Raw genomic sequence first — 212579 nt, forward strand, 5'->3', positions numbered from 1 at the left:
TCATACCTGGCACAAAGGACACATTCTGTTGATTAATCCAACCAGCTCAGCATTAACATTAGTCAAAATACAGCAGTCTGATTAAAAGTGTATTTGTGCAATGTGATTTCAGCAGCAAAATCGACCTGTCTTTATCCATTGCAGGGGCGGCCATTTTAATGCTTGACGTTGACTGAAAATGACATCACGTCTGCTCAGGTCACAGCCATTACGGCACATTGAGAGACACGCATCCACACCGTCACTAAGTGGGAACCGATCCCATGCTGCCTGCACATAACTCAGCTGAATGTACCACTACACCATCAGCGAGTCTCAGAGAACCAATCTGGAAAAAGTTGAAACATAGAGCGGATCCCATTGATTAACGCTTTCCTTTTGAAAACATAGCAGCTAGGGGTTTATCAAAAACTGTCATTCCGTGCCAGTGGCATTGAGTGACTAACGGAACAATTTAAGTTGCCAACGGTACAATGAAGCTGTGTATCTAGGTGTTGCTATTTTTACAACAGAATAACATTTGTGAGTAGGTTGACAATAATCATTTGAATATATCTTTGTGACATTTTAGTTTGGTGGTATACTGCGTTGTGTTTGGGTTTTTTTAATGTGGGGTGTCTTGGCTCAATAAAGGCTGGGAAACACTGCCCGAGATGAAGGATGAATAGACTCGAGGTAGCAGTGCGTAGTCGAAGAACTTAAGTTAAATCACAGCTGAAGGGGATCACAATGGAAGCAGAGATGTCAAGAATCTCATTCAATTACCAGCTTTAAGACGTGAGATGGTAATGCTCCTATCTTCAGGGTAGTTTCACTGCATTCGCCAGGAATTTCAATCAACTGAAAAGTCGTCTCCAAGGGTGGATGGGCAAACCCCTGAGGACTTCAATGGCATGTGATCAAAGGTTCCCAACAAGGCATTTTTGAAACAACTAAATGAATCCGTGGTTCTTGGAATCGCTTGAAAACCTCCCAATAAAGAATCCCTTTTAGACACCTGGGTTCTTCTGAATGTCCTCAGTGTGAATTCCAGTATTATAAAAATGACTCATACTAGTTATATATACAACCCCCCCAACCCCACCCCAAAACTGCTCAGTCAGCAAAGGCATCTGGCCCAGATTCGGCATGAAGCTGGCACAGCTGGCCTTGGTGGCATAATGCATGTGGGCCGAACACGGCCCAGGAGTGGCAAAGGAGGCACTTGCTTGAACCAGATGAGGGCCAGTTGTGGAGTGAAGTATTTGGGCCAGAAATCAATTCCGGCCTGTATATATTAAGGGTGACCAATATTGAGCCACCCTTAAATACATTCATTCATTCATTCATCTTCCTAACCGCTTGATCCTCACTAGGGTCGCGGGGGGTGCTGTAGCCTATCCCAGCTGTCTCCGGGCAGTAGGCGGGGGACACCCTGAATCGGTTGCCAGCCAATCGCAGGCACACAGAGACGAACAACCATTCACACTCACACTCACACCTAGGGACAATTTAGAGTGTTCAATCAGCCTGCCATGCATATTTTTTTGGGAATGTGGGAGGAAACCAGAGCACCCGGAGAAAACCCACGCAGGCCCGGGAAGAACATGCAAACTCCACACAGGGAGGCCGGAGCTGCAATCGAACCCGGTACCTCTGCACTGTGAAGCCGACGTGATAACCACTGGGCTACCGGGCCGCCCCCCTTAAATACAATTTCAGATTTATTTTTTCAACACACAGCCTTGTTTTACAATTGCACACCGATGCGGAATTCATTCATCACACGCACACACACACACACACACACACACACACACACACACACACACACACACACACACACACACACAGGTGCGCGTGCGCGCAAGGTTCAATCAGGCCCACAGGATAATTCAAAAACGAAAAAAATGCATAAAAGACACAGAATTAATATTTTTAAAAATGTGCAATTCATTGAGTATCCGCTAGGGGACACTGTTTTGACCAGAGAAGAGGACAACAGTATATAAGAACATGTATAAGGCGTTTTTGGATGAAATTTTTAGCCGAAAAAAACAACCATGTATAGTAAGGCGTTTTTGGACGAAATTTTTAGCCGAAACAAATGAACATGTATAGTAATGCGTTTTTAGCTGGAAAAAAAAAAACGACCATGTATAGGAAGGCATTTTTGGACGTAAAAAAATGACCATGTATATAGTGAGGCCTTTTTGGCCCAAAAAAACGACCATGTATAGTAAGGCGTTTTTGGACGAAATTTTTAGCCGAAAAAACCGACCATGTATAGTAAGGCGTTTTTGGATGACATTTTTAGCCGAAACAAATGAACATGTATAGTAATGCGTTTTTAGCTGAAAAAAAAAAACGACCATGTATAGGAAGGCATTTTTGGACGTAAAAAAATGACCATGTATATAGTGAGGCCTTTTTGGCCCAAAAAAACGACCATGTATAGTAAGGCGTTTTTGGACGAAATTTTTAGCCGAAAAAAAACGACCATGTATAAGGCGTTTTTGGATGAAATTTTTAGCCGAAAAAAACGACCATGTAGAGTAAGGCGTTTTTAGCTAAAAAAAAAAACGACCATGTATTGTAAGGCGTTTTTGGACGAAAAAAACGACCATGTATATAGTAATGCGTTTTTGGACAAATTTTTGGACAAATTTTTTAGCCAAAATAAACACAAGTTGAGTTATTAGGACAAAGAAGCAAAAGCATGACCCCTGTAAATGTGCAAAAATGGACCGAAATTGTACATTCACATACTCATAGCTCGCTTCCTGCGCATTTTAGGGTATAGCTTATGAGAATTAATATACTGTATATGCAACAACGTCATGGTGACTTTCAAAGGAAAAACATAATTTCAAAAATTGTTGATAAATAATACATAATGTGTAATTTCCTTCTAAAATGTAACACATTATTCAACGCCTTGTTAAGCACACATCCATATGAAATGTGGCCAACACAATATACAGTCATGGTATAGAGCCAGAACACAGGTTCGGTGTCTTTTATTTTACTTGAGTTTATTTGTAACAAATAAAACTTGTGTCAACAAAGAACAGAAATTCATACAGACCCATGTGTGGTATTTCCCCCCCCCCCCCCCCCCCCTCCCCTCCATCCTCAGTTTGCACACACTCCAAGAACCAATGTAAGAAAATAAAAAGCACTTGTTGACCCGGAGCAGAAAAACAGACAAACTAAAACTTTACATTTACAGACCAGTTTGACGGGTCTGATCCAAGCAACACACCATTTTTTTCATTTTTATACAATTTATAAACGCCAGTTTCATCCCACTACATGATACATCGGGGCGGGGTTAAAATCTAACACTTTAAAGGTGAAACTCATTTGTGGTGCAACAAAGCCACAAGGTGATGTATTGCACATATTTCTGTGCCATAAATGGTGATTTCTGGTGCATTCCTTTGTTATATCACTCAGCATAACTGATATAGTTCACTATTAATCTTCAACTTAATCGTTTAAGAATTTCACTTAGTCTCTGTGTTCGGTGTTATTTACATATACTGTACACAACTACGTGAGCATTTCAGGGTCCATGTTGAGCTATTTCAAGTAAGACTTTTTTTTTTTCTTTTCGTTTTGTTGGAGGGAGAAGGTTGGGGTGTGGGCGAACAGAGATAAGAGAATTTTGTGCATAGTACAAGAGAGAAAGTGCAAGTCTTCCCATTACTGTTGCGACCAACGGGGTACCATGCATACAAAAACAACACCAGGGACACCAGAGCGGTGCCATGAAGAGAACAACATGGAGGAGGGCAGGACAAGGAACACGATTGGCTGTGGGATTGACTTCGGTATGCACAAATGTCATCATTTTGCTTTTTTTTCCCCACCCTCTTTAATTTGACAATAAAAACGCCCCTGCTGCTTTGATTACCTCATATAGTGGCCAGATGGTGTTTATTCACTCCCTGCAGGCGCACAGGGATTTTCAAATACGATTGTATATCATTCATTCATTCATTCATTCATTCATCTTCCTAACCGCTTGATCCTCATTTCACATATTTTTTCCCCATGGATAATGAGAGTTAATTATGTCCTTACTCTAAAGGGATGCCTTGAGATACAAGTGACCTGACTAATGAGGTTGTTGATATTAAATTATTATTATTTTTTGCTTTAACTTGTGAGCGCAACTTGAGACGAGTGCTGCGTGGTGCGAGTGACGTCAACTTTGCTCACAGCACCATAAGCAGCAGTTTGGCAAATCAGCTTCATGCTGGTTTATGCCCCTCCCACTCAAAGTTGAGTGTCAAACTAAACGTTAAACAAAGGAAGTGACACTTCTTACACCCAAATAACTTTGTCATAGGATGCACCAGCCAGCTTAATTCGAACGCCTAGCGGAAAATGCATGCTAATGGTTAGCATCAAGAGTTGCGGTTTTTGAACCCCTGAAGCAATGGTGGCGCAACACAGGTAGACAGATAATACTCACAGGAACACATGCTTTATCCTCTACAAAAAATGATCTTACTGAGTCAATTACAGTAGTGGTAGAATTATTATTCTTAATTTGTGAATGCATGAATGTATTATGCCGCCCCTGGTGGCCAAGAGGGGGACAACAGAAGGAGCAGCACAAACTGAGTTGCAATATTAAATCATGATGCACAAACCATTTATATCTCAACATTCAATTTAATTATGTTGATACTCTATTTTTATGAAGTACAACAGTATAGTTCTTTATTTAAAACAAACATTTGTGTGTGTTTTTTTTTCGGGGGGGGGGGGGGCTGCTGGAATAGATTAATGACATTTCCATTCATTGAAATGGTTCAATTGCGTTAGTCGTGAGGTCACGGAACAAAATTAAAATCTCAAGGCACCACTCCATTTCGGTGTTATTGGTCTTTACCCCGGATGGAATAAATCCAGGAAAACCCGAAAAAAAAATCAGGTGAATACGAAAGATTCTATCTGAGATGTAACACAGTCTGCAGTTAATGAGAGCGCAGGCCACTATTTGAGGAAAAACGGTCAAAGAAAGTCTGCCTTTGCATCACCGCAGACATTTTCTTGAATTGAAATTCTCATATCATTTATCATAGCTCATACTTTGGAAATAAACATTTTCTGTACTACAGTTGTGCTCATTTGTTTTCCTTCAGAGCGATATGACTGCATTCCTTTGAAAGGGATCTCTATCATGAGCTAGCCTACCGTAGAAAAACAACAATACACCAGCAATTTTCAGATAGTGGAACATAAAATTACACATATTCTCTCTCTCTCTCACACACACGCACACACACACACGACACACAAACATAGATACGTGTGCATACATAAAATACACAAGAACCCTTAAACATAACTTTATCAAAATAGGCGTGTAATATAAGGCACTAGAAATCTAAACTTAAACTATTCATTGGGAGTTGCAATCATTCGTTACTTTCCTGATTACCGTGACGACAACATTGTCTACTTGGGGGTGGCTGTGTGATACGAGCATTCAAATGCTTAACGTCCTCATATCTGGGACATGATGCACCATCGTTAGTAGGATATCTTCATCATCATGAACATAATCATCATCATCATCATCAGCATGTGACTGCAGTAAATAAGTGGACATAAAAATATATATAATACATCTACTTATTGCACACTGAATCAGACAGTCACACGAGTCAGTGGTGAGCATTCCGGTGGGAACGTCGTCTCGACACATTTCCACAATTAGTGTTCTAAAATCTAGATGAACTTTTAAATAATTTTTCATAACCCCCCCCCCCCCCCCCATCCCATCCCAAAACAAAAAAACACAAAACTGTGCACACTATTTGTGATTCCACTCTTTTGCGCTCAATCTCGTGATTTATACGCAGAATGGAAACTTTTCATTGGGGAAGCACACTCGGTCGTGATGCTTTGGTCCCACAATCAAACCTGAACCAAACCACCCATTTTCTATTGCATTTGGGTTGCGTATGATCTGGAACCTATCCCGGTTGACTTAGGGTGAGATGTGAGTTACACACTGGGCAGCTAATTGCTAATAACCTTCGACCCTAAATATAAGATCAACTACTACAGAACCCCAAAATGAAACCATATAGGCCTTCCGTGCACGAGGGGTCACCGACCTTTTGAAGATTGAGCACTCCTTCCTGTGTACTGATTGTGCAAATGGGTGTCAAATTAATACATGTCTGAATAACATTTGCTCAAATGCCCTTTAATAATATTAGCGCGTGTCATTATTAATACTTGATGATGTCTCACAAATCTGTCAGAGTTTGTTAATCATGATTTCAACACCATTCCTACAAAATCCGAATGTCTGAGCACTAGTGAACTATTTTTAGAAGAGCCCATGTTGGTGACCCCTGCACTACATCTTATTCCTGACAACAGTGTGACTTAGAAAGAACATCATCAAGAGCCCCAATCCTGAACCTAAATGGATGCTTTGATCCTGAAATGTAACACTGACCCGTACCCTAAAGTTAAAACCATCAAGCAACAGGCAGGCAGAGACTTCATTGATTTGCTCATGCAAATAAAAGTGATTATAGAACAGTTAATGGTGGACTATTTTGAAAATGCAAAGCCCCATGACTTCTGATTCTATTTCTTTGAATAAACATATTTCATAACGTTAAAAAAAAATGCATAAGAAACAAATAAAAAAAAACAATGAGTGACTTTAGCTGAGCCCCCATTCTTTTTTCTTTTTTTATTTTTATTTTTAAATGAGGCACAAGCTGCTATTTTGTTTCTGGTGGCGGTGGTGCTTTTTCAACCTCTCACAATTTCCATGTCTTAAACTGTGAAGTATTACGTATGAACTGGTGCTTTAATTTTTGTGAGATTGAAATGCCTTTGACATTTATAGGAAACAAGAGTCTGCTTCTCTAAAAACAACAAAAAAGGGTGGGTGGGTGGTTGTGGGGATAAACACTTCCTGGTGTCTATTGCGGGTCTGTGTATCCTTAATACTATGCGCTCGGTGAGTTTCCACTCTCCTGACAGCAATTCTCTGGTGCTCCAAAGTTCCACTTTGCATCCGTCCACGAGACGTCCATATGATGGATGCCTTCGAGTTCATCTAAAGATCAAACGTCCTGTGACACTCTATCAACCAAGGTTGGTGATGCTACACTGGTAGTGGATGAGGTGAACAGTTCCACACCCGAACAATGTAAAGCAACCTGGGTGCTCGGACAATAGCACTGACTGAAAACGAAACTGACAACGTAGATTCTGATCAAGCATCGGAGCAAGTTGCTTCTTCAGACAGACCAATGGGCGTGTTTGGGTCAAAGGGTGGGTGGAGACCCCTTGTCAAGCAGGTTGCTATGGCTCAGTTAGAGGTGCTCTTTGTGGGTACGCACGCAGGACTCCACCTCCCCTCCATTTCACTCTGCATGTTGGTGGCGCTCTTATCACGGACACGTCACCGCCTAACGCGTTCATCCACTGGCAAGTGGATTAGGTGGGACGTGCCGTGACTCATTTATGTTGCATAGTGATCAAAGCTTCCAAGATACTCCAGACTGGCGCGGTAGCAGAACTGGTACTGGTCCTGGAGGAGGAACAACGCACTGGTGAGAATTATGAAAAAGGCAGCGAGAGAGAGTGAGAGAAAAAGCGACATATTGATGAGGGCCTGACCTCTGTTTGAACGGTGGCAGGTCGCTGCGTGCGCAGCATCTTGACCGTCTGGAAGATGTCCACCACGCCCTCGTACCGCATCCTCTCCAGTACGATGCTTAGCGTGATGAACACGCCGGTCCGGCCCACTCCAGCACTGGTGGGAGACACGTTTGCAGTTCAGTAATGTGTCAAGTGAGGTAGGAAAAGGCAAAAACATTTTCAGGACTTCTGGAAAATTTCCATGTGGAAAGCAAGGCAAGGGAGTTCTATTTCTATAGAACATTTCATACACAAGACAACTCAATGTGCTTCACACATACAAAAGCATTTACAAACAGCTAACAAAAGTTTGGGGAAAAAAGGCAACATTTTTAACCTGGACTTAAAAGCATTTACATTTGAGGCTGACTACACTTCTCTTGGCATCTTTTTGCACTTGCGTGCAACATAACAGCAAAATGCTTCATCACTGTGTTGGTTTGAAACTCAGGATCCACTTTATTGATCCAAGTCCACAAACCTCAGAGCCTGACTGGTTTTATAATCAATTAACATTTCTTGAATGTGTTTGGGGCCCAAATCATTCAGTGATTTATATAGATCGGTTGCAGAATTTTAAAGTACAAATACTGTCATCATAGCTTCTGCAAAGCCTTTAGGACTAGAATTTCTTTGGTTCTACTCGGAACACGAGCTGCGGCTGTTTGACGCATTTATCAGTACTGTAAATTAACTGGAATTATTTGAAAATTGGGCATAGTTGATAACGTAACGTGTAGCTGAGATAGTTTGTGTCTATTTTTTAAATGATAATGAGATTCAACCAGATTTTTTTGGGTGGTGCATTTTGGTTATTTTAGAGAAACTGTAGCATGTACGATCATATTAGTCCTGTATATGTTTGCTTGAGTAGGAGTTCATAACATTGCGGAAAATCCTGGAAAAAAAAAGTCCACCATAAATTCAGGAAATTTGATATTTTTCCTTCTTTTGAGGTTTAGTTGGAATTTCAAAGTTATATATTTTTTCAAGTTACTAATTGTTCACTAGAATTTGGAATTTTTTACATGAAATGAATGAAGGCAATGTTCTAAGCACAAAAAAATGTATGTGAATATTGTCGTGGACAACCTACTAAATAGAAGAAACGTAATTCAGATACATTTGCAATGTTGCCTCAAATGTATCAACGTGATATTGCTACAGTAAAATTGATCAATTATACATTTGCACATTTTACACGTATTCACAATAACCAATAGAATTTCCTGGGAATATGCTTGCATGAGACTTTTTTTGTTTTGTTTTTTTTACCTGCAGTGCACAGTAATTGGTCCATCCTGGCCAAACTGTTCTTTAGTTTTATGCACTTGTCCAATGAAATCAATGAATCCTTCCCCTGACTTTGGCACTCCTTGTTCTGGCCAATCAGTGAACTGGAATTGACGAACCGTCCTTGATTGGCCATCCTGGAAGAAAGAAAGCACGTTGCTTGTTCCTCTCGGACCTTGAAACGCTTGATTGTGCACGGCTTACTCTGGCGTCTGTAACTTTAAATTCCCGGAGGATGTATTGAGGCATGTTGTACTCGGCCATGGGATCCACCACAAAGTACTGGTACCGAGCTGAGCGCTCCGCGGGCCAATACTGGTGACATTTCTCCTGCATGTACACAACACACAAAAACGCTACATCACTCGTGCTAGACTTCGCATGACTCTGGAGGCATCTAATTTTTTCCTTGCCGTGGTACTTTTTGTCAATATTCCTACAGTACAGGATGTTACTTTAGGTCCACACTGCTACTGTTTGTTGGCCAGTTCCAGTGGGTATTAAACTTGATTATAAGATCCAGTTGTCGGTCGGACCCACTTTTGTCAGCATCGCAAACAAAATGTGTGCTAAGAGTCGTGTCCTCTCAACACACGTCGTTTCCTCTCATTATTGAGTCAAAGGAAAAATGTGGAGACAATGAAATCGAAGCAACTCACTTGAAACGGGCAATTAAAGATGATCTGAGGCATATTCCTTTGTGAGTTCATCTTAACCCAATTAAACAACCAAAAACAGCAGCTGAAGTCTTGTATGTCAAATTTAAAAAAGAAGAAGGGAAAAAAGAGAAAAACTATGATAGGAATATTAGATTGTGTATTATTTTAAACTTAGATTTCAAAATCCATGACAATTTGTGGAGTAACATATTAGAGTTTGAGGGAAATTGGCAGAAAGGAAATCAAAGAAACAACCTGCTATTAGGTCATTTTAATATACACAATCGTGGTGGGCAAACCTTTGCACTCAAAGGCCACATTTGAATTTGAAACCGTGAGCCAGTTCTTTCATAGATGAGGTTAAAAAAAAAGAAAAAAGAAAAAAGAAAAGGGCATATGCTCACACCACAAAAAAACAAACCGGTCCTGTTTATTGATCCATTAACTTGGGCAAAGGGCACCCTTTAAAAAAAAAAAAAATTGTCGCAACAACCTTACCCGTCCCATCTCCCTCAATTTGGTGAGCATCACAACAATGGTGGAGTTGTGTTCCCACAGCATCCTCCAGTAGTCCTCCGTGGTCTCCGCCAACGGGCCTTGTGTCGCTATGTAGGCCTTCTGTTGCCTAGAAGCACACAAACGAGGACCACCGCTCAGGCACCCAAGAACAAGCGCGTGCCTTAAATGTGCGACTGACCTGTAGCCATCGATGAAGCTGGCGTTGATATAATCCGACCCCTCCACTCCTCTGATTGGCTGCAAGGGAACTCGCGTGGTCTCGTAGGGCATGATGTTGACCAGCCTGTTCTTAAACTTGTTGCATGGCAGGTTGGCACTGACGAAGCGTGACGTGTGGGCCTTGGCACTGGCCAGACGCTGGGACACAAACGACGGCGGCATATTTATGGATTAAAATATAAATAATAAAGCCTGACATTATGGCGTACCAACAAAAAAAAGTCATCATTACTCCCAGGGTAGACAAAGCTGGATAAGAATGGAGGTAAAAGAATGGAAGGCAGAAAAGCAGCCCGGACGGAGCCTTGCTGAAATGTCTTTTCATGCAACTTTTCTGGCGCAGTGCACGAGTGAAACGAGAGAAAAAAAATCCTATTTACTGGCCGGCCTCGGGGTATACAGTCATACAAGTGAATAAACAAGATAATTTTATGGGATGGGGGCATGGAAAGGCAACGGGAGGAGGCGCGTACGAAAGACAAATGAGAGAAACAGCAAGAGAATCCAAATTCGTGGGCAGAAAACCACGACGCCCCATGTTGTCTCACTGTACATGCGTGACCCTTAACTGATCCCGCAGCCCCCCCCCCCGCAAAAAAAAACACACACACACACTATTTGGACTTTCTCACACTTGACCAATTCATGACGTCTCAAATCGAGAGAGAACAACAGAAAGCGGGCGGAGGGAAACCACAGACTCCAGGGGGAATGAAACAATACCCGTCGCTTGGTAACAATAGGGCCTCACAAAGTAAGCTTCCAATATTGGTGGCTACGGGAATGCTGTGGGAGAAACAGACATACTTTATTTTCTTTAAGACGGAACAAAGCGGGAAAATCCCCCAACCGCTGAAGCCCCCCGGCCCACAAGTTTAGATGCCGTTTATTTTGGTTCTCGTTAGTCTGGTTTTGATCATCGACAATCAAGATGGTCTTATCAAGACAATCCGGGACAAACAGACCATTGTATCTCTTGAAAACATGTCATTATTTTCAGCTTGTCCGGATAAAATCATGCCCGGTTGGCAAACAGAAGGAAAGAGAATCTTCATGTGAAGTGAGGCTGCTAAAGACGTCAGTGGAACCACGCTAAAGTTGAACCGTCGAGGGCTTTGGATAGAACTTGCAGGAAAAAAAAAGACGTCCCTGAGGTCACACCAAACTGCCGTCATTTCTCAAGAATATCCACTCAACCAAAATCGAGGGGGTGTATTATACAAGAGTACACGCAGAATTACAAAAATTACTCGTTATATCAGTTCCTCGCAGTTGTGAAAATAGGTTTGTTTTAACTCGATATGATACGGAATGTGTCGCTGATGGTGTCGTGGTACACACGCCGAACTTGCGTGCGGGGGGAGCCTGGGATCGGTTCCCACTCACCGACGGTGTGAATGTGGGTGTGAATGGTCGTTTGTCTCTATATGTGCCCGGCGACTGACTGGAGACCAGTTCAGGTTGTAGTCTGCCTTCCGCCCGGAGTCAGCTGGGATAGGCTCCAGCAACTCTGTGCGACCCTGTTTAGGATAAGCGGTATGGAAAAAGAAAGGATGGCTACGGAATGTATATAATGTTCCAAATTTAACAACATCATTTTCGCTGCTCACCAAGAATCATGACAGCCTCGTGAGCGGATTTGTGGGCCAGTTCGAGGAACAAAAAACAAACGCGTGTCTTTTTTTGGATGAAAGTCGATGAAAGAGACGGCAAGAAGTGAAATATAATAATATTTATATATTATATAAATATATAAAATATTATAATATATTATTATTATTATTAATATAATATTATTAATGTTATAACCATAATAATAATAATCATTATTATTATTAATAAAATACAATAATAATAATAATTCGTTCCAAAATTGGAAGTAATGGAAAATAATCACACTTGCATTCAAAAGCAGTAAGACAACAGTCTCGCCATTTATCATTCATAGTCTTTTTCAGTCCGAATACATCATTCTAATCCCTCTAAGCCCTAATCATTTTTATAATTTTTATGATGACAATCGTTGAATTACTTCATTCAAGTTCCCTGACATCAGCAGTGAACTTTCTGGAACAGACTGTATTCTTTGAGATTCACGCGCTCCGTGTGAGATTTACAACTTCAGTGATGGAAAGTGGATTTCCATGTGTTGGCCCGGGGTGCCCAGTAACACTGAGATGGAATCTGGTGAATGAAGAAACCCTCCCACATGTCTTCCATCAATACAAGACTGGAAAGACAGCTTGGAGGGCGCAGAGTTCATTGTTATTCTTCGGAGACTGCTACTGCCAGGACAGGAATTCTGGGGCATCAGCAGATGCGATCATTGAAACAGGCTTTATTTGAGTGCATGAAGATGTGACCTTTGACTAAGAACTCAACTTCTGGGACAACATTATCGGTTTGTACCTTGGCTATCCACACTTGCCTCCGAAAAAAGTCAGTAAAACGCCCCCCCCCCCCCACCCATAGGTGAAACCCCATAATCCTTTTCAATTTCGACCATCCGTCTGGACTATATGAAGACACAAAAAACGGCTTTGCTGGAACTAAAACAGCCTCTAACTGCCTCAGGAAAGATGTTGTCAGAGGCTGTCAAGGTCAAAAAATCCACGGTTTGTCCTTGTGATGTGGTCTCTCCACGCAGATTTTCCAATGAAAAGCCACAATATGAAGAGTGGCTAGTTTGGTGATTAACCATTCCAAGGACAAAAGGGCTTTTTCCTCTCATTAAAGTCATTTGACGTTCTTCATCATTTATTTGAGGTTGCCATTTCTCAATTTGGAGATCATGCTCTTGGATCATTAAACTGCTGTCTGACTGTGTTCTTTTTTTTTTAATTGTTGAAGAGCTTCTTGAATTACAAACCAATTAAAATAAGCTCAACTTCAAATCATACAATTGCGCCACTGCGCTAACGGGGAGGCAGCAGAGTTGGATAAACGGTGCATGACTTCAAGATGGCGCAGCGAGAGTGGCTGCCTTTATAGCAGCTCCTATACTTTTTGTTCTTCTACTTTCTTCCTTTCGTATCTTTGCTGATGTAAATGGGGAATTTCTCCTTTGTGAGAGGAATAAAGGTTTTCTTGTTCTTATCCTTCTTCATATGAATTTTACATTGTTGTCGGTGGCTCACCTTGAACTCCAGCTCCATGCCGGTGACGTTGTCGCCAGGTTCGATCTGTGTCAGCCTCTGGATGTATGAATACAGGTTCCTGGCAGGGACCTCCGTGTTGCCGCAGGTCACGGCCTCCAGCAGCGCGTCGTAGATGAAGATATACTGGTCCTCCGTCTGGACCATGTAGTTCCTCTGGGAGCGCATTAGTGTGACGTGGCCGTAAATGTCCACGGTCTTCTCGTGCTTGATTCGTTCCACCATGGCGTCGATCACGATGAAGCAACCTGTACGGCCCACTCCGGCGCTGAATGGATAGATGGGGAAGTTCATTTTTTGTGTCTTTAAATTTTTGAAAATCCCGTACTTCTGCCTTCTAGTCCAGAAGTTCAGTGTTGGGATCTTGGCTGAGTCCCCTCCGGTGTTTGAGTGAGTTTCCTCTCCAGTTTACTCGCATTTGTGATGTCAGGTTTTCATGTCAGGTTACGTGAAAATTCTAAAGTGCCAATTGATGTGGATGTGAATGTGATCGATTGTCTAGATCAGTGGTTCTTAAGCTGGGTTCGATCGAACCCCAGGGGTTCGGTGAGTCGGTCTCAGGGGTTCGACGGAGCCTCTGCCATGGAGGTTAATTAAGACACATCCGACTCAACATTACAGTTAGTTATGCCATCACTGGTTGCAGATGATCGCTTTACATTGCTTGTCCAATCAGTGCTGCGGGAAATTTATTTCGCTCAGTAGTCACCGTGTGACTGTCATGATCGTACGTCATACAAACCCCCCCCCCCCCCCAACAACCTATACTTAGGCTATGTAATTGAATTCACTTTTTTCTGTTTTTAATAAATGTGTTTTTTAAATGTCTTGAATTTGTAAAAAATCTAATTTTTATTTTTCAGTAATATTCTGGCTCCTGAAGATCCATGTAACATTTGTTTTTTGTTTCTATAGCTACAGAGGTGCTTTATTTTGTAAGGTTAATTCGTTATTGTGAAGGGCACACTGAACGTTATGGAGTGAGACACTTCCTGTTTCACGTTGCACGGGGAATCTCCGAACGATGGACTACAACTTCGTGTCGTAGGCCAAGGACAGCCTGTATGTAAATTTATGACGTAAATGTATTACTAAAATCAACGGTGTGGTCATTGAAGGAGTTATCTGTCTGTCAAGCCGCAACGGGGACGTGGCGAGGGCGGAACAACTAATGAAGGGTTCGGTGAACGTGCATATGAACTGGTTGGATTCGGTACCTCTCACAAGGTTAAGAACCACTGGTCTAGATGAAGGTGATTGATTGTCTAGATGCGATTGGCTGGCAACCGGTTTCGGGTATGCCACAGCTTTTAGCCCAATGTCAGCTCGGACAGGCTCCGGCTCAAGGAGGAGCCTAATGAGGACAAGTGCTGTCGAAAATGGACGAAATTAATAATTCCCTACGGACACACTTTGAAGTATTTAAGACCACTGCCCCCCTGAATCATTCCCTCCAATTTTGTCACTTTTTTTTTTTTGCTGTCAGATTTTGCACAGTTGCTCAACATCCAATCCAAGGGGTGATCTTTAAAATATGTGCATCTCCTCTTTTACGTTCAGTGCCGGGAACATAAATGAACCCGTCAAGTGTCATAACTCGTAGTTGTTCTGAAGTCGTTGCCTGCGTCTGACAAAATATTGACACCGGGGTGTGTTAAGTCTGTAGAAGGAGAGCGATTCTCAACCTGCTCATAGTTAAAGAGGCCAGACATAACTTTTGCTGTGAAATAGCACGGCTGTGTATAATCGTATACTGCATAGCAGAAATTCTTGGATGAATTGGCAAAACATGCAAAGTAGCAACATTGGTGTTGACAAAATTGACATCGGCGATGAGTCAGCACTAGCGCAATATAGTCCGTACTCTCCTATCTACACAAAGTCCAAATATGAACTACTCTAAATTCCTACTCATTTCTGCTGTGCTGGTACCGAATTGGTAAAAATCCTTTGCAAGCAGGTTCGTATAAGCGACTGAAAACCCCTTTCAATGGCAGAATGAATATTGGGGCTGTGAGATTGACTGCGGTGGAATGAGATTTCGGCCCCATTGTTTGATTCCCAGGCTGTTTGATACATTAAGGCGCATTATGACAGAGGCTTGGCGCGATAATTAAATTTGCCTGTTAATCCTGTTAGATACTCCATCTGACTGTGAGCAAAGATTCGGAGGAGCCTCTCATCCGACAACCTTTTCAACCCTCCTCTCGCCCCGACTTTCCTCCTTCTTCATTCTCCCTCCAAGTACCTTTCACACACTCCGCCATCAGCCTGCGTTTTCCCTGCACCTTTCGTCTTCTTTAATTCACCACTTCCATTCGCTGTGTCCACGGTTTGACCTCTCCTATTTCCCCTCGCTCCTTCCGCTACTCTCCTTCTGCTCATATCTCATCATTTAACTCCCAGTCCCTTGATAACTCTTTCTCTCAATCATTATCTCAATCCCTCGTTTTCCCCTTCTGCATCTCACCGCACTAATTCTTCCCCTTGGGAGCCTCTGGCCCATATTCCCTGAGCAAACCTTCTCTCGTCTTTCCATCCGGGTTACTGCAAATAACAGCCTCCTTTCAACTCTCGGTAATGACAAGTCTTCCAAAAATTCTCCCTCTTCTTGATTTGACGGTATTTGAATATAAACTTATGAACCCATACCAGCTCGAGTGGTCAGCACTAAAATGCTGCATATGCAAAATAAGGTCAGCAAAGAGGCAGTTTTGACAAGAAGGAGGTTACTGAGGGAGGAACGTGCAAGTTTTACGCAACGGCAGGTCCAATTGTGGTTTTTGGTTCAGGAACCTTTAGTGTTTACAGTTGGATTGGACTGGATTTATAAAATGAGGCTGTGGAGTGAAGACCCACCACAGCTAAGATTAATTCTACACACGGATTGCCAATTTAATGAGCCTCCTTTGTGTTCTACGTGCACACAAATCCAGACGAATAATCCAACATCATTTTGGTGATAGCATTGCAAGAGTGTTCTTGGACTCTGACTACACCCGTGAACGATGTAAAAATAGAACATAAAACAGGATGAAGTGTTACTCACCTGCAATGGACGATCATGGGCCCCGCATCTGCAGGGTTGCAGGCCTTCACCCTTCGCAGGAAGGCCAGGAACGGAGTCGGGTGCTCGGGTACACCGTGGTCTGGCCAGGCTGTGAATTGGAAGTGACGAACCTCACGCTTCTCACTGGAGCCACTCTGGAAAACACACGCAGCAAATAAGCATAAATTTCTTGTACCAGGCTACATGGTGAGGGAATGGTAAGCACATTGCCTCAGGCTCTACTGTGTGCTCTGACTGTGGGTTTTTGCGACAGGTACCATGGCTTCGGTGCGATTGAAAATGCAAATGGTTGTTTGTTTGTAAATAGTATCTAAGAACTCGTTTCAATCTACAGCTATGTCTTTATTAGAAGTTGATTGTTTGATAACTCCTTCCACCCATGATGAAGCTAGCTAGCATCGAAGCGTATTACAGTAACAGGGATTTAGCGTGAGAAGATGAAAATGTGTCTGTCCTCCCTGTTGGTCAAATGATGCACAGTGTCCAGTGGTCGAGTGACCCATCTTTCAAAGTAGGTCAGTAGTCCCATGGTCTGCCGTTCCAGTTTTAATTCACGTAGCAGCAAATAGAGCACTGGCTTATTCATTACACTTAATAGGGTGTGTATTAAGAGTAGCTGGAGGGCGTATGAGGTATTGATTCAACTACACTGATGTTGGTGGTGGTGTTCACGGCGATGAATTTTACGAGTTGCTAGGTTTGTTTGCGATGTGGACAACACTAAACATTCGGTACAACTCATGGGCCGATGTAGAGCCATAGGCCAAGATGAAAGTGGTATAAAAAATCTTTATACGAACACTAAGGATGCTTAGTTTTGATTGTCATTGACAATGTGACCCAACACCCTGCAGCTGCATCTGTCCAATGTCTGATGAACGGAAAGAATGAAATCAAATAGCGGTTTCGTATTTTGCTATAGGAGAGGGGCAACTTAATTACATTTTAGATCCACGTGTTATACTCGATCATATTATCATGCACAAGTTTTCCAGAGAGTGTATATTCAGGGAAACCCTGCCAATTTACAGTCCACCATACACAAATTCCCCTGTTCACTTTTGTTTCCACCGGCGGAATACATACTCAGCCATTCACAGTTTTTTATCGCCTAAAAATACCACAAGATGGAGCTAAAACCCGGGACAGTAGGGAAGTAGTTAATTAGTGTCAGGCAGACAGTGTATTAAACCTCAACATCTCAATTTAGAAAGATCTTTTGGAGGTCAGGGAGAGGATAAGTTTAGCCTGGGTTGTTAATGGGAGTTACGAATAGTCTTGTTCACATGTGCACATGCACGCGCAGTTCCGTTTTCTTCATAATCATTTTTTTTAGATAACAGTCTGTGGTAAATGTATCGTTTCAACTATTACTACAGGCAATTACAAACACTTTCTATGTTTTATTTTTGATATTTGTGGCAGGGCTCCGTCTCAATCCCCCTTTAAAAAGCATGAACTGAATTCATTTACCATGTCGATCATTAAGATCGTTTCAAAAACTGAAAAAGCTACAGTTACCTTATTCGCCGACAGAATTAGACATTAGAAAAAGGTCCTCAGATCAGGTGAGCGATGTAATGAACAACACACGCATGTAGCTACTGTCACGTGGCAGCAAGCACGCATCAATACACAAGGAGCATAAATATTTGAAGGGATCAATACGCACTGTAAAACGCGTCGCGGTTGACTGCACATGTCAAGTTACCTTGTAAAGCGCAAATGTCCTGACAGAGTAGGTGGCCAGCTCCACTGTGTCCAGCAGAGTGACCTGGATGAGGCCGTAGGTCTCTGTGCCTCGTGTTGGCCAGTACTGGTCGCACTTCACCTAAAAACCAAAGACAGTGAATATTGTGAGACTTCAAGAGCTTGAGAAAGAAGTGCATGAGCACAGTGTGTCCCAAAAAAACCCCCCAATAAATAAATGAAAAGGGTTGGGAGATTAACACAGCTCAGTGAGACTTTGCAAAATTCAAACAGAAGTTTTGGACTAAAACTGTGCTTATTGAGGCAACCCGATGTGTGAAAGAGGTTTTCCGTGCGTGTGAGGAGTGATAGCTTTGTAGAATGTGTGTGATCCTGCGCTAGTAGTGTCTGATACCCTCAAACTGTGCGCTGGGAAGCTTCCATATGTCTGGCAAACGCTCACAGGGTTCCACCACAGAGCTGGAAAAGTTGAGTGAGTATCACTTGACTCGATGTGGCCCTAACGCTCCAACCTCACAAATCGCTGAAAGAGGACATGGCATGCCTCGACACCCAAAACACCTTGAAATTCCCCGCATCACACGACCGTACTTGTAGTTCTTCGGCTCAGCCTCGGAGACCACAAGAGAGGGAAGCATCCCAGCGAAGCGGGAGGGGCGTGCGAGAGCCTTGGCAGAATCAGGCCAAAGCAAACGCTGCTCGCTGATCCCTCTGGTCCTCACATCAGAGACGGAACGGAGCTCGGCTCAGCTCACTCTGCATTCCGCTGCTCCAGACTGAGGATTAAGCCTTTTGGCCTGGGACATTCGGGCTGTAATTACAGCTTTAACCGTCGTGTTCCCACCAGACCTACAGACAATATCAGGACAAGAACGGTCTTCCATAGTGTGTGGGGGGTGGTTGAAAACCACACTTAAGTGTGCCAACATCTATGCAGACAGCACATACTGTGTTGTGCAGGCCACCAGTTGTGTGGTTCGTTCAAAGCACAATTCTACTGTTCCCATCTGTGATCATCATTGTTGGTCATACATAAACACATAATAGCATAGTGTAGATAGATGGATGTTAAAGGCGATTAAAGCATTCCCCCCAGCAAGAGCTGATAAAAGGCAGGTTTATAGTAAACGACGGAAACACAAAGGAGCCAAGCAAATATTCAGAAGACGCAAATTCATCATCTTTATGAGGCAGTGGATGCTCTTTACAGTAAACATGTCACAGGGTTCATTCTTTACCCATGCTATTTGTCCTTTAAAGGCCTGGTGGTATGAAATGTAATGCTACGCACTTCACCTGAACCACAGCTAGACAGGAAGCACATTTGTAGGTGTGATCATGCAAGTGTAGACAGTAATGTGCACTGTTTCTGAACTTCAGTGGAAACAAGAAACCCAAGTCAGTCCTCGTTGACTGCGGGTGCCTCATTGGTGCTTTGAAAATAGTTCAACTCATCGCATTTGGCTATTGCACAGAGGGGGAAACAGTAAAAAAGAGGCACTGAAAAGAGAGGGGGTGGGGGGCGGGTAAGGAGAAAAGCATGTGAGGAGAGGGTGCATTTGAAAAGGGATTAGCAAAGGAGAGAAAGCGAGATCTTGCCTTAGAGAAGAAATAAGAGGGCATCTGAGGGTCAAAGAGACACAACAGAGACAGTTGGAAAGGAAACAGCTTGGACACAATGCACAGGTTAATCATAGGAAAAGAAGCACAGATGACAGGAGAGGATCATTTGTTGCAAAACACATGAGCATGATTTATTATTTCTTTTTTTTCCCTCTTTTTTTTTTTTTACCCCAAGCCAGTCTTGTTCATTTTTATTCTTACGCAACACCCAAAATGAACAAAAACAATGCCTTGAAGCTGAATATTTTCTAATTCATTACCCAATTTGACATGCCTGTAAACCCCACTCCATTACGATTAGACTCTCATTCTATGTCATTCTTGAGTAAGCAATAGCATCACAAAGCATCCCGCTACTTTTCCTTAATGGAATTTCCTTTCTACTCAATGCTGGCTCTTCGATCTGGTTTTAACAATCCCCAGTATCCTAACACCCCCCCCACCCCCCACCCCCACCTCCCCGGTCCTCATTATGTCCCTATAAGATTACGTATATGTGGGATTGTTGCCATGACCATTCGTAAATTTGACTGGAGGATCTGGTTCTCATTTTCAACGTATAAACTTAAAATGTTCCATGATATTTCCTTGCAAATTGCCGCCTAACGAAGGAAATAAAACCCACAAACAACTTCTATCGCTGATGCAAGCAAATTGCTTGCCAACATAGCTAGACACAAGACATCGCACAGTGTCCAAGTTCATGTACAAAGTTGATATGTAAGAAAAATATTTGCCAATGTAGCGTCTGATCCCAGGGAAGTTTAATTGAGACAAATGTTCCGTGAGTCATAGAATTGTGTGTGTGTGTGTGTGTGTGTGTGTGTGTGTGTGTGTGCGCGCGCGCGTGTGTATTCAGGGTGTAACAAAAACACGATTTAAATGGAAAATCAGTTTGGATTTAAAATGATGTGATTTGTCTTTTATTGACACTGTATGTCTTTGAAGAAAATACCCCCATGAAGAGTACTGACAAGTTCCTTTACTGTATATGTATGTGAAATAATAACCAACAAGAAACTCATTCCATCTTACCCTCTCTCACATCGAACTGAATCATGATCCCATTGAATCGAAGCGAATCATTCCACTTTAAAACTTTCATGCACCCTGTAACCCAATAACATGATAAGCTGTCCACTTTAGTGACCGCTGTCCCTGAAAGGGTTAAAATCGAACTGACCTTGAATTATGTCACAACCCATGTAGCGAGGTACGCTACATGGGTTGTACATTGGTACGTTTTTTTTTTGTTTTTTTTTAAAGATTTGCACACCCAAAGTACCTATGATTTTTTAAGGGAGTGAATGTGTGTTTTTTTTTTAAATTTTCCAAATCAATGATTTCTATGATTGGTTTTATTGTTGAATGTTAGCAATGTAATTCCATAATCCCTACAAAATATTTGGATTTGCATGGAATTTTGCAATATTTGAAATACTGTATTGTTTTTGGGTCTATGTGGAAATGTTTTATTCCGTACGATTATTTATACTTCCGATTTGCAGATGTCATGTTAGGTGTACGTTAATACATGTGGTATAAATGACCTGAAAGGTAATTAGAGCCACCATCATGTTTATTTTTTTCCCCTGGGGGTAAAATGTACACCATGCACCTGCGGGGCATACTGACTTTTAGAGCCGATACTGCCATTGGAGCAAATAATGTCGTTCAATATCAAAATGATATTTCATATAATCCCTGTTAAATCATTGTTCGAAAATACTGATGACCGTATTAAGTTCCAAAGCGTTGTTACTGAATCACAGAAACATTTATTTTTACCAATCACTTGTAAAGTTTTACTTTGCTGGTAAAATATTATCCTTTACAATATGTCATAGTTTCCCTCTTGCGGTTAATATACTTCCTGCTTTTCAATTCCATCCGACCTGTTTGCCAGATCTGGTCTGGTTTTTGCGATTCCATCTGCCATGTCTTACCCTTGACTTCTCCTCCAGCTTGGTCATCATGATAATGTTGGCCGTGTGCTGCTCCCACACCATCCTCCAGAAGTCCCCAAAGGTCTCCGGAAGGGAACCCTGAGTGGCGATGTAGGCATTTTGACGCCGGTATCCATCGATATAGTTAGCATTGATGTAGTCACTCCCCGGGACACCTGAACATGAAGAATATATGTTAGCAAGGGTGCATGAAGACATGTGACAAATATTTTCAGGCAATTCTCATTCCAAATAATAAATCCCATTGCTATTCTGATTTCCCGTGAATCCATCTATATAGATTATTCCCAGTCAAAAAGAGTGAAAGCAGCTTTATGTCCCAATAATGAAGGATGTGGATCAACTGAGGTTGTGGCAGGAAGATTAATGTTTCCACAGGGCACAGTCCATTGGTGTGGGATTGTTCAGTCGTCTTGTTTTATAATACATGCTAAGACGATCATGCGTCTAATCTGAGTATACTCTGATGTGTGGCTTTGAATGGCAATAGGACTGTAAGGCCGCTGGTGTGTAAGACAAGGCTGACACTGCTTGTGTCCTGGAAAAGATTGTGTGTGTGTGTGTGTGTGTGTGTGTGTGTGTGTGTGTGTGTGTGTGTGTGTGTGTGTGTGTGTGTGTGTGTGTTGTGAGAGGCCATCTGTGTGTGTTTGATTTCGGATCAGTCCTGCTCATCTGGGGCCTAATACCATAATCCCCAAAATCACTGAGTCATAGCTCAAACAAACAAGCATACAAAAGAGATACACACTTGAAAACACACACAAACGCAGTTAGCCGTGACCTGATTATGCCAAAGTGGGGCACACAAACTCATTTTTTGCATCTTTTGATGGCAATTTACATTAACATATACAGAATACAGACAGGAGATAGACAAATGAAAATAAAGTCTGCACAATTTTTAATTTCTCTGTTGGCTGAATGAACAGCATTCCCCCAAAACATTTTACTGTTTACATTTGTATTTTATATCAATTGTAAACGTTTTTTCACACCATCATTTAATTCAAAATTGTTGGGGTCCCCTCTGGCTCCCTTTCATTGCCCCTAAATTATTTGAAAACGGTTGTGGGGATTTTAAGGGGAAAAAGTCTTGTAATTATTTCACATGCAGAACTACCAATTAGACCCACATGACGTTTGAGGCATAATGGCAGCAGATTGAGCAGTATTTGCTTCTTTTGAAACGTGGAGATCATGGCAGACTGCAGAAGTGATACTCAATGTTTAGCAAAAGACTTTAAAAGGCAGCTTAGCTAAAAGCTTTGATATGCTACAACTTTAGTGCTCGGGATAACAGCAGACACGTTGTGCAGCACACACACACACACGCACACACACACACACACACACACACACACTCTCTCTCTCTCTCTCTCATGCACAGACAAACACAAACATATTGACACAAACTTTGATGAGAGTCGCTTGGCTGCTGAAGAAGCTTCCCAGGAACTGTGTGTGTTTGTGTGTGTGAGCGACAGAGAGTGAAAGAGAGAAAGAGAGAGAGAGAGAGAGAGAGAGAGAGACGTCTGTAAGTGATTGTGCACATCCGTTGCTGTGTACAACTTCTGCATAATTATTGTTTCATGCTTAACTGTGTGTGCAGGTATACGTATTTTACACAGATACAGACGGACAGACAGCGCTGAAGAACACGTAGAGGTTGGGCTGGGGGTGTGGGGGGGTGGGGGGGTTCCTCACACATGCTCTGCCCAGATAAGGCTCATCTGTTTGGGCTTGGCCTCCCACTTCCTCCCTCTCTCAATATTGTGGCTGCCAGATTCTCTGCCTCTGGTCTATCGCACCTGAGGTGGCTGAATGTGCCTCCAGGCACATTAAGGAGAGGAAGAGAGATTTTCTTTAACTCATACTGTGATATAAATTATGGAGATCAATTACAATACTTGTTCTGTTTGAGTTCTGGCTTTCTGAGCTCAGAAATAAACGAAACCTTCTTCGATTCCCAACAACTAATTATTTATGAAAATTCAAAAAATGACTTTTTTTGTGATGTGATGTCATCGGGGCGGCGGAGCAAAAAGAAAAGAGGACAAAAATGTTATTCGTGCTGGAGCCAAAGGACAGAGTGACCGAGTGATGGATGGTCCTGAAATCTAAGGTTACGACTAGATCCAGACACATCCGCATATCTCCATTTTGGCATGGAGTTTTCAGAAACCTTCGGGTGGGGGGAGGGGGGGTTCTAAACAAAAAAAATCTCCGCGGATGTGTGCAAGATAGTGCAAACCGCAGAAAAATATCTCCCATTTGCAAAATACCCAGCGATGTGCAAGCACACGCTCACACACAAACACGCCGGCAACTTGTCTTACCCTCAATGCCAGAGAGTATCACCCTGGAGTGGTCATACGCAATGACGTTAGCGTAGCGGTTCTTTGGTTTGTTGACCTCCAAGTTGGAGTTCTCCCACGTGAACTGCTGACCGGGGTCAACCGACTGCAAAGCACAAAAAAGACAAAAGTTACCGTCAAGAGTCGGCGAACAAACATCGGGCCTCATGCTTGTTTTGGATGATGTTCACAAGCACGTTGGCACTTGGCGGTGTTTTGACTCCAAATGAAAGATTGTTTTTGAAAAGGTTCTTCCTGCGCATTGGCACTTGACAGTATTTTGAATCCAAATGAAAGATTGTTGTTGAAATGGTTCTTCCTGCATATGGTCTGGCAGCTGTGCTAGTCTGACAAATCACCACAGCATGGATGTTTGGGTGCAGTGATTTGATGGAACATGTAGAAATGACATCTGGAACAGCATGTAGAGGAGCCAGAATGGCAACGTTTCATGTGCTGGAGCTTAAAGATCTTCTTGAGTATTAACCTAATGTACTTCCTCTTCCATTAGCTTCAGATTGATCATGGCTTACTGCACACCCGTGTTGACTTGAAGTGGGCCCTCTCCTCTTTATGCTACACATATTCACGAATCACAATATTAGATGCATCCAGTTTAATAAAAGAGTTTTACTACAAAATAAAGAAATCATCCCTTCCAAAGAGGGTTATGCTCTCAGAGTACTAAATTGTTCGAAACAGTTAGACAACTAAACAGTCAAAGTAAATAGCGATCCAAACATTAGGAAGATCTCTCAATGGATTTGGTGCAATCTTACACTGCTACAAAGCAATGCCAACAAATCCAAAAATATGATTCAATTTGCATTATAACAAGCAGCAACTATCTTTGTGCAATTTTCTAAAAAAAAAAAAAAAAACATCATATGAAGTCTTCAAATGCCTCTAAAGTCATTAATAACAAATACATGCAGGAAATAAAAACTGATGAAAAAGCCTATTTATTTATTTCTGCCTATCTTACGAAAAATAAATTGCGCTCTTGGGCAATTTTAGGGTAAGAGACACCATTTTGAAACATGAAGGGAATTTTGATGCATTGACTTGAAGAGCCCTTTGGAATTTTGGCCGGTAGAAAAAGATTCCTCGAGTAGCAGATGAAAGCAATAGTTACAGGAGGTAGGAAGTTGTACCATTTCACTATTTAAAATGTGTTTGAGAACAGATTTGCCGTAGATGACATAACACAAAAACATTCCCCAAAATCTAGTTTTTTCCAATACACACACACACTTAAAAAAAAACAATTACTCTCGAACCCATCATTTGAATTTGCACAATTCTTGGTGCGTTGTACTCGTGTTGATGTCTAAAGTGTTGAAAATAACTTGCTCTTTTTGAAGATGAAATGTTAACGGTTGGACGACAAGGCATTTTTTTAGATGATTTTGGAGGTGTGAGGATCCCATGGTAATATTTTAAAATATAGGTATATAGGATGAAATAATAATGTAATAACAACAACACCACCAATAACAATAATTCAAGATTCATATCATGGCCAATTCAAAGTCAATTGAATTCCATAATTGTTTTCAATTTAAGAAATTCATCCAATCCAAGGATTAAAATTTGTATGGAAGAATAAAAATAGGAAAAATGAGAATGAGTCTGGGACTACCTCTGTCTTTGACGTTTGACTCAGCATGACTTAGATTTGCTATTGGTTTTACTGCTTGGTGCTTTCTACCGCCTTAGTACTTATTACTTATTACTGATTCGTCTTACTGTTTATTGTATATGTTAAATCGCTCCATGTACAGCACTTTGTATGCAGCGATGGCTGTTTGAAAGTGCTCTATAAATACTGTTGACTTGACTTGACTGTAGTTGGCAATCTTGGATGCTGTTTCCATCCACCCATTTACTATTCGTGTCGTCATTCCCATCGCAGGTGAGCAGGAACGTAACCCAGCTGACTCTGAGCGACAGGCCGGGTACGCCCCGGCCTGGTCGCCAGTCGATCGCAGAGCGCAGTTAATGTTGCATTTTGGCCAATCGCAATGCACCACTGACTATTCCAAAGCGAGTGTAACATGAACGTTGACATGCAGGCCAAACGAGATCTTGAGTTTCGAGACATAAAACAGAAAGGATGTCGGGACTTTCCGCTGTCTACAGAGGGGGAGAACTAGCAGAGAAAGATGATACGCGCTCAAAAAGATTCCTCCGGGAAAGAGAGGATAGTCGTGTTAGACCAACACATTAAGTTCCTGGAGTAATTACAGTGTAAGCATCTCTGCAAGCAGGGAGAGGCAGACGTGAGGTCATTATGGAGCTGTCAATGGAGAGAGATGAGGACGAGAGAGCCAGAGCAATTTTGCAATTGTGAATATTATACGACACATAATTATGGTTTGGTTGGGGGAAAATGGACAGGGGTGGTACTGTGGGTGTGCGTGTGCTGCTGCATGCGTGTGTGTGTGTGTGTGTTTCAGGCTGATCCTCTTGCTCTGCCCAATATCATGTGTGTCTGATTATTTCACCGCAATCATTTCTGCTCTCCCCCCTCAATGCCTTCGCCATCCATCTCTCCCGCTCGCTCGTTAGGGGCTCGCCGACGAACAAAGCACACAGTCATGCAGAGAGAAAGCCGGGAGGCTCAAACCGCACGGCTGCTTCCTCCACCGGTTCGTCCATCCTTCTCCAAGGCTTCTCCCTAAGCGTTTCAAACGGCCTCAAGCTGGTTTTCTACCCGTTTCTATAATGCGCTCTTGTCCGCCTCTATACGACCGCCACACACCATTGATCCCTCTCGTGTGGGAGCCAATTAGAGGCTCATGTCTCCATCACTCAATACAGCCCTGATCCAAAAACTCTGGTCGATATCTCTCTGTGGAGCCAATTGTGACGCTAGCTCTATTTGCTAAACTGCCAGTATTTTGGGGAGCCTTTTTGTGACGGACATCGACTGTGGTGCAAGAAAAACCTCTGCCGAGCCCACATTGACTGGCTTTATGTGTCTCATGGTGAGGCTGCAGTGCCTTTATATTTCTATCTGCCTCTCCTCTTTCTGCACCAGTGGACCGGATAACGATCTGGCTGTAAGCAAACTTTCCTTGAGCCTTGCATTTTCAATTTCCATCTTTGGGCTGTGTGGATAAGAGCATGACAGCAGAATGGGAAATGGGCTCAATCTTGCGTGGCTTTGATCAATATGCTAGAAAGGCAAAAGTAACGGGAGAGCCGGCAATAAGAAAACATGCAGTCGTTCCCCGTTGACATCTCTCGGGGAATTCTTGCGAGAATATTTTGAAGCACGTGCACTCATCCGGAACACGTGACGTCAGAGGTCATTAACGTGAGGTCGGTGGTCGGTACTGTAGTTCTTCCACACCAAACTCAGTCACGCATTCCTCAATGTACTTTGCTTTACACGCTGACGACACAGAAGGACCTTGCCCAAACGGTTCCCTCAAAGTTGGAAGCATGCGATTGTCCAAAATGACTTGGCAAGATGATGAAGATTGATTGCTTGAATATTTATGAATCTATAATTTGCTGATCCCTGAGTGGAAATACTCTTGACACAAAGATGTCGAGAGTAATGGGATTGCACAAGATTTAGGGTTTCAGAGCCTTGGACTTGAGCTCTTCCAAGTTCTTGGGATATTTGATCATGGCCTGTCCAACGACCATATATTTCCACAGTGAGTCAAGAGGCATGGTGGCAAATGCGGTCAGCGCGTTTTACTTTCGCGTGACAAAAACCATGCGTGAGAGGTTAATGAAATTTGAAAATGCTCATAGTTCTGAATGTTTTTCTGGCCTGTGATTCACTGATGTCCAGTCCAGGGTGTACCGGCCTCTTACCCAAAGTCAGCTAAGATAGCTCCAGCTCAACCGCAACTCTGAACAGGAAAAGTGGCTGAGAATTCATAAATGATTGAACGAATGAATCTTAAACTTGCAAAGCCAAGTCTTTACAGAATAGGCTATTACTGCTCCCACACTGCCCAATTAAAGACGTTTATCCGTATAGTTGGCTACATGCATACTAGAATGCGAGGAAACTCTTCGAGAATTCTATCCAAAGTTATTACAACTTGGCAAGAAGTGACGGTCCCAATTCAACGTGGATGCGGACCAGGCAACGTCCTCAAGTTCGAGCTTTTCGGTCGGGGGAGGCAAACGATTAGCATTCCTACCTCGTACTCTTGTGAGAACTTGAGATTGTCGTTTGCTTTGAGGCGCTCAATGTTATCTGCCAGTTCCGAGATGGGGACGGGTGGGTGACTTGCCATGCCTGCCGAGCACGAGGAGAGAGAGAGAAAAAAAAGAGAGACCATTATGGAACATGTACAACTCAACTCGTTTTTGGAAAGGAGAAAATGTTAAGAGAGTTAACAAGATCCTCAGAGATGTTTTTTTCTTTTCTGAGGTTGACCACAGTCACAGCGGAGAGTGTTTCTTTGTTAAGTGACCATTCTCTCTCCAAAGCAGACAGAAAGAACAATGTGCGTGTTTGGAAAGTTACTGAGGCACACTAACATGTCCTTTGAGTCAATGCAACACGGCTGGTGGAGATTAAAAAAAAAAAGGTTCTGACACAGACAGTTAAAAAATTTAACATTGCGGCAAGGGAAGAGCCACTTTTAATAAAATACAGTGGAACCTCTAAATTCGAATGCCCCTGAACGTTCCAGTTGGAATATGTTTACAAAAAATTCACCTCTGCTTATCTCGCAAGACTTCAATCAATGTAAGGCAAGCGTGTTTCATGTAAACGTCACTTACACCTATATAATAATCAGTATCTGTTCTGATTGACACTGTTTTATTGTGGTTGGAGTTTAGAACTGCATTGCAGCAGGATAAAAAATGCTTTTCCTATTTTGGACTTTTTGCATTTTCTTGCTTTTTTTTGTCAAAATATATCTTAAGAATCTCAGTGAAAACCAGAAAGAATCGTGCCTGTTTTTTTTTTTTTAATTTGCTTCTTGGGTGTTTTATTTATTTATTTTTTGTGTGATGACACTGATGAAGTTAAATGACAACCAAAGCAGCAGCCATTGAACTCATCGCGATATAGAGCAACACATTTGTCTCGGTCCTCGTCACTCGCAGTATGAGCCTGATGAAGAACGGAAGACACACCCCAAAAACTAACTGCATTGCGATTCATCTTGCAAGACGCAAGACGATATCTCCATCTGCGCCTCGGTCGTCAATGCCCGTGATCGTTTTTATCATCTTATTTTAGCGGCGTCACATCTTTTTCCTCAATAGCTTCCATGTGGCGGTGTCTATTTAATTAACTAGATGACACCGGATCACTTGATTTTCGACGGGAATAATACATTAGTTCCGAAGTACAAACAATACGACAATCGACAAGCGTGCTGGGGGAAAAAAAAAAGTGCATTCAACCTTAGACGGTTCCACTGTACAACAAAAAGCTTATTGACGATATGTTGTCAATTCAAGCAGCTCCATCCTACGTGGGATGAAAGTTAGTTAGCACGAACATTTACAAAGGAGCACAGAATGAGAAGAAATGAACCGGCGAGGAGGAAAACGATGACAGCATAACTTTGCTGGACCGTGAGACCAACTAACTTGACAAACGCCGATAACCACGGTACACTGATACACGGTAGGCTGAAAAGGAAACAATACCATCGTTAAAAGAAGCAAAACTAAAAAGGAACCAAAAGTAAGTCTCTGAGTCGATATGCATACCCGGGGTCTGGAAGTTGATTCTACGCAGCTCCACAGGATCAGTGGGATGATGAGACGACATGGCTTTGCTGCAGGGGAAACTGCCCTTCCTGCCCTCGGCCTCGGCTCGTTTCCTGGCAATAAACATCAGACAAGTGTTACATGCAGCTTGACTTGATTTACTTTAGCACTTCATACTCAACTTCATTCACAAAGTTGCACGATGCTTGTTTGGTGAATGCTAAGATACTAGCGGCGTGTAAAAAACATAACAAAAAGAAATTAGTCATTGGATTCCTTTTTTGCTTATTTTCAAGTATATTTAATACTTATGTTACAATGCAAAACAATATGACTTTATTTATATAGTGCCTTCACAATAGCTTGCAACTCATTCAAATCAGAAAATGCGGCAAGCTCTTATTTTGGAAATATTGGACTGAAGCTGTCAAAGCATCATAATGCAAAAAAAAAAATAAAAAAATAGACAATTACGTTGTTGAGAGGTGATGACTATAACTGTCAAGCCAAAATGATAACTACAGGCAAACAAGGGGCTGCTATGATATGTTGAGACATATCAACTGTTATTGGTTAATTGTCAGCATTCATTCGTGCCTTTACAGAATTTACATTTTTATTTTGACATTGCCATTTTTTAAAATTCCAACGTCTGTGATTAGGGTGGCATTTCATTGACTCAAATGATTCATTAATATCACCCCCGCCCCCCCAAAAAAAGAAAAGATAGACAAATCCTTGGAGGTGGTTACCTGTCAGGTTTGCTGGATCCAGACAGGAGAAGAGGAGCACAAAGAGGAATAGACAAAGGAATTGGACAACATTATTATCTGTTTTCTATGATGTTACTTCCTCTTCTATTTTACAGTGACTTATTCGTAAAAATCAGCAGACAAAAATCGAAATACGTCGTACTATCATTCACTCATAAAAGGCATCTCGGATGGATGCATGCATATTGAAAACATCACTGCACGACGAAGCTCGGCTTCAAGGTGCCTGCTAATATCCGGAGATCACCCTGAACTTTAAATCATTAGCATGGTGGAGATTCATTTCCCCGTAGCGCATCTGCTGCAGCAATTATTCATGCGCGTCAAGATAGCTTCAGCCGGGAGGCCCGATGATTATCCTAATGTTCGATAAATGGAGCTACCTCCAATTCATTTGGCAAGACAATCACTTTCACTGTTTGTAAACTGCAAATCAGATGAAATCGTTCCTTTTTATTTTTTCAGAACTAAGACTGACATGGAACAAAGGCTGATTGAAAGCACTACAGATGCCAAATACACCTGCATGAATAGGAGTCAAAAGGAGATATCGATCTATTGCTTCTGCTTACCTTTTGAAGAGAAGGATGGCAATGACAATGCACACGATGAAAATAACGGCCAAGACGGGACCGACAACCCACAAGAGACCCTCTTCCTCATCAACGATCGGCTGCGGGTCCACACCCGATGACGTCACCGAATCAGAATACGGGCTAGTGGAGAACATGGTCTGTGGGAGAGCGTGTGAAAGGATTTGAATGTTAATAATCGAAACACGTTGACAAATTTGAGGGGGGTGCTTTGTATCTTACGTTCTCCGAAAGGTCGAGCAGGGCAAGCACAAAGAACACATATTCCTGGCCGTTCTGCAGTGGCCGGTTGCGGAAGTCGCCGTAGTTTTGCCCGTCACCGAGCGTGAACTCTGGGGGGAGGGTTTTAAATTGAGCGCTGACGTAAGCTCTGGGATCTGATTGGCCGGCCTGTCTGCGGATGCGCAGGGCTCGGCTCACGCTGGTTCGGTTAATCTCTCTCAGCAACTGACGTGGAAGGACAACACAGTAGGCAGTCAGTTGCGGGGCAACACATTGACAAACACACATTCACACCGAGTGACGAGTCTAGAGTCTTCAATTAAACTAACGAGAAAATGTTTGTTTGTTTTTTTACGATGTGGGATGAAGTCGGACTACCCGAAGAACACCCACCAGGAGACCACACAGGAAGGCTGGCTGCTCACTAGTCAAGTATGATGCGCCCTGTTAACCATAATTTCCTAAATATAAACTCTCTAGGATCCCAAAAAAACATTATCAAAGTAACAATGGTCCGTTCAAAGAGTATCACCTGACCCAACGGCCCACTAGCATCCCACAAATCATCATCAAAGTATCAATAACCTCTTTAGGGAATATCACAAAGGGGAATGCATCATCATAATCATCATCATTGGAACGGAAATCAAATTTCACCATGCAGGCAGTGGACAAGAAAGGCAATCCCAATAAGTGAAATCATTCAGGCCAAATATTTTGAGGCACGTATCTCATTTCCCAATTCAAATTTCCTTTTATGTCAGTTTTATGTCATAGCGAAATATAATTTTTGGGGAGACAGATATCATTATTGCTTTTCATAGATGTTAAATTGAAACTTTTTCGAAGCCTCTTTTCTTTCGTGCAAGCATTCAATCTTTTGGGGAGGATTCCTACAAGCATGCCATCTTGTTTCGGCAATTTATTGATCACGCTTCCTTGCAATATTGCATTTAGCTCAGGGTTGTGTCAAAATGTAATTTTTTGTCAGGTACAGCCATTCCTTTTTCATTTTGCCATGCTGAAATGTGATATTACTTTTCACGCCAATGCTTTCGAGCATACATCAAAAGGTGTTTGGGCCGAGACTGACTGCTATTTCGAGGTCTAGTTCTTTTGAGCGGAAAAAAAGCCGCAGCGTGTGGAGTCACTCTCTGTATGACCTGTAAACAACACTAACCCTGTGACTCAAAGTTCTTGGCAAGTATGGAGCCGAGTGACTGTTATTTGAAGGCTGTTGCAACGTGTTGCTGAAATCAGTCTAGCTCCAGTGTGTAAGCATACATTGCCAGCAAAATACTTCAGATGTGGTGCCCTCGAGTCCAAGATCATTCAAATTGAAAAGGGCAGCAGCTTTGATGAACCATGTAACATTTTTTTTCCAAAACGAATGACTACCTCATCTAAGTTCATCTGATCTGGGTCCTCCCATGGAATCAAGAACTTCCCTCCTCGCTGTTTCTTCAGCGGCACCACCACGACGTAATAACCCCTAAAAGACAGGATGGGTTGAGCTTGAATGAAGGAGACCCTGAACTAGATGCACTCTTTTCTATACTGCTCTATAAAGTCTCACAGCTTCAATTCTAAACATATCATAAAATTTAAAACGGTGTCATAGTGTGAATCAAAAATTGATGCTTATTCTATTTCTAAAAGTGCAACACCTGTACAGCTCTTGTCATGGACATGATGTGCAGGTGTACCTAATGAAGTGTCCCACTTTCCATTGGAGAACAAAAGTAAAAGGCCACAACCCCCACCCCACCACTCTTTTTTTTATCAGCTGGAGCACCAATAGCTTCCGCCAAGCCATGAGGGCACTCACACTAAAATGATAAATGTGTCCCCAGTGCATGACTCACTCCCCCGCTTGCTGCTCGCACTTAATAACATAACTGGCATTACAGCAAATGTGGTAAAACGTTGAATTTGCAGCAGTGAGATGAACAGATATGCTCTCGGAGAGTGGAATTGCTGATGATGTATTTTAGTCATAAAATGAAACATGCAGCTGATTACAGTTTGTGTCTACATCTTTTATCAAAATGGAAGGAGTGTAATGAGAGCAAAATAAAGTGACAGGATGGCGGCAAAGTAAAAGCAGTGTGGGTGTTGCAGGGGAATGAATCATGCAGAGATTTACAGTGGAGAGTGCACCGGTTCTCTATATTTATTCTGGGTTTGGGTGAGATTACGAGCTTTGTGCTTTTGCCATGTCTGCTGTGGGAGTTTGAAGAATTGTAAGGCCGCCGACTCGTAAAGAGAAATCCCTCCTGTTTGGCTAATAAACGTAAGATAGGATGCAAGGGAGGGATGGTGGAATTTGCTCAAAGGGCCGATAGAGACGTTAATTCTATTTTTAGGAAATTGGAGCATCTCTGTTGCATTCAATCACACGTTCGTCTCTCGAATGGGGCTTTCCTTACTTGACTTTAGCTGACGTCTGCACGGATGGAAGTTGTACAGTCACCATGCCATCAGCGTTGGTCTTTCCCACCACGATGGGCTTGCTTTTCAGGATGTCTGGAGCAGTAGTGGCGGTGACGCGGTGCTGGAGGCCGCCGGCGCTGTTGGCCCGGTTGGTCAGCAAGAAAGAGTACAGGGTGTCTGGCTGCAAACCGGTGATCAGCTTTTGTGTTTGCTTCCCGTCCACCTCCACAGACTGGCCTTTTCCGTACAGGATCTGAATACGGAGAAGGTATGAATGTATTTTTCGAAGAGTAAGCAACACACTAAAATACAGCATATTGTTTTTGCAGATGAGGTAAAACTATTTTAGTGGCATACCCCTTTTTTTTTCTTTCCGATGCTTGATACCTTGAATTCCTATATAGTTCAAAATTCTTTATTTTCCATGAAATATGTGGTGAAACTCACATATAAACCCCCCCCCCCCCCCCATCACCACCACCTCAAATCCTTATTCTTGGTAAAGGGAAGTAAAAATCAAACGGATTAATTTAAATTTGGTAGCATCAAATTCTGTGATGTCAGCCCAAGGTTTGTCTGAAATTAATTCACATTGTGCCTTTTGCGGCAATATACATTTAACATCAAGGATTGGATTTAACGAATTGAGCTGTTGTATTAGCCCACATTTTGCTCCCTTTCAGCCAACACATTTTTTGAAGCCAGAAGAATCAAATCGAATTGAATCATTCCACTTGGACAATGAACCGTCATGGAATGCTACGGCACCCCAGGTATCATGATACGTATCCCATCGTCTTTAATTGGAGAGATTCACAGCCACTTACTGTAAATGGCTGTGTAGGATTCTTGTCTCGGACCTCCCAGGACAACAGAACTGAATTCTTCATGGCGGCCTTCACTCTGAAGTTGGTGGCAAAAACTAGGATGAAAAACAGAGACAAAAACAAAATAAACGAGATTAACCAGAGGAGGAACTCTTGAATGCTGGACCCAGGTTAAAGAGAATACCTGTGTATTAGTCTCTAATAAAAGCCATCTACTCGTATTTGCTTGGGTCAACATTTAGTCAGAGTGACCGGACAGACCCAAGGATCTTACCTTGCTTTGGGAAAAGGAAGTTTTGTCTAAAAGTACGGCGACAAGACAATGAAAAAGGACACTTAGGATGTAACCAGACGTGTGTATGATTGTGTGCATGTAGACTCGAGAGTGATCAGTTAGGAAGTATGTCTGGTGTCCTGGACGATGAAGATCAGTTATTAGGGAGAGCGTGTTGAGTCCTACCTTGGTCTAGCCGCTGCGTCCTAAATTGGACACCGGGGCTGTACGGACCAGGGCCGACAGTGGTGAACGCGCACACCATGACATCATACACAGTATCGGCACTCAGACCCTCCAACAAAACACTTGACCCTGGAGTGGGCACCACAACCTCCGTGGAATTGCCCCGACTGTTTATATCCTTGTACAGCACTGAGTACTTGACAATTTTTCCATTTTGCTCAATGAGTGGCACTGATTTCCATGTCAAGCGAAGGGAATTGGCAGACATCTCCTCTGAGATAATATTTTCTGGGTATCCGGTTGGGATGCCTTCAGGTGTGGTCACTTCTTGAACTGCCTCTTCTCCGTAGCCCATTTTGTTCCGGGCGGACAGTCTGAACACGTAATTTGCCCCCTTGTGGATGTCATGAGCTGTGTAGCGATTCTCCTTGGTTGGGAACTCCACCACTGTGAAGGGAAGGACGTCGACGCGGCCAAAGGTGAGGCGGTAACCCAGGATTGGAGTGGGGGGATTCGGTGGCGGGTACCACTGAAGCAGAGCGGTGCCCGAGTCAGTTGAGCTTGCCATTAGTTTGGGCTTTTGTGGCACTACAAAAAGGAATTAGGAGAACAGACTGTGAGGAAAACCAATGGCTAAACTGTGATGATGCATAAACCTGATTTTTGTAATGAAAAAACTAAACAAACGACTGTGTAACAGGTTAGCACTTTGAAAAGTAAACACGATATGATACATGAACCATTGTCAAAATTGTGATTAAAATTCTTAGTATTAGACAGTTTAATAGTGCTTTGCTCAACGTGGCTTTTGTAACATGACACAAGTTTGTTAGTCTTCACATTGACAAAAAACTCATTTGCAATCAACAGCAATTTAATGGGGGCATCTACCCTAATTTTCTTTACAATATGTTTGCTTTGCCTTCACTCGTGTAAACACGGACTTCTGATTAATATTGCACATGTGGAAAATGAGTTACGCTGCCGTTTTTAGCTATCTCAGTGGACGGCCATTTTGACACTTGCTGTCGACTGAAAATGACATCACAGTTGCTCGGGGCTCAGGTAATGACCTGTCATGGCTCATGATTGGTTGTGGATTTCAGTGATTAACTCATATTCCACATACACAATATGAATCAGAATGCCGTGTTTAGGCAAGTGGGGCTGCATAGAACATACATATTGTCAAGAATAATTTTGGGTTGACTTTCCCTTTAAGAGGTGGTCATTATTTGTTCAGATGTTTGCCTAAGGGTGGAGCTATGCACAGTGATGACAGTTCATTGGTCGAGAATTGATACTTCTGTGTCAATTCTAAAATGATGCCTGAAATGATATTTGCCTGTCTTTCCATTCCTATTAAAATGAGAGGGCAGTTGGCATTTGAGCTATTTGTTCCTTTCCAAAGAAAGGAAAACTCGGACGACTGCTGAATCTGAAGTGGCCCCGTAAAGAAGATTTGGTACAAACAGTACAAATTATGAACTCTCCAAAAAAAATCATTAATGGTTGTTGTGCATGCTTATGGTGTGAATGAATCGATATATTCCAGTAACTTACGCGGCAGAGCAGTGCAGATGGCAACTGGTTTGCTGCGAGCGCCATCTCCCTTGGCGGTGTAAGCTCCAACTGAGATAGAGTAGGAAGTGTCGGCCTTCAAGTCTCCAAGAAGCGCCTCCTGCAAGAGAATAAGTGGCCCGTCAGATGCATCCTTTGCCAATGTTGGCAAAAGGTGAAAAACCTAAACATCATGGTATGAAATTTTGGGTGCGAGGTTGAGCTCGACTGGAAATGAAGCAGAAATATTGATCGGATGTCTTACATTCAATTTTTGATGGGAAATGTATGTACAAATACATTACAAATAAAGGGATGAGATTCACTATTGACCTCCACCCACTGTAAGTCTTAAGGCCTTGCAGTAATTGGAGGACATTTAAGACTACACTCCCATGAAGATGACTGATTTTCATCTTATGCTTTATTACTGTCATTTTGTAACATGTTTAAAGAAATATTTACTCACATATTGAGCTGTCTGGTCATATTCCCACTGAGTATTCATAAAAAGAAGCAGCACAGAAAAGAAGCAATTATTATTCATATAAGATGATAAACTAACTTGAATTACATAGTACATGTATTCCATTTAGGAATGGTACCTGTGAGTCCTCTATGAGGATGTCCTTGATGGAGGGATGACCCTGAGGCTCGCCGTAGTTCATCCTCACGTAGTGGACTTGGTAGCCTCGGATCTGACCGTGCTGCAGCTCAGGGGCTGGCGCACGCCATTTCACCCTAATGGCTGAGGCGTTCACTGTCTCTGCGTCCACCCCTCGAGGAGGACCACTTGGAACTATAAATGCATTTTGGGATAGAGGTCAAGGGTCACCGATGATGGGCACTTAAACGTCAGCGCGGACGTATTCTTTTGAATTAAAAATAGATTGGGGGCAGAAAAATACACTGAAAAACGGATGTAAAAATGCAGCCATCCAAAAAGTCGAAATTGTCAGTGATGTCTGGCTGAAAAAAGGTCAAAATAGTTTAAAAAAAATATGCGGGTGCTCGAGGAAAAATATGGAGGAAAAAGCAGTGAAGGATAAGAAGGAAATGTAGAGAAAGATAAGAATGGCAGATAGTAAGGGATTTGTCGCCACGGGCAGATAAACAGTGGCAGACAGTCAAAGAGAAAATACTGTTATCAAGAAGACAAAAAAAACCCCTCTCATCCTGCCAAGAACTGCATTTTCCCCCCCACAACACTGAAGTCAGTGTTATTGGTGGAACGCAAGGAGGAGGAATTAGTCAAAATATTGCTGAAAATATGACAAAATTAGGAAAACACATTGATGAAATGTGGCTAAAACACATTCAAAACAGCTGTCAAGGTGGAAAGGATTTGGCCGAGCAGTTAGGAGTGAAGGAAGGCCAAGGTTCAGCCAAAGTTATTGAGGGCTATTTGTTATTCCAAGGAAGGGAAATTCCAATGCTAGGAGTTGAGAGGAAAAGGGCAAAAAGCAGTAAAAAAAAAAAAAAGAAAGCGTAGTGAAAAAGTAGATTAAAAAATGCAGCATGGAAAAAAGGGGTGCAGCTGATGGAGAGGAAGCGGTGGCAAGGGTAGAGAAAAGTTTTTTCTTTCCAGTTTGGGTGGTTGTGAAGGATAAACGGGCAGGTTTTCAAATGTTCTCAAGTGCTTTGCTGCATAATTTAGTCACAGGTGTCTGGAGCTCATTAGTCGTATTAGTCAGGGAGCGCGAGCCAGTGACAGCGGGGGGGAAAATCCTCCGACTGTTTGGAAACATACCATCTTCCTCGGTGCGGATAATCAGCTGTAAACTCTCCGGTCCGTCGCCGGCTTCCGTCTGCGCCCGCACTGTTATTCCGTACTCGGTCCATTTCTCTAGGTTTTCCAAGAGGTACGGAGAACCTTCCGTAGGAACGCCGTCAATCCTTTTGGATGTTTTGTTGACCCCGGTTGTGGAGTACTGGATGGTGTATCCCGTAAGGACGCCGTTCTGAAACTCCACAGGTGGTGGTGCCCAACTTACCAGGATGCTGGTAGAAGTGGGGCTGGTGCATCTTATATCCTGAGGAGGTGCTGAAGGAACTGATTGGCCAGTTTGAGGAGGCAGAAGTCGGAATTGTTTTGGGTAAGTGTGAAGTTGGCGGTGTGTGTGTAAGTTGTCATTGGGTTGAGGTGGAGGAATGGGGGTGGAATGGAGCAGACACAAGACAGAGAACAGAAGACAAAGAAACATAAAATGAAAACAAAACACTGGAGAACAGAAGCTATCAAGAAAAAAATGGCCCTCTGACTAGAAAGCAAGATGACTGAACAAAGATACTGAATGATGGGTGTCGACTTTGGTTTGACTGATGAAATAGAGAGAGAATGGCTTCAAAGAGACGCAACACAAAATAGACTGAATAGAGCTTCGAACACACATACGTACCTGCCTGGAACTTACTTGTGCTACTCAACTCTGAGCGCTTCATCCATGATGGAGAATGACATCTCCAGCTACGTCTGACTTGTGTATCCATACTTGTACTGAATACTTACAGACCTCACATTGATATCCAACAATAAGAATTACTTTTAGCGAGTTGTACCAATCAAAAAAAGCCAGGTTTTGGAACTCACATTCGATGTTTGTTAAAATATCAAAACTGAGGTCAATGTAAGTCAGAATTCAGGTTGGCCTATTTGTCACAATGCAAACTAATGATGCTGATCATCATGGCAACGTATTGGACATTTCTGTCTGCCTTTAAAAATATTTTTACATTGGACTGAATATACAATCATTTTCCAGGGGCATGAAATAAAGGAAAGATGGTTTACAATTTCTGAGCAAACCCACGGCTTGCTGACAAAATTTCGGTCCATAACCCAGATGGTGGGTATCTACGCTGAATCGTCTTCTTGGTTGTTGGCACTCGACTGAGTGCCATTCAAGTTGTATCTCCACTATTTTTGCATTGTCCAAATAAAGCCTGACCCTTTTCACACACTCCATCCAGACTGTACAACATGCAGTTGAACTTACGCGTCTGCGGCGTGTCAATGGAAATCTCATTGGTATATGCGCCAATGCCATGTTTGCTACGGGCAGCCAGCTGGAAAGTGTAGGCTGAGAAAGGCTTGAGATTCTTCAACAGGTAGGAGGTTGTCGGCTCAAAGCTTACTTTCTTCTGAAGGGGACATGACGATATCGGCACATGAACATCTGTCGCTCCAGACTTTGTAAATGTCAATAACCAGAATAAAAATTCCATTGAAAGGCACTCCAAAAACATGCACTGTAGGACTGCAATCATCCATCAGTGTGAATTTCAATGCATGTCTATACATGCCGTGTGATCGACTGGTGACATGTCCATTTCATCCAGATATCCAACCAACAATCAAGGAGCAAATTCAACGCTCACCTCCTCTGTATCGTCCGCTCGTCGATAAACCAATTCATATCCTGTGATCTGGTTGTCTGGGCCACCCTGGGGTGGCGCTATCCAGGACAACAGGATACTCGTCTCAGACTTGGCCTCTCCTTTGAACTCTGAAGGCTGCGATGGGACTAAAGAGTTCAAGAACGAGGTCGTTATTAACTTATATCTGTTAAGGGTTGACATATCCCGGTGTCTTACCGCCAGTCTTGGCGATAATCTGCAGGTCCTGGGAAAGGGGACCATCTCCAACGGAGGTGAAAGCCAACACTCTGATGTAATATGTCTTGTTAGGAGTCAAGCCTTGAATGGTGATGAAGTTGGCACTCCGCACCATTTGCTTCTCCCACTGCACCGCAGCCATACACAAGGCAAGGGATGAACACAGGCGTTGACACAGAGCAGGCAAAGCTTGAGTCCCACGTGATGGGCAAATACCTGGTTGACCGGCAGCGTATTGTCCGAGGTGTAGTAGACCCTGTAGCCCACTACCTGCCCGTTTGGTTCCTCCGGCTCATCCCAGTGAATGATTGCCGTTGTGGTGCTCAGCATGCGACCTCTGACCTGGAAGCCAAATAGAAATGACTTAAGATGTACTTCAACTGCCTCTAATTAACGCGAACATACAGTTTATGCAAATGTATCGGAAAAACTCATAATTAAATTTAAACACTGTGATTAGAGTGCCCTGACTTCCTGAGTGTTTTTGTGATTTTTTTTTTTGCCTTGTTTTGCAAGCAATGACTTGAGTTATGAGAGAGCCTCGGGCTTGCCAGAGACCCAGTGAAGTTAAAGACAATGGAGCAATGCTGGAAATCAAAGATTTAAAAAAAAAATGTGGCCTGGGATCTTCAAGTACAAATTTATGGTTGAGGAGTATGATGTATCCCACTAGGAATCCCCCAATTGTTCATGATAGTGAATCAAATGTATCAAAACCAGATTTCAACACCAAGGTCGTCTCATGTTAGCTGTAAATGCCAACTCTGAAAAGCATCCTTTCATCATAACTGAATTAAATGACATTTTTGTTCCATGTTAAGATCTGAAGGACCGATACAAATACACAAAATCTGGAAGAAAAAAAAATCCCCCAATGGGATCTCTGCAGCAAACAGATGACCTAAGAATACAATGTACACTTTGGCTGATATGAGATCAAGATCTTTTTTTTTTTAAACACATTCTTACCTCTAGGCCAGGATTAAGCATTTAACATACGTTATCACGTAATACTCAGGATGCCTGACAAGTCGCTTTGAACGTTCAAGGTGTTGCCCTTACTTGTCGGGGAGGTGAGGAGGGCGCCTGCTCTGCTGTGCGAGCCTCCACCGCTTCGCTGGAGGGACCCTGGCCGATGGTGTTAACAGCTGCCACGCGGAAGTCATAATGGGAGTACGGGCTCAGGCCACCCACACTGTAGCGTGTGGTGGCGATGCCATCGATCTCTTTATAGGGGTCCTCGGAGCCTTTGGAACGGTGCTGCAGCAAGACAGAGTGCATCAAGATAGAAGACACAATAACAAGCGGCCATTAAACCAACACGCTTCGACGATTTATGACACAAGATGATGGATGACCTGTGATCGAGCGTTTGGTCTCATAACAAATAAATGCCAGCGGTGTGAACTATTATTACCGTATTTTCCGCATTATAAGGCGCACCGAAAACATAAAATGTTCTCAAAAGCTGACAGTGCGCCTTATAATCCGATGCGCCTTACATATGCATCAATATTTAGATTTCTCGGCTGAAGTATTTTAAATGTTCTGTGAAGCCCTTTGTTACAGCTACAGCGGTTGTAAAAGCGATACACCCATAAAGCTGTATTGTACTGTATTCCCTTTAGCATAGCTCCATGTAGTGGATGCATAACACAACCTCAACAATTATTGTTGCTTCTATTCTAAGCACCGTATAATGGGGTGCACCCTATTTATGAAAACAGTTTTAAAATAGGCCATTCATTGAAGATGCGCCTTATACTTCGAAGCGCCTTATCATGCAGAAAATACGGTATTCTGTTTCCTGTTCATACACGTATTCAGTTTTGCTGGAGCCAGTCGATGCAGCTTGCACATGTCAATGTGTTCGTGTGACTGTCACTTACTTGTATGATATAATAGGAGACAGGTTCAGGGTTGCCAGAATCCCAGGTGAGAGTGATGCTTGTTGCAGTCCTTTCAGTCACCACGGGTGTACCAGGAGCCTTCGGAAGGGCTGAAGGACGCAGTGAAAGTTTATTGTCGCTTGAAAATGTATACTTGATGATTCACCAAGGTGAATACAGACAGAATGAATAATGAAAAAAAAAATCAAATTTTGACTTCAGGTTGGAGATAACTTAAGAATCTCTTCAATTTGTAATGTTATTTCTCGAATGCACTCAGACGACACGTCACAGTTTAAACTCCTAAAAATTATGGTGACCCTTAGGAGATTTTAAAACAATTACCATTGCATTTCTCATAATAGCATAGGAATAAAATATATTTTTCTTCAATTTATTAATAAAAAAATTTGAAACATTACTGAATTACAATACAGTTCAGTTGTACATAACTTTTAAGTTACAGAACATTCACTTTAAATACATTTTGTATGTGTAATACATTTCCCTTGAATCTTTATACGAACTTGTAATTTTTAATTTCCCATTGCATCAGTTATGTTGGCGCTGTGGATGTTAAATTTGCACACCATAGAACCTATTACCGTATGCTACTGTATTTTAATCTCACTTATGATGAGGGCATTTTTTGATGTGAAACTTGTAAAAAGTTGGCGAACCGCTGGGTTCAGAGAAATCACACAGCTCACGCGTGCAGTGTCCATTCCGACTCAAGTTCAAGGTAGCAAAGATGGTTGCATGCAGATGAAATGCTAACTAAAACAAGTGCAGAACAATTTCATTCCTCATTTCCTTCAGACGTAAAATCTCTTACATTTAAATGACATTATACAATTTCTCATGAAGGCTTGCTTTACTTGAGGCTTTGACTTCGATTCTTTTGTTTTCCACGGAAAGGTGAGGTTTACAGTGTTCGGTTATGCATAAAAGAAAATGAAAATTGTAATGGAACTGACTGAAAGGCTGATTAGTTCCAAGGTCGAACCATTATCTCCTTATATTACTTGGTTAAGCTCGCTCTGCGAGACCAGACACGTCCTTTTTTTTTCATATGTTGATAAACTCACCTTTTACAATAATCTGCGCCACAGCCTCAATAACGCCAAGCGTTGACATGGCAACACAGGTGTAATTGTTGGACTGGCGCACATCCGTCAGTTCGAGGACGTTACGGCCGATGGGCATATCATCCTCTGGGGTCAGGTCCTCCGCTCCCAGCATCCACTTTACATAGGGCATGGGCGAGCCCACTGCCACACAGGTGATATTGACGTTGCCCCCGGGCATGATCTCACTGTCCGCTGGGGGAATAGAGAAGCGAGGGGGGACGCGTCGCACTGGATCGCGGAACAATAAAAGCAGAAAGGCAGGAAAGGAAGCACCATTAGACATTTATGAGGGTGTTGCTGAGGAAAGTGCAGCGCAGAGGATGACAACGGGGACCTGTGCATGTGTTTTCATGGTGCCACGTGCTTTCAAATGATGTTTCATGGCAATCAGAAAAGACAACAAACATTCCAACAGTAAGGTAAGTCACCGCTTGGGTGTATGTGATATGTTTTATTCAGGGTTTTAGCTCCGGAAAAAAAAATATATATACTGTATACTGTATATTTTATGCAAAAAAACCCAACCCCCCCCAAAAATAAAATAAATTTAAAAAACACAACCCCACAAAAAAATTATGATAATGAAAAAGCACAGCAAAAACACACGTGCACTCAGGAAAAAAACTGCACAACACAGAAACCAGGCAGTAAACACCAACACAAATGGTATCTTATTTGCGCAAAAGAAACACTCAATACAGAGATTCAATAGAACCACATTGTCTTCACAGTACCAACCTTCTCGGAGCTCTGCGGAGCGAGTAAGAACAGAGCAGGCGGGGGTGGTGAATGGAAAGGGAAGTGGGGGGGTAAAGAGGAAAATGGCCAATATCAGAGAGAAGACAGGGAGAGAAAACACGTTAGACAGCGGAGCGTGGCAACAGACAAGAGGGGAAGCTCCACAGAAAACGCAGAACAAAAAAACTGAAGCTGTGGTGGGCCAGGGTGTCGGTGAAAACCCGTCACAGTGCGTCAAACACTCATTTGACCTCACTACAGTATTTTTGCGAGCCTTCAAGTACTAAACACACATTACTGACTCTTGTTTTTTTTTTTGTGCACATAAATATGTCTGTTCGAGTATGACATTTATGTGTTTTAAATTGTACATCTTGTTGCGTGTGTTTGTTTCTAATTCCTTGGAGTGAGTAACAATCAGGCTGTTCAAAGGTTGCTTTTTTTTCTCTCCTTTTTGAGTTGGTTGGCGCAGCAACAGAGCAAAAGGCCCCCGGATTAAAAACATCTTCAAGAATCAAACATTGGTCGGGCGTGTGTGAGAGTGCATGCTTTCCAAGTGCCCGAAGAGGTAAGGCGCCTGTCAGATTTTGGCTAGAGACATGAAAAGTCCTAACCAGACGATGATTTATTTTCTCTTGGAGGTCTAAAGGCTAAGAAGGGAGGGCAGAGAGATTAATAGCCTCAGTAAAAATACTCAGCCCTGTGTTAACTATGTGGAAAGACAACCCTTGTTTTGGAAACCTCCTCATTTATGACTTGGAAGTGAAATAGCGTCTGGCGTTGTGTATAATATTTGTACAATAAAATATATCATTTGCTTAACTCACATTCCCGGAAACAAAATAATAATATAAAACATACTGTACTTCCATGTCCATAATTCATACAGTTTAAGTTACAACTATTTAATAACTTAACTGTACATGTATCCGACATGTCTCGGGCGACAAATAGGCATTATTTTATTTAATCAATTTATCAATCCATTTTATTTTTCAATTTTTTAAAAATTGAATGTTGAATCAGATTTTTTTTTCAATTCTCTTTTTTTCAACCCTTTCAGGGACAGTGGTTACGACAGTGGACACCTTATCAGGTTACAGGGTGCGTGAAAGGGTTCATTTCCATCTATTTACTGAAAAACAGGAAAGTATTTCCAAATGTCATTGCAGAAATGTCATTGCATAAAATGAATACAAGGAGTCTTCCTTCTTAATATGCTCCGAATGAAAGTGCAATGGCATTTGCGTTTGGGGCTTTAGAGACAGTACACATATGTCTATAAGTTTTGATTTGGTTCCTTAGAGATCTCGAAGGGTAGATCTCTTACCTCGGACGTAGAGGTTTGCTGGGGTGGAATAGCGAGTTCCGTCGCTGTTGGTGGCAACACACTCATACTTGCCCTGGTCAGACTCCTCACTCATTTCAATCTGCAATGCACCTGGATGCAGGAATGAGGAAACGAAAATATACAGAGAGGAGGACAGAAACACACACAAAATTGAATCAACAGTTACTAAACGCATCGTAATCGTGTGCAGAACATTTATTATTGTAAAGGACAAATGAGTTTGAATATCAGCGAAAAGTGAACTCAGTGGAGAAGAGGGCTAAAAAAAGAGCCCGTTCAATGGGGACACATTTCTGTCACTGTCAGCAAAAATCTCCTCAAAACAAAGGTCAGCATCCTGATTTGGAAATGAGAGGGAAACAAAAAGTCCAAAAGAGGGAATATGGTTCTTCATGCAAGACTGAAATAAATAAAGCCAAACAGTCAACAATCCGGTTACAAATAGACTTTTGAAAATAGTCTGAAAATTGAGTTGCGGTTATATAACTTTTCAAAACCAGTGCCATGGAAACAACACAACCCTGACTTTATCGGATCCACCAATGGGATCAGGAGTGTGATGTCATTAAACGCACACCCAATAAAAGTGGGAAAGAAATCAACTGACCTTTGTTAAGGCCAACAGATTAAAAAAAAAATTAAACGACATACGCAAAGCCTTTGGAAGGGGGCCGATGCTTTCTCACTCCCTGAAAATAGAAAAACTGTCAAAAAAGTCAACCAGTTTTTTTTTTTTGGATGGTGTTGGAAGGCAAAAAAGCGCCCATAAAAACTTTATCAAAAAGTGGTTGTTTGGGGCTTTTTATCAGTAATGAGAGAGAAGAGAGAAAGCAATGGTTGGAAAAAAAAATAATGAAGAAACGTGTATGTATTTGTGTGTGTGTGAGAGGGGGTGGCGGGGGGTGCGCACAGACTAATGTCTGAATGTGTGTCTTTGCCATCTGGACATTTCGGGTTGAGCGAAAAACAGCTGGGAGGTGAAACAAAACTGGGACGTTTGATTGGGTAAATATAGACAAGGTAGAACGAAAGGGAGGCAGGATCAAGATAAGGTCAAAACCACCTCCCCCCCAAAAAGAGAAGGAAATCAGGTCACCCAAAAAAAAAAGAAAAAAATGTGAATATTGTCACCCTAAACTCCGAAACATAAGAACACACCATGCTTTAGTTCAAAGGGAGGGTCAATGTCAGACGGCAATTGATATTAAAGTGATAGGTACAAAAGAGGCATCACTATATGATGATTAAGGAAGCGATGGAATTATGTTAACGAGTGTGGGGCTGACATGGTAAAATGAACAGATGAGCAGATAATGAAAAGATGAGAAGAGGGAAGGTGATTAAAAGTCATAGTATAATGAATTTGCTCGCTCAATTCCAACCCCCCCTCCTCTTGCTCCTCTTCCCACTGCAGATGTGAAGCAGCCGGATGAGCGGTTACCGCTACGGCAACACGGATTTCACTCATTCTGAGCTGCTTCCTACACCGGCGCAAGAGGAAGCCGAGGATTGGAATGGAATCAGGCCACTGTGTCGAGTTGGTCCTCCCAGCGGTCTTACCTCGTATGGGCGTGCCACCTGAGTGGGCAATGAATGCACGAGATTAGAGAGGGAGAAGAAGAAGAAAATGTTAGTGCCACAGAAAAGGGGAAAGGGGGCAAGGGAGGGATACTGACAGAACTTGGGGGTGGGGGTAGTAACTTGGAAAGAAGAACCAAATTAGAGAGAAAAAGTAAGAAAGAGAAAATGTTAACTCAAGACAGAATAAGCTTGAAAGAGACAGATTGTAGAAAGACGGAGAGAGAGAGCTATAAGGAGATGGGTTATTGAGTGGGCCTCATTGATTTTCAGCAGGGTAGGATACGTGTGCTGCGCTCAGTCTCTAGATTTTGAATACATTTCAGTATTAGGCTACACATGCCCCCCTGATACGTCAAAATCAGTGCTCTGCTTTTTTGGGGGGGCCCTTTTTTTTGGAAGGTGGAGGTCCAACCACCAACACGTTAAACCTGTTAGGCACACGATGTACCATCGAGTAAAAAAAAAAAAAAAGCCAAATGTTTCCGGAGTGACCACAAGAGGGTCTGACATCAAAGACATTTACGACGATCTGAAACTTCGGCTGCAAATGTCAAGCTGAAGGGCCACGGAATCAGAGCGCAACTGTGCAGACCCAGAAAAAAAAAAGAATTAAAGTCATTACTTATTACATTTCTCACTATTTTGTGATACATTTAGCCAGAAAAAAAGATGGTACATCTTTAATGAATCATGTAATTGTGCATTATGAGCCCTCAAGCGGCAACAGTGACTCGGCTGGTAGAAGTAGTGACAGAATGGCAAGATACGCTGCCCTCCCTCAAGTACCTTTTCCATTACAAGGTGTCTCCTTCTCATTGGCCAGAGTCCCAGGCATGCTGCTCACTGATCAGATCGCATGGATGATGTTGATTTGTCAGCATCAAATTAAGATTTGAGGATCCATGGCTTGAAATGACCAAAAATAAACGTGTGTATTGTTTCTTCTTGCGTGGCCAACTGCCATCGACCCGGGAATTAAAATTGGTGTTTCCTAGCATGTCTTGGTCCAACGGATGCGTTTGACATGACGTGATTTTCAGTTTCCCACCATCCTATTTCTAATTGGAAAACTGACATACTCAAAACAAGACACGCAGAACTGAGCCTGGACGATGGTTTTGAAATGAGGCAACTGAGTTATAGTAGCTAAAGGCCTGTACCAATTGCTTTTTTTTTCCAAGTATGAAATACTAGTAATATCTAGCAAGATATAAAGCTTCAAAGTCAGTTGCAGTCCCTCAGTGCAGTACACTAGTAGTAGGCCTTCATACAAATATATCTGATAGCTGTCAGAAAAGAGAAATAAGGCACTATTTAAAAAAATGAGGTCAATCGCATTGTATTTCTTTTTAATGAATAATGGTAAGCACAGTACCTCTTGGACTGATTTGATGATAGTGTTGCACTGATACAAGGGGTAAGTCGCAACATCGACACGTCATCACATGACACGAGAAGGCATTTTCAAGGGTTTTCATTCGATTGTTTTATAGTGGCCTTGAAGTGTCTTTTCGTACTCATTTATTGTAATTACGACTTTGTTACTGCGTTAAACGTGAGTTGATGACAGACTTTCGTTGTATGATATACAATGACACTTAAGGCGATTCTGATTCTGACTATGGTGTGTTCCAATCTACGATAAATTGGTTATGTCAAAGCCATAGGAAGGAAACTCATTATTATGTCTTCCCTTTTACCTAGTGGAAGCAACCACTGTTGAACAACTTGGCCTATACTTGACTGTAAAACGTGGTAAAACACAAACCGAATCAAGTTTTGTTTTTGGAACAGGGAATTAAAAAAAAAAAAAACACTAATGGCGGCCATAAAACACACAAGAGCAGGAAGTACCGGTTATTTTCAGTATCCCTGATTTATTTAGGAATGCCGATTTCTGGGGATTGTAACACTGTCAGTTTTTTTCTTTTTCTTTTTCAAATTAAAGATTTTTTTTTCCAACCTACTGAGTTTTTCTTGCACTGGTATAGAAAACCAGTGGTCATAAAGTTAGCCTTATGTAGGCTTGACTCTACAGTCTAGAAGTCTGAAATCGAGTAGCCATTGATTTTCTTTCAGTGGCTCCACTCAAGGCCTACCTAAGAGACATCAAGAGTTGATGACTTATTGACTGGTAACTGTATAGGGTGGAGCGGTGCGGGCGGGGGAAAGGGGGGGGGGCGTAAGTAGGTGAGTGAATGACAGAGTGAGTGAGGGAAGGAATAATTAAAAAAGTGTAGGAGTGGAAAAAGTAAATCGGCAAGTGCGAGGGAAGAGTTTTTATAACTCCCTGGGTGTGGAAAGGCTGCAGGTGCACGGGTGAAGGTGAGGCCAACTACGTGTACGTCTAGGGTGACACAAATATGTAGGATGTTACGGCTACGGGTGCGTGTATGCGTGTCATTTGAAGTAGTCCGTGTTTCGTTTTATACCGAGACGTTGCAGTCTAGCGTCTGTATGCTTAATCTGTGTCCAGTGGAGCTGTTAGTACAGTGCATGCCATGCGTTTTAACAACGCTTGAATGTTGTAAAGGTGAGCAGCAGTAGGAAGAGCAGCAACATTAGTGAAAGGTATAGAGAAGAGTGGACAGTGAGGCGGTGGGCCTCGGGACAAAAGCACTTACCAAAGGACTCTGTGGTTAAAAAGATACAAAGAGAAAAGAAACAGCATAGACATGGCATTACAATCGGTCCATTGATTACACACCTTGACAAACACTGGAACTCCCACCCCCAAAAAGTCAAATCGAAAGGTATATTTTTAAGCTATGACATGAAACATTATATTTGTTGAGGAATTAATTAAAATGATAGAAAAATCTGTCCGATATTTTTAATTCAAGATGTAGCTTTTCAATTATTGTTATTTTTTTTATTTTGAAAAATAAAAAGATACAAGGGTTCTCTGAGCAAGGAGTTTGGGTTGAGCCAGCTGGTTAACAAGCAGGTAAAGAAGCATAGAGGGGTTTTTTTTTTCATCCACAAAGAAACAAAAAGTTGGGAGACCAATCACAAGAGAGGGTTTGGTGTCCAGAATTGAGCCCTGGAAGGAAGTAGCAGGAAGGGACTGAGAAGACTCATTGGGGGTTTTCACACTACTGTGGCTGTACAAAAAAAAAAAAAAACTTAAGGAGACAGAATTGTGTGGCCATTTTTGTTTTTGAGTGCCACAAACAGTCACTTTGATTTTCTGAGAAAAAAAAAGAAGGACAAAGAGAGTTATTTTGCCGATTTGATTAGTCACAGCAGTGAGATTGCTTGGAAGAGGCAATTCCTTTAAAACACACCACCATTAACTGGGTTTACATTTTTGAAGACATTGTACTGACAAACTCTAACGCCACTTTCGTCAAATCAACCCTGTCGTAATGGTGATTTGTGCAGGAAGGCCTCCGAGTGTTTTGGAGCAAAGCGGAGAAAATTGGGAGTTTTCACTTTTCAAAGTCCAAGAAGAGTTAACGGGGAGAGGCAACCATCCAAGGCAACTCATAGCAGCAGCAGCGGCGGCGGCAGCAGCGGCAGAGAAGGACAGCAGAAGAACACGGCCAGTAACCACGGCAGGAAATGTTTGAAACAGCAATCGGGGCAAGGTTCACAAAAGGCCAACGGAAATAGAAAAAGGAGTGGGGCACTATTGAAGCTCGTGAGGTGGAACTAAATGTGGGACTTACGGAAGGGGACAAAAGCTATAAGACAAAGTCATCGATTACCTGAGCGCAACTGCTTGATTCGGCCGTTGTTATTGGATGTGTTGACGGGCAGGAAATCCTTGAACCAAGAAATTTCTGGGTCAGGGTTTCCGCTGGCCGCGCAGAGCATGGTGGCGGTCCGAGAGCGTTCCACCACTTTCAGCTGGGGACCCATATCTATAGTGGGGAACCCTGAAGGCAGCTGGTCCTCTGTAAGGATTAGAGACAAGTGTCAGACCAGAGGTGCATGGTGTTTTCACCTGTTCATAGAAGCCAGACGGAGCATCTACACATATTAGGATTAAAACAAAAAAAACAACCCATTGATAGATCACATTCAGGATAAAGCAGGATCAAATGTGGATGGAGATGTAATGGCTTCATCCTGAGGGGAATTTATACAGCCTTGCGTGTGTGTGTGTGGGGGGGGGGGGGTTGTCCTGATGTCACGACATCACATTGTCATGCTGGCAGTTAAATTTACTACAGCTCAATGAGGAATTCTCCATTCCTCCATTTTATGCAAAGTCGGTGATCGTTTATAGTTTCATTTAAAAAAACAAAATAAAAAATGAATTGAAAGTGTCAAACTATTCCAATAATTAATGCATCACCAACACTTTTTTTTCCCCCGCATGGAGGTTTACTGATTCCTCAGCCATTTCAGAATCAGAATCACCTTTATTGTCATTGTATTACATACAACGAAATTTGGGTGCCACTCCTTAGCGCATTTAATAAGAAAATAAAATAACGGGTGAATAAATACAAAACTCAACAACAACACACAACCACAGCAGCAGTAGTGGTAGTGTGGAACTGAGGGTTATATTGCACACGGGACACATATTGCACATGAAAAGGCAATACGTATGGGACAGTCTCTCATCCATGACGAATCAACTTTTCTGACTAATCAAAAGTCATTGTAGTACTCATAGTAAAAAAATAAAAACATTAGAATGGTCAAATACTGTATAGGTGGAGTTTATTTCTGGAGTAAGGCGAAGATTGAATTTCGAGCCAAATATTGTATTGTCAAGAAATACCTTTTCTTCCAGGATCCCTTTTCAAAAGTCGAAAAATGGTTGCAGGTGACCATTATTTATTCAAATGAACATTCCCCAGTTGTTTTTGACATCATACATGTATCAATGAAGTCAGGTTTCAAAAATAACAGTGGTGAAGAGTGAAGAAACTTGACTTGTTTTTTTTTCTCAAGTAAAGATCACTCCAATTTTTTTTCAGTGTACACAAATAAAGTGTGGATGGACCATCATGTATCTAATATATCCTCCGGTGGGTTTCAATACGTAAACACACTGATGAGTCATCCATGACCAAAACAGACAAGGAAAGAGACGTGCGTTTGATCTTAAAGGTGTTTTAACTTTTGGCCTTCCACTCCTCTTGTTGAAAAGAAAAAAAGAAAAAAAAACAAGAACAAAAAAGGAAAACAGTATCCCTTGTGATCTCTTTTAACCACACCGAGCCTCATTAACGGGAAATCCAAGCACTGAACCTCACCAAGGAGATGCTAATTTTGGTTCTAACCCATCGAACTGTAGCCAGTGGGTCGTGAGACAGTAGCTTTTGAAAGCGTATATGTGTGCGGCCTTTTAACAGCTCCGGTTTCAATCAATCATAACACCAGCAAATGGAAACATGGACATCATAAACCAAAGCGAACAGGCTGAGGTGTTGGGGCGATGGCCAGCATGTGCGAGTGGGTGGTTGGATCGAGGAAAAAAAAAGTGAAATTGAATAGCGAGACAAAGGAAGGAAAAAAGGCCCCCCAAAAAATGAAAGTAGGAACGAACAGATAGACATGATGAGAAAGGGAGCACAAGGGAGGGAATGCGGCATAACAATTGCGATTCACCCCGCTTTCATTATGCAAACACTTACTTCAAAGAGAGCCCCTCATCAGCTGCTATAATGCATTCTATTTCATCTACCTGGGGTGGGAGACCGTGCTCAACGCGGAGGACGCATGCTTTAAAAAAAATAAAATAAAAACAAATAAAGCTGCTCCCTGTCACAATCACGTGTTGGTGCAGATAGCTGGAGGTGTTCATTCATTTGAATGTCAACAGGTTTTGTCTCTAGATCAGCGGTCCCCAACCTTTTTTGCCCCATGGACCGGTTTAACGTCAGACAATATTTTCAGAGACCGGTCTTTAAGGTTTGACGGATGAATACAACAAAATAATATGACCCGCATGAAAACTGTTCGAAACACGAGGAATGTCCTATCTGGCCGCAACACTCTCTGGTCGCTATGGTCACGTTTAAACGTGCCTTCAAAATAAGATACACCACAAATTAAAAATGCATTAAAAATATGACTCACCGTCGCCGCAAATTACGCAGAGTGGGCTTGGTGCGTGGTAATCTCCCATTGATATAAATCCGTGTTTTCAGTAGGACTCCCGATACTGTCTATTAAATGTAGCCTACTTTTTCTTGAACGTCATAGGCTCATCTTCTGGCTAGGCTTTTTCCACTTCCCAAAGAAACTTTCCGAAGACATTTTTTTAAAACTAATTTTGCTAGCTCCTGGGTTTCATTTTAGCGGTAACGGATCACGTGACCGAAAAGCGCTCCTTGATCTGCGTCAAGAGTAACACACTGTAGAAGGATGATACAGAGAATCTGCTAACTTTTCAAAATAAAATATCTTTCAGATTCCGAAATAAATAAAATGGAAGTGATGTATGTCCTTCATTCTTTCTGTGCGGCCCGGTACCAAATGACCCACAGACCGGTACCGGCCCGCGGCCCAGGGGTTGGGGACCCCTGCTCTAGATGACCAGATTGTCCTCTAGTAGTAATAGTTTTTTTTTTTTTGCTTGATAAAAAAGTCCTACGTAAGAGAAGAGGACATCGGCACATGTAAAACACAAGCTATTTGTCATCCATCATCGGGACAAGTGTAAAGCAACACCAAAGTGTTTTTCAGGCGAAGGCTGCTGCTCCTTGAGGTCAGAGCGAGACGAGTAACCCAACGCTCCCGTGTTGGCGGAGGCTCCCGCTGTTTCGTTTGGATGCGCTCTCACTCGACTTTTTCCACTGAGCATCGTCCAGATAATTTCACAGCTCATAGACAAAGCCTGTCCCACAGTCATGGGAACAGCAGCGCAAACTGCTTTATAGGAGCTTCCAAAATGAAATGTGCGTACATTTGCTCGCTAGATTTGTCAAGTGTAAATGAGATAAAACAAAACCAAAAAAAAACGCGTCCTGAGGGAACAAAAGCTTCAGAAGGCCCAAGTGGAAAACGTTCTCCTCACTGTCTCAACCATTCATGACACACTCAGCGGCATGTGCGTCGCCTCAATAAAATAAAGGCGTCATTATCAGATTGCATCGCATTACGTTTGACAGCTTACAACTGCAGTACTTCATCATGTTGAATTTGTCTTTGACATTTTTGCACACCCGCGGGATTGAAAGAGCTTTGGCGAGAGCGCACCGACTACCGGAGGTACAATACATTGAACAAAGGTCACCTTATTTCACTATACTGGACAACCGCAGTCTTTCAGAAACATCTCTGAGAAGAAACCCACACTTGTATTTCTTTAATATTGACCTCGCATCACATCGCTGAATGTTGAGTGGGAATAAGAGTATTGAAATATTTTCATTAGGTGACTACGTCATATGTCAGAGATGGAACGCGATAATGAACAGACACCTTGACTGAAGGTTATAATAAACATGAACATTACTTGGCAGTTGCATATTTTGATCACATACTTCAGTTGACTGCACCACATTAAAATAAACATTTTTTGTTTGTTTGTTTTGTTTTTTATATACTGGGAGAGTTGTGGCACGATGAAATTGTGGTTATTAAGCTGTTGTATTAGCGCAAGGTCAGCCAGGAAAAGGTGCCAGCCTTCCACTCCTTGAGGATTTGCCATTCAGGAAACCGATGAATGACAAAAGTCACAAGTTAAGAAATGCCTTTGAAATTGATTGGAAAACAGTACTCCATACCTTTCTTACGTCTTGGCTAAGTTACTGTAATGCAATTTATTCTGGAGTCAGACGGTCCGCCCTCAAGCATCCATCGTAAAAATTCTTCTTAAAACACGTTTATTCTGTGATTTTTCAACATGAGACTGTGCGTTGTTTCAGAGTTTTATCGCGTTTTTCTTTCATGAATGTATTGTTTGAACACGCTTTGTCTTCATATGTCTGATTTTCATTTGATGTATGCAGCTGTGGTTGTTTTAAGTGCTCTTCAAGTAAAAGTTGAGTTGAAGTGAAGTTCAGTTAACATATATAAGTTCATTTTTCGTTCATTAACATTTCCTTTTTAACTACAGATGTTCTTGAGAGAATATGTGGCCTTTATGACTACGTGCTCTACAAGGGCAAAACGTAGTGAGTGACTCCTCTCCACTTCATTATTATTTCAGGCTTTGCCAATCACAGCCATTACTGAAGGCCAAGATTTGGACTGGTGGTTGTAATCCTCAGTAATTAAGCCGGCTGACCTTAGCATCATATCCCTCCTGTCAGACACTTTGTCGCTGTACAGAGGCGGGGGACGCATGACTGACACATCTGTGCTTCTGTGTGTGTGTGTGTGTGTGTGTGTGTGTGTGTGTATGCGTGTGCGTGCGCGAGCACAATCTAACTGACGTTTTGGACTGAGAGTCCATCAGGGCCTATTAGCAGTCCACATGTGGCCTCTTCCAAAACAACTACAACAACAACAACTGCACAGTGACAAAAGAAACGAATCCTAACATAAAGAATAACAACCGTAGACTGAGGGTGAACGTGTGCGTCTGTGGGCGTGCGCGAACGTGACGGAGCAGTGACTGCATGCCCTGGATGAAGATTGGCGAAAAGGTTCCCATCGAGGGAGCGCATACAGATGTGCATGCACCAGTGATCCTACGTACGCACGCAGCATGCGATAGTGAACAGCACAGAGGATGCAAAGAGCCATTTGACGTGAATAATTTAGACGTTGTGCGGAAGAGCACGCGGAGTGAGAGATGAAAGTGAGAAGGAGTAAGGTAAGAGCAGTTCAGATAAAGAAAAACAACAACAGCAACAGCAACATGGAGACTCTGTGTATAGTACTTTAGAAAGCCAAGAGAGAGAGATGAGAGGATAGAAACAATAGGCCGCTCGTCCTTTCCCCCCCTCCGACAAGCGTGGACTATAAAGGCAGTCGGTGTGATTATCCACACTTGAGCGGCTTCGCTCGCTAAGACACTCTTGAGCTTCCAACTACCGGTGCATAATGTTCTCCTAATGGACTCCACTAACACTAACATCACCATCTGCATTAATGGACTGCTGCTAACACTAACAAAAGCACGTAGTGCAGCGGACACAGCCTTTACACTTATTGACTTCTAAAGAGATCCTTCTTCCGAGCTTTCAGCATTGTCAGCGTTAATTTACAATCTACGAGTGCGAGAATGGAAATGAAAGATATGACTCGCGATACTCTGAATTCTGTGTAAGGACCAGTCAATGGATGGATGATGCGTTCAAAGAAATTATAAATCCTGATGTGGTTTTTGTTCGGGAAGGTATTTTTTGTTGATGATGGAAAAAAAAAACAAATATATTTTCATGAATGAACAAAACCTACCGGTACATGAAACTATAAACTATGTACATGAAATAAGTGGTATGGAAAATACACGTCTTCAAATCTTACATTTGGCTGAGTGAAAGCAAATAAGCAAATCCAAACTGCATTATTATCTTTGTCATGGCAGCATTTAGAGGGCACCTCTTGTATCGGGTCATTGATGGCGGAGTGGTTCGCTCGGACCCAGACAGTGCAGGTGTAATCTACCATTTGCCCATTGGCAGCTGACATAGGCTCCGGCTCCATACAACTGTAATCTTGTGTTATGGAACTCTTGTACTCTTTTTTTTGTGGTTAAAAAAAACAAACCCTAACACATTCTAAGAACTAAGAATATTATATTTATAGTCTTACTAATACAGATACTGAGATAAAAGGTCAAATAGGAAATAAAATGAGAAGTTCTGTTTTTCACGTGAGCTTTTTGACTCCTATCCAAGCCTTTGCAAGCCTTTGGATTTGAAAAACCGTGCTTGCCGAATGGATACAAATCCAGCTGTTTGTGTGACGACACTGACCTCGTAGCACACTTAGTCTGGTGGAAGCCGTGAGCTCTCCTGCCGAGTTGGAGGCGTGGCATTCATAAATAGCCTCATCTCTGGGGGTCCTAAGAGGCTGGATTCTCAGGACAGAGCCAGACCCGTCGTCAAATTCAATTACCTGTGTGTAAGAAAACAAGATCTACTGTTGATATGGCTCCTCTCGTTGCCTTTAAACTCGGCACAGGCGAGGCGTGTGGTCTACATGGCGGAAGTAGACCAGACTTGATGAAATCCTTAAAGGAGACTGGCACGGCCAAAGAAAGTTTTTCAGCAACTGCAAGATCTCCACTTGCAGCTGATATTGGAATTGGCTGTTTGAAAGTGCGCAGTTTGAGACTGCCTTCAACCTGCAATCAAGCATTAGCGTGGGACAACCTTGCCCCCTCACATACATAATTCTTCCAACTGTCATGCTAAACTAATAACATATTGCAATTCTTGTCTACTGTAGGGTAAGGGTTCATTTAATTGTATGGCTCGCTGCCAAACACAACTGTATTTAGTTTAATGCATTTATATTCATGAGGCTTGTCGGAGGATCATTGTAAATTTCTGTGAAGGAAGTCAATGTCTTCAAGAATTGACCAGTCCGGGTAATGTTCGAGTCAATTCAAAAATGATTCATCATCCACCACCATTTAATTTATTTTTATTTTATTTTTACAAACCAACTGAAATCACAGTTCCCCATTTGGAAAAAAAAAAACTGCAACATTTTGGGAAACATTGTTCTCATTGAATGCAATATGAGAGACATAAGCTAACAGTCAATAATTAGGAAAGTGGGGTCATACCTCAAATCTCTGGTTGCTGACTTTTTTGCCTTTCTTGTTCCACACAATCCTGGGCTGTGGCTCGCCGGCGGCCTGGCACACGAACGATGCCACTCCGCCTTGGACTCCTATCTGGTCTTCCGGGGTTCGGGTAAACCGTGGAGGAGCTGTGTGAAAAGAAACATTAAAAAGTCAAGACTTGTGTGTGTGTGTGTGTGTGTGTGTGTGTGTGTGTGTGTTTTGTGTATGGATATGCATTACAACACGGCTATTGCGTATTTACACATGCATCCTTCAGTGGATTATTGTATTTTTAAAATGCACTCAGGCACCAAATACACTGACATGCTCGTGATGTACTGCCATAATCTTTCATTTGCACATCTGCAGCACTTACATTTGAACGACTGCGCTAATAAAAAGAGAGTTGAAGGCCATTTGAATCAGAGCATGTACGGTAAAGATTCAGTCCCTTCCACTCCTTCGGATTTAATAGATCCCATGAGTCTTGAAAATGAAAGAAGTTGGAAAGAAGTTGTCTGAAGAGTGTAAACTGATTGCTGTTGCATGCCTATGGCTGCTGAAGAAAGCTGTCTGCGTAAGAGTGCGTGCGGGTGGCTTTGTGTCTACAAGTGTCTTATTTTTTCTTTTCTTTTTTATTTTGTGTATGTGTTCACGTTCCACCTCGTTCTGCCATGTTCCTCTTGCTGCCCCAGCACCGCCAAAGAAGCTTAATATTTCTGTGCCATAAAGGATTTATGAAGACTTACTTCTGACATGACCACTAAAGCCTCCTCATTCTAGGGACGCCAACAATATCATCACCGCTGCCTTGGCGGGATTGTGACATCACGACATCAAAAAGATTCGGCACGTCAGTCACGGCACGTCATCGGCCGCTTGCCTAATGGCATTCCCGCCAAACCAGAAAATCCCTACTTAAGGGCTTAGTGCCAACTGCCCTGACAAAGGGAGAGGAATTGCTTTTTGCTGTTTAAAAGGAAGGAGGCAGAGTCGCTAAGCTTCGCAGAGTGTGTTGGAAGCGTGGGGAGCACAGAACAGGAGAATGGCTGAGATAAAGAGTAAGATGAGCGAGACAGATGGAGAGGCGAATCAAGGCGGAGAGCGTCTGGCTACTACAAGTTGGAAGCCAGAGGAGGGAGAGACAAATGATGAAAGCCCAGTGACTTGCTTCCAATTCAACTATTGAACTTGAATCCGGTTGCAGTTTACAAATAAAAGAGCACAAACAATGATAAAAACGGGACCACTTTTGACTTTTGAGCCTGCACAGGCTCAAATTTTCCCTCTGATTACTCTCCAAAAAATGAAATATTCATGGAAGACTATGGGCTTGATTTATTATGGATTTGCATGTTCCAAAATTCAGCCAATTTATTTGCTTCAGTAATCAGATGTGGAAGGTGATCGACTAACCGGCCGCAACTACGATGCTCTACCAAACACGCAAAATTGCTGCGCGGTTCATTTTGTCCAAATGAAATGATGGGATTAGCACACTGACTTTGATTCGTCAAACTTTAATGGTTTGCGCTGGCTGATTTGGGGTCTTTGCGTGCAAACCAGCAAACAAAGTGGTGCCAGCGAAACACAAGCAAGATCAGAGTAAGTGAGGAGAAAGATGTCACAAACAAAAAATATTATGACATTTACTCTTTTCAGCCATGCAATTTTGAAGCTTCTGAATGATCAAAGGTCGAGATCAACTTCAATGCTGGAGAGGGCCACAATTTTTCATCAGTCCTACACTTTCAAACCAGATGAATGACAAAAATACCATTTTAAGATGGACCACCCGCAAAACCCCCAAAAGAAACCATGCAAAATACATGCTCTCAATGTAATTCATTTAAGATCATATAATTTTCACTCCAAGTATAATAGAGTTACTATCTTAACCCAACATCAAAATAATCCGCTTAACCTCATTCATTCTAACACTCAACATCTAGGGACAATTTGGAGTGTTCAATTAACCTGTCAAACATGTTTTTTGGAATGCGGGAGGAAACAGGAGAAAATCCACGCAGACACGGGGAGAACATACAAACTCCACGCAAGAAGGCCAGTGCCGGAATCGAACCCTGCAATTCTGCACTGTGATGTCGCTGAACAACAAACCTACACAAAGTGCAACAACTCATTTTGTTCATTTTTTTTCTTCACAAAAATCATCTCCCACAAAATGATAATATTTTTGAGGTACTAGTTTGTACTACATATCATTCCGCAGCACACACAAAAAAAAAAATGTTCCCATGAAAAACGTACATTAATGGTTTATCAGAGTTGGTTTGTTAATATGGGTTGGTTCAAAAAATATAGAATCTATATTACCCTCCCTCAAATTTTTTAATGAATATTAATCAATTGCCCACAATTGATCGTGGGGCTGACTTGGCTATTCACCAGAAAAAAAAATCATGCCATATCACAGATGACAAAACTTTTAACTGCATTTCCGTGCGCCATTTCTGCGCAGTTGACAATTGATGCTGGCCTCTCCCTGCTCAAATTTTGAGGTGTGTTTGAAATGCAGTGTCTCCAGAACAGGCACAGAAAGTCGCCGGCCACTCACTTCGGGGGAGTTCAATTAAACAAAACAAGGTTGTTATGCGGTTGACGGCTTTCCCAAAAGGAACAGGAGTGATTGAATTCTTTTCTTTAACGTTATAATATTTTTGTTTGTGCCTTTCACTAACACTTCCCATTTCATCACTTCAAACTTCATTTTACGCTTGCGGCGCTTTCCCAAATGCTCCATGGTGAAAACCATCAGAGCTGCCCAAAGGGCAAAACAAATACACAGTCGCCACCACTTGTTGCCAACAATTGCAATCTTCGTCGGGTTGGGGATCTTGGAAAATAAGGCCCTCTTATTTATTTATTTTCAGTTTGTATGTTAGATTGAAGGTTACTTTCTTTGGATGATACAGGATACAGCCATTTGCATTCTGGGTCGGGGGAAACATTTCCATGGCAACTTTTCTTGACAAAGACAGCACGGCACAAGACTATTTTTTGTTGAAAATGTTGGAGAAGAACTAATTTAGCGACTGGTATATTATTCCGCTTGCAGATTGTAGCGCTGCTGAAAATGTACTTTTTTTTTCATTTGAAAACCCATGCGTATTCGGAGCTTGTAATCATTCAAAATAATGCGCTGTAACTAATGGAAAACTTGCTCATGTTACTTCTGGAAAACAGTGACATAGGTGGCATACAAAAGTAACAAAGATGCTTCTTTTCAGTATGATATCATTCTTAATGATTTATCTGTCATTATCCAAGCACCATTAAGAAATCACGCTGCGCTTAAGGAAACTGCCAAATGCATCTCTAATTCAACATTTACAGACTCATCCGAAACGATACAACAGATTGAGCAGGGGGAGAAAAAACACACACACACACAAAAAAAAAAAACGATAAGCGAGCTGCAGCCCCAAGCACCCTGCGCACAAACTGTGCATTAATTTCCCGGGATGCACGAGCGAGTGAGCAAATGTGCTTGCTCCCATCTGAGAGGTAGCAAACGAGAGAGAAGAGAAAGGATGAGGAGCGGTAGAGTCGCCCTCTTAATCCTCTTGCTAATCTCTCCCCCACAAAACAAATGAAAAGTGCAAAGCCAGTTGAGGCACACGAAAGGAGCGGCGGATCTTTGAAGTGCATTTTTATTTGACCCCCTGCATCCCATTCCCCTTCATTAAAATACTCCGCCTCATGTTTGATTGTTTGAGACTCCCCACAAAAGGTTGCTCTTCGAAGAGTGCACGCTCGAGTCTTCATCACCCTATCATGTCTTGCCTGCTCCGCAGCTGCTACCTCTTTCATCCTCCTCCTCGGTACTCTTTCTTCATCTCCCCCCTCCATCTCTGGGGTGTTATGTAAGTCCTCCTGTCACACTGACTGACTTAATGAGGGGAGGGGGTGCATAACCGTATGCTCTTCGCTGGTCTCAATACACCCTTTAACTTTTAACGTCCATCCCAACTCCCTCTCTGCTGACTCTCTTCTTCATTTCCCTTCGGTTACCTTTTTTTTTCCTCTGCCATTCAGTAGCGATCATGTCTCATGCCGAGCGATGGAATTTACAGTGTGTGTGTGGAAGGGCTGCAGCTTTAATATTTCAGTGATGTTAAATGAGTAGTTGGCCTGACAAGCGAAAACTTGAAAGAGGAAGTTCAAGGTTTCGCAGGGAGAATCTATCTCCTCGGTTTGACCCAAGATGGAAATGAGGGAGAAATTACTGAGTGGTACCGCAGCGAGAGATTTAGATGGAATTAGACGGTGCCAATCTTCCCTCCTCTGTGTGTGCACGTGCGTTTGCGTGAGTGTGTGCGCCTGCGCAGTTTTGTGTGTGTTCAATGGTCGGCTGGGGGGAGGATGGCCTACATAAAGGTCGGCATATAGTGGAATCTGATCTACACAGCAGATGGTGGGGATTACAGACTCATCACCCTGCGCTGGACAACTTTTTGAAGTAAATATGTGTGATAAACCTTGATCTCAAGGTAGAAAATTGTTATTTGCTATTATTACTGAGGTTAGGGCAACACACAAGTATCGAGGTAAACACACATTGACAGGCTTTAAAAACTCTCCCCAAACTGGGGGAAGGGGAAGGGGGCGCTGTTATCCAAGGACAAAACAAAAAATTGTCACACTGTATAGACTTGAACCAGTAAACATTTTGCACTGCCCTTTGGTAATACTGAAGTACCATATTCCATTGATTATACTCAGGCACTTAACATTTTAATTGTTGTAACAAGGATTGTAGGAAAACTAAATGTTACTTTTCAAGAAGCCGCAAGGAAGAGCGAGGACATGCTGGAGAGACTGTGTCTCTCAGCTATCCGGGGAGTTTCTGTCTGGGCATGGCCCCTGGGGGAGTTGACGGGGTGGCTCGGGAGACATAAATCAGGGGTCCTCTGCTTAGGTAGTTACCACGGCAACCGGCAAGAGACAACAGAAGAAAATGGATGGATGGCTAGGTTGACATCAAACTTGATCAAAATCTGCAAACATTAAATGGACTCATAATCCAGTACTGAGTTCTAAATTGCTAGATGGCTAAACTAAATCAAATGTAAATCTCTGAGCGGTCCCATTGGTGAATTGACAATTACCAATCTATCAGTGAGCACATATCTACAGTTGTTCTTTCCTAGTAAGCAGCTGACACAGGTCAGCTACTGCATTAAAACTGAGTAGCAGGTGGTGTGGCGATTCATTCCTTAGGGCATTTTTTTTCTTTCTCTAACTTAGTAAACTGTGACAAATTTGGATAAGCTCTCTATGAGATAACCTGCACACTGCACAGGGATGATACAAGTTCCACTGTGCAGGGCTTCCAACAAATAAGAACAAGATTAGCTTAAGCTAAGGGCAATGTGTACAAAGATACCGTAGCTGAAAAACAGTGTTTCAACCCAAAGGGCTACATCTTGAGATTTGCGGATGGAAGCACAAAACTTGTTTGATATATAAGAATATGGATTTATTCTTGAAAAAAAATGTAGCATGGATGGAAATGAAGAGAAAGGTGACGAACGAGAGCGGGATCAGAGAAAATGTTCCAACTCGAGGGAGATCAGACTCCTCAGTCTCATGGAAATGTTCACACCTCAATATTTGTTGGTGTTGGGGACAGGGCTGTTCGTCGAATTTGGACCAAGGTGGTTTTCCTTGTGGTCGTACAACACTGGACCAGCTTGGTACACTTTCCAGGAAACTGTAGGACAGGTGCTTGACACATGTGCTTAGAGCATCCTTGTGGTCCCTTGTAGGGTTCTGTGGGGGTTATTCCTCCTGGATGCTTCCCTGGTGAGGTGTTCCAGGCATGTCCACCCAGCAGAAAACGGACACGTCGGAGGGACTATTTGTTGCGGCTAGCTTGACAATGCCCCAGTGTCCTGTCTGAGCAACTGGAGAAGGCGGCCAGGCTTCCCCCTGGGATCCCTTATTAGATTGATGCAGCCTCGATCCAGACATGGATAAGAAGAGGAACATGGATCAACTGACAGATGGATGAAGAACTTTGCTAGATTAAGGGCCAGGCAGTCCACTTGGTCATGATAATTCTAGCACACCCCAACTGACTTCGGACGAAAGGCAGACTGGTCTGATTGCACTGGGCGAGGGAATGAATTCCGTGCCAGTTGCACAAAAGTCAGACATGGAAGCCATAACAATACCAAAGGCTTGCCAATCAATACATTATTCCCAAATCTCAGAATGATTCTTCTACTCACTGCTTCTTTTAGTGTTACCTCCTCAAATCCCCTAGCATGTGCATCGTTACAAAAAAGTCTCCTAAATGTTACAATCCAATTGCTCCCTGAGCTGTGCGGTTTCTTGTCTTAGTCGCTTTGGAGATCTGACTTTTAAAAAGTATAAAGCAGAGAGTCCTACCCGAAAGAATCAGATCAATGGCCCTCGCAGCATAAAATCGAACCACACTGCCTTTTTACGGTTTGTAACAAAGCTACAAATTGAACATTACAACCATCCGCTTTCGAGAATATGGTCAAGCATTTCATTTGCTTCTCCATTATAAAGAAGGAGCTGCAGGGTCCAGAAATGTACACTTGCTAATCCAGAATAAGTGCCGGATTGTTACTGCTCACAGGTGGAAAACTGGATCATCCCTGAGAGGATGAGGAAAATAATTGTTTATTAAACTTCCTGATCAGGTTGATATCAGGCACCTCCTGATGGTTGGACAAGATCCCTTTTTATTTTCCTTCCAAGTGGAATTCAAATAGCATTTGGGACTTTTTATGCCTCTGCGCTGGATGTTTTGATACCATCTGAAGAGACTGCTTGCAACTTGCCAAGCATCTGTGCCTGTACCCCACGTTTGTACGCGTGTGTTCTCGTCGATCGTTAAGCATGTAATGAGTCATTTACAAGCTTTGCCAGGGAAGATCCCGCTGCACTGTGCTGCATGTGGTGGTGGGCGGTTAGCGGATGACTCCGCAAATGAGAAGTGAGTCAGGCTTGTCAAATAAGTTGAGGAACGAGGCCAAACGTAGAGCTCCATCCATGCCCATGATAGTGGGCCTTAAGAGTGGGCGGGAGGCTAGCCAGAAGCACAACATATTAAAATCAAGCCGACACATTAAGAGCAAATTATCAGCTGCTCGCGTTCGTCCTAGAAATGAAATTGGATGGCTGGAGCCATTAAACACGGAGAGACAACTATTATCCCCCAGCAGTGCTCAAATGCGTTTTAAAACATTTGCCAAAACAGCCTGTTTAGGCAGTGAAAATGAATTTATACACAAGTAACTCCTAGGAAAATTGCTATAATTTTTGAGAGATTTCAAATTACAGATATTATTGGACGGCGAATCTCAGCTGTGTCTCAAACCAATGTAGAATACTTATTTGAAACACAATTCATTTCAAATCTACATGTACTTGCTTGCATGTTTTTACAACTTCCTGTTGATGTAACAATCATCACTTGAACAATGCCATAAATAACACAATCCTGCTATTGCTGGTAGTAATGTACATCCAATTAGCAGGCCACTTACTTGCTGTCACCGCCCCTGGGTCTGGCTAGTGCCGAATTAATCAGGGTTAATTTGTTTGAAACACAAGGGGAGGAATTAATTGAATGGAGTTTCCTTTTCCACTACACAGGTCATTAGAAACATGGGCTCGCCTGCCCGATACCCAACTATTCTGGGTCACCACTGGCTTCCCATAAAGAAGAACAGAGGAGTTTGTGGTCAAAGCGCATTACTCAAACACAGGCGTGCGGCTAAGCTAAGCTAACGGTAAGCAGGGCTCTTCGCGGGACGAAGCACCTGCTAAAATAACCGTAAGCTAGCATCAGTCAGTTCATGTTAGTCATGGACAGATGCACGCCTATACTCGTTCCTAGCAGAAACAGCAACTTTGCTGGAACCTGTTTTAAATATTTATGTTCAAGTTCTCAACATGCACTGTTCTTGTCTCTGCCCAGGCTGCCCGTTTTTACCCTCTGCTGTGAAACGCTTACATGACTTCAGAAATTTTCGGTGCTGCAATTTGACGGAGACATTTATTTTCTATTCTGAATATTATAGTAAAAGGCTACTTTGTTTGCGCCACTGTAATTCAATTAAGGATATGCTGACATACATGGTTTACTGATATTGAAATCAGGAGGTATTAAAACAGCTGTTAATGTCATTGTCGGAAATGGAACACATGCTAATTGTGCTTGTTGAACATGCTTTTTTTAGTATATTGGATTTTTCTAGATAAAAGGGCTAAAATATGAGATACATCTCAGTATGACTGAGTTTTATTTGAGTTCCATAAAAGATCATTAGGGATTGAAGCCCGAATTCAATATTTACTTTTTAGTGGAAGTGAGGTTGTCAAGCTTTCAAAATGATTTAGATAAGCATTACGGGTTGTCTGATTGACGTAGTCTATGACTAAAACACTTTTGTGTCACACTGTGAAACATTTTTATGGAACGTATTTGTCAAGATAGACATTTTGATAGAGTTTTGTCTATTATGTTCCAAAGAGAGTGAAAGAAACAGCCAAAATTGGCAAAAAGAGCATCTATAATATTATACAAAACACACCATGAGTTTGTTATTATCATTGTTAGTTAAAAACAAGTTTCCTTGTACTTGGCTCGGCATGTTAATTCCATTACATGTATCGTCTGGATCAAGAATACGACGGACATTTGCGCGACGCATCTGGGCAATACACATCAATCGCACTAACATGGGCATGCTTTTCACACCCTAATCCCTCAGTGCAGGACCCTAAGATCTGTGTCACCCTGATAAATCTGAGCAAATTGACATAGACAAATGATTTAATCAACAATGTCAAATTGTGACACTCCCGACAATTTCAATCTCTCAGCAGTACATATTGTCTTATTTCTGCAGTCCTCCATGCAAGCAGACTGATTATCTTTGTGTTGATCTAAAACATCATTTTGGGGAATTCCTCCCAACCCCAAAACATGGAATGAAATGCCTCTAAAACCCTCCATAACAAATCAAGTCACAACATAAAAATTCAGAACATTTCCAAACATTACGGAACAGATGCCCGAAACAAGATGCAGTCTTATTTTATACATTTATGGCTGTTAAAAAAAAAAGAAAAAAAGATAAGATATCCTTTATTCGTCCCACACTGGGGAAATTTACAGCCTCCAGCAGCAAGAATGTATGTAGAAAGAAGAAAGAAGAAAGAAAAAAACAACAAACATCTTTCAATTAAATGCAATATGAACACAAAATGGATAAATCGCAGTACTATTTACAATCTTCCTTCACATCATTTAATTATTATTATTATTATGATTGTTATTTTTAAAACATTTTAAAAAACAAGGAATATTGTGTGTGCCTATCCGATTTTATGATGGTGGCCAGGTAAAAAAATGTTTGTCCTGTGTGGTCGATTTACGAGGTTCCACTGTAGTTCATATAAGTTATGACAGTCGCCGCTAGCCTACATTCCTCCCACATACTTCTGCAGCTCAAAAATACATACATATTTTGTGTTCTGAATCAGACCACTGAGCAAAGTGCTCGAGGGACAACGGCGTCACAACCTCGCATACCACCTCAGAAGGCTCCTGTCAAAGCAGCTATTATTTGCTGCTTCGCTCTAGGGCTCCTCAGCTTTGGCAGGTAATGGTTCGGTCACTGTGGAGAACTGACCCCAAAACCTTTCAGCTTCAGGTCAAACCACCACCTCAAAGAGTTCTGGTAGTCTGCTTGAATGTTGACAGTTCAATCAGTCACTACGAGTGCAACTTCTATTTCGTCATTGAACTACTGTGATGGTTTATGTTAAAAAACAAACAAACAAAAAACATATAGTGTATTCTATAAGGCAGCCATGTCCAAAGTCCGGCCCGGGGGCCAAATCCGGCCCGCGGTCGAATTTCATCCGGCCCTCGGCCCCTGTCATAAAATCAGTGCCGTCTGGCCCGCAGGTTGGGCGCAATGGAACACGTGTTGCATTGACTGAGGTCTCGTAGACTGGTGAGTGATGTTTTATAGAGTACTGCTTCCCTCTAGTGGCTAAATGAGTAATAGCATTAACTAAATGAGTAATAGCATTTAGACACTAGAGGGCAGTAGCACTCCACGAGACATCACTCACGAGTTAACAAGACATCACTCCGTGTTTATATTGACTGATATGTCATATTTCAAATGATCCTTGCAGTTGTGGATATGTGTATTGCTTGTTCATTTCCCTGTTGTTCGAGTCAAAGGTTTTGTGACTATTGAAAAGTCATGGTGATACATTTCAAATCAATCAATTTGCACTCAGGAGACTTCTGTTTAAGAAAAAGTCAAGTGAATAAGCAGTTGCATGTGATATACCTGTTTCAAATTAACCAAAAGAAATTCTTAAGATTGTTGAAATTAAAATAAAAATGGAAATGTGAAACAGACTGGCTTACTAAAATTTGTTGAACAATATTGTTGTTCAATGTAACGAATGTCAGCCAAGGTCGGCCCCCCGACATTTTACCACATAAAATCTGGCCCCCTTGGCAAAAAGTTTGGACACCCCTGCTATAAGGTATGTTGTATACATAACATACATAACATATCGTTTGGGTAAAGTGGTTGGTTCAAGTCCTGATTGTGATCACACCAATTAATTACACTTTAAACCACTCCACTTGCACAGGCCAAGTGGGACAGTGACCCACTGGAGGCCTGTTGTCATAATCCACATACTGTACACACACACTTTGTCTTTGATATGTGCATTTCAGATGGTTCAATAACAGAGTGTGAGTTTAATATCTTCTCTCCGGAAGTATAAAAAGGTTTCTCTTCTGTTGAATCACAAAAACGGAGTGTCGTAATGTACAAAGATTCTTAAAAACAAATGAAATGGCCTGCTTACTAAAACCATTCTGCAATATTTTGTAATGACTCAAAAGGGAATTTTTAGGGGTCATATTTCCAGCCAAGCAGTCTAAGGTGGCACAACAGGTTGTCTGTGACGCAAAACAGGGGGAGAAGAAATAACAATGTGTGCCCATTGTACACATTTGCCTGAATGGCAGACGGAGAGATGGCGTTTCTCACAAAGGGCATCTTGCCGCGTACACGGTGCAGTGGCCTAGTTTGCGACAGGATCAGGGCATTACTCTTAATCCACCAGATAGATGACATTTGCATACACATGACGGCAACCGCGTGGAGAAATCCAAAATGGTGGCAAGTGAAAGGCAGAAAGTAAAATCAGGAAATGGGAAGGGAGGATGAATAACATATACATGCATTACAACGTGCAATCCATCATATAATGGTACAAAGGGCACACATACGGTGTAGCGTCATGCACCGTTTTCATGGGATGCACTTCCATCTGATTGCATCTTAATACCCTTAGTCCATGAGCGTGTATGAGTGCAGCTTGCGTACCGAGCATGAGACGGAGCTTTGCAAAAAGTGAGAAAAATATTCAGATCCTGAACAGATCTACTGTCTATTGTCTTCCCTTCATGTCGCGTTACATCGGAAGCTCTGTCAGGGAGCGTTTAACATTTCAAAAATATGTTGACACTAGCATTCCAGCAGTGACAGTCTATGCCTCAACTCTCAACACAGCCTCAGAGGCCCCGCTGTTGATATTAAAGGAGGCATGGCACGTCACACACAGTGAGATTAAAGCGATGGGAGAAACCCCAAACCCTCCGTCCTTCCTATCTCACCACATTATGAGGATGTGACAGGAACCCGAATGAGAGGAGGGTGAGAGGAAAAAGAAACAGGGAGACTGAGTACAAACGCTTCCCGCCTTGTTGGAATCTCCTCTCGCCCTCGCAAAAGAAGTCTGGGAGCATCATCGTTTTGATGGATTACTGGACCGTTGCAGGCGTTGCAGACCGGGCAATTTACACATGGGTCGAGAAGGCAGAAGGCTGATAGGAAAACAAGGGTGTTTGTTGATTTAGAAGATAGTACTGTGCTCTAGGTGACCATCCAACCGCAATACTGTCTCCAGACCAGTATTTTTTTGGGCAGTTATGCGGGGGACACCCTGAAACTGTTGACAGCCAATCGCAGGACACACGTAGACGGAAAACCATTCACGCTCACAATCACAACTAAAGACAATTTAGAGAGTATATATCTTCTACATCATCCCCAACCTCCACATCTCCTCCTATTCGTATGAAAATGTTTAAGCATCCCTCACTATATCCTGACTTTTTTTTTTCATCCGCGGTCTCAACCCAAATCAGTCAATCCATTTGATCGCCAACATTACGAGAGAGGAACCCTCAAAGCTAATCTTCAACCTGACAGGCCGACATCCTGTCTATCAAAGCGTCGCCTGTAGGCGATGCAATTTCGAAGCGGCGCGCCTCGATTTGCAATTGCTTTCGTTTTGTAACGCGATGTGTTCATTTCAGTTACCCTTAAATGATTGTCAATCATTGTAAAACAAATACGAAGGGAATGGGAAGCAGAGAAATGGACTGGAAAATCGAGCAGCAGTTTTATGGGAATTTAATTTAGCAGGCATTTGTTTTTGTTTTGTTTTTGTTTTTTTAAAGCGATGTTTGTATGCAGGTGTCGTGGTGTCGGCCGCATGACTTTTGCATTTTTCAAAGTTCACGGTTTAAATAATATTATGACACATAGTTGTATTGAATGTCTTTGTACATTTCCATGACAATTTGGGATGATACAGCAAAAGCATTTCAATGATTGTAGTTGGTAAAAGTGCAACTGAAACAAATTAATCTTTCAAATGCAGACAATTAATTTGAACATTTTGGTGTCATTGAGTTGTTTGTTGCCCCGACCTGATTTGCGACAAAGCGCTGAGGAGGCTCTCATGAGTTTTTGATGAGCGACAAAAATATGCTTTTGTCTTGCCATAAAATGGGAGTCGTAAGAGATGGACCTCAAGACACTTCACCGAACATACTTCTTGAAGCTACACGAGAGTCTCAGAGGATAAATAAGGAAGTATGTCAAAACACACACATGTGGACAATAATAATTGGTTCTTTGTTCTATGGGGGAAATATGTCAAAATAACCACATTATTGTTTATACATTTGTTTGATGAGATGCCATGTATCATATTGGAATGAAAGTACACCAGAGTTTTTACAAGCCTTAGGGACTGGTAAATATAAATCTATACAACTTGACAAATTGTTGTTTTTCCCGCAAATCCATGTATAAAATGTGTGTTCTTCTTGGGAATTTCTGAATAATTTTCAATGAGCCATTTCTCTGCAAAACTTAGTGACAATTCACATTTTCAGCACACACACAGTAATTTTAAAGTCAAATGTATGTAAAACTAGATTCGAGCAGTTTTGTGCCAATCCGGTGGTTTTGTGCAGATTATAAAACTTGAGGATAATCTTCGTAGTGGGCGATGAATAACTTGGTTACTTGAGGTTGCATGTCGAAATCACATCCTAATACTTGAACAAGAAAACATGCATGAAACTAATGACTAGGTTTGCTGAGCAAAAAATAAAATCCAAACATGTTGGTTGGACATGAGCAGGCGAATCTCCCACAAAACACACACGCGCATCAACGCAATCGCACAAGCCGCGGCGAAATTATCTGATCTGCCATATGTGGTCCGACTGTCCATGCCAAGTAATACTGGGATGGACAAAAACAACTGGCCTTGCGTCAAGCCCGCTTGCCAAACTATACAGATAAACACACACTTGAATAGCGCAGATGCAATATCAGAAGATAATGCCTTCGTTCGGGCCAGATTCATACATATGAATTTGGGACAGGCTGTACCCTTGAGCCAACGCGGGCGATGTGTTGTAAATGTGAGAGCACTCACAGTCAGCGTCGGCGAGGAAGAGGAAACTGAGGAGGAATAGACCCGGGCTGGCAGAGTGCATTGTGGGGTACGCCGACACATGCATGCTGTATCCTCCGTCAGCTCACTGCCTCACTGTACAACGGGATGATGGAGACAAGTCCTCACAACCTGCGTGGGAAAGACACAAAGGAGAGAATGCAATCATTAGGATTGTATTCAAAAGCCCAAATTTTGACAGGGAATGTACTATATAAATTGAGCACGCGCGCGCGTGCACACGCATACGCACACGCACAGACACACACACACACACACACACTTTTGAATGTGTGCGATTTCCCTCGGGGCCTCACACTCCAGTTATGCAGCTGCCTTCCTCTTCGCATTTTATCAAGACCTTACATTGCCCAAGGTGCGCGCATGCCCACGTGTGTGTGTGTGTGTGTGTGTGTGTGTGCGCGCGCGCGCGTTTGCAAAATAGCCGCCAAACTTCAACAAACAGCCAACATCCTGCTTCAAAACATCACTCATCCTGCCTGCTTGCTCGCAATTTGTCCGTGGCAGGTTTACCTGCTTCACAAGCGGCAAAACGGACCCCGTTTGGGTCAAAACACGGTAATTGATGAAAAGGAAGGAAAGAAAGGAGGCTGCGGACTAGGAGGGATTCATGCAGGCAAGGAGATGTTGCACACATTGTTCCTCGTACTCTAAGCGGGGCCTGCTTTTTTTTAATCATCCTTTTCATCACACAAGTCCTTATTCCATGTCGCTGCGATTCTGGCTTTTTCCGCATCACATATTTTAAGTGTATTCATGCCATGCTCGCGATCACATCATCCCTCAGTCAGTCAGCTGTGGGTCTGTCTGTCCGCTATCAAGCAAGTCGTCTGCGACCGTCTGGCATCAGTCGAGACGGGGCGACGTCTTTGAGTGTCAGAAAACTCACAGCTCAAATCGCATGATGCGATTGGACATGACGGATGAGTGTTCCTCTCCCAAAGTTGACAGACTTGAAGTGAGAGTCGGACAGAGTGAGCAAAAGAAAGAGAGAGAGAGAGAGAGAGAGAGAGAGAGAGAGAGAGAGAGAGAGAGAGAGAGAGAGAGAGAGAGAGAGAGAGAAAATCTTGATTCATGCATATTTATGCATTTCCTTCCTCTGTAATGTATAAGTTAGTACATCTGTATGCATGAGCCAGTTGTTGTTTTCACTGAACTGTAGCACAACAGTGTAAATTTATGTACGCGGGTAGCTCAGTGTCATGACTGTTGTCTCTCATGGCACAGACGCGTGCAACAAAATCTTCAGGGAATGCGTCTCCAAAAGGGCGCCGTCATTTTTACATGCAGAAACAGCAACGGCGGTCCAAAGTCTATCGCCTCCTCTACAAAGCTTTCTGATTAAAAAATACAAATAAAAAGAGAAAGAACGGGGGAGGGAAGAGATGAGAGCAGCAGCCTAAATCTCTCAGCGTTCCTGCGAACCAAAGCAACAAACTACCATAAACCCAAACTGGATTTTCCATTAGTTTTGCTTTGAAACAATTGCTTTGGGATAACCTACACCCCCACCTCCACCCATTGAGTCATGCCAGATTGTAATATGACTACAATACTACCAGCAGAACCACGGTCACAGGCATGCATTTGTGTTTTATTATGTATCGTAAAAGCATGTCATTGGTTTGTCTGCCTACGGATTGAGATCTTCACTCTACCAGCACGAATCCAGGAACGTGTAGAATATAGACTGTAGGTATTGTCTGAGAAAGACAGCCTGGATTTACAAAATAAATTATTGCAAAAAATCCAGCTCTGGCCTTCCTGTCTGGAGTTTGCATGTTCTCCCCGTGCTTGCGTGGGTTTTCTCCGGGTACTCCGGTCTCCTCCCACATTTCAAAAAACATCCATGACAGGCCGATTGAGCACTCATAATTGCCCCTAGGTGTGGTTGTTCATCTCTATGCGCCCTGCGATTGGCAAGCAACCAGTTCAGGGTGTCCTCCGCCTACTGCCCAAAGACAGCCGGGATAGGCTCCAGCACACCCCGAGGATAAAGCGGATCAGACAATGGATGGATGGGTGGATTATTCAGAAAAAGGAAGTTGAAACTTGTGCTGCTCACCAGTTCCCCAAACTATTTTTCAGAAGTCAACTTTACAAAAGCAATCCCATGAAACAAATGCCAAGGCTGATCGAAATAGATTTGGATTATTCATTGTCATTTGTATGTATATTTTCGCTAATTACAGTTCCCATTATCTTCTGCAAAATGAAACAGACAATACAAAAAAAAAAGCAACATCTTTGTGTTTGTGTGTGTGGCCACTAATCACGCCAGCTGATTTGACGGCACTGGAAAAGTCTACATTATTTAGTATCTCACTTCACAGCGTGTCACGTTAATTAAAGAGCTTGAGATAGCAGAGAGTGAGAGATAAATGGAAAGAGAGGGAGAGAAACAGAGAGAGAGAAAGAAACAGAGAGAGAGCAGAGTCAACCTGAAATGGCAAACAAGCGCACACAAAGAGACAACGTGGGCTTGAAAGAAGACGGAAAAAGAAGAAAAGAGACAATCAGTAAGGTAGTGGCCAGATGGTAGTCTACGTGGTTGTTGTTGTTGCTCATTACTGAGTGGGGGGCTACCAGGAAGCCTCCCGCTGCATCCGAGCTTGCGGAACGCCGTAGCGCTCGGCCATTCACTTACATTAGTCCCTATCGCTCAATTATATCAACTGTCTGTCTGAGCCTGCAGCCATCAGTCACACTTATCTATGTGATGCCTTGTGACAGAACAAAAACTGACTTAGTGACAGTTTAACACATAGAGAAATGGGAGGAGGAGTGCCAAATGACATGATGAGCAACATTACAGCGAATGGAAAATGTTTTTTAAACCGTCAAATGCCTAATGACCGCAGCCGTCCCAGTATAGCCTCGTCAGTCTCGTCTGTGTTTATGACGGCTGTTGATTGTGCAGCTAAGCAACGAATGAAAACGCGATTTGCAACACAATGTTCGTTTCACATCTCGCCAGTTGACATACAAACTTGCACACGTTCCCCGTCAACTCATATGAAAGAGTAGAGAGACTTTAAAAAAAAAACTTCTTTCCTTGGAATTAAAATGCCGACCACAGCATTTTGAGAAGGTGATTGACAAAAGAAGTATTGTTTTAGTGGATCCAAATCACGTGTATGTACAAGAAAAGAAACAATTTGTGATGCAGAAGTTGACTGATAACATTCGTTTGTGGGCTGATCGCCACTGATTTTTGGCAAGAGACGCGTGAAACGCTAAAACGGTTGCCAACCAATTGCAGGGTACAAATAAACAAAAACGTCTTCCGACTCACATTCACACCTCGGGACAATTTTAGGCACTTCAATTAACTTAAGAAACATGTTTTGGCAATACCCAGAGAAAACACACACGAGAAATTGCAGTGCTTCCACACAGTATCAAGGCTAACCACTCGGCAACCAAAACATGGTATACGCGGGTTGTGATTGGACGACTTTTTCACCTGTGTGGTTTGTTTATTTGTTTGCAGCTGATTATCTCCAGTTTTTGGTCTATTAACCTTGGTTTTCCTCTATGCTCGATGGGTTTTCTGCCAAGGACGTTCCCATCGTAAATAAGAGTTAACCTCTGCCAGCATCCTGTGTGTGGTGATAATGTTCACCTTCTGACAGTTTTCGCAATGATAAAAAAAACAAAAAACAAAAAAAACATTCTGAATCTCTATCCAGATGGAGTTGTGGTTAAGATAAGATAACATTTGCTAAGATAAGAAAATGTTTATTAGTCTCACAATGGAGAAATTCCCAATTCACAGCAGTAAAGCTATGAAAGGAAGAAGTAGAAGAAGAAAATATAGGAGCTGCTGTAAAGGCAGCCACTCTCACGGCACCAGCTTGAAGTCAAAATAACAAAATAATACAACGCAACACATAAGACACAGACAGTCGTGCCATCTTAACCACTTTTCTGCATCCTCTTTGTTGTATGAAGCAGTTATAGATGAAAGAGCTTTTGTGGAAAGTGCCAAAATGGCTTTGGAATCAAACCAAACCAATTTACTGTATATAGATCAGATTTATTTTTGGCAGGGGGTTTCGATTTTTCGATTTCGATTTAACACTGAACATTGAGAGACGCCAAATTTTCTTCTCATGTGCTGTCAAGATCCAAGATGGAGGCCTTTCATCGGCCTGCATTGATTTTGCTTGTAACCAAGCACAAGTTGCTTATATATGTAACAAACTGAAGCGTATTCAGTTTTCCCTTAACTGCTGCAAGATTACAATGGCATAAGTACAATTAAGAATGACTTTAAAGAAGAAACTGAACAGAGGAGGGTATAGAAAACGAATGCGTGGTTGGATGATTGGAAGCAGTGTGGGACTAGACTAAAAATGCGATGGCGTCGTGCAGCTGCATCGGAGGCTGACAAGATAGAGACGCAGACAAAAGGCCGATCCTGAAAAGCGTAGCTTAAGGCAAAGTGCGCTCCGCGGAAAAAAACAACACTCAGCTTCATAATTAGATTTGCAATAGCAAAGCTGAGACATCGAATGCAATCAGACACACTTATTAACTTACGCTATTCGCTACGTTGGCACAGCGGCTGACTGACAGAAATGTCAATGTGGTGACAATTGGGATTTGTTGCATCACAACAGGAAACAGGAAGTCTCTGGGGCCAAATTTCCACTGAAAAGGAAGGTGACGGGTGGAAAATGTACCCTATTTGTTCACCGTGATGTTGGAGAGCGGGAAGTATCTCTGTCAACTTTGTCAAATTATCCGTCAGCATTGATGTCGTTCGTAAAGATGTCCGAAGCTTAATTTGATCCTTTAGTTTTAAAGTTCCTGCCGACTGCTGTCAGGCTATTGAAGAGACAGACCTGAAAACCCGTACTAACCCCAACTCACCCATTTTTAAGATGCTCATATCCATATTTTATCATTTATACTTATTTGTATACTTTTGATCTACTTCTCCCTTTCATAATTTGGTTGCTGTGGCGCAAATTGTATCTGAGAAGCAGTGTAAGCAAAAGAAGGGGTCAAGCACTTTAGTCAGAAATCGTTTTTTCACGGATTTATCTGTTATGGAGGAATTTAGAGGCATTTGAATTGCAAATTTCATATACATATCACATTGATATCTGAATGTTTTTTATTTACATGATTCATTTTTCAGTTTTTTTTTACATGCTGAATGAGTGTTTAATGAGTAACATAATTTATTCTTCTTTTAATTTCAACCCACTGTTTATTTCTGCAACGCAGTTTACAGCCCAAAGAGCAAAAGTCGTGAACCCGAAATAATCTTATTCAATATTGAATATAATACAAGCTGAAAAACGAAGATGCTACCGATGGATAATACAAATGCAGATGCGTATTCATGGTGCATGCTGATTGCTGATAACCTCTCATCTCCTCTGACACAAACACACACACACACACACACACACACAAACATGCACTCACGCACGCATGCAGGTAGACTTGGAGCAGCCACGGAGTAAGTCTCGAGCAAGGCATTGATCAGAAGCCAATGTCAAAGTCTGCGGGGATGTCATTTGATTACATCACCTTGTGACAGCTTTTAATTGCTTCCATGAAGGGCTGACTTATTTTCCCTTTGCACCCACAGCAAGCTCTGCTGCGTTGCTCTCATCCCCTCAGGTGGGTTGAACTGGCAGGTGGAACTAGAATATCTGGTTGGTTGGTCAAACGGCCCCTGCCTTTATAAAATAACAATTGTTGGGAGTAGGGTCTGACCGATTTGTCACAATTCAATGAACAGCACGGTGAACAGTTAAAAATAGGATAATCATTTCAAAAGTAACCGAATAGCTGGTGAGATTTCTATTGCGATGCCAAGTTAGGATGTATAAAGAGTGTCATGACTCAAAGGGTTTATGGAGGGGTTGTCAGGAAAGTGTTGTTTGTTTTGACTGCCACGGCATCAAACACCCTATCTATAATGGATGATAATGCATTCTCTCTCATCAGAGGTAGCCCCCCCGCCCCCCGAAGAAAAATGCAACAGCAGTGATCACATTCTGATTATGCTGGGTTCACTTGACACCTGATGTGCACAAAGCCACTCTATGGCGACATACTAAATTGTAATCTGGCCTTCAAAAATGAGCTTTAGTTAGCTTGGAACATGTCAACTGCAGATTGCCACACTTAAAGCCTGATTTATTCAAGGTTTGCACGTGCAAAAAAGGGTGCAACGTTGAGTGAACCACATTTTAAAGGGATACTTTAAGATTGACTTGACATAGCTGGATCACGATTCGTGATTATTGTAATGTTATGATTTGCTGATCGATCAATGACATCACCGATCGAATCTGCAAACTAAAACATTACAGCAAAGACATTGTGCTGCCACTGTTTGGAACCCAAAATTTCTCATCATAAAAACTCTGAATTTTTTTCCCCAGTTTTTTTCTAAATTATATTTTGGGGGTGGGGGTAAGCCCCAAGAAGATTAAGAGGAAAAATAAACAGAGCACAGGTAATTCACAAAATAATACCCTCAACATTGAATTAGCCTTTTTATTCATTTTGGAAGATGTTGGACTCTACACCACAGGTCTTTATTGGTTCACATAAAGGAAAACCTCAAGTGTTTTTTTTTTCTCCCGTTACACTGAAACGAAATTAAAGTGCGGCATCAGGACAGCGCTCAGACTTATAAACTTTCCTCGTGACCAAATGTTCTCTCCAATTAAAATAGCATCAGCATGTCGCAATTTCTCCTATTTTGAAACAAGCAATAGCAGTTTTCTCAGGGAGACGAAAGTCTCGAAAACTCACAGAAGTCATTTGAGCTTAGCTTTCAGCACAGTGGCGAAAACAAGAAATCAATAGGACAAAATGAGAGGAGAGGAAGGGAAAATGTGATTGATAGAGAGGAGGATTCGGGCTGTCTGGTATTGCTCAACTTATCACTTCCTCTGCATCCTTCTTCCCCGCTTCTTGTTCTATTCAACCGTTTCCACTCATACTCATTTCCATCTTGCGCTTGACACATTTGCGTCTCCAAAGGCACACACAAACGTTGAAATCACTGTCATTCTTTGCGCTGCCTTCTACCATTTGCATATTTGTGCTTGTCACTGGTGGCTTCCATAACAGATGGATGATGTTGATTGCATTGTCCCCCATGATGTAGCAGACAAACCAAAGACTAAAAACGGTATCCTTTCACTGAACAAGAAGTGACGCTAAACGATACAAGAAGAAATGCAGCCTTTGGACCATTGCCGATTGACAAATGTCTGGTGTGTTCTGACAAACTATCCCAAGCGTTGGGAACACATTGATCCGTCTCTATTAGCCAGCTGTGCATTACATCAGCATTTAGACCAATGGTGCCGCCAATTGTCCAATTGTAATGATAAAGTGTCCCCGCTGTTACGTTTCAAGAGCAGCGTGCAAAGAAAGGCAAAACTGCCCACTAAGCAGAATGGTGGATGTGGCCAATCGAATGTTTAAGCCAACTGTGACTAACGGGCCCACGCTGGGCCTCCACTGGGCCATCTCTGGGACTGGCAGAAGGGAACAAGAGATGGAGAGAGAGAGAGAGAGAGAGATAGAGAGAGAGAGAGAGAGAGAGAGAGAGAGAGTAAAGTTGAGTGGATTAACAGGAGGTGGGGAAACAACATGTAATTACCTATTTACCCGGCTTTCAGTGGAGACCTCGTTGAAGGCTATTTGAGCATTAGTGCGAGTCTCATAAATGACAAAGCAAGAAGTGGACGGAGGAAGTGAGAGAGCGACGATGGACGAGCACAAGCGCAAGGGTTCGGGGAAGGGTCTACGAAAGAAGATATTGAGATGAAGGGTGCAGTGAGACGGAATGACAGAGACATAAAATAGCACAAGACAAAGAAGGGAGTTGGGGTGGAAAAGAATTCACGAATGTCAAACTTTGGAGCAGCTGTGCGCTATATAATGCAAATAGTACAAACCCGCAAAGGCAACAACAACAAAAACGTACTTTTCCAAGGACAAACAATAACAGTCGTCTTGTATGGAGCGAACCTTATCATTTGAAACAGCGGTAGGAGCACAGTTGCTACTATTACTGTGTAGGCTAAATGATGTTGTCCACATACAGTGTCTTTGTTTTTAGTTTCTGCTTCACATTTCTTGGCAGATCTTTTCAACATGTGCTGCGTCAATCATTACATTATGATTTGTTGGTTATGTCATGTCTTTATTGCTTGGCAGTCATTACAGTTTGCAACCAAGCTTAGTGTCCACACCAGTTGACCTAATGTGCTTGCTTGCATTCACCCACTGTGTCTGGCAACGTAATGTTTTTTAATTTTTCAAAAGTACTGTAGGCTAAACAAAGCTCACCATACGGACTGAATGTTAACTGCTTGTAGCTACTTCATTATTGATTCTTTTTTTAAATTCAATTTTAATATGTGGCAATAAAGTGAATGGTTATTAAGATGGTTATTATTTGAGAAAAGACAATTTCCCTGGAAAAGAGGCCTATTAAATAGATAGTTTAGTTTTGTTTTCGTTTTTTTTAGATTGGGGGCATTGTCATCTTGTTGCCATTGTATTAAGATAATAATGGTTACCTTCTACAAACAAAAATTAAATTGTTTGTGGTCAAAATGCGTTTGTTAAGAAAAGAGCGAATGGCCCATCTTCTGGGGCTAAAAGAACATAAGAGGTGTGCAGGCGGGTCTACCGATACTTTAGTCCTATAAAGTAGGTCAAGGATGGGCAATTTAAATGCTGCCGGGGTCACACTTTTTCGTTAGTACTAATCGAGGGGCCACATAAGACCAAGCACTTGCTTACTAGCTATGTGACAAAAAAAATACCATTTTAAGCATGGACTAGTGCGGAATACTAGCATATGTGCAAAATAAGTGCTCATTTTTAAATACATCTATAAAAGATACACTTTAATGATTAAAGTGTATCTTTTATTGATGGATTAAAGTTTAATCCATTAAGAAAGGCTTTGGAGAAAGCAACAAAATAACCACACAGGGCATTCTTGCATAAAAATGACCATTCAAGGATAGCACTAAATTGCTGAAGAAACCAACATTAAAAGTCATTTCTGCCATCTAGCGGTGAATGGTGCTATTACAACTTAACACTACAGACACCCCCGCATACTTGCAGTTCAGCATCTACATTTTCGTAAGATTTTTTTAAAAATTTGTTTTTCAAATTATTAGCCACAGCTCACTTAAAAGTACAACATGAGAAACAAAAGACTATTTGTATATATACTACAGTACTTATGCCACAAGACAAATATCTTCAGTGTAAGACCGCATGTGCGAGTACTTTGTCCATGCATGTGTGCGTCTCATTGTGGTGCGGCACGCTCCCTCTGGCCCACAGCTGCATATAGTGGTGAGCCTTTCGTGCTGGGAGGAAAATGGCCCATCTGAGGCACTCACCTATGTAATGTGTTTTATTACATGGATGGATGGAGGGTCGGATGGAGCTACAGTATGGATGAATGAGCATGCGGTATGGTGACATTGCCATTGCTCTGGCTCGACTCTTTGGGCCAACCGCACGTCCACAAATGTGCGCTTGCGTACGTACGCGGACCCACACGCACACCTGACGATCAAGATGGCTGGCTGACCCCGACAAGCAGGTGGAATACATCAGTAATAATTTACAGGCCTTCAGCAGCTCCGGCGTCAAATAAAATATGAATTTGCTGGTGCCCAGAAGCGGGCTAACCCTTCAATAACGGAACCCTTTATCCACATGCTGCTCTCTTTATAAGCTACCTAGTCTATACCTTCCTACAGAAACAGACTCACTTGTTCCCTCCACTCATTCATCGAAAATGCCACAAATGACATCATCCACATTCCAATGACTGTAGGAGCCGCACAAGGGTCCTCTGATTTCCCTCATGCATTCATCGAATTACAGGACACACCGCTTAAGTTGAGAGAGTGTCTCTCTTGTCAAAGTCGACTGAAGACCGACTGTGTCAGAAAACGGAGCCGCACTCGCTCCGTGCCCACTTTAAAGGCGTTTCATGCGGTGTAAACTGAAAACAACGCAGCTTCTCTGTGATGCAAGCTCAGAATAACCAGAGGAATGTTTACACATTTGGATGAAAAGCGAGGCGCGCTCAAAACACCCCGGAAAAAAAAGATGCAGTCCATTGAGAAATAAAGACTGTGATCTACCCAATACAATGTATTGGTAAAACTCACCCATCGCCATCAAGGTCAAGGGAGAGGCGGTAGAGAATTGAGTCCAAAAATACATTTCTTGATCAATCTTCTCCGATGACATAACGACTGAAAGAAAAGGATGCGGTTACATAACCTCTTCCCCATCATTGATTTTGGCCGGCCCAACGCTGCGAGTACACAAGTAAGACTCAAAATAACATGCAGGGAATTGCAAAGGAAATCCGCTAACAGATTTCAAAAGTAGAAAGTAATTTGGAATTCAACCAGAATCTTGAGAAAACCTTTGCCTCTAAAGTTGTGATAGATTTACAGGATTGTACAGTGACATGCGCCACATGCATAGATCTGCATTTTAAGTGTAATTCAGCCGCTGGGTGATGAAGTGCTGCTTCCACAAGTGAAAATACAAGCGCTTGGATGTAATGTATTTTATTTATTCATTTATTTTCTTCCCCAAAAGTGAAATTATTATCTCGGCCTTAGAATAGCTACTCCCCCAGTAATCATGCTAACACAAATCCATCCTTGTATTATTAGAGGGCGGAGAAAGGACCAGTGGCTCATTATCATGATGAAGAATGTGCCTGCGACATTGACTGATGTCAACAGGGCTGTAATTCTTGATTCTTGTAATTCTGTGATTGGCTGGCGACCAGTCCAGGGTGGACTCTGCACTTGACCAAAGTGGGCTGGAACAGGCTCGAGCTCAACTGCCACCCAAATGAGGTTAAGCCATACAGAACACAGATGGACAGATATGAACTTTAACAGCTTTTCTGTACAGTTAGTAAAAGCTTTACAGAGGTAAGAGAGAGGACATGGAAAACGGTTTGTGTACGTTCACAGCAGTTCACAAGCGTGGCTTTACCAGTGTCATAGTGCACTGTAAAGGGGCTGCGCAGGAGGAAAGAACATTGGCGACTTGTCGCATAGGCAAATTCTTCTGGTTTTGGCTGGAATGTTTGAGCTGCGTGTGAAACGTTCCATCACATCGGCCTCTTGCGTAGAGCACATGCTAAACATCACATTTTCCACTGGTGCTTGCTTTATATGGATATGGAGGGGCACGGCTTTTAAGGACAGTGGGGTAGAAAGGAAGAGTGAGTGAGAACCCACATCCCTTCTCGCTCAATAATTAAGACTACGGACAATAAATACGTAATGGGGGCTTTTTCCACAAAGAGTGCCTGCCTATTCTTCTTGGCGATGAGGCCGTGGGGAGACCGCCTCGGGAAGAGCCACTAAGTATACTGGCTATTAAAAATGAATGCAAAGAACACCGGCTATGACCGGTCCTGTCGAAAAATCGGCCAAAATGTTGTGATAGGAGTTGCCGTGGTTACAAGACTCTCAAATGGCCCTTGGTTGTCAAGGTCAATCAAATCAGACATGGGATCGTGAGCGCCGGAACCGCCGCCCTTCTCTGAGTTTCAGCTGCTGGGTGCACCATTGACGTCATGAAGGTATAAGTTTGACGGAACTGAGGATCACGGGGCTTGAAAGTGTGTGTGTGTGTGTGTGTGTGTGTGTGTGTGTGTGTGAGGGGGTGTTATTAAGCATTTTCTGGAAAAGACTTTTGTCAAGCGTCTAATTGGCTTTATCTATTTACTTAGGAGTTACAGCGTCACCGGTTGCTGCAGCGTGTGCTTGACACCATATGAGGGATTCTTTGAAAGACAGATATTTTTAACCTTGAGTTAAAAAAAAAGAAAGAAAGAAAAAACACAACCGCGCTTCCCCCCAACCTTCCGAAATAGGCCTCTCACGTATTTATTTGACACATTATGTAATTGTCCCTGTATGTGTGACTGTTGAATTCTTGTCTGATTAACTTTTGCATTTACAGTAATGGAATCTGAGGGATTGTTTTTCCGTGCAAATGTTTCTAAATTGTGTCAGAACTTGTCACAAAAAGTGTGCGTCTGCAAAGTGCAAGATGAAGGAAACTCCCTTCAGGCAAACAAAAGAGGCAGATTAGTGCGCGATTGGTGCATCCTGCATGTGGCCATATCTGCATCTGCGCCTTTCATCTGGCATAAATACTGTGCTTGGGTATGTGTGTGAGTTTGATCTGTGGTCCACAGAGGAGAACGGCCCTTTCCAACTCTCTATTTTACAATGCCTCTTGACAGCAATGCAGAACTTGTCTTAGAGTAGACAACTCTATGGGCCGTGAAGAAACTACCAAAGAGGCCGGGCACGTGTTCGTGCATGGCGGGAATCTCGCTCTCGCTCATACACTAATAGGCGGTGGTACTGTACCCACAATCATATGGAAGGAGACCCTTTTGACTGCTCACAGCAGGAATATAGAGCAAGTTTCTGATATGATGAAGATTCAGAGTCCCAACACACGAAGGCACGAGAATGATGGATGAGGGCGAGTGGCCGTCCATCAGAGCCAGCTCTCATTTTCACGTGTCACTGATGTCAGTAATGATGTCATCAATCATAATGCTGCGGGGGATGCGAGGGATTTACAGAGTGAGGGGTCAGGGAAAATGCCTTTGGGCTGAATGAAAACACAGGTACCCTTCTTCCGCCCAGCAGCTTGCAAAAACAGCACCGCACCATTTTTGCAATTGATGTCAGGGTCAGGGTAACAATAGCAAGTTTAAATATTTATGCCGCGTCCTATAATTGTGAAACACTTCTAATGCGTTTGCTCAGAGACCGACAGAAATGCAAGCATGTCGGTATCTCATCGAGATAGCGTTCTAGGTTTAAACACATTTAGTAAAGGCAGCAGAATCAAAATTCAAAGCCTCTTAGAGCATGACCATCCACAGTTTTGATCTATTACATGCACAAGATTAGTAGACTGCCAAAGAGAAGTAGATAAATATGGCGCAGATAAATTACATATATTAAAAAAACAGAAAAAAAAGTCACTATTTCATCAACTAGATCAGCCTCAGGATTAGCAAAATGCATGCCCTATTTGCTCAATGTAAAACACAATACTAGAGATCCACAATGCAACTTTGATTCATTATTCTTGAGCAGTTTTGGGATGACAATGAGGAAATAGCATTCTTCTATAAGTCGGCCAAATATTTCATCTTCTGGTCTCATGTGATTTTTATACAATAATGATTTTTCCCCCCCGACGATAAAACTGTGTTATGGAATCACAGATTTTCTTTTATATCCTCGTAAGATTGTCTGTGCGTCAGCCATTAAAGGAATTTAAGGCATTCCCTGGTAATTTGGGACCAGGAAATCCTTCACAGTAATGTTTCATCTTTCAGTGGGAGAAGGTTGTTTGAAGAACACATAGTGTAGAAAAGGCGATTTTTTTCCCCTTTGAAAGCACACCCCCTGCACACTCTCAATAAGTCAAAGCAACATTTACAGTGCAACCATTAAAGTCAATCTATTAAAAACATGACAATTTTGCATAGGCGCACTAAAGTCACCCCTATTATTAGGCACACTTATTTTATGTTGAATCTCTGGGTACATAATTGTACTTTGAGTATCATCCTCAATTGCTCAATTGTTCGTCTTGATTTTTTTTAAAACTTTGTAAAGCAAATTCTCATATGTGAACTCATTATTCTGTGAAAAAAGAAAAAACTCTCCGGTTTAAAAAAAATAAGAAAGAAAAAGAATACAAATGTGTAATTATGATAGATTGCAATAACCTTTTAATCTTATGCACTTCTTGTCAGGGCACCGTTGTGAATCTCTCTTGTATTCAATTATCCCAAAAAACAAACAAAAAAAAGCATCTACATCACGATACATTTATCATAAATGTACCTAATAATGCAATCTGTCACTTCTCCAAAATCCGATCAAGGCAAGAAAGCTAATCTATCACATGGCGGCACAGGTTTAAAGCGTGAAGATGAATCGTGGAAAGAAGGCCGACTTGTCCTTGTCAGAGTTCCGAAAGGATCAGGGGGGAAAGGGGAGGGGGGCGGTTGCGGGCTTGAGAGGTGTGCCAGAAGACCTAAATCCCCCCCCCCCCCCCCCCCCCCTAACAAACAGTCCGAATGCTTTGTCAGTCAGGGACAAGGAGGCGGGAAACACCCACTGATGACAGTCGCGCGTGCACATGAAACTGTATGCAGGAGAGTTTGGCGTATGGTCCATCATCTCGCTGATTGCTCACTAGGGAATGAATATCGCTGATACGGAAAAGAAAACAGCATATACTGTAATGTGTGTGCGGGCACTCCCATCCTGGGGAATGTGTTGCGGAATCTAAAGCATTTGACCCCAATCTGTGTGTCTGCATTATTTATAGTTCAATGCTAGCTTTCCTTTTGTTTGTTTTTCAATGCTCGTTTTCTGCTCTGAACGGTGGGCAAACAAAAGGCGATTATGGAAAACTGAAACATGCATTGCAGACAGACATAATAAAAGCATGTCAAAATTATTTTCGAGAAAGCCCTTCGTTTTCGGGTGTCTATTTGAGTAAACACACAAAATATTTGGGGGATATAGATGCTTCACTCTTGACGGGTTTGACCATTTCACAGCAAGCTGTACTGTACTGTATTTCTATTGAATCCCAGCCATATCGTGGTTCATCATTTGTACCCCGCAATATCACACGTTTATAGATTGAGTATTCTGAGAAGAAATTAAACAACATATATTTTTTCCTTGGTTTCAGAACAAGTGTGAACACAGAAGAGAAAATCACCCTTTACATTTCACTTAATCATGAATGACCAGCCTCTCATTTTTTTTTCCTGAAATTTAACCTGTGCGTAGCGCCAAACTGTATTTTCATCTCTAGAAACCTGCGTGAGATTTTGGGCTGGGGTCCAAAGTGACATCACAACCACAAGAGTGATTCTGGCTGCTAAAACAGCACGTTTGAGTAAGGCTGATTTGTTTCAAAAACGATGAGTAAGAATTGCAACTGTGTCCACCTGTCAGCATCAAAGTCTGTCTTTTAAACAGCCGTTGAAGATTAGCTCTTACCATATACCAACCACTTACTTAGAAGCTAGCTGCTAGCCACTAGCCGCTAACACTGGCAACATAGCTCTCTCTCCCTACATATACATACATACATACATACATACATACATACATACATACATACATACATACATACATACATACATACATACATACATACATACATACATACATACATACATACATACATACATACATACATACATATATATATATATATATACACACACACACAGTATACCTGTTTATATTGCATCCTTAATTATCGATTGATCGTGACTTCAGATGAGGTTTTGTTGATGTTGGTGGCAATGGTTTGTGGTGGCAATATAAACTTCAACTGGGCTCGGACTAGTCTTCAGTCGGGAAGATGAGTCAAGTCAGCCGCTATAATTGCCAGGAACAAACAAGGCACTGATGGCTATGTATTATTTGGAAACAATTTGTTTTTAAAGTCGGCGTTCCCAATGCATTGGCAGTGTGTTACCGGCACGCATAGCATAAACAACTGCTGCTGGTTTGACTTTATGATGGTGTGCTGTACATGTGCACCCAAAAAAAATGTAATTGAACAGGCATTTTTTTTGTCATAAAAGTTCTCGAATTAGGACTTGATTCACCCCAAAATAAAATTTGTTAAATTAACAAAAAACGCGTTTAGAAAACCAAAAAGACCATTTTCAACGGGAAAGATGGCTATTTTTCCCAAAGTCTGAAAAGTATGTAATTTTCAACCTCTACGACTATAAAAGTTTCAGGGTGTATTTTAGTTTTTCATGAGGGCAAGTCACGCTTCAACAAGGATTCAAACAAGAAAGCAGTCACTAAACCTTGCATGCATGCATCCTCCATCCCAGAGACCTGCTGGAGCAAATCAATGGCAGCCACAATGAGCGCCACCATTTTGCTGGCTGCCACCCAGCACCGAAGAGAAGAGGCTAAAGAGCGTATGAACACCGCCGAGCTGCTTGGAGTGAGCGACAACACAACACAAACAACGCAACGGCAAACATATCAGCACACTCCAGAACGCGCACACAAATTTGTTGTGCGAACCTGCGCTGCTTGTGCGGTGGCTTCTTTGGACACGAGCGGTCCGTCTGGAGTGAGCGAGCTTATCACAAACTGCCATGCTGTGCCTGTGCGTGCGAGAGTGATGGAGTGTGCCCGTGTGTGTGTGTGTGTGTGTGTGTGTCTGCATGCCAATACAGCGGTTGATAGTTTGAAATATGCGGCTTTGCAATTCTCATTCGGATGATTGTTCTCTTTCATGTCATGAAGCAGGCAGCATACGTTAAGCTTGCCTGCAAATAAATCCCTACCACCACAACCACCAACACTGATTCACACATCTGCACACAAACACACACACACACACACAAGTGCACAAACACATTATCAGACATCGCATCACTTGTTGTCACACAGACACACATATGCTGCTGGCGTGGCAGACTGGTTTCTAATCGGTGAATCATCATATCAGCCAAGAAATGTCCGATTAGGTTATAATCCTGCATTTTAGTGCCCTTAACTTGGCGTTGACACCACCTCATTATGTCTGTTCCAACAAAGAGAAACATTAAGGATGCCACACACACAAGCAACGTTAAGAGCAACCAGTTCATTGTGAACCTGAAGTGAGGCTGTGCAGCAACAACTGAAGGCCAATTATATTTATATAATGAAGCTATTTGATGATGGGAAACCGCTTAATACACTCTCTTGCTTCTCCTAAACGCCTCACATGAAAGCGGTACTTGAATCAAGCTTTCACCATTTTGAAGGGAAACACCAAAAGAGCAGATGTAGGGAAATTTGTTTACGGTAGTGCCTTTTTTGTTTTTTTATTTCTTTTTTCAATCAGCACCGTATTTTTTTCTCTCTCCTCGCTTGTCTTTGTATGTTTTTCCTCACTTGTATGTTGTCAAGCTCGACATGATTTATAGCACGGAGAAGAAACAGACATTACCTCTTGGAAGGTACAAAATCCTCCACAGTTTATTGACGTCCAAACTGAGACGGAGTCTGTAACTCTAGGAGACAACCTTGTTATTTTCAATAATCTATTAAAGGAGCTCCTTGTGGGAGGCACAGGGGAGGCCGGCAGTTTGTTAGGTGTCTCGTCGCTTTAGTGGAGACATTCGGAGGATGCGCATGGAAAAGCGATGCCGATCCCTTGACCGGGGAGGGGGGCGTGGTGTATTAAATGACAGTTCAAATTTAATATCGGGAGACCTGCTGAGGCACTTCCTGTGTCTGAGGGCTGTCCATGGTGAAGTGGTTGCTGAGTCGAGGGGTTTGGGTTACATTAAGGAGTGTGCAAAGAACTGAGGAGAGCACAGATATGGTATCATAATGTCTGGTGGCGGGGGTGGGGGGTTGGCTTCATTACCTGCAATTTCACATTGCCCCACTGACAGGTTCTTTACATCCATCATAATAGTCAAATATTATGACACTATACATACCGACACTAACGTTAAGACCATGTCATAGAAAACAGCATTTTGTCATGACCAGAACTAAGTTAGGCCGTAGCTAACATAAGCAATAACTGTCAGGGAAGACAAACAGCGCCTTTCATACAAAAGGTCACTCAATGTTCATCACATAATTAAAAGTACAACCATTTACGAACAAAACTGTCAAAGACATTCAAAAGCAACATAAAGACATAGAAAGCAGCTTCCGAAAATTACGACAAGTACGTAAAGAGCAAGAACATGATTTAAAAAATGCTTTGAAAGACCTTTATCGCTAAACACACAAAATCCCAAAGATCCTACGGTACATTTGAGGTCAGGTTTGAATTGAAGCTTGTTGGCGTTCTCAAATGTGAGGTCAGAGCACGTCTAGCAATTTTAAACGTTTGTTGCTTGGAAAGAGATTATTCATCCGCATGAGCCTACCACACAGACACACACGCACGCACATTCAAGAGCTTGCGCAGCCCACATGGCACAGCAATACTTGGCATTCTGTAAACCTTTAAACCTCATCTCAGGTCTGTCTTTACCATGATTGTTACACAGAGAAAGCCATCACACAATCCCGACTCATGGTGAATGATGACGGAAAGGGCAGACAGCCACACACACACACACACACACACACACGGGCACAGACAGACACACACATTTAATCCCAGGTGCCGTAGGGACTCTGAGGGGAATGAAGGGGCAGCACATAATTCCTGAACACGAACAAGAGGAAATGGGATTTGCGCCGCCAAACCCTCAGTCCCCCAAAGAGAGGGCGAAGGCAAGAGAATGAGAACAGGATGAAGAGGCGGACAAAAGAAATATGGGAGCTCATCAGTCTTATCCTGATTCCATTGGTGGAAAATAATTAAAATAAACAATCAACGTCAACAGTTACACATTTCCAACCTGGGCTGCTAATCCTAAACAAGCAGATTAAGTAGAGATGGAGGCGGAAGATCGGTGGAAGACGGGCCCGGAGTGAGTCATCTGTACGTTGTGTTTTATTCCCGCTGGGACGGGCTGCAATATAGGCTGTTTGACCCGCTACTCTCGAAAGCCCATTACCTTTCTTACAGCTCGCACATTAATTCCTTCTGGCTGGCAGATCCATTCTGAAATCAACAAATATAATGTATCGACTTCACTTCTAACTAAGTATTACCTTATTGTGCATTTGCATTTTTATTTTTTGCAATTGGCCATTCGATTATATATAGCACTGGCTACCTACCTTCATCTTGCTCGCTGAGCCGTCTTTGAGAAATAAATGTACCTTGTTCGGAGGAAAATATCTTATCCGATGTTTTCGGATATCAATGTTTTCCTCTTGTTCTCTTTTTGCCCTTTTGACCGTTTTAACCATGTATGTCCTCAGACTTAGTCTCTGAAGGCAATGGTAAGCTATTTTTGATTGAAGGAAAAAATATATACACCGTATCATCATTAAAACCTTTGAACTAAAGTGGGCCGGTTCGAGCCTAGAAAATCCGGGGCTGAAAAGAAGTCCCACTCCAGCCATTTTGAGGCCTTCGGGTGCCACTTGGATGTGAATGGGAGGTTTGTTAAAGAGGCGGTGAGGGCTGAAGCGGAGGGAAAGACTCCCACTGAGGACACAGAGCAAACACTCTCTGCTCATATAATGGACTGGAAAATTCCTGGCCGTAGCCTGAAGTAGCCATCCATGAAGCGTCCATAAAAACGTCAGTTCTGCTTTTCTACTGCTGATTGATAAAAGACAGCAGCCTTTCATATACATCCATCTTTAATAGCGACAACCTCACTAGGGTTGCGGGTGACCTGGAGTCGATCCCAGATGACTTTGGCCAAGAGGCGGTGTACACCCTGGAATGGTCGCCATCAGATTTGTTATATTCAACTCACGTGACATGTCTTTGACATTTATTGTTCCCAAAGTTACTGTCCTGTTCATGGAAGCCCAGCAAGTCAAGCAGTCTGAAGTTGCGATCGAAACTGTTTCACTCCGGTCCTGTAGGTGGCAGAAGTGCCAATTACTAACTGCTTGACAAGTAACAACTGTCGAATCGGAGATTTCACAATGCAATATTTAGCTCATTGATCCTTGTCTATGCAGATCATCGTGAATATATAATGAGGTCCTTCCACCGCTCCCCAAAGTCATGTGAAAAATTCCAACCTTAACTGTTACCTCCCAAGCGGAGTTTTAAAGAAGGAAAGTTCGACTCTGTTTTAAAGAGGTTATTTTGAGATACAGCCCGAAGGAGGATTTGGCAGGCGAGTCGGCTGCACGTTGCCAAGATCCAGCTGTGCTGCTCCTTGATAGGAAGTGAGCGGCTAGGATATTATCGATTTACCAGGAGGCCAGAAGGGAAGGGAGGCCGGCTCCCGACTCATCTCAGCCTCCCCTTCATCTGTCCGTCATGTCGCTCCTCCTTTTGACTTTTTTGTCCTTTTCTCTACAAGTACAGTTTGACAGGGAGAAAGATGAGGAACAATGTAGACATCTTTTTAAGCCTGCTACGCTATCTCAAGCCATGGTAAAGGCAAAGAGGTTTTCTTGTCATTTATTGCGGTGAGAATAGACACAGAGTGACTTAAAAGCTCCAAATCAAGATGTTGAAGTTGGTATAAAGCCAGGGTAGGCAAAGTTTGGCCTGCGGGCCACATATGGACCACAGAACATTGACGTTATTACAGTTCTGTACTAATTTTTGCATTGATTTATCAGTGTTTTCTGAAAAATTGGTTAATATAAAATGGGATTACCCTGCGATTGGCTGTAAACCGATTCAGGGTGTCCCCCGCCTACTGCCCGGAGACAGCTGGGATAGGCTCCAGCACCCCCCGCGACCCAAGTGAGGATCAAGCGGTTCGAAAGATGAATGAATGAAAAAATAAATGGGATTATTGGTTTTTTAGTAATCCCTCTAATTCAATAATTGCCTTACTGATTTATTGTAAGTAATATAAAACATACCGGCAACATGGAAAAATACATATACATTTCACATGTTTCATGTTTTACTTGAAAATATGGCGATGATCATTAAAATAATTCTGAATAATATAATGAGAGTTGCAACGATGAATCAATAATCCATCAAATGTTAATTGTTATGATAATCAATTAATTCATTTGAAACATTGTTTGATATAGAATAGAAATGCCACCCTCTCACAGGAGATATTTTCAGATTTCTGTAGCCCCCCATGAAAGCAGACCGATTACATTGGTCAACTGCAAATTTCAATCAGAGATGTTTTTTTTGTGTCTCGAAATGTATTTTTGATGAATAAAAACATGACACTGAATTATTATTCTACTATTAAATCGTGCTGTTCTGGTTCACGATGCACTTTCACTATGCACAGACGGACATTTTCGACGACTGTTCCACAGCAAAGGCGTGCTGCCATCACATTTCCATATTTATTGTTTTTACATGTGCTGCATGTGCCTGCTCTGCATCGCTGGCTCTCCCTCAGATTAACAATGGAAACGCTATGAAGATCAGACAGAAATCAGGGAAGGAGATATTCAGAACACTTTTTTTTCTTTTCCCCTTCAATAGGGGATTCCTAGCTAGTCCAATCAGAGCAAACCAGGCACAGCCACAACAATTCCATTTTCCAACCCTACTGCTTAAACGCACACTTGCGCACATTATCTGAGCCAAACACGTTGTGCTTTTCCGCAAGGATTAACACTTTCCCACCTTGGCCCTTTTTGAGTCCTCTTAAACGTTTGTCCTAGTCCTTAATTATTATCACTGTACTTTCTCCTGCTCATCCATGCTGCACCGCTCCAGCTTCAATCCCTCCGGCACGCATGGTTTTACATAGCAAACTGGCGCCACACCGCAAAGTCTTATTTTCTCTACGCTCCATCTTCTTTTTCTTCTCCTCCTCACCCATCCTTACCACCGTACGCTTTAATCTGCTCCAAGGGGGTGGGGTGGGGAGTGGGGGCTTAGTGGTGGCACAGATGCAGGACTTCCACATCGCTTCGTGTTTCCCTTTGACGACCCTCACCGGACAACTCTTGAGATACGACCGCTCAAGATAAGGAGATTGGATGCACGCCCCATTTTCTGCTAAGCTACTGAAGCTTCACGCAGTGGTGAAACAGTTCAAAATGTTTCTCTGTATGGTGCGCTGCAAAGGGCAACTCTGACTACACGGCTTAAGATCAATGCTCGTACTGGCAATAAATGATTAGCACATAATACAACGTACAATCACTGCTGTGCTTGAGCACCATTTGCATGCACACGCTCCATAGCGATGCAATGAAAACTGCGGCAAGTTTTGCAAGCAAAGTAATACTGGGCTAGAAAATTTAAAAATGTTCCATGCAGATACGACGCTCCGCCCATACTTCCAAAGCGGTTAAGGATTTAACATGAATTAAAAAAAAACAAAAAACAAAAAAAAAACACGCTTAATCAAGCTACTCACAATAATGTACAAAAATCCCACCAAATTTCTTGTGAGGACAGGCTCTGATGCTGAACTTTATTAAAGTAATCTTTAATCATGGTTCTCCCCTCAGGGTACAGCGCATATGACTGGAAAATTGCTGACACGGAGTGCTTTAGCCGATAGATCCACAGATAAGACTGTCATCCAGCATTGACTGCAATGGTTGAGGAGACAGAATATTTAATGCTGTTCACTTGGCTTGGCGGCCGGCCATCCATGTCTTTGTGATTTAATCCTCTTATTTTGGCCTTGAGCACCCAGGCAGTCCCAAAATGTACTTGTCAGTCTTTCATTGTTCTTTCACGACTTAACTTGAGTTTTCCTGTGGTCCAGCAAGAACCTTTTAGGTTAAGCAAAATTTTGAATGCTTATAAATATTGATCACTGGTTATTCATGACATTCTCGTCTGCTTCCTGACTGCTGTTGCAGTGCCCTGGACCAAGAAACTGAACCCAAACATTAGAGGTGTGCATCATTCTACAAAAATAGATTTGAAACGCATCTTGATACAAAGGGTACGACACGACGTTACAGCTGTTTTTCATTTGATTGTTTTGTATTTAGAGCACTAAAGTGAGGTTTCCAAAAAAGCCTAAAGAAACAATAAAATGCCAGAGAAAGTGAGTTGCAACGACTACAATGAGCTGCTGACTCAAAAACATCAACACACTCCACCATTTACCCAAACTGGGTGTTGGACAAGGACTGTATTCTCCGCACTATATGGCACATCTGGGTATAATGAATCGCCTATTTCAAAACTGTTTTCATATTTTGGGTGCACCACATTATAAGGCGCATAGAATAGAAGCTACAATAGTGCATTATGCATCCGCTAGCTGGAGCTACGCAAAGGGGAATACAATACAATACATTACATGATCTATATATAGCTTTCCCAACCGCTGCCACTGTAACAAAGCGCTTTACAGTACATTTAAAATACTACGTCCAAGAAATCAGAATATTGATCCAGATATAAGGCATATCAGATTATAAGGCACACCGTCGGCTTTTGAGAGAATTGAATGCTTTTAGGGGTGCCTTATAGTGTGGAAAATACGGTGTATAAGTTTGCTAAGGGCTGCAATAAACACATACTTTAATAATGAATCAGTTGAATTAAGACAAACAAACAAACAAAACAAAACAAAAAAAAGAAAGCACAAATATAAATTCTCTCCACAAAAGACAATTCGTTAAGATTCTCGATATGCATGGTACGACATGATACAACGATCTTAAAATGTAACTATTCAAATTCGTTGAATTGAGTGAGATTGTTTTGATTCAATGTGGCTGTAGCTTTCGTCACGTTTATTAATATGCAACAAGTCGGAAAAGCGCTCCAAAGCACAAACTTTCTGAGGTGATCAAATTCCAAGAGACAACAGCTCATTGGCAGCTTCAAACCTATTTACATCTGGTGGACATCTCTCATTAAAGACGATTTGATATGTAGCACGGTCCAATTCGAGTCAGTTTTTGTTACACCCGTAATAAACTGATTAGGGTTCGGTTACTGGTTCAGTCCTTAACATGTCAGAAAATAGACCAAAATCAAGACGATCTTTGCAGGTGTCCGATTTTGATTCCCTGCAAAGACAAGAATTCCGCTTTCGTGGAAGGCAACAAAAGGTCTGAGGATATTCACTGTTGAGGGGCTGAAATTCCAAGGATTCGGACAATTTTAAATTCAACGAGGTCACAAAAAGATTGATTGCTTATTAAAATTAGCGATTCATTTGATTTGTCAAACTGAAAATTAACATTCGAAGGCCTTATAGTCAACATTACTATTTTTGGCGACGCTTACTATAAAGCTCCACTCTACTTCTACATTTTTTGGCTGCCGTTTTTGTTTGCTACAGGCAGCAGTCTGTTGGCCTGCTTGTGCGTTCCCTGCTTTAGACTGCGTTGGTCTGTTTTGTGAGAACCAAAGTGACCGTCACTATAATTACCAGGCTGACCCATAACATGCATGACCTCGGTGTTACCTCCCCTAACCTGACCCAGCCTTTGGTGTCATGACACAACACTTACCACAAGTATATGCAAGCATGTGCAGGTGCGGCGTCATGCGTCCTGACATGCAAATATGTCGAAATGTGCTGAAGCACACGTGCACACATGCACATGTACACACGAACACACACACACACAGCTGGCTCCACAGACACTGGCGTCCATCACATCTTGTGAAACTTAATCTCTCTGAAAGGAGGAACAGCTGCACTGGTACGCATGCCTGCGTGCATGCACTCAGACACAACCAGTAGTCCAGCGAAAGATCAACTGGGGTGAAGCAAGAACTTGTCAGAGACTGGCATATGACAAAGCGCCTCTTGACCCGGGAGTCGCTGGCAGGGCCCATAAAAAAAGGTTGGAGTCCCCTTGCTTAGGGCGCCATGTCCATCTAAGGGAGAGTAACATTTTTACAAGCGTGTAAAAAGGGCTCCCCAAACCTAGATCTCGCCAAAACATAGGATGAAAGGCGTTCTGGCATGTACACCAATATTATAGACCGGCATTTCCCCAAACTGTTTGACCTCAAGACGCTTACCACACAATGTGTTTCCTCCTTGGAGCCCACGTTTATAAAACATCATGTACTCATCATTGCGTATTGCCACAAAATGGTCATTTTTGCAGAAATAATATAAATACAGACCACAGCAGACATGAATGGATTGCACCAAACATAAACCAAACAGCGAGAAGAAATAACTGTGAAAGACAATTGTGGGTGCATCGAAAATTGGGAAACCCCGTTTGTGGTGAATTCAGGGTTGCCATGGAAATGCCAAATGCGCTATGTAAGTGTATGAATGTATAGGTACACTCAATTCTGAACAAGACATTCCAAATGTGTGTTTTTTTATTTTACGGGACCATAAAGCCATTTGGTCATGAAATCATTTGAATCAACACATCCATCACTCTCCTAATGACGTATATACAGTACATACAGTGCCAACCGAACACACCGCTATAGATGCCCGGCGCTATATACGATATGCTCTCACTCACATCTGCCTCACATACTTGAGCCTAATTGCTGCAAAAGTACTTGCATGACTGATTGCCAGCGAGCGAGGGCCATAATGTTGGCGCGCGAGACTGCTGATGACCGTTGAATACACAGACACACACATAAACACAACACTAACAGCACATTACGGACACTCGGTTACGGTGCCGGCAAAATAAAACTATGCAACGGAAATAACACAAATGAAAATGCCACGCATTGCAAACACACCTGATAGGTGAGATGACATAATAAAATCAGATACTATGAGCATGATGTTTCTCATCATCTGCAATCGCGGTGTTCTAATTTGATTGGAAAGAGGTTGCTGGAGGACAATACTCCCCAGTAATCCACAGTATCCCCCCCCCCCACCCCCCCTACCGAGTCTAAATTGTTCATGCAATTTTTGCACATATTCATTGATGCTCAGGTGCAATTCCCTAAATTCCCATATGGTCGGTCCATTCAAAGCTGGAGGCTCTCGAAAAAGCCCCCTGAGCAGTTTCCAAAATCCAGACGGGCACCAACGAAAAAGCAAGTCTCAATCAGTCATCATTAAGCATCAGGCTGTAAAAGCCCATTTGGGAGGGTTGCCCTGTACCATTAGGACATGTGACATGCACATGGGTGCAAAATAACATGCTCCAATCATTGACCAAGTGCTACCGTTGATGTAAAGATCCATCAATACACTGATGGAGGAAGAGCGAGCTCACCTGACTGATCGTCAGTTCCCACGAGAGCAATATAACGATCGGCACATCAATCAAAAGCATCCCGACTGTTGCAAAACAACCCGAAGAGGAGGGCTGAGGTGTCAGTCATCAGAGGTCCGGGACACACGACTTAGTGGATGTGTGCCGTTGCATTCAGCCACATATCAGCAGAAGTTGATGTCAAACAATTGTACGCATAAAAACGGGACTCACCGTATCAGCATCCTGCCAGTGTTGATGGAAAAGTCAACGTGAGCAGACTGAAGCTGTCCGTCCGTTGCCTGCCTTGTGTTAACATCCACCGTGGCTGCAGCCGCTCTGCCCAAATGATCCTGCCCGCGCGTCTTTTCCCTCCCTCCCTCTCAAGCCCCTCTCTCTCTCCTCCCACACCCTCACATGCTCTCTCTCTCCCTTTCTCGGTTTCTCGCTCAATCATGCGCTCTCTCGCTCCAATAATTTCCTGCCCAGTGTGAACACGACTCAGTAAAGGCAGATGCCGTATTGACGGTTTAGTGAAGTGACGTTTGGGCAAATAGATTATATTCTGCAGGATTCCACAGTGATTCTCTGCCAGCCTTCCTTCGTCACTGGTTTAAAAAAAAAAAGCCCTGTGCGAAAGCATTTTTTTCCTCTTAAAATCCAGACTTGCAGTAATTTAGTCTCTCAACATTGAGGTTCCAATGAAACCACTTAATTTCTACATTATGTATGATCCAAAGTTCCAAACCCTCCGGTCCAGTTTCAAAACTATTGTTCATTTATTTCGCCTTACAATTAAAGTCAGGTGGGTAAATCATTTTAATCTGGTGTTTTGACCCCAGATAACAAGGGAAGCACTGTATCTGTACCATCCAAGTCCTTTGACAAAACAATGAGGTTCCAAAATTAAGGTCGGCTAAATGTCAAGATTTAATTGCCGTTTAAATAACTGCAACTGTGAATGTTTTGAACACCAGTTTTCATGCCAGTGTTTTATTGAGCCGAAATGCATCCTCGAGGAGATAGCCAAGACTTATGTGGACGGAGTTAAGTGCCCCATTGCTGAAGTCGAGTTGTCTTTCTTTAGAAGTTGAGACTGAAGCAACAGCACCCCTGCTGGTTGCAGCCCTGTAGTGCACTCTCTTTCCCCTCAATTGCTTGAAGACACAATTACTGAACAATAAGATCTAAATTTAATCAAGTCAAGAAGGGAATCATTTATTGTCCTTCTTGTCCTTACAGTCCTTCTGTGGTCTTTTACTCTGACCCTGGCATGAAGTATTTCCAACAGGTTGGCAAAAGTCGGCGGTTTCCCCTTTTTGTTTACCAACCTGCAGTTTCAGACAAAATCAGTCATCAATGATTATCTTGTGTTGTTTTCCAGTTCGCAGACAGTGACCCACAAATTGTTTTGTTTCTGGGCTGGCCCGGAACTAATTGCTTTGATGGTGATCGATCATGTTGAGCTTTATAATTGTTTATTTTCCTTCTCAGTAAACCGAAAAAAGAAGATGATTGGAAACTGATGTAATTTTTACTTTACTTACTTTACTTTTTTTCTTCCAGCGTAGTTCTCATGGTGGAAACAACCATGAAGGCAGCCACAAAGGGCGCTTATTAGTGCTTTTTGCTGATTCACAAGCGATTCTCTCAGCTTGCTTTCATTTGAGAAATGAAATTCTCAGAATGGTTTTTTTTTGGTCTGTTTTGCAACAATTAGCCTTTTCCGTTATTCCTCGTATTCCTCCGTTTTTCTTGTTGGTCCTTTCACAAGCGATTGTGTGGCTAAAAAGGCAAAGAGAAAACAATGGCAATCTCCTACAAGCAGTCATTCTATGTCCAAGTTGAAAAAACACTCATGCTAATTCACCGCCATCAGAACCTCTGAGCTGCCCTGAGCATTTAAAAGAGAAGTTGTAATTTGATGTCATGACTTGGCTATGTGCATCTATGTTGATGACTCGAATAAGAAACGCGTGCTTAAATTTGATGCGTGAGTCAATTGGATGGACAGCGTTTATCTGTTTGCCAAAGAGCTCACTTCAAAAGATACGTCCTCCTGGCAAGCGCAGTTTTGTGGTACATTTTATCAAACGAGTGATACAGGGAATGACGGCAAATGATTTTCAGGGGTTGGGGGATAACTAGAAACAGTTGGGGTGAGCAAAATTTCAACCACAAACTTTTGCTGACACCGTGTTTGTGAGGGTCTTCACAGGACTGTTTGCATAGGGGATAAATGGGAGCTGGAATTTTAAACAGAACAATGCTGGTGCACAAGACGACATCCAAAGAGAGAGAGAGACACACATACACACGCACACACACTGAGCGACTAATCTGGGTGTGCTGACCTTGAACACCAAATATAATCAGTGGTGCAGCAGATTCCCATTAGAGCGATGTAAATGAGATGGAGGAGCATAAACGCGCTTTTGTTGCAGAAACTCTACAGCTCAGTGGATACAAGATAACGCAACCTCAGGCTGGACCGCACACACGTATGCAGACACATGCACACACTCGCGGTCAGAATTGAAAGCCCTCACATAGTGGGAAAAAGAAAAGAGTAAACACACCGCAAGTGAAGGTGTTATCAACACATTTGGAATAGAAGCAATCAGTCACAATGGAAATGACGACAATCTTGACCAGGAAAAAAAAAGGGCAAATGCATGTAGCAAGTCCAATAATTGCTTTGCAAAATGTACACATGGTAAATATCTACACATGAATCAATCTGAGTTTGTTATGATTCTGTTTTTATTCATTGTGGGGTTAGCGAAAGCGTTCAAGGGTTCAAACCTTTTCATGCCTTTGTGTGAATCATGCCAAAGAAATGAGACTGCTCGAGTTTTTTTTTTCCCCCGAATACATCGGAAAAATGGAGGCACATGTTTGATGGAGGCCTAAGTGTTCCCTTACAGGAACATATGCTGAAAAAAGTGATGACTTTTTAATTGCTTGGTGAGAAATATTTGGGTCTCTGCCCCATAGGCTCCTCCGCATGCACAACTTCAATCACACACAGGCATGAGCGCGCACGCACGCACACGCGCTCAACAGATAGTAACGCGGCATATTAAAGATAAACGCCTTGCTATCAAGATAACTTCAGTGGATGAAAAAGGACGTCGAGCTGTATTTGATGGGCCTTCTTGTCGGAGCCCCCACAAGGCACCGCGGGCACGGAGCTGTGAAGGCATTGCCGTCTATAATCGTACAGAGCTCTGTTAAATACTTGCTGTGCCTTTTCATCAGAGAGTGCTTCAGTCAATTCACACCCCTGACTGTGTAAACACAAATCTACGCTTCCTAGCAGCTCTCCATCACATAATCAGGGAGCTGACTGATGAATATTTATCAACGCACGGTACGGGTTCAGAATTCAGAAGGTTTTGGATATACTGCGGTTGTTTGTAGAGGAATGGAACCGCAAAGACACACAAAGTCGTTTTACCCCTTCCCTCAAGGCACACCGCACATACCATCAACTAACTAATTTATCAGTTGTCAGTGGTTGTAGTCATGCATGAACTTCGCATTTTCCTGACATTTCTAGTCACCACACTACGCGAGCTCACTTGATCAGCGTCTGTCAAAGCCTGCAGCTCGTCTCATCTCGTTATCGTAATGTGATCTTGGAACTGACGCGTCGCATTATTGGAGATACTGCCTGTGACTGACTGCGCTTTTCAAACTGAGGCTGGCTAAATTCTCTTGGCTCATCAGCACAATGACGGAAACCATGTTCTCAAATATGTACTTTTTATAATGGAGTAATATCCTGCTCACCAATCATATCCCCCAACCATATTCCACTGTTACCGAAATGGAAGTTAAAACTGTGTTTTTAACCAAGAAGACTAAAAAGAATGCAACAGTGTAGCTAAATGAATTGGCAATGTCAGCTTTTTCACTACACATCTTCCTTTTTATCTGGGAAGACGTGCTAACTTGCCAAAAAAAATGCTGCCCTCTTCTGATCTGGGGTGGCATTGAGGAGGCATTTGTTTGGCTCTCACTTTGTCAAACCAACAACCTCAAGTGCTTCTTTATGTGTCATGTGTGCTACCTTGTGACAACACAAAAATCAAGTCCTGGAATTCGAATTAGCCCAAACTGCAAAGCCACCCTAACAATGGACAAGCGGATTAACAAAATGTTTATAAAAGAAAGGGGAGGCCTGGCAAATTTGTCGTGTCACCTTGAAAGTTCAGCTTATGACTTATGAGGAGGGTGCAGAACGGAATGGCCATTAAAGCCATGACATTTGAATTAATGTCAGTATCATAGGTACAGCCGCAGCGCCTTCCATTTGCGCAGTCACACAATTCGCCTCAACCGCTGACGGTTAATGAGTAATGATGCTGCCAAAAACCTGCACGCGCCACCCTGCATTAAAAAAAAAAAAAAACTTGACACTCACGTCCATGAATATCCATTCTCTGAATATTTTTTGGATGCACTTTAAACATGGCTGCCTCCTGTTTGACCGATAACTCTCTTTTGTAATGATACAATTGACTTGTTCATTGTCTTAGAAGCACATTGCAGGTGCTTAAAATGTGCACAACTGAAGAAAAAAAAAATGTAGCGGTAAACAAAGACGCTAGCTAGCCTGTTGCACGGCGGCCCTCTCTCTTTGTACAGGGATTGTTGAAGGTATAAAGTTGTAATTGAAAACAGGAATGGATCTATGACTGAAGAAGCATTTCTGTAGAGAAACGCGTGTGACAGAAGTGATAAATTCATGACAATTAAGTTGTAATGGTTGGAAAATAACGTACATTTACAACATTTGGAGAAAACTTATTTTGTGACGTCAATAAATTGTAATTTGAACAAGTCAATGCCAAGATTCCCTCTGCACATGACCAGACCAGCAGAGAGACTTGCCACATCCATACATTTGTAAAGAAATATAGTTAAATATGACTTGAGTAGGCATCAGGTTGATGGTTGAACAAAGCCAACAAATGAAGCCATTTCCTTGTCGTCACTTGACAAGATCCTCAACATTCCTCATCTTTAACAAAGGGATAACTTTATATTTTAAAGGTTTGCATTTTTATGCAAAATTAAAACAATGGTTATGCCAAATTAAAACTTTCTTCTTTGAATACTTCACCTTCATTTGTAAAGTTGGATGAAATTGTCATCAGTTTTTTATTTGCACTCCCTTTCCCATTATGACATGGATCATAAAAGCACAACAAACGAGACAAAAGCACGCTGACGGTGTCGACATGTCTTATGTGACGTCCCCTATTGTGGAGTTAAGAGGCACCGCTTTTGACTCGTGTTGTAAACACGATCATACTGCACTCACAATAGCGACGCTTGCACTGGCTGAGCTGCAGGGGAAAAAGGTCAGTGTGATCCTTTGAAAACACAAATTGATCAATTCACTGAAGCAGGCGCTAACGTCTGTGACTTCATTTTATAAAAGCTTTGTCATATTCATGGTTTGGGTTATTATTATTATTTATTTATTTTTTGCAAACACAAAATCAAGATGCACTCGGTTGGGCTGCATGGCGGCGTTACCAGCTCGGAATGTAAAGCAGCACTGCAAAACAACTGTCAGGGACAAGCTGTGATATGCACTTTAATCATGTGCAAGAGATGGATCTAAGACTGTACGTCAGAGCTGCACACGGCAGGAAGGGATAACCCTGCAGTGCATGTGAATTTGTGTACGTGTGTGTGTTTGTGACAAAGGACTGAAATTGAAGGAGTGACGTGGTGGGGAATGGAGTGGGGGGGGGCACATGAGAGACAGCAGCTTCGTAAGCGTGAAGAAGTTTTTATTAAAAACTAAGAGGGGGGCCACAGAATGATGAACATCCAGTGTGCTCTTTCCACATGGAGAAAATTGCATTTGGGCATATTGAGCTGCTTAGAAAGATGCGCATTTTCATGGTAGCACTTATTAGCAACTGATAGAAAAAAGAAAAATCAGATTTGCAGAGTATACTGTACGAGGAGCACACACGCTCATGCGTGCACGCACACACACATGCACACGCTGTATAAACAAAGAGAAGTCTGTGTCTGTTGGATGAGAGTGAAAATGCAGAGAGTAAGAAGGGGGGAAAAAGTGAGTGAGGAAGAGGTGACAGACATGCCATGTCAAGTGAGGAAAAATGAATGACAAAACCTGGCGAATGATTAAAGAAAAAAAAAGAAAAAGTGAGCATGAGTATAAAATGAGTCATTCTCCATATGTGGCATGAGTGTGGCTGGTGTAGCTTGATGTGTTTTCAAGAGAATAAAACACTGTGTTCAAACAGAACAGAATAATACACCTGCAGCGATCCGACATTGCGATCCACATTCACCAAACATGGCTGACATGCCAGCGCTAGAAAGATATTTTCTACATTCTGTAGTTTCAGACTCATTATTTTCACACCAGTTTCGTTTAGCAACCACCCCCCCCCCCGCCTCCACACACACACACACACAAAGCTAATAACTGAGAACAGATGAAACTCAGAGGAAAGTCGAAAGCCCGTGACACACTACAATTGAGAAATCAAAACGTTTTGAGCGGGGTGGGGGGTGCCTAAAGTCGCAGTATGTGAACAGTAATCACGAGAGACTCCGCACGAGACGTTAGTTGAGCAAGCAGCAAGGCTGAGTGAGCTCAACACGTGTTTAGCATTATCTTTTCAGTCGTACCAAAATAAAGAATCAGCTTCAACAAGGAGTGTTTAAAAATAGAAAAAAGAGTAAACCTGAAGCAGCAGCGTTTGGAGAGCCCCTCCATCCAAAACCAACCAAAATCAAAACCAAGATGATGGATGATCAAATATATGGCTTACAGAACTGAGGAAAATCAATCAACCAGAAACAGCAGGCATGCCGGATGAGGTGCCAATCACACGGGGTAGACTTTTGGTGGGTTCTCTACGCTGCCTTGGACTGACCTCTTACCTTTGACCTCAGAACACCAGCTGAAACTACGGTGTCCACCACTGAAAAAATCTAAAAAGGCCCTTGCCTCATTTGCCAAGAATTGGGCATAAGACTAGCAAATAGAAGCCAAGCGAAGGGATTTCAGGCTGCTGAGAAGATTCAGAAATGATCCAGTAATAGCAACATTTCTGCTCTTTACATTTCAAAAAATAAAACTTGAAATTGATAACATTTACAGTGCTAATTCTGTACTCATGTTGCTAGCGCTGCTAATTTCTTTGTCACGACTCGCTGCCCATCTTTAAATCCCTCCTCAAAACTCACTTGTATTCTTTGGCGTTTGACTCAGCATGACTTAGATTGCTATTGGTTTTACTGCTTGGTGCTTTCTACCGCCTTATTACTTATTACTTATTACTGATTCGTCTTACTGTTTATTGTATATGTTAAATCGCTACATGTACAGCACTTTGTATGCAGTGATGGCTGTTTGAAAGTGCTCTATAAATACTGTTGACTTGACTTGACTTGACTTGACTATGCATTTTCATAACGGCATGCCATTATGAAAGATCATGTTTGACAATCACATTCATAAAGGTTAGTAAGGGGCGTGGCTTTGGTCAGAGACTCGAGGTAGAAGAGGGATTAGTGAAGAGAGGCTATATGCACATCTTGCTAGTAGTTTTTACACCACAAACTCCACTTTTAACAGTTACTCCTTTCTTTTTGAATGTCTATTCTTTCAATTCTGGTTTACATGCTACTCAAAACATCGCTTTGATGAATTTTCTAGGGCAAACATAGTTTCCAAAACCAAAACAAATTGCACGAGCTAAAAAGGACTAAAAATGATAATTATGTTTGACATTAAAGGTCCTACGGTATTTTTTTCCTCTGAAATCATACTAAATTCCGGCTGTGTGGTTGGTGTTTTATGTGAACCCCCGCATTCCCTGCCCCCCCGAAAGAACAACATTATGTTGGGAGTTTGGAGCAATTGGAGTCATCGGGTTCCCTGGCAAGATGACAGCCCATTAACCAGGGCTGCTGACTCCCTCCAAATGGCTGACGAGTGACAAGCTGATCAGCGACCACATTAGTGAGGAAGTGCATGGCTGCATTTTGTCACACTGCAAGACACAAACCTCCCCTTGAATGCTTATAAAGCAGTTGAATAGCTTATTTTGACCTAGGTGTAACCATGAAAAGGATGTAAACAGACAAGAGTTGCGCACTTTGGATTGGCCAGTTTTTCAAAGCTGTCTACTTTGCATGCGTGCAGACACATTCACAGAGGTCCCCACAAAGCGGTTGTCACTGTAATTGGTTTCCTTTGCCAACCCACAATAGCCAATTATGTGTTATTATACACCACGACATCTCTTGTGGTCTGTATGCGTGTATGTATGTGTGTGTGTGTACCCGTATACATGGGTGTCATCGTGGGCGTGATTGGCAAATTGATGGTTATGTATTACAATGTGCTGAAAGAAGGGGAGGGGATATGTCAATGAGATGGTGGAGGCCAGGAAGAAACATATAGAGTGAATTGAAAAAAAGAAATTAAGGACACGAAGAGGCTGATTGTATTTGACAGTGTTAGAAAGGACAGCCTCATAGGGAGCCGCAGACCTCCAGTGAGTTGCGTGCTGATGACAGATGTCTGGTGGCCCGAGACATGCGAGACGCAGCCAAGTCAAAGCAGAGCTCACCACAGACTGAGCAACTCAGTCAGAGAATGACTAGTGTTCCATCATGGATGAGCAGGATATGACTGAGTGCTATGCGGCTGGATTTTTAAACATCATATCAAAGTCTCTAGAAAGCACGATGGTGGCCAAGAGCACACAAAGGCAAAATGTCAGCCTGATTGAAAGCAGCGCATTGTGAATAACAACACAAGTCCATGACAACAAACCACAACAAGGCTGACCTACCCCCGCCCCCCATTTCAGCAGAGATCTAATTAAAACAACTAAAACACCTAACATGATTAAGCAATCCATTCAGAGCGCTTTATTTCAGGGAAAAATTTGATTCTGACGTAACTTCTTGTCCAATGTCTGTCTATTATTATCGTCTTCTTTAAAATGTACATGCATATCCCCTGCTTTTTTTTTGCCCAGGGCCCTTAAATCAGATGCATCTGCAGTACGAATGCTTATCTGCACACATTCAACCTATATGTCACCAATAGCCAATTATGCAGTCTGCGCGGACGGGGAAGAGTGCCGGGTAGAGAATTTACAAACGTTCTTGAATTTTATATTTAATCCCACCTGAAACATGGAGCATCAACTGGATATTTGTGGTGAGAGTAGAAATTCATCCAGACATTTATTACACGCAGCACTGACATGACATCTTTAGTAGACGTCTCCATTAAATTCAGGAGATGAAGCAGCGCCATCTTATTTCCCCCAAATATTTCTACCTCCCCCCGCCTCGCTCCTCTGTCATTCTGAATTGAGCCGCAACAAATGTGCCATGTGACGTCATTATGGGTGTGTGTGTGTGTGTCACTCGATGTCATGCTTTGTGCGCATGCGTGTCACATCACAGACGCATACCGTTCACGTTTGAAGTCGTATTTGTTTTAGCAATAATAATAATAATACATTTTATTTATAAGCGCCTTTCAAGACACCCAAGGACACTTTAGAATAACAAAACACACAAAACAATATGCGAACATGTATGTCAAAAGATCAGATCGGTTGGATCACAGAGTGGTATATGAGAAATAATTACGTGACAAATCTCTTCAACCTTAAATGAACTACTCTACTACAATCCATCGGTGTAAACATGCAAACAAAAACTGAAGTACAGTGTGGATTTATATACAGTACTCATTTACATTAAAACTGGTAAATGCACATGATGAATATATTATTAGAGTACTGTAATTTAAAAAAAACACATATTTAGCTTTTTAAATTTTTTTTTTGCTTGCCTCATTTTAAGTTTGAGTAAACCATCAAGACATCCAAATCCATCTTGACTTACTGTACATTCTTAATACTGCTCCAGTCTTTATGTTTATGAAGGATGACAGTGATCTGTCTCGGCCTGATTTGCAGCTATAGTATGCTTCCGTAATCCTCACCCTAATCTATTGCTGTTGCGTCTGTGTGTGTGTGTGTGTGTGTGTGTGTGTGTGTGTGTGTGTGTGTGCGCGCGCGCGCGCGTATTTAAGCTTTTGGAGGGCCTCTTTCCCACGACTTGCCCGCTACATGTACATAAGTAATACCATAGATTTCTCCCCCAACACAATATTCTGAACAGAGACTCTTTGCACTGAGTTGTCAGTATTTCCATTAACTGGTCAGTCAGTAGAATATCTCCAGTACAAATTGAAAGGTTTTGAGAGAAGAGATATGAGGAAAACAAAAGAGAAGCTGTTTTTAAGCACCCCTGTGAGAAAGCATTTATCACCCAGAGAATGGATGACAAGATAGAATTTGTCCCATGGCTTCTTTTTTATGGCCAAGCGCAGATTTATGTTCTCTCTAATGGGACAGCCTAAGTCAAACTTCACTTTGGTCATTTTAAAAGTGAAGTATTGGGACTATTTTGACAGGAACTAGCACAGAAACACCTGTAAAAACCTGGCAAGCAATGTCATTCCGCCGTCTGCACGCAGTGAAACAATACAGCACAAGCCGGATAAAAAGTGGACTCACAGCGTCTGTTCTCACGATCTCGAGATGTTTAGTTGGGTTGGGGTCGAGGCTACGATGTTCTTTCACGACAAACTCATCCAAGCATGCATTTATGAGTGCTGCTTTGAGAGCTGGAGACATGCTAGCACACATAAGTATTAGGATGGAATTATGTAGATTTCGGAAGAAACTAAGGGGTCTAGCCCTTGAAAAATATAATTGATTCGGAGGAAACGTGAAGTCATGTGGTTGATGATTAATTGTGCGCAAAACACTCAAATGACATAATCTCATTAGAATTGCTCGGCATGCTAAAACTAACATTTATGTGTTTGTGTTTGTGTGGGCACCCATTGAGCGGGTCCGGGGCCATCCTCATTATGTGGTGTGACTCATGTGAGGGTAATTACAGCATGTGAGACAGTGGGAACAAGGCTACTAGTGACCCAGAAATCTGCGGGCTAATGAAGCGATAAGACACACACTCTTCCTCTCCTCTCGCCCACATGCTCACCTCACAAGAAGGGAGGCGGACAGAGCTCGGCAAAGAGAAAGTCAAACAGACACGAGGGGGATAATGTCTGCCTCAGACTTCATTAGGGAGAGTGGAGAGATTTGGGAGGAGCTGCCAAGAGACGGCCTGTCAGGCGCCGACCTCTTCCTCGTGCCCACTAATCTGCCTACTCTTTGTTCTTCGTCATATCTGGCCAAGGCTCCACAGGACCCAGGTCCCGCTCCACATGGCCAGATGAAGCCAGATTGGCCGAAGTTAAATTCTCTTTTGAAGAATCGTCGAGGTGTAATCGCCGGGTGAAGCCACGTCTTGCAAGGTGCAGGCTGCGCATTGTGCAAACACAGGAGACAAAGCGACTTGTGTGTGGATGCTTGGCTAGGCGTATGCTGAAAAGACTCAAGGCTTCTTTAGAATGTCATCTAAAGGTTCATGTCAGGCCGATTTATCCCCTTAGTCCCAAAGTCATGGCAGGTTGTTGTTGTTGTTGTTGTTGTTGTTTTAACCTGAGTGTTTAAGAAATTAAAGATTTAAAAGCACGTCTTCCAGTTCTGACATCTGAATAAATCATTCATCTTTTCTCGACCGCATCGCTTGGCATCAACCTGAGCAATCAAATGTCACGATTTTGTCCGCACATCGTCAGTGGCAGTCTGGAAAGTCTAAATTATATATTCGTGAAAATATGACATCATTTTTGGCATATGTCAAATGACCATTTTTGCTCAACTGTGACATTTTCAAGAAAATTACTTGTTTTATTGTCCTACTTCCACAATAGTAGCAATGATATGTATTCTTCAGTTGATTAAAATTTACGTTATTAATTAATTCTGCATTGTTTAAAGAAACATATTCTATAAAAAAATACTATGTATTGTAAATGTGTATGTAAATACTGTAAAAAAAATACATTATATATATATATATATAGATTTCCCATGCATATTTGAAAATCATAAAAACAAAATGACCAAAAATCCTATTCTCCAAATTGCGAAAATTATCTGTATTTTTCTAAAACAAATACAACGCTGAAAAACGATCGCTTCTTTAGCAAATAAATTTTTTTCTGTTCGCGAAAGAAGCTAACCATTTTTTAAATATGTATTTTTGAATTATTACTAAAAATATGTTTAACAACAACAAAAAAAGAGGCAAACACTCTATCAACAATAAAAATCTACAAGAAAATATACGATCAAGGCATCAAACAAATCCTCATGTGCAGTTTGCAGAATAGTCTGTGACACGTTAAGTGCTTTCATTGTTCTGATTTGCTATTTCTGCAACATGTGCAAACATCATGTGCACAACAAACACCAAAACATATCACATATTTATGCCTTGGCAACAACTTGTCGTGGCCACCCAAATCTTCACATAAATCACAAACGCTGGCCATGATAATGCCACATTCTGGGATAGAAATGGCAAAATGTCATAGCAAGAGAGCGCTCCAGCATCTTTTCCCTCAGCACTGTGTATTAATAAAAAGAGGAAGCAATAAAAAAAATGCCCCAAGATAACTTCAGCACTATTCAAATAGCACTGAAATGATTTCAACATTGCCTTCATTTAGCTGAACTCGTGTGCAAACAGTGTGACATTGGTGCACAGCAATGAGCTTCAGAGAAGCACAGGAACAAAAGAGAGTGGTGTTTCCGCCTTACACACACTGTTGCCAGAACATAATCTTGATGTTCCAGGCTGAATGAATTTAAATCCTTGTCTAATGATATTAAAAAGGATCATTCTCACTGCAGCTTCAAGTTAACCGGCAAATGATTCAGTGGTGTTTCTTTTTCTAGTGGCAGTCTGAGAGCGTTTCACTGCAGCTGCTGTGTTACATAACGTTTTCTGTAGCACTTGGATTCGTAAAATTCTTCAATTGTGATTCCGGAAAAATGCTTCCGCTGACCATCATGATGTTGACCTCTGCTTGAGTCAGAGATAATAGACTGGTTTAAGGTCACACAGGTTTGATACAATTTTGATGCTAAAATACAAAAGCGAGCCACAAGGGGGCAGTAGACGCCTTTCATCTTTGTACAATCACCACTCTGCCGAATGGAAACAAACAAAACCATTCTTTCATTGGAATTCATTCAGAGATATCTAGTTAATATAGTTACAAACCTGTGCCAAGTGTTCTGTGTTATTCACAGAAAAATAAACAAGACTCAAGGGCAATGTCCTACCGTCGCAGCCTGTAACTTCCAGACACAAGATTGGGTCGATAGTTTGTGTGTAGTCCTGCAAAATAATTAATCACGTAACCAAAACCAGTTCCCAGTGGAGCACAAAGCCGCTAAGGTGAAATAGTTATTAAAAGCTGAAGTAACGAAATATGGAAGCGCTGTTTCTTCATTCTGAGAGCAGTTGGTTGGCTGTATTTTTTGTTTTTTGTTTTTAAATCTACCTGTCTCTATTGCTCCCCCCGAAAGTCTTCACAGTCTTCATCAAACAACGACAAAGTCCTCATATCCGGACAACACGTTGGCAATAACTGCCATGACTACCACTGCCAAAAATACGGCCTAACTTGACATAAAATTTCTCATCTTCAACGTATTGTGTGTCAAAACATCTCCACTGATGTGCCAAAGGAAGTGACACCAAACGCAACCCACTCGCGATGTTTCTTGTTGGTCGGTGAGACACAAATGCAGGTTATTCACAACCTACGCTCCTTTGCAGACACAACATAAGTATATGTGTGTATGTATGTGTGTGTGTGTGTGTGTGAAATTTCCTACCCCCGTCACACCCTTTACAAGATGACACCTTGACGTATACTGTTTATACACAAGCACCAATGCGCTCACACGCACACACACACCCACACACATGCACTCATCGGCTGGAGGCACTTAATTTCCAATTCCACCCCCTCGCCTCACCCTGTGCACCCCTCATATCCCACTCAGGCCCAGCACTAATGTGCACTGTTACTATAGAAACCTGACACACTGAGCCTGGCAGCAATTTACGGCACAAGTAATAAAATCAACAGCAAAAGGCACACCTCCAACACTTATAGTGTCTACCTGGAAGCATACCGTCCCACATGTAATCAGCACGCATATATTTACAATTTTTCACATTACCTTTAGTCATGGTTCATCACTGAGCAGGGCAGTTTTGAAGTGGGAGCTGAAATACCAGACAAGAGAAGAGTATAAACGTTCTGCAAACTTGATCAATCAACAGAAAGCTTCATCTGATGAACAAATAGTTTCTCTTGTCATCCAAGAAGAGTCATTTGCTTGATAAGCTTGTCTGTTTGATGAAGACAAATGAAGTGAGGCTTGCAGATGCCCCGGTTGCCAAATTGGGCCAATCAATTCCTCAACATTCAGGTTCCACAAACTTTCCCAGCTCGAGACCCAAATTAGGACCGTGGTTTTTCCTCCTAATGATACTGCAACGAATAACAATATTTTTTTGCATGCGGTTCTTAAGATGTGTTTTTTACACTTTAACCGAAGCATCTTTTTTAATGTATCATGAATTGGTTTTGAATTAATTTTCAGTTGGTACAAAAATTACGAGGGAAAAAAATAATGTCGTGACTGAAGCAAATATTGTTGGAAGCTGACAAAAACATTTTTATATATGTTCAAATACTATAGACACAATCATCAGTGTTTGTTGCCAATGTGAAAGTAATGATACAGAGGGACTCTTCATTCATGTGCCTGCTTGATGAGTAAAACAAACAAACAAACAAACACTGAGTGACACAGTAAAAACGGATCATTTAGGCTTCATGTTTGAAAAACCCGCTGGGTATGTTGCTGCTCTGCCACCTAGAGACAAAGTTGAATATGACACCAACTGTGACCAAGCTGACTTCAGAGTTAAATCGGAGTTACTTTCCTTCTTTTATCTTTTTTCAAAGTAATTTATGAACCATCCAAAGCTATCCTGTTAATAACATGTGAATTCCTCCTGTGTGCATTATTTTTGGAAATCCCACAGAGGGCCCCTTACAGAGAATGAGATGAAAACTGCTTTTTTTTAATTTGCAAGTTTTCAGGCTCAGACAAAGGAGGAAGAAAATGGCACTAGAGAGTCGTGCACACACAGTCTCTGCTGCATCTTTTAACAGGGTAGAAAGGGATGAACACATGCTGTATATTTAGAACGGTGACGCCATGCAAAAGTCGACATGAGAGGAAAAGCTCGGCGATGCGTTTGAGAGCTACATCGTCAATAATGTATAAGAGGCGGCCTTTTAAAAAGAGACGAGGATCGCCACTCTGTCTTGTCTGCTTCGTTTGCAAGTCTGTCCACTCTGTAGCGGATGTTGGTTAAATTTTCATATTTCGGTAACTCTGGAGTCACATAGGCAGGCTACACACACGTACTAGCAATAAGGCTGTATTTAAGCATTTCCACGATTTGAATGAATGTTCCCAAAAGATGATTTTGAACTGGTGTGGGATGTTTTCAGTCTGATTCTTCCCCCATAATCCGGAGAAGAGATGGGACTGGCAATCGCAAATCCGTCGAACTCTTCTCTTTACCGGTTATTCTCACCAGGGTCGCGTGTGTGCTTTGGTCTAGAGGCGGGGTGCACACTGAATTGGTCGCCTGCCAATCGCAACCAGTCAGTAAGTATTCATGATGAAAGGGATGTGAACGAGAGTGATAGTCAATTACGAAGCAGCTGTTGCTGGAGACAAATTGATGTTATGTCATTACTTCATCATCATCACCATCATCATTTCATCATCATCAACTAGATCAATGGCATCATATTTTGTGGCAAAATATAGACAAAAGGAAAAATGCAGAGGTTGACTGTAGTTTTGAGTTGTGATATCACCAATCGCCACTGGATGGCAGGCAAGTCTTAGATGTGCTGACACTGGGTCTTATACGGCCCTATACTGTATTACTAATGTGAGTGTGCCTAATCACTTTTTTTGCAAATTTTTAATGATATGCACGACAAACATTCAATAATATCACAGTTCTGAGTGGCTTGATTTTTCTCAAAACATTTTGAAAATTAGTTCTTGCACTTAATCTCTGATTCTTTTTGATGCAAGAGATTCCTTTGCACTGTAAAAAAAATGTGGTTAGTTTGTTGTTTGCTTCAAACCGTTTGGTGTTGGGTTGGGATTGTGGATCTTTTACATTAGAAAATGTATTCGCAAAAATGGAATATACTAAGAGCATGTATTTTTCAGATATGTGCATATTTTGTCCAAATTGAAAATATAATTTTGTCACATACATTTGTTTCGGAAGTGTGTGGTCCTAGTTGGCCTCCCAGTCGCTGTGATGAAAAATTGTGACCCCTGCAACATTTAAATTGCCCAATTCCAATCTAAGTGATCATGTCGATGATGGATCAACAATGATTTCACAAGGTAGGAAACCCGTGCTTACGTTTCTAAATAAGATAAGATAAGATAAGATATCCTTTATTCGTCCCACACTGGGGAAATTTAAATGAACAATTTTACAACATTCCTAGAAAATCACAGTATATTTTACGTTATAATACGCACATTATATACAAATATTTTCAGAACAAGCCTATGGCTAGCAGACACCACGATGTTCGTGGACAGGGAGATTCCGAACGCTGCTATAGAGTTCTTAGTCGCAATGTAATGACCAGATATGCTAACAGGAAGCCCTCTATTTTCTCTTCCACCACGATTCTTTCTGCTTGAGATTTTCTGGAAGCCTTCCCTGTGGTGCCTTGCTACCTCTCACAGGTCAGTCTTGGTACTACGAATAGACATCCGGTTTGTGGGAGGATACTCGCCCTTGTCGGCGGAGATATCCGATTATGTGTGGTGTGCTGCGTTATGTCATTTACTAAACAGACAGTAAATATGTAAGGTCTTTCACACTTTAAAAATTGGTTAAGACGTTAAAAATCAGTATGTGTGTGCCCCGTTCAACTTTCTCATGGACCAAATCTTCTCTATACAATGCAAAAACTCTCTACAATTCATAAACAAAACAAAAAAAATAGACTATGAGCAAACTGCATCCAACAATCTTTCAAGGCTTCATGTGAAAACGTTTTTTGCATTTGGAGGTCATCGAAGCAGTGAGCGCTTACCCGCCTCAATGAACGGGTCCCCGGTGCTGCTTCATCTTTAAGGATTGAAAGAGTCAGAAATCTCCCCAGAATTCTCCTGCAACACAGAGGGAGGGTGGGAAGGTGTGGGAAAGGGATGAGGAGATTAGGAAAGAGAGTCTTTGCCTTTCAAAATTCAACCCTCTTAAAATCAACTCGGGCTTTGGTGCCGAGTTCCCTCTGGTGCTCACAATGGATGTGTGTGTGTTTATGCCACAGCGTTTGGATCGTAGTAACCGACGTGCATCCTGAGTTCAACTGCTACAGCCAAGTTCTAAAAGCACACGGGTCAAACGGGCAGCCCTGCTTCAGCTCCCACACTGGGGGGCTTTTAAGGCTTTTAAAAGGCTAGCTTCTTCTCGCAAGCCAAATGGGCTGTCCATTTGTGTGCGTGTGGCCGAGAAAGTCAGTGTGGGAAAAGCATGCAGCACCTCTGTATGATCAGCACACATTCTGACAGATCAAACGGGTTGCATTAGGACACACATGTGAATACTGATGCGCAAGTGCGTGTAACGTAAGCAGTCACCGTGTGCAGTTCATAGTTCATAGTTTATACTGCTTGTCCTTATTAGTTACATGGTCTGCTGGAGCTTATCCCATCTGACTTCGGACAAGAGTTGGGCATATATATATATATATATATCACTCATTGCTACTGAAATTCTAAGATGTCAACTTTTTTCAACCGGAGCTCCTGGAGAAAACCCACACAAGAACAGACAGAACTTGCAAACTCCACACAGGAATGCCAGAAGGGATTTGAACTCAGGCAGATGTGCAAACTGTCTAAAATACAATCAGAAAAAAACGTTCCTCCTTCACAAACACATTTTGTCTGACATGTAACAGTAAAATCCAAGTCCAACCATGACATTATAAAGCCAAGCAACTTCAGTTAGCACAATCATGTTTCATTTGCAACTAGAGCAAGGTGCCATAACGCACGTCTACCACTAGGCTGTGCTGTTACACCATTCTTCCATTTCTGCTTTGTGACCGACTTAGTAAATAAGGCCAGATGATGATGGCAGCATATATTATTGCCTGATGTAACGATCACTAGGGACTGCCATCTGAATTAAAACTACAACACTTGGCTTCAGTGCGTAGCATTTCTGACTGAAAACACATTAGTATTGGGTCAAAATGTCAAAAATTATGACACGTTCATGTGATATGTGCAAAAAAAAAAAAAAAAAAGGACATTCAAACACACCGGTACCATCAAAGAGTTGTATTAAGTTTACTTTTAATGACCCACTTATTTGACCTTAAAATTTAAGTTAAATTTTGCCAAAAATGGCACAGTCAACCAAACATTTTATGGGAAAATGTGGGTCAACACCTTCACAAATTGTGTGACAATTCAGGTGAGTGAAAATCTAAAGAAGACGTTCCTACGTGTGTGTGTGTGTGTGTGTGTGTGTGTGTGTGTGTGTGTGTGTGTGTGTGTGTGTGTGTGTGTGTGCCTCAAAGGTTTACCAGTGTCAGTCATGGAACATGTGATGGTAACCATTGAACCAGAAATTGACATTTTAACTCAAAGCTGGCTGTTCGGTAAAATATTCATCTATTTTCAATACCACCTCTCCTCATTAGGGTTGCGGGCGAGCTGAAGCCTCGACCAGCTGACAGTTAGATTCTTCAAACTCACACGCATGCTTTTGGAAAGTGGGACGTAGCATCCGGAGAAAACAAGCGCAAGGATGGGGAGAATATGGAAACTCCACACAGAAAGGCCACAGCCTGGATCGAGAGTTGCCAGCCAATCGCGGGGCACACAGAGACGAACAACCATCCACGCTCGCACTCACACCTAGAGACAATTTAGAGCACAGGTGTCAAACTGCGGACCTGCAGGGCCGTTGTCCTGCATGTTTTCCAAGTCTGCCTTTTGCAACACACCTGATTCAAATGATCAGATCATCAACAAGTGCTGCAGAAGCCTGACATTGAACCTGTTCATTTGAATCAGGTGTGTTGCAACAGGGAAACTTGGAAAACATGCAGGGCAGCGGCCCTCCAGGACCTGAGTTTGACACCCCTGATTTAGAGTGTTCAATCAACCTTCCATGCATATTTTTGAAATGTGGGATGAAACCGTAGTACCCGGAGAAAGTCCACGCAAGCCCAGGAGAACGTGCAAACTCCACAAAGGAAGGCCGGAGCTGGAATTGAACCCTGCACCTCTGCACTGTGAGGTTAACGCGCGAACCACTCGAATACCGGCCCACCAGATTGCCTCCTGTACACTATTTTATTTCTTTCTTTTTTGTAATGGTGGAGACAAACTTTACTTGACATAAGATAAGATATCCTTTATTCGTCCCACACTGGGGAAATTTACAGCCTCCAGCAGCAAGAATGTATGTAGAAAGAAGAAAGAGAAAAAAACAACAAACATCTTTCAATTAAATGCAATATGAACACAAAATGGATAATGGACATGAATTCCTGCAAGACATTTGTTCTCCCAGTTCAAACAACTTCAATGACAACCAGAACCACTGAACAGATAAAGTTTTCTTTTTCTTTTTTTTTTTCCTCTGGGCTTTCACTTGTCCCCATGTGGGAAATCACCTTGTTAATCACCTGTCCTGGGCCAACCAGAAGTAATTAAGACATCAGCAGCCTTATCCAGAAGAGGAGAAACCAGATCATTTGGGAAATTTGCGTCCAAGCAGGAATTCATACTTTACATGACCTGTGCATTAAGTTGTGGTTTTGTAGTTTCCATTTTCTCTCACGGTGGGAACCTTAAAAACAGTTTAAAGCAATAATATGGAGTCATTTAAGCCCTTTCTCATCCTGCCCAATTCCCATCAAAAGAACCTTTGAATTGCTGGATTTAGCCGTGATATGAAGTGAAATACTTGAAACCAGAAATATGCTCTGAGCTGACCTGAAAATTAATAACTGCTTGAAAATAATCTTGGTCTCGGGCCGCCCGCTTGTTATATTATACTAAGAACAGCATCATGGTCATTGCCATGGTGACTTCTGATCGCCTACTTCCCAAGTTCATAGACTACAAAACAACATAACGGGGAAGAATTAATACTTAAATTCCTCTTAAAAATGTTGTGCAAAATAATTATACATTGCGATTGCTTTACGGTTTTTCGGGCTTTGATTCCCCAAAGGGAATCTCGCAGGAAATCCCTCATGAAAACTTTCACTGAAGCAACAAAGAAAACCCCCCAAATAAGTTTGAGTTAAGTTCATTCCATGAACCAAACGATTCATGCAAAGCAATGTCCCAGAAAAACTGTTTTGATGTGTAACCCCAAGCAGGTCAAATCAGCGAATCTTCAGTCACTCAGCATGTGTGAAACATTCTTCTTAGGGATCTGTCAACTGGCCTCAACATCAAGGAAAGTGGGTAAGCAGGGCAGCAGATGTGCTGTCTTTTCAAGCAAGGACTTTTTGGAATTTTTAAAATTTATTTTTGGCAGCACTATAGGAGGAAGGAACTGTTCCTTTTTGGACAAATGGACAACTTGCACAATTAGAAGGCACATACAGAAAAACAATGACAGTGCTCGAGCGGTTAGCACGTCCCCCTCACAGTACAGAGGTCCACGGTTTGAATCTGGGCTGCGGACTTCCTATGTGGAGTTTGGATACATAACATGAGGTGCGCAAAGATCTTTTGTGAAGCCATGTCATGTTTTTGCAAAATGATTACATATTCGTGAATTCGAATTAAATAATGATGACAGAGCAGACGTGCTTGGAGGGTGGGGGGGGGGGAATTGTAAATAGATGGTGACAATTGTGAATCGTCATTTGGTAGATGGCAACAAATGACTCAGCTTTGTCCTACTTTTCAAGACGTATTCCACAATGCTGTGCTCGAGGCCAAAGAAAGGAAAGAGCGAGCTAGCCAGGGACATTAAAGAAAGTGTCTCCAAATCCAGACACGGTGCAAGAATAATGAACACGTTTAATGGAATTGCACCGACTAAAGGAGATCGAGAGTGCCAATGAGGACGTGCAAATTAAGTATAAGGGGTAGGAAAGGGCCAGTGATTTGACATTGATACAGTTGCTATGTGGCAAAATTACAGTTCTGGTAAATGTACTTCTTTTGCGCGAATTCTACCAGCTTCACTGTTCTTTCACTGTTCGGCAATTCTGAAGTTTTCAGTTAAATAAGAAACACCCGGCATTATTAGCACCATGGCAGGTGAGGATTAATTTCAGCGGAATTAGCACCAAAAAAAAAAAGTGGCAAAAATGTCATGCAGGTTTTATTGTGTGAGATCCCCATGACACAAAGGACGAACACCTTCTTATTTTTCTTTACTTTAGACGAAGTTACAAATGTAAGACTGTGATTGGAATTCCAGCCGTGCAGGAATATTAAGCAGAATTAGAAGAAGCCCCAGAATGACTGAAAAGGATTTCCTAATGAAGCCTCACAGACCCTGCGCCAAAGTGACCCATTTTCTGTTTCTCCTCTCTCTTCTTCCTCTCCTAACATTGATGCGGCTGCCCTAAATTTGTCACCGGTTGAGAATATACATAAACGTAATCAAAACAGGGAAAAATGACTGGTCAAGCTTCTTCTATTCAATTTCGCCAAACCATTAGCTCTTTGGATTACTTGGATTCGAGTGGGTGAGGAGTCTGACGGGGGTCAGTCTGCATTGGCGGCAGGAAATGTCACAGTGGAAATTACAACAGCACAAATGAACTTTCATTTCAAAAGGCCGAAAAATTAGATTGAGTTGATGACATCACCGTCGATGTCCTTCTACTCTTTAACTCAAATCATTTCATGGTGCCAATATTGGGGGATTCATTTCACTTTCCAAATTTAATCAACTGCAGAGAGTATGCGGGGTTGACTGGAAGTATGACTTTTATTTGAAGGGGAACAAGTGGGAGTACCTGGATGGAGTTCAGCATATTTTGGACACGAATGGAATGTGTGAGTGTTTTTTCGTTTTTTTTTTTTTTTTTATTCAGTGCAAGATAGTACATTGCCTCAGCTGCAGATCGTGTAGGGCAGGCATGTCCAAAGTCCGGCCCGCGGGCCAAATCCGGCCCGCGGTCGAATTTCATCCGGCCCTCGGCCCCTGTCATAAAATCAGTGCCGTCTGGCCCGCAGTTTGGGTGCAATGGAACACGTGTTGCATTGACTGAGGTCTCATAGACTGGTGAGTGATGTTTCATAGAGTACTGCTTCCCTCTAGTGGCTAAATGAGTAATAGCATTCACTAAATGAGTAATAGCATTTAGACACTAGAGGGCATCACTCACGAGTTAACAAGACATCACTCCGTGTTTATATTGACTGACATGTCATATTTCAAATTCCTGTTTCAAATGAACCAAAAGAAATTCTTAAGATTGTTGAAATTAAAATAAAAATGGAAATGTGAAACAGACTGGCTTACTCAAATTTGTTGAACAGTATTGTTGTTCAATGTAAAGAATGTCAGCCAAGGTCGGCCCCCCGACATTTTACCACATAAAATCTGGCCCCCTTGGCAAAAAGTTTGGACACCCCTGGTGTAGGGCAAGCATCTATTTGGGCCACCTGCAGAAGGTCAGTACTACAAAAACCATGTGTTGTATTTGTTTTGGTTGCATCAGCGTGTAGCGCGACTCGTCTCCATGCCGTTGGCATTTACAGAGCTGTTCCTGGGTATCCTGCGGCAAGTGAAAGTTTTGACTTTTTTGTTTAGGAGCAGTGTACAAACTGCACATTTTGTTGACATATTTCCAGGTGTCGGAGCCATGAGTATATAATACGCAAATGGTGCATGCATTCCAAGTTTGCAGCTGAAGGAAAAGTGGACAGTTAAAAGCAGCAATTCAAAAACGGAGAGATGAAAACATTTACATTCATGCTTCTGCCAAAAGGCACCCGACCAAAGTGCAAAATATGCTACGAGACTATGTGGTCGCTGTGAATTTGAAAAGGCATTAGGGCACGAAGCACAGGAATTCTGACACATTTACTCAAACTTCTGAGGTAAGAATTAGAAAAAAAAGTCACAATGTCGTCATCTTAAACTGCAAGAAGGATTCTTCTCAAACACTGAAAAAACAACATCAAGCAACAGAGTACTGACTCAAAGTGTCTGGGCTAAGAATCAATGGATTTGTGGGTAGTTTGAAGGATTAAATTTATTATTATTATTATTATTTATAATATTTATTATTTCTCTCTTCCATATATATATATTAAAAAAAAAAATCCTCATCTCACCCCTCAGGTGGTGTCCGTCCCTCATTCAGCTCGGGTTCTCTACCAGAGGCCAGGAAGCTTGAGGGTTCTGCGCAGTATCCTTGCTGTTCCCAGCACTGCACATTTCTGGACTGAGATTTCCGATGTTGTTCCCGGGATCTGTTGCAACCACTCATCTAGTTTGGGGGTCACTGCCCCGAGTGCTCCGACCACCACAGGCACGACTGTCACCTTTACCTTCCAGGCTCTCTCCAGGTCCTCTCTGAGCCCTTGGTATTTCTCGAGTTTCTCGTGTTCCTTCTTTCTGATGTTTCCATCATTTGGGACCGCTACATCCACTACAACGGCTTTCCTCTGCCCTTTATCTATGATCACGATATCTGGTTGGTTCGCCATTACCATCACGTCAGTCTGGATCTCGAAGTCCCACAGCATCTTCGCTCTGTCATTCTCCACCACCATCGGAGGTGTTTCCCATTTTGACCTTGGGGTTTCCAGTCCATACTCCGCACAGATGTTTCGGTAGACTATGCCAGCCACCTGGTTATGGCGTTCCATGTAGGCTTTCCCTGCCAGCATCTTACACCCTGCAGTTATGTGTTGGATCGTCTCAGGTGCCTCTGTGCACAACCTACACCTTGGGTCTTGTCTGGTGTGGTATATCTGGGCCTCAATGGCTCTGGTGCTCAGGGCCTGCTCCTGAGCAGCCAGGATGAGTGCCTCTGTGATGTCCTTCAGGCAAGCCCTCTCTAGCCACTGATAGGACTTCTTGAGATCGGCCACTTCAGTTATGGTCCGGTGGTACATCCCGTGTAGGGGCTTGTTCTCCCATGATGGTCCCTCTTCCAGCGCCTCATCTACTGTTCCCCATTGTCTGAGACATTCTCTGAGTACGTCATCCGTTGGAGCCGTCTCCTTGATGTATTCATGGAGCTTGGATGTTTCATCCTGGACAGTGGCTCTCACACTCACTAGTCCTTGGCCTCCTTCCTTTCGGCTTGCGTACAGTCTCACGGCGCTGGATTTGGGATGGAACCCTCCATGCATGGTTAGGAGCTTTCGGGTCCTAACGTCCGTGGTCTGAATCTCTTCGTTTGGCCACCTTATTATTCCTGCAGGGTATCTGATCACTGGCAGGGCATAGCTGTTTATTGCCCGGGTCTTATTCTTGCCATTGAGCTGGCTTCTTAGGACTTGCCTCACTCGCTGGAGGTATTTGGCCGTAGCCGCTTTCCTTGTGGCCAGTTCGAGGTTGCCATTGGCTTGTGGTATTCCGAGGTACTTGTAGCTGTCCTCAATGTCTGCTATTGTTCCTTCAGGGAGTGAGACCCCTTCAGTGCGGACTACCTTTCCTCTATTAGTCACCATCCGACTACATTTCTCAAGCCCGAATGACATCCCGATGTCGCTGCTGTAGATCCTGGTCGTGTGGATCAGGGAGTCTATGTCCCTTTCGCTCTTAGCATACAGCTTTATGTCATCCATGTAGAGGAGGTGGCTGATCGTAGCTCCATTTCTGAGGCGGTATCCATAGCCTGTCTTGGTGATTACTTGGCTTAGGGGGTTCAGTCCTATGCAGAACAGCAGTGGGGAGTGTGCATCACCTTGGTATATGCCACATTTGATGGACACTTGGGTAAGTGGCTTGCCATTGGCTTCAAGTGTGGTTTTCCACATCCTCATCGAGTTTGCAACGAAGGCTCTTAGGGTCCTGTTCACCTTATACAACTCCAAGCATTCAGTGATCCATGTATGTGGCATCGAGTCATAGGCTTTCTTGTAATCAATCCAGGCTGTACACAGGTTGGTACGTCGGGACCTGCAGTCTTGTGCGACTCTTCTCTCAACCAGGAGCTGATGTTTGGCTCCTCTGGAAACATCTGTGCGGAGTATGAACTGGAAACCCCAAGGTCAAAATGGGAAACACCTCCGAAGGTGGTGGAGAATGACAGAGCGAAGATCCTGTGGGACTTCCAGATCCAGACCGACAAGATGGTAATGGCGAACCAACCAGATATCGTGATCATAGAAAAAGGGCAGAGGAAAGCCGTGGTAGTGCATGTAGCGGTCCCAAGTGATGGAAACATCAGAAAGAAGGAACACGAGAAACTCGAGAAATACCAAGGGCTCAGAGAGGAGCTGGAGAGAGCCTGGAAGGTAAGGGTGACAGTCGCGCCTGTGGTGGTCGGAGCACTCGGGGCAGTGACCCCAAACTAGATGAGTGGTTGCAACAGATCCCGGGAACAACATCGGACATCTCAGTCCAGAAATGTGCAGTGCTGGGAACAGCATGGATACTGCGCAGAACCCTCAAGCTTCCTGGCCTCTGGTAGAGGACCTGAGCTGAATGAGGGACGGACACCACCCGAGGGGTGAGATGAGGATTTTTTAAAATATATATACACATAATTCAAAATTTAATAATAATAATAATACAACATTTCTTCCCTAATTCGTTCCAGAAGGCTGTTCGAAAACAATTCAGTTTCAAAAACCGAAACCACGGTCTTTTAAAAAATAAATGTTTATTGTACACGTCTGCTCACAATGGAAAGCGACACGAGGAACGAGAGGAGTCAAGTGATGCATTTCAAGTGCGCTCAGTTTGTTTGAGAATCGAAATTTGTTCGTCATCCGAGGCATAAAAAACCGAATTGGTCGAGAACCGAAAATATACAGTACTAGCTGGTTCGCCGCCCTCCGGGCGGCTCATCTGCTAGTTCCTGCGGAAGGCTGGTAAGGTGGGCCTTCGGCCCACAAAAGTGTTGTTGCTTGGTTCAGCTTTTTGTTCATCTTCATTGCTTATCGCGAAAATAAAGAGATGTTTAGCTCTACTAAATAACTAACAATTTTATTGCAATGCTTGTGGGTAGACAACATTTTTTTCGCTAAGATGCCCGCGCGATCGTAGTGAGCCACTGCCTGAGCGGCGCAGTGGCGGTGCGCAGTGGCGGCGCGCAGTGGCGGCGCGCAGTGGCGGCGCGCAGTGGCGGCGCGCAGTGGCGGCGCGCAGCGGCGCGGTGAAGTAGGTACGTTTTGAAAAGGGACAGACGGAAGGACAGACCGCGTGCGGGACGACGCGCAATATATATATATATATATATATATATATATATATAAGATACTGACATCTGACTTTGGGCGGTAGGCAAGTTACACACTGAACAAACATTCATACTCACATTTACACCTAGGGACAATTTAGAGTGTTCAATCAACCTACCAAGCATGGTTTTGGAATTTGGGAGGAGCCCGGAGTACGCAAAGAAAACCCACACAGGCAAGGGGAGAACATGAAAACTCCACACACGAACCCCTTGACTTCTTGTATAAGAGGTGGATAGGCTAACCAGTCGTCTACTGTGCTGCACGCGTGGAGCATATTCTAGTGTGTGAGTGTGTGTGTGCGTGCGTGCGTGCGTGTGTGTGTGTGTGTGTTTTCTCTCTGTGTCATTCCACCGGTGAAAAACGCCCTGCAGTGAGAACACACACACACACACATATACACACACACTATGGCTTTATCGTCCCAAGCCTTCAGTGCCTTACCTTATCCCATAAAAAAAATCATCCTTCAAACTATCCACAAATCCACTGATTCTTAGCCCAGACATTTACCTCAGACTATTCCTCCTGCTTTCTCCCGTTCCTCATTTCACACTTTTTTCCCTCCCATCTCATCCTGTGTTCTCCCCACCTGCCGAACGGGATTTCTCCCCTTGGTTTAAAACAGCCTCTCACGTCCATTTCCCGCTTTCTCTCCACTCCAAGCTTATAGCTTGACCTCACACCCTTTCCTCTCCTCTTTCTCTCTCCGTTCTTCTCTAAACTTTCATCATATGCCTCACCGCTTGATCTATTAATCTCTCTGTGTGTCTCTCTCTCAGACTTCCTTTTGCTCTCGGCTCCTTTCCTCCCTTGCCACCTTTTCCCTCCTCCTGTTCTGACTCACCCCATTTTTCTCACCCTTCCCAATTTCAGCACCTGCTGCTGCAGACGTCTAGACCAGCGATGGAATGAGCGAGGAGAGGGAAAGACAAATAAGATAAAAGCAGAAAGAATAAAAAGGCCGTGAGAAAGGTTCAAGATTGGACATGCCAATGTGTGTGTTTGTGTGTGTGCGAGCATTGTGTGCGCGGTTTGCGTGTACGCGCGTGTTTGGCTACAAGGCAACAAAACAGCAATCATTCACTGAATCACGCCCACTTCACACCTCTGTCCGCTCGGTTGTCATTTCTTCTCCAAATGTGCTCCACTTTTTGAGACGTGCCCAATTCGCACATGCTATCAAAGTGTAAGAAATATGATCCGAGGGGAATTTCGACATTTTCCTGTCACGATAGGCGCTCGCATTGAATTGAGTGAATGTCGACAAAGTGACGGCAAGCACGGCCTCAGCCAAGTGATGAAGGAAACGAGGACAAACAGATGCTAGATTGCATCTTTATACGACACACATACACACACACCGAAACAGAGCAGCGTCTTTGATCGACTTGTGCGCTTCCTACCGAGTGTGTGTGAGTGCGGTAGGATGTGTTAATTAACCTTTCTCCTGCTGAGCCGAGCTATTAAAACGGCGACTGTAAAGGGCTTTTGTCACGATCATAAACCATAGCACAAGTTGGTTTGTTAAGAACTGTTGAACACATTCAATGACATTGTGCGTCGGGTTGTGCGGACGGCATTGTTCCAAGTCCAGATGTAATTTTCTATACAATTAAATATAGCCTGAGGCTTTCACCAACACGTGTAAAACGCCTCGACATACACAAATCCGAAAAACACAATTATACATCTTGCTCTTGCAATTTTCTTTTCAGAAAATCCTCCTGAAAGTTCCCTGCTTCTTTTTATGTGTTATGTTTATCATTTAATTTGATTAATTTTATTATTTCTTACCCCCCTTAGGTGAAGGCCCATGAGGTCACACTGTGAAGGCCCACAAGAGCGTCAAATGATTAACTCTGACCAAATTGGATATTGCTTTATCTTTATGTTTTTGTGAGGACCACCTTCGAAAAGAACATGACCACAAGAAGAGAAGAATACAATGATGTGAAGAGGACGCTTCAGTCTAATTTATTATATCAGAAACAGCATACAACGAAAAGAGCTAACCAACACTTGGGGGGTTCGTTATTTTACTGATTTATTTTCTACCTCTGCTTACAGAGATGAATGCATACACATGAAAAAGTCTCAAATTGGGGCCAATGTGACAGATGGGCCAACGCAAGAGAAACAAGCGCCTTTGTGCCCTCAAGTGCGTTTAGTGGACAAGCACTAGCCAAAGCTTAGCCGCTAATGAGGTTCGACTCATAACTCCAACTGAGCCCACTCCAAATAGTGGTGACCAGACACACACTACAGGAGGGAGGCTGAGCTATAACACACACACATGCACGCACACACGCACGCGCACGCACACACACACACACACACACACACACACACACGCACACACACACTTCAAAATAACCTTGAGCACCAAAGCAAATCAAACACCAAGGGGTACACTAACACCGTTTCACTTGGCAGTCTCATTTAGACGTTTAAGAACGGTTTCACAGTTTTTTTCAATACCAGAATGTAAAATATTTAACTATTAGAGCTAAACTGATTTATGCCATTGCTTTCGTCCTCTCCACTCACATCCAAACAACAACAACACAGAACGAGCTTACACTTACCAATTTCTCACTAACAACTCTCTTTCATCAAATAGCAGCCAAACGTACAATGTGGATGAGCTGTTCAATATATAGAGGTGATTGTTTGTAAGCAACAGATTACAAATAAACAGGACGTTATCCGGAAAGATGCAGCAAAATGTGCAGTACTGTGACATTCGCGGTTTCATTTTGTCAGACCCTGATTTCAACTCATGCTAGCCAAAAAATAAATAAAAGTACCGTATTTTCCGCAGTATAAGGTGCTTTGGATTATAAGGCACACCTTCAATGAATGGACTATTTTCAAACCGTTTTCATCGATAGGGCGCATAGAATAGAAGCTACAATAGTGGCTGTGGTTGTATTATGCATCCACTAGATGGTTGATACAAAGCAGCTTTAATTATGTTGCGCTTTCACGACCGCTGCAGCTTGAAAAAAGTGCTTTACAGAACATTCAAAATACTACTACAAAGAAATCAGAATATTGATCCAGATATAAGGCAAATTGGATTATAAGGCGCACTGTCGGCTTTTGAGAAAATTGAATGCTTTTATAAGTGTGCCTTATAGTGCGGAAAATACAGTACTACTTTGGTGCCAATTTTTGTAATCTTAGTGTGGTTATGTTCAAGTCATTGATTTTGCTTTTTCATTTGCTTTTCACACTCTTTTGTTAGCAGTATGCACTTTGTACACAGCTCTTCTTTCTTCATGTAGCCAGGATAGTCTTATTTTACCCTACCTTGCCGTTTACCTGGATCGCCCGACCTTGATTATGATCTGGGACTGCCAAAACATGAGTTTGATGACCAACAGTTGGTGTGAGGCGCATATCTTGCTTACGTGTTAAGTCACGTCAGTTTGTGCTAGCGTCGTAGTACGGCTAGGATTGATGAGCCACAAAGAACAGTGGCTTGTTTTTATTGAATCATTGAGCTTCTGAATTTAGTTGTTTATGTAATATTTTCATGCATGCCGTTGATGCTGATTATTCTTTGTCTGTATTTTTACATAACGCAGCATATCAATAAATTAACATGCAATGGCAGTGATGGTGCAAGCACCGAGTAGTCAGGGTGAGAATTGGAGAAGGGATGGTTGCGAAAAGTCTTTGCATGAAAAGTGTTTTAGCATATTGACCATAAATAACAAGAAGATCCCAACGAGCACATACCTTGGAAAAAAAAAAGAAATCTTCCCAGAGCTTTCTTTTGTTCCTAGTACAAGGCATATTTCTTCTCAACTTCAAGTATGGTATCCAAGTCGACTATTACAACACATCATCTCCGCCCAAGAGTAATAAGTTTGAGATACACTCACGCTGCAAGCCCTGATCCGCAAATAAATAATAACAGCGGATGTGCTCAGTAAAAGTTGGAGGTGGTTATGACTAATAGTTTCTGACACTCAGTTAGGAAGCACTGTGGATTATTGTTTTTGTATGAATTGTACAATGCAGTAACACAGCCCTTAACCTCACATTCTCAATGTGATAATTCAATTAGTGTAAAATTTGTCAATTATGTCTTCAGAAACTATTTTTTTCCTACTAAGATGCTAAACGGCGTATTAATTCATTTGCAGTTAAAAGTCGTCAGCCAGTGAAGTGGATAGGAGAATCTACGCAGCCAGAAAAGCATGCGGCTGCCTCCTTTTCGAGAACAGAAATGCGAATTATGGCCTCATTAAAGCAGAAATATGAAATGTAATGCAACCTTAAAGCAACAGCTTCAAATTCACTTTGATGATACACTGGGTGGCAATAAGGAAAAAATATCTCAGCGATTGCCATGGTACCTCAGATGATCCAATTTACTGGGCTTTTAATGTTTATTGGATTACCCAGGACACCTTGTATGTTGTTTTAGCATTAGCCTTGAGCTAACATCAGTGCATTAGTTTTGTTTGGAACTGGGTACTTGTTTCCTACTGGAGACTGGGTTTTTGCATAGTGGCTTCGTTGACTTTAGCTTGCAACAGTAGGGGAGGCCGCATAGCAAACTGCAGTGGTTACCTCGATTTCTGACTGAGCCCACCTGAGTTAGAAGCGGTCCCTTGGTCGATTAGTTTTTTCTTTGTGTTGTGAGGAAAAATTTGAGTGGAGCGCAAACTTCATATTTGCGACCAATTCAGTTAAGTGGAAAAAAAAGCACAGCCCTTCAAGCCATTTATAAACGGTACACCGTCAAAAATAAAAAATGTATATATATTTTTTTACATCTACAGAAGGACTAAACTCATGCCCAGACACTCACACTGCCCATGTTCCTGATGCAACTCTCTAGGCTGCGCCCCTAAAAGGGACACAAATAAAGTTTCTGCATATTGTATTCAAGTAGAAATTATTTTTGAGCAATTTATCTTGGAGTTACATTACCAACGACCAAAAAGAAGATATAATTACAGTTAGGGTTTCAATATGACAGAGTGCTCCCCCCCCCCCCCCCTCCTTATTAACACACGTAACAAAAACTAGCTTGGATTGGAAGAGATGATTGGGTTTTCAATGAATATCAATGAGGAATATTCATCTCACAGACGAGTAAACTGAGTTACGAACTTGGTCACGAAAAGAACTAAGCTTTTCTTATTTTCCTGCTTGGCTCTCGACGAAGGTGGACACTTTTTTGCTCTGCTCCTGTCTGGATGTGGAAGACATCTACATTATCGGCCTTCTGATAGCAGGTATGCTGCTGTTTGGTGTTAGCAGTTTCCTGATCTATCGAAAAATTCAACCGACGGGAGCAACTTTATTGGATGTGAAGAAGCTGCCGGTCTTTTTGGATGGCACGGCGCGGATGTCCAATACTCAGACTCAAGCGGTGACTGAGCTCAACCGCAAAATGGATGCGGTTTGGAGCGTCATTGCAAGATGGACAACAACTTGGAGAAATTGGGATCCGCGCTCAGGAAAAGAAATCGCGGATTTGGCTGATCGGCATTGAAGAGACATAGGCCACGGACTCAAGGCTGTCTGGAATTGTTGGCAGCCGTTCCCAAAACATCTGCTATCTCGACCTTTCCCGTGGAAGAACGTACGCATGGAAGCTAGTGCCCTACCATCACCCCCTCCTTCTCGGCCATAGACTGATAAGCCAGCAGCTGTGGCCTGACACGCACACACAACCAGACAATCACACGTGCATACACACCCTTGTCATCACCGCCTTCATTGTTCCTGGTTTTTCCCCGCGACGAGAACTGATCTGCTGAGCGCTGAAATGGACTGGCAGCTCGCCGGTCGGGCCGCATCCAATCCATCCGCCGCCTCATTACATGTCATGTCTTGTGATTTGTTGTAACTGTCATATACTTTTTTACATGCTGGGTCTTTTCTTTTCCTAGACTTAAATTATCCTCAGAAGAGGGTCGTTCGAGCATGTTTTTTTCCCCCCTCTCCTTCCCGAGTGTTTCACTTTCTCAGCTAAGATCTCGGGGCGCTGTACATAGCGAGTACCGACAGGCCCTTTGCACTGCATCCCATGTTCGTGAAATTGTCTTTGCACGAACGTGTAATGACAATAAAAGCCAATCCAAGCTTGTACGTCAAGGTACCACTATATATCGTTTGCTTAGCTCCACAGGGATCCTTGTTGGGGAATTAATCACTACAAAAAGAGACACTAAACCCATTTTCTCCCCACAATTTCCCATATCTGACCTGAAATGTACTATACCACAAAACATTGCTAATTTTGGCATTCATAAAAATGGTAAAAATTCTGATCTGTTCTTCTGTTAGTTCAAATCACCTGGTTTGTGTCTGCTCAGGGTATGTGCGTTTGCGAAGACAACTTGAGCATTTCGTATCCCTCCTTTAATGTGAGCACAATGTGTAGTGAGCTTCAACATCATTTGCCAATGGAGATTGCTTTGTCAAAGGACATGGCGTGCTGTGTTTTGGCTATCAGAGCAGAGCCAAAATAAGTCAGGAAATAATGAGACTCTCTCTTACCTGAAGAAGCACTTCTATACGTCAAACTGTGAAGAGAGAAAAGGAAAGAGACAGTGGGCGGGGGGGGGGGGGGGGGGAGAAAATATGTTTTAATAGACATGTCAGCATGGATACAAAAAACATTGAAGCTGATTTTAAATATGTGGCTGGTAGATTTAATTGCAAAAGCACAAGGAGGCTAAGAACAAGGAGAAATATATATATATATATACACACAAACACACACACATATACATACACACACATGTAGTGGTACCTCTACTTATGACAATAATTGGTTCTGGAAGAAGTTTCTAAACTAGAAAATTTTGTAAGTAGAAACGTGTTTTCCATGTACATGCCCTAATCTGTTCCAAGCCCCGCCCCTCTCCCAAAAATTCAGACATAAATGTTTTCTAAAGAATAAAAATGCATCAAAATATTTAACAGATGATGTAATGTTATAAATAGATTATTGCACAATAATTGAGAGTTGTGTAAAACAAAGAATAAAGAATAAAAATGATTTCAAAAAATTGTCATTTCACTGCACTGCGTCCTCGTCGTTTTTGCCCTCTTTAGTTCATGTTCTCTCTCATAAGTGGTTTTTGTCTGCCGTTTTGTCAAGAACCCAGGGCGTTTGCTTTTGTTGGCTTTTTAATAATCCTTCGAAAATGTCCAAGGCAAACATCAGCAGAGTGAGCGATCGCCGGACCGGTGAACTCTTTTTTTGGGTGAATCACATTTTACGTAAAGTATCGGAACGCCTCGTGGCGCAAGGGGCGAATGACAAACACGCTGCATAGACACATCTCTCTGTCTCTCTAACTTTTTCAACAGTAGCTTCTGATATTGTTATTATCTGTTGAAAAAGTTAAAATCATACAGAAAATGCCAGAAGACAAACAAACCTCATCCAGCCTCACCAGATCTTAAGAGTTCTCTAACTGAGAGGGAAACCCCTTACTTCACCAAAGCACTGCTTGCAAGTTGAACATTTTAACCGGGAATGATGCAGATGCAGACAGAAGCAGTACAAAGCTGCACCAATGAAAAGCATTTGATAGCGATGTCATGAAATAATCATAATAGAGGCTGCTCCGAAAGATTACTTGAGACCATGGGAGAACTTGCAGAATTTAAACAAATAAACACACACAAACACTGCGGAGAAAAAAATAGCCTTCGTTTGCTAAATCCCTGGAACATGTACAATATTTATCCCCCTAAAACCGCAGCAGAGCAAGGCTGAAAGTGGGGCGATAGTGCTGGTGCACTGTGCGTTGTCCTCCTTCTTTGTTTTCTCATGCCAGGCGTTAAAATAACAATGCGGTACAGTGCTGTAATTCTTATTGCAACACCTCTCTTAAATTGACCAAAACATTATGTACTAGGATGTGGGATACTTTTTTTTACGACCGATACCAGTACGAGAACTCAACTTACGACAGACTGTTATATCAAAAATATTTGATGTTTTTTTTGCCATTGAGAAGGGACAAGCTTGCAAAATAGTTCCCAGTATGAGTGCAGCTTCGCTACTGCAAAGCATAATTTGATATGAATACCTTTCGGAGAGCATTATTATCTACAGTATGTATTGTTTTATACACGTCTAATGTCGGATCAGATTAGATTGTGCAGTGTTTGGTGAGGGCAAAACATTTGCAAACAGTCCCCTCTCAGGATTACAACCATCCGTAATTGGCTTCATTGTTTTCCTCAACAAAAATCACTGAAATTGTGATTCAATCTTTGTCAGCATTGCCATACGAGGATGTACAACAACAGTGCGTTGTACAATATCTGGGCACAAATATAATATGAAAGTGTCTCCCAAAAAAAAAAAAAAAAAAAAGTAATTGAGTTATTTATGAGAATATGAGAATTTAATTAAAGTGGGTGCCTCATGCTGCAAATAGAACTAATCTGTAATTAACTGACAAGCAAACAGAATTACAACATATCAATAAATGCTGCTGGACGTGTACTGTAATATTCACACACACACACACACACACACACACACACACACACACACACACACACACACACACACACGCACACACACACACACACACACACACTTGAGGAGAGATCAGAGTGTTTCATTAGTGAGGTGCAGATAGATAACCCTCCCAAAGGAGCCATTGACCAAGAGGCCATTGATCTACTGAGCTAAGCTATTTTGTGTTCTTGTCTGTGCGTGTGTGTGTGTGTGTGTGTGTGTGTGTGTATGGGTGACTAAAGTAAGTACTCTACTTATGGAGTCTTTAAGTTGTTAAAGTAAGGAGAGTAAATGTAATCCAGTTGTGTTTAATGGCGAGCGAAAGAAGCAAGCTGTCGGCATATTCATTAGGTCCATTTACTCTGTCCAATCACGACCAGTCAACCAGAGCAACCAAGCCACCATCACTGATATTCATGTTCAGGATAACCACCAGCAGATTGATCACCTTGAAGTGATAAATAAAATGAATTCATGAGTTTTACCGAATGACAGCGGAGAGTGCGAGGCTCTCTCTTCTCATTTGATCTACTGGCAGGAGAAGTGAAGTGTAAATCAATCTGGCCAACACTGCAATCACAGTCTTATTGATGACTCAATAAAGATCACCGGCTCAGAGGTTGTAATCATCATTTATGCTAATAATATAACAACGGCACTAATTCCTATGATGAATGCGCTGTAAACAAACAATCAAGCGACTAGAAAGTGCGTAAAGTGATGCGATCTCCAGTGTGCGTGCTCCAGTGTTTCCCCGTCTCCGTGTGGCGGCCTTGTAATTAGCTTTGCAGCTTGTTGTCTTACATTGGATGTGAAGGTAATTGGGGCTCTTGGACACACACTCTCAATCTCTGTCAAAGCCAGTGTGTGTTGCGTACTGGAGCACGGCCAAGGATTTACTGTGTGCTCAGCCTGCACCGAAGCAGCTTGTGATTCATTAGTGATGAGTGCATTTAGGAGTGAAATGAGAGTCTGAGTGGCCCAATGGCTGCGTGCATCATGATCGTGTCCACTTGGAACGCTAAGTCTAATGCTCCAGTCTCGTACTAAAACAGCACGGCATTACTGTTGGATTTTCGATTGCTCTGGGGCTTCCACTGTCGTTAAGTCTATCTTGCTAGCATAATTAAACGATAATCAACGCTGCAGGTAATAACTTTTTCTGGTTTGCAAAGGACCACCGAAGTATGTTCCTTGGTGTTCATTTTTTTTTAACTTGGAGTTTTTGTTTTGTTTCATTTTGAACAGCTGATTTGCCACGGTTTTCTAGGGTAGTGATCGTCACCCCTTTTTTGCACCATGGGCTTGTTTCAGGCAAGTGGCGTAAAAAAACATTGAAGTAAGCAAACGATGAACCATTATGCTGAATGTAGCTGTACGGTAATTAGTGAGACCTCTTTGTCGTCCTCCCCCTTTAGTTTTCTTTTTTGTGTGGGACACATCACTTGCGACCTAATTCAGCTGAACTGAGAAAGGACCAGATCATTTCTGGAGAATCGCTCCTGAAGGGATTCCTTCCAGTGTCTTGTTCATTTGAACCAGTTGTTTGAGAGCTTCAAAACTACTTGAGTGACAAATGTTTTGTTTTGGGTTTTTCTCTTTTCTATATCTGTGCTGCTCAGGTATGGTGCGGGCTGTGCAGAGAACATTCAAAAGGGAATTCCTGGTATCCGCCAACTGACGTACGTGGGCATGACCCCATTGTAAACGTGTACCTTGACAGTGGCCACTTGACTGACGCCCATTATGTCTTCCACTGAGCTAAATCACAGGCGTCAAACATTTGCGTCTACTATGCCCTGCACTATCCAATTTGTCCCTGATGAATGAATCCAAGGAAATTTTATATTTATTCTGTTAAAAGCCGGCCGCTGGCTCGTACTGTGTCACTGCAAAATGCATGGTACACAAATGTGCAGTAGTACACTTGAACTAGGTGCACTTTCAATATTCACAGTACGCATGCACACCTGACTATTATGTACCTCTTCATACAAATATATGTATACCTTTTTCATCAGCCTGGAAGTAGACCACGGTTGCCACGGCAACAACAGAGATGCTACTCTTCCTGTTAAAAGCCAGTGTAAAAGTGATGATGATGATGATGATGATGCTACCATTTCCGAGTCAAAGAAATACACTCCCATGGCGTAGCCTATTTAGATGTGACAGACAATTGAAAATGTTTCCAATGAAATGATGGGGGTTTGGGGGGAATCAGATTTTTGCTGTAAAAGTCAAGCAATTATTGTTTTCATTTATGACTTTTCCTGTTCAGGCTTGGGAGGAAGCTTCCATAAAATAATGACGAGTCGCAAGAGGAACAGGATTCAGTGCATCACCGGGTTAATGTATTAAGTAACTGGTAACCCTGAAGAAAACACCACTCAAACTTCTTGAGGCAGGCACGCCAACGACATGATGGACCTGAGAATACACAATTTGGAATTTGGAATACATCAATGTCCGGATTCGCCCAAAAATGGAATGTTACTAATTCTATTATTTCACAAAATAATGGAATTATTTTTGAAAAAGACAGATTTTCTAAATATATGGATGTTAAAACGTCATTGTTAATATTCATTGAAATATCATCTATTCAGCAATGCAGAAGCTTCTGAACGATCTTAAAGCCTGTGAGAGCTGACACGCAATTTAGCAAACCCAATTTGGGATGCTGGGAACTTAGAAACACAACTTAGGATCAATCTTTTTATAATATTTTGCTGCTTGAAGGCATTTTGATTATCATGTTTCATTTGCTTTTGTGTATAGACGTGTTTGTGTGTGTGTGTGTGTGTGTGTGTGTGTGTGTGTGTGTGAGTGTGTGTTATTATCAGATTGCCATGCAGAAAAGGATGTCAGTTGTTTCATTAATTGCTGTTTTACGCCCGCTTGTCACTGACTAATCACAGACACGCACATAGAGAAGAACAATTTCATTTTCATGGAAGGGGTGAACGCACTTCTCAACAAAGCCACCTTTTCCTGGCACCTGTACACGTGTCCCCACACCTCCTTTCTCAATCACGCCTTCCTTCACTTCTCACAGTCTCACCATATGCTTTTACAGTCTAGTGCGTGCGTGTGTGTGTGTGTGTACGTGTGTGTTCTCCTAACCCATTTCCTCAACAAAGGCCACAGCTGCTGCTGGTTTGCTGAATAAAAGATGACAGTCGCAATATCAAGAGATTAGCGGCTCACGAAACAGTCATTTTGTTCAACTGAAGGAGCATCACCAAAGTGATGCAAGCACTTCAGAGCATCAATTCTTAACTGTTGATACAAAGGATTGCGGAACTACACTGAAGAAATGAAACATCACGCATGTGCAGGTATGCATGCATGTATGAATGTGTGTGTGTGTGTGTGTGTTTGTGTTTGTCTGGGGGGTGTTCAATGTTTTGAATCTAACAGTACTTGTCCAGCAGCATTTATTGATATGCTCTCTCTCTCTCTCTCTCTCTCTCTCTCTCTCACTCACAATTTCTCCACAGAGAAACGCTTGATTTCAATTGTTGCTGTTGAAGGTGGCAGAACTGTTTGCAGTTACGCTCATTTCCTTGAAGACAGGCGCATGAGAGGCACACAGTCATCGACAGGGTGGAAACAGAAACAAATTTGCTGGAGTGCATGCAAAGTATGAGACACCACCGTTGTCTTAAATGGGAACAAAAGCACAAGGAGACAAACTTGTGTTGCCAAAACTCCAGTTGAATGATATGTGTTTCCTAAACGTTACTTGAAGCACTGCTGTATTCACTTTAATTCTTTGAACTTCATTGGATTCCTTGAAAAGAAGTCCATCAGCTTTGTGTTAAAATAAACAGACCGAGCATATTTGAGAGTAAATCTCCATTGCTTTTCGTCACATTTTTGATTGATGGTGTGTGCCGTCAAATTTTGAAAAATGTAGAATACGATCCTGGCCTCAGCAAAAATTTGGGGAAACACTCTTCCATCGTGACTGCCACACTCCCCACCAACGGAAGACTCCGTACTCCCTCATCCAGTCTCGCCCACTTTTGTTAGTGTGATCGTGATATAAGTCTCCCTGCACACATTTGCTCGCACACCCCCACCTTCCGTCTTTCACACACTCTCATACACTTACACGCGCAGAAAGCACGTCGAGCATATGGCTATTCCTCTGCTCTTTGAAGCCTCGCTTTGAAGCTATGGCGCTCGTATCGATTGGCGCTCAGATGAGCTCACTTCACCAGAGCCCTGCGATTATCTGTCGCTTTATTTCAAACAGTGCGGCTGGAGACTTGAGGTGGGGAGAAGGGTGGGCGCGAGGCGGCTTACCCACCCCACCCATCACTCACTCACACACTCACTCAAACACACGTACACACACCTAAACGGGGAGATAATGAGATGAGCTTACGTGCCCGATCCCGATACTTAAAGTGAAGCCGCGCGTCAAAACTGACAAGTGGGAGCATAGCGTTGAGTGAGTGAGGAGGACAGGATAGAAAAAGAGTCTGGGAAAAGTGATGAAACTTAAGTGGAAAAAAAAAAGAAAGTACCACCCTACGGCGCTGCTCTGATTAAAAACAAAACCTGCTCCCCAAGAGGAGATTTAAGGCATTACTGGTCAAAATGAACAAGAAATGTTGGAATTCTTGCAGGTTCAAGGTCGGCAGCTGCTCGCTCTTAATGGTGTTTCTCACATAAAAATAATATCGGGTCTCATCACAATATATAAAATACGCTGCACTTGTGCAGAGTGTATTATTGAAAGAGGTGCTTTCTGCATGGCGCCCATGGGAATACGTCAGAGAGGGAGTCAGGGTGACATGAAATGTTAATGGTGTGCCCAGAGCAGCAGAACTTCATAAAAGACTTGATTTAGAAACTTCAGTCGCTTTCAGGGACATTGAACATTGTACAACCACAGACACACAAAAGACACACACACACACAACACATGCACAAACCTACACTCGCCACATGAACTCTCCAGTTTTCCAACCCATGGACCATTTATTGAGAATAAACAGTTTTAGTGGAAACTATAAGCGAAGTGAATGCTTGATAATATGTGTTTAGGAAACATATTATCAATGACGCACCTGCATGTTTTCTGTGAAGGCAACCATATTGCATCTGTTGACATGCTCAGCGGTACGGAAAATAAAATGTAAATATGATACAAAGCGACACTAAAATGGCGGTGGCAGCAAACTTCCCGTCCATGTCCCCAGTTTACTAGAGATTGTTGTTGAAAATATAAAAACTTTTGTCTCAGCAATACAATTTATAGGATTATTTTAGTTGTGGAGGATGACTATGTCTGGTCGATGTGTTTTATTTTTGGGGGGCGGGCATGAATTGAAAGAAATGATATCGTTTTGTATTCAGTAGAGTTAAAAATACAATAACAAATTTCATTGAACCATTGTTTCTATGTTGCTACAAATGGATTCATCAGTTTTATTTCAAAAGCATATTTTTTCAACACCTTCTGTATATTATAAACTTTAGGGGCCCTAATTCCATGCCCAGCGCAGGTCCAGCGCAGAGCACAGTCTAACTGTGCGCATGGGTGTAGTTTTCTTACGGGAGAGAGCTTCCCAGCTGATAGAAGCGACTCCTCTCAGTCCCTTTCAATCCAGCACACCAGAAGCCTTATTCTTGCAAAAATGGAAATAGACTCGATGGCGTCCATGCAGAAGACTGAAGTGTGTAAAGTCTGTTCATCGGGGACTGTAAGCAGATCTTCATGGGTGGATGATGTGAAGTTGGCCAGGGCGATCATTGCGTGAAGTATAGGCACTGGGAGATGGCCTTTTCGTTTGGATCTGTGTGTGGCATCCTTCCCCTAACAGCTGTACCATGGCCAAGGAGAGCGATTTTAAAAATATCATTAAGATCACAATACAGTAATAATAATAATGCATCGATAATAATAATAATGCATTGAATGAAGTGATTTCTACAGTGATTCGAAGAGTTTGATGCATGATGTCGTTTTTTTAGCTTTCACTTTGGTAAGGGAGTTGAATAAGTTCCATTATTACCAGGGAATTTACATTACGTCTTCTGAAGTATAGTTTGATATAAATCATGTGTGAGGCTTGCTTCTGGTTGAGATAAAGTGCCTAATGTTACACACTTGAGTAGAAGAACTCACACCAGTTCACATTTAAACAAGACTCCAGCATCAGCATATGCTCATCACTTGCCAAAGGTAATGTGAGTTTTTTTTTAATTGTCCGTATTTGTTTTCGATTTGTTTAACAACTGAAAATGAGATCCACGAGTTGTCAAAATGTGACATTGATGTAAATGCTGAGTGTTTTTCGTTTGTTTTAATATGATCAGCTGTTACTTTTTTGATTTTTAAGAATGTAAAAATAAACATATTGAAATACTAATACTGTATATGTTGAAATCTGGTCAAATCGACCTTCGAGGTTCAACTATAAGATTTTTTTCAATCACAAAGAATGAGTTCCGATACAGTATATGATGTAGTTCAAGAGAGGATCGGCTGGGCGAGTGACTCTTGTATATTAATTAAAGGGGGTTTATGTGCATTGGTACCACAGTGAAAGTCTGAGAGGAATGAAACGCACGCGTGTGCTTGTGTGCGTGCCTCTGCCCTCGTTACATCGGCATCCAACCATAGCAATCAGCAGTGATCCAGACTCAGCATCAATTATGGCTCCATTAGCCACAACCCCCTGCTGGTGTGTACACACTTTACACACATAGACACACACACACACATCTGTGCTCAGTAATGTGTATGTGAACACACACACACGCACACACCACCAAATGTACACGATTCCTCTGGTGTAATTACCAAACGCTGCATGGACAACGCGCTGCTAATGAAGGTGTTAAGCTGTATTGATTAGAATGTAAAAATTGCAAATGGCAGCCAAGTTACTGTATGCCACTGGTAAATTCTGAGGACAAGTCAACGTTATTAAGAAAATTAACACACAGTTTCGGCAAGGGGAGAAGCTTAGACGTCTTTTGACCATTTTTGACGATGCAGCATCAACAATTGCTTTATTCTCCACTGAATTCAACTCAGCTGTACTTATAGAGCATTTTAGAACAGCCACCGTTGTATACGGAGTGCTGTACATGGAGCAGAAATAATTCATAAAACAAACAATAAAACACTAAATTAATATAAAAGACAGTAGAAAGCACAAAAACAGTAAAACTAAAAAAATCAATGTCATTCTCATGCTGAATCAAAAGCCAAAGAATCACAATGACAAGTTTTAAACAGTGAAGAGGCTTGCCTGACATTCAGTGGGAGGTCATTCCAAAAGAGAAGGACCAGCAATGGAAAAGGCTCGATCCCCTCTGAATCGCTGCCGAGTTCTCGATATCTCTAAAAGTGTCTGGTCTGCAGACCTCAGACATCGTGCAGGTGCGTTGGGGTGGAGGAGCTCATAGAGGTAAGGTGGGGCGGGCGGGGCCATTTACAGATTTGGAAACAAATAATAGGATCTTAAAAAGAACCCTAAAATGCATATGAAGCCAGTGAAGTGATGTCAGAGTAGGAGTTATGTGCTCCCTCTTACGCGTACCAGTCAAGTGGCAAACAGCAGCATTCTTGACCAACTGGAAACACTTAATGGAGGATTGGCTCACTCCAAAGTCAAGTGCATGACAGTAATCCAGCCGAGCTGTGAAGAAGGCATTAATTACTGTTTCAAAGTTGTCTTGAGAAATGAGAGGCTTTACTTTAGCTAGCGACCTAAGATGAATGAAGCTGAATTTAACAACAGCACCAATTTGCCGGTCCAATTTAAAATCTCTGTCCAGTTTAAGACCCAAGTTTGAGACTGTTGGCTTCAGATAAGTAGGCAGGGCCCCCAAGTCAGCAGGACAGGATGTTCAGTCCAAGGGCCACTGGGACCAAACACCATTTCTTCTGTCTGCTTTTCATTGAAATTCCAGATATTCAGTGGCATTCAGGTCTTGATTTTTTTCTAGACAAAGATGAAAGTGGCCTCAATTAGAAAGTGTCTTTTTTTCTCAGCGCGACATACTGTAGATGTGACAGTCATCCACATGGCAGTGGAAGGAAATACCATGCAAACTCCACACAGAAAGGCCTGAGCTGAAATTTGAACACAAAAATTCCTGACATTGAGTTGTCACCGCTATTCTATTAATTCATTAATTTTCGATTTCGCTTATTCATTTCAGAGTTGTCAGGCTATATCATAAGAAGCTAAAATCTTCATAAAGAGGCACCTTTACAACCGTTTGGTTTTACCTGGACAGTAACAACACCGTTAATTCAGTTGACACTGGGGTATTGATACTCGACTGTGCGCGATAGCAAGACAATACAAAGCAATATTGATATATTGTCAGAGAAGCTATTGTGTCGGTATTGACAATGGCAATCATTCTCGTGAATTGCTTTGACCAAATGATGTGCTGTGTTTTGTTTACTATTGACATGAAAAATGAATGCGGATGGCTTTTTCCCCCTTTTTTTTAGATCCCTTTAATATATAATTCATCAAACGCTTCATGGATTCTCTCAGGAGAAAACATTCAAATGCACTCCGTAGTAGCGTTATAGTGACGTCTCTTTCGCGCACACAATGCAGTGTTTCGGCATGCATGATCAGTGCTCTGGACACATTTAATGTCTGTCCGACAGAGGACACGGCTCTGCAGCTTAGAGCCAACTTGCCTCATAGAAAATTCAATGTGTGTACAGTACATTAACCAGGAAGACAGAGAGAGAAAGAGTAAAGTGATTAGGTGGTCATCACTTTAATAACAGTACAAAACCGTAAAGATGGCAGCGCCACAAGTGTAACCACAAGCGTGTACACAAATACAGAGTGGTGTGGAGGACTGCGTCAGTGGAAAGCCATATTGCTGAGAGGGTAAAATGTCATTGGTCAAATGTCAAAGGTTAAATTCTAGTCAGCAAGAGTTGATGTCAGAAGAGACCTCACCTCGACTCACACAGTGATTGTGTGAGTGTGTGTGTGTGTGTGCGCGTGTGTGTGCTTTTGGCCTTCTGTTTTATCTCTACTCACAAAATTACTTGATTCTGCAAGAAATTTCTTCACAAGAACATTTTGAAGTTGAGACATTTTATCCATGTAAATAATCCGTTCCAAGCCCACACCAAATTCAGACAAAAATGTTTTCTGAAGCATAAAAGTGCATCAAAATATGTAACAAATACATGTTACAATTACATTATTTCACAATAAATGGCAGTTGTGCATTATGTAAAAAACAAAGAAGAACGAATAAAAGTGATGGTCATTTAACTTAACTGCGTCCTCATAGTTTTTTGCCCTCTTCAGTTGTTCTCTCTCGCAAGTGGTGTTTTTGCCTTGTGTTTCATAAATAAGTGATCCAAGGACGTTTGCTTTTGCGGCTTTTAACAATCCTTCGAAAATGTCCAAGGCAAACATCAGAAGAGTTAGCGATCGCCCGAATGGTGAACACTTTTTCTGGGGATTCACGTTTCCGTACACTATCGGAATACCTCTTGGCCCGAGAGGCGAATGACGAGGACGATGCAAAAACGCATATCTATCGATCTATACACAAAGACACAGTACTCAGTACTGTAGAGGTCCCTGAGGTTGTAAATAGTACTGCGATTTATCCATTTTGTGTTCATATTGCATTTAATTGAAAGATGTTTGATGGTTTTTTTTCTCTTTCTTCTTTCTTCTTTCTACATACATTCTTGCTGCTGGAGGCTGTAAATTTCCCCAGTGTGGGACGAATAAAGGATATCTTATCTTATCTTATCTTTGCCAATGGGGTGCCAGGAAGATGCTAGGTAATAGCCAATGGCAGAGCAGCTGCCATTGGCTATTACATGTTATATTACCTTATAACATAAGTATGTTGCATTCACGAAATTGGGAACTGTGAGCAGCAGCCCATACTGTATTTTTACCTTTCATATCTTGAAATTTCTTTTGTAAGTTGTAAGTAAATTATTTTCCTGTAGAGGCGTTTTGTGACTTGAAAATTTAATATGAAGAGACGTTCGTTTGTAAGTAGAGATACCACTGGATCACACAGACTACCGTACGTGGAGCCTCAGTATCCAATATAGCGTCACAGTTTTGTGCAGTTCTATAATTTTGTCATGATGGTCCACCTCAGTGTTCCTTTGCATTGCTTGGTGTGCGGCCGGCCTTCGCGTGGTACAACTATTGTCATTCCAGCTTTTACAGAGCAGAACTTTCTGGTCTGCCTGATCCATATGAAGAAAATGCCTGGGTGAGATCCTGTTCGATTTTATGTGCGTGTGTATGTGCATATGTGTGTGTGACCCTGTGCCTTAAATCCTGACAGGAGGGCCAGCGGACCCCAAGGTGCCAATCACAGATTGTGACTGACAGACAAGTTAGCCACCATTGCTCTCACATTCCACCCACAAAGACACACAAAGTCCCTCTCAGGAGCACACTGTCATTCTCTCCCGCTGTCCGTCTTTCACTCCCTTGCCTCTGTCTCACATTCTGCCATGACCCGTTCTGGAGTGTCTGTGTCTCTCAGATGGTTCTGGGATGTCCACAATGTCTGCAAGTGTTCTTTCAAGCCAGTTTGACAATGTACAGTAGGAGGGGGGGGGGTAGGTGCCAAGAGTCATTTGTTAACATTTACGACAGCCTATCCAAAATGTACTGGTCGCTCAGAAACGAGTTCTTATGAGGTGGTACAGTGTCGGTGTGAAATGGCACAGTAAAAGCCATAATGATTAAGAACACATATAAAGGCAAAATGCCGTTCTGATTGTGAAAATGGGTTGTAACGCATTCATCCCTATTGAATTATTAATTCTGAATGCATTTGCAAATGTTGATGTGATGGTATGGATCATGTGACTTTGAAAGTTTGAAATTTGGGCAAAAAAAAAGTTGGAAAGCTCTGCTTTATGGGGCACCTACTGAATTACTTATGAATTGCAAATGTCAAACTGTGGCAAGATTGACTACAATTTTTATTATAAACATCCAAATAAAAAAAATCTCTCTCTCTCTCTGGTCATCTCACACACACTCTCTCTCTCTTTCTCCCTCTACGCTAATTTATTTTAGGTTTTTTTTTTTTTTTTTACCTCAACCAAGTTTAAAGCAAAGGGCAAAGATGTGTTTCCATCATAACTCAAAAACTACTTCTACCAAACTCTGTGGAGGCCAAGGTAAACACCATTATGTTTTGGTGAGGCTCCATTTTTTTTCTTTTTCTAAACACTTTTATCAACTCTGATCCATGGGCATCCATTACCATCCACAGCACAGATGAGTTCAGCAGCGGCAATCAACCTGAAGGCCATTCTAGATTTGAGAGTTAAGATTGACAATTAGTGTTATTATTTAGTCACATAATTCTCTCAGTGAGGATTTTGAGGTTTAAAAAGTTTAAAAATCCAGTTGTTACAATTTATGGTTCCTTAGCCAATAAACAACAAAACAATATACATACTGTATATAAAATTCATGGTTACTCTACCATTAATAAAAGTCTCTCAGCCAGTGTGCGTTATACACACACACACAGACACGCGCGCGCGCACACACACACGTACACACACGCACATATATTGTATATAATAATGTATAATAAATAATATTTTTTACAATTTTTCTAAGTCAACCAGCTCAGTTATTGATCGGTCCATTGAGGCATTCATTTGTTTTTTTTCCCACCAAAGGATGAAGGCTGACAGTCTTTTCGCCATGTTTCTGCTCCATTTGCTTGACAGTTGGGAGGATAAAGTCCTTATTTACCGCTGCCAAGTGGTAATGTCACCATTCTTTTCTTTTCTCCTCAATAGAAATGTCGTTTTGGATTCAAACACATTTACTTGTCAGCAATATAACTGAATTTGTCAAGGTTGTTAAACTGTCAAACATAAAAAAAGTATATACTGTATATCTCTTCTAACTGTACCGTTTGTTGCAAAACCACACAGTACGACACAATTAGAATTTGTGTCAAAACCTAAGATGTAAAGCTAAAATAGGTTGTTTGTTTGTCTGAAATGCCACAGTGCTAAATAAAAATAGGCAGTTATAAATGTGAAATTAAACCAACAAAGATGGATGAAAAGTAGCTTCATAAGACAAGGCACTACACAGAAGGATGCTGACAAAACTCAGGCAAGGACTACCACTATCAATTATGATGACAGTTGATGACCTTTAACAACACAAAAATGCCAAAACGACATATTACTGCAGATAATGATCTTCAAAGCTTTGTCATGAGTGATGTTCTTCTTGTTTAGACTTGTGTTTGTTTGTTGTTTCTCAAGACAGAACAATATCGACGGAACTTGTTTGCCTTTTAAATTAAGTTCCCCTTTCAAGGAAGCACTCCTGTCTTGCCTCTCTGCACCTGGTTCCACAACCATGCCAATCCATGACAGGCTTATTGTCCATTAAAGTCCATATTTAGCAACGGCATAAAAGATAAAATAAAAATTGGCCAATTGCGTGGTGCTACCCGGTAAAAATGGAAAAATGGGGCAAGCAGACGATGTAATTCACAAAGCACCCGCCGATGGTGAAATGCTTCACTGACTACGCTGCCAAGTAGATTTGATCTTGGCGCGCCAGTGTTATTTGTGTATATTTAAATGAGGCAATAAACATATATTTGGCAGCGAAATGGCCCACCTCTATGCAAATAAGCTTCACAAACAAGCTACTAATTCACTAACACCAGCGCTAATAGCCACACACAGTTTAAGTCAGGCGAATCACATCTTGAGAAAGCTGGGGTCGGATTGCCACTCCTCCGTGGAGGCCTGATTATGACAGCAGCGATTGCAGCACGGAGAAGGTATTGCCGGGCAGTAGTCCTTTTAATTCTTCCCTGGAGTTCTGAGCCAAAACGCTAAAACATTGAATGTAAAATCATTGATGTCCGAAATCCACAACAAATCATTCCATAGAAGATTTTAACACAAATATTTCATAACATGAATATATATATTTTTTTATTTTAGGGTCACCGAGTGTTTTTCCTCTCCATAGGAAAAGCGGCACTTGATGTCCAAGAACTGTGATCAAAATTCACGTGGAAAACTGATTTCCATTTCATAAACTCCAAAATATTGAGGTGATCATTTTAATATTTGGGGGTATTTATTTGAACATCAGAGCAGATGTGCATATCAATTTTGGTGACGACTATTAACAGTTTTGAGGCAGACATTTTGGTTGTTGTTGTTTTTTTAGCTAAGTTAGCAGATTTCCCCCCCCCCCCCCCCCACCCCTAGTCGGAAGGTTAGCTCTAATGAGAAATGCAAGCCACAGTGAAGTGGAATAATGAAAACAGAGAAAGCACTTTAAATCTTGCCCAGACACTTTATGTCTGTTCAGCTGTTAACGTCGGTCCTCTCTTAGGCTAAAAAAAGAGCCTCAAATTAGAAAAGCATCCTGTGCTATTTTGTATTGCATTTTGGAAGGAAAAAGGGTTGCACAATGGGTAAAGAGTAATCGAGAGCATTAGCGATTGTTGCGTTGGGTAGTTTGAATTCCACCGTTAACCTCATTAGTGTTTGGCCACATTTTTGCTGACAAAGTAGACTACCTATGTGAAGTTGAAACATCCTGTCTCAAGGGTGTATGAACTACTGTGTAATGCTTTGCTTATGGTACATCTTCAGATTCTGAGCTTTGGCATTTTTATCTGTGCCTAAGAACCCATGTGCAAACCCATGTGTTCCTTTCTTTATGCATTCTCTCTTTTTTTTTTTTTTTTTTAGAGTGGCAAGAGGTAGAACACTTAATGAGATGGGTATTTTTTCAATACAGCTATAAAATAATTTTCTAGTAATCATTATACAACAGAAGGCACAAATTGTTGTTTTACAGTGCACCTTCTTCCCCATAATGTTATTTAGTATGTGGTTAAATGTCCTCAAATGCTGGGCAAGTACAAGAGGGGTCTTCCTGCTCCGCTCGACTAAAAATACACACCCAATTCTAATTTGGAATACAGGCTAAATAAATATGAAAGAAGCGCTTTTAGTCTGGCAGGAAGTGAGGCACGTACTCAGATGAATCACTCCCCTCATGGGACCCCACAAATGAAATGTACAATTCAAGCACTGAAATCAGAAATGCTTCAATGTTACTGAAAACATTGGAGGTAAATGGTTTTATGATGGTGACATTTTCATCCCTGAATGGGTTTTCCACTGTTTCCTCATAATGCTGTTCGATCTTTTGGTTACATGGCTCATATAATTTTGAAGCTATTTTCGATTCTTCTTTTGTTTTTGTAAGAAACAAAAACACTAGGTTAGGGAATGTTATTCTAGTCGCTTTTTGCATAAAGTGCAACTAAATTATTTTAAGAATCGCGACAAAACTGCTTACGCATCAGTGATTGCCAAATATTTGAAATATTTAAAAATTCTGGGCAAGTCGATGCAGTTATATCCTGTTGAAGTAAAGTGCTTGTTTATAGACAGGAGCGAGATCGCTGCAAAGTAGAAGACGAATGATGTCTGCGAACTGTACTTAAGGCAGTCAGTCTTTAAATATGGATGTAACCTCTCGGGGCCGTAAAACTGTGTCAATAATCTATTAGATGGTTAAACATGTTCACTGCAACTCAACTTGGCTGCAATTTGAAGTGGTGGAAAAAATCCCCAGCGCTTTACGGTTGAGAGCTTTAAACAAGAATGTGACGTGGCTCCATTTGCTACAGGATCACAAATTGGTTTGTGGTTGCCACGGGCTTTCAAATGTGGGAGCTCCCACTCTGTGGTAAGAAATAATGATTGACCTCTTTTCCTCTTTGTCCGAAGCTCCTGATAAAATTATGAATTGTATTGTATACAAAGCTCCTGTGGTGGAGTGATAGTAGCAGGGGCGTGGCCAGAAATTTTCAATGGGGTGGCCAGAGCGACACAACACCTCAGTGTGGGGTGGTCGGCGATGTCCATTTTTTGTTTGTTTTGTTTGGTTTGATTTTGTTTTAATCACACCACCCACAGTCAGGGTTTCATTCAATACAATTCACACCTATTTAAAACAATGACTTCTCAGCCACGTTGTTTCCTTCATATGGTGTCAAAGTAATGCTTTGATGTGTTGACTGTGAAAAAAAAGTTTTTTTACTTGTGGCAAATTCTTTTAGAGTTTGTGTTCATATCAATGGTATATTTATACTTTAAATATGAAGTAAATATAAAATAACTTAAGGCAGATATTAACAGGACAGTGAATACTATATTCATGTGAAAATGGCAGGAAGACCAGAGATATCAAAATTTTCACGACCCCACGGAGGCCAGGGTGTGGCTTTCAAGGGGTTTATTTACCTTGCATATAAATAAATTACACACACACACACACACACACACGTATATAAGAGAAATAAGAGAGAGAGAGAGAAAGTTAAGCAACTTTGAAACATGCTGATGAAATTCTATTAATTGTTCAGCGCCCCTATTCATTGCATGCCATTGTACCATCAATATGTTTTAAAGCTCTTTAATTTTGAAGGAAAAAAATGATCTTATTAGATTCATACAGTCGAGTGATTCCGATTAATTAAAACCTTGTATGGGCCATTGACAAATATGGAGCTGGTTTTCATTTTTCTCTCCTTTGTTGTCTTTCTTGAACGTGCAAAACATAATTTACTCTTTCTTCTCACACATTCTATGATTCTCTTCCCCTCCCCCTCTTCTTCTCTCTGCGCCCTGTTCCATCTTCCATCTGTTTCTTCCTTTTATTGCTTTCCTTTCATTTCCACACCTGATAGAGATGGGATCCTGCCATATTTCTCCTCAAGCACATCCACCATCGTTCTCACCGCAAAACAGAAAAGTATGACAGAGAGAGAGAGAAAGAGAGAGAGAGAGAGAGAGAGAGAGAGAGAGAGAGAGAGAGAGAGAGAGAGAGAGAGAGAGAGAGAGAGAGAGAGAGAGAGAGTGAAGTCAGACGAGGGGGGTGATGGAAGAAGGGACGTGGGTGTTGGGTGCGAGATTGCTGAGGAAAAGAACAAAACGATAGCGAAATAAGAACAAGACAAACAGACATAAGTCCGAAGACCCGGGGCATGAGCGGATGAACAGACAGATGGTGATGGAGGTGCTAAAAGAGCAATGGAGGCAAAGAGACAGAAGGGGAAGGGAGATAAAGACACAAGCTTCCACATAACTCACACGCATGCTCTGTCAAAGTGCACGCACGTCACAATGGCGAGATGAGCAACATGATTAAGAGTTTCCCAGAGGCCCCAAAACATCCTTTTCGGACGGCTACAGAGAGACAAGTTAGTGAATGGCCACTCATCGATCAGGGATTCAGACGCGTGTGTGGGTACATGTACAGTGTGCTTCAAACCACATATACCCGATATCACCAAATATAGGTACAGAAAGGGAAGCGACAAAATTGAGCGGCGACACAATGCCAGTAGACAATATCTGAAATAAATGCAGATGTCTGCCATTTTGCCATAACAGTTGTTGAACTTGAATGTAGTCGTGTTTTTTTTTAGCTAGAACGTCTTTATGAGAAGGATAATATTTGGCATACGGTGTTCCCACGATTACTTGAAGTTGATTGCTTGCAAATCGACCAATTGAAGGATTTTTGCAGTCTTTCTGAAATGCCTTAAAATGGACGAAAATAGCTCCAAATTCCTGTCTCATACAAAACGAGTCCTACTTATCCTGTAGAGATGGATACTCTACAGGGTCATTAGGGTGCCAAGGAACTATTGTTCAATTCATTCGCTCATACCTCACAACAGTTGTACATCAAATCAACTTGCACATTAAAATGAATGGAATGCCATTAATCTGTTCCAGCCTCCCACTCTATAACCTAGCAGATAAAGGTTTTTTTTTTAATAAAAGTACTTGTTTTTACCACTGCTACTATACCTGACTCAGTTATATGTTGTAAATGTATTAGTGTTTGATTATTTGTCGACACGTGTTGCTCCACTGTTTGTGTTCAACTAAGGGTTCTAAACCGCAATTATTGATAGCTCTATTTGCATGTCAAAAGTATTAATTACATGTTATCATTAAAAGACAAAAAGCTGAGTTGTTGTTAGTTACAAGCAGGAAGTTGTTCCTCAAATATGCACCCGCTGACCGGCTTATTTTCACGTTTCTCCAAGCTCTGCCAGCTCTCCTTTGCAGCAATTACATAAAAATTTATTTTTGGTCCTTTTTTTAGTTTAACAAGACCACAAGTTAATGTTTTGTTTTGTTTTTTTTTGTTTTTCTCTCAGCCTTACAAGCAACCGTAACACTCCAAGTTACTGTGTTAAAACCACCAAGCAGACACAAGCATCATCCAAACTCATCATGTACACAGACTGTTGAAGTAGTGCCGTTGATCCTTTGGTTGTCGCTGACAAAGGATGTGGAGGGAAAATAATAGTCATGAACATGCATGTGCCTCGAGAAATTAAATTTGAGAAGTTGACTTTCATCACCTTTTTTCATGACTGGGCTGAGCATAGAAAATCAATGCACACAATCACACCTAAAACACTCGATACAAACATCTCCGGAAAGAGCAAAACTGACGTGTTGGGCTCTTCCTGATTCTGCATAATGTGAGTTGTCTTGCTGTATTGTATATTTTAAAAATTGTGGCTGTTTTTTCAAGAGGAAAAGAAAAAAACATTTGCAACAGCGCATTTCTTAAAAACACATCAAAAACAACCTATCACTTGACGTAGCATCAGAAACACACACACAAACACACAGACACACGCATGCACTCTAAAATGACAATTTTACTTTGAAAACAATTCATTAACCTTAACGATCAAATGTCAGGAAACTGTTTGATATCTTCTGTGAATGATTTTTTTTACACTGATTAATTGAATTGCTGAACTCAGGACCCGGAATTGAAATATTTTGCTATGTTCCACTCTTTATTTTCCAAAGAGTTTTTGAGTGACCGAAACCTCATGAAATAAATAAACAGACACAGGGAAAACATTAACTTCTCAGCCAACAGAGGTACAGTAATAAGACCTTAAATGAGCACAAATAGTCCCGTTAATTATGAAATGAATGACATTTGAAAGACGGTGTTTAATTTCAATGAGTTTCGAATTTGCTGCACGGTGCAAATGCGATGCACATGTTTTGCCAATCACCAACATTTTGTATATCGAACAAAAGTCTTTTTGGCATAGCACCATCAAATACATCATCACGAATCCCCGCACCCTCAAAGATAAATTTAATCCATTTGTCTCTCAACAGAACAGTATGAGCTCCTTCTGGACTTAGTTCTTCCACTTACTGCTTCTTTGTAGGCTAGGCAGCAATGTCAGAATCCGTTAAACCCCGATTTAGGCTCCTGATGCCATAGAACATGACCTGAATGCATACAGGTGCAGTTCAGCTCCAATTTCAGTCGTTTGTGCAATCCATATCACATGGATGTTACTTCCTATTGAACACTGAGTGTACAAGATCTTTTCTAGGCTATCACTGGTCAAATGTATGGATGTGTTTCCCTTGCTTGCCGTTAATGCCTTCAGTCAAAACATTCCAGCACCGGTAGTTGCTTCCAAGCCCTGTGTGTTAATTTCCCTCTGTATGCTATCCCATTCTTCCTCATAAAATTACATTACATGTCTTGAGCTTTAAGCACCACGTGACATTTAACGGCAGCTGCCTTGATGTTTAATCCATTCTATGTGCCGCTTGATATTTTTGCCACGGACTAGTGTGATGGAATTCAGATGTATCGTGTCATCTGATAGTGTGTCACCCTGGAGCGGAGGCGAAGCAAATGATGATGCTACTTGTCATGCTACCCGACTGGGATAAGATTATCTGGCAGAAAATGAATTGTTTGGTTGTCACCAATCAAAACGGATCAAACTACTTTTGTCTCATCTGTCTGAATAAACATCTTCCCAAAGCGCTGTCCAATTCGAGGGGAGTTGAGCTGAGGTGTTTTTTTGTTAATTTTTTTTTTTTTTTTTTAATGATGTTTTCTTTGAAGCTCTCTGGTATGAGCACCATACAATTGTTTGGGGAGTGGGGAGTGGGGAGTGTTCTTAGGAGGTAGGATGACAAGAAATGGAGAAGCTTGCAACATTTTTGTGTTTAAAAAAAACAAACTTTTTGGGAATGATAATCCAACCCAAAAGACAACATCAAATCCTCCATCTGAATTTTTATTCAGAATTATTATAACATCATTTGGATCTTGCACTTGGGCGACCCCTCCTCAAAGCTCCATCAAAACCAGATTTTGCCAACTAACTAAAAAAAAATAAAAAATGATCAAAATGTAAACATTACCCTGTTTTACCTTAATAACCGTAAGATGACTGGTTGTAATTTTAAAAGACCAAATCATGGTCAACAACAACAATGATGGGCAATTTAGAGTCTTGGAAAAAAAACCAAATGTATGTTTTGGAAAGTGAAAATCAGCAGAAGCAAGGAGAGAACATACAAATTCCACACAGCAAAATTCAATACAAATTCCGTAGCTATTTCAACACCAAACATTAGAACTGTGAAGCAGTTGTGCTAACCGAACGTCTACCATGCTGGCCACCTCAAAACGAGGAAAGAAAAACTAAACAAAAAAGAAGCAAAAAAAAAAGCAAAGAAAAGAGACAGCAGCACATGCAACCGAAAGCAATTGGTTATTTTCTGTGGGAGCTCCTGCCTGACTTGTGAACTAAATCCACCTGTAAGCACATTCCGGTCATGTTCGATGGGATCAGGATAAATCAGGATTTATCACTTCTGACATTGCTGGCAGGACGCTAACAGTAGGGTCGCTGACTTTTCTCAGCCAGTGATTTACATTATACTGTGATAACAGCTGAAGGCCACGGAGGGTTCTGCGGCTAGCTGGGGGAGAGGAAAACGGTGGGCTGGGTGCAATGTGTAAACTCACCCGGAGGTGCAACTCATTTGGACAGTATGCTCTGTAAATGTTGCAATGGGCAAGAAAGATATTTTGCCACCATGAAATAAAATGTGTGTCTTTTTTTGGGTGCACCAACATCCATGTTGAATTTACTCAATTTGATTTTGTCAAATGGTTGCTCCAAATAAAACCATCTAGAACCAGATGTAGAGGTTATTTGAATAGATGTAGAGGCTATTTTTTTAATGGATCTTTTGTTTGGCACAGCCAGTTGACAGAAATAAAATGGAGTAAATTCAACAAAAACAACAACAAAATTCAGTACTCTTGAAATATTTGTGGTTATAGTGGTTAGCACGCTGGCTTCACAGTGCAGAGGTACCGGGTTCGATTCCAGCTCCGGCCTCCCTGTGTGGAGTTTGCATGTTCTCCACGGGCCTGCGTGGGTTTTCTCCGGGTGCTCCGGTTTCCTCCCACATTCCAAAAACATGCACGGCAGGCTGATTGAACACTCTAAATTGTCCCTCGCGAGTGTGGGTGTGGATGGTTGTTCGTCTCTGTGTGCCCTGCGATTGGCTGTCAACTGATTCAGGGTGTCCCCCGCCTACTGTCCGAAGACTGCTGGGATAGGCTCCAGCACCCCCCGCGACCCTTGTGAGGATCAAGCGGTTTGGAAAATGGATGGATGGATGAATTATATTTAATTCTCTTGTACTAAAAAAGAAGCTGATTGTAAGATTTGACATGAGTGTGAACACACTGGTCCTTCCATCGAGAGTTGTGGCTCATCCGCCCCTACACACCTGCCCGGCGCCTATGGTATGTGGACCAGACTTTGTTAGAAGTACCAAGAACTAAACTGTGGCTCAGAGGGGATCGAGCCTTTTCTGTTGCTGGTCCCTCTCTCTGGAATGACCTCCCAGTGAACATTCGGCAAGCCTCCTCGCTGCCCATCTTTAAAGCCCTCCTCAAAACTCACTTGTATTCTTTGGCGTTCGACTCAGCATGACTTAGATTTGTTCTTGATTTTACTGTTTGGTGCTTTCTACCACCTTTTATTACCGATTTGTCTTACTGTTTATTGTGCATGTTAAATTGCTCCATGTACAGCACTTTGTATGCAGCGATGGCTGTTTGAAAGTGCTCTATAAATACTGTTGACTTGACTTGACTTGACATAATTATATAAGTACTACGTATATAATGATTATTTGTGGCTGCCGCTGAGGATGAATCTTGTCCCTTAAGATGCATTCATAATAACCATTTCTACAATGACCTTCTCAAAATACCATTACGGCACTTCCAATGAAATACTTTCAGTACGTTCTATAAACTACACAAAGGAAAAAGAACAAGACGAGCGTGCGTAATCTTGTGACGTTACGTATATAGACTCCAGTCAGGGGGGGCCAACATGAGACGGCGGGGTGTGGATGGCCTTGGAACGGTGGTGCTGGGATGTTGACTTGTTGAAAAGGAGCTTTTGAGCCATGGGAATTTGAAAGAGTCAAGAATGGGCAAGAGGACAAAGACAGGTAGAGGGCAGGTGGCTTAGTGAGCATTGAGCAATGAGAAGGGAAAGAAAGACAATAAATAGACCAGGTGTATTCAAGGGTGGAAAAGACACAAGACTATGAAGATGGACACTCATGTATAAGTGTGCTGGCGGAGGCCTGTGCAGTGACTCTCTCGTGTGCAATTTGAATAGAATTTACAATGGGCCATCGCCCCAAAGGCAAGATGCTTACTGTTACTGTCCACTTCTTTCGACCAATGCCGAGTAATCAGATGGCGTAGGAAGTCGTATTTTCTGGCGTACCAACTACGCTATTGAAATAAGATCCAATAGGATGGCAACAAAATAATGCACAATCTGAGAGGGATTAGATCGACAATGCGTTCATTAGAGTGGTTGTACGGCAGTGTGCTGTTGTTGAACTGCACCGTTACCTAATTAAGTGGCAGATGAATTTCTACTTTCATGCGTGCTTGTGCCTCGTGAAACGTGCACCTTGTTGGTATGTGTGTGTGTGTGTGTGTGTGTGTGTGTGCGCGGAAGTACATGTGTGTGTTGAAACCAAGGCTTGGTTTCTTAATCACACCCATCAGAGTGCTGTACAGGGACTATGAGAAGCTTTCATGTACTCTCTCTCTCTCTCTTAAACACACACACACACACACACACACACACATCTACACGAAGCATCCCCTCATGCCTTCTGTTCTAAAATTACACCTAACATGAGAACAGGAGAACGGGGGAGGAGGTAAGGTAAGGCGGAGGTAGAAAGGCGAGGTACGGGAGTGAGGAAGGACGGGTGGAGAGGCATAGACCAGCAGTGTAGGCCAGAAGATGGTGGGTGGAGGCATCGGGGGACGAGTAGAGGGAAAGTGCATCAGGAAGAAGCGCGGCAGACAGGGCAAGAAGTGCGGATGGGGACGAGGACGAGCCCAATTTATGAAGAGACGAGCCAAATTTGATTTAGGTAGACCTATATAGCGGAGAGAATTGTGTGTTGTTATTTTTTGGGGGCGGGTGGTGGGTGGGATTGAGGCTCAGATACAGGAGGGAGAAGTACAGCGGTATATTAGTCAAGGTGTCCAGTCTACGTATTGCCTGCTGTGCAATACCTCCCCTCTGATTTACTCTGTCGAGTGACTGATGAGCGTGAGGGCGAGAAGGAGGGATGAAGAGATGAGGAGAGGAGGGAGGTCTCGCAAGGAGCGTTTAGGCCAAATTAACGGCGCCTCATAAATTAGACTAACAGCCCAAGTGGAGGGGCCGCAAAATGTGTGTATACCAGCTTGTAAAGATGTCTTCACATGTGCATGTATGTGAATGATGACACGTCAAGAGGGGAGCCGTTTGGGCCGGCACCAACAGATTACTGTCTGATAAAGTACAGATATCGAATCACTCGTTGGCACAAACACAATCTCGCTGTGATTGCTGCACGTAGCCTAGTGCATTTGGCCGCAGTCTAAACGGAAACAGCAGGGACACCCAACGCACCAAAGATGTTGAATGTCGGTTGCCATGTGTCCTATTTAAGACATACATTCTCATATTTGCACTGGTGAGAGAAGGAAGTAATTCTCCCACAGCCGTATATAAATCCAGGGCCCTATTTGTGTAAAAATTGGTGCATCTTCATTTTCGTGCCGGGAGAAATCTAGTTTAGTTTAGTGATAGAGTGTCGACGAGACTTTAGACCAGGTGGAACCAATTTCAATGGATTTGATCGAGGCACTGGCAGTCAAGTTCTGCGCTCCTCTGATATGTGCGGTGGATGGCATCATATTTAATTTCATTTTGAAACATGACATCGCACATGTGTATCGAAACCTCTGAATCAATGCTGAAATCAAATCATTGAATGCACTAGGATTGTTATTATCATCTTTAATATACATTTTAAAAACACCCCAGTACAGTGTGTGTTGAGGGGGGGGATGAAGTGGCGAGGTGGTCACACAGAGATGCATAGATCGGGTGTTGAAGGCAGTATCGCAGTGCCCACTTCACACTGGCCAACTTTGCAACATCCGCAAGTGGAGATCTTGCAGTTCAGTTTGTGAAGTTTAAAAAAAAAATCTTTCTGTGTAAATAGCGCATGTGTACACTCGTTCCCAACTCTTTTATTGTGTACCTTTGTATCACAACAAAGGTAACCCAACACGTGTTGATAATAGTCCAAAAGTAGAATGCAACACAACTGATTATCAAAGTAATTTTATTTCATCTCATTTTGAATTTAATTCCCTGGCATTGCTATCCTTTCAACTCAAATTACACATAGAAATAAAAAAAATGAATATAAATTAAAAATATATATTTGAAATCAAATTCAATAATGAATCTGCCATTTAATTAATCGGTTATCAGAATTTTATGCAGCCAAATACCGGATTGAAAAAAATCCAAATTGGTCGGGCCCTTGTTTGATGTACATTGCTCACTATGTACTCCAACATGTTCAGATCGAACACACTGATTTCTTGCAACATCTGCCATGGACAAGAAAGCGATGTAAAAATTTCAAAGGTCTCTTAAAAGCTGCCTTCAAGCTGACTTAAGAAGGGACTCGTGATTTGTTCACAACATTCCAGATGGTTAATTTCCCGAACGACTTTGTGGTTAAGCAACTGATAGAAACTGTTTGAAAAGGACAAAAAAAAAAAATACAAAAACAAAGCACTCCAAGCATTCTCCTAAGTAACATAGCATTTGATGAGTAGCCAAAGAGAAGGGTTATAACATCTTTTCCATCAGGAAACGCCTTCACTGCTGTTCTATAGTCCAATTTTAATGAATTAAAGTTCACCTATGATAAAACCTCCGCTATGGAAACTTCCAAATTAATCTCGAGGGCCGCTCACTTGCAGTACTTCTAAACCACATCCACCAACGCTATCCACACAAAGGGCTGCGATTGGTCTTGAATCGCATCAGTGTAGCACATATCTATAATCCATATACCTCACAAGTTCACCGTTAACGAAAGCAATTGAAAGGTGCTGTGTGAAGACTGCTTTCAAAGGGGCGAGGGAAAAAAAACACACTGCAATTTTATTTTTCAGATGAGTTTTAATTATTAGTCAGCACCTCCAACTTCTCTCCTCATGTGAACTTCCACTTGCGACACAGAATGTCTTCACATGTGACAAATCTAAGCACACCTCACCTTAAAGTACAGTCAGGTTAATTATAGAGAACCCAGAGTTGCAAATTAGTGAACTGTGCCACATATTGCTCGAAAACTTGGATAGTAAAGGTTAAGAAAAAAAAAAAGACGAAAAGTAGACATAATTTCAGTATTCTTTCTCATTCTGTATATGTACTGTATATCTCGCCCTTTTGGACAACCGGATGCTTCCAACTCTATGGAAAAAATTTGGAGAATGCCCTTTTATGTGCCACTACGCCCATGCCCCAGTGTACAAAACATAATGGCTCGCTTGGGTGAATCTGATGTGGAAGAAGCCGAGATGCCAGATTTCCATTGCTGGATTAAGGTGGTCAGGGGCCCCCCTCCGAGACTACGTTTTATCAAAAATTTCCATGTCCAAATGCCACAGCGCGAGTGTCCAGCTCCCAAATCAATTTGCAGCCAGCATAACGCCCGACAAGGGCGTTATGCTGGCTATTTTGGTTTTAGCCCTAATGCCAGTTATGCTTAATAACGTTGACCTGTGATTATTTTGGAGTAGTAAAACATTAAATTTAACGTTTGTTCAACTGGTGTTGTAGCCGATGATTGATGTTCTGTATGTATATATAGAACATCCCAGAATCGCGTACGCCCACTTAAAAAATCCCCACTACACCACTGATGAAAAGCATCTATTCAAACAAATTTTTTTGTGGATGATTGGTATTGAAATGTTTCCACACCCTATAAAGATTCAACAAACATTTTTTTTTTCAGTAGGCTTTTGGGAACCGGCAACACACATCAAGCCACAGGCTTCAGCTTGCGCAAGCCAGCTGACCTGAGCTCCATTACAAACAAATGAAAAAAAATCTGCGTTTGTGAGCCAAATCCCGAGTCAGGTCCAACATCAGTAAATAGATAACTTTAACAAAAAATAAATAAAAAATCCACAGACAGTACAAAGTCTTCCCCGAGGACCCTGAAATGCCATCCCGTTATTACGATCCATTATCAACTTATTAGTGTAACGGGAAAGTGTTTTTGCCTCTGTGTAAACCTAATACGGGAAGGTCACCAGCTATACGAATCCTTAATCCTTCCCCCTTACACAATATTTATGTGTTGTTTATTTACATGGCAGAAACGTGAACTCAGAAGTCAGAAGTGTGTGCTGATCACCGACTGATTGCAGCTGACTGGGTGAGATACTACAAAGGCGCACACACACACAAAAAGGCCCACACACACTCCTCTCGACACTGTGGAGTTGATGCTCGGAGTGATTAAAGTGGGCTCGCTTCTGAGTGTGTCACCTGGGTGCTGCTGTATCTTAAATCAGGACAGTGGGGCTTAGATTGGGTATTGACTGGCCCGCAGAAGTCTCCATCCATCACTCTGAGAAATGACGGTAGGGACGCCGCCCTGAGGTATTCGCCGTATATATTCTCCCCGGCTGTCTGAGGTAACTTTAGGTGAGATTAAGATATGAGGCGCTATGTAAATTGCAGGATAAGCAGGTAGAGGGGGAGGTGGTAGCTGTGTCATGACAAGTCGCTCGTCTTGCCGCGGAACTAAAGATGAACGCACGCTGGCGAAGACGACGGCCGGGCCATAAACACGGGCTGACAGCTACATATGTTCGAGTGTGCAACGCTTACGGTATTCCGAAAGGAAAGACTTCCATTTGCGTTTCCGTTCGGTTTTCTCTCACTTTAAGCGACACGCATACACTTTGTCTTGAGGGCCCGAGCAGCATTCTTTTGACTGTGTGCCTAATGATAATAAATGAGCCATCATGGGTGGGAAGGGAGGCACTAAGTCATCCCCTTCATCGACAGGAGGAAGACAGGGAGCCCCAAGGTCACCCCACTGTCAGCATCACTCTCCCTAACGACCCCTCTCGCTCCCTCACATGCATATGCGCGCGCGTACGGATACACACAAAGGCGACACAAAAGACCCGCAGACGCAGGCGAGCGACCACCCCGGGGAGAAACGCCCGGGCGCACCGTGGCGGATTTGCCTTTAAGTGTGAAAATGTGACATCTCCTTTTGTCTCTTGAAACCGAGAGGTGAAACTTTCATTCCGTTGCATTTTGGCATTGGATAAAACCAAGCGCCTCGATAAAACCAAGCGCTGTCTAGTGGTTTCCCCTTGCCGAAGGCTGCATGCTTCTGTGAGTTTTGTGCACTTCCCTTCTTCAAGACTCAAGAGTCTTCAGAGGTCTGTAGAATTGCAACTCCCCACCATTTCGCAGGCAGAAATAAAGAAAGAACTTTTCAAAATGAGGGAAAAGATGAGACAAGAGTCAACAAACTGAATGTGTGCTGCGCACAAGCCCAAAGGGTCTCTCCACGCTCAGATTTAGAAACCACGTTCTACTTTCTCTGTCATTTTTAAGTTTCATAACGAGTGGCAATGACACGCTTCTTTTTTTTTTTTAACCAAAAATGTGATGTGATTTAGTTTGTCGGTGGTTAGAAACGCTCACGTTTCACGCCGCAATGTGTGCGTTACACGAAATGACATGACCCACTTCAACATCACCCGAAACAGTACGACAGCTGATCTGATCCACGGTAGATTTCGGCAATGATTTAATTTCGAGGGAAATACTATTTCACGTTCACAACTTGATGTCCAAGTGCTGCACCGTCACAAATTTTCGCAGCAAAAGATTTCGTGGCAGTCTGGAGCCCTGATAAGTGAGTTTTCAGATGACAATGTTAACTGTCATATTAATTTTTACTCTAGGTGTTCAAATGCCACTTGCAACAATCGTCTGTCCAATTCACTAATGTGATCTGGAATGAATAAATTAAACAGCCTTTATATTTGTATTTATATTATGTTATATTAAAGAAGAAAACTATGTCCTGGTCTCACATCTCACTATATGGCGTGGTCTCACATCTCTCCTTAAAACACCCAAGGAAGGAGGAAATGCATAATAAGACTCTTTTTGCCACCCGGTGCCCTCCAAACATGCAAACGTTAATGCCGCACTAAAAATATACTTTTGCGGGACAGAAGTCATGTTGGAGGTGCAAACAGGATGGTGGCGCCTTCACTTAACTGTGGGAATTCTTTTCACCCTCACAAGCAGACACGGGTATGTAATGCACACGCACACACACACACAGAGACTGAGATTGGAGCTGTAGAAAACTAATTTGCACCACATTGAAATGCATCTCAATTAAAAGAGAAACACATCGAGGTGCCAGGGGAGGTGAGAAGAGAGAGATGTGAGAGAACGGGCGGGAGGAACAGGGTGTGAAACAGATAGTGTGCCAGCGTATGAGAGCAAGAGGAGAAGGGGTTTAGAGCTTAACTCTTGGCAAGACGGAGAGAGGAGAGGAAAACCAAGGGGAGTGTGTGTGTGTGTGTGTGTGTGTGTGTGTGCGTGCGTGCGTGTGTGTGTGTGTGTGTGTGTGTGTGTGTGTGTGTGTGTCAGTGTGTGTGCGTGTTTTCTCTCTCGGAAAAAAAATTGCAGTTTGGGATGAATCCGGTTGCAAAAGGGGTTAGGAGGTCGACTAGTGAGCAAAAGTTAAGGTTAAAGTCAAAATATCCCCCTGAGGATCGTGGATGACTGAACGAGCATGAAATCGTCTGCGAATCATATTCATCATTTCAGTCCGTCTCCCGATAAGTGCGAATGAAAGTCAAAGAAAAGAACGTTTACATTATTCATTTCACTGACAAGTTTTGGATCATTCAACTTGGTGCAAACAGTTTTTCGGAAGGCGCTTTTCTGTTCCCAATGCACAAAGCAAGGTGAATAAAGGCATGCCTGGGTGAGTTTGCTGTGGTACAATGTGTGAGTCCTCATCTTTAACCAACACCCAAAATTTGGGATGAAGTCTCCAAATGGATTTTGCTCATAACAGGAGGACGGATGGTGGTGGAATGTGCGATGGCCTAAGCATGCATCTCAAGAACAACCAACAACTGGAGCACACACGCGTTCATTCGCGCACACCGACGGGTGCAAGAGCATGAAAACCGACACACACACACACACACACACAATCTGTCACATGGAAAAAAAACCCCAACTGATTTAGCTTTGTATGCCAAGCATTCTGCATGCAGACTGTCATGTTCTTCAGGCTGTGATGACTCTGCCAGCCTGCCATCTTCCCAGCAACACCAAACACAAGCGGCCCATTCTTTCTTTCTTTCATGCTGTCAGTGCCACCGTTTGGCACTTAGCGGTTTAACCCTGTGTTTGCCTCCGCCGTGCTGAAATAACGTCACTCGGATCTTATTTAGCAGCAGATCTCACCATTACGTAATGAAGGCGCCGCTCCTCTTGCAATGTTGATGCGAAGCACATCAATACCACATTGGTGACACGACGTCAGCACATCACCTTAAAATACATCATCTCATTTGCACCTGACATACCCTCCCCCCCGCCCCCAAAAAAGGAAAAAAAAAGGGGCAGGGGTTGAAAAAGGCCGACTCACACTGACATAAAAAGATTTAAGCCATCGAAGTGAACTAAACAAAGAGCGATTGTTAGGTCACCTTTACCTAACATGGATGGGAACAGAGTGGTCGACACACCACTGAAGGCCTCCACCATGATTGAACAAGGTCACTGTGACCACTGAACCGCACTTAAAAAGAGATATCTGACCACTATATCAACAGATGAAAACAGAACAAAGGCAATCCTTTCTGGGATGCTCCATTCCCCCATTGGAAATATTGAAAATGAAAATGTGACCCTGGTCCAGTGTCAAACTGTCCCGACAAAAAAAACAAAAAAAATAAGCAATTTGCCATACAAGTGTAAAATTTAGAAAATAGCTGCTGTTAATAGTAAGAGGATCAAGTCAGACAGAAATGTGTCTCAATTTTATTTACTCTGCGCAAAGGCGAAATGCAAAGTCGAGCGGCATTGTCGTTGCGTCTCACGTGGCGTTGTCGACACGCACGCTGGCACGACACGATAGAAACTTTGGGTCAACTCAAAATTTCAAAGGGAAAAACGACAATAACATTTAAAGTTTTGCAATTCACCTCAACGTTTTCAGTTTTGTTGTGGTGACATTTTCCTTTCCTGCATTTTACACACACAAAAACGAACCAACATTGTCGCCTTGAATATCGGTTGGGGTTGAATCATTTTCGTGAAGATTAAATTGCCATTTTTATGACCGATATTGCGATTTCGTCTCCATTTGCGATTTTCTTGAAATCAAGCTGCAATGAAATATTCACAATGTACAGTAACATTTACAAATATGGCAAAACATAACATGGAACCCAAAATATCCAAACTATTACTCTGGTAATGCAAGGAGAGTTGACGTGAATTTGAACCCTTTCACGCATCCTGTAACCTGATAACATGATAAGCTGTCCGCTTAGTAGTCGCAGTCCCTGAAATGGTTTAAGTCATTCCAAGTTTAAAAAAAAAAAAAAAAAAACGTTTTTCACAGTTATACAGAAGTCTCCCATAATGAGCTGATGTTTAGTCTGACATCATGTGCGACTTTGGGAGGACATTTTTTCTCTAAACGTTGGTGGACTTTTTTTATTTGTACAACCTCAGGGGAATCCGCTGTAAGGATAACGAGTCAGCCTTTCCTTTGCAATTCCACCTGCTCTCTCTCTTGGTCAACATTGTCCCAAGATTTTCAAGCACATCTGCTGGAACTTTTGTCATTTCATACTGATTATTTGCATGCATTACCCGTTGTAGCCCATCACAAAGGTATTTAAGACTCATTCAAGGACACCTTTCTGAGCATTGCTTTGTGCATGGGGAAAGGTAGAGAATCTTCTTCAAACTGTTCGTACAAAGTGTGCCGTTTCCGAAAATGTACATACAATGAACAACATTGAGTGAAGGAAACCAAGGGAAATGTGACTGATTAATGAAATGATTGATTAGTGTGTCCCCATACTCCAAATAGTGGAGTACTCTTACCCTGCCTATGCCAGGCTAAAATAAGCCATCCGCATAAACCTCAAGCTGGTGACAAGCATGTCACACCCCAAAGAGCTCGTCAAGCAAAGGCCCTGACAGCTAAATAATGATAGAAAAGAAAAAAACTGCTTACATGGGGTTTCCACTTCCTGCCATACTTTTGACTTTGCATAATCTCACTCTCTTTCGACTCACTTTTTCTTGCTTCGGATATGTGACTGAGCAAGAGCACCCCCCAACACACACACACACACACGCGCACACAAATTTCCTGGGTACACAGTCCACAGTGATGCCCTTCACTGTACATGCACCATAAACCACATCAGCAGATTACTCTGACCATCTCTATCCTGTGTGTCTCCGTTTCTGCTTGATGACTTTGCTCATGAGCCTTTAAGCGGCCCCCTGGCCTGACAAGAGCCATGAGTCGCCATTAAAGTTGAGGAAGGCACCTCATATAAGTGCAAACGGTGGCACATCACCAGCTAATCGGCTGTGGACAGCAAGTGTGGCTATGTGGGAGGTGCGATGCCGGCGGATGGTGTGTGGGAGAGGAATGTTTTAGCTTGGAGGGAAGTGTGAGATCGCCATAATAGACAAGCTTAATTGATAAACAGAAGACAAGTGACCCCCAAAATCCACAGGAAAACATGCTGTGAACTGCCTATTAGAATGAGGTTGAAGAAAAGGGGGGTGCAAACCTTTTCCACCAAAGGTTTGCGAAAAAAAAAATTCAAGACGTTAACGCCACTTTGATGGTCTTCAAATTTTAACATACATACATATATACACATATATACAGATACATATACACAATATACATACCATATATGCATATTTATGGTATGTGACTTACATTGTGAGTGTAACATTTTCCTTTTTACTGTCCAATATGGCGCATATACTGTACTCCTTTGTATAATTGTAATACAGGCCTTAATTTTATCGTCAAAATATGTGATTAAAACAAGTTGCATGCGCAAATGGCCCACAGGCTGGATTTTGTACTCCTGTATAATACAAGACAATGGTGATAATTGTGGAGCCAATTAACAATGGGCCCAATAAAAAAGGCAACTTCCCTGAGGCATCCCAAAAAATGTTCGTTTCATCTCCCACACTTTCCAAATACGGATCTCTAACCAGAGACCATTCAAATTGTTGTGTATAAGAAAAAACAACTAGAAGTCACTTTACTTTGACGAAAACACTTTTTTTGTCAATTCGTCGTCACCAGCTTGATGATTTGACTGACACATTTTACGCTCGAGTCAAGTAGAAACACGACACGTGGACTACTTTTCCATCCAAGCCGTCCAAATAATTATTTAAAAAAAATAAATAGTGCTCACCGGAGAGTGCCAATGCGTAAACGGTACGCGGAGAATTCCAAGGAGTTTTCCACCGTCTTTCTTTGCCTCAAGTTGAAGACAAGCAGCGCTCCCACAGTCCCGAAGCAACTGCAAAAGAGAGCAGGAGGGGAGAGGTGAGAAAAAAACCTATCGCATCCTTCGCCGGTAATCACACAAGTACAAAACAATGAGGAAAAAAATAGAATAAAAGAAAACTGCATCCATAATTACACACGTTTAACGTGCTAATTGATATCCGCGGGGTGAGGTGGACCAGCGAAGCGGCAAGTGGACCAGGCCAGGCGGCAGCTGTCAGACTTCACTTCAGACTGGAGCTGACGATGTGGACCGAGATAAGCACACCGTAAGGGAGAGCGAGCGCGCACCGGCGCGCGTGCGCGAGACACAGAGAGAGAGAGAAAGAGAGAGAGAGAGAGAGAGAGAGAAAGGGGGGCGCAGCCAACATAAATCACGTAAAGTTGCTCAAGATGACAAAATATATGAATCACAAAGTAAACTATGTGCATATGTGGTGGAAGTACACTGCGGGCTGAATACATAAATTAAACCAAAAGCCATGCATCGTAATGATAGAATTGTTGATACAACTCTAATATTGGGTTTAATAATAGAGTGTAGGATACTCAATGTTTCAAAAGTAGGTAAAAAACAATGACAACAACAAAAATCTCAGTATAAAGCAGGGGTGGGCAATTATTTTTCCGGGGGGGCCAAATGAGTAGCAGAAAATATTGTGGAGGGCCAGGCCAAAAGTTAGAAATAGAAGTAGAAAATAAAGAAGATAGCACAATGTCTTTGTGTGCCAGTAATAATGGAACATTCTCCTCCAACAACACACTCGGCACCAGTTCTCCTCAAGGATTTGTACTGAGCCCCCTGTTGTTCACGCTCTACACATTTGACTGCTCTCCGACTCTCATTAGCGGTCCAGTTTGCGGAAAGTTTTTAACATGATAACAAAACATTCTAGGAAATGTTCATTTACTCGAGCCACAAGCAATTCACTCTGAGCATGGAAATTGCCAGAATTGGACTGAGTAAGACTGACTTCATTGTTTTTCAAAGTCTCGTAGATTTGAGTCTTTCCGACTCCAGGCGTCTCCTGAATGTTTCGTACTTTGTTACTCGCTTCGTTTAATCATATACATGTCACTTTCCCTTCCGTGGTCATTACTCTCTCCCTCTTTCTTCGTCTTCCCCTCCCTCCCTGTGCTCTGCAACTTGAAGTAACAGCGTCACCTGGTGTTGAAATACCTGGCATTACAAGTCCAAACAAAATGAATGCAATCAAACCTCAGTTGTGCACCAATCTTCGGCGGGCCGGATTAAAAAGCCCAACGGGCCGGATCCGGCCCGTGGGCCGTAGTTTGCCCACCCCTGGTATAAAGTATTAGGCCACTATTTTAGGAGCTTGAATTTGCAATACCATTTCCACATCAGAACGTGACATTTGTTTTAATGTGACATGAACATTAAAGGAAATTACAACCCATTACACCCACTAACAGGGAACACACACGTCGAGATGGAAATTACTGTCTGTGTCATCTCAAAATGTACAGAACATCATGTTAATCTGTCAATCCGAATGTCCTGAGAAGCATATAAATGGAAAATCAATAATGGAAAAAGAATCATAATGTGGGTGGTCCTCTGTGATTTGAGAATCAGACAATCACACACAATATAACCAAAACCGTTTACTACCTGATTTTCTATCTTTATGTCTTTCACAGATTACCAAAAAAAAAAAAACAACTTAAGTTTTGAAAAATTCTTATGTTTGTACTTGGCCTTAAACTATGACAGTGGCCACTTTGTGAACTCATACTTGGCCAATAAAAATGATATGCATCATGTTTTCCAGTGGGCAGCACAATGGCCGACTGGTTATTATGTTCACCTCGTTCTGAGTTCTGAGGTGGTGTGTTCAGATCATATCTGGGCTCTGGTCTCCCGGTGTTGGATTTTTTATGCTTTCAATGTACCTGCGTGGTTTTATTCCCCCCCATTTCCGAAAACATGCAAGTTCCCGGTAGGTTAATTCAAGATGCTCAATTGTCCCTAGGTGTGAACGGTTGTTTGTTTAAACCAGTTGAAGATGTATCCCAAAGCCAACTGGGGGAGGCACCAACACACCGTGACCCTTGTGAGGAAAGGGGAAACAAAGAATGGGTGGATGTCTTGCAATTTTTTACGTCTTAAACTATTGACATACGCCATCGTGCCATGGGCTTTGTATCCAAATATTTGTCAAACTGGAATGTGCCTTACCATATAGTAAACATTAGTTACATTTCAAATATTTACTCAGAGAAACATGTTTGGAATCATAAATCAATCAGAAACAGATTGTGTTTAAAATTAGAGCTTCCACTGCATTCCCACTTGGCATGAGAAACAGCAAGCTGGTGAGTGTCTCATATTTTGTTATACTTTTTTGAGCCTTTTGATTTCATTTTTACCATACTGGAAAAATCTACTAGAAGCAAAGGCATGTCCTCTATCTCCGACATCACAAGTAGCATAAATAGGTTGGACAGGAGATATAGGTTAGAAGATAAATGGCGCAAGTGAAAAAAAAGATCCAAGTTCAGGGTGCGATCCATATGTAGCTTCTTGTTACTTTTGGAGAATTGCAGGAAGAGAAAGAGGAGGTGGAGAAATCAAACACTGGGTCTTTTCATGTCTCATTCCTGACTCGCTGGATATCTTCTCTCCCCCACGCCCCCCTCTCTCTCTCTCTCTCTCTCTCTCTCTCTCTTTCAATTACTGTGTCACTCCACCCTTTATTTCATAAGTTTCCATGCTTTTTGCTACTCCATCTGCCTCCCTCTCTTTCCAGGAGCATCTCATTCGTTTACGTGCACAACATCCTGCTCCTTATTGACAGACCACATGGGATGAAGTGTGCGTGCGCTTGCGTGTGTGCGTGCGTGCGTGCGTGCGTTCGCTTTGGCATGTGTGTAGCACCTTTGTGCTCTCGCTGGAAATAGCCTCAGCAATTGGCCACAGCATTACGTCCAGCAGCACAATTTAATTGAATAGGAATTCTTTAGCCCTTACAAAGATAACAATGGTCATTTGTGCTTGTTTCATTTCAATTGTGTCGAGCTGCACTGACGCAGCTAGCTGGTTTTTATCACGTCTGCTTGCGTGCGTGTGTTTGCGTCCATTCTCCTTCCCCCCTCTCTTGCGTTCACCTGTGACCTGCCGCTGATTGTCCTTTTCCAGTCGCCAGTTTGTTGTTCCTCATCTCCACATTTTCAGCATTTTTAACTTATGCCGTTGACTTTCACAAGTATTGACCGTGACAGTCCTTTTGACCACGTCTTTTTTTTTTTTTTAGTACTTTTAATAGCCGTGTTTTGACTGACTGCTTACCCGTGTGTACCAAACCCAACAGGTTATTTTGTAAAAGATGTTTTTCAAACATTTTATCACTTTGGGTCCTATCTCTCATGACTGTTCATTAGGTTGTCATCTACCTCATTCCTCCAATGAATGAAGGCAATCAAAATATTAGCGTAAACTCCAGTCACTGTCAACTCCAATTTAGTGCGAAATTAAGTCAATCTTTTGAACTTTGAATGCTAGCAGAATGCCTGTCCTGTGTGACGTGACATTTGTGGTACCTTTCCTGCTTCTGTATCTGAATTTGTTATCGTGAAATCAGGCTTCATGTCCGCCCTCAGAATGAACAGTAATCTTGTTAGGGTTTACCAGAAATACAGACATCTGGGCAACTCATCCAGGACTTAAAGCTCGAAGCTCTCATCCACGTACGTTATCATCCATGTGTTGTGTCCCAGCCACGTGAAAGAAACAACGAGGGAAAGCAATGTGGAAACGACTTGTCCCTGCTGTGAATGAATCAATGAGTCAACTTGGTCATTTTCAGAAGTGCTTAATCAATCACATCAGTCTGACTTCTCCTTGTGGGGGCCGTAAGGGCAGGAGGAGATGTCATTACTTTGCCAATTGTGCTCAGATTTTTTCAAGATTCTTTATTAGATTGTCAAATGCAAAATTACTGTGGAACAGCTTTGCTTTTATGTCTGCATGAACCTGTCCATAGACTTCGGAAGATTGAACAATTTCGTATGGACCAAACAAATGTACAGTAATTCAATTGGAAAATTATTATTCATCATATTTTGGGGACCCCAGTGTTTTGCCTTAACTCAAACTGTAATGGTACATCTGTATTTTACATGATAACCTCAAACAGCCAGAATTAAATTAAGGTGAAGAAAGGGAAGCAGCAAATTGGAAAGGACGTTTGCATGTTAGGTTAATGTGCTCCAATGTTGCCAAATAGTGAGCTATTAGAGCTCGCTTTCCTTTTCAGAGGAATAAATACCTCCTGTGCGTGTACAGTTATAGCCGATTGGCTACAGAGCTCAGCAAAGGATCTATATGGCAGTGAACGATAGTAGATTGCAGCCATTACATTGGAAAACAATTAATGTTGTCGTGAGGGCTGATTCTTCTTCTCTCTGTCTTAATTATCCATCCCTTGGGCTGTCATCATTAAGGCTCGCCAGTGGAACGTGTGCGGTGTTATATTTTTAACGCGACGACAAACCAGCTCAGCAGAAAAAGCACTGCGTATTATTCACAGCGTGTGTCTTGGCTCTGCACCATACACTGACATAGTGGTATTATCATTTGGGCGCGCCATTTTTTTTTTTAAGTTTCTTTCTTGACCCACCCCCCACCCAATTCCCCTTTTCCCTTCTGTCACTCATACTTCTTGTCCTCAATAAGATATGAAGGAAAAAGTGCTTTCATTCACATTGTGTTGATGTGCTTTACAAAGTCTCTATTTCATGTGTTTGTGTAAGTTGGGCTGACCGTGCATTGTGCATGTGTTGGTTGTTTGTACGCAGCAGGAAATTCAAAAAGTAGGCCATAGCAACCACCCAGGGGTTTGAAGACTCAGGGGGTGCAGCGGCAACATGGATTAAATAAGGGGGGTGGGAGGGGGGGAGTGCTTGAAACACAAAAGTAAGTAAGTAAATAAATAAATAAATAAAACACATGCGCAATGTCATCGCTCCCATCTGATAGTGCAGATTTTCCCAGAAACACCTCATCTCACGCACATGCTAATACATTCTTTCCGGCCTTGTTTTTTTCTTTTGTGTGTGTGTGTGTTCACGATCTTCGTCCAACTTCTGCAAGTGCCCGCTCATTTTCTTCTCGCTCACGGTTCGCCTGACAGGCCCAGAGCGATGAGCCCCACGCCTTCTCGCTATTGATCCATTTCAAAGCATAATGGATACGAATGGGATTGGCTCAGGTTGCCTTTAATTTGATCACAGAGGCGACAGTTACACTCACACAGTTGTACACGTAAGAAGTTTGAACTCATTTAATCAGTTTGGATGCTGGCTGCAAATAAGAGCGACTCGTAAAATGATGTCTTTCTGTAAATTGCCATTCATAATGATACATTTGTCTCTTCAGAATATCCAAAACATTACAAAAACAAAAGCAGCGTGGCGTTTGGTTTGGACTAAAACAGCAACAATATCAATATAGCTGCTGAGGCGATGACATGTTGACTTCCAATACATAGGAAAACCCAGTGGCAGCTGGTGGAGTTTTCGCCAGAAGGGGGCGCCATTAAGAAATACGAACATACATTTACCTCTACTTACGAACGTCTCTTCATACGAAATGTTCAAGTTATGAAACCCCTCAACAGGAAAATATTTGCTTATTGGTGCGAACTAAATTACAAGATACGAAAGGTAAAAATACAGTATGGGCTGCTACTTGCCGCTTCGAGTTTCCTGAAAGCTACTTACTTGTAGCAGCTTTGCCATTGGCCATTACTTAGCATCTTCCTGTCATCCCATTGGCTAAGAGGGACTTCTATTCAGTGTATTGTATGTGTCTGTGCATGGCGAAAGATCACTAGATTTATGTCTATGCGGCGTCCTCGTCATTCGCCTCATGGCCATGAGGCGTTCTGGTAGTTTTACGTAAATCACACAGAAAAAACGTTTACCAGTCGTGCGATCGCTCGCCATGCTGATGTTTCCCTTGGACATTTTCTAACAATTGTTAAAAGCCTACAAAAGCCACCGTCCTTGGATCAGTTCTTTCCAAAACAAAAACCACTGCTGAGAGAGAACATGAACTAATGAGGGCAAAAAAACGATGCGGACGCAGTTAAAAATGACCATTTTTTAAAATTCTTTACTCTATTCTTTGTTTTTTACATTATGCACAACTCTCCTTTATTGTGCAATAATCTAATTGTAACATGTATTTGTTACATATTTCGATGCATTTTTATGCTTTACAAAACATTTATGTCTGAATTTCTTGGAACGGATTAGGTCATTTACATGGAAAATGTGTCTCGACTGACAACATTTTCTCGTTAAGAAATTTCTTCCGGAACCAATTAATTTCATAAGTAGAGGTACCACTGTATATACAGTAGTTCACAAATAAAATTAATTCTGTCATCCTTTTATACAAGATAGCGTTTTTTTAGTTTATCTTTTAAGAATGTGTTGGACAACAAACCAGAGCGGTGCAAAGAGCCAGTGAAATGATCCATTGTCTGCTTTTCAAGATAACAGAAACATTATCTACTATAGGACATATGTTTCATGCATTGATTTGTTCTGTCATTTCGATGCTGAGTAAACAAGGGGAAGAGTTGCACGGTGTTTGTACTGTACTGTTTTGTCTGAATTATTTTCTTGACTGCCTCGCTCCTTCTTACTTTCTGTTCAGTATTTCAGTGATGAGACAAATCATTCTTTTGTTTTTACACTGCGAGAAAGCAAATTGCTTTGGGCACAGTTTCTAAAAAGATCATTTCACTCAAATTAACCAAATCAACACAAAGTTTTCTAGTTTATTTTGTGTGGGGTTTTTTTTTCGGACAATAAACAAGTGTTTGCTCTTTAGTTTGTATCCATGCCACAAAACTGCATTAGCATAAAACGGCAACATTCAGAGACATTTATCATACTTTACGTTTTATTACATTTTCCCGGAAGAGTGCTTATTGTGGAGAGCTCAATTAAATGCTATCCGTGAACATTTTAGAAATATATTTGGGCATGAACTTTCTTGATCTGGCAGATACATTCATCCATTAAATAAATATTAGTGGGAAACCAGAAGGTTTTTTTTTTCTTAATGCATCAATGGAGAATTCCTCCTACCAGTGCGCCCGATCAGTAGGTCCTGTACATGTACATTAAAATGCTATGAACCGGTTTTGACACCTGTTTCACCGGCGACTCAAACATTGAACTGAATGGATGCATGCCTCTTCTATCACGCCTTTGTACTCCTCACGGTCATTTTGAACTAAATGAGAATTTAAGAGATGACAGCAAAAGATTTTGAATTAAAATAATATCCATCTGAAGTTTATTAAAGTGGATTCAAATTCAAAGCAGGAAGTGGAGGCAAAATGCGGAGGACCCAAATGCAGGGAGTGGGGTTGCATGAAAAAAAAGCCCCTCCACGCTTTTTTTTGTTTTTGTGTGTTTGTTTTTTTGCAGGGGGGGGGCTGTTTGTTTTTCATTGACTGATCCCTCGCACAAATCTTTGGGTCATTACCACTGTCAAATCTCTGAGGCTGCCATGCTGTCAGGAGACTACGTGCAATGTGTGTACAGTTGCTCTCCAAACCCTGCCAAGTTATTTAAAAAAAACTGCTTGGCTTGTGCATAAATAGCAAGTGGCCAAGTACAAATGGAGATTTCAGAGACACCGATTCATTCCACCCTATGCTACGGTACGCCATCGAAGAAAGTACAGCACGAGCATTACTGGGAGCAAAAGCCCTTCTTTGCAGTTTGGAATGTTGGGTATGAAATTTACGAACTGTCAAAGTTTTGTGCAATACTCATTCTGTCTGTTTATTGATATCCCAATTCAAGCTAAGAACGCTCCGGGAAGGAAGACCTGGACGAATTGCAGAGATGTTGCTGCAGGTTGTTCTGGGTGAGAATAAATAAAAATAGGAGGATGAAATGGAGGACGAAGACTTAAAAACGGCGGTGAACTGAAAACAATTCGCCGGGCGGCCGCTGGGAGCTCACCTCTTGGTTTAACATGAACTCAGAGCCTGGCTGCTGTTGAGGAATGAGTTAAAACCTTAGTGTGTGACACACAAGGCGAGAGAGAGAAGAATGAGCGTGCCCATTGGCTCACAGAGATGCTCTCACCTAGTTGGAGATGAGTCACCGTTTGCAGGGCATTAATTAAGCCTATGGCTGAATAAAAACTTTCAGACCGAGAGCAGCTGCCTGTACATTTACATTTCATACACTATACATGTGGAGAGAGAAGGGGGCGGGTGGGGGCGAAGATAGGGAAAGACACGAAAGTCGACAGGGAGGGAAGGAGATAAAGGAGGAATTTCCACAAGAAAGGAAGTAAAAGTGGAGATGGACTTGAAGGTTTCAAAGAGGAGAAAGAGAGAAAATGAAGGGACAGGTGCTGCGTGTGCGTGTCTGTGTGTGTGATGGGATGGGGGTTAGTGCAAGATTGCGTGAGGTGGAGGAGCGATGCATCACTTCATCGACAGCGCGAGTTGTGAAGGTGAGGTTCCCGGGGGTGTCAAATACAGTGGAATTTATTTCCGATAAAATAGCTCAACATACAATTGCCGAATCTAAACGGTCGGTCACACTGCTGAGATGCACTATTCAAGTCGTATTCGACTAATCGATTCTGATACTCAACAAATACAGTAGCGGTTGTAGTCACGCTATTAGTCGAAGCATAAGTGTCGATTAGCGCATTTTGGTGGCCCCTCCTCTAGAGGTTTTGTGAAAACATGTTTGTATATTAAGATATTCTAGTAGGCTTTCCACCACATTTTCTTTGCAGGTGTTTTTGTTTTGCTTTGAAGCCTGAAGATTTTATGCTAGCACGGACTGTTATTTCAAACTTAGCATCATTCTATCTATTCAAACTGAAGAAAAACAGTTCCCTAGACCATCATAAATGCCAAACGCATACAGCAAAATGTGTTGTGTTACAATGAAACCAAGATTGAGAACTTTTTGGCCATAATTCCAAATGCTTGGTACAAACAACTACAATCATCGTCAAAGAATACCAAATTGAACCCAAAAGTGAAGCACGGTGGTGGCAATGTCATGCTTGGGTCCTGCATGTCTTCTTTTCTTTTCTAGATTTGGGGCCTTAGAGAAGGTGGATCGAGTGATTCGATGTAACATAGTCCTATATTTAGTAATATTTATGAATTAAGGGTTAAGTGCAGCAAGAGGTGAATTATTTTTTTTCTGAAATGTCATAGCTATAAATTACATTGCATGGCGAAGTAGGTATTGCACAAGCTTTTATAGATCAACCCTAAAAGACCTGCTCAAAAAAAAAGTAAAGACATTTTGGAAATCTTCAATGATTCAAAAACCTGAGTTTGTTTCGAATAGAGAAGGGCGAGATGACTCTACATCAAGTGACAATGACAAAGTCCCAATCTACTTTTTCTGCACGTGCTGTGCATCAGGGTCAAATTCCACCAAGGTGATTTCCAACCTCCACTCGAGCTTAGAACACCGTTTCCAGAACCACTTTAAAATCAACTTTATGATCTGTTCTCCATCAAGCAGACTGGGGCATTGCTTTTATTTATTTATTTTTGGCCACAGTGTTTGCTGATCGTGAGGAGAAGGCCGATGAGGTCGTTGCGTCAATCACAAAGACGTCGTTCATGGCAAGCAGGTGCGGGGGGGAATCGGATTTGGTGCGTGTAGGCGTCGCAATGAAAAGTCTCTTTTAATGGTTGTCACAGAACAGGCTCTCAGATGAAGGAGCAAGAAAGAAGTCAGGATATGACTTCATGTTGGGTTTTACATACTTGTTGCTGATTGTCGGTCAAGAACACCGTGGGGTAATATCACCCCTCCGAGGAACATGCAACAAGCAGTCTCACCACATGATGCTTTACTCCATGACAAAATACGATGAAACTGCTGGCCATGTAAGAGGCTGGTCAAATATGAGGTTCATTGAAAATGTTCCATTGCCCATAGATATGAAGGGTTGGTTGTCATCCGCCTCCCACCCAAAGCCAGCTGGGATCGGCTCAGACTCACTAAGTGGTACAATGCAAGTACAGTGTAGATACATAATAGTTCAAAAGGTAACAAAAAGCTGATGTTCTTTATTTTGGTTTGCATTGAATATTCTTTAATTCATTTGGCTTGAATTCTAACTCATATGTTTGCCAAACTTGAAAAATTAGCCTGTAAAGGTTTAAAAAGTTCAGTGTACCATCCAGCAAGATTTTTATTCAGGGTTTTGATGTAATCACACACACATATATATATCCATCCATCCATCCATCCATCCATTTTCTGAACCGCTTAATCCTCACTAGGGTCGCGGGGGGTGCTGGAGCCTATCCCAGTCGTCTTCGGGCAGTAGGCGGGGGACACCCTGGATCAGTTGCCAGCCAATCGCAGGGCACACAGAGACGAACAACCATCCACGCTCACATTCACACCTAGGGACAATTTAGAGCATCCAATCAGCCTACCATGCATGTTTTTGGAATGTGGGAGGAAACCGGAGCACCCGGAGAAAACCCACGCAGGCCCGGGGAGAACATGCAAACTCCACACAGGGAGGCCGGAGCTGGAATCGAACCCGGTACCTCTGCACTGTGAAGCCGACGTGCTAACCACTGGACTACCGGGCCGCCACCACATATATATATGTGTATATATATACATTTTTTTTTAAACATGCGGTGCATGATTTGCATAGATTCCAATCTTCACTTGCGAGTTCAAATGAGCTCAGATTGAGAGCGAATCACATTAGGAAATGTGATTCCGGCGAACTCTCATAGGACGTATGACGCGTCTTTGTGTAAGACAAGGTCGTTTGTAAAAGCATTTGTAAAAAATAGAAAACTTGGAGGTGGCTTAGATCTAATAAGTTCTTCGAAGCATGTAAAGGTTACCGCAAGTATTCTCAATCGCACACAGAAATGTGACTTTTGTTGAAACAAATGAATTACAGAAAATATTTAAAGCCTGGTAACTTGATCACCAGCTACTGTGCGGCATTGAGTACACTTGTACAACATAATGAGATTGGATACAAGAGCTGTATAGATACACATCACTTTCGGTGCAGATGAACCAGGCTAACAAAAATAACAAACAAAAGCCAAACATTAACCAATGGAAAAAAAATACATTTAATTAAATAGATTCCAAAATTATTACCAAGCATTATATATTATATATACACACACGGACACACACACACACATAGCACAAGCACTGTTGCGATACAGTCCAATTTCCCCCTAGTTACCAATTTTAAGAAAGTGATATCCCCAAACAGATAGTAAAATAGAAATAGAAACGAGAAATAGAAATGATTGAAAGGAGTCATTTTCCCATATGAGGAAATTGGCTATTGCTGACCGGTTCTAGACTGGACTCAGTCACCTAGTAATTTTGAAATGTGCTTTTCAGTGATTATTTATGATAATGATAGATGATAGTAATTAATAAAAACCCAACAATTTAAGGGCATAAGTTCAAACGGCTGAGGAGCCTTCTCAACTCAACTGTATTTATAGAGCACTTTGAAACAGCCATCGCTGCATACAAAGTGCTGTACTTGGAGCAATTTAACACATACAACAAACAGTAAAACAAATCGGTAATAAAGACTGTAGAAAGCACCGAGCAGCAAAACCAAGAACAAATCTAAGTCGTGCTGGGTCAAATCTTCTGCCATTAACTTGATTTTTCGAGGGCCTTGCACTTTTATTGCACAGGAGCATTAGCAACTTTCAGGAACCCAGAGGAAGGAAATTAGAACAAGTGTGTTAATAGTCTACTTTGGAGGTCATTAATAGGCATGCCTTTTGATACCCACTTCAGTGTGCTCAAACCTGAAACAACACATTTCACAGGAGTAGTGTGTGTTTGTGTGCGTGTGTGGCCTAAGTAGAGCTTAATGTATGGGGGCAAAGAATTTCACAATGTTTCAGAAGATTTGCATGTTATAAAAAATATCCAAGTATAAAAATGTATATATAAATATCAAATGTATAATTGTTTTTCTTTTTTTGGGACAAAGAGAACACAGAGCGACATTGATAAACATTTTAGCCCCTCACCGTTTTTTTTTTTTTGCAAATTCATGACAAACTGCTGCTTGAATGCATTAATTATTGCAATTTTTGGGACTGTAGCTTTATGACTAATTTTAAAATGCTGCATGCTGAGTAGTGTCTTTTTGGTACCATTGCTGTGAATGTCTATGTTCTTGTATGTTCAAATGGTGTTGCAAAGTTAAAGTGTGTTGTCTATTTACCGTGGCCTCATGATGAACTCTCCCTTTTGGATTCTAATAGAACATCGAGGGTGCTGCATTCTGTGTTTACACACTGACAGCAGGACCAATATTGTTGGAACAACGTGGTCGGATTTTAATGAAAACTCCATCAACAAGGCAGTGAGTTATATCATGGAATTAATCATTTGAAAAAAATGATTCCAGCGATGTGGGGGATAAAAGCCGTGGTCTGAAACTGATAGCGTTTGATATGCAGTCTGCAACTCCAAAATGTATTTACGCACTTCTCCACACACTTTTTTTTTTTACAAGCAAAAACATGCTGTTGAAATTTGATTGCTAAGCAGGCAGCGTACTCTATTGCTGTTTGAATAGAAATGTTTCAAATAGGGGTGTGAGGATGGGGGGTGGGGGGGGGGGGTACGAAGAGGAACGTGATAATGAAATCAAAAAGAATTATACAACCACAAAACATGGATTTGCACCTTTTTATGATGGTAACATTTCCGTATCAAACTTTTAAAGATACTAGACCAGTGGTTCTTAATCTGGGTTTGATCGAACACTAGGGGTCCGGTGAATCGGTCTCAGGGGTTCGACGGAGCCTCTGCCATGGAGGTTAAGACAACTGACTCAACATGTCAGTTACTTATGACACGCCCACGTGGCCATCACTGGCTGCAGGTGATCTCATTACATTGCTTGTCTAATTAGTGCTGCAGGAAATTTAGTTTGCTCAGTTGTCAAAGTGTGACTGTTATGATAGTACATCATGCGTGGGTCATTTTGTGCATATTAAAAAAAAAAGTAAAAAAAAAAAATCCTCATCTCACCCCTCGGATGGTGTCCGTCCCTCATTCAGCTCGGGTCCTCTACCAGAGGCCAGGAAGCTCGAGGGTTCTGCACAGTATCCTTGCCGTTCCCAGCACTGCACATTTCTGGACTGAGATGTCCGATGTTGTTCTCTGTTGCAACCACTCATCTAGTTTGGGGGTCACTGCCCCAAGTGCTCCGACCACCACAGGCACGACTGCCACCTTTACCTTCCAGGCTCTCTCCAGGTCCTCTCTGAGCCCTTGGTATTTCTCGAGTTTCTCGTGTTCCTTCTTTCTGATGTTTCCATCGTTTGGGACCGCTACATCCACTACAACGGCTTTCCTCTGCCCTTTATCTATGATCACGATATCTGGTTGGTTCGCCATTACCATCTCGTCAGTCTGGATCTCGAAGTCCCACAGCATCTTCGCTCTGTCATTCTCCACCACCATCGGAGGTGTTTCCCATTTTGACCATGGGGTTTCCAGTCCATACTCCGCACTGATGTTTCGGTAGACTATGCCAGCCACCTGGTTATGGCGTTCCATGTAGGCTTTCCCTGCCAGCATCTTACACCCTGCAGTTATGTGTTGGATCGTCTCAGGTGCCTCTTTGCACAACCTACACCTTGGGTCTTGTCTGGTGTGGTATATCTGGGCCTCAATGGCTCTGGTGCTCAAGGCCTGCTCCTGAGCAGCCAGGAGGAGTGCCTCTGTGCTGTCCTTCAGGCCAGCCCTCTCTAGCCACTGATAGGACTTCTTGAGATCGTCCACTTCAGTTATGGTCCGGTGATACATCCCGTGTAGGGGCTTGTCCTCCCATGATGGTCCCTCTTCCAGCGCCTCATCTACTGTTCCCCATTGTCTGAGACATTCTCTGAGTACGTCATCCGTTGGAGCCTTCTCCTTTATGTATTCATAGAGCTTGGATGTTTCATCCTGGACAGTGGCTCTCACACTCACTCATATATATATATATATGCATGGTGTAGACATAATATATATACTTATGTATATGACATAATATATATACTTATGTCTACACATTTTATTTCCTTCTTTTCAGTTTTTAATAAATGTTTTTTGCTTAATTTTTTTTTTTAATCATATTTTTATTTTGGGGCGGCCCGGTAGTCCAGTGGTTAGCATGTGGACTTCGCAGTGCAGAGGTACCGGGTTCAATTCCAGCTCCGGCCTCCCCGCGTGTAGTTTGCATGTTCTCCCGTCTATGTTCTCGCGTGGGTTTTCTCTGGGTGCTCCGGTTTCCTCCCACGTTCCAAAAACATGCATGGCAGGCTGATTGAACACACTAAATTGTCCCTAGGTGTGAGTGTGAGCACACATGGTTGTTCGTCTCTGTGTGCCCTGCGTTTGGCTGGAAGACGGCTGGGATAGGCTCCAGCACCCCCCGCGACCCTAGTGTGGATTACGCGGTTCGGAAAATGGATGGATGGATATTTTTAATTTTTCACAAATAAAAGGTTCGATGAATGTGCAGATGGACTGGTTGGGTTCAATACCTCTAACAAGGTTAAGAACCACTGGAATAGACATTCACGGAATCTCAAAATGATTGCCGAACAACATTACAAAGCATATGCTTGAAATGAATGATCGTAACCTTTGAGGACATTGATGAACGTTTTCTTTTCGGCTGTGTTCATCATAATGATAAAAGCCTCCAAACTTTCAAGTAAGAGGAGCAGAACAGTCTCTGTCTTATGTGAAGATAAAGCATCTCTTGAGATTCATGCGCCGATTGTGTGAGGCTGAATGCAGGTAACATTTCACAAAACAGCCACAAGGAAAATAAAGACATTTTTGATGTGTAGGTTGGCAGAAGTAGGTATGTATTATCAACCATTAAGGCAGTTACAATGTAGCACTTATGTGATAGATTTGGTTTGTTGAAATAGCAGATCATCAGGCGGAATCCTCCGACCTCTAAAATCATCACTTTTCAGGAGGCTCCAAAAATTATGTTTGTCGACTCATTAACATTGCATTGGCGAAAAGAGCAAGCCATTTTCAGCACATTAGATTGGTCATTAATTTGTCAAAAAATAACACCAGCAAGTGTGGATTGACCTAGTGTGAAAATGTGTAAAATAAAAATAAAATAATAATAATAAAATTGTGACATTTTTTTTTTAATGATAAGTTTTATGGGAGAATGAAACTTGTACATGAAGTCTTCTAGATCACATGCATACATCTCACCGTGCAGCCTCGGCCCAGAACTGTCTCATCATTTGTGCACACAAACATTGACAAGCTCCTAATTTTAATGCGGGTTTCCAACATATTGGGCTACACCTACACGTGCGTGCAAAGAGGCTTTCGTGTCTTTGAATGTATTGACTGGAGCCGAGTTACTCTTCATACATGGTCTTCAATGTTTTCACAATAGTTAGATCGAAACGCATCTTTATTTTGATTTTTTTTAGATGAGAAAGACTATAGAAAAGAACACTGTCACAATCTAAACTGTCACGCAAGTGTAAAATGAAGTTAACCCCTATAAAATGTGAAAACAAATCCTATATGTGCAATTTCGTTTCAGCAGAGGGGACACTTGATTGAACTTCATTGATTTTTAAAATGTGAGGGACTCCACATATGATGAGGGATAAAATGCAGTGTGCACTTTCTGCCTGTGGCTGTAATGCAGTTGTGGGTCAGTTGAGTCTTATGACTTTGGATCGAGTCACTGATTTTATGTCCTGCGACTAGCTTGACAAAAACAAAGACTTGGTTTGACTGTTTACATTTGAAAATCATTTGTTATTGTTTTTTAGATAAATCGTTTTTTTGTTTCTTTGTTTTGTCAAGCATGCCACCAATCAACCTCAGGATAAGAAAAGGGCTGAAGTTGACTTGCTAAGTGAGCAAGTGCTATGGCGGACATTCCAAAGATGAATACATTTAGATTAAAGCATTGTCTTCTTGATGAAACTGGGAAAAGTACAATAGCGTGCAACATTTGCAACTCGAACCGAGGAGACACAACATGTAAAACATTTAGTTAGTGAGGTAAGCTAGCTGTACGAGCTATGAATCTAAGCTAGGTTAGCTTGACAGTTTAGCTAACCATTACCTGATCAAATATTAACTAAACTTCATGTCAAATATGTACACGATTAATATGAATCGCATTCGATTAGTACGTGTTAAACATAGTGGACAGAAATCATGATAATTATCCTGAACAAACTGGCCCTATTTACAATTATTTTGCCGAATCAACATTTTTTTTGTTTCGTTTTGACTAAGATTTGTGAATTTATATTTTATCCACGACAAGAGTCTTGATATTTTTTGTGTACTCCACAAGTACCATTTACGGCCGCGGGTGAATCGGAATTTACTCTGGGCAACAGGTAGGGAACACCCTGGAATGGTCCCCAGAAGCCAATTGCACAGCACAGACAAAGAAGCATTCGCACCTACAGACAATTTAGAGTCGTCACGAAACTTTAAATGCATTCCTTTGCCAAGTGGGGGAAAACAGAATTGGGAGAACATGCAAGTTCCATCTAGAGAGACGGGAGTGAAGATAATTGTGTTCAGCAGAAATTATCTAGTAGAAAGTCTTAAGAATAATTAACCGCTAGAAACATGCGCCTGGGTTTTCTCCAAGTACTCCGTTTTCCACCCACATTCCAAAAACATGCATGGCAGGTTAATGGAACACTCTAAATTGTCCCTAGGTATGAGTGTGAGCGTGAATGGTTGTTCGTCTATTGAGATTTGAGAATTGTGAATGGCTGGCAACCATTTAAGGGTGTCCCCCGCTTACTGCCCAAACACAGCTGGGATAGGCTCCAGCACGCCCCACGGCCACTGTGAGGATAAGTGGATCAGAAAATGGATGGATGGGTGGGCTCCTCGTTTACACATCAATGACCTATAATTATTTCTTGTGTTATAACAGACAAAATCTACATCTTAAAAGGAAAATCAAGTGCCCGTTTGACAACGGTTGAGAAACCAGTGCTCTCCATCGTCTGTATGCGCTCGTGGTTGTTGTAGGTGCCCTGTGATTGGCCGTCAACCGGTCCAGGATCCGCTCACCCAAAGACAGCTGCGATAGGTTCCTAATCACCCACAATCCTAATGAGGACAACCTTAATAGAAGATGGATGCATAAAGTGCATTAGCATCTTAGGTGAGCTTTTTCTGTCCTCGTCACATATTACTTTTTATGACATATTTATTGTCATAAAGTGAACAGTTTTCCAAAATGCTTTGTCAAGCATCCACACGCATAGTGTCATTTTACAAACACTCATTGATTAAAACAAAGAATGAAGCTTGATCTACTCATCTCAAAATATCTTTTGACTAATTATAGCAATTTGCTTTTTGCACAAATACGAGAGAGGGCACCTCAATGTTAAAAAGTTTTCTTCTCCAATCTCGAATAAATGTATAAATGTGATTGTTCAACCTCGACTTGGAAAGAAAAAAAAATGATGGAGTGAAACAGTGTGCGTCTCCCAGCGCTTCTCTTTTTTGCCTTTTTGCATCTGGGCATCCTCGCATCTTCATTATTTTTCTTTTTACTTTAAGACTTTTTGTCAAACATGTTTTTGTGTATTTTACAAAGAAACAAGAGTGACATGTGCTTTGAGAAGATGGAGCTGCCAGCTAATGATGACCGTTAATTAACTGGTTCTTCACGTTTTATATATAGATGAAGTGCAGGGAACACACACTGTAGGTAATGGTGAGAAATACTCATTTGGACAAAACGGTGTCAGTGTTTCCACAATGGTGAAGAGAAAAGTGAGCGATTGCTTAATTTCTTCAGAGGAATGCTAGCGGGAGAGCAAGCGAAAGGCAGGAAAGATGTCATCCCTCCTCTGCTGGCAATGGGATATAAATAGGAAGTAGGTTCTCTTAAAAGTGCAGATGAAACAGGCTTTGTTTGTGCACGTTGCTGCTGTAATGCAGCTTTGAGATCTGCAGCAAAGCACAAGAAAGTTCCTTCATGCCTCCCTCAACCTCAAAATAAGAAACTTCCTCTGAAAACTCTGACTTAAGAAGACAGCCAGTCAAGAGAAACTTTATGTGCTATACCATCCAATGTTTAGAGTAATATGAAGTTACAAATGTAACAGTAATCACAATCGCCACACAATTTAATGGGAACTGAATACAGGTCAATTTTATTTCGAGAGCCGTAATCCGCACCAAAGTGATCACAAGTCGCTCCACCTGGAGCAGGTGAGTACATTGTACGGAAAAATGTCAACACATCATTTGCTCGCCATGCTTCACTGCATGACATAATTCAATAATCGCTCCCAATACGTCTCATGACTGTGACAAATCATTTCCTCATTTGCTCAAAGTAGCTGCATGATTGACACTTGCCAAGACAAACTGTGTTACTCATACGCGGTGCTCGAAATAGAGGAAGACCCCTTTGAAAACAGGAAGTTGTGGGACATAATGAGCTATTTTATTCATGAGCTGGGCTCTATAAGCGTTTGGTGTCATTGGCGTCATCTCGCGTTTGGTGAGCTAATCAACATCATCCAGTGTACACAGTCTTTGTTCTCCGTGTAATGCATTCCGATGGGTTGAAAACATGGAAAGAGAACGTGAGACGAGCGATGTGTGTGTGTGTGTGGGTGTGTATGTCTTTGAGCGACTTCATGTGTCAGGAGACCAATTACATCTCCAAGGTTGCTCTTCAAATGAGGCACAGCGAATCACTGCCCTACCCCGATTTCGCTTCCCCGAGAATGAAAACATACCTCGGCAACGTAGATGCAAGCGCAGCACATATACGTCTACAAAACAGCTTTTTTCCCCCCTGCGCGATAAGTCACAGGCTCATTTTGGCGGTCTGGGTGCACTGTTATATAAGCCCCCCCCACCACCACAAGGGCATCTGTTTTGCTTAACAGGTGAGGATGTAACAAAAATATTGATTTGGGACAAACAAATAGCTGCCAACTCACTGACTGGAGAGAACCCGCAGGTAAACAGAATAAAAATACCAATATTGATTAGCGAAAACAAATAGCCACTGACGAGCTGACATCAGTGTGTGTAAACAACCCGACATAAATCCCAAAGTTGAGGGAAATGTAGCATGACACGTGTTTTTACACAGAACAAATGCCCCAGATGTTGTAAAAAATATTTTAAAACGTCATCATGGATGTCTTGCATCAGCAGACTTCAGTTGAGTGATCTTACATTGGATTACCAATAACTCAATAATAAAACATGTTGCGCTTTTTCTTCTTCGCCTTTTTTTTTTCCATTATAGTGATGTCACTATAATGATGACATCTCACTAGAGAAAAAAAAAATGATGACAATCAGACATTGAACTTATAACACACATCTTTGTCCTGGCTGCTCCGTACTGCAGTGGGCAAAGTGACAATAGTCTAAATCAATGAAAAAGGTGATTAGAGTTGATGCGAAGGGAATGACCAATCAGGCGTAAGCAGCGGTGTCCCTCAGCATGCTTTCAAGGTTCAATATAGGCTGAAGCATCTCTCTGTCCATTTTCAACAGTGCCTGTCCTCATTCGGGTCTGAGGTGAGTTGGAACTGATCCCAGGTGACTTTGGGTGAGACTGCACATGCGAGTCTTATCACATTACCCAAACATGAAAAAAAGTATTCCAATTCCAAAATAATGTGAGGCCAACCAAAATCTCGAAAACGGATGAATTCGACCTTCATGGTTCCGCTGTATTTCGATTTGCTGACTAATCTTCATCCCGCCAATAACCACGGAGTTCACAGTAACTTACTGTAAGGAGCTTTCTTTTTTAAAGCACATACAACGGTATAAATATACATGCTTACAGTAATCCAACATTACATGCATCCATTAATCCGTGGTAGTGTGTTTATCGACACTTGCAGGTAAAGCCCATTCCCACACCTCGGCCACGGCCACTAATCCAGCACCCAGATACAGATTAAGAATGTTGAAGAAACTACAGAGAGAGAAAGAGGAGTTGGCAGACTTTTTTTGTGCTTGTTTTTATTTTGTTTGGACCTGGTTATACGACACCCGCATAAAACATGGAGAGTAAATTCAAAGCCTTCCGTCAGCAAGTAATAACTCGGGTGGCAATAACTCAACTCTAAGTACATTGGTGGTGGGTTGCATGATTCAAAGTACATCAGATGTTTGGAAAATGGACCAAAGGTGGACTAAAACTACTTTTATTTCGTAAATATGTGACAAACAAGAGTGCTCTTTGGGATAAATGGGATGAAATATGCAACCACTCTAACAAAGGGCATTGAGCCCTCAGCCATCCATCCATCCATCTATCCATTATCCGGGGGCCTATATCAGCCGTCTTTGGGTAGTAGATGGGGTACACCCGGAACTGGTTGCTAGCCAAGCACGAGCCATGTAAATACGAACAAACCATTGACAGTCACACCTCGAGACTAATTTAGAGTGTTCATGTTTTTGGCATATGGGAGGAAACTGTTTTGTTAAAAAAGCCATGATAACCGCGATCAAGTAACCCTGTTAAGTGCTTTATCATAAATCGTAACATGTGGTGATGTGAGCCGAGGAGGAACCAGTCCTGGACAAGGACCAAAGACCGCTGGAGTTTACCTCGAAAAAAAACAAAAAAAAAAAAAACAGTTCCTCAACTTCACCACTCACGAGTCCATGACCAAAAAAAAAAGAAAAATAATAAAGAAAGCAGCGTCACCGTGTGTCGTGATACCATCTTGGCTCAGAATTCCACATGCTGGTTCCCGTGAAACCCAATATTGTTCCACACTATAGTCTGCCACCATTTTTGGGCTACATCTACAGTGATAGCCGGGGTAGCTTTCTACCTATCTGTTTGCAAATCTGGGAAGAGAGCCCAGGGTTTCGTGGCCATGGCAGGAACATCAGAACAGAGCGAGAGCAGCACATTGTTTATTTGTCCTGCCAGTACTTTTTCGACTCGATGCTGTAAGGCAGTAGAGTGTCCACCTGCTCCCGTGGTGGCACTGAGGTGCGCTTGCATCGGTTGCAAAATGTTGCTTTGGAAAACAAGATGGAGGAAAACCCCCTTTTCCCCATCCCCGCGGTGTGATTGTGAAGACGCAGAGCGCATAGCAAATGAAAGGGATCCAATGATTTGCTGTCAATGGATACAGCGCGGACCGTGGCTCTCTCGTTTCTGGTACATCAGCTTTATGAAATAAAACCACAGGAGTCTCCTGTTTGTAAATGAGGCTGCAGGTTTGACGGTTCTAATGCACCCAAATCCAATATCTGCCCCGGCCTCATCATTATGGTTTAGCAGCAAGCATGTGGCCTGCAGGGTGATATGAAGTCAGAAAAAGGAGGCCAACTCCCTTGTCAGTGGACCTCTTCAGCATCCTAACAGGTAGTAAAAGGATGTTAATGAGTGCCTGGAACTTAGCATTGCAAAACATGACAAGGAGAGTGACACGTTCGTAAACAGATGGATTTTCATGCAGGCCTATCATGTTGGCAAACAAGTCCATTGTTTATCTAGCAGAAAAGCTAGTAATGCTCCAGCTGTCATCTATCCATTCGTACTAAAGCTGCAATGCTTTCACATCATTTCATTGCAGTAAAAGAGAAAAACATCCATCCATCCATCCTCTATCCTGCTTATCCACCTTCCGAAGCATAAGATCAAATTGTCAGCAAAAATATCACCGGGATCGGCTTTCGAAAAAGACATCACCAAAGCAAATTTTTTGTTCTCATAATGAAAAGAGGCACTTTTAATCAACCTTATTGATGCAGTTTACCTAATATTCAATGTCATTTGGCACATGCGACTGTACATGCAACCTCAAACCTCCTAATTTGAACCCCCAAAAATTGTTTTGAGTTAGAATTGAAAATCTTGTTTTTGAAGTTACAGCACTTCATTTTTCATTGTTTCACCTTGGAACAGTTCCCAACCAGGGTTTTGATCTTCAGGAGTGCCACAGGAAATGATCCCCTTTCACTTAATTTTCCCCCAAAATATCATGAATTAATTACAAATATATCTTTGCTCATTACAGCAATGTATAGTAACAGGCAGAATAATCAAGTGCTCTTCCATTAGACGGCAGAAGGTTACCAAGTGCCCTTTGGCCACTTGAAGGGTGCGCTATGAATGCAAGTAATTCTTCTCCTTCTGATCTTTTGCATCATTCAAATATGAAGCAGCTGATTTGTTGCTGCAGCACGTGAATTGGACATCATTAGTGTGCAGGTGTGCCGAAAGTAGTAACTAGCGAGTGTACACAACACCACTTGAAAGCAACGTTACAAATCTGCATACTGAAAGCAAAAACAAAGCGGAGGACCAGCTGACTCTAGAGAGCCTGAAGCTCTCTGACCTTTTTTTGTCCTGGAGTTGCTGCTTCATCATAAGCAGACACCTCGCACTGCACCTGGATAATGCATAACCATGTACGCAATTATATACTTGTACAGTATATAAAAGTGTATTATGCATGTTCACAACTACCCTGCTTTCCCAAAACTATATAAAAGTGTATTATGCATGTTCACAACTACCCTGCTTTCCCAAAACCTCTCCTTTTGTTGCTTTCTGATGTGAACACTCATTCCATTCTCCTCTCTCATCATCATCATCATTCTGCATATTCTCACTCTCATGTCCGGTGCCGAGTGTAGCCGCATGTGCGCTCACAGAGGGCCGTGCGCACATGCGTACCCTCGCACAAACCCACACGCACGCCCACACAGATCCTGTTACACTAAATGTGTTCACAGCCAGCTCAACCTGATTCAAACAGCCAATGAGAAAAGTCTAATGATTGATGATGAGGCCGCAATATTCGCATCCACAGCAGAAATGGCCCAAACAGGTTATCTGGGACCTGCAGGCACTGAGCTGTTTTTCACATGGTGGAGGAGTGCTCGGGACCATTAGGGCAACCCCCCCCCCCCCCCCCCCCCCCCACACACACACGTTGACCTGAGCTAAACATTCAGAATTTCCCATGAGTGCCCCCCCCAAAATAACTCTTGTGTGCCGCCTCCTTCTCTTGTGCACTTTCCGACTACTTTGTGCTGAGGAGGCAAGCAGGTAAGCAGACACATCAGCATCAGAGGGGCAAAGGTGTTGTTAGTTTGATGAGCAGTAAAGCTGTCTACAGTCGCTATGAGGAGCATTGTACTTCTCAGCATTCTCCTTCATGCTTGACACGAGTGTGAACTGCGATGTCACATCGTCCAAGACTGATGTGAGCCAACAAACGTGTTGTATAGGTCACACAAAGCTCAAAGCTTGGATTACTGCGTTTGTTGATGCGCGCATGAAAGTGTTGCTTTTCTAAACGATGCGTCGGTGTCTTTCACACTGACGTAAGCCCGAGAGGAGTATTCTACCAAGAGAAGGTGATGTAATGGTTTTTGAAGGTACAAGTCAGACTCTTTATTTTCGCTCCTTCCTCCTCCCCACCTTTCTCCCCTGTTGCTGGTTCATCCTCACTTCCTCCTTTGTCATCTCAGCTTCTCTTTTTGTCTTTGGCAGGCCTCAAATCCTAAGGGAGCATTGCAATGAAACTCAACAGCGCCTTAACATGGCCGGAAATAGAAACTACACTTTTCTTAAATCAAAGGAGCGCTCTTCAGTTGTCCGTTCGCGGAAGACCCTTTAAGAATGTGTGCCAATAATAGGAGCCAGGATGGGGGGCAAAAAAGTGAATGGCTAATACTGACCTGAAACAATGACAAAACTTGATATATTAAGGGTTGTATCGCCAGATATATCTCAAAAGATTTTGTTTTCGTTTGTTTCTTGAACATAAAACATATACAGTGATAATTTGACAGCAAGTAAGGCAAGTAAAGTAGTAAAAAGGAAAGAGATTCAGTCATCATTCAACACAATTATGTTCAAGGGAGTAAAAGTAAAAAAAAAAACTGAACTAGTTCTACCCGTGTTGTGTTTATATACAAATAGATCATTTTTATATCAATCAAAAAAGAAGACTCCATTAAGGCTTGTTTCCATTAAAAAGTCAAAATTAATACAGCAGAACCTATGAGTGAAGAGGGTTCGATTGAATTGATGTAATAAATAATTCTTGCACATTAAAAAAAATAAATAAATCACAAGACTGTCTGGTGGTACAGTAGTTTCTCCTAAAGGGGGAGACTAGGAATCAAACGTCCATCATTGACTTTGTGGAGTACTTTTTCCAACAGGATAAAACGGTTTTATTGGCTTGTCTTTGAATAATTTTGCACCACATAATGGCTCGCCTGCTAGTTAACATCATCCGTACATCATGCTGTCCATTTCACAGTTGCAAGAGCCCATCTGCACCTTTTATCCCAGCAACAGAAAATTCAATGAATGAGGTCGTCAACTACCGGTATGTCTCAGATACATCATTTTTGATTAACTATATGTCCGAATGAGCAGCATGGTGCCCGACATGTTAACTCGTCTACCTTCCAGTGCGGAGGTAGAGGGTTTGATTCCAGCTCAGGCCGTCCTGTGTGGAGTTTGCATGTTCTCCCCATGCCTGCGTGGGTTTTCTGCGGGTACTCCGGTTTCCACCCATATTTCAAAAACATGCATTGCAGGTTAAGGGAACACTCTAGATCAGTGCTTCTTAACCCGATCGAACCCCAGGGGTTCGGTGAATCGGTCTCAGGGGTTCGACGGAGCCTCTGCCATGCAAATTAAGACACACCTGACTTAACATGTCAATTAGTTATGACACGCCCGCTTGGCCACCACTGGCCACGGATGATCACATTACATTGCTTGTCCAATCAGTGCAGTGGGAAATTCCGTTTGCTCTGTAGTCACTGTGTGACTGTCCTGATAATGTTTCAATACATGCCAATTATGTCGAGCAAAAAAAAGAAAGTGGTCAGACGAATATGTACAACATGGATTCACATGCATCACAGAACGTGATGGCACTCAGTGTCCCATCTGCATGTATGCGCCAAGTTAAGCAACTCTAGTCTCGCATCAGCAACACTGAAGGAACATTTCTTGAATCAGGTTTTTATTCTTCAGTAATGAAGGGTTCGGTGAATGTGCATATGAACTAATTGGGTTCAGTACCACTGCTCTAGATTGTTGCTAGGTGTGATTGTGAGCGCAAATGTTTGTTTGCCGATGTGCGTTTGCCCTGTGATTGGCTGGGAACCAATTCAGGATGTACCCAGCCAACTGCCCGAAGACAACTGGGAAAGGCTTCAGCATGCCCGCAACCTTCATGAGGATAAGCGCATTAGAAGATGGATGGATGTATGTCGCAATTTCCACCATGTCTATTTTTAAAATCAACTGACCCGGTTGAAATGTAAATTACGACCGGCTTCCCGTCTGCCTTCGAAGTCCTGTCTACCTCAGTATATTCTTCTTTTTGACTGACACTTCACATATTCAGACTATAGCAGTAGCGAATAAAGCGTGCCATTAACTGGCTCTCTCAATCACTCTGCCTTGGTCAAATAACATGAAAAGGTTTCCCTACTAGCGATGGAATGGTCCAAAGTGCTCATCCTCATTCGGGGAGCAGATGAGCTGGAGCCAATCCCAACTGACTATGGGTGACAGGCGGACGATATCCACTGGTTGCGCGGGAACATCGAAGACAAAATTCAAACACTTAACCTCATAACTGTCTGTGAGACAGACCTGTTAACCACTAGGCAGACCATGCAGGTCACCTCAGTCAGCTGATAGACAAAAATACATCAGTTGTATATCTTACTCGATAGCATTGTGTTGATAAGAACTAAACACTACAAGAATGATCAATGTTAGCCCAATTTCTTGACTGGCTTTAAAATCATAATCAGTGGAAAAGTTAGATCACAGTCTCATTTCCTCACTGCTGTGTATGGCCTTTACGTGTTCCTGTATGCAATTGCTACAACGTCTGGGAATGCTGTTGATGTGACAGATTGTTTCCTTTGGGAATCGCCTCCTAAAATTGGATCAGGTTATCAGTCAGCTTCCGGACACACCAAGTGGCCTGCCAGAAGTCAATCTGTAAGCCTCCTTGTGGTCTGGTTGTGACACAGAGGCGCATACACGACATGTCTTTAGGCTTGGGGCGAAATGTCAGGATTCATTTACATGTGGAAAAAAAATGTGATCTTCGATCGTCCATCTGCTCACTGTTTCAGTAGTTGCACTTATCTAACAGGGAACCGAAGAACTAAATTCTTCACAGGCGTTTATTTTCTGGCATTTAAGAATATCCACCTCTATGCCTTGAAGTTGCTCTTTCGGTTTCTTTGCAGCTCGGTTGTGAGCTGCTGATGACGTCCCGCGACACCGTAAGCACAGTGGCCACTTCTCTTTGACAACATCATGTATGAAGCCTCACAATGCCGGGGTACTGTTGATCAATCGTTTGGTATAGTCTCGTGATGTCCAATGTGAATAACACGATGAAGGCAACCGTTTCAATATCATCTCCCTTCCATCACCGTCATCTTGGTCTCACGATGTCAGCTGTCTAAACACCACTTCTCACTAAACCATGGCAGGTATTGCTCCATTCGTGGATAAAGTACCTGTTGTGGATTTTGCCATTCAGTTCCACAATGATCGCTGTTTTCTTCGAGTTTCATCATTGAGATTTTTTTTTGTCAAGATACTTTTACACAAATCCTATGTCACGACAACACTGACATGAAACATTTATTAGGCTTCCCCACAAAGGAATTCCACACTAGCGCTCCTCCTCCTCTTCTTTTCCGCCGATGTTCTCGATCTTCATCAAAGTACTATCAGCTCCGTCTTCGCCTGAGAGACAACGTAACAACTCTTTTACATGCCCATCTACTGCAAAGCTTCCACTCTTGACACAAACAGAAGTACATGGCACATGCATGCTCTTAAATTCAACGTTTACTCTTTCTCCCTCACACACACACCATACTGCCTAAATTGCCATGTGGGAGAACTCCACATATATATCCAATTACCAGACACATCAAAGAATGCATAGAAAATGAAATATTGATAACCCTGAAGCATGTTATGTAATCCACTACAGTGCCTTTATATAATTGTTCCATTTACAAGGCATGGAGGTATTGTTTATTTTCCATATTTGCATTATATAAAAAAAGGGGAATCTCCTCTGTATGTTGGCAAAAAGTATGAGTGCGTTTATCAGACAAATGTGCTCCCTGTATTTGTGTTTCTCTCTCCAATCAATCCCTGCACGAGGACAGCATGCCTTTTCATTTGTTTAATTCTGCAGTTAGTTGTTCAGTAAGCTGATTGAAGTTTCTGTGCTTACAGCTCTGCTTTGAGCGACTGATCACAGAGCCTTTGCAGGAGCATAATCATGCCCCGAAATTTGAATTATTTCTAATTAATTGTAAACTGTCAAGGCTTGCTTGGAGTGTGTGAGTGATGCACACACGTTGGGCCACGGGTTCTTGTTTTCATGGGTGAGAGAAAATGAGGGGAGGACTGAATAATGCGACCCAACTTCCACGCCTTATCAACATGCCATTTTTCCTTTGAAAAGGCTGTTCCCCACCAAGGCCGAATAAATTAAAAGTCTAGATAGGAATAATAATGAGAGCATACATTATTTCTCCTGCTTGGCAGTGGTGGGTGATGTTTGCGTCAACAACAGGAAGTCTCAGATCTCCATGTATGCAAAAACAAAAAACAAAACAAAAAGGGAGTAAGTTTTAACTATGGCCCGAAAAACATGGCCCAGAAATTCGTATTAAAATATTGGCAAACTACTGACCCAACGATGAAAAGCAAAGAAACAATCTGAGATAAATCAGTACTTCTTGCATTGTCACATTATAAATGCAGTAGGGTTTTTTTTTTGTCCTCTAAAAGTGCAGAATAAGTTGTTTTTTGGGGCGGCGGATGCGGGAGCTTTGCGGTTGTGGTTTATGTTACCGTTGTGATAGAGCTCTGATCTACATTAACTGCTGCAGGCTGAAGTAGTCACCCAATGCTCATGGTCATTGGATCATTACACAAATTGCTGATCCCAGTGACCGAGATGAGGCAATGCGTCGACACTACTGCCAATTTCAAGGGGATAGCCCCCTCTGGTGGTGTGTCATTCATAATGACCTCAACCCAAAGCCGCTTGGCCTCAGTGGATTCCATCATTTAAGCCATCGCAAAATTCCAATCACTCATGCCCCCCCCGCTCCCACCTGTTAAGTCCTTGTTCCATTTTTCTAAAAAGCCAAGTAGCCTTTTGTGTGACCCCTCACCCACTCCTGACTGCGTGGCTGAAAGTCTATGGGTGGTTTCCCTACATTGCGCAGTTCACTGGCAGTGACTTGAATCGATACAGTTAAAAATTGTGACGATGAGGCGGACAGAACACCCGAGGGCGTGCGTAGGCCTCGTCATGTGAGCAGGTGCTCTTGGTTAGCAGATCACATTGCTTTGGGGATTAACACGCTGGACAGCAGCCCTTTCAGGCGGGAGCTGGACATGGCTGCTGTCGACATCTGATAACGATCCTGATCATTTGAATCCGGCGTATTGGAGGAGGGAAACTTTTTTTAAAATGCAGAAATGGGGCCCTGGAGGACAGGAGTCGGTGACCACTGTTCCACATACTGCATTCCCATTTGCAACAGACTGCATATAATGTTCCTTTTGGTGTCAGCAGCTCCTGTACATTTGATGCAATGTTGCAGAACCACTTGGGGATGAAACTATGAGACATTTGTGGCCAGGCCAAGTTTTGGTCACTGTGATTTAAAAAAAAAAAATAAAAAGTATTGTTGGTCATATTTCATATAATGATAGTGATTAGTTATGGCTACAAGGCTGTAGCGATAACATTTTACACACATCGACTCATTCTAAATCGAAATACATCTCGTATTATAAATATTCATCTCTGACTATAAATAGTTAATTTTCATGCCACAACTGGAAAATACATGAATAAAACCATTTATATTCATTTGTTTATCATTTTTTGATGATCATAAAATTAGCCTGTTGTATGGCTTGCTCCTTTTCTGTTTCACAACTGCAGATCTAAAAGAATGGATGGATCTATACATGTGGGGTCAAAAAGGGTTCAATGTTAAAAAAATGTCACGAAACAGCTCTTTTTGCACCACTCAAGATCATGACCACAAAAAAAAAGATGACATTTCAACATTTTGGATGGTGTCTTTCTAATGCCAATGAAACATCAAAGTACTGTATCCTGTAGGTCGTGAGGTTTGTAGTTGCTCGTGTTAGTAATGGACGATGCCGAGTGTTGGTTGCACACCTCAATCATGTGCTCCCTTCATGGAGAGGAGGTCTGAAATTCCAACAGTAACATGTGAAATACAGACAGGAACTCCTATGGTTTTCCTGTTACTCCACAGGTCGCTTCTGTCGTTTATTCAAAGAATCTGTACACGGTTTTACTTGGGCAAACATTACTTTGCCTTTTTGTAATGTAATCACCCGAGTTTAATTGGTGAGCTGCCTTTGAGCAAGCGTGCCTTTTAAAAGAATAAAATTACTTTAAATTCACCCTGTGGCTTATGAAAAAGAAATAAATGGACCACCAGACACTCAAGTACATATTGGCAAGATATAGCACAGAAATAATCCAAACCATTTTTAAATTCCAATTTCTTATTTTTGCTCAGCAAAGTTCATAGGACTATCATAACTGCAAATTTAGTTTTGAAAACAAAATGCATATGTTAATGTTGCCTCATGGGTTGCTTGACAAAGGAAGGTATTTTCGTGGAAAAAAAACAAAAAACAGCAGCATATGATTATGATGTGGAATTCATTTCATACAGAGAACAACATCCATCCACTTTCTAATCCGTTTATCCTCATGAGGGTCGCGGCGGGTGCTGGAGCATATCCCAGCTGACTTCGGGCAGTAGGCGGGGGACACCCTGAACTGGTTGCCAGCCAATCGCAGGGAACACATCGACAACCATTCACACTCACAGTCGCACCTAGGGACAATTTTGATTGTTCTAATGAATGCTTTTGGAATGTGAAGGAAACCAGAGTACAGAGAGAAAACCCACGCAGGCCCGGGGAGAACATGCAAACGCCACACAGGAAGACCGGAGCCGGAATCAAACCCACAACCTCTGCCCAGAGAACAACATAACTAAACAAAATTAATACTTTCATTTTGTCAAATTTTAACCATGATGTAAACTCAGTAACTATCATGATGCATTTCATAAATTATTTTCAATTATCACAAAACGCCGCATTATTATCACTTGCGATATGCGACAATGATACCATAGCAAAAGTTGCATTGCGATGACCTCTCCCAGGAAGTGTGTTAATAATCTTAAGCCTTGTGCACAACCATTCGTGCACGTTGAGATATGAAGCTAAAGTGTGTGAAGCATGTGAATGAGCACAATAAGCTTCATTGAGATAATCCCGTGTGCCTCCAACCCAGTCACACGCTTTGTATGTAGTGCTACTGCCTGGTAGCACAAAGCACAATGTGGGGCTCATGTGACTGTATTAACCTTCCCCATCTAATCCTCGGCAGTCACGAATGAAAGAGAGCCAGAAGGATCAGTGGTTATAAAACATATTTGAAGGTGGAATTGCAAAGAATGAATGTTTCGCATATAGTTTTTCATCATGGCCTCACTTGTGTTTGTCTCAGAAGGTTTGGCATTGATTTCAATCAAGCATTCAAGTTGAAGAAGGTTCCATTTTTACGTATTTTTTTTAGCGCCCACCCATGACTAATTTTGCTGAAATTACATCGAGACCACAGAGAAGACAAAATGAGTTAACACCTCAAAAGAGAGCTGCGAGAAGAAAGGACAAAACGCCAAACAAATGCTCAGGCAGTAGGAGCTCCCAGGTTTCATGACATAAGGCTTTTTTTTTTTTTTTTTTTAATCACGCTGGTCTTTTGACATGGGAATCAATGGAGCCTTTGGTTAGCATCACCCGATTCTAGAAAAAAAATCCCCCCAGAAAATTTCTAAAAACACATAACAGGGCAATGATGACTAAAGCCAAAGTGCTGGACAGAACCTATGCTATTGCTAAGAATCATCACTTGCTGTCCTCTCAAAAATTTATATTTTTTTCACAAGATCATCGAACCCTGACACCCTCTCACTAGATCTGGAGACTAAAGCGCTACATAAAAAACAAAAAAAGACATTTACCATTAAAAAATAAAAAAAGACAATAAAGTCACGCAGAATGTCATTGCACAGCAGAGAATGAAACGTGACGATGACCATAGATAGAACTGGCAATTTTACTTACCGGTGCTGTAACATTGGCTGTCATGTTGCGTGATGATAGAGGATGCAAAACAAAAGCAAGCAGGCAGGAGAAGCAGGGTGGACTGACCTAAAAGTATGAACAAAAGAAAAACTCAATCCAAAATAAACAAAATCCTGAAAACACAGAGAAACCAAAGTAACAAACTAACAGAAAACCCATGGCAGACGCACAAACAACGTGACAGCAAGACATCGACCAACAAAGACTGACACAACCCAGGAAACTGCAACAAGCAAACTGACGATACAACAAGGAACACCTGGGCAAGACACAGCTGGTTGAGGGAGCTGATTGGTTAACGCGAGGGACCCGGATGACGACAGGTGGACACAAAACCAAACGAGGAAGAGAAGAGCACATGAGGAAATGAAACCAAAATTTCATCTCTACAACAACGGAATATTGACATTGTCTAGCGACGTACACATCTGAGTCGAAGCTGCTCGGTACTACAATATATGGCTAAAACAACATGTAAACAAACACATAAATAAATACACTTTGCATGTTCATCACCATGACTGCTACTCACGAGCAGATGAAGAGTAAAAATCTTTATTCCTGCTCACAGAACTTGATATTTTCATACTTCAGAATTTTAAATACAGTTTTACTAGAAACATTATTATTATTATTATTATTATTATTATTATTATTATTATTATTATTATTATGAAAGGTTATTTGGGATGGTGGCAGTTTGACCACGACACAGATTTATTTCAATTCTTTTTCATGGGGAAAAAATATTGCTAAATCTGAGATTTAACCAGTAACTTGGTACAGAAAGACCTTTTTGCAGTGCGGTTTGGATGAATACATTGCAAGTGGAGTAGGATCAAGTCCATTTAGTGCCCCTTTCAGAAGCACCACAACCAGTTCAGGGTGTAATCAAATTTGACTTTTGCATTGCTTTCAACAAATCAATTTAAAAAAGAAAAGATAAAAATTGTGAGGTTTGTGGATGTATTGCATCCCTTTTAGTTTCTAAATAAATCTGCGTGTCATATTAGTTTCATATGTTTCTGCTGAAGCAAATCCAAACATTTCAGTCGGAGCTTATGCTGTGTTTAGAGAGGGGGTCTCCTTGATGCTAACCTGGAATTAAAAGTAAATAATCTGCTCCTCTCAAACCCATCTAGGGGATTTCTCGATGCCTCTGGCAATACACATGGTGGACGTTGAATTTCCAAAGAGTTACCAATTATTCCAATAGCTACCGCTGATTCCTGTTTATTCCCACAGTAACATTGGCAAAATAAACAGGTACATGCTTGACATCCACGCAACATGAGCATCAGCTTTTGCCTTGTATAATATACAAAGTCACAATTCTATTCCTAAAAAATACACTCGTCGATGGAAACAGATAAGCGTCCATAAAATCTTTGATCCTCTCCTCTTTCATGTATAACTGCTTCAGAGAACAAAGTGTATGCAGAAAAGTGGTGAAGATTGCACGACTGTCTGTGTCCTATGTGTTGTGTTGTGTTATTTTTGTTATTCTGACTTCAAAATGGCGCCGCGTGAGTGGCTGCCTTTCCAGCAGCTCCTATATTTTGTTGTTCTACTTTTTCCTTTCATAACTTTGCTGCTGTGAATCGGGAATTTCTCAATTGCGAGACTAATAAAGGTTTTCTTAACTTAAAATGCCCAATGAGATGAGGTACTTTTACTCACTGATTACAAACGTCTGATGTTTTTATGATACCCCCGCAAACTTTCACGAGTTCTCCGTCAAGGCATGGTAGCATCACTCATTGACAAACTCACAGCCCGCTTATAATTACCCCGCCACAGTTCACTCTGTGTGCGACATGCCGCGAGAGCCTCACCACAGCCCATGTCAAGGTTCCGAATGCATTTAACAATGAGGTGAGACTTTACTAACTCCAAACCCACCCAAGACCATCTTTCAACAAAGACACTTGTAGGTTCGAGTCGGCAATATTTAACATGGCGCTGCTCGTTTTTTCACCCACCCTCATTACAGCATCACCTGCTAACATTGCCCTGCCTGCCCAGACCAAATTTACTGTCCAAGCGTCAAGAGCCTTCACATTCAGTTCATGTCATGTGGTGGTGTGCACACGCTTGACGTTTAAAAGGAATCAGAAGGGAGATGGTGAAGAGGTTTTTATAACAAAACAAAACGACTGGGATTGTGTTTATTCCTCGACAATATTTTTTTCCTGGAACCCATGGAGTACTTCTTTTTAAAAGGATTCTTGGTGGTTTTGTTCATAAAAAAATGCACATCTGACGGTAGGTTGGGGTTGGCCTTTCAGCAACATCACAGGACATGCACTTCATGTTTTCTTTTTCTACATGCATGAGTAGTGTACATTACAACATTTCACGGAGGAAATGCAGGTTTGGTTTGCAGCTCGTCCTCAAACTCGAAGCCAATGGAGATGTCCACTATTGCTCCCAAGGACTGAATACTGGGAAAATGATTAGATAATAAATTGCGAACCCATATCCAAAGTAACGCATTATCATTACATTCCTTGTGGCCTTACCGCTATTTGTCCCTTCCTCTAAATCCTATCCAATTGTTTTCAATGTTTGTAGGCGTTCCTACCTCAATCCAGTCTTCCAGGGTCACGCTTGAAGATACACACACCTCACCCCGTGAACCTGGGAGGAGTCCAGTTGTCGCCCCACCAAGCCTGGAAGAGGTGCAACAAGCAGTACAGGAGGTCTCTGAGAAGGTTGAGGGTGGCGCAGCAGAGGAGTTCCTGAAGGAGCTTTTGGAGAGGGTGGTGGAAGCAGCTATGGGACAAGTGGAAGGGAAATTGGATGAGCTGGCAGTGCAAGAAGGGGCAGAGGAGGAAGATGCAGTGGGGGTTGAAGACGAGACTCAAGTCGAGGGGTCCGAAAGGGTGGTGCTAGGGACAGATGCTGGTCATGAAGACAAGCAGGAAGCAAAGGAAAGAGAAGGTGAAGCACTTGCTGATAGTATGGAAGAGACCACAGTTGGGGTAGACACTGTTGAAGTTGAGGCTGCGATTGTTGAATCCATAGATGCCAAAGTCAGTCAGAAAGTTGTGGAGGAAACAACCTTCGAGGGAATGGGCAAAGATGTAGCATTAGACGATGAAAAGGTGGAGGACAGCAACATGAATGTTGTAATGTTAAATGGTAGAGCCCAAACAGAAACAACTCCAATTGTTCAAGCGCTAAATTTTGGTGGGGAGCCAGTGCGGGAGACTGGTGCAGGCTCTGAGCTCAATCTTGTGGCTGAAGAAATCGGCACAGTAGGGGAGATAGAGGAAGATGCTGCGGCAGGTGACGTGGACGGTGGAGTGATCGCACTGCCATCTGATAATCCTGACATCGAGGTGGTGGAAGAGCTAGCGGTTAGCGAAGAGAACTACATAGTCAAGGACCCTCAAAGCCAAGATGATGTGGAGGAAAGTTATGTTGAGGAAGAAGTGGAAGCTATTGAGCTTGTAGGTGTGGAAGTGGATTCAAAATATGGAGAAAGTCACCAACACATCAGCGAAGAATATGAAGTGTTGGTCAACGGTGGGGATGAGCGACAAGCTGGAGTCGAAGGGGTTACATCACAGACTTCAAATTACCTCAAAGAAGGCCCAGGTGAGACAATGAGTCCTGATTGAGACACTTTTAACTGTTAATTGAGTGGTTCTGAACTGGTTACATCGACTCACCTACTCGCAAACAATGATTTACGCTCAATTTTTCAGGACCACTGTAAGTGCAGTGGCTCATGTGCAGCTTCCGTGCTGTGCTGTTCTTATCACAATCAGCCTTTAATTGATTGTCAACACTTTCTGGGTGTAGTATGCTCCAAATCACCCGGGAGATGCTCAAGCACCTTCTGTGACACTGAACAACATAATAGAACAACAGAAGGCGCATGATGGATGCATGAAAAACATAAATTTTTCCCACGGGTTTGGGTTGCAAAACACAGAGCCTGCTCCGGATTAAGAAATTACATTGATCCATTTACTGTAACTGACTTGAAAAAGAAATTATTATGTAGCATTTTTTGTCTAGTTGTGTACTGAGAAGATCTTGACAAGATATCGGTGTGTGAGATGACAATAACGATGTAGGCACTGCAAAGGTACAAATGATATGAGTCATCTTTTAGAGGCCTGCAAGGCAAAGTCGACCAACACGAAACACATCCCTGCATCCCTACATTCCATAGGTCCACTTGACTCACCTCAAACCGTGGCCTCTGAGCTTCATTTTCATTTCTGTGTCACATACCGACTTCCCATTCTAGAAACAACAGTGATCTCTGCCCCGGAGCCTGAAAATGATGCCGGAGTCAACATTGAGCAGAGGCCCGACAACCAGGGTGCTGCAGCCCCAAGTGCAGCACTCAGTGAGGTTGCAGAGAATGTTTTCAATGAGATCCTTTGCCCAACTGATGACCTCATGGCCGCTGACCCCAACGTGGCCCAGCCGACGCTTGAGTACTTGGTGAAGGATGTCCTGGCAATTCCCTGTCAGGCAAGAGAAGATCTGCTTGAAGACACCGCTGAGGATCCGGGTGAGGGATCGCATTGTTATTTTCCAATGTTTTTTTATTTGTATCCTTCTATAATGAAGATACATGAGGTGATTTTGGGTGATAACTTTTTTGGGGAGGGAGAGTGGTGAATAACAACAACTGGATTAAGCAGTGTATGGGCTGGCCTTATTTGACCCAACTAAACAATGAGTTCCAGTCACTGTTTCCATCTCATTGAAGTCGATGATATTTATGATCTAGATTTACCTGATTCGCTTTTTGCAAATTCTTTGGAAAGGTAGATTGTGCGTGGCAAAAACAAACTGACCTTGTGTTTTCTTTCCTCATGTCTATGAATTTATGTGCTAAGAACTAAAGGTAATGGTCCTTGAAGCGTGGAAGATCGGCGCGACAATTGCTGTGGTGTTCTTGCTTTTGGAGACGGTTGTCATTATCATCTATATCTTTAAATGTTATAACAAAAACAGGTATCGTTTACGCCATATTCCTTCTAATAAGTGTACTTATTTTCACAATCACGTTAAATTACTCAGTTACATCTTGGCCATTTGATATATTTGGTTGTCATATGATAATAAATAATATAATAAACTGTAGTTGTATTTTCTGACAGCTTATATATAGAGCTTAATAATACCTCAATGACTCAGTGCAGTGTTGGCAGGCTTCTGTAGTTGCATATTACAACTATACATTGAAAAAAAAGATTTCAATGTGAAATTCCTTCATTGTGGGGACATCTTGTTATCAGTATTTTTCAAACGTACTTATCTGCAGCGGCCCGGCTGAACAAGGCTCATGTGAGGAAGGGTGTGTTGAAGCAGAAGTGACCACGAGCGGTGACAACAGTGACCACACACTCCATGCAGGAAATGGGCACCTTCAACAGTATGTAATGTGTATGTGTGTGTATGATGTCACTCAGCCTCATACCGGACACCTCTCAGCACCCAATGGTTTCTAAACATCAATGTGAGCAGCTGTCCTCTTAGCTGTCCAATTATGGGCCTCTTAGCTGATTTCCTTCAAGCTGTTTTGTCAGGTCATGCACTCCAAAGGGTACTCAGTGTGGCATACATGTGATGCCATGATGACTTGCATGAATGGGTCAGAGAAAGCCCGGGGTATGACTGTTAGAAGAAAAGAAAATCTCATGCTCCACTGTCCAGTCATGCTTTTGTGGATATTCCAACAAGTTTACATCTACTGCATATATCCGATACTTAAACTGCATACAGTACTCTCTTTTCAAACATTGTTTTTTTTCTATCACTGACAGAATTAGAGCAGCAGAGCAATACGATGCAGCGGCGACCCTGGCACAAAACATCAAAAAGCACAAAGGGGAGCATGTGATTAGCACGTCAAACATCCCGGACGGCACCACAGAGGAATCAGCCAGTGGTGGACGAGGACCGCATTCCCCGCAAGAAGTCAGGACTTCCACGCTCTAGGGTGGTCCGATTGTTTTTGTGTTGTTAGTAAAGTGCAAGCCCCTCTTCCCCCTTGTTCCAATGTATCCCAAATACCTCATGAAGTATTACAAATTGTCCGACAGTACTCAAAGCAGAGTACCTGATTCTCAAAGATGATCACGCCAATTTGTATGATGTGTGATTGAACGAACGCATGTGAATGTTTGTGTCTGTGTGAGTATTTGTGAAATTCCCGGGGGAAGTGGGGAGAATAGTCTGGACACATTTTACGTGTGTCATCATGTCGAGAAAGTACTCAGATGTGAGTAGCGTGCGCCTGGAGCTGACATCTGACTGAAGGGAAAGAAGCCTTTTTCTTGTGGCGTTTGCATTTCTGTATAAGCATTGTCTTTGTCCTATCCAAAAGTAAAATGTTTAAAACTGAGACTTACAGTATATTGTTCATAGCTTTTGACATTTGCATCAACAACTGTTGCGCAATCAAAAAATTAAAGAGCAATGTTTCTGCTTCTCTCGTCCAATGGCTAGAGTCCACTATCTGTTTGAAAAATACCACATCACCAAATCCACTTATCTCATGAGGGTCATGGGCGTGCTGGAGGTATCTTGAGGCAATAGGCAGTGTACATCCTGAACCGCTTGCCAGCCAATCGCAGGGCAGGAACAACCATTCTCGCTCACAATCACACCTAGGGACAATTGAGAGCGTTTCATTAACCCTTTCATGCGCAAGTAATGATAACCTGTAACCTGATAAGATGTCCACTGTAGTTACCGCTGTCCCTGAACGGGTTAACCTCCCATGCACGTGTTCCAAACTGGTAGCCCTTCACATGAATAAAGCCTCAAGAAGTAGCTCTCACATTCAAAAAGGTTGATGACCCCTGAATATACATTTTTATTTCACATTTTATTGCCAACATTATTACTTCCATCCCAACTTGGATGAGAGAACATCCACAGACAAAAAGACAAATGATCTGGCAATTACAGGAGGGACAGTCTGCCCTAAAGTTATGATCACAAGATTCAAGCCTCTTTCTGGTCAGCCATCTGGACCCACTCTGTGTGTGTGTACGTGTGTGTGTGAGAGAGAGACTAGGGGCATGGGTGAGGAGGGTGGTGGGTGCAAATACTTTAGTCATGCGCTCCATAGCTATTTAAGCCAAAGAAGCAGGATGAACTAATTCTTTGGGGGCTACAGTTGGTCGGATCACGACGAGCAAGATGCGCACTCACAGGTAAGGAAAAAAAATTCTGAATAAAATTGGCATTCAAATTATTCATTTTATTCTTTTCAATCTTCCTGAATGTTTTCTCTCATGATGTACATAAAAAGACCACTCGCGATAGATACTGCTCATTTCTTATCAAAGAACCGCTGAATAAATAATCTCAATAATTTCCAGCCTATTTAAGTGCTTCTGATTTTCTGAGAGTTGGAAGTTAATTGCTCCTTGAATTATGAATAAAGACTCAGACCACCTGAAGGACGAAGCTTCAGAATGGCGACAACAATCTTTCGCCGCAGAATATAGATCTTCGATGAATCATAAGTGTCTTTCAGTGTCTTCAATGCAGCATACATTTCACATCTTTGAAAAGTGCAACATACTGTGAATCTTAAAATAAACGAATGACCCTCAAAAATGCTGTTGAAGGCCATTACCGGTATTTTTTTCAGCATTAATATATAAAATACAGAAAACACTTTGTGTCTGGAGTCGTGGTACATGTGCCAAACAAGAACACTTGCATTGTTTGTGCAAATGCAGTAAAAATACAACAATCTCAGTCCTTGGCCAAAAACAAACAAAAAACATTATTGTCATCTTACACCTGCTTCTATTCCTGTTTAAACCTAGTTTCCTATCACAAAGACATAATGAGCCTCTTCTCTTACCTGTCAAGCATTTGGACAGCGACTCTCCTGGTGGCCACCTTGTGTGTCACAATGATTGTGGCCCAGTTCCCTCGGGAGTGTGTCACCCCGGAGGGGCTCCGCAGTGGCCAGTGCTGCCCCTCCCTGTCAGGCCAAGCGGGGGATGAATGCGGATCTAGTACGGGACGGGGTCAGTGCGTGCCCATTGCTGCCGACAATCGGCGCCACGGTCCCCAGTACCCCTACGCCGGGCGCGACGATCGAGAGAGGTGGCCGATGCGATTCTTCAATCGCTCTTGTCAGTGTAATGGCAATTTCAGCGGCTACAACTGCGGACGATGTCGACATGGACTGACTGGACCGAACTGTGACCAGAGGATCTCTGTGGGTAAGAGAAAGGAAAATATTTTGTATCATGGCATAGAGAATGCATTTACTCTTGAAGTTAAGAGTAAAATTTAGATAGTGTGCCCCAATTAATAACTGGGTGTGTTTTCCACTTGAATAAATTAGAACTCACGCACGGAAAACTGTCATCACATTCTGTAAATGCATGGCCCACCACCAAACAAAAAAATGCCACGTGTAGTGGAAGAGCATGTCATTGCTCTGCTTGCCACTGTACATTGCTGCTATAGAGAGTTGAACAAAGATATGTTATTTGTGGTAACTGGATCATTTCCCGTTGCACACCCGATAAGCTCTCTCTCAGTATTTCACCAGAAAACAAGCACGGGAATGACAACAGCATTTGTGGCAAGGGGATAGACACGTTTAATAAGAAATAATAACCTTTCCTCTTCTTTTCTGTTACTCTCCTCTCTCCCCAACATTCCTGCAGTAAGGAGAAATTTAATGCAAATGAGCGCAAGTGAGAAGCGAGCATTTATCGACGCTCTAGACCAAGCAAAGAGGACCATCCACCCCGACCTTGTCATCTGTACAAGACGGTATTTATGCTAATGTGCCTTATTATATATTCATGACACATGAAGTCATCATTCGTCGTCGTGGGAAAATAACAGATTGTTTTGAAATGATTTATCTGTGGAAGCCCCAGGTAGAATAATTTCTGGAGCAACAGTACATAAATATTTGAAGCTGTTCTCGACGGCGCTAAGTGCCAACCTTTTGACCTCCTTGTCAAGAGTGCCTTTCCTGCTGCACTCAGAAAGGCTTTTATCACTTGATGTCTCATTGGCAGCTACTGTTGGGATCTTAAAAAATATATTTATGGACTTCACTGAGCGACGACCAAACCATAATAATGCTGATAATCTCCCAAACAATATCTCCAAGGATGATGTTGGAGAGTAAAAACTTTTTTACACATTTTTAGGTACCAGGAAATATTTGGGCCGGATGGCAACACACCTCAGTTTGAGAACATCACCATTTACAACTACTTCGTGTGGAGCCATTACTACTCTGTCAGTAAGACCTTCCTGGGCCCAGGCCAGGCCAGCTTTGGAGGAGTGGACTTTTCCCATGAGGGCCCCGGTTTTGTCACCTGGCACCGCTTTCATCTGCTGCAACTGGAAAGAGATATGCAAGTGGGTAGACCGTAGAAGACAAAATGCACAAAGAGAAAGAAAAAGTATGTGAGAGACACGGGAAAAGGGACGGCGATACACTAGAACAGGGGTGCCCATTAGGTAGATCCTAAATTACCGGTAGATCTAAGACAGGTCCCAAGTAGATCCGAGGAGTGTTGAGAAGAAGAAAAACAAACAACCATTTGTGTGTCTTTGTACATATTAGTAATATATTGTTTGTGTTAATATACACTGCACACTAATCAGTCTCATTTTCACACAAAAAAAATATTTAAAAAATAAAATACAGCAGGTAAATCTTAAATTTGTGTGTGTGTGTGTGTGCACGCGCCGGTAAGGGTAGATCCCGTGAGGTTAGTTGATCAAAAAGTAGATCTTCGATCCAAAAAGTTTGGGCACCCCTGCTCTAGAAAGATCAACTTAATTGGATCAAATGAGGTCTAACACAAGAGCGACGTTAAAAACTAAAAAGACGCTTAGAAACCCAAGGTCATAGATCTCCAAAATATATCCCGCAGGGGATCTTCCACCTGTTTGTGAAGCTATCTTTGGATATCTACAAAAATCACATCTCCAAATCATAAACACACAGTGTCAATAAAGGGGATGTAATGATGTGGCCAAAAGCACAAAAGGCAAATAAAAGAGATTTGATTTGATCAGTTAATTACCTAGTCACCCGGATTAAGACCGAATATCAGACTAATAGAGGCGATTGTCAATATTTTGCATACGCTACATAGGACATGCTGGGTGATTCGTCCTTTGCGCTGCCCTACTGGAACTTTGCCATCGGAGGCAGCGATTGTGACATTTGCACGGACGACCTTTTGGGGGCCAGGAGCTCCTTCGACATGAACTCCATCAGCCCCAACTCGGTGTTCTCCCAGTGGAGGGTGGTCTGCGAAAGCGTGGAAGACTACGACACGTTTGGCACCATCTGCAACAGTAAGAAAGAGTCTCTCACTCGCTAGCTTGCGATACCTCAGCACGTAAGGGAGTTGTGCGAAATGAGGTCATCCACCTCATAAATAGAGCACGAATGACACAAGCTGCCATAAATACGACCCCCTTGCTGCTGTGCCGTGTTGGAAATTGCTCACAATTGCTAACAGTCTGTCAGAAACACAATTTGTTAAGCTACTCTTCAGGGTTTCTCAAAGTTTTCAGCTCAAAATCCCAAGTTAGTTCTCTCCGAGAACCAAACTTAGGAAAATACATCATCCTCCAACTTTTTCCTCCACTTATCCGGGTCGCTGGAGCTGCAGTCGAAGCAGGTGTGCCCAGACTTTCCTATCTCTGGCCTCCACAGATGTGTACCATTGCTGGCCAGCTCTGAGACATGTATTCCCTCTTGTGTGTCTTAATACTGCCCTGAGGTCTCGTCCCTTGCCTGGAACACCCCCCCAGTATCCGAGAAGCATCTTATATAAAACCACCTTTAGTGACTCCTTTCTCCCCATGGAGTCCCTTTTGAATGACCGAGCTCTTTGCTCAATCTCTGAAGGGTCAGAGCGCCAACACTCTGCAAAGGGAAACCATTTTCAGTCACCTGTTTGTAGCTTGTCCTTTTTCATGTGTTGACACACCGCCCGTTTTCAAGCTGTTCAGGTTTGCGGGGAAGCCGGATCCCAGCTGACTGTGGGTGAAAGGTAGACTACAGCCTAAATCGGTCACGCGCAGGGTTCAAATAGCGACAGCTCAAAAATTGCACTCGCGTTCATACAAGCAGTTAATGAGCGGGAATTTATCCGAAGGTGGCTGCACGGAGGTCAACCATGTGACCCACTACATTATCCGCTATCAACACTAGACTAATCTACCGATATGTAGCTAATCACTGGACTCAGAGATAATTTTTTGTTAGCTGGGAACACACTTAACACTTCAATAACATTTTTAACAACCAAAAAGAAGCCCCATCTCCTTTGTTCCAAATTTGTAGATTACTCTTACCTGGATTAAAGATCACCCACAAGAGGCACCAGGCACTTTAATGTTCTTGATTTTAATCAGTTAGTGCACATTGTATCACACTTTTGTTTGCAAGCAGTCATTCTGAATAGTTTTAGGCTTTGAGACTAGAATAGGGGAAATTATATGTGAGACACTGAAATAAATCAGATTTAGGTGATCAGATTTACATAGACCGGCGCTTGGCACTGGCACCAGAGTTCAAAACCACCCAAGGCACCATCAGGCTTCCAGTTTTAAAATAAAGCTCTTCTTTTAAAGATCATATTATGGAGTAATTCTGACTATCAATCCTCTTTGAACAAAATCATAATTGGTTCTTTCAGTTCAATGGCAAATGTACAAGAAAAGTGGAGGGATTTGGAGACGTGAGTGGCTGAGGTGTGAGTGATGTGTCAGGTTAATCCCTTTGGAGAATCACGACAGGCTCTGTATTTCCTGCATCAACAAGCAACTTCTCCTTAACTGGGTTATGGGGGGTTGTCTCATTTCTGTGTCTGCTTGTCAGAAACGGGAATCTGGCAGACTGTGATCAGTGGGAATCATCTTCACACTGACAACTTTGTTATGTAGCCGACTGATTGCACCCTTGTGTGTGTGATGGAGGGGAAGAACGGGGGGGGGGGGGGGGGGAAGGAAAACAGGAAGGAGGTCACACTTGCAAAGAGACTTCACAAAGCTCCCACTCACTGTTGTTGGAATTTAGGGAACAATTACCATGCTGTCATGTTAAAGACTGATCAAACCAGTCGAGTCTCTCACATAGAATTAGAGAGTTGTTGAATAATACAACATAACTCATCGCATCCCCTTCCTCTCCATTTCCATGGGGACAACTGACCTGGATCTGAACCGCAGTTTGAGTTCCCCCCTTGGAAAAATCCTTGAATACAATTATTGCTTCCAGCTAGAAAGATTTTCTTTTGCGCAGCGCTTGTTAACACACAAGTGAAAACACTAACTCTGACCTTCGGTCCGAAAACTCCCAGACACAGAGACCAGCCCCATCAGGAGGAATCCGGCGGGCAATGTGGCACGGCCCATGGTGCAGAGGTTGCCCGAGCCCCAGGACGTGCTGGACTGTCTGCAGCTCAACACTTTCGACACTCCACCTTACTACTCCACCTCCTCCGAGAGTTTTAGGAACTCCATTGAAGGTGTGCAATGACGCGTCACGATTCCTTCTGATCTGACCTCTGAGAAACACAGTGAACTTCATTTGCATTGCACCCTTCAAATCCATAAAACATGCGCTACAAAAGTAATATTTAAAGGCAAGAGTCGTGTCCTTATTGAGCATAAAGGTCAGAAATATAATACGAGAGAAGACATTAATTATAAAAAAAGGACAATACTCCGTGACTGGTTACATTATAGACCATAAAAATCTGTCAAAGAAGAAGATGTGAGACTAAACATTATACACGAAATTAATTAAAAACCACTTCAAATTTGGGGAAATGTTGCACAGACCGACGGAGTTTGAACCCCACAGCCCACAGAAGGGCACACAAAGATACACACATATATAAATACCTGGAGATAGATAGCCGAACACCTAGCTTGATAAATAGACTGCTCAAAAAAGCGAACGCATATGTATTGATAGATAGCCAGATAGCTAGCTTGATAAATAGACTGCTAAAAAAAATAAAGGGAACACTTAACGCAATGTAACTACAAGTGTTGCCTTTATTATTATTAATATTTTTAGCAGTGGATAAATATGTATGTAAATATATTCTACATAAGCACTTGAAGTGCATTCCAAAAAAAAAGAAACTGATGCCTTCTTGTGATTTGCCGATGCTTTTCAATGCAATTTTGAATTCATTCACATGAAGGTTGACCTCTCCTAGCCCCGCTGTGCGAAAAGATCTCATTGATAACATACACACTTGATTGAATGAGCTATTCTTTCAGAGCTCTCGCGCCAGAGTTAGTTTCAACACAGTAAAAGTGAAAAAAAAAAACTTTTGGAAGTCACTTCATATAGTTCTGTACTTTAAATATTTTGCCATTTTTTAAATTTGTATTTTTTTAAGGCTACAGCGCTCCCCAGGGGATGTATGATCCAGTGATCCGCAGCCTCCACAACCTGGCCCACCTCTTCCTCAACGGCACAGGCGGACAGACTCACCTCTCCCCGAATGATCCCATCTTCGTCCTGCTGCACACTTTCACCGACGCCATCTTTGATGAATGGCTCAGTCGACACCAACCAGGTAATATTCAACCCAGCATATCATACTTGAACAGGGTTAGGCAAAGTATGGTCGGGGGGTTGGGGGGATACAGCCCATTCCGTATTTGGAGTTGGCCCACCGAGCATTAATGTTGCCAAGCATCCAATATTTGTTCCATTAATTTAGCCTTTCTTCCCTCTAAATGGCTCCTCAGAATTTTACTTTTTTTTTTTTTGTTTTTTTTGGTTATGATGTATTTTTCAACTACCCGGTACAAAACTCGTAACAGATACTTGAGTACAATATTGGAATTAATCTAAAACGGTCAAATACAAAGTATATTTTGATTCAATGCTGTTCTAAAAGCTTTCTTTGATCCTTGAATCCGATTCTTTGAGTCGCATTTTCTTCTATTGTTTTCATAGAAACAACACTAAAAACTTCTGAGTCAGAGGTTTCCTTCTAATCTCAAGCACCACAATCCAGCAGGATTGATTTGCGAGGTCCCTTGACTCAGGAGTTTTGCTCTGCGATGATATGCAAAAGACATACAACTAATAGGCTGTGTGAATTTGGCTTTGCAAAGTGCGCAAATTATTTTTAATTTCTCCAGTGAGCCGTCGAGCAAGTTTTGGAAGTGAAAATACATAAAACTTTGTCTTTGTCCTTCTTCGCGCCAGTGACTCTCCTCTGCACAAAAGTCAGTCTGCCCATCCTAGAAAAAGCAATCGGATGAATTAATGTTTTTCTTTTCCTCCACACAGGGGAGGTTGTCTATCCTGAGGAGAATGCTCCGATTGGACACAACCGCCAATTCAACATGGTTCCTTTTTGGCCTCCTGTCACAAATGCCGAGATGTTTGTGTCCGCCCCTCAAAACTTGGGCTACTCCTATGAGGTCCAGTGGCCAGGTATGGATGCATACAAACACACAGACAAGTGACGATCCAGCGAACCACCACCCCCACCCTCACCTTGACTTGTTGTTTCACCACAGTTCGTGCCTACACTCTGTCTGAGATCATCACCATCGCCATTGTTGCGGCGGTGCTGGTCATGGCAGTGGTGGGCGGTGTCATCGCCTGTGCGGTGCGAGCTCGATCCTACCGCTCGGCTGAGGCCTTGGAGCCATTGCTGGGGGAAACCTTCCGGAGATACTCAGAGGATGACCGGAGGCTGGACAAATCACAGTCTGTTGTCTAAATCAACGCCTATATAAAGAGCCCTTAACACATTTAAGCATTTTTTTAAAGAAAGTCCCAATGTCTTTTAATAAAGTATCACTGAGTTAAAACCTTTCTTCCAATTGCGTGTATCATTGATTTGACTGTATTCTGAAGGGCGGTGGATGGGGTGTTAGAAATGTGTCAATGAGAAGTAACAAAGTACAAATATTTATTTTTCTGACTACGTTACACTGAAAATGGTGTGTTGGATTTACTCAATTGTATTTTGTCATGTGGTTTCACAAAATAAAATCATCTGGATGTCGATGGATTTTTTTGAAGTCCAAGTATAGGTGACTTAAAAAAAAACGTACCGGTATCTGGATCCAGATGATTTTATTTCGTGCAACCATTTGATGTCATAAAATGGAGTAAATTCAACAACAACAACAAAAAAAAAAACCTTTTACTGTGTCTTTTTTATTACTTACACTTTCAAGTACTTATTTCGTCAAATTAGGCTCATTACTTTTTTCATCTTCTGGGAATGATGACATGGCAAACAAAACCTCTAAATAGAGAAAGGTAAAGTAAAAGATCTTGGTCTTCAAAGGCTGAAAACAACAGGCATGGCAGTGACATAGAGGAATGGGAGCCAGGCAACATTAATGATGACGGAAGCACATTCAAAGAAGCAAACTCTCAGCCATGTCATCAACTCCAAGAAGGATTTGTGGCATATGCACCATTCTAAATCTAAAATCCACCAATTTCTGCCATTGTAATGTATCTGACTATCTTTATAGTTTGAAAAAACAAACAAACCCACATATCTGTACTGTACTGGTTCCATACATCTTTCGCTTATTTTCAGCTAATTTAGTGTTCAATTCATAAAGCCATGGGGGAAAAAATGATGGCGTGAAAGCCTCAGTCAATGCTACAGTATAGTTTTCTCCCCTTTTCATTAAGAGCAATACACATTATTTGGTGTTTTGAAAAGTTCATTGCGGTACCAAGTTATTAAAACGGCTTAAGTATATCAGTGATCTTCTTTTTGCCTTGTTGTAAAAGCTGATTTTAACGTAAAGGATTTGAATCATTCATATTTAATGCATTTGTACTTCAACTTGAGTACTTTTGCCACGTCCGGAAAAAGAAAGGGCGTAACTGTTACAAATGCATTGCCAAAGTGATATATTTGGGTGTGACACAGTAGTTAACTGAATAGCAGGTATAGCTGCAGGCACCAAATTGCTCATCTGAGCCTCAAGGCTGCCTCACAAATCAAAGCATTTAGATACCACTTAGCTTGGACAGATGAGTCGTGTCGAAGCACAGCCAAAGTGTCATCAGGCGAAAAGAGCACAGACACTGCACTCTTATGGCCAGAACACACAAGTAATAACTCTTACAACTGTACAGGACGTTACACGTGGAAACATATGTTAACAAAATAGATCTATATTTTTGGAGCTGCTGAAAAAAGAGTTAGTCTGTATAAAATATTGTGCAATCACAAAAAATAAAAATACAAATAAGGGTGATAGTCTATATTAAATCATGTTGATCGGTTTGTTTCGAATACACTGTGCGGCAAACCTTTCAGTTTTCTGTAGAACAGAGGGAATCTCAACAGTTGCCGTCTGTAAAAAAAATCCTCATTAATTACATGATAGTTAAGAATCAAATCATTATTTCGTTACTTCTAGTTCTAGCCGATACATTCTGACAACTGGCCAACCTCGCGTACCCTCTTGAGTGAGGATCATGAGTTCCTCGCATATAAATTGAGCACTTTTGAAAATTTATTTTGTTGCAATGGGAGGTGGGGGGACCACCCTCTCAAAAAACAACAACACTGAGTTGTGACAGTGGGGCAGCAGCACAGTTTCTGAAAAAGAGCCATGGATCTTAAAGGGCATCAAATTAGTCTGTTATTTGTGTTCTCCTGATCTCGCCTTCGTAAATAGTTGCCTAATGATTGAGAAGAATGATTTGGATGGACATGATGGACCGTAATCAAAACTACATGTGATACTTCTGACATGTATACAATTCTTTCCCACAATTTGGACTTTGAG

At 42.1% G+C, this 212579-nt stretch overlaps 3 protein-coding genes across 37 annotated transcripts; 2 read left to right on the top strand and 1 right to left on the bottom strand.

The window, feature by feature from the left end:
• Positions 1 to 4753: 4753 nt before the first annotated feature.
• Positions 4754 to 164707, bottom strand: LOC127613869 (receptor-type tyrosine-protein phosphatase delta-like). 34 transcript variants are annotated; one of them, XM_052085120.1, is made up of 47 exons: positions 164569 to 164707; positions 164334 to 164441; positions 130503 to 130528; positions 114647 to 114722; positions 111666 to 111711; positions 72546 to 72608; positions 71618 to 71767; positions 57770 to 57915; positions 56952 to 57093; positions 50826 to 51014; positions 49740 to 49748; positions 47095 to 47112; positions 45514 to 45624; positions 44184 to 44195; positions 43404 to 43673; positions 42316 to 42425; positions 41489 to 41686; positions 40643 to 40768; positions 40406 to 40553; positions 40190 to 40335; positions 39808 to 39952; positions 38562 to 38864; positions 37417 to 37610; positions 37281 to 37307; positions 36815 to 36932; positions 35252 to 35839; positions 34792 to 34886; positions 33961 to 34217; positions 32930 to 33023; positions 31532 to 31756; positions 31289 to 31449; positions 30696 to 30707; positions 29944 to 30056; positions 29821 to 29862; positions 28410 to 28507; positions 24223 to 24346; positions 21866 to 22041; positions 19896 to 19919; positions 18298 to 18417; positions 16566 to 16720; positions 13499 to 13784; positions 10321 to 10499; positions 10122 to 10248; positions 9169 to 9294; positions 8947 to 9101; positions 7651 to 7786; positions 4754 to 7561 (listed from the first exon to the last, which is right to left on the bottom strand). In XM_052085120.1, exons 7-47 carry the CDS (start codon positions 71700 to 71702, stop codon positions 7493 to 7495), a joined length of 5859 nt encoding a protein of 1952 aa, XP_051941080.1. In that variant the 5' UTR covers positions 71703 to 71767; positions 72546 to 72608; positions 111666 to 111711; positions 114647 to 114722; positions 130503 to 130528; positions 164334 to 164441; positions 164569 to 164707; the 3' UTR covers positions 4754 to 7492. The 34 variants fall into 34 exon arrangements, with proteins under 34 accessions (XP_051941080.1, XP_051941082.1, XP_051941079.1 ...); XM_052085122.1 differs by lacking the exon at positions 72546 to 72608 and having other exon boundaries at positions 39808 to 39949; XM_052085119.1 differs by lacking the exon at positions 72546 to 72608.
• Positions 164708 to 197476: 32769 nt separating this feature from the next.
• On the top strand, positions 197477 to 202155 carry si:dkeyp-118a3.2 (uncharacterized). 2 transcript variants are annotated; one of them, XM_052083426.1, is made up of 5 exons: positions 197477 to 199382; positions 200044 to 200313; positions 200645 to 200762; positions 201073 to 201187; positions 201575 to 202155. In XM_052083426.1, the coding sequence occupies exons 1-5, from the start codon at positions 198344 to 198346 to the stop codon at positions 201578 to 201580; spliced, it is 1548 nt and encodes a 515-aa protein (XP_051939386.1). In that variant the 5' UTR covers positions 197477 to 198343; the 3' UTR covers positions 201581 to 202155. The 2 variants fall into 2 exon arrangements, with proteins under 2 accessions (XP_051939386.1, XP_051939385.1); XM_052083425.1 differs by having other exon boundaries at positions 201073 to 202155.
• Positions 202156 to 202803: 648 nt separating this feature from the next.
• tyrp1b (tyrosinase-related protein 1b) lies at positions 202804 to 210826 on the top strand. The gene is made up of 9 exons (XM_052083427.1): positions 202804 to 202972; positions 203643 to 204001; positions 204455 to 204563; positions 204953 to 205166; positions 205913 to 206117; positions 208133 to 208300; positions 209189 to 209368; positions 210094 to 210240; positions 210327 to 210826. Exons 1-9 carry the CDS (start codon positions 202959 to 202961, stop codon positions 210530 to 210532), a joined length of 1602 nt encoding a protein of 533 aa, XP_051939387.1. The 5' UTR covers positions 202804 to 202958; the 3' UTR covers positions 210533 to 210826.
• Positions 210827 to 212579: the final 1753 nt, after the last annotated feature.

The sequence above is a fragment of the Hippocampus zosterae genome, chromosome 13, assembly GCF_025434085.1.
Source record: "Hippocampus zosterae strain Florida chromosome 13, ASM2543408v3, whole genome shotgun sequence".
In the NCBI taxonomy this organism is placed as follows: Eukaryota; Metazoa; Chordata; class Actinopteri; order Syngnathiformes; family Syngnathidae; genus Hippocampus; species Hippocampus zosterae.

What these genes read in the sequence shown, in the direction of transcription:
- LOC127613869 (XM_052085119.1), bottom strand. Translation starts at nt 71,702, where the DNA reads ATGCATGTGTCGGCGTACCCCACAATGCACTCTGCCAGCCCGGGTCTA. An exon ending in ATACGCTGCCGGTCAACCAG is followed by an intron (nt 40,554 to 40,642) that starts GTATTTGCCCAT and finishes GCTGCGGTGCAG; the next exon opens with TGGGAGAAGCAAATGGTGCG. An exon ending in CTGCCACCGTTCAAACAGAG is followed by an intron (nt 7,562 to 7,650) that starts GTCAGGCCCTCA and finishes TTCCTCCTCCAG; the next exon opens with GACCAGTACCAGTTCTGCTA.
- si:dkeyp-118a3.2 (XM_052083425.1), top strand. Translation starts at nt 198,344, where the DNA reads ATGTTTGTAGGCGTTCCTACCTCAATCCAGTCTTCCAGGGTCACGCTT. An exon ending in TTACCTCAAAGAAGGCCCAG is followed by an intron (nt 199,383 to 200,043) that starts GTGAGACAATGA and finishes TTCCCATTCTAG; the next exon opens with AAACAACAGTGATCTCTGCC. An exon ending in AAATGTTATAACAAAAACAG is followed by an intron (nt 200,763 to 201,072) that starts GTATCGTTTACG and finishes ACTTATCTGCAG; the next exon opens with CGGCCCGGCTGAACAAGGCT.
- tyrp1b (XM_052083427.1), top strand. An exon ending in CTTGTCATCTGTACAAGACG is followed by an intron (nt 204,564 to 204,952) that starts GTATTTATGCTA and finishes ACACATTTTTAG; the next exon opens with GTACCAGGAAATATTTGGGC. An exon ending in GCTCAGTCGACACCAACCAG is followed by an intron (nt 209,369 to 210,093) that starts GTAATATTCAAC and finishes TCCTCCACACAG; the next exon opens with GGGAGGTTGTCTATCCTGAG.